This window comes from Sturnira hondurensis, unplaced genomic scaffold (assembly GCF_014824575.4).
Source record: "Sturnira hondurensis isolate 20B ecotype Veracruz unplaced genomic scaffold, ASM1482457v3 Scaffold0006413, whole genome shotgun sequence".
Taxonomy (NCBI): Eukaryota; Metazoa; Chordata; class Mammalia; order Chiroptera; family Phyllostomidae; genus Sturnira; species Sturnira hondurensis.
In genome coordinates this window covers 474600-762957 of record NW_028079044.1, presented here as the reverse complement: position 1 = coordinate 762957, position 288358 = coordinate 474600, and the positions used below count along the sequence as shown (strand labels likewise).

At 39.3% G+C, this 288358-nt stretch overlaps 4 protein-coding genes and 1 pseudogene across 15 annotated transcripts; 1 reads left to right on the top strand and 4 right to left on the bottom strand.

The window, feature by feature from the left end:
• Positions 1–7121: 7121 nt before the first annotated feature.
• Positions 7122–38178, bottom strand: GTF2A1L (general transcription factor IIA subunit 1 like). Its single transcript, XM_037049032.1, has 9 exons — positions 37909–38178; positions 35517–35618; positions 35194–35317; positions 28748–28803; positions 26820–26904; positions 25220–25806; positions 16201–16461; positions 15293–15382; positions 7122–7336 (listed from the first exon to the last, which is right to left on the bottom strand). The coding sequence occupies exons 1-9, from the start codon at positions 38176–38178 to the stop codon at positions 7229–7231; spliced, it is 1683 nt and encodes a 560-aa protein (XP_036904927.1). The 3' UTR covers positions 7122–7228.
• A 19688-nt stretch (positions 38179–57866) lies between these two features.
• On the bottom strand, positions 57867–105704 carry STON1 (stonin 1). 8 transcript variants are annotated; one of them, XM_037047853.1, is made up of 10 exons: positions 105624–105678; positions 101771–101925; positions 101330–101411; positions 100862–100903; positions 98439–98539; positions 80348–80443; positions 69244–71220; positions 64282–64484; positions 60275–61117; positions 57867–60038 (listed from the first exon to the last, which is right to left on the bottom strand). In XM_037047853.1, exons 7-9 carry the CDS (start codon positions 71171–71173, stop codon positions 61043–61045), a joined length of 2208 nt encoding a protein of 735 aa, XP_036903748.1. In that variant the 5' UTR covers positions 71174–71220; positions 80348–80443; positions 98439–98539; positions 100862–100903; positions 101330–101411; positions 101771–101925; positions 105624–105678; the 3' UTR covers positions 57867–60038; positions 60275–61042. The 8 variants fall into 8 exon arrangements, with proteins under 8 accessions (XP_036903748.1, XP_036903745.1, XP_036903752.1 ...); XM_037047850.1 differs by lacking the exons at positions 101330–101411; positions 101771–101925 and having other exon boundaries at positions 105624–105704; XM_037047857.1 differs by lacking the exons at positions 101330–101411; positions 101771–101925 and having other exon boundaries at positions 69248–71220; positions 105624–105704.
• Positions 105705–116066: 10362 nt separating this feature from the next.
• PPP1R21 (protein phosphatase 1 regulatory subunit 21) lies at positions 116067–177964 on the bottom strand. Its single transcript, XM_037047849.1, has 22 exons — positions 177829–177964; positions 168777–168845; positions 165329–165475; positions 162923–163024; positions 161428–161592; positions 161189–161247; positions 159678–159772; positions 156008–156060; positions 155145–155294; positions 152679–152780; positions 152501–152589; positions 150419–150555; positions 144431–144523; positions 137786–137913; positions 134679–134831; positions 132187–132279; positions 129364–129606; positions 126406–126438; positions 125106–125222; positions 122773–122871; positions 118895–119023; positions 116067–116791 (listed from the first exon to the last, which is right to left on the bottom strand). The coding sequence occupies exons 1-22, from the start codon at positions 177883–177885 to the stop codon at positions 116762–116764; spliced, it is 2343 nt and encodes a 780-aa protein (XP_036903744.1). The 5' UTR covers positions 177886–177964; the 3' UTR covers positions 116067–116761.
• A 32056-nt stretch (positions 177965–210020) lies between these two features.
• On the bottom strand, positions 210021–265557 carry FOXN2 (forkhead box N2). Of its 5 annotated transcripts, XM_037047844.1 has the most exons (7): positions 265477–265557; positions 239426–239556; positions 232827–233377; positions 222354–222460; positions 220102–220166; positions 212178–212246; positions 210021–211132 (listed from the first exon to the last, which is right to left on the bottom strand). In XM_037047844.1, the coding sequence occupies exons 3-7, from the start codon at positions 233361–233363 to the stop codon at positions 210609–210611; spliced, it is 1302 nt and encodes a 433-aa protein (XP_036903739.1). In that variant the 5' UTR covers positions 233364–233377; positions 239426–239556; positions 265477–265557; the 3' UTR covers positions 210021–210608. The 5 variants fall into 5 exon arrangements, with proteins under 5 accessions (XP_036903739.1, XP_036903738.1, XP_036903740.1 ...); XM_037047843.1 differs by lacking the exon at positions 239426–239556 and having other exon boundaries at positions 265477–265548; XM_037047845.1 differs by lacking the exons at positions 239426–239556; positions 265477–265557 and adding an exon at positions 265176–265243.
• Positions 265558–286634: 21077 nt separating this feature from the next.
• On the top strand, positions 286635–287141 carry LOC118988888 (60S ribosomal protein L18-like; annotated as a pseudogene).
• Positions 287142–288358: the final 1217 nt, after the last annotated feature.

The window sequence follows — 288358 nt, the reverse complement described above, 5'->3', positions numbered from 1 at the left end:
AGCACTTTATCTGCCCTTCCATTCTAAATCAAAGTTTTGCTGGATAAAGCAATCTTGTCTGTAGGTCTTTGGATTTCATGACTTGGAATACTTCTTTCCAGCCCCTTCTTGCCTGTAAGGTCTCTTTTGAGAAATCCGCTGACAGTCTGATGGGAACTCCTTTGTAGGTGACTGTCCCCTTATCCCTTGATGCTTCTAGGATTCTCTCCTTCATTTTGGTCTTGGCTAATGTAATTATGATGTGCCTTGGTGTGTTCCTTCTTGGGTCCAACTTCTTTGGCACTCTCTGAGCTTCCTGGATTTCCTGGAAGTCTATTTCCTTTGCCAGACTGGGGAAGTTCTCCTTTATTATTTGTTCAAAGAAGTTTTCCCCTCGTGGCTGTTTCTTTCCCCCTTCTGGTACCCCTATAATTCGGATGTTGGAACGTTTAAAGATGTCCTGGAGGTTCCTAAGCCTCTCCTCATTTTTTTGAATTCTCATTTTTTCATTCCTTTCTGGTGGAATGTTTTGTTCTTCCTTCTGGTCCATTCCATTGATTTGAGTCCCAGTTTCCTTTCCATCACTATTGGTTTCCTGTGCATCTCCCTTCATTTCAATTAGTTTAGCCTTCATATGTTCCTCTAATTTGTGACTATAATCTACCAGTTCTGTGAGCATCCTTATAAATAGTGTCTTGAATTGTGCTTCTGAGAGGCTGGCAATTTCTTGGTCGCTTAGAGTTATTGGCTCTGGGACTTTGAGTTCTTCTTGCACCATCTTTTGGGCTGTTGGTGCCTGTTACGATGCAGGATCAGAGCCCTAGGTGTTCACCAGACCAGGGCAACTCAGTCACTGGGTTGTGACGCTGTATGTGGGGGAGGGGTCAATGAGGAGCAATGGCGTCCTGTCTGCCATCTCCTGCCACGGCCCCCACAGGTGCGGCAGCTGCCACCGTCACCGGGCCCACGTGTTTCGTCCCACTGCACGCGAGTGTGCCACCGCCGTCAGCCCTCGCCCCCTGGGGCCTGCGTGGTCCATCTCACTGTGCGCGAATGTGCGACCTCGGTCAGTCTGCCCCGCACCCCAACTGGTTCCGGGGTGCCTGCGCGCCTAGGTCGGGGAATCTGTCCTGCCCGACCCAGCTCTGCTGCTGGCTCTGCCTCTCTTACTGTCCCCGTTGAATGGTTCGTAGTTGTCGAACCTCCGTATAATTCCATTTTCTGGTCTTTGGGTGTGTCCTAGTTCTCCAAACCTTTGTTGTGTTCAAACTTGGTTGTGGGAGAAGGCACAGTGTTTCCACCTATGCCTCCATCTTGGTGGAAGTCTAGTTATTCCTAGATGATTCACTTTTATAACTGAAATATAAAGCAATCATCCCCCCTAAAACCCTTCCCCCTAAGATCAGGAACAAGACAAGGGTGTCTGCTTTCACCAGTTCTATTTGACATAGAAGTTCTACTGACATATTTGACATGGAAGTTCTAGACACAGAGATCAGACAAGAAAAAGAAATAAAAGGGATCCAAACTGGAAAGGAGGAAGTAAAACTGTCATTATTTGCAGATGACATGATAGTGTATATAGAAAACCTGACAAACTCCACCAAAAAACTATTCAACCTAATAAGTAAATTTGGCAAAGCAGCAGGATACAAAGCCAATATTCAGAAATCAAAGGAATTTTTGTACACTAACAATGAAATATCAGAAACAGAATTTACAAAAACAAATTCCATTTACTATAGTAACAAGAAAAATAAAATACCTTGGAATAAACTTAACTAAGGAGGTAAAAGATCTATACTCAGAAAACTATTGAACACTGATGTAAGAAATTAAGGAAGATACAAATAATTGGAAGCATATACCATGTTCATGGATTGGAAGAACTAACATCATTAAAATGTCCATACTACACAAAGAAATCTATAGATTCAATGCAATCCCTATCAAAATATCAATAACATATTTCACAGATCTAGAGCAAATATTTCAGAAACATATGGAACTATAAACAACCCTGAATAGTCTCAGCAATTCTGAGAAAGAAGAACAAAGTAGGAGGGATCACAATAACTGATATCAAACTATACTCCAAGGCCACTATAATCAAAACAGTCTGGTGATACTGGCATTAAGAACAGACACATAGGCCAACAGAACAGAATAAAAGGCCCAGAAATAAACCCATGTCTCTATGGTCAATTAATATTTGACAAAGAGGGCAGGACCATAAAATGGAGTCAAAATAGCTTTTTCAATAAATGATGTTGGGAGATCTGACCAGATACATGCTAAAAAAATGAAACTAGACAACCCACTTATACCATACACCAAAATAAACACAAAATGGACAAAAGACTTAAATATAAGCTGTGAAACCACAAAATTGCTAGAGGAGAACATAGATAGGAAAATTTCAGATACCCTGCATAGCAATATTTTCTTCAACCGACACCTCCCCTAGAGCAAGAGGTAAAAAAGGAAAGAATACACAAATGGTACTACATCAAGTTTAAAAAGCTTCTTTACGGCTAAAGAAAACATCAACAAAATGCAAAGGGAGCCAACCATATGGGAAAGCATATTTGCCAATGACACCTCAGACAAGGGTTTGACCTCCAAAATATATAAAGAACTCACACAACTCCACTCCAGGATGACACACAATCCAATTAAAAAATGGGCAAAGGACCTGAACAGACACTTCTCCAAGGACATATAGAGGACCCAGAGACACATGAAAAAATGCTCAACGTCACTAGCCATTAGAGAGATGCAAATTAAGACCACAATGAGATACCACTTCACACTGATCAAAATGGCCATCATAACCAAATCAACAAACAAGTGCTAATGAGGTAATGGAGAAAAGGAAACCCTAATGCCCTGTTGGTAGGAATGCACACTGGTGCAGCCACTGTGAAAAACAGTATGGAATTTCCTCGGAAAACTAAAAATGGAACTGCCTTTTGATCCAGTGATTCCGCTGCTGGGATTATACCCTAAGAATCCTGAAACACCAATCTAAAAGAACCTATGCACCCTAATGTGTATAGCAGTGTTATTTACAACAGCCAAATGCTGAAAACAGCCTAAGTGCTCATCAGTAAATGAAAGGATCAAAAAACTGTGGTACATTTACACAATGGAATACTACGCAGCAGAAAGAAAGAAGGAACTCCTACCCTTCATGACAGCATGGATGGAACTGGAGAGCATTATGCTAAGTGAAATAAGGCAGGTGTTGAAAAACAAATACCATATGATCTCACCTATAAGTAGAACCCAATCAACAAAACAAACAAATGAGCAAAACAGAACCAGAGACATGGAAATAAAGAACAAACTGACAGTGACTAGTGGGAGTAAGAAAAGGGGATATTAGGGAAAAGAGGAAGAGAGGCATGCCAAAGAACATATATAAAGGACCCAGGGGAATGGGTAATCGAGTGGGGATTGACTGTAGGAGCAGGGGTGGGGACCGGGGACGGGAGAGCAATGGAGGAAATGTGGGACAACTGTAATTGAACAACAATAAAAACAATAATAACAAAACAATCAAAGGGGAGCCTTTCCCTTATGAGATGTTCTCATAGAAAGCATGTGTATTATTAAGCTATATAATCTCTCATAAACAAATCATAAAAATATCAAATGCTCAGAAAATTTATATTTCTACCTTGCTATCAATGTTCGATACTATCACTGGTAGATAGCAAAACAACTAAAAAGGGTTAATCCACCTGGAACAACTCATCTTAACTCACATAGATTTTCAAAAGATATTTTTGTCCTCCATTTATAACACTGTTTTAATTTCCTCAAAAATGTATTAAGTCCACATGTAAATTAAGAATCTTTATGTCACAAAGATTTTAATAAATGTGTTCATAATTGAAAATAATCTTTTCTTTGCAAAGTACAGTATTTTATTAATATTGAGTTTCTTCCTAAGAGTTATTACCATGGGTTTATGATTTATAATTTAGGTTTCTTGTTATAAATCACAAAGTTCCCACCTGGCTTAGAGTACGTTTACATGAAAAACTACATAATATTAACCTACTAGCATGAGTCAAAAGAAAATCCCCCACTAAATTCCCCTGCTCACCACTCCAATTAACTATTGCTATTCAGACTAAGGTTATTAGTTTTCCTATACAACTTAAGTGACTAAAACTGAATGCCTCAGCCAGAACTGGACTCTCATTGACCTATAAAGTCTGAGCTATGCATATGATCATTTACACATATTATATAGTACACTGAATAAAATAGGTAAAGAAGGTATTCCAAGGCAAGGACAGTTGGTCAGTCCCTAAGATGCTAACTATGCAAATTCAGTATGATCTTCTTAGCCTACAGGGATAGGTGGAAAGGTATATAAGAAAACACTGTAGGATGTCAGCATGAGAAAAAGTTTTGAGTTGGGAATAATGATACATGATATTTACACAGATTTCATTTACAGCAAACTGTAACCTCTATAATTATAAGTTTACCTGTAAAAAGGTACCAGATAACATTTGACAAGGAACTGAATTTATAAGAACTCAGAACCTACTTTTGACATTTTGTTGTAATATCCAACAAGAAATGTTCAGCTTGGACATGGTGAAGAGGTTTCTAAAAGGAAAAGTAATATCATAACAAAGCTGTCTTGGACAAACTCCACCAACTCATAGGGCTTAAAGAGTAATTCTATCTTTTGGAATGATATTTGTCTCACTCTGTCTTTAGCATGTACATTAAAAATATCTTTTAACTATGAATCATGACCCATCAGTAGGTAGTGAAATCAATTTATTAAGTCAATACCATCATTTTTAAGTGCAATAAAACAAAATCAAGTACAAAATACAAGATGCTATGTTGTGCTCGAGACAAGCATGATTTTCTGAAATTTTTGTTTCATTTGTTATGTGTATCTATGTACACACAAACATACACTTGTTTTAAAGTATATAACAATTGTGAAAATCACTCATATAGACAACTTCTCAAGAATCAAAGTTTTTCTAGCATTATTTGAAACTAATAAAAACACATGAGGTCCAAAATAATTGAACAACTCTACTCTCTCTGCAATCACCATGAAAACCATCATCATGTATATTAGCATACAAGGGTAATTACTATTGGATTTTGTTTTATTTTGTGGTAATCCAACTTTTAAATTGATTTTTTTTTGCATTTTTAAAAGATGAGAAGCATAAAGGCATGCAGAGACTCAAATGGAACAACTGTGACTTTTGTCTCTAGTGATAAAATGCACCACACCAATAAAGATGACCTATGTAATATTACAAATAGTAGTATTTTTAATATGTCAGTAAAAAAAAAAACACCAAAACAAAGTGTCGTTTTAAAACCCACGCTGGAAAAAAGGAATTTTAGAAACAACCATCACTGCCTTTCTCAAACACTTAAACTTACATATTGAAAGCCAATTCCCAAGTGAATTCACCTTGTCAATAAATTCAGTCCTTAATTTACAGTAACATTTGTCTAAAGCACATACAGAGTAGCTGGATGAGCCTGGGAAGAAGAAAGTAAGACTACCAAATGTAATCCTCAGCCCTGGCAGGGTTACACTCAAGGATAGACACAAAGAAGAGCCCTCTTTTTGCTTTTCATGTAGAAAAGATGGCCATTTCATAGTAGACAACATCCAATGAGAACCCAGAGCACCTGGAAGTTCTCAACAGATAGAGAAGGATCAGGAATAGCAGTGGTGGTAAAGAACAATCATGCTGAGGACGAAGAGGACATAGCTGGGAAATCTGGTTAGGGGACCAGCTTACTTCCTAGTACACACTGAATCCCCATGCAGCTGCCCACTTCAGACCAAAGATAGTACCCCAAACACATATTGTCCAAGATCCAGAGAGACTTATCCAGATTTTTAAATGACCTGCCATAACAGCTGAGTCCCTTGGGCAAAACAAGACAAGAGCTGCAATAAATTAAACTCTCTAATTGCGGTTGCCTTTGAAAAGGAAATGAGGAATTCACCCTGTGACCCCCCAGACCCAGGTACCCAATCCTTAGGGACCTGTCACAGACCATAACCCACTCACCCCCACACTGCTTTAAGTGTGAGAGTGCTGTCCTGGAGAACACCGTTCAGAGCAGAAACTAGGGATCCTAAATTTAGAGAACGTGTACTCTACCCCTTACAAGAAGCCAAAGGATGAAGAAAATATTCCTTTGATGGACCTCAATCTACTAAGTGGAAGAATATTACAGAATAATTTGGGGGATAATTTGCTTTGTTTTTATTGGTGCGGGAAAATGAGAGTTATTTGTGTTTTACATTATTTTTTTTCTATGATTTTAAGACAATTATCCAGATCTTCTTGTTGCAGATAAGATTAGGCGATCTCATCTGGTCAAAGCAGGGGTTCCTGAAGAGAATCTCTCCTCCTGACTGATGTTTTAGAAAGCCTAACCTCAATGAGGGAATTCCCTGTTAGAAAGAAGGAAGAAAGGGAGCACCTTTGAAAGAGAAATAGTTTTAAAGGGGCCTTGCACTGTAAGAAAAACAGGACAAGATTAAGAAGAGAGGGAAACCCCGCTATGGCTAGAACAAGACAGAAGTGTGAAGTTTCAAGAAGCAGAACAGGAACCTAATCCATTCATCCCTCATAATTCCCCAGACAAATAGGATACAAGAATGACCTGGTCACAGGATAAGCTCAGAGAGGCTGATTCTTAAATCAGGAAACCTTGCCACAGCAAAGATGTCCATGTTCATGTACAGTATGTGCTTAGAAGAGTCATCTGCCTCCAAGGGACCATCTGGGCTCGCACAATCAGCAGATCACTAGTCTGGAGTGTAAACTACAAGACCCAGACAGGTCTTCTTGAACATCCTGCTCCTTACTTGGTGAAAGGCGAGAGGAACTCTGGCCCTAATCTAATAACTGATACTGACTTCACTTAAACGAGATCTAAATTTTATTTCAAGATGAAATAATGTGACATTTCTTCATGCTCCATCACCCCTAATGCATCTATGCTTTGTAATGGTACAGATGAGAGGTTTTTTAAAGAGTTTTTAAAATTAGTAAATGAAAAAAATATAAAACTGAATATTTGTATTTGCATCTGAATTACAACTTTATTAAATTCCATGCAGCGAACTAAATATTTAAGCAGCTCTGAGGACTATATTTAAATAAATATAAGTTTCACAATACATCACAGTCCCACTGATGTTTATGATGTATTGAGCTCATGAATTTTACCACTCTGCATCACCAATGGCTTTTGCAAATACATAGTCTCTCCCTCCGAAACACATAACACCATCTTTCAAATAGAATTTCCATTTGTTCTTGCTTCGGTGAATCTGGAGGGAGAAAAATAGTCTAAATTAATTAAATTTAAAGTCAAAGGATTATTCACATTTCTTTGAATATTACATGATTATTCTAACCCTAAATGGGAGTTCTTTAAAACTAGGGCCTCCTCAAGACAGTTCATTCACTCACTCAGCAAATATTTGAGTGAGGTTCCTATGCATCAGATACTGTTTTAGGCACTGGATATATCACTTTTTTAAAAGATGTGTATATATATTTTTTTCATAAACAGAAAAGAATCCTATCTTTGAAAAGTTTACATTTTTCGTTAGGATGGGGGAAACAGAAACCTAATAAATACCTAAAGTATATTAAAAGGTGATAACTGCTATGAAAAATAGAGCAAGAAACAGAAGATCACAAATACCAAGGTAGGGTTATAATCGAAAAAAAAAAGAAGAGTCGGAGTGGGCCTGACTTCTGAGGTAACACTTGAGCAAAGACTTGAAGATGGTGAGAGATAAAGCCAGGAGGATACTGACTGGAGAGCATTCCAGACAAGGAGCACGGAGAACTGCAGAAGCCCTGAGGAGGGGCATGCCTGGACTGTTAAGAACAGCAAAGAGTTCAGGAGGTATGCAAAGGAATAAACAGAGAGGATGTAGTTAACATTTTGAGAAATTTTTAAAAGTCGTATTTCATCCTGAAGAAAAAGGTCACAATAAAACGCTGAGCAAAGTCAGAAGATAGAGCTCATAATCTATTAGATTCTATCGCTGTTATTTGAATTCAGTAAATCAGCCTAGATACAGACAAAATAAAAACTAGGAAAATCTACTACATCAAGAGGTAAGAAACTATAAAATCACTGTTATCTCTGGGTAAACCGCAAATGACTACATATTTTTAAAACCTTAGGAATGTGTGATCTGAAATCAAGGTTAAAAAGTAAACCTAGTTGTTTATTGCAAGTAGTCAAATGAAGAGAGAGAAGTCTATGACTACTATTCAGATGCATTTTGTGAAAGCATTAAGAAAATGTAAAGGATAAACCCCTATTTGTGTTGGGAAAAAAAGTCCTAATAAATGGAAATTTTCTTCTCAGAGACTAAATCCCAAATTTTCACTTGCATGTATGTATGTTAAAAAGTCTCAACACAATAATAACAACTGAATTCTGAACTCAGCAATGGAAATAAAATTCAACCAGAATTAGGAGAACAATAGCAGTAACAACTCATTCAAGTTGCTTTATCAAGTGACTACATTTATCCTAAAATGCAGCACAGGTTCAATATTAAAAATGTATTAATATAACAAGCACATTAGAGACAGACTCACAGACAGAAAGTAGGCTGACAGCTCTAGGGGGTGAGTTAGGAGGTAGAAGGATCAAGCGAAAAGTAAAAAGGACTCATGGACATGGTCAACAGGGTGGTGACTGAAGGGTAGAAAGGAAGGATAGAAGGGATAAATGGTAATGAAAATTATAATAAAAAATAAAGTTTTTATAAGAAAAACTGTAAGACCTAGCTGGTGTGGCTCAGTGGACTAAGTGCCGACCTGTGAACCAAAGGGTCACTGGTTCGATTCCCAGTCAGAGCACATGCCTGGGTTGCAGGCCAGGTTCCCAGTAGAGGGTATGCAAGAGGCAACCACACATTGATGTTTCTCTCCCTCTCTTTCTCCCTCCCCTCCCTTCCCTCTAAAAATAAATAAAATCTTTTAAAAATAAAAAAATGTATTTCTAGAGCTAAGGATATAAATCACATAATCAATCATCTCCAATGATATTGAAAAAGCACTGGAAAAAAAACTCATGCATTTAAAAAATTTTTTAACTCAAAATAAGAATCAAAGACTATGTCCTACACACACACACACACACACACACACACACACTACTTCAGCCTAAAAGCTGTTCTCTTAATGCTTAGAGGGGAGAGCCTAAAGGTATTCCCACTAAAGTCAGGACATAATCAAGGATATCCACTATTTCCCACTTTTCACTCCAGAGAAGCATCTTATTGCCAGTGCAATAAGAGGAAAGTATAAGATACTAGCCAATGCAATTAGACAAGCAAGATGTCAAGATATAAAAATTGAAAAGGATGGAATAAAGTTGCAGGTGCAATGACCACATGTATACTAAACCTAGAATAATCAATTTCCAAAATGACTATATATAAGAATTCAGTGTTGAATTCTTATACACACTAATTTTGAATACAAAATCAATGTACAGAAATTCATAGCCTTTATGTATACATGTAACTATTAAAAAATATTAAAAAAGAGCCCACTTACCACAGCAACAAAAGACATAAAAGAGCTAGGAATAAATTTTTTAAATTATTGATCTACTGGCACCATTTAATACACTCTCTTCTTTGAAATATTTTCCTCACGTCACTTCTAGAATACTCCTGGCTTTCCACCTAACTCTCTGGCCGCTTCTTAGCTTTCTTCACTGATTCCTCTTCATCTCTCTTACCTCCCAATTTTAGAATGTACGAAGACTCTTATTTTGTTTATATTCACTCTCTTGGTGATCACAACTCATCTCATGGCTTTAAACACCATCTATATGCTGATGACTCCCCAAATTTATATCTCCAGTTCATACCTCTCCCCTAAATTCCAGATTCTTATGCAACTGCTTCACCATCTCTTCCTGAATGTCCAACAGACATCTCAAAAAGTTTAAAACTAGGACACTGATAACCTCACCCCCAAATCTCACAGTCTTCCCCATCTCAGTGGGGAATGCCGATGCATTCTTTTAAGTGCTCAGGCCAAATATTTTAGACATTCTGTATGCCTCCTACTTACACCCCATGCCCGGATCCATCAGTAAATGTTAGTTCTGCCTACAAAGCATATTCTTATTTTAGCCACTTCTACCTTCTCCACTACTACTATTACTCTTGTCTAAACCACCATCCTCTCTCACCTGAATTAATGTACACCTTACTAGTTTCCTTGTTTTCACCCTTGTCCCCCTTCAGTCTACTATAAACATGGTAGCCAGGGGAAGTCTTGTTAAAAATATAAACCAGATGTCATTTCTCTGCTCAAAACTATCCAATGACTTCTCATCCAAAAACAAAAGTCCATGAAATACACTACAAAATCCGGCTCTTCACCTCACTTGCTTCTCTGACCTCTTCACTATTCCCTGAACACACAGGTATTTTTCTGCCTACAGATTTATGCATTTACTGTTCCCTCTGTCTGAAATGCTTACACCCAAGGAGCCTCAGGGTTCATTCTCTTACTCCCTTTTGAGCTTTACCCTGTCACATTCTTCAGAACATCCCATCTTAAATTACAACCTATTCCTTCTTGATATCGTTAAAATATCAAATTCTAATCATTTAATGTGATCTCAAGTAAAATACCAACAGATTTTGCTTTGAACATACAGGCTGATTCTAAAGTCAGTACAAAGAAATAAATGATAACATCAAGAAAAATTCTGGAAAAGGACATCATGAAGAAATACAAGCCCTACTAGATATTAAAAACCCCAATACCTTAAATCAATGTACTACAGGACAATGAACAGCCAAGAAAACATAAAATCAAAAAGTAGACCCAAATATATAGAGAAATTTAGTAAATGATAAAGAAAGCATTCGCTGATCAGTGTAGACAAGATAAACTTTTCAATAAATAATATTAGGAAAAATGGGTAGCCACTTAGAAATAAAAAATGAAACCTATGTCACATTATACACCAAGATAACCACCAAATCAATCAAGGCTTACATTTTAAAAACAAACCAAAGCAATACTAGAAGAAAACATGGGTGAATCCCTTTAAAATCTTGAGGCAAGAAAAAACTTTCTATTTATGACTCAAAATTTAGAAACCATAAAAATAAAGATTGACAAATTCAACATCTGCTTGAAAGAAAGTATTAAAAGCAGAGGGGAAAGTATTTCTGCATATAACAAGACTATGTTCCCCCAAAATAACAGTGCTCTTATAAATCAATAAACAAAGATTATGAACAATCAATTCACATAAAAGTAAATACTAACGGCCCTTAAACAAACAAAAAGATAAAAATGTCACCAAGACATCATTTCCGCCTTTCACAGTAACAAAGATCCAAATGGCTCATTATCCTCAACTGGCAAGGCTGTGGGAAAAGAGAAGCACTCTCCAACACTGTCATGGGAGTGGAGACCGGAATACCCTCCAGGGGAGCATTTTGGCAGAATCTAACATATGAACTTGCCCTTTGACCCTGTAATCTCACTTCTGGGGATTTATTTAGTTAATAAATAACTAAATAAACTACTATTTAGTAGATACAACCACACATATGACATGTCTTATGTACATGGTCATTCAATAGCAAATAACTCAAAAATAACACAAATATTCATCAGTAGGGAATCAGTTAAATAAATCTTAATAATTCTACAATAGAATGTTATACAGCTATAAAATAATAGCACAAAGATCTCCAAAATATATTGCTACTCTCTTTAAAGGACAAGGTGCAAAATACAGTGTTGCCTGTGCTACCTTTCAGGCTTATCCTTGAATAAAGAGACTCTTAAGTATATTAAGAAACTAATATAACTGATTACTTATGTGTACACAAGGCAAGGGACAGGGAGCTACTGGTAGGAAGTACAAATGGTAAAAGAGTAGGAACCAGACTTTTCGTAGTACACCTTCTACAGTGCTTTGTTGTTTTTAACGATGTGTATGTGTATTGATTCAAAACATACACAGAGAGAGGGAGAGAGACTATGCTACACAATTAGCAATTATTCACTGTACTAGCATCTAAGGGACAAAGCCAGCTATAAGCAAAAGTTTGATACTGTTAAATGAAGATGCAGCATATTCAAATACTTTCACATTTAACTATAAACAGTGTCCTATTTATAGCACAGAACACTCTCATCTATACTAAAAGGTTTCATTTCACCATTAATCTTCTCTATGATATCCTTATTACTCTGCCCTTAATGTTAATCTTAGACATTCCCTAGACTTCTGAAATAACATGTCCATTGACTTTAAGTAATTCTCACTCAGCATGTTGACCAGTAACCTTCATTTAACCTTTCCTCATCGTACATCTTAATATTTGCAAATTATTTTCCCAATCGTTAACTTATAAATTTTAAAGGTAAGTTACATAGGTTGTAACCAAAGCCAAATACATATATATTTTTTCAAGTATTTATCAAAGTCTAAAGAGCACACAAATCACCAGGGGAGTCTTGTTAAAATGCACGTTCTGAGCCAGTGGTCTAGGGTAAGGCCACTCAAAATGCCTCCTTTGTGACTCCAAGGGGAACTGATGCTACTAGCCTTCAAAACACACTGAGTAGTAAAGTTCTTAAAAGAAAAACCTGAAAAGTCTATTCACTTGAGTCTTTCAATACTACCTGAAACAAGTCAACTAATAATTAGAACTGGGAAGTTGACCTTTTATAAAAATTCACTGCTACAGTGGTCTTTCCCAGTCAAACCTCAGAGATGCATTCTCTTTGCAAGCTATCTTTGGACTTGATCATTCCCTTTAAAAAACTTTTCAATGGCTCCCCAATGCCCTGGTTCCCATTAAAAATTTTACTACTTAAAATATTAACTAATTGAAGAGTACCCCCAGACAATTAGCCTTGTTAACACTACACATCTAAAATTACTCCTCCTGTCTACCCAACAAGGTTGTGGTAAGAAACAAAACAAAAAAGTATCAGAAAATGCTTTGAAAAATACAAAGCACTAGGTAATTAATTACAGGCTATTTTCCATAATGAAGTACAACAAAGAATACTCTATCCATAATGGTCTAGAAATTTCTCTGTGCCACTGTGGAAGGCACATATAATTTCATGCCTTATAATGTTTTCTTCATAAAAGGCAATATATTGTTCATAAAGAAGTAAACGAAGTTTGGTCCCTTTCGTATTACCTACTCCTTCTTGTGTTTATCTTTCCCAGCATTTGAATTGCCATTTCCTAGCTGTATAAAATGTTATAGGGGAGAAAACAAGCTTATTTTTAAAGAAAGGGACTTATTTTTTCAATTCTAAACACCATCCTGTTTCACCTGAGTATACTGATATTGTTAAAAAGAAAAGTCAAAGGGGTAAACATGCATTAGTCATCAGAGAAATGCAAATCAAAACTTCACTGAGGTACCACCTCACATCCACTAGGATGGCTAAAATCAAAGGCAGATGACAAGTGTTACCGAGAATATGGAGCCCTCTAAACCCTCATACACTGTTGGTGGAATGAAAAATGGCACAGCCGTTTTGGAAGACAATCTGATGTTCCCCCAGACTATTATCTCATGACCCAGGAATTCTACTCCTAGAGAGAAATGAAAATATATTTTCACACAAAAACTTGTACACAGATGTTTGTAGCAGCATTCTTCTTAATAGCCAAAAGGTGGAAACAACCGAAATGTCCATCAACAGAAGGATGAATAAACAATATGTGGTACATCCACTCAATCAACTAGTATTCAGCAATAAAGAGGAATGAAGAACTGTTGTATGCTACAACACGGATGAAACTTTAAACACTGTATGAAGAAACCAGTTATGACAGACCACACAGTACATGATTCCTTTCATATGAAAACCCAGAACAGGGAACTCAGAGAGAGAGAAAGATTAGTGGTTCCTAGTAGTGGGGCTGGGAGGAAATGAGCAATAAGAATTAATGGGTATGGAACTTCTTTCTGAGGCGATGAAAATGTTCTAAATTTGACTGTGTTAATAGTTGCACGTATCTACAAATGTACTAAAAACCACTGAATTGTACTCTTTATATAGGTAAATTGTATAGTAGGTAAATTGTGTAGTATGTGAATTATATCACAAAACTTTTAGAAAATAAATATGTAAATACACATAAATAAGGACAAAAACTGGCCATTCTACCACATAATCACAGTTAAGTGTTCTTTAAAAAAGAAAAAAATACACATTTTAGTTGCTAAAGTGCTAACTTTATTTCTAGGCTTGAAACCTGAGAGACACCCTCAACCCTCCCTCGTCAATCATTCTCGGAAATCCAGCTAATCACACTAAGTCCCACTGATTCTTCCACCACAATCTCTGAACCTTCTGTGTTCTACACTGCCATCCTTAGCCTGGACTCTGGTTATTTCATGTCTGTATGACCCCTGTTCTTACTATTTTCCTCTTTCAAATCAGCAAGCACTGCCAATTACAATTTTCTCAATAACATTCTTAGAAGATGAACGTCCACCAAATATGGATTTCTCCTACCAGGATTCTGGATTTTCCAATCTGCTCCCAACTCTGTTTTCTACCAGTCTCATTTCCTAACACATCCTGAAAAAAACACTTCAGTCAAGACATACCTATCTCTTCACTGTCCCTTGAACATTCTACATGCATCCATTGTTCTACCTTTTATTAGGCTATTCCACTGTAAATGCCTACTCCCCATACTTATCTATATCCTATTCAAACCTATTCAAGACCTATTTCAAAGCCCCGTATCACCCAGGAAGGATTTGTGGAGAACTCTAACCACAAATGATTTCTTGCATCTCCAGCCACTTTTAGGACACATTTATATGTGCCACATATCTTAGCATTTGATTTACACATCACTCATCTCAGCATCTGACTTACCTGTCACAATATTTCAGCGTTTAATTTACCTACCATTTATCGCATGAAATTCTATTATTCCATACAGAAAAGTCCTGTTTCAATAAGACTGTCATGTCCTTGAGACAAAGAACACTTTTCTTGTGTCACTGGGACCACAGTGTCACACCCAAAATGCATCCTCAAAATTTATACAGTTAATTAGCTATTTCAAAGATTTAACTAAGATTAAGTTCAAGATTTAAGATTTAAAGATTTAAGATTTATTTAACTGTGAACTAGAACTCACCATCATATTTCCCATCACTTTACACACTTTCCTACTATTAATGCAATTAATAAACCCAAAGTCTAAATGGGGAACACAGTACCTTGTCATACTGACAGACAATCACATTGTCTGTGTCAAACAGGTCTGGCACGTCCTGCTCGCTCACATCGTCTCCAGAATTTAAAGGGTCCTAAAAGCAAAAGATGGTCGCATTAAGGAATTTGATGATGTTTTCCAATTTTTTAAAGGGAGGCATATGTAAACAATGGAAGCTGGAGAGACAGAATAGTACTTAAAAGTCAAATAGCCTGAGTTTGAATCACAACTTGGCCACTTAATAACTACTGATCTTGGGAACAAGTATAAAGAACACATGGACAAAAACAGGTGGGGAGTGGAAACAGGAGGGCTAGGGGGTGGGCTGGGATGGGAGTAAAAGGCAGAAAACTGTACTTTGAACAACAATTAAAATTTAAAAAAATAACTACTGGTCTTGGGAAAGTTATTAAACTCCTCATATCTCAGTTTTCTCACCTGAAAAAAATGAGGACAGTAGTCAGACCTGTAGGGCAGTGGAAATGCCAAATTTAAGGCAGGTAAGACTTAATATGGTAGCTGGACCATATGTAAAGACACCATAAATGATAGTTAATGCTACTTACATGCTTCTTAATTATAATATTGCACAAAGATCTTAGTATATTTATTAGGATTAGAGTAGATGCTATATGCCTCTACCCTAGGTGCCTCCTTTACCTCCACTCCCATACCCTCAGCTTCCCACAATCTCTAGTTAAGACCAACAAATACAGTAGCTGATTCCTAAATAATTAATACTGGTTTAAATTACAGTTTAAGTTTAAAATGTTTAAATGCTAGAGTACAAATAAGAACCATTTTAACACGAAAGACAGAATTAACCTTAACTGTTATTCTTCTTGGTTCCAAAGTAAAGTACAAATGTTATAAATTTAATAAAGAAAGTTTCAGCTCAAAAGTAATTCTCACCTCTTCCACAATGTCTATTTGAGGGTCTTCATTATCACTGCTGTTAACAGTTGAATTTCCATTTGATATATTGTCGGCTTCTCCTTCAAGTACCTTCAGGTCTCCTCCATCAATAATACTTAAAAATTCATTCTCATCTACATCCCTTGTGCTTCCTATTTCATCATTGGAAGACGTATCACCAGTTCCATCTATTTGAATTATTTCATTAATATCATCATCGGTTACTTGAATGCTTATACCTGTCTCAGAATTATAATCCTAAAATGAAAAAAGAAATACAATAAAGTTCTTCAAGTAAAACAATGTATAGAAAACAGTGAATCACACAAAATATAAAATTCCTCAAAAATTCTACATCTCACAAGTAGTCACTTAAAAGTGTTTCTTTCCTCGAAGATCATGTTCCCTAATTTTGAATTTTAAGACAGCCCTAGCATTTCTACAGAACATAGAAATATATTTTTAATTTTTTTTAATTTAATTATTGTTCAAGTACAGTTTTCTGTCTTTTACTCCCATCCCACCCCATCCCCCCAGGAACATAGAAATAACTGTAAAATTATAAATAAAGTAAACCCACTTACAGTCATATATAGATGGCAAACGAGTTAACTGCTTTAAGATAGTATTTGCCAGTATTTATATACCTTAAATGTATAAAGTACCTGTTAGGTTTTAATTATTTCATATTTTTTTAAGTAGTGATTCAGTGAAATGGAAAAGGACAAGTGACACAATGCTCAATGGACAAATAAAAAATATGAAGAATAGTAACCACTGAAATTAAGCAAAATAGGAAAGGATAAATATAAATCAACACTGATGTAACTGGAAAAGAAACAGACAAATCCAAAATTATAGTTGGAAAATTCAACATTCTTCTCTCAGTAATCAACAAAAAAAGACTGAAATTCAGTAAGAATGTAGAAGGCCTGAACAACCAAATTAACCAATTTAACCTAATTGACATTTATAGAATACTCCATCCCAAAATGGCCAAATTATACATTCTTTCAAAACGCATATGGCAGGACTGTCAAACTCATTTTCACTGGGTGGTTGCCTTCAAAGGGCCAAATGTAATTTTAGGACTGTATAAATGTAACTACTCCTTAACTAAGGGCAAAGAGCTTGGCACTGCTGATTTCTCAACAGAAATTTTGCAGGCCAAAAGGGATTGACCCACAATACTTGAGGTATGAAGAGCAAGGACCTACAATCAAGATTGCTCTTACCTAGCAAAGCTATCATTTAGATTGGAAGGACAGTTAAGGAGTTTTCAGATAAGAAAATGCTTAAAGAATTCGTCACCATCAAACCAGTATCATAGAAATGTTACATGGACTTCTCAAAGAATATTAGAGCTAAATATGAATAAAATGGTAAGAACTGCATACCTATCAATCATTACTTTAAATGTAAATGGATTAAATGTTACAATGAAAAGACACAGGATGGCTGAATGGTAAGAAAACAAGATCCATACATAGGCTGCTAAAAAGGGACCCACTTCACATTAAAAGACACACACAGACTGAAAGTAAAAGAATGGAAAAAAATAATTCATGCATATGGAAACAAAAAAAAGCTGTAGTAATACCTATATTAGATGAAATAAACTTTAAAACAAAGGCTACAGCAAAAGACAAAGAAGGACCCAGCAATTCCACTTCTGGGTATTTTATTTAAAGAAACCCAAAACACTAATTCAAAAAGACATATTCACCCCTGGGTTCACTTCGGCATCATTCACAATAGCCAAGATATGTAAGCACCCTAAGTCCATCAATAGATGAATGGCTAACAGAGTCAGTACAAATATACAATGGAATATCATGCTACCATAAAAAAGAAAGTCTTGCCATTTGTGACAATGTGGATGGACCTGGAGAGTATTCTACTAGGTGGAAAGTATTCTACTAGAATACTAGTAGAATATCTACTAGTATTCTACTAGACAGATAAAGAAAAATACCATATGATTTCATATATATATCGAATCTAAAAAAGTGAACAAACAAAACAGAAACAAACAAAAAAGTAAATTGGTGGTCTCCAGATGGGCAGGTGGTTGGGGAGATGGGTACAACAGGGGAAGTGATTAAATGTGCAAATTGCCAGTTTTAAAAAACAGTCACAGTTAAATTAATTTCTAATCACTATGTTGTATACCTGAAACTAATATAATATTGAATATTAACTGTAATTTAAAAAAAATAGACTTCCAGCCAAGATGGAGGCATAGGTAGACACACTATGCCTCCTCACAGAACCAAAAGGACAACAATAAATTTAAAAAAAAAAAACCAAAACTGACAGAAAATTGAACTGTATGGAACCAAGGAGTTAAAGAAGAAACTTTCATCCAGACCAGTAGGAGGGGAGGGAGGGGCAAGACGGGCAGCAGGGCAGAGAGGACTCTTGGCAAGGCAAGGTGGCAACTGGAGGACCCAGTGAGGCTGTGGCTTGTGGACTGGGCAGGCCCACATTAGCATGCAGATAAACCAGGAGGAACAACTGGGGAGCAAGACAGACCACGCAACCCAGAGCTCCAGAGCTCCAGCACAGGAAAATGAAGCCTCAAGCCTCTGAATGAAAACACCTGTGGGGGTTGCTGCAGTGGGAGAAACTCCCACCCTCACGGGACAGTTCATTAGAAAGACCCACAGGGTCCCAGAATGTACACAAGCTCACCCACTGGAAATCAGCACCACAAGGGCCCAATTTGATTGTGGGTAGTGGGGGAAGTGACTAAAAACTGGCAGAGAGCTGAGCAAGTGCCATTGTTCCCTCTCAGCCCCTCCCCCACATACAGCGTCACATACAGCGACATGGGTTGCTCTACCCCTTACTACTAACAGGCGCACCAAGACAAAAAAGAAAAGAGAAATGGCCCAAATGAAAGAACAGAGCAAAACTCCAAAAAAAGTATAATGAAGTAATGAAGAGATAGCCAACCTACCAGATGCAGAGTTCAAAACACTGGTAATCAGGATGCTCACAGAACTGATTGAGCTCAGCCACAAAATGTAGGAACAAATGAAATCTACCCAAAGTGAAATAAAGCAAAATATACAGGGAACCAACAGTGGTGGGAAGGAAATCAGGACTGAAATCAATAGTTTGGATCAGAAGGAAGAAAGAAACATTCAACCACAATAGAATGAAGAAACAAGAATTCATAAAAATGAGGAGAGGCTTAGGAAGCTCCAGGATCCTTTTATACCTTCCAACATCTGAATCATAGGGATGCCAGGAGAAGAGGAAGAGCAACAAATGGAAAACTTATTTGAACAAATAATAAAGGAGAACTTCTCCAATCTGGCAAAGGAAACAGACTTCCAGGAAGTCCAGGAAGCTCAGAGAGTCCCAAAGAAGTTGGACCCCAGGAAGCACACACCAAGGTACATCTTAATTACATCAGCCAAGATTAAAGATAAGGAGAGCATCCTAAAAGCAGCAAGAGAAAAGGAGATAGTTGCCTACAAAGGAGTTCCCATTGGACTATCAGCTGATTTCTCAAAAGAAATCTTGCAGGCAAGAAGGGGCTGGAAAGAAGTATTCAAAGTCACAAAAGGCAAGGACCCATATCCAAGATTACTGTATCCAGCAAACCTATCATTTAGAGTGGCAGGGCAGATCAAGTGATTCCCAAATAAAGTCAAGTTAAAGGAGTTCATCATCACGCAGCCCTTAAATGTTAAAGGGACTTATCTAAGAAAAAGATGAAGAAAAATATGAACAGTAAAAATGACAACAAATTCAATTAACAACTGAACCTAAAAAAAAAAAACAAACTAAGCAAACAATTAGAACAGAAACAGAACCACAGAAATGGAGATCACATGGAGGGTTATCAGCAGGGGAGTGGGAGGGAAAGAGATAGGGAAAAGGTACAGAGAATAAGTAGCATAAATGGTAGGTAGAAAATACACAGGGAGAGGTTAAGAATCATAGGGGAAATATAGAAGCCAAAGAACTTACAGGTATGATCCATGGACATGAACTAAACAGGGGGAATGCAGGTGGAATGGGGTGTGCAGAGGGGCAGGGGGGAATAAAGGGGGAAAATGGGACAACCGTAATAGCTTAATAAAATATTTTAAATGAAAAAATTATGTATGTGTGTATATATATGTGTGTGTGGGTGTGTGTGTGTGTGTGCGTGGTCTGTCTAGAAGGTACCTAGTCACTTACTATGAAAAATAGAGACATTTACTGAAGAAGATGCAGGATACAAGGAATATTGTACACAGGAAAATGATGCCTCAGTCCTCTTCAAAGTAGGCACCTTGGGACCTGACACAGTTCTCCCAAATGCCATCAGCTGCCCCGTCACATTTTTTTGAATCTCATCAATAGTCGGAAATCTCTTCCCTTTCAAAGGTGATTTTAGTTTTGGGAAAAGCCATAAGTCGCGGGGCACCAAATCTGGGCTGAAGTGGCACTGAGTCACCCAGTGATTTGATATTTCACTAAAAAACTCTGCGTGAGACATGATGCAGAAGCAGGCATGTTGTCATGGTGAAGCTGCCAATCACCAGTTGTCCATAGCTGCAGCCTCCTAAATCATGCAAATAGTTTCCACAGAGGAATGTTCAAGCTTAACACAAAATCTGATGCAGATTCGCTGCACTACTCATTCAGTCATTTTGAATGTGGTGGCCACACAGTATATGTGCCCATTCAACAGCATCTACTGCCCCCACTGACTAGCACAGTGAAGTCATCATTGTTCAGGCATGTACATTTCAGTCCACTCTTTTTGGCTGCCAGGTTACATCAATGTTGTGCAAACCGTTCTCATTATATTAACAATAAAAGTCATTATAAAAGTCATTAAATATAATGACTTTTTCCAGACATCCAATTAACTGAATTCTGAATTCAAATAACTACTGACGTGATATTTTACCTCTTAGAGGAATATCAGAATGGATTTAAACGGAAAAATAAAAGCTCTTACTTGAAGTTATATATTCTCTTATCCCCTCGCTCCATCCATTTCACATTCATATATTGATTTAGAGCTACAGAAGTAGTTCTTAATCTTCACTACACATTACAATCACTTCAGAGAGCTCTTAAACACTGATGAGTGGAACCCACTCATGACCAATTAGATCTAAATCCCTTGGGATAGACCTGAACATTATATTTTTAATGCCTCAATGATTCTAACATTTAGCCAGGATTGAGAAGTACTGAACCAAATAAAGAATCATAAATCCTGTTTTTTAAAAGCTCATATTCTAGCATACATAAATGTGTATATATTTTTAAGTACTAGATATACAGATTAATAAAATGTACCTCTCAATGCAAATAGGACATTTTAATGTATATCTGTTAACTGCATTATAACAGACACATGCTTAATTTGCTATAACATAGAAGTATCCAATCTAATAACAAAGGGAGAGGGGTAGATACTGGAGGAAGTAGTAAATGGATAAGTAGGAATGGACCAAAGGAAAGGATGGCAGGAATAAAGTCCAGGCACTAAGCAGACGAATAACAGAAGCAAAAAAGAGAGGCAGGAAACCACCAGGTTAACACAGAGACTCACTTATAGTTAGTTTGGTGTTCCCAGTGAAATAGCAGGCATAAAATAAAGGAAGTGTAAATAAGAAACCCTGGCTGAGAAAGAACACAGAAGTCCTTGCATGCCACATTAAGGAGCTTAAACTTTATACTGGAGGTGATGGGTAGTCAGTGATGTATTAAGCAGGCTGCTTTGTGGGTAAGTCTCTGCTAGCCATGAGGAACAGAGAATAGCTAACGTTCACCGAGCACTTACCACATGCGAGGCAGTGTGCTGCTGAGCACTTCACACTGATTATCCCATGTAATCCTCCCATCACCACGACTCTACGGTAGATACTATTATCTTTCTTTTACAAATAAGAAAACAGTAACTTGTCCAAGTCACATAGTTATTAAGGAATAGAGAAGGGATTCAAAGTAATACTGATCTCTGAAGCTTAACCTCTTGAAGGGACGGACTGGCCTGAGCAGAATGAAAAACAGCAAAGACACTGTTTTCATTCTGCTGTTTTCCTCTCGGCTGTAACGTAGGAAACTATTTTGTTACCCCAAATAAGAAACAATTAGGGCAATGGCAGTAGGCCAGAAGAGGGACCAGATTTCAGAAATATTTAGCTTTAGAAGTTATCAAAATCCCATGACTCAGCCTTAAAAAGGAATTAAATTCTGATATGTGCTACAACAAGGAATAACCTTAAAAATATTATGCTAAGTAAAATAAGCCAGTCACAAAAGGACAAATATTGTATGATTCCACTTATAAGGTACCTAGAATAGCCAAATTCAGAGAGACAGAAGGTAGAACAGAAGATACCGCGGGCTGAATGAATGGGGTAATGGCGAGTTACTGTTTAATGCATGTAACACCTCAGTGTGAAATGAAGAAGTGCTGGAGATTGACCATGGTGATGGCTCTACAACAATAAAATGGTTACAATGATAAATCTTGTGTTCTATATATTTTCTAACATATAAAAAATAGTTGTTAAAAAGCCCATGATACAAGGAGAACAATGAGAAAGAAAAGAGACAAATGGTAATTGTAGTCCTTAGCCTGCAATGGCGGATGGGCAGCAGTATCAGGCCTCACCTCTCATGAGGAACAGTGAATTTTATTGTGACGTTCTGGAACATCTATCTAGAAAGCACATATGAGCATGAAGCTCACAGAAGTAATGGGGTTGACAGTGTAGTCATCAACAAATAGGTGGTAGTTAACACTACAATAATATATGAGATTGCCCAGGGAAAACATGGAGAATATAAATGAGCTGAGAATGGACCTTTGGAAACAGGAGGGGCAGATATAGAGGAGAAGCTGATGAAGAAACTATAAGAATACGGTCAGAAGGCAAATACTTGATATACGGCAGCAGAAATGACAATATCTGGAGTTGGGGCAATGAGAATGGTTTGGGGGGCGGGCAGGCCAGAAATAAGAAGGAGTCAAAGATACACCGCCACACCCACCTCTCTCCCACTTTTTGGAGTTCTAATAAAGACCTGAGTTTCTAATTCTCTGTGGCATTATAAGATTAGAAAAAAAATTCCTACACAGAGGAAAAACTTAGCAGAGTAACATAGACTTTAAAATAGGAGCACATCAGAAATTGTCAGGAATATATTTTATGAAACAGCAAGATTGTCTCAGAAACATTTACACAGAAACTTAAGATTTGTGCTAATCTACACAGGAAAAGTAAACAATTATAGCTAATTGTAACTTGCTTAAAGCAATAAGAATTTCTGAAAAGCTATTTATAAAAAAGAAAAGCTACAGTATTTATACATTTTGAAAATTATATTAGTACAAACATTACCAGATTAAGAGGTATTTTAAAGATACCCTAGAGTAAATTAATTTTAAAAACTGATAAAGTAAATTTTGAATGTTTAGATTATGTTTTAAATATAGATCTATTTTCATTCTAACCAACAAGTTATAGGAAAGTTACTCATGTCACACAAAGCACAACAGCACTCCTATGAAGCTTATTATGGCACCAGAAGCTACTAAAAACTCTCTCTATATCATCTCTGATAATTCTAAAAAAGATGACATTGGTTTTATGCCCAGTTTACAGAAGATAATTTTAGAATTCAGAGAGTAACACTATATTGCTTGCTTGTAAGTAGTGCATCTGGAATTTGAACCTATTATGGCTCCAAAGCTTAAGCTCTCAACCACTGTACCCTAAACAATCCTTGATTAGCCCCCTCAATCTCCTTCCCCGTATCAGAACAAAGTACAAGGTGACATCTAACCAACAGTCGAATGAGTCCTTGAATCCTCACACCAAAAATCTGCAAAGTTCATACAGAGCCCAGGAGAAAAACACCTCCAAAAATTCTGAATGACAAAAACAAATACGTATTTTAAATGTACAGTTATTTTACCCCAAAACCAAATGCTTCATAATTATTTTAGCCTACATTTCTTATATTTTGGGTATTGTTTGGGAAATATCAGAGTACTCAAAAAACATTTTAATCTTAATACTTTACACCAAAACTAAACTAGAAACAGACTTGCTAAAAGATTTTGAACAAGCTTCATCAAATATCTGAAACATTCTAAAACAGGTCAAATAATTCCTTACAGTCTTTTTCTATGTTGTTTATCCTTCACTGTAGCCCACCGGCTTCCCCTTCTACCTACGAAAATGTTAAGGTGGCACTTAACCATCCATTGTTACAAATTTGTACAGAAGTTGTAAAGGACCACTAAACCATTTAGCTTGAGATACAAACCTTTCATTATTTGTCATGTGTCATTAAAAAGTGGATAAATGGAGTTAACTATAAGACATATTCTATATTTGTAAAAAGATAAAATGACATTTTCTGTTTTACCATCCAAAATTCCCCATAAAATCTTTCTGCCGTCACTATGAATTCCCTAGAAATTAATAATTAAAGCCTATTTTCAATATGGAAAGTTAATTATAAACTATTTTTAGTGGTTTAAATTCCAAAAGAAATTATGTGAACTAGTATTGTAGCAAACAAGGAGGAACAAAGTATCTATTTGAAGGTAATTCCTCATGTAGAGAAAATTTTCATATGGGAGTTTAGGAAAATTAGGTAAAGTAAGAAAAAATATTTTGGACCTCTTTTATATATTAAGTATGACAATGAATTTACCTCAAAATATTCATTTAATTACTAGGATGGATTTCTGGGTCTTTTATATTTTATCTGTGACAAAAACAATTCTCATGACGATAAAGGAGAGGTAAAATGGATTACCTTATAACAAATGTATTTTCTTTAAAGAAATATTCTAATTCATTAATTGAAGTTAAAAGTGTAGAAATGCTGAGCATGAATACTTTAAAAATTGATAGTTATAGTAAAAACAATTGAAAAACAGTCTTCTAAAGGGAACAACAAAACATATATACTTTAAGTAGCCTTAGAGCTTAAAAAACAGAATATCTAATTACTGGCTATTCTTTATCCCTAGTACCTTTTCTGAGACAGGTAAGCTGCTGGGCTCCTCTGTATTTCTTGACTGCTTTACAGAATCACATCCAAACATTCTATTTTGAACAAAATGAAGTTGAACATCAGACGTGTGCTGGTGCTGAGCCCCCTGAGGGCCCACGGAGATGGGTCCATGCAGGTTTTGAGTTGCACTCGCTGAAACACTGGGCGAAGTCTCCACATTAGCATCCCTTTGAGAGACCTGTGCAGGAAATACAACACCTGGAAGACTGATATACTGAGAGCTCTCTGGATGATTCAACAAAGCTTCGGACATGATTTTACGCTTATTTCCAGGAGGTACAAGCGTATCACTGGTGGCATTTTCTAAACGTTTCCTATCCACTGTTTCAGAATGAAGAACTGGGGGCTGTTGGAGCACAGTTTCTGGTCCCTGTGACTTTTCACTAGACGCCCGAAGAGCACCTGGGCTCAGCCGTGGAACACTGGTCTGCATTACTAAAGGCTGCCCAAGCTGCTGAAATACTTGCTGAATTGGATGCTGAAGAACACCCGCTCTTCCAGAAGTCTGTGTCACCATAATTGGTACATTGACTTTATAAAGGTGACCTTAAAAATGAGAAATCAAAACTGTAAGAACAATGTAATCCGGATTTCCTTTCAAATAACGTCATGTACAACAGGATCGGGGGACATACATCCATGTGCCATTAGCGGTTATCTCTAGGAGATGCTTTCTCTTAGTCTTCTGATTTTTTGTATTTTCTAAAATAAATTTGTATTAGTCATTCTTGAAAATTAGATGTCTTGCTTTAACTCTAGCCTTTTCTCACTATTGCTTATATGGCACATTTTGAGATACATACACGCCACCAATATTTACTCCATAAATCTCTCATACTGTTTGATAAATTAAAGTGTTACCAACCCAAATTTGGGACTTTAACAAAAATAACCATGGAGGGTACATTCCATATATTTAAGATATAAGATACTTCATAACAACTATAAGACAAGGCTATGCAAAAAGAGTTTACTAATTTTAAAAGGTACCAAATTTTCGCCTTCTTCCCTTCAAGATAAAACCATAAAGACAAAATGTATTTTTTGAGCACTGTGTTATCTGTTTTGCTTAAACTGCAACAACCCAAAGAATAGATACTAATTCTCTTCCCCAGTTAGAACGAGGACTCTCAAAAGCAGCCGTTGATTAATCCCTACACATTTGGGATATTCTTTCTATGATGCCACACAATCTCCAGTAAGAAAGGAGACCAAAGCTGGTCAATCTCATCTTTAGTTTTTCTGGATTAGAGGGACACAGAGATGTTATTTTGTATTCCTCACAATTTAGATAACTGACTTGAATTAGAGTAAGCATATATGTAAAGTATCTTATGCAATGCTGGGAAAGAACTGAAAATGAAATACAGGATAGGGCTAGTACAGGGTCTTTCATGGGAGGCTGTCTCCATAATAATCACCACCATTTATCATTAAAGTAAGGTTTGTTGAGAGTTCTTATAACTTCTGGTACAATGTTTATTAAAAAATCATAGAAATTAACACCCAGAAGTGAGTGCCAATGCTGAGAACAAAACATCTTTAGACTGTATTCTTACCAGATGCAGTCTGTAGTGTCACACCTGCTGGTACATGAATAGGATAACCAGGAAAAGTAAAGTTTGCGCTGGAGTTTGAGGTGCTCTAGATATGAGAAATTTGTATTAGAAAAGGGCTTTACTTGTCTCTTTCTTGCCCTGATGATCATAGAGGGTCAAAAAATCTGATTAAGGACAACAGTCTGACAACACGTAACATTACATTTGAATTCTTTGGATTAAACAGCCTTTTTATGTTCGATTCAAATAATCTCATTATGATCAAAGTAATTCTGTTCCCTGGCTATTAGCAATAAAGCCATTAAGTCTTAACAGTACAAACAATGACTTACAAAAACTTGCCCACTACATATCCTTGCCTGGGCAACTGATCTTCAAGATGCCAAATGTAAGAAACACAGTCATTTATAGGAGTCCTATAGTCTGTAAGTTGATCACTAATGGTATTTTAAAGTAGATAATACAATAGTGTATTTTTTATTTTGAAATAATTAAACCATATAGTTTTAAAATTTTAAGATACTAAATCAAAAGACAAACATTTTTGCCTATCAGACCTGCAAAAATGTAAAAGATCAATTAGTAACACTCAATGTTGGTAAAGATGTGATTAAAATCAATTCTCTCAAACCACTTCTTACATGAGTATATATGATACAATTCTCCTGAAGAACAATTTTGCAATTCATACCAAAATTTCAACATATACCATGCATGACCTTTGTCCCAGAAATTCTACTTCTAGAAATTTATCCTGATTACCTGATTATCACACAAATACACAAAGATATATCTACAGGTATAATCAACACAATGTTATATTTTTAAAAAGCTACAAATAATTTAAATGTCCATCAACAAGACTGGTTAATTAAACTGAGATATATTTACCAAGGCTAATCAATATTTTACTGGAATTGAAAAGAATCCCTCTATATTATTAATTTCTTTAAAGTAAATTACAGAAACAATACGTAGAATGATCCTACTTTTACTCTGACAATTAATATTACTTTCATGAAAGAAATCAAGATGGATATATGTTAATTGAATCAGTTATCTTTGGGGTATAGTACTGCATGGCCCTTTCACTTTTTACTTTATAGATTTGTTTTTACTTTTTAGAAGTATATCATTTCTTCCTAATCAGAAGAAAATTTATTTCTAAGAATTTCAAAAGCAGAGATATTTCTTCATTGGTCTCCTATCAAAAACAGCACCATTCTCCCCCAAAATCCTGGAACGGATATGGTTATTTGTTGAAATGGGAATAAATAGCCCACTAAACCTTTTATCCTAGAAAGGTAGCTCACAGGCTGGACGAAAATGAAAAACAGTTAGTGGATTATATACCATTGGTATATAAGGAAAAAAGGCAAAAGAGGAAAAGTAGTTTTCCTATTCAGTTTTTATATGTATTAAGTTTTAATTTTTTTTTTCTTCCCCCAAATCCTATGGGGAGGTAATCCATACTTTAACCTCTACTACACAAACGTAAAAAATGACCAAAATGTTCTGCTCAAAGAAAAGAAATAACTGTGCTATGGCTCAACTCTGGGGAGAGCAAAATCAGAAAAAATACCATATCAAAATTATCTATTTAGAATCCACTAAGTATATAACATCATACAGTGTATTAAAACTCCATACAATGTAACTTCCAAGATTTTATAGTCTTGTAGGTACAGTCTTGGCAGATGCTAACAACTGCTATGGAAGATAGAAAAAGTTGGTAAGAAAATGTTAGTTTTGTAACTCCTGAGTTTTTGCAAGGTCAATGTTAAAGAAGCTATTCCCGTTTCCAACCTTTTACCACATCTTTCCTATCCAACTGGAGTATCAGGAATTACAGTTATGCCCAGCCTTCTGCTATCATTCACTAAAAGTGGGGCACATCTTTTAAAATATATCTTAAATAAACTACATACCAGTTCTGCTGCGGTAAAACTGGGAAGAGTTCTACCAGCAGGGATAACTAACGATGCTGCATAGAAAACAAAATAATCATACAATTCATTAGAATTTACCAATTGAATAAAATTCCTAAATATAGCTTATTTTAAAAACTGGCTTCCATCACTCACTAACATGTTTGACCATGGTGAATTCTAAACTGCCTGATCCTGAGAGGTAAAAGTATTTAACTAGGTTTTTTTCCCAACAACTTTAAACAATTTACAACCTACTTTAAAATCCAAAAGAAAATATTTCATTGCAAAATGTATATATACTATATATATACATTTATATAGTCCATAATAAATACCTAGATTGTCTTCAGTAAGTCAATATAGCATTAAATCTACATCACAACATTTCACAGGGGAAAAGGTAATATTTGTTCAAGTGCCTATTTCGGAAAGACAATACTATTGAGCAAAAACATATAATCCAACATAAATCTTTCTAAATTTTATAGGTTCAAAGTAAATTTCAATACATTTTATGAAAAATTATGTATAGTACTTTAGCCAAGAAAGGCAAGCACAGCTACATAGTTTCAAAAATAAATGAGTAAGAATATGCCTCCTGATGCCCTGGTCAGTGTGCCTCAGTTGGTTGGAGCCTCAGCCCATAAACCAAAGGGTTGTGGGGTCAATTCCCAGTCGGGGCACACGCCTATGTTGCAGGTTCAGTCCCCAGGTGAGGTGTGAACAGGAGGCAATCGATTGAGGTTTCTCTCTCACATCGAAGCTTCTCTCCCTTCCCTCCCCTCCTCCTAAAATTACCAGGTATGTCCTTGGGTAAGGGTTAAAAAAAAAGACTATGTCTCCTGAAGTCTTTGCATAAACAGGTATGACTGCTTAGAAAAAATATAAGAATTAAGAGAACACCAACTCAACCTGTGTTAAAGCTGCAATCTTACCTTTCCCTTATATCTACCGATTTTCTATGCTAACCATCATTCCATTTATAATATACCTAAAAGGTGTCAAATAATTGTAAACATAATCATTAAAAAATCAGTCTAAAAAACAAAGAGTAATTCCCATAATCTTAATCCTTAAACCTTACCTCGAGGTTCATTTTACTTACAACATGACTGTAAACTATCAATTTGCTGTTTGTTTAATAAAACAAGAATGTTCGGCATGTTCATGCACATAGGTATTAAATGTAACATTTACTGTGGCCTCTTTCACACACTATATTAAGGAGTATTGTCCCAAAGATCTGCTTCTGACACTGGAATGATTCCATCACGCACAGCGAACAGCTAAAAAGAGCAAATATTTTTTAAACCATTCTTCCCCCAATAAAACAACAGAAGGGAGGCTACCTAGATTGATGGTTAATGAAGCACAAAATTATTTTTATCCTTTGTTCATCTATGGCTTTGCTTATTAACAGGCATTCTTTTAGAAAGGCTAAATTAGAATTGCAACGGAAGGAACACAATGGTATTAGTTTTAATCAGCTGAAGTGAGCAAAGCTTAAACTGGCACCGCTATGCCATAGCCTAAGAAGAAACAAAAATGTGTTAACACACTGTCTGAAGCAATTCAATGAATTAGATGAGGAAAAACAGCAACAATTCTCCTCTTTTAAAGACTCTGCGATAAATCCTAAAGGATAAATCTCTATAGTTACAGAAATCAAACAGAGTTTCTTTATGGCCATCAGAATAAAAGCATAAACTAACAGAATTTTATAGTAAAGTTCATGCAATTCCTACTCAAGTTTGATACTAAATTCACAAGTTATATGCACCATTTATATATGTTTGTACATTTTATTCATACGTGTGTGTGTATATATATATATATGTATGTACACACATATATATTCCTAAAACACCTTTTTTTAATTTATTGATTTTAGAGAGAGAAACAGAGGGAGGGAAAGACACACACACACACATCGATTTGTTGTTCCACTTATTTATGCATTCATTGGTTGCTTCTTGTAGGTGCACTGACCAGAGATCAAACCCACAACCTTGGCGTATCAACTGATACGCCAACCAACTGAGCTATCCATCCGGCCAGGGCCCTGAAACTCATTGTTCAAAATATTCAAGACAGTTTCAGTAACCAATTATGTTTTAACTGAATAAATGTTTTTACATAAACAAACTGTCAGAATTCTGGTCTTCATGTATATATCCTAAACTATTAAATTTCACAAAAAATAGGCTTTAGAAAGAATTCAATTCCACAATTGTTCTAAAAAATCAAGTCTTAAAAAAAGTAGGTTATAAATTATATATAATCACCCTAAAAATAGAAGAGTTCTCAAAGTGTAGTATGCAAACCCCTGGGGACCCCTGAGACCCTTTCAAGGTGTTCACAAGGTCAAAATTATTTTTTATACTAGCAAGACAATATAGGCCTTCTTCATTTCTCACTAAATATTTTATTGATATTTGCACTGATGACACAAAGCAATGATGAGTGAAACTGAAGGCACGTTAGCATTAATTAAGGCAGTACAAACTTTAATAGTGGTCCCTGTATTTACTCTCCATTGCCACTCATGAAGGAATGAAGGAAGGAAGGAAGGAAGGAAGGGAGGGAGAGAGGGAGGGAGGGAGGGAGGGAGGGACTGCAACAAAACTGTTTCACTTAAGATGGTCCTTAATGTAACTACAAAGAATTCTTTTTACTAAATTTCACCTCTCAGGTACACTCCCTTTTAATATCCTGTGACGGAATGGGATCCTGTGACGGAAGGGGAGGCACACACGAGGCCTCTCTGCAGCAGACAGAAGTGCAGTACAAGGAAGTGTGAGGGACTGGGGCTACTGTTTAAGTCGGGAGCTGACCTAGCCTCTTTGTTTAAGAAACACTATTTTTACTCTAAAGAGTAACTGACAGAAACTATGGTTATTCAGAATATATGGTTATTGGCAAGATATTTTTTAAATGAATTAATGTGTCCACCACTTCAAGGAAAGCAAACTGATATTTGTTTGACAATGAGAAAATTCAAGTTTTCAACCAAAAATCAGGTATTTGGAAACTATATCCACCACAGTGGGCTTAAGGGCTTTCTAATGCTTTTCTGATATGTGGTGATATTAATCAATATGATTTTTTTGATAATGTATCTATCAACCACATAACTCAGTGACCCATTATTTTCCAAATATCTAACATATGTTACAAAATTACAGATGAGCTAGAGTCATTCGAAGTGAAAGAAACACCAGTGAACTTGAATGTCACAAAAGTCCACCGCTGTGGTTTCAGACCCTACCTTACACTACCTCTCAGAAACTACCACTTGTTGAGTTTTGGTGTAATATTAAATTGTCTGAAAATGCTATTGAAGTACTCCTACTTTTCCAATTATCTATCTGTGTGAGGCCAAATTTTCTTCATATACTTTAGCCAAAACTGCATAACACAACAGATTGAATCTAAAAATAATATGAGAATCCAGCTGTCTTTTACTAAGCCAGACATTAACAAAATTCGCAGAAAGGAATGTAATGCAACTAATCTCACAAAAGAATTTTTGCTCTGGAAAAGAGTTTTAACGATATATTTTAACTCCTTTTAACAAATATTTGTCATTACATTGACATAGTCATTTTTTAAATTAAACCAACATTTTTTTAATTTCTCAGCTTTAATTTCTAATATGGTAAGTAGATACTTAAAATCCACATAAAAGAAAACACTTTGAGGTCCTCAATTTTTAAGTGTAAAAGGGTCCTGAGAACAAGAAAATGTTAGCAACTGAAGATATTATTAACAAGAGTTAACAAGAAATTATTAAATAAATGGATAATGCAGTCTAAAACTATAATAGGGCAAACAAGTTTTAAGGGTGGGACAAAGGCAAAGACTTACTCCATTACACATTGAAGTTGTTTTCAAGAGATAAAAAGGTTGTAGAAGTTAGTTTAGGTTGTTTTAATCAAGCTTTTAAAAGTACACAATGAAGTACATCAATTTTATGGTGCTACTTGTTTTAAGAATCTTATTTTAGGGTACCTAGAAATGAAGAGGAATAGGAATAAGGTCTAAAATGCATTTTTTAAGGATATATATATACTTTCTCTTAAACCACTTCATTATAAGTGATGTAGAAGAGAATGAGAAAACTGTCTTGTTTAAATATAATTGTTTCTATTATTCTCACTTCTAAGACAGAGAATAAAAGTGCTGAGTGAAAGCCAACTAGATATATTAGTTCCAAGAGTATTTTGTGATTTAAATCACTGGGAATATTACCATCTTGCGGCAAAATCAAGTATTGCAATTTTGAATAACAAAGAACCTGAAAAGTGTTAAGTGTACTTTTGATAAAAGACAAATACTTTACCCCTCTCAAACTTACCACCCTTCAAGCCATTCCTAAGTAAAAATCTTTAAATTCTTTAATAAAGAAAAATTCAAAAGAATGTCATTTAAATAGAGAAATAAAAGGGATATCCTAATAAAATAGACAAGTTAAAAATGAAATCAGCTAAAAATCCAACAACTGATGAAAAATGTTTCAATGTATCAACTTAGTAATTAAAACTTCGATGGCTAATTTTTATAGAGCAGAGTTAAATGAGCATAGCATTAAATAAAAGTTGTGTTTGGTAATTCAATACACATTGTTAATTTATTTCATTTTTATATGCTATAATTGCTGCCACACTTAAATTCTCTTATTTTGTAATAAATGAGGTACTAGCTTCCTTACTAGTTTTCTCTTCACCTTGGTTCATGTGATTTTCATGTAAATGTTCCCAACTACACAATAAAAAATCTAGTTATTACCGACAATCTAATCTAAAATCTATTCTCACCTCTTGAAAACATTAATCTGCTGAATTTCAGCTAAACTCAATAAAACCCATCTGTATGTGTGACTACGTGTCTGGGTGTAGATGCATGTGTATATATGTATACACATATGTGTATCTACACATATGTGCATGCATGTATGTAGCGTTTATGTGCCTGCACAGGTGTGCACACAGAGACACACACAAAATGAAGCATTAACGAGAGTATGGAGATTATTTGGACTACCTCACTGTTTTGGATATAAACAATGATGGCTAGAAACACACACATTAGGGTAGCATAAAGATTGTTAAGAAAAGGGCAGAAAAGAAGGAATAAAAGCCAGAAAAATACAACAGAATAGCTTCATCATTCATTAACTAGTCTATTCCATTTTAAATTGATATAAATAATATGGACAAATACAAGGAGGTCCCCCTGAAAATGGAATTTATTTATTAAAAATTGTGTATTTATTTTTACATGTTGAAACTTCAGTCATCTTCAAAGTTCTCTTGATTTGATGCAATGCACCTATCAAGATGTTATTTTCCACTGCTCAAAACAGTTTTGAACTTGTTGATTTTGATGCCTTTAAATGTTTCTGTCTTTTTTTGTTTCACCTCTTCCACTTCAAAAGGTCTCCCTTTGAGGACCTTTTTCATCAGGGAAACAAAAATGTCACTCTGGTGAAGATCGACTGAATAGGTAGGGTGGGGCACAGAGTCATGGCATATTTTGTTTTGGTCAAAAACTGCTGAACACTCAGCACATTATGGGCAGATGCACTCGTAAATCACCCATCATGAAATAGGCTAATGCACTGAGTCTTCAAAAAAATTCACTGAAGCCTCTCACAGCCTCTCACAACAGCGCCAGCTGATACACTGACACAGATGGGTTCCTAGAACACTCATCTTGTGGAAGGTGGAAGCCTGTACTACAAGGTGCCCACCCTCCAGAAAGTAAATCTGGGTTTTTTGATCCCCCAAATATTTATCTTAAAAGTAAAGGTCTAGATTCAGGAAATCCAAGAATAAAGACTGATGACGTGGGGTCAGTTTCTATCCATCACTGCATATATCCAAAACAGTGAGGTGGCCTGAATACTCTCCATATTCTCAGTAACTCTCCATTGTGCTTTCTTTTTAAAATTTTTTTATTGCTGTTTAATTACAGTTGTCCCCATTTTCCCCCATTACTCTCCCCTGCCCTACCCACCCCCACTATTTTGCTTTCGATACAATAACAGATATATAATATATACAGAAACAGAGAGAGAGAGAGAGAAAATGAACAAATATACAAGCACCTTCTGCTTCGTCAGCAAAGTGGCTGGATTACTCCTTGACTAGACCTAACCAAATTCTCTGAATTATCAATGCACAATCCCAGTAGCCCACAAATTATATAACTTGTTCCTGTAAGTAAGGCTTTGTCACCTTTGTGGACTTTAATACTTTAAAAACTAGTCAAATAACCCAATTATGTCACTAGTTACATGGGGTAACCGTGTTCACTTAATAGTAATGATTTTGAGGTCCAAACCCTCTCATCTTAAGAACATTACCCTAATTCAAAACCACCATCAAATGAGAATTTGTTCTGAAGATCCACATGGCACTAATTTACTAACTGTATCCAACCTGTTGATGATTGCAATGTTTGGTGCAAGCCCTGTGGCAACTGAAGGGTGAACAGAGGTGAATGGATGCTATTTCTGAAGAAGTCTTCTGTTGCTTTAGACTGCAAAACCTTTGTTTCCCAAAGCTGCAGACAAAAGAAAAATTTGCTTTTAAAAAATAAAATAAAATATTTTAATATTTATTCCTATTTTTTACTTTTAAAAATTAAACTGTCAGCTGGTAGCACAATGAATGTATTAAACTATAATTAAGGAGACAAAACTATAATTTATCAGTTTTATAAGGTGAAAAACAACAAGACAGGACCACTTGTATCAACAAACCTGCTTCAAGTCTTTTAACACTTGTTCCTCTATACCTTCTTCAGCAAATAGATCCCGCACTCCTTCAATCACATCTTCAATAACAGATCTGTAGAGTTTAGGCTACACAAAATCAATTGTTAAAGTTTTAAATTCTCAAGTTTGAATGTATTCAGCTTTGAAAGACATGCAGTATACACTTTCTAATCCTATAGTTTAAAGAAAACCCACCATACAAATTGTACCTAAGTGCACCCTACTTCTGGTACATATAGTCTTAGTTTTCCATAAATTAATTTACCTTCAAATCTAGAGCCTTGTAGGTAGCTACAAGGCTGAATTACAAGACTACAACAAATTGTGAGATAATATTCTTATCAAGATGTATGGTTACTGTTAGATTACTTGGCTTTTGTGTCAATATTTAATCTCCCCACTCCTTTCAAAAAGGGAAATTAATTTAAGGATAGTGGAAATGAACCTGTTTTTAATTTACCTTTTTCTCAAACAGGCCAAAGGAATGTTTTTTCACTATACTATTTCCACAAATGTAAGTTACAAGCCATAAAATTGGGGAAAGCACTTACAATAGAGTAGCCAAAGCCTGTCCCAATTCCAAAATCCGCATAGCCTGAATAAACATTCTGAACTATTATCAGGTGAAAATACAACTGCACCACAATGGACTAACAGAAACTAAGAAATGAATGAATCTTTTTCACAATCTGCATATTGCAGAGACTAAGCAACATCCTAAAATGCTCCCTAAAAAAAACATGCCATGACAATATTAAGCTGATTTCTACCTAGATTAAACATTGGTCATTATCAATAGAAAAAATAGCCCTGTGAGATACACTCAGCCCTACAAATTTACGTAAACTGTGCTCCACTCTCACCCCAGTGTAAAATGGCAATGCTAAGTGTAGTGACGATACCGACACAGTGGAAGTTCCACTAATAAGGAATGGTCAAACAGGGATTTAGTTGAGTTGCTCTTATTTCAATCGGTTTAATCAAACCAAAATGAAAAGTGTGACATTCTAGGATTGCTTGTTCATACTACTCAGTAAATACTCCCAAAACTCCTGCTCGCAAGGGTAGCCAGGTTTTAAAGTTATCCTTCTAAAGATCCAAAGTAAGCCTATGAATAGGTCAATGAATTACATTTAAATAATGTTATTCACAAGCATATCCATTAATTAAGACTAAGTGCCCCTGGATTAGTTGCTTCTTCTAAAACGGTTTACCCTGATAAAGGCATACTGAACAGATGCTTCAGTGTGACCACATTTAAAGCTGAAGGAGAAAACTCCCAGAGCTAAAAACATCTTTAAGATCTGCCCTCAGAATGTAACAGCATCCGCCAACAATAACCTATTGGAACACAATTTTTCAAAAGCCAAGTAGGCAGTAAACATACTTTCTCTTCTAGGAATACAGTTCGACTTTATATTCTTTCCCTATCTGGTATCTTTATTAAAGCTATGTATAGTCCAGGATATCTATCTTAACCTCTTCTCTATTTAAAATACACACACACACACTTTCTCTCCTTGAGTTCACCACTAGATAAAATAGTATACATGCTAAGCTTATACTAAGGTATAAATATTTTATATATCTTAAAACATATTATCAGAAAAACATATGCACATTAAAATAATGTCTCTAAAAATAGACCCTGCCATGCTGCATATGCGTACACAGAACTCATAAAGTAATAGATGTGGACAAGCACATGGCTTTTCACAAAATGTGAAATCTGTTAAACTGAAAATGAAAGTGAATCCCTAATTTTTTTTTTTAGTTCAGGTTTTTAAGATTGACAGAAGGTCTCACAAGTGCCATTTCACCTGTCAGTTCCCATCGTGAGACTTAGGAACCCCTTAAGCAGAGCCACGTTTGTCTTTTTAAATTCCAGTTGTACCATTAAGTATAACATGCACTGGTTGGAGAAATGAGGGTGGAGGAGAACTTTCAAAATCTGTGGTGGGGTGACATGAAATATCATATTACCTATTACTTTGTGTAAATATAGCTTAGAATCAATACTAACTGTACCTAAGTACAACTAGAGTAAAATTGAACTCAGGAATTTTCTAAAAGCAGGCAACTGGAAGGGTTAAGGTGAGTTCCACACCTAAACACCTCCCAGTCGTCTCATTCTAAGAAGACCTCAGTTGGGGTGAGAACTGAGGCGAGGAGGAGGGATGGGTCTTCTTCCTCTACGGCGGGCTATTGGCCCTCATCACTTCCTACCACACAGAGGACAGCCAGAGCCCCTACAGGGGAAGGTTTCTGAGAGTCTGATCGCCAGGAGAGTAAAGAGTTTGCAGAGTCTGGCTGCCATGAACGTGGATCGGCACCCTCTGCCCAAAGCCCAGGCCAAAACGCCAGGCCACCTCCTTACCACTGAGTTGACACCGGCCATAGCGCCCGCAGCAACGCCTCGCTCCTTGCGCCTGCGCAGCACGCGGCCCGCCGCTGAGGACGCCCCCTGCACGCTTCGAAAGGGCACGCTGCCCACGCAGCTACGTAAGGCACGCCGGGGCAAGGTGGGGGAGGAGAGAACAGGCCCTGATGTGAAGCACGTGTGCTGCAAACGCGGCAGCGTGCGTGTACGAAGAGCTAGCTGAGATGGGAAGGTTAAGTCGGATCTAATCAGGTTTAGACCATACATATGACCCCTGAAGAACCTGTATTTTCTCAATCTATGAAATAAAGACTTAAGAAAACAGGGAAGGGGCAATGCAGTGGTAGATCCCAGTACAGCTGCGCCTTTCAAGCGGGTTGGGCCCAGAAAGAGGGGAGGCTAGTGGTATCTGTTCTCTCCTACCAGTTTTCATTCCTCCCCCTCCGCCCCACTTGCAGCTGAACTCCAATAAAAATATAACAAAAGCCAGACTCTTCTAAATTGGTTTTCAAAGTGTGGCAGCATTAGCATCATCTGGGAACCTGTTTTAAATGCAAATTAATGGGTGCCACCCCATCACCAGACCCACTGAATCAAACTCTGGGGGTGGGGCCCAGCCTTCTATTAACTTTTTTTTAAATCCTCAAGCAAGAACATTTTCTTTTTCATTGCTTTAGAGAGGGAGGGAGAAGGGAAGGGGGAGAGAGAAACATCAATGCAAGAGAGATGGTTGACTCTGGTAATCAAAGTCAGGGATCTCAATAGTTTCCCAGACCAGGATCATAGGAGTCTGGGCAGAGTTCGCATGCGCCTGCACTGGGACCCAGATGGGGAATTGAATCCTGAACCCAGGCATGTGCCCTGACTGGGAATCAAACCTACAATCTTTCCGTTACAGATGATTCTCCAACCTAGCTACATTGGTCAGGGCCCTTCTGTAATTTTAACATGCTTTCCAGGTGATTTGGATGAACACTGAAATGAGATAAAGATTCTCAGCTTTGGCTTGCACATTGAAATCACCTGGAGAACTTACTGAGGTTTGGCACCTAAGTCCACCCAAAAGAATCTGACTCTATCACACAGCCAAGGTGGAGAACCACTGCTAAAATAAAGTTGGCATGATGTGAACTCTGGCTTGTGGGGTCCACCACATTGTAGATGAGACACGAGAAATTCACACAGACTACCAAGTCCTGTGGAGGAAAAGGGATGGCATGGCTTCTGTCTCAAGAGGAGAAAAAGCCTCGGCCCTTGCCTTGACTGGCCTTTATTTCTTTTCTGGGCACATTACATGATGGTCCTCATTTACTATGCACAAGTTCACTTTAGGTGGTTACGTTTTACAAAAAACAAAGGAGACAATGCCACTAATCACATCACAGGAAAAGGATTTTTGCAAAAGCAAAGGGAAAAGCGGTTGAACTGGTTACATTCATCCTTGGAAGGTTTAGTGTGGATTTTAGGAAGTTACAGTAGGTACTTCTGCCTCAATTCAGGGTGAGGGACTTTTAGCAAAAGCAAGTTTCCAAGTGGCCTAAGTATATTGCCTGATTCCCCATGGGAGAACCTATCCATGGGCGTGGGTCCTATGTGGGCCCACACCATGCAGAACAGTCTCCTATATCGGCACCACAATACCACCAAGGGCCCATTCTTCCTCAGGCAGATATCACTGTCTCTTAATCTGCAATGATTCCCTCGCTCCACTGAAGGGTAGAGCATCTAGGGGCATACCTTGCCTAGGGCAGAGGCTAGTCATAATAGCAAAGAATCTGCACGATTAGAAAAGGGAAAAAGTCATCTATTGCCACTACTCTGACTATTCTGTTAAACAGCCTTTCTAACCTAAGCAGATGGCTTATTTAATGATTAAAAATCCTATTAGGTTTAAAATTGGCTGCTTATGTATTTATTTATTTGCGCATGTAAGTTCAGTAGAGCTATTTATGCCCTACCACTTTTTATTTGCTTTGTCTGGGTCAGGTGCCTTATGGTTTGTGAAGTTCAAGCAGCTGATTTATATGAAGCCCCATAGAAGATTTTCCTAAATGAAATACTATCAGGAACTTTTTTTACAAAAAGCCAAGAATTTTATATAGTAATATTTAATGATTGTATCTCTACCTGGTAATTTACAACCAGAAGTATTCAAAGTGACTTATCTTTCACCCAAAATAGAAAAGCTAAAAGTAGGCATTGATTCCTACTGATATGATAAAATCCAATTAAATTATTCAAGCTGGGAAATAAAAAAGCTGAAGGGTCTCTTGTTTTCCATCCTCTCATACCCAAGTTTTAAACCTTTATTCCTAAATGCACAGGATTGGTACTCACCTAACTTTTGTGAAAGCATATTATTTTATATTACTTCATTATATATTTTATCCTTCTAGGGCTATGCTGTAGACCAAGTATATATTTGAAATTAAATTTGGGCCTTGGTACCCATAAAAAGTGTGACTTAGAGTTAAACTGTTACTGATTATACTTAATAGACTCAGGTTACATACAGATTAGCTTCGGCAAAGCAGTGTCAGGACACTAGAAGACTTAGATGTAATTTCTTCCCAAGAATACACGATGTCTTTTAGAAGATGTATACTTTAACCCATGTTCAAGGTGAATCCAAGTTGCAAACCTGCTCTGGACCTGTGGTAGCCAGCTTCCAGGACGGCCCCCGGTGATCCTGATCTCCTGGAACTTACAACCTTGTATGGTGCCCTCCCACGTAAACAATAAAGCCGGAGTTACGGTGTATTGCTTCCATGACTGGATTTTAAATGACATCCTTCATTGAGATTCCTTCAGATGACACACTTTGGGAAAGAAGAAAAAAGCTGTCATGTTGTGAAGACACTAAGGCAGCCTATGGAGAGGTCCATGTGGCAAGGAGCTGAGATTACAGCCCATGGCCAGCAAGAATCGGAAGCCTGTATAGATGATCACATAAATAACCTTGGAGATTGATCCTTCCCCAGTTGGGCTGTCAGAGCATTGCAGTCCTGAATGACAACTTGACTGCCTCCTTTTAAGAGGCCTTGAACTAGAATCACCTTCCAGTGATGTCCCAGATCCGCAATTCTCAGAAATTGTGTAAGGTAAGAAATACATCATTTTAAGCAGGTAAGTTTGGGGATAATTTGTTACAGAGCATGAGATAACTAATTCAGGGCCCATTCTCTGATTGGACTGGGACTAGTGAAAGCATGGTTTTTTTTTCCTCATTGTAATCTCACCATTTTAAAGTTTCTTGAATACCTTCATCAATCACAGAGCATTTGAAAAGTATGTAAAGGAATCTTTATAGACTATCATTTGATAGCATTGACATCAGGCTATCATCATACAAGCAGACAGTGGTAGTCATGTAATGGGCACATTTCTTTTGTCAATATTTCAAACTCAATTAAATGATGGAATTTAAAATGTGAGAGAAAAAGTGTGTTGCATACACAAAATACTTTTGATGCTAAAATTGAAATTTCAAGATATCAAAGCCTCAGTAAAGCAATTTTACAGTGGCTATTTTTTTATGTTGGTAAATAGAGAATTAAAAAGGAGTGCTGAGTTTTGTTCCTTCTTTGAGTACTAGGTTCTTTGAAATTACACGTGTGGCAAAGCATAAAGCCCTTCCCCAATGCCCACCATAGTTCAGAGCATCAGATTTTCATTTCCTCCTGCCTTGTTTAGAGACTACAATGTATATTTAATATATCATTTACAAGCAATACCAGTTTTGTAACATTTAAGCAAATCTTAATGATCAAATTAATTTCTTGGCATTCTGTATGTTCTCATTACTTTTGCCTGAAGGTTTCAGTGATAACATTCCAAAAGTAAAGAAACAATTTCACTTTGCTTATTGTGAGAAAAGGCCATATGCGTGAAATCCTTTCTTTGAATAAGAATGTTTTTTTTAATGTATTTTAGAGGCAACCCATTATCTTTTACATATTAAATTTTTAAATCAAACACAGGGCATTTCAGTAACTGTATAGACTCTATATAATATATTTATCGGTAATGAAAAATACAAGTTAGTGTATGAGCATATGGCTTAAGGCAGCAAATATTCATAATTAGATTCTGAACATTCTGTAGCCAGTGCACTACACCCAGCAGTATTGTGATTCTCTGCCTTTGCTTCATCTTTCACATCTTCTAGGAAATGAAAATCCAGATAATTTCTGCCTCACCTTGTAACTTTGAAATAGTTACAACGTGGGTAGTTCTGCTTTATTTACAGTCTGCACTTTCGCAACATTTTCCATTTTCTAATACAACTGCAAAGTCAACTGCCATTATCTGAACATCAGATATGATTTCACCACAATGAGTCCCTTCCCCCTCCAGCCCCAATAAGATTTCCGTTAAAATGACCTTGTGACACAACACTACGGCTAGCTGGCGACCTTACCACACAGGGGAGCACTGTTAATGGTCGCGTTACTGCCTATTTTAAACTATCTTAGTATTAAAGAGATGTATGCATTGCGTACACATGAAAATTGGTGATTATAATTAAGTCATGGAGAGCAGGAAGGGTGACTTCAAACACAATTTTCTCCATGGCTACTTTTTCAATATTCTTCTCATCAGGGCTTTGATAAGGATTCAGTAATTTCCTAGCTAACAAATTATTCCATTTTCATTTCTTTAATCACAATGTGTATAATCATACATGAGCATGAAATATTAGCAAGGATAATGTCTATTGTCTCTAGTTAATTTTTCAATCTAAATTTCTACTTAGGAAAGATAGAGTTACAGACCTGGAGAGAACCAACCAGCTTTTGTTCTCACAATAATTGTACTTTACTTTTTTCCTAACTGGTCTCGTTCTATAAGAGGTAAATAGAAGCATCTTGCATATTCTACATCTTAGGTTATCTTAGGTGCTTCAAATATCAGGAGAGGCAGAGACAACATGGAGTAGACACTTCTTCCTATCCCTTCTGCTAATTGCAGCTAAAAACTCTGGATAATACACATAGAACAATCATAAGAGGACTCTAAAGGTGAAGAGAAGAACACAGAGCAGTTAGGGGCCTTACAACCCAAAGAATGGTACAGCAATGAGTCCCCTGGTTTTCTTTCTGCCTCATATATACTAGATTGGGTGCTGGTGAAGCTGGCAACCCAGAAACATCAATGATCATAGACCAAAAAGAAAAAAAGAACAAAAGCCTTTTTTTTTTCTGGCCAAAGAACCCAGAAAGGGGCAGCAAGACAGAAAGCTTTGAGACAGTAAGTGTTCACTCCAGTCCAGCACGGCAGAAAGAACTGGCCCCACCCAGCCCTGTCGGCAGAGGCAGAGTAGGGAGTTTAGAGTTCAAGTCTCGCTCAGCTGCTGTGAGGGGCAGCCATCCCCACAATGTCACAGGAGAAGCGATGTCTGGATTTGCATTCCACCCAGCTCTGCTGAGGCATCCTCAGGCACCCCATCCCATGGGTGTGGTGTCAGAGAAGGCCAAGACTTTCTTTCCTGTTGGATGACAGTGAGACATTGTCCTTGCAGTGGCAGCGGAGGCCACGTGAGAAGGAATAACAAGTTACCCGGCTCTGTGTTAGCCAGGGTGATGTCAGTGGAGGCCTAGTGGGGTTGTGGGGGGGGCTGAATTTCCACCCAAACCACGGTAATAAGGGGCTCCTCCCTCCCCTAGGGTGTCAACAGACACTGAGCCAGACACCTGGCCCTTCGCCTCCACCTGGCAATGGCAAGATGGCACTTTCACCATCCCCACTGGCCTGGTGTCAGAGAAGACCCCCTAAAACAGAAGATTTAAATAAGATACAGAGTATAATAATAAACAAAATGTCCAGGATGCAACTGAAAATCATGTGTCGTACCAAGAGCCAGGAAAATCTCTACTCAGAGGAGAAAAAAATTGAGAGACACCAACACAACAGCCACTAAGATATTGAAAGTATCTGACAAGGACTTTAAAGCAGCCTAACCAAACTGCTTTGATGAGCAATTAATCAAACAATTTAACAAGCACTTTAAACTAATGAAATAATAGCCTCAGCAAAGAAATAGAAGATATAAAGAAGAACCAAATGGAAATTATGTACTGCAAAATTCAATAACCAAAATTAATAATTCAATGAATGGGCTTGTTATAGGTTGAACTATGTCCCCCCAAAAAGGTACACTGAAGTCATAATTCCCAGTATCTCCAAATATGGCGTCATTTGGAAATAGGGTCTTGCAGATGTAATGAGTTAAGATGAGGTCATGCTGGAATAGGCCCCGAATCCAATGTGACTGATGTATTTATAAGAAAAGGACAAAGATACCAGAAAGGCAGCCAAGTGACAGCAGAGTCAGTCATTGGAGCGATGCATCTATAAACCAAGGACCACCAACGACTGCCAATGAACCCCCGGAGCCAAAAGTGGTGAGGCAGCAGTTCTCCCCTACTGGTCACCAGCCAAACCTCAAACTCAAGGCAATAAGTCTCTGTTATTTTAAGTTACCTAGTTTATGGTAATATGATATGGTAGCTCTAAAAAACATACAGGGCTCAACAGCAAAATGGAGATGGCAAAGGAAAGAATGGACATAAAGATCAAACAATAGAAATAACTCAATCTGAACAACAGAGAGAAAAATAGACAATTCACATATAAGTGGATTTCTCATCAGGAACCATGGAGGCCAGAAGGAAGTGACCTGAAAGAAAAGAATTGTCAACTCAGAATTCCATGCTCAGTGAAAATATCCTTCAGGAAAAAAAAAGGGGGGTGTGGGGGATCAAAGCATTCTCAGATAAAATAAAATTAAGATTATTTATCACTGGCCTAATTAGTCTAGAATGGCTTTAGGATTTTTGAAATAGAAAAGAAATGATAAAGGAAAGAATCATCAGAGAAAAATAAAGAAGAAGAAAAACTTAAAATGTGGGTAAGTATAATAGACTTTCCTTGAGTTTTCTAGTGTGTCTGACCGTGGAAGCAGAACTGAGGACACTGCCTCGTGCTTCTCCCATTCTGTTATCAGTGGGGGAGGCTAAAGCACGGCAAGGTCTCTTCAACCCACTGGGACTGCTAAAAATGCTGAGTCTGATGAGTTGTGTATGTGTAATGTGATACCTAATGTAAAGCTACATGAAGAAATACACTCAAAAATACTACAGATAAATCAAAATGGAACTCTAAAAAAATATATATATACAAGTAGCCAACAGGAAGGCAGGAAAAAGAAAAGAGATACAAAACAGAGGGAACAAATGGAAAACAAAAAGACAGGCACAGACCAGTCAGTGTGCAGCAACTTTGGAGAACAGTTTTGCAGTTTTTTGAAAATTGAAACATGAATTTACCATATGACCCGGCAATCCCACTCATCCCCAGGAAAAGTGAAAACATATGCCCACACAAATACTCGTACATGGATGTTCAGAGCAGCCCTGTTGATAATAGTGAAAAAGGAGGGAAAACCCAAATGTCCATCAACTGAGAATGGGTAAATAAAATGTGGTATACTGTACAATGCAATGGAATGTTGTTTGACAATAAAACACAATAAAGTTCTGATATACGCATGAACCTGGGTGAACAATGTGGATGAACCTCAAAGACATTACACTAAGCGAAAGGAGCCAGAGACACAGGGCCTCCACTGTGGAATTCTATCTATGTGAAAGGTCTAGAAAAGGCAAATAGAGAGAGAGAGAGCAATTAGATTAGTGGTTGCCTGGAGCTGGGATGAGAACAAGGAGTGACTGAAGATGGACTTGAAGGATCTCTGGGGGTCAATGGAAATGTTCTAAAATTGACTGCGGTGATGGTGGTGCAAATGCATGAAATAATAAAAACCACTGAATTGTATGTGTAAAACAGGTGAGTTTTGTGATATTTAAATTAGTCTTCCACAAAGCTGTTAAAATGTCAAAAGAGCCCCTCTTCTTCAAAGTAGACCTAATTTTTTAAAATTATGGTGCAATACGTAAAACTTGAAATTTGCCATCTTTACTGTTTTTAAGTACAGTTCAGGGCGAGTAAGTACATTCACATTGTTCTGCAATCATCACCACTACCACCTCCATACCTCCTTTCATCTTGCAGAACTGAAATTCTATACCCATTAAATAATAACTCCTGATTTTAATTTGGGGTTACATCTCCTCCTTGTGTGAACAAGGACGTGAAGCACCTTCTTCAACTACAGAATGGGCCCAAAATACTTTTAACAAAAGACAGATGCTCTGCCCTGGCTGGTGTGGCTCAGTGGATTGAGCACGGGCCTGTGAACCAGAGGATGGAGGTTTGATTCCCAGTCAGGGCACATGCCTGGGTTGCAAGCCAGTTCCCAGCAGGGAATGCACGAGAGGAAACCATACATTGATATTCTTCTTCCTCTCTCCTTCCCTTCCCTCTAAAGATAAATAAATAAAATCTAAAAAAAATAAAAAGAAAAAGACAGATGCTCTCTCCCTGGTGTTCAGGTGTACAAGTTCTTTACATGTATTGGAAATTAACCCCTTGTCAGATGTATCATTGGCAAATATCTTCTTCCGTGCAGTGGGTTCCCTTTTCATGTTGCTGATGGTTTATTTTGCCATGCAGGAGCTTTTAGTTTGATGTAGTCCCATATGTTTGTTTTTTCCTTTGTTTCCCTTGACTTAGGGGACACATCAGCAAGAATATTGCTACAAGAGATATTTGAGATTTTACTCTCTAAGTTTTCTTCTAGGATTTTTATGGTTTTGTGACTTACATTTAAGACCGGTTAAAAAATGGGCAAAAGACCTATATAGACACTTTAGGTGTCTATTGGAGACAAAGAAGACATACAGATGGCCAATTAACATGAAAAAATGCTCAACATCACTAATCACCAGAGAGATGCAAATTAATACCTCAATGAGCTATCACCACACACCTGTCAGAATGGCTGCCGTCAATAAATCAACAAACAACAAGTGCTGGAGAGAATGTGGGGAAAAGGGACCCCTCATGCACTGTTGGTGGGGATGCAGACTGAGGTAGCCACTGTGGAAAACAGTATGAAATTTCCTCAAGAACTGAAAATGGAATGGGCTTTTGACCCAGAGATCCCATTCCTGGGAATATATCCTAAGAATCCTAAAACACCAATTTGAAAGACTATATGCACCCCTCTGTTCATAGCAGCATTATTTACAATAGCCAAGTGCTGGAAACAACCCAAGGGCCCATCAGTAGACGAGTGTATAAAAAGGCTGTGGTACACTTACACAATGCAACACCGTGCGGCCATAAGAAAGAAGGAAATCTTACCTTTCGAGGCAGCATGAATGGACCTGGAGATTAGTATGCTCAGTGAAATAAGCCAGTCAGAGAAAGACAACTACCATATCATCTCACTTGTATGTGGAGTCTAATGAACAAAATAAACTGGTGAACAAAACAGAAACAGAGGCATAAAAACATGAAACAGGTGGAAAACTGTTAGAGGGGAGGGGAGAGGGAGGACTGGAAGAGAGAAGCCGAAGGGATTAGCCAAAGAACATATTTGTATGACCCATAGACACAGACAACAATGTGGTGGGAGCCAGATGGAAGGGGAGGTGGGGGCTGGATGGAGGGGAGCGGGGTGAGGGAGAATGGGGACACCTGTAATAATGTCAACAGTAAAAATAAAGTAAAAAAAATAGAGACTATCATTTCACAACCAAAAACAACACTGACTTTATCAGATGTTAGGTATTAAATGAAAAAAACATGATCCCTGGCACATAGTAGGTGTTAAAAGGCTAAAAGTGCTTTTTATTTACTTGAGTAGCCTTCACCCACAAGATTAAATCAAATTTAAAACAAATATTGTAATCTTTTCAACCCCTTGAAGATTTATGTGTGTGTTTAGTAAGGAAAAGTATATTTGTAATTATAAGTGTGATAGATTTTAAATTTCTTAAGGGCTGAGGCTGTGTATTATTCATCCTTATATGCCCCCTGAGTTTTTAGCACAGTACCTCCAATACAGAAAGCATTCATTAAAAGTTATTGATTTGAATTTATTGTTTAACTGCTATAAAATGGAATTTCTAGCCCATTTGTGCAGAAAAAATTAGAGACTGAGATGCAATTACCCTTCGGAGAAGTCGCACATTGATCTAAATTCACCCTGTCGTGTATTCATCCATTCAATGTTTTGTATCTGACATTTATGCCATAAGCTCCGGCTAAGGGATCAGCACCACAGCGCAGGCATCAATACTGCCCGCCCCTATCACCACCTCTGCATTTGGGCCTCTTCCCGAAAAATGGGGAATCACCGTGGGCAGAGTCACCCCACTCAAAATTCCAGGTGCGGAGGAGGAAAAGAAAAATGCACAAGCAATTACCATATAATGGGATTAGTACTAAAAATCACTTAGAAAGAACACCTAGTCTGAATGGGGAGAGTCTGGGAAGGTGTTCTGTGGTGGGAACACCTTCCCTACGCTTTGATCTGCAGAATGAGTGAGGGACAGAGGAAGGGGCCAGGAAGAGTGTTCCGGGAGAGGGTGCTGAACAAGCCGGAGCTTGGGGCACAACAGAGAATTTGTTGGCTTGGAGGAAATGAGAGGAGCTGGGTTTGGTCAAAAGACAAAGAACCAGGCAAGCATGACAAAGCTAAGGATGGCTGATAAATCCGTGCCAGGTGCCTGACTGCACACAGAGCGGGGATTGGAGGATGGCCACGTCAAGCAGACGGGCAGTAAGAAGCCTGTAGGGTAAGGAAGAATCAGCAGCCCTGTACGAAGAGCCTGCAACAGAAGCAGCATTTCCAGGGAGGAACAACAAGATCTAGGTTTCAGATAGGTATCCTTTCCTGGCACTCAAACAAATAAGGCAAACAGGAAGTGGGGGGAAGACCCTAAGGGACTTGAGGAAGTTTGGGCCAGGTGGGGGGAGCAGGGTAGAGGTGGGAGGGGAGAAGGGGTGAAGCATCCATTGATGGAGGAAAAGGCAATAAAAAGGTGACAAGCATCATCCTGTTCACAGTTTTATCCAAGGCCACTTCTGATCACAGTGTGAGTTTAATATAGAATCTGTCCTTTTCCACGTTGAGTACTTAGCAAAGCCTTTGAAAAGTGTTTCAGAATATCTCAAAATTATACACTGGAGAGGCAGGCTCTTGGCATTTAACAATGCCACTGTTCAAAGATGCTCTTTCCTTGTCCTTTTCATGGCACTTGACCTTTTAGTGGAATTCTCTCTGAGCAGTGTGAAAATATCAAAATAAAACCCTACAGAAAAGGACAAGCACTGCAACTGGATGTCACCTCCCACCCACCACTCAGACACTCACAGACTGGCAGTGTCTCTCAAAGATGAGAGGTAGAAAAAGAGATTAAACTCTGTAGTGTCCTCAAGTGGGTTTCCCAAATCAGAACGTTCATTCCCTGTTTCAGGGAATTAACCACCACCCTTCCAAAATCACAAGAGTGTCTTCATGTGGGTCAGTATAGTTGATATTCAATCAAGCGTTAGTATCAGTAAAGAGCACATAAATTGAAAGACATGACCAAAGTATTCAAGAAAATAAAATTAAAGTCAGTCACAAAGGGTCCTTAAAGGGAGCCCACAGACACGCACCCTCGGTGAGAGGGTGAGAAGTCTGAATCCAATTCCATTTCTGGAAGAGAAACTAAGATATAATACCCTGGATATATAGGCCTGCCTGCATCTGTGCCCATAAACTTGTCTTTCCTCCTATTGCAGTGGGTGAACTTTCCATGCCCTTATCTAAATCAGCCCCTCTGCGAGCACCTCCGATCCCATCCCCTCATCTACACAGAGATATAGCCCTAGCATTTTCTCTCTGTCTTCTGCGTCTTCAGTTTTCCTTCCACTACTGGATCACTGCCAGCACGCAGAGATGGCTACCATCCAGTGGTATATAAGGATGGGAGGGGCAGTGGGTCCTGGGAGCCGGTGATGATGGCATACATTGTACAGAACTTAACACAACAACAAAACTGACTAAAGCCAGTCTGCTTTCTGCAACCACCATGTGCTGGCAGTTCTAAGCCCTGTCTGAAGTAAAATGCCCCCCTTTTTAATTAGCATAGTGTTTATTTATTTATTTATTTATTTTTAGAGAGGGGAATGGAGGGTGAAAGAGATGGAGAGAAACATCAATGTGTGGTTGCCTCTCACACACCCTCCACTGGGGACCTGACCTGCAACCCAGGCATGTGCTCTGACTGGGAATCAAACCGGTGACCACTTGGGTTTGTAGTCTGGTACTCAATCCACTGAGCCACACCAGCCAGGCATAGCATAGTGCTCTAAATAATTGCTGAATTACTGTTGAGTTTCAGTAATGCACACGTAAGCTTCAAATATCACATTTTAATGTCTCGTCATTTAATAAACACTGTCTTCTATCCAGAAGTTAATTTGGAAACTCCTAGTTACACAGTTGAATCTAGGACATAGGTGGATTCAGATACATATGTTCATTGGGGAAGTACCTAATGGTCCAGAGTTGTTCAAACTTGCTTCAGCTGCAGTTCTTCTCCACATTCCCTTTGCTACTCCATGTTCCTGGGTTTAAACCATGGATTCAGAATAAGCAATGACTACAAACATAAGAAACAGCACCTGAGTTACTTCAACTGTCATTCTATGTGACATTTGGAGTTGCTATTTGTGTCTTTAAATTTTTAAAAAGTTATTTTCTTGCCTATGTTTTCCTCTAGGAATTTTTTTTTGGGTGCTGTTACTTATATTTAAGTCTTTTATTCACCTTGAATTTACTTTTCTGTATGGTGTAAGTTGGTGATCAAGTTTCTTTTTTTTTCATGTAGCTGTCCAGCTCTTCCAACACCATTTGTTGAAGAGGCTAATTTTACTCCATTTTCTGCTTCTTCCCCTTTTGTCAAATACTAATTGACCATAGAGACTTGGGTTTATTTCAGGGCTCTCTAGTCTGTTCCATTGGTCTATGTGTCTGTTCTTAAACAAGTACTAGGCTGTTTTGATTTCACTGATATGTCCCCTAGAGCAAGAGACATGAAAAAATAAACAAATGGGATCTCATCAAAATAAAAAGCTTCTGCATGGCTAACGAAAACAGCATTAAAATGAAAAGAGAACAAAAAGTATGGAAAAACATATTTGCCAATGATACCTCAGACAAGAGTTTGATCTCCAAAATATATAAAGAATTCATATGACTCCACTCCAGGAAGACAAACAACCCAATTAAAAAATTAGGCAAAGGACTTGAACAGACACTTTTCCAAAGAGGACATCCAGAGGGCCCAGGGACATGTGAAAGGATGTGCAGCATCACCAGCCATCAGAGAGATGCAAATTAAAACCACAATGAGATACCACCTCACATGGGTCAGAATGGTTCTCATTAATAAATCAACAAACAAGTGCTGGTGAGGATGTGGATAAAAGGGAACCCTAGTACACTGTGGGAATGCAGACTGGTGCAGCCACTGTGGAAAACAGTATGGAATTTCCTCAGAAAACTAATAATGGAACTTCCTTTTGACTTGGAAATATCATTGCTGGGATTATATCCTAAGAACCCTGAAGCACCAACCCAAAAGAACCTATGCACCCAATGTTCATAGCAGCACAATTTACAACAGCGAAGTGTTGGAAGCAACCTAAGTGCCCATCAGTAAATGAATGGATCAAAAACTATGGTACAGTTACACAATGGAATACTATGCAGCAGAAAGAAAGAAGGAGCTCCTACCCTTTAGGACTGCATGGATGAAACTGGAGAGCATTATGCTAGGTGAAATAAGGCAGGTAGTAAAAGACAAACACCATATGATCTAACCTATAAGCGGAACTTAATCAACAAAACAAACAAGCATGCAAAATATAACCAAACACATTGAAATTAGGAACAAACTGACAGTAACCAGGGGTGAGATGGGAGAGGGAAATGGTGGAAAAAGGGAGAAGGGTTTTCAGAAACATATATAAAGGACACATGGACAAAACCAAAGTGGGGTAAAGATCAAGGGTGGGAAGTGGGGATGGCTGTCGTGGGGAGTGGTGGGAGGAAAATGGAGACAACTGTACTTGAACAACATCAAAAAACAGAAGATAAATAAAATTTTAAAAAGTGAAATAGAATGTGAAGGGCAAAATGTAATATTTTTGCTTGGTAAGTTTTGTTTGGTTACTTTACAATGAAATATTCATTGTATTTGAGTAATAACATCTTTAAAATCAAATTATATTCTTCTATTTTAATAATTGTTTTAAAACTAAAGAAGAAATCAAGAAAATAATACATTCAAGTTGCTTAAATTGTACCTTTTGAATATATCTTTATTAAAATGCACTTATTAGTTACTGGGCAACTATTTATAGAATGTTAGTACACTAAAGTGTAACAAAGAACTGAAGTACAAACTGTTAGGTAAATAAAAGAGCTATTGAATAAATAATTGTGGTTTTCTTTTTACCCTGCAAAAACTTGGAGGAATTTGCAGGTGTTTACAATACTATGAAACCAGCAACTACTTCATAATTATTCTAAATTTCATAACAAAATCTAAAGTGAGATCTCCTCACCAACATGAAATGACATTGACATTGTAAATTTTTTCCTGGTGGAGCTCTATCAAGGAAAAACTTAAAGGCAAAACAAGAGGTGGTTGAAGCAATGGCTTAATTCATAGTTTATGAAAACTTGGAAGAAATACTAGCTGGCATATCCAAGCACCTATGATAGAAACAACACAAGATTCAGATGACATGGACCAGAAAGATGACATAGTCCCATTTTCTGTAATCATTAACAATGAAGAAGAGAAGGAAATATTCAGCAGGAGTCAACACCAATAAGATTAAAAGGAAAAAAATGAAGGAGAGACACTAGTAAAGACCAAGACTAAGACTTTGGTCTTAAGAAGGGGAGGGATAGTAAAAAAGATCTCATCCTCACTATGGACAGCTGCTGTCCCGATGTTCATATTTACAATAAAGCCCCTCAAAAAAGCCATCTACTATCTTCACACCCACTTGCGTTGTCTGTCAAGGCCATCGATGACTTCCATGTTGCTAATTCCAACAGTCAATTCTTAGTCCTCCTCTCACCCCATCAGCAACAGTTGAGGCAGCTGATTACACTTTAGCTGGCTACTCATCTTCAGTCTCCTTTATCGAATCATTCTCCTTTTCCTGACCTTTACACTTCAGAATCCAAAAACTCAGTCCTCAGACCACTTCTGCTCTTCATATGCACTCAGGTGAGCTCATCCATTCTGTTTTTAGTACTTATCTCTCTAAATGCTCCATCTCCAGCTCAGCCCTCTTTTCAATTATACACCCAACTGTTGTTACCTCCTGTCTCCTCTTGGATGTCTAATAGGCATCTTAAAGTTAATACATCCAAACCTGAATTTCTGACTCTCTCCCCAAAACCTGCTCTTACAACAGTCTTCCTTTCTCCATAAAAGACAGCTCCATTTTTCAGTTGTTCAGGACCAAAATCTGGGAGTCATTTTTGTTTCCCTTCTTTCCCTCATGCTGGGAATCCCATCCAATCCATCAGCATGCCTATTAGCTCTGTATTTCCAGTGGGTTCTGAGTCTCAGCATTTCTCATCTCCCCTCACCATTCCTAGTTACCATCTCTTCCCACTTGAATGATTGCAATTATTTGCTTTCTGCCCTCTCTGCTTCAGCCGTCGAGCCCCTTCTATGGCCATAGGATCATGTTAACCTGTAGTTCAGTTTATGTCACCCCTTCACACAAAACCTTCTAGTGGTTCCTATCTCACTCAGAATGGAATCTAAAGTCCTTACCGTAGCCTACAGAGCCCTGTGTGATCTGCTTCTTTCACCTACCCACAGCCTCTCTAATGCCACCTCCCATCCGTCCTCCTTGGTTACTCTGCTCCTGCCACCCAGTCACCAGTCTACCCACCTGGCTATTCCTCTGATAGGCTAAGAGTGCTCTGATTTAAGCACTTTTGCATTAGCAATTGCCTCTGGGACACACTCTTCTTTGTGTGTCCTTGGTGGCTCTCTTCTCCACTTCTTTCAGGTCTCTGCTAGAATGTCATCTCATTAGAGATGACATTCCCTGACCAGCCTACCTTCTGGTCACTCTTCTGCCACTCTGATGCTTACCCCCACCCCCACACTGCAGTCTGTCTTCTCACTTGACATCTGTCTATTATCTGACTTGCTCCACTAATATATCCTCTACAAGGACAGGAATTTACTGCTTTGTGATTGCTTAACCTCAGTGCCTAGAAAAATACAGGCGCATAGTTGGCCCCCAGTAAACACTAGAATCAGCAAGACAACTAACTGAAACAATGCATTTTAAGGTGATTCAATTTGGCCAAATAAAGCAGCCAATGTCTTAAACAAGCTCTATTCTTCAGAGTCTGGAAGACCTTTCTGGGAGCGCCTCAGATGTTTAGCCACTTTCATAGACTTATTCATGCTATAAGGTTTTGGGAACTATATTGTTCTAACAGCCTTTACAAAAGAGGACAACATCCAGCCAGAAATATTTCTGAGAAGACTGTGCCCATCTTGAAAAGACGATGCCCCTTTACTGATATTCTAAGGACCAAACTGGGTGAGAAGCCTTGTTCCTGAGTCAGGAATATTCTCCTGAGAGCATATTTATGCTTGTTCTCACCTAAAAATCTGAAAGGAGAATCCTAGGCTGAAGTTTTTGAGAGACCACATTGACCCCAATATACGCAACTGGAGCTTAGAGATCAAACAGGATGGATTCATTATAATATTTTATAAATCTTCTCAAGTAAGCAGATTTAAAGCTCATTAGAAACAGTTTGTTTGATATCTTTTAAGAAAGGCACTATTTTTCTGTTCCTAGTACTTAGAAATGTTTAGAGATAAGCATGGTTATTTAAATCTTTGGGATGTGTAAATTTGTAGTCAACAGCATTTTTAGACAAAGCATTAAGAACATTTTAAAATGTTTGTCTAGTGCATTAAGTTTAATTATACTCCACTGGACTCAAAATGCTTTGAGATGCTTTACACACTGCCCCCAAGATCTTGTATTGATCATAATACAAGCACCACCAAATTCAAATGCAGTTTCTAAGTAGCAGCTTGCATGCGAGCGCCCTCTTCTGTTTCCAGAGTATACTGCAAAATACCTTCTTACATAGAATTCACACCAATTCTGGGCAGTACCAAATGGGCTTTTCAGGAAAATGCCCATACACACAATCAAATTCTTTACATAAGTTATTCTCCCATCTGAGGTTTGGAAGGCTGTTCTGGAGAAGATGCAGGGGGGAATATGGAGGAAAAGCTGCAATCCCAGAAGTCTAATTAATGACAATTTGCATTTCTTCCCCAGGAAGTCTCATAGAAATTAACTTTAATCTTTTAAAATATAAATTTTGGGTGTTGAGTATCTGACAGAGTAAACCAGCAATTTCCAACCAGTGTGCTTCAAAAGGCACACCGGTGCACTGCAAGAATTTTTACAACATGCAATACCTGACTAGTCAGGGTCACTTTTCTCTTTTCCCTTTGATTGTCAAATTTTTAAAAAATGACAAAAGCCAACACAATAGCCACCTGGTGTAAATGAATCAAAATTATACCTATTTTTAAAAATCATGCCCTGGCTGGTGTAGCTCAGTGGATTGAGCACAGGCCTGTGAAGCAAAGGGTCGCTGGTTTGATTCCTAGTCAGGGCACATGCCTGGGTTGTAGGCCAGGTCCCCAGTAGGGGACACATGAGAGGCCACCACACATTGATGTTTCTCTCCCTCTCTTTCTCCTTCCCTTCCCCTCTCTCTAAAAATAAATAAATAAAAATAAAATAAAATCAGATTGGCAAAAAATGTATTTTTTGGTGTGCCACAGGTGCCATGAGATGAAATAAGGTAAAAACCAGTGCAGTATAAAGATTTTGTATTATAAAGTCAGACCACTAAAATTTCTACAGTCACTAAACAATGTTATAGCAATAAATTTTTTAAATGGGGCAACTAGTCTTTTCCTTTTCTTTACAAATAGAACATAACTTTAAAGGCATAATAGTATTACCTGCAACATTTATCTGTTATTTTTAGTAACTTAACTATTTGCTTTCTGACCAACAATTCTGCCTTGTTTTAAAAGTTAATTTACAGCCAAATTCATATTTAGATGCCAATTTGAAGTAGGAACTTTTAAATACAATTGTAACAAGAAAAATCTTTTGAATCATATACACTGGGAAAATATGCAGGTAATTGCATTGTGCCCCATGAAATTGCCATCAAGAAATTGCCATCAGAAGGTTCAATGCAATACACCCAGCCCTGTGCTGTAGGACCCTGGCTCTGAGTATAAAACATACCTGGAGTAGCTCCAGGGAGTAGGGAGGGGCGAGGTGAGAGCAAAATCTAGTGGAAACACCATGCGTACACAAAGTGGGTAAAGTTGACCCAGAACAGAAAAGAATTGGTGGATGAGAATTTCAGAAATTTTGTTTCAAATATGATCAGTTTATGACACTTAATCCTTTACTGTTTCTTAGGAATTAGAGCCAAGCCCTGTTGATTCCAATGGTAGCTAAAATGATGCTTAATGATCTGGACTCTATGAAGTTTTATTTCCTGCTGCAGTTTTGAAATTTAACTTTAATAGCTTGATAAACATTGAATTTCAACACTTGGCATTGAGAGGAGCAGAGTTTGCTACCCCAAAACATGCCTTTGGGGGGGATATTGATTATTTTTACCTGGTTATTTTTAAAACATAAAAGACTCAGGATAACCTTTGACCTTCCCCTTGCCTAAAAGAATTTAAATAGAGAACCTGCTCAAAGGAAGGAACTATCATCATAGATAGCTGGAGTGTGACTGAACTAAGTGTGATGGAGAAGGAGGAATCCACCCAGGCCCATTGGATCCCAGGCCTCTGTCCACTGTTAAAGACGGCCCAGCAAACACTTGTTTACAAATGTTTGCTTTTCATCTCCATGTGAATTACCTTCTTCCAGTCTGGAGTTCCAAACCACCACCTCCCCCTCCCCCACTTCCGGAATCGCTGCATGCACATACGTAACAAACTAGGTTGTTTTCTCCTGTTAACCTGCCTCATGTCAATTTGATTAGAACAACTTAGAAGAGCAAGAAAAAAATTATTCTCCCCCTCCCCCCCCAAGAGCTTTCTCATAAAAACAGTGGGTAGAGAGGTGTGTTAGGTTGGTTTATATTAGAACTGATTTATCTTCAAATCTCTCATGGCCTCTGCCCTCAACACACACAACTGTCTGAAATATATTCTGCACAATTATATAAAAATAGTTTTCTAAACTTTAAAAATTGTTGTTAAATGCATATCATATCTATACCACTAGTTGCCAAAGTTTGAAAACTCCTTAGAATTCTCCTGCAAAGTTTGTCCTATTGTCAAAAAAACTTGTGAATGACTGAGTAGTAGGTGTCCCATGAGCTCACTTGTCCAGGTTACCCACACCTTTCATCGTCTTTACCTTACTTTACAAAACTGTAAGTTTTAGAAAACTGATAACACATGTAACACAAGTCCATACAAATGCAAATTAATTGTGGGGCCTTAGGGGAAATTGATTATTGACTATTGCCCTATGGACAGATCCATTTGACGTTTATTTGTACATTCATTTCAGAATTCCTTGTTTCCTACAATGTCTCTCTGCTCTTTGAATTCTCCTTGGAACCAGCTGTAACATCTTAACTGTTTCCTCATTAGTTAATGAGTTAAGTAAAACACTGGGCACATACTCACACTATTCCTTTAGGAGAGTAATGATTATATCCTCTTTTAAAAGTCACAAATCACAGTTTGGCGGTGTTATTCTTCCAGGATGTGTCAAGATGCCACGCTCACTGACTCAGTAGTAAAGCAGCATACACTTGCCTGACAGAGAGTCGATTGTTTAAGGTTATTGAAATTGATTTCACACCTTTGAAGAATAGCCCCAGACCTTGTAAAAGAAGACGTAAGTCCATCGCACAGCCAGAATCATTTGAAATACATCTTTAATTTTTAAAAACCAATATGCAATCTACCAAATACTTTGTTACATGATTATTAAGGCTCAATCTGTTTTATATTTGTGTTGCTAGGACATACAGTAATATTTTAAGTACGATACAATACTTCATCATTATTAAGGAAGGCCTTCTAACTGAATTTATAAGAAAAGGGCACTCTCATACACACAGCTTCAGAATGAAGGGACTAAACCCTAGAACTGTCTAATACATAAATCAGGTTTTCAAAAAACATCCGGCCTTTATTTATGTGCTGCAAAGTATTTCTTCATACTTTTGAAAATGAATAAGCTATTTCTATTCCCATAGAAAAAGTAAATGTCCTTAAATTCTGATCTGTACAACTGATCAATAATTAATCATTAAGCCATGAATTCATTCACACGGTTAATATGATCCTTTGACTGGTAAGATGACCAGACCTGAACAATCAGAGCAGGACAGCTAGTCAGACACCGGTCCAGTCCTTGGAAACAGGCCATGTGTCAGTACTCCGACTGGTCCCCGAATGGTCAGACTCAGAAAGGGTTCCTCGACATTACGTAAACTAAAATCCTGGCAAGGAGTAGTTCCTCCTTCACTCTCTACGGTACTTCCCAACCTTAAAATCAGGGGTTTGTGTTACTGTAGTCGTCGTCTCTAAGATCATCCTTTATTTTCTAGCAAAGGAGAGTCTTCTTAATTTGTAAGTCTAAGTGGACCCTACCTGATTTTTCACTCACAGTACATTTGACCTGCCATTTCTGAGGTCAGAAGAATTGTATTAAAAAGCCTCTCTTCCCTTCAAAGAATGTTAATTTAATGCTAAGTAATGAATATTTAAGGCTCCTAATAGATGTGCAAATTAACAATTATGCCATAGCACCCCACTGTTAATGCTATCAACCTCTGCATTACAGCCGAAACTCAATTTGGGCTTCAGTCAGTGGTTTGTTACTGTGTTTCCAACAGTGAATCTGGAGATGCTCCTGAAGCCTGGATGGCTGGGAAGTAAGTGACCCCAGCAGTGAGGCAACCACAGAGACTGGGCAACCTGTGCAGCAGGAGGGGCAATTAATTGAACCCTTTGCTGAAATTATTTTGAGGTGTAAATATTCATTAAGTTCAAGTGAATCAGACTCTGAGTTCTTTATGGGCAGGATGCCACCAAACAGATTTGAAAGCACGGGCAGTAACCAACCCCGCTGACGTCCCTGGGAGATGGAGCAGCGTCAGTCACCTCCAGCCATCTCCGTGCTAGTGCTGAGCTGACTGAAGTCGCTCCAGAATGTGCTGCACCAGATGATGGAGAAAGAGGAAGGATTTGTTTTAACGTACATACAGATGTGCCCTCCAATACATCAACAGGGAGTCTCAAGCACATGATATTATGAGCAATGCATCAAGTGGAGTTAAAAAGAGCAATAACAATTCATTTTAACAGTCAACTTCTGCATTCCTTGCTGTTACAGCAAAATAATGAAAAGCAATAAAATCTGCTGATTGATACAAACCATCATACATGTTTGCTATAATCTGGTTTTGGAACACAGTACAATGAATGTAACATAATATTAAATAAAACATGAGACATAAACTCTGGGCTGACAAATAAATGTTGTTGGGGAGAACATTATTATATCACTTTGATTCAAAACAAGTCTGGTAAATAGAGAAAAATACCTCCTAATAATATTTTAGAGTCAACATAAATTGAAGATGTATTAATACCAAATGGAGGACTTTGTTTTTCAGGCTAAGAAATACCTAGAATATAGATTTCATACATTTTTAAATTTGACCTTTTGCTGTAAATATTGAAAGGAAATTATAAACAGAATTATAACTGCAAATGCCATCGGCTTTTCATTAGAAATCAAACATTTAGCTGATTGAAGAATAAAAATGTCACTTCTTAAAAATCTAGGGAAAATAATCTAGCACCTTTCCTTTTTCTTTTAAAGAAAAATACTCTAAATTTAGTAGCACTAGCTTAAAATAATGATAATACACGTTAGACTTCTACTCAAGAAAGGCTTGTGTCAATCACAAGTAAAACTTTATCAAAACACATTCTTAAGAGTCTGTACTTTGGGGAAAGATTCATGAATTTTAAAAACTCATCTTTAATGCACATATATATTTTAACTAGTGTCCAATACTGAGATACCATTTTATTTTTTTAATATTTTATTTATTTATCTTTAGAGGGGAAGGGAAGGAGAGAGGGAGAGAAATATCAATGTATGGTTGCCTCTGCCGAGGACACACAATGTATCATGTGTCCCCTGCCAGGAAGTGGCCTGCAACCCAAGCATGTGCCCTGACTGGGAATCGAACCGTGATCCTCTGGTTCGCAGGCCCACGCTCAATCCACTGAGCTGTACCAGCCAGGACCTGAGATACCATTTTAAAAGAAATCTGTCTGAGCCAAAGGCAATAGGTCTTAGTGACTTGTACTGAAATATATATATACCAACAGAAATAGTTTTTTGCACCACTTATCAGAATACTAATACATTTTTTAAAACAAAAACAACCATGAGGGAAAGACAGGCACCAACCCCCGCCGATGACTACTCGCAGTGTGGTGAGAGGGCAGGAAGATAGCAATTCAGAACCACAGACACTGCCACCTCCCCACTGTAGCTTGTGGTTTCAGCATCATTCTCCACCAAGCCACGCTTCGGAGATGAGCAAGGGGGAAAATTCAGTATTTCGGTTTGTTTCCTTTGATTGCCTCACCCTCCACTGCAGGTGCTGACATAGCAAGAAGAAATAGGGACTGGAGGATAATAAATACGACACCTGGGTAATCCAGAGCACAAAACAATCAGCCACTGAGTAATCAAAAACCAGAAACCCTTTAGCCAAGCTGGCTGTTGGGTCACACATTGAATAAGAGTACCTTTGAGTTTCAGTCGGAAGCAGAAACATCACGCAACTTATAGGCACAATTTAGACCAAATGCATGGTGCGCAAACATATCAAAAGCATGAAATATGTTGTTTGGTTTCAGGTCTAAACTTCTCTAAACACAGCCACTGGACCTGTCCTCGGACCTCTATTCAGAAGTCATTGCCACTATGCGTCAGCAAAACGGTGTGTGGTTTCTGTAAATTAACTATACGAAAAGTGGGTCGTCATCATTGACTCTTGCTACTCCTACTGAGTTATGCAGTCACTGGCTTTATCTGGGTCTTCTCCGTCGATTTTAATCCACTTCTTTTCTATTTCAACCTGTTACACAAAAGCAAAACATGGGCAGCATTAACAAGTGCAACACTGCACTAGCATGTGCTCAGTCCCAATTCCACCGTGACGCGAGGACAGTAGCCACAACACCCTCTGCATGCAGACACAGCCCTCCTGCCTTCTCGAGCCAGCTCCGCAGTGATGCACTCCCCTCCACTTTTGGGCAACAGAGCCCCCCACCCCCAAATCCTTCCCTCTAGGGTCAAATCTTAAAAAGAACTAAAACTCTCCCCTCTTCTAAGTCAAATTTAGTTTTTATACAATGTACACAGAATACGTATATTGATAAGACAGAGACATACCCAGCTGGCTAGGTATGTGATCAGTGCCAATTCACAGCTCCAGGCTTTGACCCACCTGAGGGTCACAACCCCGCCCCCTCAAATCATCTCTCTGATAAACTAAAACAAACCAGTAGTTCACAAACCAGTAAACCAGCTGGGCCCCTTGACTTTTCCGTCTCACCTCAGGTGTTACCTCCCCATGGAGGTCCTCCCGGACCACTCCTGACAAGGAGGCCCTCCCGGACCACTCCTGACAAGGAGGCCCCTGTCACTCTCTATCCTACCTTCCTCACTTTATTCTCTCCTTAGAATCTGTCCCTATTTGAAATTATATTACTGACCTGTTTGCTAGTCATTTTTTGTTCCCTCACTAAAAGGTGAGCTGCATGAGGACAGGGACCTATCTCTCATTCCCTCTTGTGTCCCAGCATCGAGAACAGCACCTGGCACTTTGAAATTGCTCAATAAATTCCTGTTAAATATAAGAGGATGTTTGGAAGCTGACTGCCACCAAGTGCAGGTCAGTTAGTAAATGCTATTGAAGCTAGAGACTTCATTACGTAATCTGGAGCTGTCCTCAAAAACGATGTGAAACTGGCACATCCCAGGAATAGGAAACTAGGTATAAATGAAGACTCCGTGCGCACTTGACCCACATTTCAGTCACACCTGGTACTTATATACCCAGTGATACCGGCAGGTTCCCCAAATGCAAACTCTGAGATGGAGGCCAGCGTGCAGAAAGTTTACTGGGGAGTGCTGCTGGGGTTGACACCTGTTGAGGAAGGGGACGGAGAGAAGGAAACAACAGGAAAGGGGAGAAGCTCGGCAGCAATGTGGACACAGCGAGGGCTTCAGCCCCTCCCCAGGGAGAGTCGAAGCTGGCTGGCTAAGAGGGCTCTGCAGAGTTACCCAAGCTGAAGCAAAGAGTCTTTACACCCCTGCACACATCAGTCTCAGGACAAAAACTGCCCCAGGAAGGGGCAGGATCTGGAGGTTTCTTCAGCCAGGACAATTCCCAGCTGCTGGGGGAGCACGTGGTTAGGTCCCCAGGGAGCTGCACAGGACAGCCACCCATCACTAATTTTATCAATAAAAAAAACCCCCACCAGATCCAAACATATACACTTCTAAACAGATCACCCAAAATAAAGAAGAATCCTGACATATTATAGAACCACCAGTTGTTCATGATGTCATATAATCACACTACTTTTTTTAAAAATATTTTATTTATCTTTAGAGGGGAAGGGAAGGAGAGAAGGAGAGAAATATCAATGTACGGTTGCTTCTTGTGAGTCCCCTGCTGGGAACTGGCCTTCAACCCAGGCACGTGCCCTGACTGGGAATCGAATCTCGATCGTGTGGTTCGCAGGCCCGCACTCAATCCACTGAGATACACCAGCCAGGGCTAATCACACTACTTTTTAAAAAATATTTATTTATCTTTAGAGAGAGGGGAAGAGAGGGAGAAAGAGAGGGAGAGAAACATCAATGTGTAGTTGCATCTCACATGGCCCCCACTGGGGACCTGGCTGCAACCCAGGCATGTGCCCTGAGTGGGAATTGAACCAGTGACTCTTTGGTCTACAGCTGGCACTCAATCCCTGAGCTACATACACCAGCCAGGGCTAATCACACTATTTTTGATAGGAATAAATGAGTGGAAAATCAGAGTGGCATTAATCGTAGCTGAGATTTAAGCAACATAGATTTAAAATGATATTAGAAAATATAAAATGTTATTCATGTGCAAGAAAAGATATAAATTCTAAACAGAACACCTACTTGTTCTTTGCTATTTAATTTTTTTACTTTGGAAATATTTTCTTTTTTAAATTATTATTATTAGTATAACTGTTGCAGTTTTCTGTTATTCTCATCCAGTGTTTTGGAGGTTTTATTAGATTTTATTTATTTATTTTTAGAGACGGAAGGGAGCGAAACATCAATGTGTGGTTGTCTCTCGCGTGCCCCCTACTGGGGACCTGGTCCACAACCCAGGCATGTACCTAAGCCTGGGAATCGAACCAGTGACCCTTGTGTCTGCAGGCCAGCACTCAATCCACTGGGCCACACCAGCCAGGGCTGGAAATATTTTCTAATGAAAAAAGTTTGTAAACAAAATCAGTACCATGTCACCATTTCTAGATACTATGAGAAATATATGGCAGAAATTATCTCTACATTTACTTACTAACTTTGAAGATGAGAAGGAAAGCCAGGTTAGAAACAGGTACAAATAGATGTCACTCTTTAATTCATCTGGCCAAAGAATGCGGAAGCAATGATGGTGAACATTTAAAATTGTCGCAGCGGAGTAACAGCATTTCCAAGGGGTGCTTCACAGAATACAGTTCCAGAAGATACTGACACATGTCTAACCTAATCAATAAGTTAGGGTAAACTGGGTTAAGGTTAACGAGTTCCTTTACTGCAGGACTTCCAGAGCCTTCATTTAACATTAATTTTGTGTACGGCATTCCCAAACTTCTTTTTTTCTTGGATACATGTTCCACTGAACACATATTGGGAAATGCTATTCTAACATAATTTTTATTATAAACATGCTTCTGAAATGTGAATTCATGTTTAATGCCCTGTTTTTCACTAAGAGTTGAATTAAGTATGTGGCACTGTGTGCTCAGGCTCCTAATATTCTCTAAAACTGAGGGGATAAACTAGGTTCGCTAGTGACCCTCAAAGTTCCATGGTCAAGCTCTTTTCTAGGTCAAAAAAGATATGAACACACACACACATTCACACACATACATGGTCACGTAAGAGGGCAAAGCGAATATTCAAAGCCAAAACAGGTCACAGCGCTAGAAGCCCCAGCGGAAGCCAAAGGGGTTCCGGGCGTACCTGGATGTTGTAGCAAGCTCGATGATGAACGTGTTTCTGCGGCTGGACATCGCTCTCCATCCCCAGAGACCTGACCTCCGTCCTTGAGGCAGGCGTGTCAAGCACCCCAAACTGAACAGTAGCAAATGGATACCAATCGGAGGGAATTTCTTGGTCTGATCCAAGTTCCAGTTTGTATGACAAACAATGAGGATGATCAGGACCTTGAAGAAAAAACCACATTGTCAGTCGAAGTAGTTCAATGGCCGCTGAACATTTCTCCCTAACGCCAGAGACCACATCCCTCTCTTTAATAAACAATTCCATTAGCACTGGGGCAGCGCGAATTCCATTTGAACAAAATACCATTGAAATTCACAATTCTGTACTAACTAGGGGAAAATCTGGGATTTTTAGTACTAGCTTTAAAATAAATACAATTTTATTACTATGTACGTATATACATTAACCCCTAAAAATGTTTTTAGTTAGAAGTATGCTACGTTTCTTTTTAAAAGATAAGTAACATTTATGTTAAGTATCATTATTTGGCTACAGTGTGTATTTTTGGCTCAGTACCAAAAAATTCTCTTAAGTAGACTGAATAAGCTTTTACAATAATTCTTAATTTATTCATTATCTTACCACTCTTCTACTGACAAGTTAATGCAAAGGTAAACTTTTGCCTAAAATAGTTCATATTATTAAAAATTCTGATTTTTTAAAGGTTTTATTTATTTATTTTTAGAGAGAGGAGAAAGAGAGGGAGAGAAACATCAATGTGTGGTTGCCTCTCCCACGCTCCTTACTGGGGACCTGGTCTGCAACCCAGGCATGTGCCCTGACTGGGAATTGAATGGTGACCCTTTGCTTCACAGTCTGGCACTCAATCCACTGAGCCACACCAGCCAGGGCAAAAATTTTAATTATTTTTTAAAGTTAAACTTAACGAAATTTTTATTACGTTTCAGAAAATATTCTAGCCAAGAATTTCTTTTTCAGTAGAACAAGACTAAAACTATATTTTAGTACATTAATTTCCATTCACCCCTCTTAAAGCTTTCATGATGTACAGTGTAGAAGAGATGGTCATATCAGTTTTCAATGTTTCAATCTAATACTTGTTTTCATTTAACTCAATCTGTCATTTATTGAGCATCTATTCTGTCAGGCCAGGCTCTGTGCCACACCTAGGGATATCAGATAAGTGCAAAAATTGTAAGTGTGATCATGTAACGTGTATGTGTGTGTGTGATAATAGAATAAAAAATATTTTCACTGTAATCACTGCAGTAACTCTAAATGTCCCATGATTCTGTGGCATTTTGCACAACATCTACATATCCAATGAAACTATCTTTCCTTCAATAAATGTATGAGGTGACAGTAATTTCAAAGCCATATTAAATTACTACCACACTGACAGATCTTCAGAAAGAACACTTCCATCAGAATATAGCTTTAGGCACAAAAACAAGAGTTTAAGGGATTTCACTTAATTCTAAAAGATAAATTGCCTTTCATTCCTTACAACCTGTTTCTTGTAGAGAGACTAATAGAATTCTAAGGCTGTAAAAGGCCTTGAAAAGTCATCAATCAATTAAACAACAGAGGCTCATTACCATCTCCACTACTTACAGGTGGGGTAGGACAACAGGGCTTCTGAGGTGCTGTAAGCCACCCAGATCACTGCAGGCAAGAGATAACTTTATTCACACACACACACCCCCAGGGGAGATTGCACAATCCATTACCATTTCTAGTCTTCTGCTTGCAGTGAGGATACATTAAGTTCATGTAACCTAATTCAGAAACTCTTACATCCTTTAAGACATACAGTGCATAAGAACGCAACCACTGAACCCAGGTTGCCAAGAGTCCGGTTGCAGCTGCTCTACTCAATAGCCATGTAATCCCAGGCAAGTTATGTAATCTGAGACCCCGTTTCTCCACCGGAAAATGGGGGTGACGGTGCTGATAATAATAACATAAACCTCACAGGGTTGTGGTGAAGGTTAAACAAAGCAGTCGGCAGACGCAGGGAGCAGTGGTACACGGCTGAAGTGGTATAAGTGGATGTGGGGGAGACGTGATTACTTTGCAAAATTAACCCAATTAGATTATAAATCCAATGTGTTATTTAATTACTATAATTTTGCCAATGAAGAGACTGTGAACTCTACATTTTTAGAGCTGAAAATTATATTGGAGATGATCTGATTTGATATTCACATTTTAAAGGCAAAAACTGTTTGGGAATCTTTCGCTATCAAAATGACCCAAGTTGAAGACCTAATATTCTAAAAAACATTAGATACAAAACCCTTCTACTTGCTTTTCTAAACAACTGCTCCTTTAAATTTTCTAAACAACTGCTCCTTTAAATTTTCTGGCATATTTTCCTTGGCTTTTAAAAACTCTAAATGCTCTACAATGTTTGATAACATACTACCTCTTTAAACCTGGATCCGTGAGGAGAGGTATCATGTCTGTCCCTAGGACAATGTCTGGCATATTTGGAGCTTAGCTAGTATTTGACAAATTTACAAGCAAATGAATAAAAGACACGGGAAAATCAAGTAATTTATCTCAGTACTGACCAGCAGGGGGCACTCTTGAGCTTTGGTAATTGTTAATCTCTCAGGATAACTCTCAAGATGAGGGGGAGGTAGACAGTTGGGGCTGCAAATTACATCTCCTTAGGTCTACTACAGTAGCTATCTGGTCCCTCTTGAACCAATGTATTTCATGTCTGAAACAGAACTGTTGAGAGCTGGTGGGTGTGGAAGGAGAAGGACACAAGTGGAGGAGGAGAAAGCAACCAATGTGTTTGTGACAGAAAGCAAAGAGAAAAAGTAAAGGCAAATTATACTAAAAATTGGTAAAATTGGGAAGGCAGAGATACATTTGTTAATTAACCCTCTACCACTCCCCCTCCCCCTTCTAATTCTGTGTCACCATCTGTACCCCCCTTGGCTAACAACGCTCTCATTCATTCCCCACTTTTCGTCTTCCTTTCTTTCCCCACTCCCCTCGTTCCCAATGTCCCCACTCCTCCAACTTCACCCCCTAACCCCACCAAAGCCTGTCCTAAGGAAAAGCTCCTCCGCTCCTTTGCTGTCCTTCACACCTTAGTCTGAATGAACTATCTGAGCTCCCTGCCCAAGCCCACCTTTGCTGCAAAATGAAAGACCTGCTCACTGTTAAAGGAACACTGTGCCAGTAGGAGACATTTAAGGGGCCAGCAGCCCTTCTCACCTCCCTCGAAATCATGTGCAAGTGAAAAAGAAGTCAATCCTGATCTCAAAAATCCACAGGAAGAAAGGCATAATTTTTGTAAATGAACACCTAGTAGACTACTTCTTAGATTCTTTTCATTTTCCATGTTTAAGTATTTTTTCTGACAGTATAGGTTTTTCAGGAACTAACTTGGTAAGCATAATATTTTAAAGACTTTAAAAAAATTCACTGTTCTCTAAACACCCAACTGATTTAAAAGTCATATAGGAAAATAGAGTCGCAGTCTCAGACCCTGTTTTTCTGGGTGTGGCCTATGGGCCGGCAGCATTGGCACCACCTGAGGATGGGTGGGAAACACAGCTATCAGGCCCCACATGTTGAATAACAGCCTACATTTACCAAGTGATCCATGTGCAACACAAGTTTAAGATGCACTACTTAGGACAAAGATTCCCTCTGCAGCCCAACCTCACTATTTCTATGCTTCTCCAGAGGCAAGTGGCCAGGCACCCTCTCATTCTCTGCATTCACTCCCCCACCCCCACAGCGGTGAAGCCACAAGACAGGACCATGGGATCCCATCCACCTCAGAGCCACACCACGCCCTCCAGACTCTACCTGCCACAGTCCTCCTCTTTGCATGCAGACCTGATCTGAACAAAGCAGCTTTGCTCCCAAAGCATCTGTTCTGTCTATTATCACTGGAATGCTTGTAAAATGTTGTTCTGTGTGGGCCTGATGCTATGAAAGTCTTCAAAAAGAATCCTGAAGACCAAGATCAAGTCCAGCTGCCTTTCTGGGAATACCCACTATTGTAATTGCTCTTACTGAACTCAACTGCTAGTAAATACAGGTATGAGGGCAAAACGGAACTCCAGGAGACACGGGGATAGAGTGCCGGGTGCAATGATCTCTGCCTAGGGGGCCATAATAGGTTCCATAGGTCAGTAGTTCTCAACCCCTGGTCATAGACCCCAGGTCAGTAGTTCCCAGTCCTGGCTGCCTGGGAGAGCCTTTCATGAGCACTCATACCTGGGTCTCCCTCTACCAGTCATAGCTGGGAGGGGCCCTAAACATGGGCATGAGGATTTTAAAGCTCTAATGATTCTATGGACTCTAGACAGGCAGCCAGGGCTGGGAAACAGACAGATTTTAAAAGGAAGAATGATGACAAGGATCCCAGTTCCACCCCAGCTAATGACACCATTGCCCACCTATTCCTCAAAGCCAGTAAGCCCGCCTCCTCCCACCCCCTTCCTTTCCCCCAGACCCACAGGTTATCTGTCACTATCTCAGGGGCACCTCTTCTGAATCTCCTCACCCCCGCCCCTCACCTCCTCAGTGAAAGGCAGTCTTATTACAAACAGCCCGGAGCAAAACTAAAGGAAGAAGAGGTACTGCCTAAGAATATGGATGACAGATCTTTAAAGGTTAATTAGGGAATCTGATGTCAACTACAAATGTTCCCTCGATGCCACCACCTGCAACAAAACCCTAGCCTAGGATGATATTTATGATATTTAAAACAATTTTAAGTTAACTTATCTGGTAGAAACAAGCACAAGAGGATGCAATAAGCCAGCTGTTTAACTAAATGTTCCATTTCCCACCAAGCAATGTATAAAGTATATCCTCAGCTGACTGGAGTTACCATCTGTCTCAGCCTGGTTTCAATCCAAGGAGGAGGGTGAAAACATTGAAGCTATTTCACATAAAAAGCAATGTGGGGTGTTGAATATTTACTTGAATGTTTATCAGGAAGCCGGTCTATCTTCCATACCACGGCCCGGTAGGCACTCTCATACTTTGCTGACCCCACAGTGACCTGGATGACAGGTTCAGACTCAGGTTCATGTAAACTCCCCAGACATGCCCGGCGGTTCATTTTGGCTTTCAGGGACTTCTGCCTCTGGAGGTTCATAGTCCAGAGAGCCTTGATCCACTGCGATGGGACAGGAAAGTGTATCATTATGTTGTCACAGGACCTCAAGGAGCTGGCCTGGGATGATCTCTGAAGCAATGGGGTCATGTTGACAAAGGCCTGAAGCTCCACGTATGCCCCCTGCACAACCACTACAGACTTGAGGGAAAAGGGGAGCTCCTCCCCGTCATACAAAGTCTTGAAACGCATCAGCTCAAACCGGCAGGCATCCAGGGGTACGAACTTAATGATTCTCGACTGCTCAAATTCTTGTGCTTTCACACACTTATGAAAATGGTATTCAAGAATATCAATCCCCTTCTTTTCTGGGTCTGTTTCAAAATAGTGTTCATTTCGCTTTTGCAACTCAAGATCATTCAATGTTAAAAAGCATTCCGTGTTCCCATTCACAAAGCAGAGGCAAGAGATTTGAGTTATCACAGCACTTTCAACCAATTTTCCTTCTTCTTTGGTGATTTTACCCCAAAAGTTGTCCACGATTTCCAGGGAAATTTCTTGTTCCTCGTAATTCTTTTTTGGTTTTGAAACAGCTGGCAGCTTCACCAGCTCCTCCTCCACAGTAGTCAGAAAGTCGAGGAAGTCATGGTACTCTGTGGACCCCAACTTTAGCATCTGTTCTATGTCTGGCTCGTGAACAACTTCTGTCTTAGAATGGTATTTTCTTTTTTCTGTGTAAGACACATGTTCAATCTTCACAGTATGGATTTTTCCTGTTACACTAAAGTTCTCAATTTTGTGTTCAGAAAGTCTGCATTGTGGCTCAAGCTGTAACTCTTTAAATGGTTTTTCTAACCCCTTCTCATAATACATTTGCAAAATTCCTCCAGGTAAGACTTTTAAAAAAATTGGTCCCCACTGACGAGAGGACATCATATTCTTCTTCTCAGGAATTCTCAGCATGAAAGACCACCCAGTTTTGGGCTGACTCCTGAAAAGAGTGTGGGGGATAAAGGAAGAGGTGGTGTCTTCAGCATAGAGACACTGCATAGACAAATTTCCAAACGAATCTTGATTCTCGGCGGATTGCAGATGTTCAAGCTTCTTACAGATGTAGTTGAGTGAACACTGGTTTAGGCTTTTTTGATCAATTGTCATTTCTTTGTCTCTTGACGGGAACCCCTTTCTGCTTCCTGGAGGGTCAAAGGTGAGCTGGGAAGCACTGCCTTCTTCTTTCCAAAATGGACTTGAAAAGGCACAGTCCTCCTGGAAATACTGAAACTGGAGAGCATCACTTTGGAATGCTAGGCTTTCGGTCTGTGGAGAACTGACTTCATCTGGAAGACCCACTTTGGGAGCTGGATGTGGACATGAGTGGTCACTGGGTAAGGAAGCAGGTGGTAAGCAGGTTGGCTGAGTAGACGATGAGGAAGAATCTGCTCCAGGTGCTGTGAGTGGACTGTTTGGAGCTAATTCTGGAATAGGATAGAGCACATGAGTCCCTGCTTTGGGGATGCCAGGAATTCCTGGGAAGTCTTTGGTAGGAGTAGAAAGAGGAGAGTTACTTGGAGGTCCTGGACTGAAGTAAAAGTCTATGATGGGTGAGGGGAGAGGGGTACTACTGGTGGAGGAAGATCCACTGGGAAATTCCTTAGGACCAGAAAGGTTCAGCTTAAGTCCATTTGGCCTACAGATGCCTTGATTTTCCAGAGGTAAATTCTTTGACCTTTGAGAAGTCTGAAATTCAGGGTCATCATCAAATGTGACCCAGTTGCCTGGGTTCGTAGAACACATCTTTGAAATCAGATGGTGATCTTGTCAATGAGTCAGATGTGTTGTCTCTGTTAAAGGAGAAAAAGAAAATAAGGATATAAAATGAGGGAAAAAATTCAAGTGACTAGCAGTCTTTGGTTCTGAGAAATATTTGGATTTAAAAGCACCCAGATTTACAGATTAACTGAGTTTAAAGAAATGCTTTAAATCTATAACACTTCTGATGACTGAATGGATTTAAAGTATAATATCTAACCATATATTGTGACAAGATTTTAGATTTAAGGACACACATAGGCTGAAAGTAAAAGGACAGAAAAAATATTTTATGCAACTAGAAATCAAAAGAGAGCAGGGATAGCCATATTAATATCAGACAAAATAACTCAAAGTCAAAAACTGTCACAAGAGACAAAGAAGGACACTATATAATAATAATAGAGTCAACTCACCAGAGAGATATAACAATTGCAAGTATATATAAACTCAACACCAGAGAACCCAAATATATAAAGCAAACATTAAAAAACTAAATGGAGAAATAGAAATACAATAATAGATTTCAATATACCACTTTCAATAATGGATAGGACATCCAGACAGAATATCAGTAAGGAAAAAGAGGACTTGTACAACACTATAGATCAAATGGATGTGTCACACATACACAGAACATTCCGCATAACAGCAGTAAAACACACGTTCTTCTCAAGCACACACAGAACAGTCTCTAGGGTAGATCACCAGTTAGGCCTCACAATAAGTCTCAACAAATTTAAGATTGAAATCATACCAGTTATCTTTTCCAACATAAGAGGGAAAAAAACCTACAGGTCATAGCAGAAGGAAAACTGGAAAATTCACAAATATGCAGAAACTAAGTAACACAAAATGTGTCAAAGAAGAAATCAAAACAAACTTAGAAAACAAATATTTTGAGACAAACAAAAAATTAAAACACAATATAACAAAACTTACAGGATGAAGCAAAAGTGGCTCTAAGAGGGGAGTTTATGGTGCTAAATGCTTACATTTAAAAAATTTTTCAAAAATGAACTAACTTTTATAGCTCAAAGAGCTAGAGAAAAAACAATGAAGTTGTAAGTAAGCAGGAAGAAAAGAATAAATATCAGAGCAGAAATAAATGATATAGGCAATAGAAAATAAAAAATATCAATAAAACTAAGAGTTGAATTTTTGAAAAAATAAAATCAACAAAATTGACAAACTTTTAGCTGGACTGAGGGGAAAAATACTCAAAATCGGAAATGAAAGGAGACATTACAACTGATGTCACAGAAATTTCAAAAATATCATTATGAGACTACATGAAGAATTATATGCAAACAAGTTGACTAACCCCAAAGAAATGTATAAATTTCTAGAAACATAACATCTCCCAAGATCTGACCAAAAGGAATAGAAAATATGAGCAGACCTATACCTGTAATTAGTAAGGAGACTGATTGGTACTCAAAACCTCCCCCAAAAGAAAAAACCTAGGCTTTACTGGAGATTCCACTTACACATTTAAAGAATTCTTACTCTAACTCATCTCAAACTCTATGAGGTCAGGATTATTCTAATACTAAAGTCAAAGATGCTACAGGAAAACTACTATTTTTAATATAAATGCAAAAAAAACTCAACAAAATACTACCAAACCAAATTTAGCAGCAGATTGAAAAGATCATATACCATTATCCACTTGGATTTATTCCTGGGATGTTCAATACATGAAATATCAGTCAATGTGATATACCACATTAACAGAACAAAGGATAAATATCACATGATGCAGAAGAAAGCATTTGACAAATTTCAACACCTTTTCATGATAAGAAACCACTCAACAAGCTAGAAATAGAAGAAAATTACCTCAACATAATACAAATCACATATGTAAAGCCTACAACTAATATAATATTCAATGTTGAAAAACTGAAAGCTTTTCCTCTAAGACCGAGAACAAGGCAAGGATGTCCACTCTTGCTGCTTCTATTCAACACAGTACTGAAAGTCCTACCCAGAACAATGAGGCAAGAAAAATAAAATAAAAGGCACCCATATCAGAAAAGAAGTTATATTGTGTCTGCTTACAAATGGTATGCTCTTACACATAGAAAACTCTAAAGATTTCACACACATGCACAAAATGTTAGAATAAATAAATTTAGCAAAGTTGTAGCATATAAAATCAATATCCAAGTATCACTTGCATTTCTATACACAAGCAATTAGCAACAACCCAAAAAAGAAATTAAGAAATTTACCCCATTTACAATAGTATAAAAAAAAAATAAAATGCTTAGGAATAAATTTAATTGAAGAGGCAAAGAACTTGTACACTGAAAACTACAAAGTATTATTGCTAAAAGAAATTAAAAACACAAATAAATGGAAATACATCCCACATTCATGTATTGAAAGACTTAATATTGGTAAGATGCCCATACTACCCAAAGCAATCTATAGATTCGATGCAATCTCTATCAGAATCCCAATGCCATTTTTTGTGTGGAAATAGGAAAAACAGTCCTGAAATTAATGTGGAATCTCAAAGGATTTTGAATAGCCAAAACGATCTTGAGAAAGAATACCAAAGCTGGAGGCCTTGTACACTCCGGAAAAAAAAAACCATAGGGGAAAAGCTTCATGACACTGGTATCATCAATGATTTCTTAAATTTGACACCAAAAGTGCAAGCAACAAAAGCAAAAACAGACAAGTAAAACTACAGCAAACTGAAAATCTCCTGTATACCGACAAAAACGACCAACAGAGTGAAAAGGCAACCTACAGAAAGGGAGAAAATATTTGCAAATCATATCTCTGATAAAAGCCTTAATATCCAAAATATATAAGGAATTCCTACAATTCAGTAACAAAAAAACAAACAAACAAATAACCCAACTTAAAAATGGGCAACACACATCCCTCCAAAGAAGACACACAAATGGACAACAGGTACATGAAGTGATACTCAGCATCACTAATCACCAGGGAAATGCAAATCAAAACTCTCCTTACATATTAGGATGGTCATTACTGAAAAACAAGAAAAGAAAGAGAAAGCACAAAACAAACAAACAAACAAACAAACAAACAGAAAACCAAGTTTTGGGCAAAAATGTGGAGTAACAGGAACCCCTATGCACTTTTGGAAAATGAAAAACCATACAGAGGTTCCTCAATTTTTTTCAAATGGCACACTGCCCATATGATCCAGCAACCCTACTTCTGGACATTTACCCAAAAGAATTGAACAGGATCGCACAGATATTTGCACTCCCGTGTTCATTGCAGCATTACTCACATTGGCCAATAGCTGGAAACAACCAAAATGTCCCTCATCTGATGAATGGATAAAAAAAAAGTGACATATATACATACAGTGGAGTATTACTCAGTCTTAAAAAAAGGAGGGAAATTGGGATACATGCAACAACAGGGATGAACCTCAAACAGAGACATGATGTAAAATAAGTGATGTAAACCAGTCACAAAAAAGACAAAAATCGTGTGAGTCCACTTTTATGAGGCATCCAAAGTATAGTCAAGCAGCACATAACGATTTTTCAGTCAATGACAGATGACATATATGACCGTGGTGCTATGACGGAGCTAAAAAATGCCTAATTGCCTGGTGACTCGGTAGCTGTTATAACAGATTACCACGTGTCGATGGTGATGCTGGTGTAAACAAAGCCACTGTGCTGCCAGCCGGATAGCACATACCATTGCGTAGTACCATGCATAATACTTAATCATGACAAGAAACTATGTTACTGGTTTATGTATTTGTTATACTACACTTTTTATCATTATTTTTGTGTACTCTTTCTACTTATTAAGAAAATTTTTATTGTAAAACGTGCCAGCAGCAGGCTCATCCATCTCCTATTTACCACGACTCTCGACTGCATCACTTTCTGTTGTGCCTGACTCCCGTGTTGTTGTGCACAGAAATGTGCTGAACAGCCCTGCAGCCTAGGGGCAGTGGCTCTACCACACGGTCTAGGTGCGCGGGAGGCTGTATCATCTAGGTATTTGTAAGTACACTCTGTGATGTTCACGCTGCAGTGAAAGCGCCTAGCAGCATTTCTCGGAACACATCCCCACTGTTCAGCAGAGCATGACTGTAGTCCAGTTTACAGAGGCAGCGAGAAGAATGGTGGTTACCAAGGGCCAGGGCAGCGGGGCGAGGAAAAAGGGGTGTTGCTGTTCAGTGAATATTAGTCATGCCAATATAAAAATTGTAGAGATCTGTTGTACAACAGAGTGCATCTTTTTAACAACACTCTACCATACACTCAAAAATCTGTTTAAAAATTGTTTTTATTAACTGCAACACTTTTGAATCACTTCAGAAAGTCTTTATTTGAATAATTATTATGTAGTCACTTTGTTAGTGCTCTAGAAAAGACAGGAGGAATAAATAAAACCCAATGAATATGGAACTTTAAATCGCTGACAGCCTCCAAGTAGGTGATATACTTTAAAAACATTTTTAAATTAATGATCTCATTTATCAAAACAACCCTGAGAGGTGTACATCATTACTCCGATGTCATAGCAGAGACTGCTTAGGTTTAGAGTCATTACCTAAAGTCACTCAACTGGTTAAAAGGCAGAACTAAGATTTTTTTAATAACAGCTTTATTGACTACAATTCATATACATTAAATTCACTTAATTTTTTAAAGATTTTATTTATTTATTTTTAGAGAGAGGGGGAGGGAGGGAAAAAGAGAGGGGGCAAGAGATACATCCATCAGTTGCCTCTCACACGCCCCCAGCTGGGGAGCTGGCCTGCAACCCAGGCATGTGCCCTGACTGGGAATTGAACCAGTGACCTTTCAGTTCACAGGCTGGCACTCAATTGACTGAGCCACACAAGCCAGGGCTATAATTCACTTTAAAAAAAAAAAAGATAATTCGGCAGTATTTAACATTAACAGTTGTGCAACCATCACCACTATCTGATTCCAGAACATTTTTTAACACCCTTCCCAAAATAAACCCTGTACCCATTTGTAGCCATGCCCCATTTTCTCCCTATCCCAAGCCCAGGAAACCACTAATCTACTTTATTTTTCTGAATATGCCTGGACATTTCACATAAATAGACTCTCTGCAACATACGACCTTTTGCATCTGGCTTCTTTCACTTAGCATAACATTTTCAAAGTCCCTCCATGTTGTAGCACATATCAAACAGTACTTCATTCCTTTCTGTGGCTGATGAAATTTCGTGGTAAGGATACTCCAGATATTGTTCATCAGTTGACGGGCATTTGGTTTGTTTCTGTTTTTTGGCTATTATAATACTGTTATGACCATTTCTATATAAGTTTTTGTGTGTGTAATTGTTTCTCTTGGGTATATTTACCTAAGTTTGGAAAGAACCTGAATTTGAACATAGGTCACTTCATATAAATCTAATACAACATAAATTATTAAAATTATTCTAATGACATCAGAGGTGATGAGCTGTACAGAACCCATCAGTGACCCGGGGTTGGGTATAACCCAGACACTGGGCACTGCCCTGCCACTCGCTCCGGACATTTAGTGATTAGACTAGAATCGTCTCTGAGTTTCTCTCCAAATGCACAATAACTAACTCTACAGGAATTGACATCCAGTTGAATTTTCTTTCACAAGCAGAAATTGTGTTACCACCGGGATTTTTTACCAAACTTCCAAACTGACAGAAAGTAAAAACCCTGCAAGATCTACCGGTATGAAAACCCCAAACCCGCTGGAATAAAGGCCATGAGAAAGGCTATTTCTCTCCCTCGGCCTGCCTTCTCACCTCCCACTGTGGATAATGAAGGCTCAACCAATGCAATCATTCAAGCTTGGAAAAGAGACAACACAAAGGGAGGGCTGGGGACAGGGCTCGTTCCGTGTTGTCATTTGCTAAATCCGCACATTCCTGAGGGCACAAAAGCACCCAGCGGAGCAGCAGCCCAGGCCAGCGGGCTCTCTGGAGGGCATTTTTCACTGTCACTGCCCTGGGGCTGGAGTGGCCATAAAGCACTTTCCCTTCGGGGCAGGAAGGGCAGTGAGGACGGGACTCTGCCAGCAGCCCCAGAGGCTGGAAATCAGCAGCAGTATGTACTAACCCATCCCACCTCACCCTCTTCAGATGAAATCCAGCCAAAATAATTCTTCATTTAGGATAAAATATCATATAAGTGTTTCCTTCCGTTGGGTTTATTAAAAGGAAAAAAATTAAAAACCAAGAGAAGAAATAATTCAGCTTCAGACTGACTCCTGTTCCGACCTATACCAAACATTTTGCCTCATCTTTTCCATTGGCAGCTTCAAAATTTGGAAAAAGGATATTAGTTTCTTTGGAGTTTTTGCTTATTATGGGGAAAAATGTTTCCATAAACCACATAAAGAAATCAAGCTCATTACTTTTTAAGTGACCCCTGAACTTTGGAAAGCACAACTTGCAAAATATCTCCAATCTTGAGTGCAAAAACCTATGCAAAGCGCTCTCCCCTTTGCAATACCTTTCCATAGGAGGCACTCAGCAAGTGCTATGCAAGTTAAATGCAACCAAACAGAATTCTGTATTGTGCCCAAGAGCCCAAACCTTTGACTCTGTTTAAAAGGCAGGACTTAGATGCTATTCTGAAACAAATGACTGAGACTGCAGCTCCAAGGTTAAGGGCAGATTTGTTTCCTTCTCTGCTCCTCTTTCTCCTTTTCTCTATCCCCCTTGCCCTCCTTCCTTATCAATCCTTTTTACACTAATTTCCATTTCTCTCTTTCCTCTCTGCCCCTTCCCTCTCTATGACCTCATCTTTCTAGTCTAGTCTCCACACAGCAACCAGTCAGTTTTCCCAGAGTGCACAACCAGAATCGATTCTCTCCAGCACTTTCTTTTCTCTTTCTTTCCCTCCTAACCCATCGCTATCCCCCGAAGGGACAGAGGGCCACATCCTGTCCAGAACCTTGGTCTGTCCAAGGTCCATTGGGTCTCCGGGAGGGATGAGAAAGTTCAGAGTCTAGGGGTCTAGAATGTGTCTTCTTTTAGTCATCTGCAAGTTCACCCCATCTACTTCAAGACTTTGGAATCTAAAAGTATTCAAGCAGCAGCATCTATTTAACTGCAGTATTTTTTTTTTCTGTACTGCAAATGGGGTAAGATCTAAATATGTATCTGCACCTCCCAGAGAGCCCTGAGTCCTACCAGACAGAAAAGGAAAATGGCCCTGGCTGGTGTGGTTCAGTGGATTGAGTGCCAGCCAGTGAACCAAAGGGTCGCTGGTTTGATTCCCAGTTAGGACAGGTGCCTGGTTTGCAGGCCAGGTCCCCAGTAGGAGGTACGTGAGAGGCAACCCCACACTGATGTGTATCTCCCTCTCTTTCTCTCTTCCTTATCCTCTCTCTAACAATAAGTAAATAAAATATTTTTTTAAAAAGAAAAGGAAAATGTATTACAGTAGAAATTTCTGGAAATCAGTTTCTGAGGCTTAAAGGTTTCTAGGGGAGTGTTTGCTTTCCCTTAAGACTATTAGACATTCTTTTTGCTTCCCTATTTTCATAGCAGCATCAGAATACACAAACCCAAGATCAAATTGAAAGCAAATGCACATGCCTATGCACACTGGGAATAACAAGGATATAGGCAGACCTTGGTTTTCAACCTCTTATCTCAACACATGTGATGGATGGCATCCCAAAGCCTACCACATTCTCTTGGATGTACCCAGCGTTTAACAACTCCCCAAAATGTTTAGGGGAGCCTTGAAATAATTAATTATCCCCACACGCTAACTGTTAGATCAGCAAAGGAGGGGCCCAGGCCACAGCCAACATGAGAAAGGCTGCACTTACACGTAAATACTGCATTCCATCCCTTTTCTCCACTTAAGAAATCATACTGGGATTCTTTAAAAGTATCATAGAGATTATAATAAACTTATTCTAAATTGTTTTAAAAATGAAATCTTTTACAAATAGCAATACCTTCAGTATTAATAATATTGAAGATTACTTGCAGGAAGCCTTATGAATAAGAAGCACAGGTAGGAAAAAATGATCTCACCAAAAAAAAGAATTTTGGAATAAAAATTTTCAAGTTATCACAGAAAAAGATCATACAGTCCTTGAGAGTCAGAATTTTTCAGGGTGGAATCATGTCTCATTCATTAGGGCATTTTCTACAGAGCCTACAAATGTCTGACATGAGTATGCAGCTCAATAAATTTTTGATTGAATAATTTAACTAGTCTATTCCATTTCCCTTAAAGTAACTCATAATGCCCTCCCCAGTTCAAAGAACCACTGAACTTCAGAGACAGACAGAAATCGGAGGTATTCTGTTCACTTAACCACACCGACAAACATTCGCCAGATGCTATGTGCACGTGGTATGCCAAGTGCCACATGTGCGCGGTCTCATTTAATTCTCACAACCCCATCATTTTGTAGAAGAGAAAAATAAGGCTCAGAGAGATTAAGCTACTTCCCTTAAGTCACCCATTTGGCTAGGCAGACCTGGACTCTGACCAGGTCTGTCTGACCCCAAAACCCAGGTTCAACACCGTCCATCACCCCAAAGACCCCAAAAGATCTGATGATGGGCTGTGTTAGTCCCCCAACTGCCACTTGCAAGTCCTTTCCACCCCTCCACACTTTACTAAGGAGGAACCTCCAGGGTACAGACCACCATTTCCTGGTGCCAGGAACTCTCTAAACTGGAAGGATTCTGTTCTCACCTTAGAAGAACTTATTTCTTCACAAAGCCCATCACATGTGTCTGCTGCTTGGACACCCCAGACTGAGGGAAAGGCAAACTCTGAGACAGTTGTCCCCATGAGTACTCAAGAACAGCAGCTCATTATCAACTTGGGTCAATTCTGACTGGCTTTTGTCACTTAGCCTGCCCTATTCCCTTCTTGTCTGCATCCACTGGCCAGCACTCCCTGAGTGATGAACAGTTTTTCAGACTTGCCACCCAACAAAGGCATTTCGGTGCTACCTGCTTTTCAAACAGCAGTCTTGGTAGACTAATTCCCCAAACCTTGTGTAACTCCCTGCATTGTCCTCCTCCCATGCTGACCCCCAAACCCCTCTATTCTCAAGTGTCTACTTCTGCTGTTCTTTGTGGTTTTCCTTTGCTTTTCTCCAGAAACCATTCAAACAAAGTATAAATATCAAGTTCTACCTTACCCTGCAGATTGTCAAAGTCAGATTAGATGCACTTGGTTGTTGAATCAGCATTCCAGATTATCTGCAACTGAAGGCTGTCCTACTTCATCATGTTACCTGTGGAAAACAACACTCTGTAGCATGACTCCAGGGTCTGGCTTCTCTGCACCTGCCAGGCTGGGGGAGGCCCGATGCTACAGGCGTATTCAGCAGAGAGAGCTCAGGGAAGTATCATCACACTTAGCAGCAGTCTTCTGCTATCAGCCTCACCAGAGTTGTCATTGTCAAGCTGACTCCTACTCAAGCCTCATGAGCACATCTGGACCCTCAGCAACGCCCTCGCCTTTGCAGAAGCTGAATTTGGTCCTTTATGCCTGTAAATTTTTTGCTCTATAACAATGCTGCATAATCTAGAGAAAGAATGTCTTCATGTCAGTATCTGTGTGGTTTCCTTGGCTATCCCCCAAATAAGGAACTCTCTCATTCTCCCCAGGGCTGAACTCCTTAACCGCCACACTGAAACTAGACGGGAACTGTATTTACAAAGTCTCCCTACTGTTTTGTAGGGTTAGAGGTCCCCAAAAGTTACCTTCCTTGTTATTCCGGGATGTATACCTCAGAAACAAAGCCAAAGTCAGGGAAGGCCCAGTGTGCACAATGCATCCATGAAGAATTTCCTTAAAGGTTTGCTATGAAAGTATTTAAAAATATTCCTACAGAAGGCTTCCCTTTAAAAGGGAAACTACAAGTTTGAAACAGAAACAAACATAAGACAACACAAAACCCTAAATGAAGTAAAAATGTTTGCAAAGTACACTCTCATTTTAGCTCACAGGAGGAGTGCCCACTACGTGTACTGGATATATTATTAACACATATGTCCTGCAGTCAATAATATTTAATCACAAACACATGTGGTATTTAGTTCAGCTATGTGACAGGAAATACCATTTATAAAACATTAAACCACAGCAAAACTACCCATGCCTTCAAATATTATTTGTGTTGGTTCTGGTGAGCTCCCCAACCTTACTCCTCCCATGCGATAATTAACTCCCACTTTTCCAGAATGAATTTGGCTCCCAGCTATAATTTTAACCTTGTTTTAATAATCTGCTCATTCCCTAAATTTAGAGAGTACTATGAATAGATACCAAATCAAACTGGCTAGTCCCAGAAGACAGTCTTTAAATGAACAGAAAAAAGATTTAAGGCTAGGTGGGCATTCTGATTTCAGAATCTTAATCTCCTCTTTTATGGAATATCCATAGCAGGTTCATGTCATTGACACAGATGCTATGGAAATTTGCTAAACAGGTCTGTGAGCCTCAGTTTCTTCATCTGTAAAATGGTGATAATATCTGCCTTATATGTATATTGCCTCATAACAGGTACAAAATAGATAGGAGTAATTTTACTTCCTCTTTCTTCCTCGTTTCCCCTCTCTCCCATTCTAGTCTTCCTTTCCCTAGTCAGAAAGAAATTAAGGAGCCCAGATCCTGGAGTCTGTTTTGCATCTGGTCAACTTGTTACAAATCCATTTCTAGAACTCTGTCTCCATTCTGCCTGGCACATGACCATGACTCTACCCTGCCCTCCAGATGGGATCTGTTCCTATCTAGTCCTATCCATGTGCCTGAATCCCTGCTCAGGACTTCTCCTTCAAGAATGCATCTCCCAAAGTGGAGAGAAGTTAAGAGTACAAGAAAAAAGACCCATAGTCAAAAGCATTTGAGAAATTCTGGTTGAACAGAGGTATACACGTCTCTTCAAGGCAATCCTTCCCAAAGCCCATGGCCTGCTAATGTTTTCATGGGCTCCAGGAGTGGGTAACAGGCAGCTTTCCTTATGGAAAAATTCCATATGGAGTGTGTTTCAGAACATTCTGGAACATACTATTCTAAAATAAAGTACCTGGGGCTAGAGAACACATAATTCACCTTTAACTCTGTATGTGTTGGCCTTTACATTCTGTTGCCAGCTTCTCTGCTCTGATCATGAGGATGGGATACTGGGAACCATCCTGTCTGGTTTCAGAAGCAGTAACCACGCCAACAGGGGAAAAGGCTCCATGGCTAGAGCACCTTGGGACCATAAGCCACTAAGGAGACAAAACATATCCTCCCGGCAGGGGCACAGCCTCTGCCCTCTTTACTTCACCCTGCTTGACTCTTGGAGGATGGCTGGACAGTCAATGATGGGTAAAATTCCTTAAGGGGGAACAACCTAAGACAGGCACAGTCTCGAAGGGGCCATCAGGGAAGGACTTGGGGGATTGTGGAGGAGGGACAAAAGACCCTCACCCCTCGGTTTATCACAGCCTGAGTTCTCATTGTATCTGTTCTCCTAAAAAGTCTCCTAATCTCTTGGCTGCCTTGCTTCCCCCACCTGATTCAGGCCTGAAACAATGCTAAAGGCAGGTGCAGCCCTGTGCCAGAACAGCAGTTCCCAGAGAGGGGCAATGAGGCCTAAGAAAGAATGTATAAAGTCCTGTGACCCTGCTTTGCTGAAAATGTCCTCAACTTAAATGTTAAGGGTTGAAGCACAAAGTAGGTGTGTTTCCCCAGGTTTTATATACAATTGGCATCACCCTGTCTACCAGACCCTGACTCAAAAGGACCCCCATGATCCCAGAAATGTTACCTATAAACCATACCTCCTTTTTTTGATATGTATACCTATGTAAGCTAACCTCAATAAAAGCCCATTGAGAAAGGGGGTTGACACTTTTCTCCTCTGAGAGACTGGGCAGCCTTTCCTCCCCAAGCAGATCATGTCTTGGCAGATTTATTCTCATCTGTGGCAGCTGGAAGAGCTCTGATGGACACAGCTCCCTCACAGCTGGGCCAGACCTGCAGGGGATGCAAGTGAGAGTCCTGTGGTGCCTGTCCAGCAGTGAACTGCTCTCTCATTCTCCAGCAAGAGAAAATCAAGGTGCAAGCCCTGTGTGTGCTGAATTGAAGTATCAAATGAAAGGCATTACTTACGCAAGTCAGCACAACACCTATAGATGCCAAAGGTAAGCAGAAAAAAAATGATGGATCAAAAGTGACACTGTTCCAAAACACAGCTCACCTCCTCACACAATCACATCAAAATTACAACTAAAATATGGGCAACCATCATTCAGAACCAAGAGAAATCGAGCTGGATGGAAGTCCTATAGAATTAAAGAAGAAACCACATTGAGACTGGTAGGCGGGGTGGTGATGAGGAATGAGCTGGTCTCATACCCACGTGTGGCAGACAAAAATTGTGAAAGATATCTTAGGGGCGAGGGGTCCTAGCCCCACACCAGGCTACCAGTGCCATGAAGATAAGTCTCCATAACTGCTGGCTATATAACCCAGTAGGGATTGAGGCTGTATGTGGAGAGCGGGACTGAATTAAAATGGAGTCAGTTCTGTCAACTGAGACAGCATCGAGGGAAGCTGTGTTTACGGCAGACGTAGCAGAGCGATGGTTCTAAGGGACAACACAGTACAATGTCGTAGACAACATGTGCTTATCTGAAGGGTAAACAGTACCCTCTCCCAGCAAGCACAGTACATAACCACATGTGCCTTTCGAGGTTGTACAAAACAACATGTGCTAATCAGAGGCTGATGCAACGTTACATCACACAAGAATACAAAAGCAAAGGTCTCCGAACAGACTGCTGAGACAGCTGAAAGAAGCTGAGATGGCTGAGACACACTCCACTGCGCTAATCGGCCCTCCTCTAGCTGACTCTGAAGCCACTGTAGACTGCCTTGCAAGATGCTGACCAACCGCCTCCCAGACTTGGACCTGATCTGGATTCTTGGGACTCAGGTTCGTTAGATTGTTACTGGGATATTATAGATTCGGGTTGAGTCTGCATTAATAAAAGCTAAATGAACAGCATAGTCAACTGTGCTGACTCACTGTTAGTCCTTGATGCTAATGAAGCCTATAGGGCTGGTGGCTGTATAGGTCGCCCAACGCTTCTGGTCTGGGACAAAGGCTGGAGGCTGAATTATAGGAAACTATATCATGAAACATTTGCTCATGACACTGTAGAAGACAGAAATTTCTGGAACCCCAGGCAATTTGTCTTAATAAGTCCAGGGGCAGACTTACTCAAACTCACTCCCTCTGAGCTCCAGCACTGGGGAAGCATATTGAAATGCATCAGACACATGGGAAGGAAATGGACTGCCAGACATCAGGGTGAGAGATTGGGAGTGGGGGTAGGGCCGAGCCTTCTCCTAAGCTGAAGTGTTGGCAGAGGCCATTATTCCTCTTCTGAGCCCTCCCCCAACAAAGCCTCAGAACCAGCAGGCAGGTACCACATCTGAGACTCCATCAACCTAGCTCACACTGTTTATCCTGGTGATTCCCTGAGGCCAACCCCCACCCCCAAGTTTCAAGCCCTGTTTCCAGTGGCTTTTTTATACAAATGACTTGTCTTGGCCCATGCTACAGATTTCCCTAAATTCTCTCAAACAAGCAGCATCTGGCCTCAGTGAGCCCCATACCTCTTGCTAAGTTGCCCCAGGCCCATCACTAGCAGCAGCTGGCCTTGGTTCACAGCTTGGCCTTGCCTGGCCACCTCCAAGCCCAGCACAAGAGGCAGCCTTCTGCAGATCACTCTGTAGCTTATGCCGTGAGACCCTGAAGAGAACATAGGCAGTGGCTGACCTTGGACATGCCAAAGGCAATCAAAGCTCAACTACAAGGGGAGGGTGTACACAGCCCACACAATGGGCACCTCTTCAGTACCCAGCTTGGGTGATAGAGTAGGCTGTGCCACTGGACTCTATAAGAAACATACTACATTAGGCTACTCTACCAAGTCTAGGAGATGCAGCAGCTCTACCTAATACATAGAAACAAACACAGGGAAGCTGCCAGAATGAGGAGACAAGGAAACATGGCCCAGATGAAAGAATAGGACAAAACTCCAGAAAAAGAACTAAATAAAATGGAGGCAACCAAGCTACTAGACATAGAGTTCAAAACACTGATTATAACCTAGTGAGAACCTCAATAGCATAAAAAAGATCCAGTCAGAAACAAAGGATACATCATTGAAATAAAGAACAATTTACAGGGAATCAATGGTAGAGTAGATGAAACCAAAAACCAAATCAGCAAATCTGGAATGTAAGGAAGCAAAAAACAACCAATCTGAAAAGCAAGAAGAAAAAAGAATCAAAAACAAAACAAAGATAGTGTAAGGACCCTACAGGATAACTTCAAGTGACCAACATTTGCATCAGGAAGGTGCCCGAAGTAGAAAACCACTCTGTTTGGTGAGCTGAGTGTGCCAAGCAGAGTATCCACCTGCAACTGGAAAAGTTGGTGTTCATCACTACCAGAACCAGTAAGCCTCTACCAATAAGTAGAGACAAGTATTGAATCCTTAGGCTACTTTATTCAGATGGCTGGCGATCAGAGGGGACAGTGGGTTATGTACCCTCAAAAAACCATGTTAACACCTCATTTCAAGCTGACCTTTTTATAAGGAGAAGAAAAGGTAGGTAAGGGGTTAGGAAAAAAGGTTGAGAGATGAATAAGAGATGCAGTCTGGGTGGAGATGTTCCTAGCACTTCTTTATCTGTTGATCAACAATTCTGTATCTACATTACCCGCTTCCCTCCTGAGAACACAATGGCTCAGATACCATCTCCATTACTTGCAGACCTTCTGGGGCCCAAGGTTCAATTGCTAGTCAACCTCCTGGAGTCACAGGGACATACATTCCAGTTCCTGGAATAACAGCTTTCCATGCATTAATCACTTAAGCCTATCAACTAAGGCTAAAATCTTTAACTCTTGAGTTCCCTTATCACACCCTTACACTTGGGTCTACTTTGTAGAAAACTGGAGGCACAAATGCAGCAATTTTCCTGTGGTAGCGAACCCAGAAAAAGGTACTGGCAGGCCTGAACCAGCCACTGAACCCTGGCTCACGCCCAAACCTCATGTTCTTCCCACTAAATCACAGTGACTACCAGTGTGAGAATCACAACAGGACAGAGTGCAGATAAAGGAATATTTTAAAAGAACATTTGACAGGACTTGGGACACCAAAGGTGACCCAGAAAACATGCGCAAAACGGGAGACTGGCACTTAGAAAAGTAGAGACACAGGAGAGGCAGGAAGAGGAGCAGGTCAGTCACAGGTTGGTCAGGTCTGAGGTACATTCCAGTGAAAATATCTAGCAAGAAACTAAAACACAAAACCATGCCTGGAGAGAAAACCATACGCTACACATGTCGAGCTGGGGGTCTTTTTCAGCGAGATGAGACCTGAATACAGGAGAGAATGGAAGAGGCCTCAGGGCACCCAAAGCTAAGGACCCAATCATTTTACAGGAGGAAGGAAAGAAAAGGAGCAAGTCAAACTGAAAAGGCCAACGGAAAACCAGGGGGTGCAAGCACCCCCAAGGCAGGAAGGAGTGTCCTCATAAGCCCTTGCAGAGCTGAGGAGGGTGGAGAGAGTAGAGACAGACTTCTGGGTTGAGTGATTAGGTCAAGCGACAGGGTTGGGGGCAGCTCCAGCTGAGGGTGGGGATGAGCAAGGCTGCCAGTCCGGAGCAGAGGCCAGGCTCAGCTGTCCACATCTTGGCAACTCCACCCCTACCCACCAGGTCCTGGGTTTCTGCTGTTCTGGGACTGTGTTGTTTCCAGTGGATTGGTGTCTGGCAACCCTAGTAACCGCCAGCCTCTCACCTTCTGGTCTCAGGAGCACAGAAGGGCCCCGGGGCTTCCCACTCTCTGAAAAATCCAGCCCACCCCCTACAGAGGAGGGGAAGGAGGCAGACAAGTGAGCCTTCGTGCAGGCTGAGAGGCTGCAAACAAGGCCTGCTTTCAGAGCTGCCTTCTGGTATTTATATTCCCGTGGGCTCCCCCGTGGGAAGAGCAGGGCGCTCAGAGAAAGAAATGAGAAGGCATTATCTCCTTAGGGGCCCCGGAGGCTGGGCTGGGGTGCAGGGCCCTGTGGTTATTAGACGGCAGTTCCCGGATTTAAATTCTGAAGTCTCAGAGGAAACTATGAAAAAGATGTGGGATAGTTCGCTGAAGCGGCTTGGCATCCATCACACATCTCAAATATGCAAGTCCCCTTCCCCTCTTCTCTGCAGGCCCAGGGCCCTCCTGCAGATGAGCAGCAGAAAGTCCTAGAAATTCAAAGAACTAGAAAGATCTCTCTCTCTTGATTTAAATATTTAGTGGGAGAAAACCAAAACTGGCCACTTTGCTACAAAAATTGGTCAAGTAATTTATCTCAATTACCGTGTAATTGCTTTTAGTGTTTTGAGAAGAGACAGTAGCTAAATGGCCCAGAAAGAGTATTTAACACTTTAAAATGTGATTCCTACCCACGCATTAATGGTGCTACATCGAAACTGGAATGGTCTGTAGGAGAAGTTAAGGACCTGCATCCTGGAGAGGAGCCCCAGGGTCTTCACGTCTGGATGCTGGGCTTTGGGGTATGCCTTTCAAAAGTTCTGGTACAAATTCTTGTATTGTACCACTCACTGCTCATTCACTCAGCACATAGTCACATTGTCTTCGGTGCTCAGTCCTGAACCAAGTACCTTGTAGACCACAGAAACAAGACCTGGTTCACTGGCCGAGTGCTGGGGGAAGAAGGGCTGGGAAGTGAGGCCGTGTGTAAACCCCAGCCCTGCCACCAACTTCCTGAGCAACATGGGGCAGGTTAGTTTAATCCCATGAGCCTCCGTTTCCTCAGATGTGAGACAAGGACAACACTAATTAACTTTCAGGGTTTGTTCCGGGCTGAATTCCATACCCCAAAATTTAGCCCTAGCTCCCAGTGCTTCAGAATGTGACTATATTTAGACGTAGGGCCTCTAAAGAGCTGTGGAAGTTAAAATGAGACCGTTAGGCTGGACCCTAAGCCAATCTGACTACTGTCCTTATAAAAAGGGGTTAAGACACAGAGACACCAGGGAGGTGAACACACAGGGAAAAGGCTGTGTAAGGACACAGTGAGAAGGCACCCAACTGCAAGCCCAGCAGAGAGGCCTCAGAAGAAACTAGACCTGCCAACACCTTGATCTTGGACTTCTAGCCTCCAAAACTGTGAGAAGCACATTTTGTTGTGTGAGTCACCCAGTCTGGTATTCTGTTATGGGGCCCGTGCAAACTGAGACAGGGTTGTCACACACACTAAAGCAGTATCTGTAAAAGACAGATGCAGGGGGACAGCATAAATAGAGGTCATTGTTACTTGAGTCCTGCTCCTAGTGGCTTAAAACCTGGTAGAAAAGACCACAGAAAACAACAAAGGACAGGCAGATGCCCGGTCTCCTGTGCAAACGTGCACTGGGAGGTTTAGAGAGGACCTGGCTCAGGGGGAGGGAGGCGACGTGGGGAGGGGGCATCTGCCTGGGCGAAGACATGGGGCAGCAGATGAGACCATCGTGATCACACCCTCTGCTCATGCTTCTGTGCGTTTCAGTCATGCTCCAGTTAACACCAGCACAAGGGAATTTCTCCTACCTGGCTTCACTCCCCGCTGAGAGAACATAATATCCAGTCACGCACACAGTGGTCATTGCTACATAGGTTTCCTCGCTGGCTGCCCAAACTTGGCCTCAAACCACAAAGACGACCTCAGATCAGGGCTATGTGCATATCCCTAATCAAATGCATTTTGGTTCATCCGTGGCCAGTCCTAAGCTGTTGCTGACCACCAAGCTCACCCAGAAATGTTCACTCCATTGTGAAAACAGAGGCAGGACCCACTGACTTATGGAGAACAAAAACATATTGGCTTTGATTCTAGCCATTCCTAGAAATTCCACAAATGTACATGTGTATAAATGTAAAACAACTGGAGCGATTCCAAAAACATGGAAAGTTTTAAAAAATCATTTATGAAGGTCCTAGTTACAAACCAAGTATAGAATATTAATATTTACTTGGATTCTTAGTCTCAAATGTAGATATCACACACAAAAATATTTGTATCTCTAAATCCACAAGGAGTAAATGCAACGTAGTTGTGAATTTCACTTCATTTCAAAAGCCACTAAAGGCTTTACAAAGAATTTTGCACTTAAAGCAAAGTCTGGTTAGAAATGTATTTGAGTAGATGCAAATGAATGCATTTGCCAACTGACATTCTCAGCAATGGGCAATAACCAGCTTATGTGGAAACCTATAATCTCTAACTCTCATCCTGGGGCAACTGAGCCTGTGGCAGACTGACTTCCTTTATCCCAACTCTGAGAATTAAATAAGTAAATTCTCAACCTCCTCAAGGAGCACCCCAGGTGCCTCTGCATAGCCCCGCCCAACAAGGCCCAGGAGCTAAGCTCCAGACAGATCCAGCCCAGCCTCTAAGATGCTGGCAGGTCTCCATTGGATACCACCCAGGGCTCTGCTCTCTCACAACACCCAACTCTCCACCAGACCTTCATACTACTGCTCACAACACACAGGGCTCTGCTTACTCTCTACGTGAGGTCCCACAACTGTGCTGCCCAGCCTGGAGCCAGGAGGCCAGGCTCCAGCTCTTTGTGACTCCGTATGTTAACAAAAAGTCACTGCTAGCAAGTTTCCAAAGGCCCTTCAAACCCTAACAACATAGGATGATTTCTCCTAAAAAGGGTCTGCAGAGGAGTATGTGCCTGCCTGAAGATTTTCCCACTCAAACTCTTTAGGACCCCTGCACTCAGGCTGGGTTTTCTGAAATGTCACCTTGTCCCTCCCTCCATTGAGACAGGGGCTCCATTTCCCCTCCCCTTGAATCTGGGTAGGTCTGTCACTGCTCTGATGGCTACAGTGTGGCAGAAGTGATTCTGTGACAATTCTGGGCATAGGCCTGAACTGACCTAAAACCTGCCATTTTCTGCTTATCAGAGCCCTGAGTCACCCAAGAAGAAAGCCAGGCTGGACAAAGAAGCCACATGGAAAAGCCACCCAGGGCCACCAACTTGGACATCAGCCAATTGAGCTTTCAGTGATCCCGACTCCAGCCTCCCCTGACTAACATGATGTGCAAGACCCTGAGCAAGAACCACCCAGCTGAGACCAGTCATACCACAGAACCAGCAAAGATAATATGAAGTGGTAGTTTTAAGTCTCTGCATTTTTTGTGCATGTGGTAAAACATACCTAAAGATAAAATTGACCACTATAACCATTTTTAAGCGCACAGGTCAGTGGCATTAAGTACATTCACATTATTGTGCAACCACCAGCCTACTCTGTGTTTCTATGAATCTGACTGACTACCACGGATAAGTGGAGCCATTCAATATTTGAACCTTTGGGACTGGCTTATTTCAGTTAGCATAATGTCAACAAGGTTTATCCACACCAAAGCATGTGCCAGAATTTCCTTCCTTTTCAAGGCTGAAATGTTCCACTGAACATGTACACCATATTCTGTTTCTTCAATCACCCATCAATGAAAACCTCTGCATCTGGAGATGCTGATGTATGTGGAGCAGTGGGCAATGTGGCCCTGAGACAGCAGGGCACGGCCCCCAAAGCAGATGTCGGGACCCAGTGAGTCTGGCAGAAACACAGAGCGCCACGGCACTAACTCCAAGGAGGAGACTGGCCAGCGATCCAGGCTGGAGGTCCCAATAGCACTTGTGACACCATGCTGGGTGCCTTCTGCGGTCTCCATTCTAGACAGGGAGCAACCCCAGGACAGGGACTGGCAGGATCTTATTCATGCCTGGTGCCCTGCCCTGGTACAAGCTCACAGGCCCCCCAAATGCTCAATGAATGAATGAAAAAGGAACCTGACACTGAAGCCAGGTTCTGACTCATCCCAGAGTTTCTTACAGGCTCCTTGTAGGACAAAAATTGTGCCAAGAAAAGCACAGCAGAACAACTGCTTCTGGCTGGAAAGAAAAGGAGGCGGCAGCAGCAGCAGAACAGTCTGATGGGGAAGAACTCATGGCCAAGCCCAAGATTCCAAGGGAGCTCAGAATCTACCTTGAAGCACCCACCCCGACTCAGGCAGCCCAGCACAGGCCTCGGCTGGAGGTGAAGTCCCATTAGGAAGGGTGTGCCAGGCATCAGGCTAAGCCAACAGGATAAGGCCGCCTGGGGACCAGCCTTGCTCAGCTTGTTGGGCCCAATTCCCAGGGCTCAGGGTGACAGAGCCTCACGAGCCCATTATAGGGGCACAGGCAGGGCTTAGAGAGGATCGACCCAGGGTCATAGTACAAGCTGTGGGAGGTAAGAAAGGGAACTTGAGCTGTGAGCTGGGTCATATAGTTGAGCCCTGGGTGCTTTGGGACAGCAACCTTCCTTCACTGCAGGAGGACCCAGGTTGGTTGCCCTATGACCCCATCCCTCTAACCCATAACCACTTTACCAAGGAAACCCAACCCATTCTTCCTGCTGCTCCACTCCACTTGGCCACATAACTTGGGTTAGAGGGATACCAGTCAGGATGCGACAGAGCACAGACACTAATTCCAAATCTACAATGAGGACTTGTTCCTGGTTGACTTAAAAAGTCAATGCCAACCATATGAATGCCTACTGGGATTTTAATGAAAAGGTTCAAGTTGTGTTTCAACTCTCATTTAGGTTTTGCAGGCCCTAAGGAGAAAGGACCTGGATTAAGTAGTAACTCCAAAAGAGTTTTCTTCAGTTGCTCTTCAAAGCACATACCTTGACCATTAGGGACTGCTTACCATATGGGAAGCAGTAATAAACACCAGTAAAAGAACTCAGAAAACATAGATTTGGAACTTGGCTCAGCTTCTCAGTAACTGTGGGACTTTGAGCAAACCAATTATCCTGGGTTTCCTGATCCATAAACAGAGGAAAATACTTTGTATTCCCACTGATTATGTATATTAATAAGAATAAATATATGTGAGATGATACAGAGGTAGAAATATAGAGATATGCACACATATATGAGGTACTCATAAGAAAATCTATAAGTACCTTAGAGATTGATTTATGCTGATATTTGCCAAATGAATGGATGCATAACCTGAGATTTTGACAGGACTCACATTAGAACAAGTGTCCCTCTCTGCACTTCGGAACCCCCAACTAGTGTATCTCCTAGATCTTAGATGCCACCTGTCCCCCAAGGAGGCTGACACCAGCTTGCCCCCATGTCTCAACCGACTCGCCAAGCCTGCACACTTCCATCCCATCTGGCCTTATACTCCAGCTATCGCTGGAGCTGGCTTGACTTCCAGGGTCCGAATGTGCCTCACTGTCCCCTGGCCCAGCTCCCACCTCCAAACACGGCATGAGACTGCTTGTTGGGCCAACTGCCAAGCCCCAAATGTTGGTCTCCATTTTCTTTGACACCAGAGGGAAACAACGATTCCTCCTTCCTGGTTTTCCTGAAGCATGGGCCAAATGGAAGATTTATGGGTCAGGAGCCAGTATGTCTGCTCAGGGCCTCCTCCACACACGACCTTCACCTGCAAAATGAAGCTCACACGGGCTCTTCCACCTCAAATGGCTCTGGGGAACATCATATAAAGTGACGACCTCAAAAGTTTCTTTGAAAAATGGTAAGCACTCCATAAATTCCTTTGCTCTCAGTCACTGCTGTTTACTTCCATGGGATTTCAGACTAATATCTCCAGAGACCTCAGATGGCCCCTGGGTAAATTCTTTCAGGGTCCAATGACCCAGCACACAGAGAAAAGCTTGATGATCCCTGTGACACCGGCGTTCTGAGCAAATGCATGTGATCCCCAGGAGGGGGCTGGGAGGAAAGTCAGGAAACTCTGGCTCTGCCAGTAAATTAAGCGCATCACTTAACCTCTGGGCATTTTTCTTCATAAACACAATGGAGCTGACAGGCCACCCGCATTCCTATTCACCAGGATACCAGGAAGGCAAAGAATCTGAAAAGAAAAACATTGAAAAGAAAAAACAAATAGGAATGTAGTCAGTGAGCATGAAGAGTTGAGAAAGAAGAGATGAACAAGAAAAATGAAAGGGGAAAAGAAACAAATAAGACAGAGAGAGCATTTGGGGTGAAATGTGACACTCTGGAGAAGGCAAGGATGGAAAGCCATGGACGTTCCCAGTACAGAAAATGTCCCCCAAGCCTGAAAGGCACGATCTAGATTAGAAGATTTACCACAAAGGCATCAGAAGTTCAACTGCACTGGAGAAAAGCAGATAAAAGGAAACAGACTCCATCCATCACCTGAGGTGGCAGGCACACACACCAGAGGAGCCCAGACTCACGGCTGTTTGCTCTTACGGCTCAGCTCAGAGCAAAATAAATGAGGAATTAATAGGTCCGCTATCTGTAAAAATTGTGTGATGTCCCTAGAGAGGCCCTGGCCAGGCCACATCTTGGCCCGTGAGGTCCATTTCAGGGTGCTCCACTTCCAGGGAGACATTCAGAGTTCCCAAAGCGTCACTGCGCAGAAACTTTATTTAGCATGACCCATTCTCCTTCTGGTCTGTCCACGCCCTTCCTTAATCATTAAGCCCTTCAGACATCAGATTCTGGTTAGCATCAAACTGTCTTAAGAGCAAAGCCTCAGGTCTGTTGACCCCTGGACTCCAGTTGTGTTTCAGCCCCAGGCCCATGAAAGCAGAACCACAGCCTCAGGAAACAGAAGGACGCCATGGCTGACCTCAAGACCTGCTACAGTGATCAACTCCTTCCTCCCCTGGCCCCAACTCCTTTAACCACCGTGATTCATAATGTTTCCTCTATGTAACCCATCCCCTAGAAGCCACTGGGGAGCCAAATCTCTCAGTACAAGTTTACCTGAGGCTCCAGGCTTGGTGTCGTTTCCTTAACTAACCTCTACTACTTTCTTTGCTGCAAACTCTTGTTTGCTTTTGACTGGACTTCGAGGCACACGGGTGAAAGGACCACTTTAGTCCAGTAACAAAAAAGGCTGGTCACCAAGACAGCAGGGTGTGCTGAAAAAGGGCTCTGAAGTCTGAAAGTGTTTCCCTAAATAAGATTTGGGGAGGACCTAGAGTCAGAAGAAAACTTGAAACACCATCTAGTCCAACCTTCCCAACTGAGGAGCCCTGATACGGCTCTGCTGAGGGATTACCCAGCTGCTGCGTAAACACTTCCAGTGGTGGAGACCACATTACTCTATAAGCATGCTCATTGCATTATCATTTGGACAGGATTAAACTCTCCACCCTCCTACTTACCCCAAATTAACTTCTTCTCCTGGTTTCCATCTACGCTCTGGGGGGATGCAGACTGTCTGAACACCTTTTCACCTACCTGTCCTTCAGACAACTGAAGCTGGTCTTGATGACTTACACCCGGTTCTACCAAGATTCTCCTGGGAGGAGGACCCATTTCAGCACACCCCTGAAAGCACGCTGTCCAGCTCCCTTGCATGCTCCTTTCCTGGGTATCTCTGGCCAACTCTGACCTCAGACTGACATGGGACACTGACTGCTGCTCCTGCCTGGCTCAGGGCATCTTATCCCGTCTTTGCTTTCCAACTAGGTCTTGGCCTTCTGCCACAGTTTAGGAAAACTCTGGTCCATCTGTTGGTCTCAGCTTTGCTGCTCTGCCCCTTGCTGGAGGGCTTGTCATGAACATGCTCCGTGATGAGCTGAAAAATGAGTACCACATGTGTGCCACTTAACAGAAAACAGCTGGTCATCTGACTTGAGGCCATCTAATAAAAATGGAATCTAGACTATTCAACAGGCATCAAATACCTTTTCTAACACCTCATACGACAGATGAGGAAAGGAGGGACAAAGAGGTAGAATGATTCACTCAGGGAAACATAGCCGAGAGGATGAACACAAACTCTATAACCTTTGCTTTTCCAGTCCATATTCTTTCTCTGGTAGTTAAGAGGAAACAGGGTTGGGGGGAGAAAGCAGGGCTACACAGGGGCCCTCTTCTTAAGACATTTTGGAGTAAATTTTCCATAGTTTGAATGTATGTGCAACGTATTCTTTCTTTGACTCAACTAAGACATTCACTAAGCACCTACATGTGCTTTGTAAATAAGTATGCTCAGTAAGATTTAAAGTGAGCCCATAGGAATCTACATCTTGGTGTGTGTGGACTAATTGATTCTTTCAGGCATGCAAACATTCACCCGACAGTGATAACTGAACACCCCTAACGGTCTGCCGCACATTGCTGCAAGTGAAGAGCAGGCATAGTCCATTACCCCAGGCGTTCTCTGTCTAGCAGGGACGATTCTCATATGTCATGTTAATGTGATGAAGCCAAATGTAGGGCATTGTGACACTTCATTAATAAGCCAGATCCTTAATTAAGATGGGTGACAGTGATGGTGGCAGCATCCACAACTGTGGTAGGGGAAATAAAACTGCTGGACCTGGTGGTTTGAAAGGACCTCAGGAAGAGTGGGCTTCTGAGCTGCATCTTGAAGGTCCACATGAATTGATCAGGCAGAACAGAGTGGAGAGAGGTGTGTGCACAAAGACAAAGAGGCAGGAGAGAGCCTGATGCTGCAGTAGAGGGCGCGGCTGGAGCCAGGAGTTAACAAGGGTGATACAGTGGAAGAGGCAAACAGATGGGTGAGGTACAGAAGCCCGTCTGTATTATGTTAAGGAGTTAGATTGTATCCTAAAGGCAACAGGATTCAATGAAGGAATTTAGAGAGAGAATACACAGGATCAGATAGGGATTTTCGAAGGAACGCTCTGACAGCGGGGGATGAACCGGAACGTGGTGAGGCCAGAGGCAAGGTAGAAACCAGGGTTGAACCTGATCAATCCTGCCCACACACACTTGGTTTTAAAGTCTGAAATATGAGAAGAGATTGTTTTTCACACACATTTCTCATGGCATGAAACAATTTCTTCAAAACTTTGCAGAACAACATCACCTTCATCATTTTCCACAGTCACATGATAGCACAAGAGTGATGTCAGCTGCGGCATCACGACCAATGGTGATGTGTACGAACCTCAAACAGGGCAGCCATTCGGTGGGTGGTGGCTGAATGCATGAGCCCCTTATGTCAAAAGGAAATGAGGGTAGATGAGCCCTAAACAAAGTAAGGTCAGGGTCCAGAAGCACGGATAAGTCAAGTCCAAGCAAAGCAACAAGTCAGAAGCAAGACAAACCAAAGTTCCAGGACAGAAGGAGTTAAAGACCCCAGTTCTCCACAGGAATGGAGGATTAAAAGCAGACAGACCAGAAAACCAGCAAAGGAGCCAGTGCCTGTCTCAGTTGGACTAGTCCATACAGTGCCCTTGTAAGGATCAAAGAAAGACACTCCCTCTGGCCAGACTGGGCCATGAGAGGCAGAGTTTATAGCAGGGGTCCCAACCATGACTGGCCAAAGCCTGCCCGCACGGGTGGAAGGGCACGTGTGAGCAGCTAAGGAGGAATGTCTGGTGGGAGAGGGGAAACCTGTGGGTGGGGAGGAGGCAGATCCTGACCATGGAGGGCTGTTCAATGCTGGGTAAATCCCATCACTTGTGCTACAGAGCCGTTCCTACTGGGAGTTTACAATCAAACGACTGACAAAGAGGATGAGGTCAGAGGCTAACATACTCTCCTTCCTTAAGGGGGAAATATGCTCACCTAGGCAAGTCTGAGCCTTCTAAGAGCTGAAGGATTCTGACATTATCCCCTAGTTCCCAGGAAAGCCTGCTCTTCCCCCCCCAAGATAAGCAGTCTGAAAATCAAGAGCACCTGACTGCCAGCTTGCTCCTTAGAATGACCCCAGCGAGGCACCTTCCACTGAATCCAGGACCAGCAGAGGAACAGGCAATTTTCACAAAATTTATGAGGCTCTGCTTCAAGCCACAAACGAGCAACAGGCTTGCAGCTGCATTAGGGGAGGCTCTCGGTTGTAAAGATGTAAAATTAAAACAATTTCTCTACGTTTGTATTAACACTAAGCGGAGGCCAACAAAAGCAAGGTTTGCAGTATCAATTATTACCATCTTCTAGGCCCTCCAAATTGGCCTTGAATATGAATTACCACAAGCTAGGAAAAAAACGTTCAAAGGGATGAACAGAGGCCAATGTGACAGCCCCGTCTCCGAATTTCTGGGCCACGGCTGTTTTAAATTAGATTCTCAGTGCAGATTCCATGCAACTCTTGGCTTAGCTCTCTAATGGAAAAGTTATTCTTGTGCTCCGAGCCACAGATATTTATATGGAGGTACATCCATAATTCCAATTATATTTTGTTTTCATGATGTTCTTTCCCCCAATGTAAACAGTGATAAATTCTGTTACCATTTCTGATAAGACACTTGCAAAAAGCTCTGGGCTAAGTACAGATTCCACAGAATCCTGATAAGTGATTATAAATAGGCAGATTTTTAGGTGTTGGGAAGTCCTCAAGGAATACTTTCAGTTCTCCTACCCAACGAGGCGTCATGCCTCTTCCTGGTCAATCCCCTACCCCATCTACCCCTCAATTGCTCCGGGACTTCATGGTTCCTCCTGGGAACACCTAGTCCCCGAAGTAATTCTGTTATTTACTCCTTATCTTCGCTCTGGGGTCTTTGCATTGAATATATTGTCTTCAAAAATAAGAATTTTTATCTTCTTAAAGGAAGTCGCACCAACAAATAAAGCAAAGAGATATTTCTGATTAAAAGGAGCAGAGTTCTTAAGTAACAGTGTAGTTAGTCCACACAACAGTTTGATGAATAGTCTAGGAGGGCGACTAAGAAGTGGTATAGATAGAAAACCCAAATGGCAGTCCAAAGCTTTGAGGAAATTCACCCAAGAAAAATCTACATTGATTATCAAGAAAACATAAACTATCAGGAGGTACACCCAGGGCCTCTTCCTGGAAGTCTCTCTGAAGCACAATCCTAGTCTGAACGGAAGAGCAGGGCAGGGGAGATGCTGGGAGGAAACTAACATTTATAAGTATTCACATATGCCAAGCATTTGCTCCATATTATTTCTTGTTATCTCACTTAATCTTTGAAACAATTTGGGGGGGATAGGTTTTATTATTACGATTTTATAGAGAAGGAAACTTAGCCTCAGAGATATGAATTAACTTGCCCAAGGCCACTGCTATACTCTGTCTGTGTCCCCTCCCCCCCAAATACATGTTGAAATCCTAACCCCCAAGTGGAAGTGATGAAGTCCTGGGAGTGAGCCCTTGTGTATGGAATCAGTGCCTGTATAAGAAGAGGCCACTGAGTGCTGGCTCACCCTTCTGCCACGTGAGCACACAGAGAGAAGATGGCTGTCTCCAAGAAGTGTCCCCACCAGAACCATGCCAGTACTTCATCTTGGACTACCAATCTCCAGAACTGTGAAAAGTCAACATTTGTTGTTTATAAGCTACCCAGTCCATGGCACTTTCTTACAGTAGCCCCCAACACTAAGATAGCCACACATCCAGTTATCAGCAAAGCTTGGATCCAAACCCAGATGTGCCAGACTCCAAAGTCCACTTCTTTCCCATTATCACATAGGGCTGATGCGAGGGCCCGAGGGGAAGGCCAAGGATGATTCCTGGTTTGGTTTCTTTAAAAGAATAGGGTTTGTTGAGAGGATATGGGACAGACATATGTCTGTGTAGATTTCTTTATATATTATAAACAGGCTTTGCCGATATCAATCAACATTCCCAGAGATGTTGTCAGCCACGAGTAAGGGATCATGTGTTGGACATAAACCTCTCTGCATAGTCAGGAACACATGTAGACACACGTGAGCAGAGAGGAAACACGGTCTCCATGACCAAAGGGAATAGGAACCTCTCCACAGAGGCTTTTCCTTTCAACACAAATGTGAATTAGGGCTGGTTGGTCATGAGAAGGTTTTGATCTACTACAGAGAATCTAAAGGACAGCACGTGGGGACTGGAACAGTTGTTTTGGACATTCGGAACCATTCTGCACTGGGAACAGGAACCCAAATGCACCAGTAATCGTCAATAAAATTGAATGATCAAAAACAGAACACACATACCCTTCATAAGCAGTTCAGATGATTTTACAATAAATTGTACCAAATTTTTAAGGAACAGATAGTCTTTATCTCTTACAAAGTGTTTTCAGAAAAATATTCGTGAAACAGGAAAAACTACCCAACTTCTTTAATGAGGTTAATATAAACTTGACACCAAATAATATAAAAATAATATTTTCAAGAGAAAATTAGAAATCAATTGTTTCACTTATGAACACTTGCAAAACTCCTAAATAAAGTACTAGCAAATCACTGGGTTGGCCATAAAGTCCGTTTAGTTTTTTCCATAGAATAAAAGACATATTTTTTCATTTTCACCAATAACTTTATTGATTTGGATATTTTGAGTATGTCAATTATTCCCTGTGTGGTAGAACGTTGATTGTTCCCAATTAATGTCTCAATTTGATCACTCCCAACTTCAGCTGCTCTACCCGACCGTGGAGCATCATCCAGTAAGAAATCTCCAGCACGAAACTTCGCAAACCACTGTGACACATTCCATCAGTCGCAGCACCTTCTCCATATGCTGCATTTCAGTTGTTTTTCAATCATTCTTGAAATAATAAACCATAATATGCTGAAAATGTTGCATATTTTCTTGCTGCTTCAATACTAAAATAGCTACACAAAAATTCACCATTCTCATTTTTTTTAGTGCACGCTGTCACAGTACAATTAACAAAATTGTTTTGAATGAAGTTAAAGACAAGTGCTATTAGAGCCATCTTATGGAAAAAAACAAATGCAACCAACTTTTTGTCCAACCCAATATATCCCATAAAATAAAAGAATGTATCTGTATATACATATATATGCAAGTATGTCTCAACAAAGGTAAATATATTCATAACATTTACCACATTTTAACAGAAAGAAGGAAAATACATCATCATCTAATTCATATAAAAACATTAAGGCATGCCCTGGCTGGTGTAGCTCAGTGGATTGAGCACGGGCCTGCGAACCACACGATCGCGGTTCGATTCCCAGTCAAGGCACATGCCTGGGTTGCAGGCCAGTTCCCAGCAGGGGATTCACAAGGGGCAACCATACATTGATACTTCTCTCCTTCCCTTCCCCTCTAAAGATAAATAAATAAAATTTAAAAAATTAAAAAAAAAAAACATTAAGGCATTACACAAAATCAACATTCAGTCATGATAAAATTTTTAACTTGCTAAATAATATTAATACAGGAAAAGTCCTTAATTTAATAGAGAATATATACCAAAACTTTAAGTAAACTTCATGCTCAATGGAGAAAATTTAAGAGCACTCGTTAAAGACAGTAAGAAGATAATGACTGTTATTACTGAGCATTGTACTGGAGGATCTATCCAATGAAACAGTAGAAGAAAAAGATATGAGTAACAAAAAATAGGGAAAAAAAGACAAATTATTATTTTGGAATTGTCTACCTAGAAAATTCAAGAATAGCTACATATAGATTCTTAGATCTATCTAATAAGATAAGTCAGCTGGGATGCTGGATATAAGATCAAAATTCAAAAAATCAGGAAATGTCTCTATGGGCCAGTAAATGTGAAAATATAATAAGAAAAAAGACATCATGTACAATAGCAACAAAATCTATAAGAAATAAATACAGCAAAAGTTGTATAAGGTATTTATAGGGGAAATCACCAGTCACTCACCTGAATAAAAGAAGAGCCAATACTGGAAAGGTGTCAGTTCTCCTGTAATATAAATTGAAAGCAATTTTAATAACATTCCCAAAAGGTGTGTGTGTGCACACACGCATGCAACCACACAAACTAACATTTAGATGAACTAGTCAAACCCCCAAAAGGCAAGAAATTCTGAGAAAATAGAAAAGTAATCATAATAGTTAACAATGATCACGTGCTTCCTTAAATGGTAGGCATTATTCTAATATTCTCTACACAGTATCTCTTCACAACTATCCCAGAAGTGGGTACTATGGTCTGTTTTATAGACCAGGAGACTGAGGCATGAGGTACCTGGCCCAGAGTTACCTGATACTCAGGAGTAGCAATAGGGAGAAAATAATCAAGTTCAGAGTTCTACACTCAGTCAAACTCTCATTTGTAAGTGCAAAATAGAGACATTCCAAGAAATATACTTTAAAGTTTACCACATACCTCTTATGAAAAAGCTTCTAAATTTATGTTGGCATGAAGAAAAATGAACCCAGAGGAAGGAGTATGGTGTCAGAGTAGGAGCCTCCAAATGCATTGAATAAAACAAAACAATGTAAAGTAGGTGAGAAAATCAGGGCTCAAGGAAAAGGATAGGTAGGAAATAAAAGGTGTATAACAGTATTATTCGTTATTGAAAAATAGAGTCCCATACCTATGCCAAAGTGGGCTACCGAGTTGACTCCGTGATACCTTGTGGCCAAATGAGAAATGAGGAGTGTCAACTAAAGGAATCACAACACCACACAACAAAACAAATAAGTTGCTCACAAGAACTTCTCTTGACACTGGCCAGAAAGACATTTCTCATGTGGTTAAATGTTTACAAGATCTGGGGCACTAGTCCGAGTATGATAATTTGGGAAAGAGGTCCTAGACTCTTACAATTTTTTTCGACAAGGAGGTGATTCACATGCACCAGCCTCCCAGATGTCTCTTCCTTGTAGAATGGAAAAATAAAGCCTCCCTCTGACGGCGTGTTGTTTGGATGGCCACGTGCCATAGAAAAGCCCGTCCTTCTGGGATATTCAGGTGGATTTCTGGAAGAGGACGGATAAGGTGACCTCTGGGGCCTGGCTGCCTGTGAGGGCTTGCGGTGGGATAGGACTGTGGGCATTTTCTCCCCAGGGCTACCCCCAGAATCACTCACACTATTTCCACCTCCACTAAACCAGTTCATCTTGCCAAAGCATGGGATCACCCAAGTAGCCAGTCTTCTAACAAAGTAGTTTATTATTATACTTTCACAGTAATAAGCATCAAAAAGCAATTAACTTTCCTCTCCCCTTGTTCTGTGGTAAATGCTTGACTTCCCTACCCTGACATTCCACATAACCTTATAGGCAAATGAGAGCTTTCCCTGGGTCTTCCTACCCGTCACACTCCCAGCAATGCCAGGAACTTTGTAAGCCCATATTGGCAGAGCTCTGGAGACATACTTTGCCTAGTCCACTTAAAAATTCTGCCTTCTACCAGGACTGCTCCAGAATCCCATGGGGTTCCTCAAACTACAGGCTGGCTAGGAAGACTCCAAGGAATGCTGGATCCTTTTTGGTACAGTTGGCTCCGAAGGGAAGGTGACTTACCTACCTCTGGCTAAGTCTGGAGCAATTCCCAAGGACTTCCAAGGAGAAGTCGCAAAGAAAGAAAAAAAGAAGTGGCAGTGGGAGATGGGAGAGACGGGAGGCATTTTATAGTTAATTAAAATATCAGTTATTAAAGCAGAAAATGCTCTCCCCCTCCCTTTTTCTATATTTTTTAAAGATTTATTTATTTATTTTTAGAGAGGGGAAGGGAGGGAGAAAGAGAGGGAGAGAAACATCAATGTGTGGTTGCCTCTCATGTACCCTCTACAGGGAACCTGGCCCACAACCCAGGCATGTGCCCTGACAGGGTATAGAACTGGTGATCCTTTGATTCGCAGGCCGGCACTCAATCCACTGAGCCATACCAGCCAGGGCCCTATTTTCTATTTTTGTATAAGTAAAATAATAATACATGTACAGGGAGACTACAGACAGTAGAACTGAGATACACAGACTTTGGAGACTGACCCGAACTCAAATAGCACAGAGTGGCTATGCAACCGTGGGCGAGTTACTCCTCGGATTCTAGTTTCTGAATCTTATATCGTGAGACTAACAATTATGGTACATATCTCAAAGAATTTATAAGTGAAATACCATATTCATGTGTTTTGTACTCAATAAATTTAGCTATTACTATTGTAAAAAAAAGGTGAGAAATACAGGCAAGCACAAAAAAATGAAAAGCATCTATAATTCCACCATTCATTTCAATGCATATAATTCCAATATTGTTGAATATATTTTTAAAGAGTAAAATCACAGTGCTTTCTAGTTCATATCTGCTTTTAACATTTAACACCATACCCTAAGCATGTCCTATACAATTTGGTATGCTTGTACGATATGGTTTTAGAAGGCCACATCCTTTTCCTTTGGGTTATTCTACTTCTCAATGACCCCTGACCTCCTTTCACTCTGCAGGCCCCACACTTCATGTATTTACAGCTCATCTGACCCACCCCGATGACCACTGGCTGCTTTCCAATTGGCTCACTGGGGATGCAGCCTTCATCTCATCATCCAGAACACCTGCTCCTTAGGTAAGAGACATCGCCAGCACTCATCAGACCCCTGGCATCCAGAGCAGCCTACCTGAGGCTGCAAAGCAAACTGAGACTGAGGGCAAACCACGCAGTTTAACAAGACTCCATAAAGTGTCGGTACAAAAGCTGAACAAGGCAGGAGGCGAGTTCTCTCCAAAAAGCATAACGTTGATTTCTGGGGCATTAAATACACTATTAAAAATTCTCAGGAAGAGGAAGAGACTGAAGATTTTTATCTGAGCGCATTGTTTTTCTAAGTAACAGGGCCAAACAAGTTCAAAAACTAAGGGCTTTTTTTTTAATGGACGTCATGACACTTCCTTTATCAATCACACTTTGAGACTATGGTAAAACTTTACTAATGCGTACAAATGGGGAATGGTCAAACTGAATCAGCAGAGAAAAATGAATTATGTCCTTTTCAAGATAAAAGAGTTTATTTCCAATGAAATTCATTTTACAAAAAAAATCTTTATTTCCAAATAGTTCAACATCTTGATTTGTTCTGATGGGTGGGTCAGAACCTGATCTAGTTAGCACATGTTGCAATCGCACTAATTGTTTGTATAGAAATGGGAAAGGCTAACATTCTTCAGAAGTTCATTCTCCATAAAAAAAAGTTCAATACCCCCTAGAATCCTGCTCACACAGCTCACTTTTTGGGAAAGTCTTCCCCCCTAGTTCATGTGGACGCTGCCCCCTGCTGCTCCAGCGGAGGGGCCAGGGGCAGCAATATCAATCCAGATGGACCCTGCCCCCACCCCCACAAAATACCTACAGATTCCAGGCCTGACCTGTCCAGACCCATCTGAGGATTAACAAGCTCCTTCTAAGCACCCAGAGAATGAGGCCTGTCATGGAAACACTGATTCAACCTTAATGAGAACCGACATAAAACCACACAATGAACTAAACATTCCTCCACCCAATCACAGCCCAGTTGAAGGAACAGCCTCAAGAGCAAAAGAAGTAAAGCTGTTTTTTTCTTTGTGGTTCCTGCTCTTTTTAGCCTATTCCACTGCCTTATTTTCACAAGTCCTGTTTATGAGAAAGTGGGAGTGGGGGAGTTGGGAGAGAGGTGGAGAGTAGCCGGAAGGGAGAGCAATGCAGAGGGAAGATGCCAGGGTGAGGACTGCCAACACACACTGCGGTTTCTGTCAGGCCAACGAAAAGTTCTGGCTTCCAGGAGGCCATACTGGTCTGTTTGGGGTAGTCTGAGAACCGGCAGTGTACTGCACGCCCGTCTCCCACTGAAACGGTCTGGTGCGGAACGAAGTCTTCACTTTCCAAAGAAGGCTTTTGCACAGCGAGCATTCTTTTTTAGCTTTCTTCTCTTCTTTATTATTTTTTCTTGTGTTCCTTTTTTTCATAATTAGAAAGGCTAATTACATGAAACACCATTATTATTGGGGGGAAAAAGCAGAGTTGAAGAGGTTTCTAAAAAGATGCTCAACCAATAGAAATAGTAAAACCCTAAAAAGGACTATACAGAATTTAATTTCCCCGTGGACTCAAAAGGTACAGTTCGTGGCTCCACGGGACCGACACCAATTCCCAGTGCCGGTCATTCCTGCAGGAAATGTCTTCTGGCTGTAGCCCCTTGGCCTGGGTCATGGCCTTCTGCCGCTGCAGAGGACACGGGGCTGCAGACAGGGGTTGTGGCGGGAGCCGGGGACAGGAGCCTCCCTTGGAAAGGAGGGACGGGACGGCTGCAGCACAGAAAACAGGAGCCCGGGGGAAGGAGGGGAAAGTCCCGGAGCCCCCGAGAAAGGATGAGGCGCGCAGGCTGGGGGCCCAGGACAGGAAGGCCGGACCACGGTCTGCACGAGCCCCCAGCCCCGCCCTCAGAACCGAGTCCGGATTCTTTGCTCTGCTCTCTGAGTTTTCTTTCTGTTGAGAGCCAGACGCAGGTCGCAGCAGCCCCAGAGCTGAGGTGCAGAGGGAAGCCCCGTAGAGAGCAGTGTTGGGGGGTTGAGGCACGGTACACCGGCCAGCCCCGGGATGCCCGAGTCCTGGGGCGCCCGCGCTCTCCACCCACAAACTTTCCCCACCCTGGAAAGGGGGTTCCCTGTGCCTCCCTGTCTGTCCCTGGGGCTGGTCACTCACCGACAGTGCCGCTGGGGCTCCGACTCCAGCAGACGTCCACAGGGGTAGGAGGGGTAGGAGGAAGAGGGAGAGAGGCGGAGAAGGGGGCGGAGGGGGAGGCGGGGGAGGGNTCTTCCTCTCTCTACACCAGTGTTTGCGGGGAGGGGAGGGGAGGGGGAGGGGAGGGGAGGGGTGGGGTGGGGTGGGGTGGGGTGGGGTGGGGTGGGGTGGGGTGGGGTGGGGTGAGCCGGGGCGGGGTGGGGTGGGGCGGGGTAGGGCAGGGCGGCCACAACTCGAAGAAGCTGCTGTCCACCCCCCACCTGCTCTGTCCTTTGCCAGATTCCCCCTTTTCTCCTCACTCCCTTCCTACCTGGGATCCCCCAAAGTTTTTCAGGTGTCTGATTCTCCATTCTCTTCCTCCCCTTCAGTTTCCAGACCCCAAGGCGGGAGAGGACCCCAGCCAAAGAGAGGGGTAAGGGGTGCAGTAGGCGTAACCTTTACAGGCCTCCGCGAAGCAGGCCGCAGGGACCCTGGCAGGTCTGGAGCCAACCTGTACTCCATCCCTAGGACCTAGTCACCCCTGAGTGGTGACACAGTGGGGTGGAGGGGGGACCTTGTGGCCGTGCTTTCCACTCGGCTTCGAGATTTTGTTTGGATGGTTTTGTTTTGTCTTGTGATGAGAACTAAAGAATTCTTTTTGAAAGTTCTGGGTGTTTCTTTTTCTTTCGGAAGTGGGACAAGCACTGGCTGTAGGGTAAGATGCTGCTAAAGATGAACCCTCACCTTCCTGGGCGAATCAATACTCAGGAGGAGGAGGATGCTGGATGGCTTGGTGAAGGGCCTGGCTGTGTTCCAGGGGCAGGAGGTAAATATTTACCAACACCTGTTGTCTGCAAATACAAAAGTCCTCTGAGGGTGGCTTTTAGTCCCTGCTTCACCTGTTGGCAGGTGATTCCAGCAAAGCGCTTGGCATCTCAGCCTCTTCCGAAAGTGGGGCTCCTCACCTGTAGGGAGTCAGAATGAAGAGAGCTGCCCCTGCCTTTTACCCTGGAAGGAAGGACACCCAGCCACGGGATGGGAAGCCTGAATGGGGCTCGAACAGACTCAGGGGAGAAAGGAGGGCATTCTGGGCCCGGCCTCGGTCGTGCGGTGCTTTGGAGGCCGGCAAAGACTGGAAGCCTTAGGAGAGGTGGAAAATGTTTGGATGGGAATGTGTGATGACATGAAGCAGAACAAAGGAAATCCATGAAAGTTTTTAAGCAAGGGAATATTTTGACCCAAATGGTGTGCTATTCATTTTTGTGTTCCCAGAGCCCGGTATACAGTGGGCACCAGTAAGTCCTTGTGGCCTCAAAATGGTGACTGGGGAGTGTCAGTGTTAGCCTGAAAGATGACTGTCTGGGAAGAGAGGGATTCGGGGGCGCTGGTGAACATCGGAAGTGGATGTGCTCTGTCCTGTTGGTAGAAAGCAAATGAGGGAATTCTGACTGATTACTTCCTGGTGTTTGCATTAACAGTGTGATTCTCTTCTAAATGCTCTTTCAGGTACAGTCTTATTTTTGGCTTTGGAGTCCCTTTGTGAAACAGAAAAGATACTCAGTATCCTCCTATTCACCCTCCACCCAGAGTTAAGAACCTGAGGACTGCAGCATTCCGAAAGGACCCGGGAGTGCCTGAAGTTAAACAGCAGGGACCTACAGTATTGGGCCATGCATAATGTGCTCCCATGTGCAATATGCGGTTTTGAGCCCAAACTTTCAGGAAAAAGTCCTGTTTTAATTTTTAGATTCTATTTTTAATTTATTTTTAGATACTTGGAATCAGTACTACCCATGTATAATGTGCATCCTTATCTTCCCTCAAAAAGTTGGGCAAAAGTGTGCATTATGCATGCCAAAACATGGTATACAGACTACTTCTATTCTCAGATAAAATTAATCATTGTGTTTATCCCGAAGTTCCCCTAAACAAACAGTAAAAGGCACCGGGTCTGCCTCTTCCTCATTTCCTCCAGCTCCCTTCCTGGGGATGGTCATCGGGTGAGGAAGGCGAAAACAAAAGTCAACGGACAAAAGTCAACGGACGGCTAACTTTTCAGAGACTCTTCTATGGAACCAGACAGGTGCTAGAGGGAAGGGGAGTTGGCAAGGCAGACTTCTCGTAAGGAGCCGAGAGAGGTGCACAGCAAGGAGTAAGGCAGGGGAAGGAAGAAAAAGAGGAGCCTTGACCCAGGGCCTTCTGGTTGAAGCTCCTCCTACATCCTCTGTTCAGCCAGTGGGCCTCCTAGGGAGGCCAAGCCATCTCAGAAAATGGCACAGTTAACAACTGGAGAAAGGATAGACTCATATAGGAAACAATACACTTGACAAATAGCAATTTTCATTGCATTTAAATAGAGTACAAGGGTGCTGGCTGGTGTAGCTCAGTGGACTGAGTGTGGGCCTGCAAACCAAAGGATTGTAGTTTGATTCCCAGTCAGGGCACGTGCCTAGGTTGCAGGCCAGTTCCTGGCAGGGGACACACAAGAGGCAACCATACATTGATATTTCTCTCCCTCTCTCCTTCCCTTCCCCTCTAAAGATAAATAAAATCTTTAAAAAATTTTTTAAAATAAATACAGTAAGAGGACACCTTTTAAATCATCTTTGCATGAGCAGGATGGCCTTGATTAGTAAGTAGCCCACCTAGTTAATAAATCTTTTGTAAACTACAACACTATTACAAAGCAAATAGGCCCATAAATTCCTAAAGACCACAGAATTGGTCAAAAACCACTTATCTTGTGCAAGGGAAGCACCCCCTCCCACCCCTTCTGTATGACTCAGCATTGCCCGAAAGGTTGTTATTTTCATGAATGCAGATTTTTTTCTTGTAACTCCATATTTCCAAAGTACCCTTTCTTGGCACTGTTCCTTTGTATCAAAATCTGCTGGTAAACTGCTCCGCCTGGCCTGTCAGCTAAGCCACCACAGCCGTTCACTGTCAGCTGTGACCTTGTTTTACTACAGTCCCTGCTCTTTTCCTTGCTCTACACTAAGGAGACCTTCAGATGATAGCATTCTCCCTTTGGTTAACAGGCCCCTTTCCTGGCAGCCTGTTCCTCCAATTTGGAAATGATTTAGAACTTCCATGCCATTTAACAAGGAGCCCCCAAAGTATCTACAGATATGACCCAGCAGATTCATGTGAAATTCCTCAAAACTGAAAGCAGCTGAAGCTGTTGGGATCAATTAATAGAAATTCAAACCAGTTTGCAAAAATGCCCATACTGGTCTATGGCCATACCGCCCTGAACGCACCCAATCTCGGAAGCTAAGCACAGTTGGGCCTGGTGAGAATTTGGAAGGGAGAATTGGCCACTTTGAAAGGGGATGTGGTTGGGAAAAGTGAGGACTTCAGAGTTGAGACAAGTGTGGCCTTAAAGGCTTGTTCAAGAACATTCCTCTCTAAAAACGTTACAACAATTAAGTCTCTATCTGTATTGTAACATTCATTCAAGAAAGTGAAGGCTTTTGGAAAGCCCTATTTTTAAATAAAAGATTACAGTATATGGATGGCTTTTTACAAAAGTGAAAATGAAACAGGAAAAAAAATCACCATTTTAGGTGCATGAAACATTCTGGCTTAATATCTGAAGCACACACTGGGTGATTTTAAACAACCTTTACCACCAGGAAACCTGAATACTCTTTGGATAGAAATTTCCAGACATAAAAGCCTGTATCTTCACTGAGCACGCCAACGGAAACCAATGATATTTAAGGGGATGATCATGTAATTTAGAATGGCCCACGATTGGTTATCCTTTGTCCTAGAAATGGGACACTCTTAGGTGTGGCTGGAGCTACGCTGACCATTGCTACTGGCTGGTCCCTTGGCCTGCTCCCTAAAATGTATCCAATCAGTATTTACTGAACACCTACTATGTACAGACATTCTGCTAGGCACTGTGGAGGAGTAAGCATAAGACACGATTCCTGCCTCACACATCTGAAGTTGCTTAGGGAGATGGTGTGCATGGAAATGGCCGCATGGGATGTCCTGACAGTTTAACACGATAGAAGTGCCCTCAAATACAGGACAGCTTGAGGGAGGGAGAACAGTCTTTACCATCTGAGCAAGATGTGGCTGATGGTTTGTTCTTTGCTAATTAACTGAACTGTGTTGATTCTATTTTGGGACCTTTGTGGTGTCACCGCTTTGCTATTGCTCTGCTGTTTAGGGAGAAGTGGGGCTGAGTTCGGAGATCATTAAAGCTCCTGAAAAAACAAACTGTCGAGGTTCTATGTGGGGAAGTCGCCTTTTGAGGCCCCTACCCCAGCAAAGCAGAAAACAGCCTCCACCATGTTTTCACCGAGGAGTCAATTCTTGTAATCCTCTCCTTAGGAAAACAGTGATTCTAATGCTCCATAACCACTGCTTTCAAAGATTTGGAAGAGCTATAATGGGTTTTCCTGCTCTAACGCTCTGACTGCCAGTTAATTTCCTAATTTGGAGCTAATTACCAAACTGCTTAAAAATTTAAGGCATGGGCAACAGCTTACTGACAAGCTTTCCATTTATCACCATGGTGTCTGAGAACACGGCCCTGAGCCGAGAACAGAAGTTTCTTCTGTCACAGAACAAACTAGTCCTTGTCAGCTGGCTCTGGCAGATGTTCTCTTAGCCATCATCAACCAAGCTATCTTTACGTGCTAACGTTATCCAGTTTGAAGGCTTTCCAGAGCTGGGAGCAACTTCCAGGGTTAACGGTTCAAAAAACAAAACTCTTAACTTCGCATTTTTCTCTCTGAGGATTTTAATGATAAAGAAGGCTTTAATTCATGTCACTTGGAAAGAGCTTTTTGCTCCAACTTTTCAGTGACTTTCTTGACTAGTTTCTTCCTCATTTTACTTACTTTATCTTACATTTTTGTTTGGAAATAGTGCAGCTGAGTTTTGTTGTTTTAATGGATAATAAATTGGGGAAAGTGGTCATGTTGTTAAAAAAGTATGTTAGTTGAACTTGATAGAGTTATTTTCTTACCAAAAGCAATGAAAAATTGCTTTTGTCAGTCTTATCGGTCTTGAAAAGTGAGCAGTGTTGCTTGTAACAAGATAATGGGGGTGGGGGGAGGGTTCAATAATCCTATCACAGGACACATCCTATTTATCACAGCTTCCCAGCCTGTGCCTGGAGGGTCGCCTAGTGCTGTTATATGGCACAATGGAACAGTGCCCCCTGGAGTTGTGCAGCCGTCTAACCATTACCCCCATCCTATTACAGAACTTCTTTTTTTCCTCATTTGGAATTTCTTATAAATCTCAATTTTGATTAAAAATAAGTATTTTATATATGCATGAAAAAAGCAGGGACAAAAATGTTAATAGTTGAATCTCTACAAAGAGCGATGTGTGCTCTTGATACTCTTCCTCATTCCCAAACTTTTAACAAGCCTGTAGTATATAAAAAAAGAAAAAGTAGGAAATGTCATTTCAGTAAGTTCTGAAAATTCCATCTTCTCCAGGAAACACTGTATGACTACTTGAAAGTCCTTTTTCTTTTTCCTCCCCTTTCACTCCTACGTGGACTTCAAAGAACTGTCTCTACTGTGTGCCTAGACTAAGAATGATCTCTTATTTTCCCTTTCCACGCCACAGAGGATCAGACAGAATAGACAAGTCTTTGAGAGGTGGGCTGCATGGCAAGCGGAGGGACAGCACCGTCACTGGAAGGGCTCGTGGAGTGTGAGAGGGTTATTTTAAGAGTGGGAGACACTTGATGCCCAGGGTGATGAGGAAGGGAGTTCCAGGAGAGCAGCGGCACTGATGGCCTAGAGCAACCGAGGCAGCCCGGAGCAGGTCACAGGGCTCTAGGAGAGACTTCTCCAAGGAGATGAGGTTGGCTGAAGACTCAGTTGACTCTGACCACACTAAGAGAGGATTTAGAAACAAAGTAACAGAAATGTAAGCAAATTTTTCTAAAAGGCAACTATTAACACCAAGGAAAAACAAAGAGTTGTACAGGAAAGGGAAAGAAACCATAGTGCACTATATGACTCAGCTATGGACAGCACTTGAATAATAAAGTATACACCGAGTAATGACCTAATCGAAATGTTGATGTAACTAGTTTAAAGGCAGGTAAAGAGAAAGTGTATATGTATATAGGAGTGGTACAGAGTGAGGCACAGTTGAAACACAGGCAAATCCCCATTTTTCAAGTGTGAAGTCAACTGATAGTGCCCAGCAGAACACAAGGGATATGCCACTTGGAACTAGGGAGCCAGACACCAAAATAGAGAATGCAAGCAGTCTCTCTGGGGAGCATGAAATGGGGGGAGGGAGGTGGAGGTCAGAGAACTAGTTTTGTTGGTTGGTTTGACTGGTTTTATTTTTCTTTGTAATAAATACTTTAGAACACCTTGAAATATAGGCCTTGAATTTTTAAAAAGTATAGCCTTTATGCATTCTCTCTCACTTGCTGCTCTGAGACAGTCCCAGGGCAGGGTGGACAACGTATGACGGTGTATAAGGATGTGTCTCCGTGATCCCTTTGTTGTCTCACCAGCAGGCTAAACACTCTCAAAGGCAGCCGGCATGTGTTTTGCTCATCACAGTCTTCTTAGGACTGAGCACACAGCAGGCACTCAATACATCCTTGCTGAATGAATGATGAAATGGATAAGGCAGAGTCAGAAGTCGGCACTCACCATTTTCACAAAGACATGCATAAATGAAGTATTTACAGGCAAAGTCAGCCAGTATCTGGGAACTGCCTTAAACTACTCCAGGAAAAAAAGAAGTGTGGAAAACAAGATAAAACAAGATTGACAAATGTTCGTAACAAGCGGTAGGGAGATAAGGGTTTATATTCATCTCTCTACGTTTGTGTATGTTAGAAAAGTCCTTTAAAGAGAAGTAACAATAAGGTTTGTGCAGAAAGAGGACTATAAGGAAGGGGCGGCATTATGGCATTAATACATTAAATTCAGAGTTCAGTAATTAGGAAGGTTTATACAACAGTTAATATATAAATAAAAATGAAGCATTGGGGAAGGGAAAAAAAGCATGCTAAAAGCTAACACTGGGCCAGGCCACTACCAGCCCCAAAAGCTAACCAGAAGCTGACTGAAAGAAGAGGTCGAGGGTCCTTAACAAAAACATGGAATGAGAGAGCTGAATGAAGTACTGGAGTTACTGAGAAATTCAATATATTTCATCCTCCAGATATTATATCTACAGTCTGTAGGAACAAAACCGAAAACCCCAGCTGAAAGGCTCATATGTCCTACAGCAGGGGTGTCAAACTCATTTTCACCAGGGGCCATATCAGCCTCGAGGTTGCCTTCAAAGGGCCGAATGTAACTTTAGGACTGTATAAATGAAACTGCTCCTTAACTAGGGGCAAGGAGCTCGGCGCTGCCACCAGGTAGAAACAAGGTGCCGGGCCAGATAAAACAAGGTGGAGGGCTGGATTCGGCCTGTGGGCCCTGTGTTACCTGTGTTCTGCAGTAAGATAACTAACCAGGCTCTGGAATCAGACTAACCTGGTTGAATCCTGGTTCAACATGTACTAGCTGTGTGACCATGGACAACTTGCATAGCCTCTCAAAAGGCCAGTTTCCTGTCTGTAAAATGGGGATATTAACAGCACCACAAGGGCCTGGCTGGTGTAGCTCAGTGGATTGAGCGTGGGCCTGCGAACCACATGATCGTGGTTCGATTCCCACTCAGGGCACATGCCTGGGTTGCAGGCCACTTCCCAGCAGGGGACCCATGAGAAGCGACCATACATTGACATTTCTCCCTCTCTCCTTCCCTTCCCCTCTAAAAATAAATAAGTAAAATCTTTAAAGAAAAGAAAAATACAAAAAAAAAAAAAACCCAGCACCACAAGGAACAGTTATTGGAGGTTTAAATTAAGTATGTCAAGTCCTACCCATGTCTGACATATGGTAAATGGGTAATAAATTGTGGTGGTTATATGCCTTGGGAAGGGATTCTGCCAAGAGAGCAAAGATCTTACCAAGTAAGTTAAAAAGGAGCAATTTTGCCAGGAAACCAATTATACCCTTTACACCCTGCCCTGTCCACCAGAATTAGGAAAACTCCCAAGGGGCACTGACCCTCTCAGAAGGGCCAACCAGTCCACAAGTCTTGCCTGTGAGTCTATGGGGCCGGACACCATGCAGGATAATAGGGGTGGCTGGTCTGGGAGCTCTGGCAGCTCACAGCTGGAGGGAGACACAAATCTCAGCCCCAAAGCAGATAGGGAAACAATCCCAAGATTCACAGTGTTTCTGAGAGAAAAAGAGGCCCATCTATCATGCAGAAGTAGTAAGACTTTTCCTGACCTAGAGGTCTGAGAGTTTTGTGTTTTTTAATATTTTATTTATTTTTAGAGAGGGGAAGGGAAAGAGAAAGAAAAGGAGAGAAACATCAGTGTGTGTGTGGTTGCCTCTCGCGCATCCCCCACTGGGCCCCAGCCCACAACCCAGGCATGTGCCCCAACTAGGAATCGAACCTGTGACCCTTTGGTTCACAGGCCGGTGCTCAATCCATTGAGCCACACCAGCCAGGGCTGAGAGCTTTCATAAAGGTAGAGGAAAAGTACAGGACGCATGGAGAAAAAAAATGAAGAAAAAGGGAGAGAAGTTCGGCTGCACATGTCTTACACACACACAATACTGCCAGACAGTGCCCATCAGGCAATGAGGAATTGTGTGAAGGCTTTCCATCAGGTTCTGCAAAGATTAAGCTTTAGAAAGATGCTCTGGTAAAAGGGATGGGAGGTCTGGAGTATCAGAAAGAACAGTCCAGATATTAGGTAGCCAGGGCTCGATTTAAGGTATCCAGTGAGCAGCAGTTAGAACTGAGGCACTACAAAGGCAGGAGGAGTCAGTAAGACCAGTAAGATGTGCAGAGGAATCAAAGGAGATGACTCCCAGGTATTCAGCTTAAGTTACAACTAGGTAGCTAGTTGCTTCTCCCTCACTCTTTTCTCTCAGTCAGGTTTGTTCAGACCAGAACCCTTGCCTGCATTTTTGACTCCTCTCTCTCACACAACACATCCTGTCCAACTGACATTCATTCAGCATTCACTGAATGCCAGGCTATGTTCTAGGTACAGGGAATACAGCAGTTAAAAAGCCAACCCAAACGCCTGCCTTCATGGAGCTATACCTTCTAAAGGCTGAAACAGGCAGTAAATATGATAAACAGGCAAAACATATTGCCCATTAGATTATGATAAGACTTAAGCAGTAAAATAAGCAGATGATAATAGAAATATAATATAGAGAGAAGGAGCTGTAATTTTACATAAATCTGTCAGTAAATCCTATCAACCATTTCTTTCAAAAGAAATCCAAACAGACTTCACATAACTTCCACTGCCACCAGCATGGTCCAGGCCACCATCTTCTCTGAATAGCCGCCCATTCTTGTGACGGCCTCCTAAAAGGACTCTGCTTCCACCACTGCTCCCCTACAATCTATCACAGCAGCTAACAATTCCATTAAAACCTAAGTCAGATGACATCCCTTCTTTGTCCGAAATGCTCCAGAGGAGGATTAGGAATAGACTAAAAATGCCAAAAGGATTGTCAGGACACTCGGAAGGACTGGCAGGGCTGGAAACCCTAAGTTTACGACGGGGCTAATCAGTGGGGTTATTTGATGTCTTCCTAAGAGTGCCTAGGGGCCTGGGCACAGCTGCAGTGAAAACATCTGGTTCACTTGATAGGGAACTGGAAATGGGCAAGTCACAGAACACGAAAAGGGCAAAGGGGCTGAGGACTCGCAGGGCTAGGAAGAACGGGACTGAGCCGACTCCCCAAAGATCCCCACAGCAGGATCCAAACACTTCATCACTGTGAAGACGGGGCATAACAACCAGCCTCTCTCTGACAGACAGCGGAAGATCTGGGGCAGAGGCCACGGGGTTGGCTTATGTGTGGAGCAGAGAGAGAAGCCCGTGGTGAGCTCTCAGGCGAACCATAATAAAGCATCTTGGAGGGTGATCAGCAGCCACCTAGAGAAGAGGCTCAAGGGAGATGGAACTGCGGGCAGGGAGACTGGGGAGGAAGAAGTGTCGGCAACATCTCAACTAATCTGGGGACTTGGGCATGCTCGGGGAAATGGCCTGTGAAAGTAACTCCGGAGAAAGGAGCAATCACTATATTTAGAGTGGGGGGATGGGGTTCCTGGGAGAGACTCCCCTGAAGTATACAATGAAATGACACAATGTTTATAAAATAAACCAAGGGGAGCCCCAAAGGCCTCAGGGTCCTAGCCTGAAGTATGGTTACAAGTACCTCTCAAGGCAAAACTCAAAGCCTTACTAAAGGAGTAACCATACAATTATTCCAATTTGGGGGATTGAAAAGATTATACCTAAATCAATTGGGATTTGGCAAATCATGTAAAGCGACTCTAATAGGTTTCAGTTTCCTTTATCAAATTTTCATACAGAGACTGAAGTTTTGATATAAATACGAATTTATTGACATCAATTTCCTTAGGCTATTATTCCAACACAGAGAGGGTCCTGAAGAGCTGAAGACAATGATAAACCCACAAGATCTGAAGTTTGCAAGGCCCACTCCCTCCCAGAAAGAGAGAGAGACAGAAGGGGAGAGAGAAAGGGAGGAGGAGAGAGGGAGAGGAGGAGAGGAAGAGGGTGTTAGAGAGAGCGAGAGAAGGGGAAAGTGTTCAAAAAGAATCTGGAAACTGCTTTCAATTACAACAAAAGGTAACGAGTTTGACAATGTAAGCATTTTATCCAGAAACGTATCTATTCCATAGATACCAAATCAATTACCATATAATTGAGTTTGAAAATATACAAAATATTTTTGTTCTTACATACTGAAATTAAAACCTAATTTTAAAAAGTGCACAGTAAAAACAGCGTAAGGAAACCTACAATATCCATGGTATGTGTATAGTTTTCCATTTTACTGTCAACACCAAATTCTGTATTTGCCTTACTGGTTACAAATATATTGTGAATGTTTCAAGGTCATTTACAACACTGACTAGTTTACTAGGTCCAACGACACTGCAGCTTCTGAAGGCGGCCAGCACTGGTCATGGAGTCTTGGCCCTGCAGCTCCCTGCAGCTCCCTGCAGCAGTAGCAGCTCTGGAAAGAAGTCACCAACCAGCTATGTGTAAACTATCGACTCTTGTTCTTTTTAGAATTTCCCTGTGCAAAGAAAAATATCAACAGTAAGAACACAAATTTAAAGAAAAACATCTCACACAGTTCACAGACCAGACTGTCTGGAAGCCATATTCTACTTTGGACTTTAACTTCCAAGAGAAGAAAAGCTGATAACCTTGCAATGCTTTTATTCAGTAATCACAGAGCAGTTTGTTACTTTGAACTCTCCCTGTCTCTAAGTTCATGGGCCCTTATACCCCGGGGGCTGAGGACAGGCAATAATGAAAGAAATTTTAGCCTAAACATGTTTCTTTGCTATTTAAATAAGTACCTTTGAAAGGTCTTGATACTAACTCTGCATATGTGCCAACTAACACCCAACGGCAATGGTTATCGTCAAAAGGGAGCTCTGACTCTGGCTGAAAACAAGCTGGAGGGAAGATGTCTTAACTTATTCCCAATTCCCTCACATATGGACATTTGGACTTTCCAGTTTTGCATAACTTTTTCTGGAGAAATTCACTTTTCAGAAAAACACTCTAACTAGATTCCTATACTTAACTATTAGATAAAAATACATTCTTTTCACGTAAGTGGGAAAAGCTTGCAGAATACAAACATTAAAAGCAAGATAATAGCAAGCCAATGGTTTCAGGATGTTTACTTGGTATCCAATGGAGATAATGTCATCTCAGCCATAAGATAATGCTTTGGCAATCTGAATTGTTAATGGACAGGGAGGGGGAAAAGCAATAGCAATTATAGCATAATCAAAGAAAGGTTAACAATATAGAGTACAAACTGAAGAAGGATCTCTAACTCAGTGCTTTATCAATGACAAGTATTTTAAGGACTAGATTAAAAAGTTCTGCGAGAGCCTGAAAATTCTCCAACTTCTAAAGTAGCTACAGTGAGCTCCGCTGTACTCAACACTGACCCTTTCCACTCAAAACCAAATGCATTCTGCAGCTCTGCAGTCTGAAGTTTTCCTGCTACTTTCTTTCATATGTTAAATGCTAAAATAGGCTTTCTTATGCTGCTTGGACTAATGTATGTTCTTTCTGCATCAGCTAACTAGTGCCCTGCTAGAATACCAAGAGGCCAAAAGGGTTAAAGGAGGCATTCTTTAAGAGAACCAACCCCCACCTCCTACCTCCAAGCTCAAGTTTCCTGAAGCACAAGTAACTGGGGAACCATAATCAAAACCACATTGGCTGGTTACAATCATCACAAGATGTCCCAGAAAAGCATCACAGACACTCTTGAAGGAACCAGAGGCCAATCAATATCATGAAACTACCCAGAGAAACAAAACTATATAACGCAGATTCCAATACATCAACGTGATATACTTTCCAAGGAGATGCCAATTAAACAGAATGCTGCCCTGCACCACCGCTGGCAGACGATAAATAAAGCCACGGTTTGTTTATCTCGATTTCCTTCCCAGTGCCAGCACACAGCGGGAACTCAGTAAGTGCCTGCTGAATCAATAAGGGGCAGCAGTGGATTTCAAACAGCACAGGCTGGAGACAGTAAATCCAAGCTGGTGGTGGTACAGCATTGTCTGAGTTACCAAAATGTGCTGGGCATCTGACATGGTGCATGAAACCAAGTCCCAGGCCTCCTGAAGCCTACTTTTCATGACATGTGGAGATGCATTTCAACATAAAAATAATCCCAGTGTCTACTGACCCCAGCCTGGAGGCTTTATGTGAAATGAAATCAAAGGAACATTTTGGAATTAAAAGGATAAGACATTCTTAGGTTAGATGGATATATCTGAGAATACATTTGCTAAAGAGGGTTACTCTTCAACGGCACCATTTTAGATTCACATGAAAAACAGCAAGCCCCATAATAAACCTCCTAAGAATCCCCCAAACTTACACAACATAGCAGAAATGCCAAAAAACAAAGGACACAGTATTGGGCCTTAGATGTCAGACCTCCTCCCAACTTATAACTCAGCCAAAGAAACTTAATTTTACTTTAGGATAATAGGACAAATTATATACATAAAATGACTTATAAATGCTTTAAAACTCTTAACCTTTTGTTCCTGGCATGCACAGCAATGAAATATCTTATATTAAATACACTGAATATTATATTGTACAGAAATTACACCCCTCCTCTTTTTACCTTACTGGACATCTTTAGTGTGTCAATCTCCTCTCTCTGTTTAGACAGTGTCTCATTCATGCTGCACAGGTGGTCACTCATCATACTTAACTGATCCTCATAACTTCTCTTGGTAGTCGTCAGTTCATCCTAAACGGCAAAGGAAAAGGGCGGGCAGTCAAAACCCCACTAGTCAACTTCTGGCCAAGATGCAGGAATAGGTGGAAACACTGTGCCTCCTCGCACAACCAAGTTTAAAGACAACAAATATTTAGTAACAAAAACACTACCAAAACAGACAGAAAATTGAACTGTACGGAAGTCTGACAACAACTAACCATTCATCCAGACCGGTAAGAGGGGCAGAGTCAGCAACTGGTGGAGCGAGATCGTGCAGGAAAAAGCGGCTGGACCGACCCAGGCACGCAGGCAGCGGTTGGCAGATATCAGGTGTGGAGTGGCAACAGACAGACCCAGAGAGGCCCACAAGGCAGCTGGCTGATCGTGGTCACACATTCACACGCAGATAAACCAGGCAAAGGAGCGAGCAGTGAGACACACCACGTAAAACAGGGCCCCAGCGACAGGAATTAAAGCATAAAAGCACCAATTGGAAAAACTTTCGGGGGTCGAGGTGCTGGGAGAGGCTATCAGGCTCACAGAGATTTCGTTGGAGAGACCCACAGGGTCTTGGAGGGTTCACAAGCCCACCCACCCAGGAACCAGTACCAGAAGGGCCCAATTTGTTTGTGGAAGCGGCAGAGTGGACCGAGATGCAGGAGAGAGCAGAGGAAGTACCACTGCCCCTCTCTGACCCTGCCCCCACATACAGCCTCACACCCACCAACCTGGGTTGCCCCGCCCTGGTGAACACCTCATGTCCCGCCCCTCATACATAATGAGCACAAACAGACCAAAACATTGTGGCTCAAGTAGAAGAACAGCTCAAAGCCCCAGAGCCAATACTTCTAAGCGACCAAGAGATAGCAAACCTATCAGATGCACAGTTCAAAATATTGGTGATCAGGATGCTCACAGAACTGGTTGATTTTAGTCACAAATTAGAGGAACAAAGGAAGGCCACACTAAGTGAAATGAAGCAAAATGCACAGGGAACCAATAGTGATGGAAAGGGAACTAGGACTAAAATCAATCGAGTGGACCAGAAGGAAGAAAATAATGACCAAACAGAAAAGAATGAAGAAATAAGAATTCAAAAAAATGAGCAGAGGCTTAGGAACCTCCAGGACATCTTTAAACGTTCCAACATCCGAATTATAGGAGTACCAGAAGAAAAAGAGCAACAAGTGGAAAATTTCTTTGAACAAATAATAAAGGAGAACTTCCCCAGTCTGGCAAAGGAAATAGACTTCCAGGAAATCCAGGAAGCTCAGAGAGTCCCAAAGAAGTTGGACCCAAGAAGGAACACACCAAGGCACATCATAATTACATTGCCCAAGATTAAAATGAAGGAGAGAATCCTAGAAGCAGCAAAAGATAAGGGGACAGTCACCTACAAAGGCTCCTATCAGACTGTCAACTGATTTCTCAAAAGAGACCTTACAGGCAAGAAGGGGCTAGAAAGAAGTATTCCAAGTCATGAAAGGCAAGGACCTATGACCAAGACTGCTCTATCCAGCAAAGCTTTCATTTAGAATGGAAAAGCAGATAAAGTGCTTCTCGGATAAGGTCAAGTTCAAAGAGTTCATCATCACCAAGCCCTTATTATATGAAATGTTAAAAGGACTTATCTAAGAAAAAGAAGATAAAAAATATGAACAGTGAAAGGACGGCAAACTCACAGTTATTAACAACCACACTTAAAAAAAAAGCAAACCAAGAGGACAACTAGATTGGGAGTGGAACCATAGAAATGAAGATCACATGGAGGGTTAGCAACAGGGGAGTGGGACGGGGAGAAGGGGGGAGAAGGCGCAGAGAATAAGTAGCATAGACGGTAGGTAGAAAATAGGTAGGGGGAAGGCAAGAATAGTATGGGAAATATAGAATCTAAAGAACTTGTGACACATGGACATAAACTAAAGAGGGGGAATGGTGAGGGAGGGGGTGTGCAGGGTGGAGGGGAATGAAGGGGGGGAATGGGACAACTTTAATGGCATAATCAATAAAATATATTTTTAAAAAAACTCAGTCATACCACTCTAAAGCTTTTTAAATTTATTTTTTAAGTAATTGGAAAAGCAACTTTTCTAAATGACCTATATGATCAATTAATATGAAGGTTAAGTCAAAGGCTTAACAAAGAGAACAAAGTTAAAAAACACAAGGAAAAGTTTTTATGAGCCTTCAAAAAGTTCTCAATGTCTTTAGAAAAATATAAGCATTTCCTTCTATGCCAGGTATAAAATTATCACAAAAAAACAAGAGCTACTTGATCTTTCAAAATCCCCTCAGGTATTCTCAAGCCTTTGCTGAGGTGGGGAAGTCCGCCTCAGGTACCATGTCACACCTAGATGGCCCGCAGACCTTCCAGGCAGGACTGTCCTTGGAAGAAACACCTTCCCTCCTTTCCCATCCCTAAACTCTCCACAGCCCCTTCCATTAATCCTGTGCTCCCAGCTAATCTCACACACTAATCTGTAACCAGGAGGAAGTGGGTGTTGCTGTGCTCATGTGTTTTTCTTTGCCCAAGTCATGTTTATATTTAATGAGGGCTTTCTGGAAACAAGGCTTTAAAACTAAGCAGTGAGTAAGGAGAAATATTTTGCTTTTAGTTTAGTTCAGTTTTATGAAACACTAAAGAGAAGGAACAGAATTAAAGTAATGGGACAGGGAGTAACAGGGAGGAGGAAAAGAACGAACTGTGGGTAAATAGGTACTGTTTTAAAAATGCTTTCTCACTGACATCGTTGTGGACCACACCACCATATTTGGAACGAAAACATTTTACAGAAGCTCAGTGCTACTGTAAATGAAGTAATTACTGGTATTTTAACCCATAATTGGCAACTGTGACATAAGCCGATAAATACTGCTGACTCAGCAAAGGTGACACTTTGTGATTAAAATATTCATCATATTTTTTGAAATAGTGTTGAAAATTTTGAGAAATACAAAGAAGGTACATGGAGGGTATAAAGAAATATAACTATTTGCTTTAACTGCTGCATACATTTCATAATTCATTTAAAGTGGATAATGACAGCTAGCATTCTGCTAAAAAGTATTGTTTATATAATGAATTATCTTTTCGCTTTTAAAAATAAAAGTAATTTTACTTATAAAAAGAAATGCTGACTACAAAACTATTTAAAATCAAAGTCAAGTCAGAGAAACAAACAATATAACCACTTTTGTCTTACATAAGTGAGATGTTACATTAAAATGAGTTGGAGCCCTGGCTGGTGTGGCTCAGTGGATTGAGCTCTGCCTGAAAATCGAAGGGTCTCCAGTTCGATTCCCAGTCAGGGCACATGCCTGGGTTGCAGGCTGTGTCCCCAGGTGGGGGCGTGAGAGAGGCAACCAACTGATGTTTCTCTCTCACATTCATGTTTCTCTCTTCCTCTCTCTCCCTGTCTTCCTTTGTCTCTAAAAATAAATAGATAAAATCTTATAAATAAATAAAACAAGTCAGAACTAAAGTGGTTAGAAAGATGTGTGTCTAGAGGTCAAATACTACTACTCTATTTTATTTTCTCTAGACAAAATAGACTTTATTTTTTATTTTTAGAAGTATATCTCATCTCACTATGTGAGATGTGAGAAGTATCTGTTTTACTTCTAAAACACAGATATTGTGTTTTTACCCATAGAAGGTGTGGAGCAACCCTGCATTAAGCAAGTCTGTCACCCATGCCTCTCCTTTAGAAAGCAAATGCTGACTTTGCTGCCCAAGAACTCTGAATGCAAAAAAATTTTTAAATGGCTTTTGAACTCACCTGAAGTCTGCTGATGTTCTGACTTGCTACTTTCATTTCTTCTGCCAGTGTCTCTTTGGACTTTTCAGCCAAGGCTAGTCTTTTAGAGAGTGCTCGGCACTGTTAAATCAGAAAGCATTCCATTACCACAGGGGGCATTTCCCAAAAGCAAATTCACATCAGGGAAGATTATCAGAAAACAGTCCCCCAAACCAAAGCCCTACCTCCGTTCACAATACCTGCAGAATACCTACAGACTAGAGTACACATCAGGAAAATGAGGTCCCACTCGGATTACTTTAATAAGCAAACAAAATGTCTACTAACCCAAGCTCATCAATTTTTCCCCCTAGCTCTGGTCCAATGACCAGTGGTTACAAAAAACATAAAAACTTTTTACATTTACCCAGGATTCATTTATACTCTCACTGGTCAAAAAGGAGGCAGTTATTTCAAACATTGTCAATGGCATCTGACTAGGCAATATGGATCCTAAGATACTGTTCTTGTGTTTTAAGTCCTTTACGAAAGACCACATTACAGGAACAACAAAAGCTTTACAGTCTACTCTATCTACATGGAATCAAAAACTGAGGGCAGGATTGTAAATACCCCAGCTGCTTTCTTTGGGGGTTTTACCAAACCTAGACTGCCCAGAGACAGAAGAAAAAAAGAAAAACAAGTCTCTCTCACATTCTTGTTTAAAGAGGGCATGCCATTGAAAGAATCACCAAACTTTCTGATGTGGCCCAGAGACTGACAAGGAGAATCTGCTGAGACACATTCGAATGCTCTGTCAACATCAGATGCTCAGACTAATCATTCCAGTGAAGTCACACAGGGGGGTTACCACTTCCTGTTTACAAATGAGGGGAAACTAGGACAATTTGATAATTCTTGTATCACATTTGTGCTGCAGACATTTACTCAGATAAGCAAATGAAACAGCCTCCAACATCCCCACTCATTTCAGAAAGGCTCAGACAGCCAAATCAACCCCTCTCTATTAACCAAACATCTGTGTGCTCAGCACCACACCTGAAGAAGACGGAGAGAGTTTTACAAGGCTCGGGTCCTCATGAAGATAACAATCAAGTCTGGACACCAACTCAGGAGGCAGCTAGGGATCCAAATAAGGACATGATTTTGTACCACACCACATAGCTCAGATGCTAAGTACTCCAGCGGGCTTGTTGTAAGTCATCAAATCTGCTGTCCTCCCTATTTTCTAGGGCCCTTCAAGCTGTCCCTACTGATCCATTCATCAAACCAGTACGTAATGGTTGCTTATGATCAATACCCAGCTTAAGCACATCATTTCCTTTGGCAGGAAAAAAAACAAAGCCCTTCTCCAGTTCAGCAACTGGCCTCCTATTCCCCACCTCTGCAGTTACTGGACAAAATCACAAAGGAAGGTCTCAATAAAGGATATTGTCTTTTTAAAAAATCTTTAACAATTAACAGCATTATAATTCTGTCTGATATCTGCAGCTGATCTTTTAATGTAAAATTTCAAAGCAGACACCTACATGGATTCTTAGATGTTCTACCTTATTTGTTCCTTACTCTTTGATACCGTACTTTCTTCATTTTCTTCCCTTCTAATCAATGGGATATAATTTTATTGATTACTTTGCAGTGTTTTTCCAGTTCTCAAGAAAATGAATTATTTAGTGAGGAAAGAAGAAAATGTTAACAAAAAGTAAGATTTTTAAATATTTTAATGGTTGAAAAGGTTGTTTTTTTAAAGATTGTATTTATTTATTTTCAGAGAGAGGGGAAGGGAGGAAGAGAGGGAGAGAAACATTAATGTGCAAGAGAAACATTGATCAGCTGCCTCTCACACATGCCCAACCAGGGCCCCGGCCTGTAACCCACGCATGTGCCCTGACAGGGAATCCAACCCACACCCCTTCAGTTCACAGGCCAGCGCTCAATCCACTGGACCAAACCAGCCAGGACAAAAAGGATATATTTTTATCACTTACATAACTCATTTCAACAAAATGTCATTTAGAAACTGGAAAGTATTTTTTTAAAAAGGAAAAAGGCATATTTTGTTTTCTAATTTCCCTACATGAAAATTCCTTGGCCTATGAATGTTACCTGAGTATAGCTCTCTAGAAGTAATGTCCCAAAACATACATGACCATAAGAAAAGATACCTGTCAGTCTCAACTATTTTTCACCAACTTAGAAATGACAGATCAGTGCTATATTTATTGAAATGAAATTTGGGGTTGGTATAGGGACACCGACTTCTCTCTTCTAGAGGACGGGGGGAGACCGGGACAGTGACCCAGTTCTTGAAGGGGTTGGGAAAAACCACCACATCTGACTGACTGTCCACTCACCTCAGCATAAAAATGCACCGACTTACTGTCAGCCAGCTGCAGCTGAGACGTCAGTTCCACTATCCTTGCCATGTAGTGATTTTTAATTAAGTCTTCACGAGATTCCACATCTGGAAGCTGAATAGAACACACATAACTAAATAAATGAATGCCAGTGAGATGAAGCAGTTCTAGAAAAATAAAAAGGAACTCATGTTAGGGAAAAAGACACAATGTTTTGTACACGTTCATATGAAATTTGTTGGGGAGTCACTGTTTTCCTACCCCTCAAAGAAACTTCAGACAGGGCAGGGAAATGACTACTCTGAATTTCTTGATTTTCAGCATCTGCCTCTCTCAGAATGAGACTGTGGCTTCGAGAACAGAGCAGAATTGAGGTACTGGGAAGCCCTGGGGCCATGTCCCTCCATCAATTTTTATTAGCCATAAACCTGACTTTCAAAATTTCCGTCTGACTCCTGTGTCCTTCTCTAACTGGAAAAGGGGAAGAAAAAGGGACCATGTACTGGAACCCCTAAAATCTGAACATTCTTTTTCCTCCAACATTACCTTAAGATAGCTTTAATGGTCTTAAAGATACTAATCAATTAAACTATTGCTATAATAAATAGCAATACTACCCTTGTCCCAGACTAGTAGTTACTCCTAGTTACTCTAGCAATGACACACTATTGAATTTAGTTAAAAAATGTATGTAGAAGTTCAAAATTACTGAAAGTATAAGGCCAATAAGGAAATCAAAGAATTTATCAACCATGTTGAACTATATTTACCAGCTCACTGTACTGAGTGGTAAGTTACATGACTTCAATGTTCTTTTAATTGTTATTTATAAAGTTACATCTCATAATATTTCAAAACAAATTTGCAACCCTATGTGACAAGCCAAATCTGACCTGGGTGCACTCATTCGAGGGCTGGAAACAACTACCAAGCACCCTGTTCATAGCCCCCCGAAAAGCCCCTTTCTTAGCCCGCCCAGTGGGCGGGCTGACGGCTCTCAGCCTCACCCAGCGTGCCAGGGAGCTGATGGCTGGCTCAAGCCACACCTTGTCAAACTGCCAACTCAAGTCATTCAACGAGGCATTTACAAAACAGGCTATAATTTGTTGGGACAGTTAAAATAGAACCAGAGGAAAAAGCAACGTGGACCCACTGATGGAGGAAGAAAACATTGGCTCCATATTTGCTAGAATGGTCAGAAAACACAATTAGACAAAGCTGGCGTTTGTAAGGCTTTGTCAACAAACACACAGCCAGATATTTACTAACAAATGATATGATGCCAAGCACACATTACCTCACTGTCAGATGTCCTGGTTAAAACCCCAATCTGGAACATAAGGGAAAACAATTCTTTAGAATAAACTGTTTACATTTCAAACACAATAGTTTAAAAGCACATAATATTTTCTCTTCTTGGTTCACACGTTTAGAGAGCACTGGGGCTGGAATGCTAGATCGCCCTGGGATTGTGCTAAAACACAACTGCAGTAAACTGCGAGGAAGCAGTACCTGCGGAGAGGCACCCGCATTCGCTATTTCTCCCATGAGGCAGTAACAAGTAACGATCATCACTATTTCCTCTGTCAAAATGCTGTTAGTCATTTTCATCACTGAAACCAACAAACTGTGAAGAGAGAAGAATAGCTTCTGACTCCCCTTGTCATTTCTGTGCCTATTTCCAAAGTGACAGCCAAGATAATGACCATCATAACAGAACATTCAAAACATGGAAAAAAAAAAAACCACTGGCTGAAAATTCAAAAGGAGACAAATACATTTTTGATGCAATGTTATTATGACATCAATAAATATTCATTTCAGATTTAAATCAATGAACATGTAATTTTAGACACATTAAAGTGATGCCAGGTTTAAAGCTCGGTTCTGTGGATCGAGGTGTGGAAAACAGAAAGTCATGGTTACTCAGGTCATGGTTCATGTGCTTGGGTACAATAACTTACAAAGTCTATTGGAACCTCAGGTGCAATGTATTCTGTTCATCAGGTGACACCCAATAAAGTTTTCACAGGTTCTAAATAATATTCTCACGAGCAACACTCTGAACAGTGAGCAGATCAACTGAACGTGTACTAAAGAATATTGTGCCCACCTAGCTATAAACGGTCTTTTATAAGACTTCTTTTTCTACTCACTGAAGCAAGAGTAGCAATTAGTCTTTCCCTTTCAGTTAAAAACTGTTTACAGGGACCAATTGTTTAATTTTATATATTCAAATATGACTACTTTGGTACCCATTCTGCCTCCCCACTCTCACCCCCTCACTCCCGAGTTAGGACTTGAGAGTCTGGGACGGCACAAAGCTCCTCCATACAGATGTCTATCCAAGCTCTTATTCCACTGAGAGCAACTCAGGAAACGGAGTATATTCAATCACATAAAAAATGAAAGGTGGCCAACCCTACCTTGGGTCTCTAATCCTGACTATCAAAGACCATGCCCAAAACCGGGGCTCATGGAAAATGTGGTAAGTGAGGCAATCTCAACTATACCTTACATGAGAGGGAATAAAAAGAAAGACTGAAAAGCAGACACAACAAGGAAGACAGAAAACACCACCTCTTTTATCTCTGTTGTCTCCGGGTCATTTTTGGCAGGAATCTGCGAGGGGCAGACGGCAAGAGAGTTCTGCAGTGAGCGCCTTCTCCTTCAAGCACTCTTCTCACGCCTTGGGCCCTGCTCATCCGTGCAGCGCACTCACGTTACCTCCCTGTGATGTGCTCCCCGAGCCTCCACAGACCTCTCTGTGATCCCACAGCCTCTGTGCAGGGCTCGCTCTGGGATTCTTCTGTGAGCATGGCACCCATTCAGGTCCAAACACTGAGAAGTTTCATTATGTCTTTTGCCTTTCTATAAAATTTTTCTGTTCCTCTCCCTCATATTTTATAATAAAAATTTCAAATATACATAAAGTTGGGGGCAAAGTATTAAAAAACATCTGTACAGCCACCACCTATACTTAATGAACATTTTATATTTACTTTATCTCCATGTATATATTTATTCTGAACAATCTGAAAGTAAACTACAGACATTATGATACCTGACCCTAAGAACAGTGGTGCCTCAGAACTTGTTAATTCATTCTGAACTCATTGCAAGTACCAAGCAAGCGCTTCCTCTTGAGGGGCAGCATCATGACTCATACAAGTTCTAGCAGGTGTCTCGAGTCCTAAGCAGGTACTAAGTGTCAAAGCATTTTTTTCTTGCCAAAATGCAACAAATACAGGGTTTGACGAGTTCTGAGGCCAACAAGTACTGAGGTATGACTGAACTTCGGCATTTAGCTCCTCCAAATTTATTTATTCTCCTAATTATTCATAATAACATGATCAGACCTAGGAAAATTTAACAATAATTCAAGTTTCTGATATTATTAAGGAACAGTGAGGTCAGTATACGTTTTGAAAATAAGTCGGGTTGTATATTTCACTATTAGGTATACTCTGAATCGGATGCAAGGTAAATGTGAGAAGGACCACACCTTTTTCTTCAACAGCATCAGTAAGCTATGGGATAAAGTCACACACCTTAGGACAAGGACTTCAAGAACAACTATGGCTCTCCTTAAGAAATGCTTATAAAAATGCCCTTAATGAGACCTTTCTGATTGTAAAGGGTTTTTCCCCCCTTCCTGATTTCTCTTTTACTAAATTTTCTAATGTCAAAACATTAGGCAGAATAGTATAATTAGAAAACTTCTCTCAAAGTAACTTTGATTTCTATACCTCCAAAAGAGACATTTCTTCATTTTCTAAATCACTGCAGTTAAATATAAAGTTGCAAGACAACCTGCCAGTCTACTGCCTTATGAAATAAAATTAACATGATGGATCCTTGTGTTTAACGTATGCCATAAAGCTTTATAATGTCTAGAAATATACCACGTAATTGGTTAAAATTGTATTTGTGGCATTTCTATAAAGACCTAGGCATTTAGCCTTTGAGCAGAAATATAATTCCATTTTATAAATGTTTCTATGGAAAAACAGAGTCATCTTAAGTTTGACTTGCTGTATCTTTTCCAGGAACACAGCCCTCACCATGGGAAAGTCTCAGGTAAAATCAGAGGGAATTCAATGCAAATGCTTTTGGAAGGAGGCATCCGCTTACCAACTTGCTTTCTCTAAAGCACACAGATTATTCCTATTATAAACTGACATGTTTATATAGTTAACCTAACTAACATTAGGTTAGATCCTTGCCATTAACATTAAAAACAGATGGCACTCACCAGACTGGTGCTATGAACTGGCTCCAGCTCGGACTTAGCTGAGGCTTCTTCCTGGCCTGAAGCATTCACTGCAGAGGCATTCTCCTGGGCTGGCCCCACCGCCTGCCCACTGCTTGTACTCTTCAGCTTATCTGCAATTCGCTGGTTTTCTTTCTCCAGCTTGATTTTGGCTAATTGTGCTTCTAACATCCAATGTTCTTTCTCCTGCTCCAGTTTAGAAATCTTCTCCAAACTCTGCTGAACCTTGAAAGCAACAGAGAGTTTTGCACCTTAGAGGATGATGGAGATAAAATTTAGTGGCTAAAATAATACTTTACAGAATGTAAAGCAAAACTACCTCATAGAGGCAAAACCAAAAAAGTTTGACCATGGAATAGGGAACAATTTATTCAACGGGATGCAAAAAAGACATCCAAAAATTAAGAAATTGAGCTATAGTAAAATAAAATCTCTATTCATCAAAAGGTATCATTAAGAGAATAAAAAGGAAGGCCAAAAAATGGAAGAACAAACATGTATCTAATAGCGGACTAATATCCAGAACACATTAAAGCAGTCTTCAAATCAAGAAAAAGATAAACAAATCAATAGAGAAATAGATAAAAGAAAAAAAGACTTGAATAGACACTTAAACAAAATTATAAACATAAAAAAAGGTGCCCAATGTCACCTTTTATCAAGGAAAAGCAATTCAAAATCACCCAAATGACTATATATTTTTTAAAACGGTGAAGGGATTAAGAAGTACAAATGGACAGTTACAGAATAAGCACAGAGATGTAAATTACAGCATAAGAAATATAGTCAATAATATTGTAGTAACTATGTATAGGGCCAGGTGGGTACTTGAGATATCAGGGGACCACTTCATAAAGTATATGATTATCTAACCACTCTGATATACATTTGAAACTAATACAGAATAATAGTAAATATAAACTGTAATTGAAAAAAAAAAGAGAAAATACAAAGGTGGGCATGTTTGTGGAGTAACAGTAATAATCACAGTATAGTGCTGAGAGGAGTGGAATTGGGGACAAATACTGAAAAACTGTTTGGGAGGATCTTTTAAAACTGAATATATAATACCCTATGACCTAATAATTTCCCTTCTAGGTATATAACCAATAGAAATGCATGCATGTTTACCAAAAGACATGTATGATGGCCAAACACTTAAAACAGCCCAAATACTCATAAGCAGTAAGAATAATTAATATATATTCACACAATAAAATACTCAAAAGCAATGAAAATGAACAGATTACAACTATATATAGCACAGGTGAAGATTACAAATGCAATGCTGAGTGAAAGAAGCCAGAAGTGGAAGAGTATTCACTACATAATCTCATTTTATAAAAAGTTCAGTATCAGGCAACAAGCCTAATGTATGGTGTCAGAACACAGGATAATGATTTTCTTTGGGGGAGACAACAAAAGCAACTGAAAAGAAGCAAGAGGAAGGCTACTGGGGTCCTAGTAACTGGCTACATTAATTCATTGGGATATCGTATATTAATGATTTATATACTGTTCTTTAAGTACATTACACTTCCACTAAAAGTTTAAAAAGTGAATTCTCAGGACAAATAAAAGCCTAAGAAATACATAAAATAAAATCTTATAGTGAATTCCAAATGCTTTACCAGCTACCACAGTTGAGCAGTCACCGAGCACTAGGCACTATTCCCGGCACTTTCCTCCCACTGCCCCACGGAGGCCCCCTAACAGTCCTGCAGTTGGCATTTCTCAAAGAGAACTAAAGCTCCCAGCAGCTAAACCACCTGCTGAGCTAACAAACGGCAGAGCCAGGATTTGGGACCCCCATCTGTCTAGCTCACAAGTCTGAGTCTTTTCACTGTATCACACTGCCTCCCATTGGCTCAATTAATCCTTCCCAGACCTTGAAAGGAAGATATTATCCTCACTTTAGAGAGGCAGGAAGTGAGACCCAGAGTATTTATCAGGCTAGCCTGCAGCTGACCAATGGCAGGGTGGGAAAAGTAATAGCCCTGAAGCCAGACAGTTCCGCCACTTACTAGCTACTTTGGGGAAAAGCTGCTTCAGTTCTTTGAGCCTTACTTTCTTCACATAAAATAAGAATATCCAGAATCATTTTTTTAGATATTCCACATTTTATTGTTTGTCTCAGGAATTCCATTTTTCAGAAATTATTCTGTGGATGAAATTTTTAGTTCCAACATCAGAGCATACTAATAATGAAAAGATAAGTGATGGTGTGTGTGTCCAGTGAAAATAAGGTCAGCATAGACAAAATATTGTCTCAGATTAATGCATTTCTGTTGTCTTTAAAATAAACATTCCCAACACTGAAAGCAAGCCAGTGGTAAAGCGAACACATCTCTGACAAAAGCTAAACTGGTATCCATTTGTACCAACTTATATAAACATAGTACCTCCTACCTCCTGCCTCAAATTGAAACAACCAACTGAATATTAAAATTTTTTTATTCCTGCTCATAAAATAATTGAGTTTCTAACCCCTTTCCCCCTAGCCTTATTACTCCAGATATTGAAATGTAGTGCCCAAAGAAAGAATTAATCATCAAGGCCAAAATGTGTTGATATTACTTCACTGGTAATTATAACACCAATTGAATCAAGAGGACTTTAAATTTAGAGTATAAAGAAATGCTTTTCAAAATGAATTATCTTATGGTGCTTTTCAGCATGTGTTAAACAATTAACTTTACATATTTATTTCTATAGCCTTTAAATCACCCTATGAATGTTAAAAACCTTTTCCAAGGCGTTCAACATTTATGCTCTTTAACAAGTGTGATTGTCCAGGTGCCATACCTGTTGTGCAAGGCCTTCTCGGCTTTCAGTAGAGCTGAGAAGGACGCGGCGGTTTGCCAGAGCTTCTTCGTAAGGCACAGACTCTGGGAGGGGCTATGGGAAAAGCATCATAAAAATGAAAGAAAACGATCATATCATCTTCCTGATTCACCATATACAAATTAGAATGCTAAATGGAGCTTGATAATAAATTCAGGGGTATTCCAAAACAGACTATTTCGTTTAATATATTTGAAAAGAAAGTTCTTTTCATAAAAAAAAAGAAAAATAATGAAGATGAACTTGTCATCCAAGTTACAGGATACCCTAATTAAAACCATATTGACCTGCACCAAAACAAGAGATAAAGGAACAGGACAGAAACTCTAGAAACAGACAAAAGCACATACAAAAATATATTATGTGACAAATGATGCCTTTTTCAGTCAATGGAGAAAGGTAGACTTTCTCCAGGATAAATGGTACAAGAACAACCAGCTAATAACTTAGGAAGAGAACTATTTATATTCCCATTTTTATGCCTTTTATTAGAATAAGTAATTTCAAGATGGATTAAAAATCTCAAGCCAAAAATTCAGACCAAAAAAATATGTGACCATGCCTACAATTTTAGGGAGTCCCTCAACTTTCTACGATCTCCCTGAGAATCACCACCATTAAGGAAAACACTGGTGTGATATAAAAATTCAAACTTCTGTTTTTGAAAATCATTACAGCAAATTGAGGGGAAATACAATATAAGTAAGAGATTTAAATCCTTAATATAAGGAGTGCTTTCAACTCTATTTAAAAACATTTATTTAAAAACAGATAAATGCTTTAAACAGGCAATTTGACAGAACAGATATTCACAATCACTTTAAGAAAGGATATTCCACTTCAGTAATAAACAAAGAAATGCAAATTAAAATAATATAAGAAGCCTCTTGTCTGAGGCTGACAAATATTAAATTTATGGGTTAAATTTACACTTCTACTGATAGTAAACTATAAATAGGCAACCCTCCTAAAGTGTTTCAAAATATGAAAATATGTCAAAATATGAAATACTCATAAGACTTTGAGCCAGCAATTCCTTTTTAGGGAATTTATCTTAAAGATATCTTAAAACAATTAGACAAATACAGGGAGATAGGTAGCCTTATATACTGCTAGAAGTGTAACAGTATAGCCACTTGTAAGGGCAATTTGGCATGTGCAAACCACATGGCCCAGAACATTCCACTTCTTGTTATTCCGTACACGTGCCCGAGGAGGCATCTGTAAAACCATCCACTGCAGTACTCCAACAGTAAAGAACTGGAATCAACCTAAATGACCACCAATAAGGGAATACCTAAGTGAGCCACGGATCACCCACATTATAGAATTCTATGCCTTATTTAAAAGGAATATACTGGCCACCATGTATAAAGATACAAACACATCTCTAAAACATTTTAAATCTAAAAAGGAGGTTGCATAATAAAACATGCACTTAAGTTCAAAAAGAGAAAATTCTATGTATTGTGTATTGTCTATAGGTTTATACAGATGCATATAAATGCTCCAAGAGAGTCAGGATGGTTATACACCAAACTGATAACTATATAGTTACCTCTGGAGCAGAACTAGAATTAGAGATTGTAATTTACCTGTAATGTCCTCATGTAATACAAGAATGTATTTATGCATTATGTATAAGTAAAATTTAAAAAGAAACAGAGAGAGAAAGGTAAAAACAAATGCACAGAGTTGCATGTGAAAAAGTACCCTCTATAGTATTGCACATAACAGTGGGAAATACGAAACCACCTAAAAATCCACTAGAAGTAGGCTACTTAATTAAATTATTACACATTTATAGAATGAAATACTATAAAGACGTTAAAAAAGAATAATTTATATTTCCAGATGCACATCTTTTGATATATAAAGATATCCACACTGTTTTATGAGGAAAAAAGATTCTAAAACACTGTATTTTTCCAAACACAATGCTTTTATACAGCATGTGTGTTTGTGTGCATACATGCACTGAAGTTTTTTTGTATGTGGAGATACTCTAACAAAGTTAAGAGTAGCTCACTTTGGGTGGTAAGATCTGGGGTGACCATAACTGTCTCCATCTTCTGGTTTCTTTTTGCAATGATTGTGTATTCTTACTATATTCACATAAAAATTATAAATGAGTTCCAATTATTTTTCTGTTTCTACATGTAAAGATTTTCTGAAGTTTGACACTTACTGGCTGCCTGGCTGCCTCACCCTAAACAGTTTACCAGGTGCCAGGGACTGGAGTCCAACATGAGCTATGCATCTACCATCACATGTCAGGCGAGGTTTGGGTCTCTACTACCTCCTCCTCCCCAAAGAACCCCAACACCCACTAGAAGTGGGTGCCTCGAAATTGTGTACAACCTAAATAAGAATAATTGTGGAAAAACTCTTGCCATTTTCTGAATTATTCCTGGTTTGTCCTCTGACTTAAAAGTTAACAGAAGCTCACAAACCTTTCTCAAAGCTTTCATATAGGCAGCAGCTTTTTTCTTGTACTGTAACATGCATTCGGCTGAAAGAGGGCTAATGAATCCACTGGCTGCCTTAGGCCCATAGCTCAGTGAGGCAATGAAGTAGTCCACATTGTTGTTGAAGAAAGATGCAATCTAAATGAAGTGTGACAAGAAGACAGATTTTGTTTTCCCATAATACATCTACTATATGTATGTAATAGCTTTTAAAGAAAAGTTAAAGATGCTAGAATGGAAATAAAATTTCAGCACCTGCCCAAGAGCCCACATTTAATTGAGAATGCCTGGGCAATGATTTATAATAAAAAAACAATACCAGTACAAATATTGAGGCTACACTTCTGATAGGTCTTAATTTAGACAATTTTTATTCTTCCTGAAAACCAAAACTGTTTGTTTATTCAGAATATTCCTAGATGATGTTCACGACCTATTGACCTCATTAATTCTGCCATTACTCTCAAAATACACATATTTGGGCTATATAGTCCATTTGAGCTTTAACTTTAAATGTTTCAAATTCCAACATAAGACGTGCCACAGGCGTCTTGAATATGCAATTTCTACTTAAATTTAATTCCGTAAAGTTCACTCTGTGTGTCACAAATATATTGGGTTGGCCAAAAGTCCATTACATTGTTTCTGTACAATGGCTCTAGTAGTGTTTAGTTGTCTTCAACTTCATTCAGAACAATTTTGTTAGTATGTATTGTGACAGCTGTCATTTTAAAAAATTATCAAAACTGGTGAATTTTTGTGCAGCCATATCAATATTGAAGATGGAAAAATATGCAACATTTTTGGCATATTATGCTTTATTACTTCAAGAAAGGTCAAAACCCAACTGAAAAGCAAAAAAAGATTTGTGCAGTGTATGGAGAAGGTGCAGTGACTAATGGAACGTGTCAAAAGTGGTTTGCAAAGTTTCTTGGTACTATTGGCATTGTAGGCAACTAAGTGTTTGCCGTGGGGCTGGACTATGCATTGGATGATGGTTAGCAGCACCCTCGGCCTCTACCCACCAGAAGCCAATAGCGAGAGAGAGCCAACACACTCAAAATATCCCAATCAATAAAGTTATGCATGAAAATGGAAAATGTGTATTTTATTTTATGGAAACAAGGTAATGAACTTTTTGGCCAACCCAGTAATAGAAAAGACTGAATTAATTAAGTAGACCCTTGTCACTTTCTAATTTAACCTTTATTAAATCTACATGAGCTGCCACAAAGATCCTTAACTGTAACTTTGCAGAGCCATGATTTATAAACTACAGTGATATATAAAATGGTAGTATAAATAAAAATATCTAAGAAAGTACTTAGCCAGGAAAAGTAACACCTTGGAGACCTTAAAAAGTATTCTATTTTGAAAAGTAAAAAATGTGACATGGAACACAGTATTCTACATTGGCAAAAACTGCTCAAAAAGTAGCCAACTAATTGCTAGTGGTTTGAAAATTTTATTTTTCATTAATACTTTGCTTTGTCAAACAAAATTGTTAGGGGGTATTCAAAAAAGTGAGGACCTACAACTCTTGAGCTACATGTCCCTCATAAATGACATGGACAATCACATACCCAGTGTTTGCATTTTAGTATACAGTGAGGTTTATTTTCTTTCCTCTTTCTAATATGTCTCTACCCTTCCCAAATGTTCTTTCATGTGCATATTACACTTCCCAACTGAGTTTCTTAAAATTACAAACAACAAAACTTATTTGAATCAAAACAGATTAGCTAAGTATTAAGCTACCACAGACTACCATTAGTTCAGACACTTATTTTATCTAAAAACCATTTGTAAAAAATTCAGACTAAAGATCAAACACCTTTCCTTGAAATAACATTTCAAGGTTCCAGGCAAAGCTAATCAGAAATAAACTATGAATATACAGGTATTTAATATTCCACAGTTCTCATTAAAAGTGGCAAATGCAGACACTCTGGTAAAATGCAAACATTCTCTTTTTCTGCAATGTCTTAATGGAATCAAAGTTAGAATTATCCTCAGAAAGCTTCCAGCACGTCTGTAGACAAAAGCATTAAAGTGGGAGCAGTGGGTGTGGCCTTCTGGCTAAAGAATCCTGTAGACACAGGTCTCCTGACAGAACCCGACAAAAACACCATTTTATCATGTCCCCAAACTACAGCAAACTGACACAAAGGCCAGCCTCGTCTGAGCCTGGGGAAGATGACACTGAATATTTGACATAATCTATGATCGTTTCTGATTAACTTAAACTACTGGAAAAAACTTTCTATTATAGTCAACCTGTCAAAGAATAATGGTATATAAACATGATAGAAATTAGCATTTCCTTGAGAAACTGCATTGAGTCTGTTGAAATAAACAGGCTAACATAGTCCTGAATATAGTCCTTTCAGCTTTATACATATAGGTAATTCTCATAGAAATCTTAATCTGTAAAGGTGTTGATGACAGCCAAATGAACATACATTCTTAGAATGTGACTTCTGCTGAAACTAGATATCCAAGATAAAATGAGTTTCAAAGAAACTGCACTTTTGTCATTTTATAATAATAATTAAGTACTTAATGATCCAAATGATCATTATCCAATATTAAAAGTTCAATGAAAAGACGTATGTTGAAGGCACTTTAGAAGTACTTGTTAAAATACAAAACCACAAAGGTAGTATTACCACAAATATTACCAAGGTACAAACAAAAAAACTTGGAGGGAATAAAACAAAATATTAACAGGAGATTTTTTCTTTTTATGTATCCTAATTTCTAAATAACAGACCTTTGATATACACAAGGGTGTTTATATTGAGTCCACCTAGAATCTTCAAATCATCAGATAACTCATGAAAACATAAGAGTTGAGTGATCCCCTTACTCATCACAAATACTTAGCAACAACTAAGTTGTTCTTTTTTTTAAAACCATATTGTTTTAAATATTGGGCAGGGAGAAGGAAAAAGGAGACAACTTTACTTTACAAAAAGCCTGATATTCCAATATCCTTTTACAAATCAATTTCCTGTATCATTCAAGGATGGGGAAAAAGGAGCATATTTCAAAATGGAATTTAATGTCAACATAAACCAGAGAAAAATTACCTTTCCTGCTCCATTTGTTAATGCTACTACTGATGACAGGATACAGTCATTCGTCGTTATGAGCTTCTGTGTTGCTATTGGAAGTTCATGTTCTATTGTAGCTTTCTGACTATAATGTTTGGAAATATCTGTAAAAGCAATTGAATGAAAATTCATTACTATCCATACACAGTGGCATATAAATAACCAGCCCATTAACTTCTCATATCTATTCTTACAAATTCACTCAAAAAATAGTCCTAAATATCAGGATTGTGCTGAATATCAGTTAGGTCACGATCCACATGGAAAGAATAGAGGAATGAGGGTCACTTAACACCATCCTGATGCCTCTATTGCAGCCACCAGCCTGCAGTTCCTCATTTAAATGTTAGCCTTTAATCTAGAGCCAGGTAAGTAACCCTGACCAGTATTTACCAGTTAAAAACCCTAATTTGATAATCCAGTAGGCACAAATGAAAATTTATCTTGTACTTATATAAGCAAACCATGAGGTTGGAACAGAGCAGCCAACAGAAGCAAAATGTCCCACAATCCTCACGGGCTCTTAGCTAGTCAGCTAGTAACAATGAGAGATGTCTACACAGCCAAACAAGGATTGGGTGCTCCAGTGTCTGCTTTCACATGCTACTGCCTCCAGTCCAAGAATATTACAACCAGGGTCTGGGGTTAGAAAAGCACAGAACAGAGGCTGAGATACAAACATGTTAAGACAAGATACAGTAGGTGAAACAGCTAAGCTTGGGGTTTTCTGAGTCTTGGAGAAATAAAATAATTTTACTGGTCTTGGAAGTAAGGGAAAAATGGGGGAATAATTAAGTCTCTGATTTACAAGAAAGAATAATTATATTTTAAATAACAAAATGTTTACCACACAGCTTCCTTTGAATTTTTTAGAATACTTTTGTTATACAGCATCATCATTACCAATAATGCTCAAAATAAATAACATAACATGAAAACTGACTTTCATAGCAGATATGTATACAGAGAATTTCATTTATTAAGAATCAAGAAATTTAGTTAATTTTAGACAATGAATAATTAAGAGGAAATAAGACTTTTAGCCCTGGCTGGTGTGGCTCAGTGGATTTAGTGCAGACCTGCAAACCAAAGCATCCCAGTTTGATTTCCAGTCAGGGCACATGCCTGGGTTGCAGGCCAGTTCCCAGCAGGGGATGCATGACAGGCAACCATACATTGATATTTCTCTCACTTTCTCTCCCTTTCTCCTTCCCTTCTAAAAGATAAATAAATAAAATCTTAAAAAAAAACTATTTAGAAAAAATGGTATTTGAGATTCAACCTGATATGAGCATATTTTAATACAAAATTGCTGTAAATTTTATGAATAACATTATTGCTAAAAATATTTTATGTGCACATATACTTATATAGATTTTTAATTAAGTACAGTTTTTTATCTTTAAATTATATTTTATTGGCTATGCTATTACGGTTGTCCCTATTTTTCCCTTTGCCCCCTCCACCCAGCACTCCCCATTCCCTCTGGCAATCCCTGCTTAGTTTATGTCCATGGGTCACACATACAAGTTCTTTGCCTGCTCCCTTTCCTATACCGTACTTTACATCCTCATGACTGTTCTGCAACTACCAATTTGTACTTCTTTAATCTCTTCGCCTTTTCATCCATGCCCCAGACATCCTTCCCCTAGTAACCATCAAAACACTAACTGTATCCATGCTTCTGTTTCTGTTTTGTTTGTTTTTTAGATTCAATTATTGATAAAAATGTATTTAGTGCCATTTTACTGTTCATAGTTTTGATCTTTTTTAAAATAAGTCCCTTTAACATTTCATATAATAATGGTTTGGTGATGATGACCTTCTTTAGTTTTTTTCTTGTTTGGGAAACTCTTTATCTCTTCTTCTATTCTAAATATTAGCTTTGCTGGGTAGAGTAATCTTGGTTGTAGGTCCTTGCTTTTCATCACTTTGAATACGTCTTGCCAATTCCTTCTAGTCTCCTAAGCTTGTTTTGAGAAATCAGCTGACAGTCTTATGGGAACTCCCTAGTAAATAACTACTTTTCTCTTGCTGCTTTTAAGATTCTCTCTTTATCTTTAACCTTTGACATTTTAATTAGGATGTATCTTAGAGTGGCCCTCTTCATATCCATCTTGTTTGGGACTCTCTGTGCTTCCTAGATTTGTATGTCTATTTCCTTCACCAAAAAAAGAAAATTTTCTTTCATTATTTTTTCAAATAGGTTTCCAATTTCTTGCTCTTTTTCTTCTCCTTCCAATACCCCTATGATGTGAATGTTGGACCTCTTGAAGTTATCCCACAGGCTATTTACACTATCCTCATTTTTTTGCAGCGGGGGGCAGGGGGGTGCGGTTCTTTTTCTTCTTGTTGTTCTGATTGGTGGTTTTTTGCTTATGTTCCAAATCATTTACTTGATTCTAGTTTAGCCCACTCTGCTGTTAATTCCCTATATAGTGTTCTTTATTCCATTAGTGTATCCTTTTTTTCTGTCTGGATCTTTTTTATGCTGTTGAGGTCCTCACTATGTTCCTTGAGCATCCTTATAACCATCCTTTAGAACTCTGCATTTGACAGATTGCTTGTCACAACTTTGTTCAGTTCTTTTTCTGGAGTTTTGTTCTGACCTTTCATTTGGGCCATATTTCTTTTTCTCCTCATTTTGGCAGCCTCTCTGTGTTTGTTTCTATGTATTAGGTAGAGCTGCTATGACTCTTAGTAGCTTGGCCTAATGTTGTATGTGTCCTGTAGGGTCCAGTGGCACAGCCTCCCCTGTCATCCAAGCTGGGTACTCAAGGTGCGCCCACAATGTGGGCTGAGTACACCCTCCTCTTGTAGCTGAGACTTCATTGCTTTTGGCAGGTCAGTGGAAGAGGTTTACCCAGGCCAGTCGACTGCAGGGACTGGCTATGACTACTGGCCACCAACCTCTGCCCTCCGTGGAGGATCAGCTGTGTCGGGCCCACTCCACTTCAGCAGGGCTCTGATGCCCACTGAGTCCACAGTGCACTACCTGTGGAGGCTGCTGGGTAGTGGTGTTCTGATGTGGTCTGTAGCTGTCCACTGGGTGTGCAGGCTCTGGGGTTTCCCAGGAGGTGCAGGCCAAGGTCAGTCACTGCTTGTACTCTCTCTGGGGCCACTTGACATGAACTATAGTGATCTGCAGATAGCTGCTACTCGTGCTAGGTTTAGAGGTGCCCAATTGTGGTAAGACTGTGATCCAAAGCTAGTTGCTCCTAGTGCCAGGCCTGGGACCACTTAGCAAGAGGTATGGGGGCCCACTGAAGCCAGCTGCTGCTTGTTTTAGAGGATTTAGGAAGATATGAAGCATGAGCCACGACAACCCAATCATATGGAAAAGCCATTGTTAACAGCTTGGGTGGGCCTGTTAGTTGGGCAGAGCCTCAGAGAATCACCATGGTGGGGCAAACAATCTAAGCCAGGTTGACAGAGTCTCAGATATGGTGCCCACTGCTCTGCTGCTATGGAGGGGAGGGCTCAAAAAAGGAACCATGGCCTCTGCCAGCAGTTCTGTCTGGGAGAAAGCTGTCCCCCAGCTCTCGCTCTGACACCAGACACTTCAGTTCCACCCCGTATGCCACTGGTGCCTTTTATGCTGCTTCCCCAGTGCTGGAGCTCAGAGTGAACTTGAATAAGTCTGTGAGTGGGCCCCTTAAGAGGAACTGCTTGGAAATCCAGCAGTTTTTTTCCACCAATTCAATCCCTGGTGATTTTTACAGCCAGAAGTTATGGGGACTTAACTTCCTGCCACTGGAACCACGGGCTGCAGGACCTAGTATGTGGATGGGACCCCTTACTTCCAAGATATCCCTCCCAATTTTGATCTACCACATATGGGTGTGGGACCATCCCATTCGGCACCTCCACGTCCTCACCTATACTACCAGTCTGGATGGATGCGCTTTCTTCTTCAATTCTGTAGCCATGGGAGTGCTATTCAGCTTCATTTCTGATGGTTCTGAGCGATGGTTGTTGTACACTTTAGTTGTAATTTTGATGTGATTGCACGAGGAGGTGTGGCATGTTTGCCTAGGCTGCCATCCTAGAGAATCTCCCTCATTTAATACAGTTCAAGATTCATAGAAAAGTTACAGCCCATTTTCCCTATTGTTACCATTTTATGTCACTATGGTATAGTTGTCACAATAAAGGAACCAACTAATTGGAAAATTATTGTGTTCAACATATTTTTAAAAATAAATTATTGTTTTCTATATATTCACAAGATATCCAAGTGAATAAAACTTCTACTGGAATGCCAAACAGCTTCTGGATACTGAACTTGCTAACCTTTAACATAGACATTTTCTTTCTATGCACCACAGTAAGTTCCATTTAATATTTTATAGGAAATATACAGTGCTGTAATACACCTTGGCTGGTAGGCAGTCCTGGTTGATAGGTAGGTGACTGAGATACTTATTAAAGACATACAATACTAAGAACACCTATGTGGCTTCTACTGGATCAGTGCTCCTATAGTATGACAATAATTCTCCCAATCCAATTGTTTACTCCTTATTAAGTTTAAATATTTCAAATATTTAGGGTGTCCCTTGACATTATATTTTAACTCCAAAAGAACAAAGAAAACATGTGACCTAGGCCACAGATTTATTTTTCTTTTGTTTCCTATGAGACTACCTGCTTAGACCTGAGACTGAAGGTCAACAATTCTCACTAGAATGGCCCTTGTTAAAAGGTTAATTCACTATTTGAAATCCATATAGGATATACCTTTTAATAAATCTCTATTTCTCTTTTTATACCAAGATCAGCCAGCTAACCTGCCTGCCTTCTTTCCTTCCAACTTGAACCAAGCAATTACTTAGGGCAAAGCAGGGAGAGAAGAGGACTGAAAAACAAGGGTTCTCTTAAACAGAGCTTCTCTTAATGCCAGTTAATGCTCACCGTGAGTTTTCATGAGAGATGTATAACAGTCTTCCAAGCGAGGTAAAGAGATTTGAACTGTAAACCTAACAACAGGGCCCCATAATCCTGCCAATGGGTCTTCGTGTTTCCCAATATTCTCTCTTTATATTATGTTCATTTCCAAGGACAGAAATAAATGGAGGCACAAAGGGGTCTTAGGGAGCCTCTGATCCTCCCATAATCTCTATCAGCTTATGCCAAATAATAACAGTAACATTCTTGGATTTGGACCACCTGGCATCTTCTCAGTTTTATGTACTATATGAACAAAAGCATATTTAGAAAACCTTGTAAATGAGATTAAGTAAAATAGAAATATAAATAAAATCAAGATTTTTAATGTAAATAACGCTTTAAGACCCCTCTCCTTGGGTAGCTACCTTCCACTGTTACAGTCCCTCATTTACAGGAATGCTGGAGGAAGTTACCAGCAGGAATAAATCACAATATCAGCTTAGGAAAATTTAGAAAACAAGACCAAAAAAAACTCTAGCAGAGCCACTTGCAGTTTTGGCGGCCTAATTCCGGGTTAAGTACAATTCCTGACTATGAGACTACAGCTAAATCTGAGCCCCCCAAATCAAAGCTGCACAAGAAAAAGGGGCCAGTCCCTCAGGTTTTCTACAAACCGGACTAGGTTCTGCACGGTTGGGTTGGCTACCGTCACCTGCCACCAAGACTGTCTATTCAAGACTGTTTCTTGCAACCAGGGCTAGCTCCAGAATCAGGGTGACTTTTAAAGTTCTTTATAATTGAAGACAAGCCACAGGAAGGACCATTCTCCAAACTGAATGGTGATATGGACAACACAGCTGAGACGAGAAACAATTCCCAGTGTCACAGCTTATATGCCAATCCATAAAAGGGTTACAAATACATCTTATGCATACTAACACAATTCTAAGCTTTTAAAAATCATTTTCTGTAAAACTAGCAACAGGTCACTAAATGTTAACTAAACACCACAATGAATAATCTAGGCACCTGGGCTATTTCCAATAGTCCTTAATAATTGCTCCCTTCCTCTCCTCCTTTTCCTATCCCCAACAGTCTTCAAAATGAACAGAAAGAAGAAAAAAACCTACAAGTCACACAGAGTGATCAAAAATGTTTAGGACTCTGAATAGGAAGCACAAGAAAGGATTTTCAGCAGACTACATACTTGGAAGCGCATGAGCAAATGAAAAGGGACCAAAGCTTAAAAATGGAAATTCATTTCTTGAGGTTCTGCTGAACAAAATAAGACTTGATACGGGGACTCTACACATAAAAATGCACAGGCTGGTGGAAAGTCAGTGCATTCTTTCAGGGAACTTTAAACCTTGGTTTCCTCAAAATTCCTTCATGCTTAGGCTCTCTAAGAAGTGCAATGTATTTTGCTAAATGCCTCTGAATAGCATGTCTGGTTTGATAAAATTCATATACCTGCCTTAAGTCAGTGTAATGCATTTTTGGCTAAGTACTGTGCACAAGGATTTCTCTTCAGCACTTTGTCTACCTTCAGAAATGAAGCAGATGGGAAAAGCAGAAGGCAGTGAGCTATGCACGTCAATGGAAGCCAAATGCTACTAAGCCTCTATCTGGGGTCTATTGGCCTTGGCAGTATTTGTTTAAATCTCATTCAGGCAGATCTGAGAAAGTAGGATGAAGGTTTTAAGCTTATTTATGTTCTTTTCCAAGCCTCACCTTTCATGACATCATGAAATCCATGCAGAGCAGCACCAACATTTGTTAAGACAGAACTGTAGTTTGTCCGAAGGAGTCCATCTGGCTCCGTACCTAGGAAACCAAAATCACAAACCTAAGCTTTCTCCCAGAAGACTTTATCTGAACAATTGACAGCCCACCATCTCCCTCTACTTCTGGGAAGAGAAAGAATGAACACCACTTGTGATATGTTGAAAATACTGGCCCTTAAAATCACTGCAGACATATTTAGATATAAGGCAATAAATATAGACACATCTAACTGATCTCCATCTCCCATGTCCATAAATATTTTCAATGATTAAGAATCAAAATAAAATTGCTAAGCAGGACTATATCTTTCATGATTGTTTTGGAAATGAAAGTCTGTGAATTTTCACCTTGTTACTATATAACACATTTTTTCATTTTCTTTCCCTGCACACTATTTTTGATAAGCATTACTAAAAACACTATTATTTAAACACCAGAGTTCCACTTCTGGATGACAAAATGAGTAGCTAGCTGTACAGACCTGCACTCCAGTACAACTGATGAAAATTGTTAAAAAAGCAACCATTCAAAACTCAGGAAATGATCCTAGACACATACAGCAAATGAGGAAACATTTATTCAAGAAAACCTATAATTCGTAAGAACAGTGAGTCTACGGTATGTGAACCAAGACCCACTGCCTCCCTCCCTCCCTCCCTGCCCCCGCCAGCTCATGAAGTAGAAATCCCACTCCAGACTGGCACAGCCGAGAACACAGGACTCCCTCTCCCTAACACCAAGCTGGAGGACTGCAGCTCTCCTCATGGCCCCAGGTACCTACTGCTGAGCAAAACTGAGGGATGGGGGTTCCCTTTTTTCACAGCCTGGACTCATGAATTGGAGGTTCTACCTGGGCGTGGTGCTGCTGAGAATATGGGACCCTGATCACTGGTGCCCAGCTCAGCAACAGGAGTTCCATGCCAAAATAGGCAAGTCAAGGAGACCTGTGCCCTCTACCAAGTGCTCAGCTACTAAGTGCCGGGGTGTCACTCTGAGAGAAGGACATCCCTGTCCCTTCCCCCAGCGCCAAAACCATGGCTCAGAGATTTTAGCCCAAGTCAGAAGCAGGCCTTAAAATAGAAAACTCTAAATCTCTTCTGAAAGGAAGTGACTTAATTTGCAAGAGTATGGAGGGGTTCAACCCTAAGGATAAATGCTCAAAAAATGATGAGGCTGGTAGCAAAAGCAATTAAGAAGAAATTGGTAATCCATTAAACATATAAGCTAAACTGTAGGCTAGTTGGTTTACCAGAGAGAATGAGAGAAAGAGACAGCTAAGAAGAGCCCTCCTGGGTTCAGAACAAATTTCAAATACTATCTCAAAAATTATACCTGCTAGGTACATACTAGGTCTACAGCTAACTATTCCTACAAAAGAGCCCAAATTTAATTTGATCAGTCTCTGGAGCAATTTATGCCCCACAGGGCATTGTTGAAAACAAGCGAGCCATCAGCCAGCAACAGTGGAGCTTAAACCTGGGTGTGACTGAAGGAGACAATGAAAGAGGTCCAGTCAAAACCACTGTCCTCCCGGGGTGACTCTGCACGTTGGGTGCAAAAATTATACTCTGAAAACTACAAAGTAATGTTTAAAAAATTAAAGAAGAACTACTTAAATGGAAAAAACATAGCATGTTCATGGATCAGAAAACCACACTGTTACGATGGCAACCCCATATTAGTTTCCTAGGGCCACTGTAACCACATACCACAAATGGAGTGGGTTCCAACAGCAGAAATTTACTCTCTCAGGGTTAACAGTACCACACTCCCTCCAAAGGCTCTAGAGAGGAACCCATCCTTGTCTCTTCCAGCTTCTGTTGGCCCCAAATGTTCCTTGACTTGTGGTAGGATAACTCCAATCCTTGCCTTTTTCCTCAGGACTTTCTCCCCTGTGTCTCCAGCTCTCTCCAAAGCTCTCCTTAAAAGGACAAAAGCCACTGGACTAGGAGGACTCTCCCTAAACCACTGAGACCTCACCTTATCTTGAGTACATCTACAGAGATCCTACTTCCAAATATGGTCACTCACACAAGTACTGGGGGTTAGAACTCCAGATATCTTTTGGAGAGACACAGTACAACCCCAAAAACTCCCCAAAGTAACCTACAGATTCAACGCAATCACCATCAGAATCCCAGTTAACTTCTTCGTAGAAACTGACACGCTGATTTTAAAATTCACACGGAACTGTAAGGGACCCACAAAAGCCAAGACAATCTTTAAAACAAAGAGCAAGGTAGGACTCCCCTCACTTCCCAATCTCAAAACTTACTACAAAGCAGCCGTCATCAAGGCAGTATGGTGCTGGCGTATGATAGATACAGAGATCAATGGATTCGACCAGAAATAAATTGGTACATCTATGGTCAAAGGAGTCTCAACAAGGGTGTGAGGGGCATTCAATAGGAAAAGAGCAGTGTTTGAATGAATGGTGCCGACACAAGCAGATGGCCACACGCAAAAGGTCAATTGTACCCCTACCTCTCACCACACACAAAAAACTTAACTCTACATGGATCAAAGACATAAATGTAAAAGCTAAAACTATAAAACTCTACAGAAAACTGGGGTTAAATCTTCATGACCTCAGGTTTGACAACAGATTCTTAGATATGATACCCAAACCACAAGCAACAAAAAGTAAATAAACTAGGGCCTCACCAAAGTTAAAAACGTTCGTGCTTCAAAGGACTCCTTCAAGAAAATGAAAAAATAACTCACAAAATGGCAGAGTATATTGTAAATAATATATCCAATATGGGATTTGTATCTAGAATATATGAAGAATGCTTACAACTCAGTAACAATAAAAAGACAGCCTAATTGAAAAATGGAGAAAAGAGCTGAATAGACATGTCTCCAAAGAATATACACAAGTGGTCAATAAGGACATGAAAAGATGCTTGACATTATCAGAAATAAGAGCAATCCAAATCAAAGCTACAATAAGATACCATTTCAAATAGTCAGATAACACTAGAAGGCTAAAATAAAAAAGTCAAATGGTAAAAATTGGTAAGGATGTGGAGAAATTATACATTGCTTGTGGGAATGTAAATGATGCAGCCACCTCGGAAAATAGTCTGGCAGTTCCTCCTACAGTTAAACAGTTACCATTACGACCCAGTAATTCCACTCCCAGGTGTATACCCCAGAGAAGTGGAAAAATACGTCCCCTCAAAAGCTGTTCATAAATGTCTACAGCATCGTTATCAATAAGAGCAAAAAAGGTGAAAACAGTGCAAATATCCATCAACTGATGGGTAAATAAAAGTGGTATATCCACATGATGAAATACTATCCTTCAATAAAAAGAAACGAGATATTGATACATGCTACAACTCTGATGAATCTTGAAAACATTACATGACATAAAAGAAAGCAGTCACAGAAAACCACATATGACTTCACTTATAGAAAACGTCTGGAATAGGCAAATCTAAAGAGAAACAGTAGTTACTGCCTAGTGCTGGGGAGGGGCAAAAGGGGAATGAGAGGGTGATGGCTAAAGTGCACGGGTTTCTTCCTGAGGCAATGAAAATACTGATTGTAGTGATGGGGTACAAATCTGTGAATATACTATACAACTGAACTGTACACTTTAAAGGGATAATTTGGGACTTCCGCCAAGATGGAGGCATAGGTGGAAACACTGTGTCTTCTCCCACAACCAAGTTTGACTACAACAAAGGTTTGGAGAAACAAAGACCCAACCAAAGGACAGAAAATTGAATTATAAGGAAGTGCAACTACATCTAACCGTTCAACGGGGACGGTAAGAGGGGCGGAGCCAGCAGCGAGCAGGGACAGGCAGGACAGGTCCCCCAACCTAGGCATGCGGGCAGCCCAGAACCAGTTGGGGTGCAGGGCAGACTGACCGAGGTCGCACATTCGCGCACAGTGAGACGGACCACACAGGCCCAAGGGGGCAAGGGCTGATGGCGGTGGCACACTCGCGTGCAGTGGGACGAAACGCGTGGGCCCAGTGACGGCAGCAGCTGCGGCACCGGTGAGGGCCATGGCGGCAGGCGGCAGACGGGACGCCATAGTCCCTCTTTGACCCTGCCCCCACATACAGTGTCACAACCCAGCGACTTAGTTGCCCTGCGCTAGTGAACACCTTAGGGCTCCGATCCTGCTACTGAACAGGCACGAACAGCCCAAAAGATGGTGCAAGATCTCAAACTCCCAGAGCCAATAACTCTAAGCGACCAACAGATTGCCAGCCTCTCAGAAGCCCAATTTAAAACACTATTTATCAGGATGCTCACAGAATTGGTAGAGTACAGTCACAAATTAGAGGAACTTAGTCACAAATTAGAGGAACATATGAAGGCTAAACTAATTGAAATGAAGGGAGATGTCCAGGAAACCAATAGCGATGGAAAGGAAAATGGGACTCAAATCAAGGGAGTGGACCAGAAGGAAGAACGAAACATCCAACCAGAAAATAGTAAAGAAACAAGAATTCAAAAAAATGAGGAGAGGCTTAGGAACCTCCAGGACATCTTTAAACATTCCAACATCCGGATTATAGGGGTACCAGAAGGGGGAAAGAAACAGCCACGAGTGGAAAATGTATTTGAACAAATAATAAAGGAGAACTTCCCCAGTCTGGCAAAGGAAATAGACTTCCAGGAAATCCAGGAAGCTCAGAGAGTGCCAAAGAAGTTGGACCCAAGAAGGAACACACCAAGGCACATCATAATTACATTAGCCAAGACTAAAATGAAGGAGAGAATCCTAGAAGCAGCAAGGGATAAGGGGACAGTCACCTACAAAGGAGTACCCATCAGACTGTCAGCGGATTTCTCAAAAGAGACCTTACAGGCAAGAAGGGGCTGGAAAGAAGTATTCCAAGTCATGAAATCCAAAGACCTACAGCCAAGATTGCTTTATCCAGCAAAACTTTCATTTAGAATGGAAGGACAGATAAAGTGCTTCTCAGATAAGGTCAAGTTCAAGGAGTTCATCATCACCAAGCCCTTATTATATGAAATGCTAAAGGGACTTATATAAGAAAAAGAAGATGAAAAATATGAACAGTGAAAGGACAGCAAACACACAGTTATTAACAACCACACCTAAAACAAAAGCAAACCAAGAGGACAGCTAGATCAGGAGTGGAACCATAGAAATGAAGAACACATGGAGGGTTAGCAACAGGGGAGTGGGAGGAGGAGAAGGGGGGAGAAGGCACAGAAAATAGCATAGATGGTAGGTAGAAAATAGATAGGGGGGAGGGCGAGAATAGTGGGGGAAATATAGAATCTAAAGAACTTGAGACACGTGGTTATAAACTAAGGGGGAGGGAAGGGTGGGGAAGGGAGTGTGCGGGTGGAGGGGAATGAAGAGGGGAATAGAACAACTGTAATGGTATAATCAATAAACTATATTAAAAAAAGGGATAATTTGTATGGTGTGTTAATTATATCACACTAAAGATATTACAAAAAAATCCCAGTACCAGGAAAATCACAGCATTTTTTAAAAAAACATCATTTAAAATGAGGTTCATTCAATCTCTTGAAAATACTTTTATGAACTATGACCAAAGGGAAATGAATGGCATTTTTACTCCCCTATGCTACTTGATGGAAAGTTACTACAATTCTTTTTCTTTGTTTTTGCCCATCTCCATAAAAAAAAGGAAATGAAAGTGAATTAATATTTAATGCCTAATATTGTACATTCTTAATTTAACTTAATAATCAAATTGGCCTCCATTTTACAAATGGGAGAACAGGTATAGAAAAGTAAGGTTATTTGCCCAAGTTCATGAATGTGTAAGGGGCTGGAAGATTTGAATTTGAGTTTTTTGGACTCCAGATCTTCAGCTGGTCTCACTCAACCAAGCTAAACCATCTCCCTCCTCTGGCTTCTTGTTCTCTAAGTTTTTCAAGATGAACCGTGAAAAACAAACACACTCACTTGGCAAGGCGAGAAGGCTGACGTAAGTCTGCAGCTTCTCAAACACAGCTGTCATCTTTTTCATGTCCTGAGACAACTCCAGATTCCTGGCTCTTAATGCAGATGTACAAAGAGGAGACTCACATTCTTCTTCTAAACTAGGAATGGGCAGACATTTAAAAAGTGAACGTCCTGAACAATTTTCAATTAGCTGTAAAAAACCATCTAAATCCACAAACAACTTTATTCACAGACAAACTTTACAAAAAAAAAATTGATCTCACTTATAAGGTTTAGTTTTTTATGCCATGATATACACAGCTGCTAGTTGCAGTGTCCCTGGAGCAACAGAGGCCTAAATGGAGAAAAGATAAAGGCACGTGTCCATTACCTTTTCATCCTGAGCAGTGCAAAAATGCACCCCTTAAAAACGTTTTCAGGAGGAAAACATCTCATGGACTGAAGTCCTACAGAGAAGTAATTAAATAGAAACTAACAGAAAGGATCAAGTACTCTTCTTAGTATATTAAGTTGCAAAAGCCATACAGATTGGAAAAAACAATCTATAGACTCAAATCTAAAAGTAAATGGTTAACATTCATAAAATACATTATATCATTTTCAGTTTTATATGGTTACTGTGGAAAACCCAATTATTGGGTTTTAAAAATCCATGTGGACTCAACATTATAAAGAAAATATTGCAGGTGATCAAGTACAATGCTTTTAAACACAACTAGAGAAGTGATTAACACAGGGGCGATAGCCATATCCTCTTCTTGGACCTTGCCACTTGTCTCCTTCTGCGTTACTTATGGCAGACGGCTTCATTCAGTGCAAGTCCATTCACTACTGAAGCACATGTCATCTTGTCAATTAAAGTGGTATTTAAACCAATGACAAAAAAATTGCCTACAAACACAAATACCTGATGAGGAAGGGTGAAGAGCATATGAGACAGAACATTCTAAGAGCAGAAATGTTAGATCAAGAAAGGCCTTATCCAGTCTTTCTAAAAATGTCATAGTGAAAAATAAGAGAAAATAAAAATACAATTGTTTCAAGTAGTAAATATCACTCTGCAATGGTTCTTAAACAGATTCTTCTTAAAAATAAGCCAAATCAATAAGGTATATTTACTTTAGTGTTAGTTTAAGTCATAATTCCCTGATTTTCTAAAATTCTTTGATACGCATAAATCATAGAATTTACTGAAATATCTTAATAGCTTACAGTTAAAAAATAAGATGGCAATAAAATTTTATATTTTTGAAAAGCTAAAACCTACTACCTTAGTTTTATAAGAACTTACAACTATAATTACTTGTATATTTTCAAAACCTGTAATTAATTTACATATTTTGTAAACCTTAGTTGGCAATATACTATAATACATGTATGTTCTTATTTTTCTTATGTTCCGTTATTCTTTGGTATTTTTTAAAGGTTAAATCTTAGTATGAAAAGATTTAGAAGAACTAGAAGTCTTGGTAGTCTTAAACCATAAGTATCAAAACTTTTAAGCAGTATTATCAACTTTCCAGTTACATAAATTATTCTCACTTGCCTTTCCAAAAATATTTAAGATGGAATATTTAAGGTTACAAAATGACATATCTTATAAGGGCTAGAGCAATAAAGTTTTTAGTTTGTAATTTAAATAAATTACTACTAATAAGAATATACCATTTCAAAGAAACCTAAAAATTATAGATCCAAATGTAGACATTATTATAAATGCCACCTAGATATACATATTTATTGCAAAAAATAGTAAATACCCAAAACTGAAATATTTCTTGCAATAAATGTGTCATTTACAAGCTCTGAAAATAATGATTCATACGGCATTATGTGGTTATAGTAGTAATCACAGCATAGAATTAGTAAAGAATATCCTAGCTGAAGAACGACAATTCTATTTTCTTAAATACAAGTTTATGCTGCTCAAGCCACGGTTTCCCTTCCTCACAGCAGTCCAACTGGTTGTGGTACAGAAAAGTCAGGCAGATCACAAGAGGCCATGTCACTGTTTTATTAACGCAGCCCAGGTCAGGTGACCCCCCCAGGATTCCCCAAGCTCCCTGGCCAAGGTGTAAATACCTTTTTAACTGATAAGGAAGAATCTTCCTAAGAAAACATATGTAAGAGGTTAAATGCTCTGAGAAAGTTTTCAATTTCACAGTTGTCTCCTGGAAAAGAAAAACAATTTCAAGGTTAACAGTGTTATTTGACAAGGAGGAGCTCCCGCTCCCAGAAGAGAAGTAAAACAGAAAATTACCAGGACAGTCACAGTATCTTCAGTGATACTGTCAAACAAGTGAAGCATTCCTTCCTCAAGAGGGCGGACATAGGACGCATTTTCATGAAGGTATTGTGAGAACTAAATAGAAGGGAAAGAATTTAGATAGATCACTGGAAAAAACAAATGCCAACATATTGGTAAATGGACTCACTGAGTTATGAACCTAAATCCTTTTGGAGAATTTTTTGGGGGGGGAATTTGGCTTTATACAGTGATGCTCCCCTCTAAGAGTCCCAGCTACTATCCCAACTCCCCATCCCAATACAAGCAGGATGGAGAAGAGGGGTGACAGAGTTAATAGCCAGGCAGGAGGTACTGCATTACAACCCAACACCAGCAGACCCTTCCTAAACACCTGCTTCTCACCGTAGGGATCCCTGCTTTAAAGAAAAGAAGAAAATCAAAACTGTGCGACATATTTTTGTGTTTCATGCTTTGTTTTTAAACAAATCTTGCTGAGGACAGCATCTTATTTTTACTGTATACAGTGTTCAGGGTTACAAATTCCAAGAATGTAATTATCATCAAAAAAAGAGGATATAAAAACTTTCTGTCACTGATACTTTAATATTTACAAAGAATTAATTCAGTAGGAAGAATAGATTCAGAAACAATCCTACAGGCATTTAAACAATTTGTAAGTGAAATGTTAATTCTTACTCATAAAATACTTCAATTATCTAAGTATTATGTAATGGCTCAAAGTTTGATGTCTCAGTAAAGAAATGTTAAGACCTCATTCTGCAGAAATGTGATTCACTTAGCCCTTCAACCCACTACCCAAACACAAGGCCTTGGACAATCCACCTAAATCTCTTTGGCCTTTGATCTTGAAAGCTGTCGAGGATGAACTCTAAGCTTGCAGGTGTAAACGTCTACTTTAAGGTTCTATAAACAAGTCTAAACACTCTGGTCATCTTCCAACAAGTGGCATCTGAATCTCCTTCAATACCACAGACTTACTAGAAAATCGCATAGGCCCTTCATAGCCCAAGGCATCAAAGGTAGAATATTGAGAAATATATAAATTTTTCAAAGTGCTGAAGTATTTCAGACAAGTTAAGATAAAATTGCAAGGACAAAGCCAAAGGGGATAGGTTCAAGGGTGGGAGGTGGGGTGGGTGGGGCTGGGGGGCATGGTGGAGGGGAGATGGCGATAACTATACTTGAACAACAATAAAAAAAACATAAAAATTTTCCATATGATAAAATTCCAATAATGGACAAAGAACTAGTAAGTATTGAGTAGAAAATATTTTTGATATTATAGAAAGTATAAAAGAAAATATAATTATATTAAAATGCTGCAGTACTGTTTTCCAGGTCTTCTGACAGCTTTTCCCAAGAGTGATAGTAAGAGCATTTCAAAGACCCAAAAATTTTTATGAACTTCAATAGATTTGTGGAGTCACACCAAAAGTGATGAAACCAAGTACCTACCAAAGCTTCTTATGTGTAAGATATAATAATAAGGATGATGACAGCTAACCTTTATTAAATGCTGTTCTTAGTACTTTACATGTATTATCTCACTTAATTTTTATATACACATGCATGCCCGTAAGGTAGGTACTCACAGCCACCATTTGAAAGATGAGGAAAGTGAAACACAGAAGGGTTAAATAAATTGCCCAAGGGGTCACAGAAAGCAGCAGAGCTAGAGTGGAACCCGGAAAGTCTGACTGCAGAGGCCAAGCCTTTGCTGTACTAACATAAATGGCACTTAGAGGATCCATGGACATAACACAATTCAAACCATGTGATGCACAAAAGCAAGCCGGGATGAAGAACTAGGGAAGTAGGAAAAATGGCATGACCCATTTCAGGCTGGCACTTAGAGCACATTTATGGCAAGATCCCTCAACTTCCTCCCCGTGGGGACCGCCTCCCAGAGGGTCCTGATGGTCTCTGCCTCCTGCTAGTCCTGGCTTTGTGCCACACCCTCACCTCCTGCCTCAGGGTTGGTCTGACTGACCAACACAAGATGGCAAACGTGATGGTATGTGAAGACACCCATATTCCTTATGCTCTCCTGCTCCATGATTTGCTCACGTCCTTCCCTTTTCCAGAGGGAAGAACATGTAACCCACTTTTCTCCTCCTATTCAACTCATGCTCATTTTTCAAAGCACATTCAAATCACCAGACTCTTCCCCAGACACCACCCCTGACAGCAGTTTCTTCCCTTTAATGACTTCTTATTGCTTACGGGCCATAACCACTCACTCACACACTAAGGTCTTTTGACAACTCCCCTAGGATTTAACTTCTTAAGAATCTCCATGTTGGCCATATTTTATCTTCAGGGTAAAGACTATGACTTACAGTTTTTTCTCATGCCTTCCACAGTACTTGGCTGACGCACAGCAGTGGTATGAAAACGAATACTATGTTCCCCTACTTGTTTAGGGCAGACAAAAGTTACATCTTGAGTTACATTTACCCTCTGATTCAATGGAGATATAGTGTCAATGGCAGAATCAACAGGAAAAATCTGAATCCTCTGTTCTGTATAGGTGTGGAAGTTCAGGAGAGCCGTCACAAGATCTTGAACAAAAGCCAGGGCCTGCCCAGCTATGTCCCGCATCTTCAGCTTTAAAATGAAAAGTACACAGTTAAAGTCAACTATCAAAGTCTCATTCTCAAACTACTTTATTAAGCCTGCTTTGGGAAATAACATTTGAATTCTAGTATAATTATTCACTAATTTAAATTTATTCATTCCTACTTGGATTTTAATATCCCCATCCAAGTAAATTATAGTAGAAAGCCACCAGTTTTGGCAAACACACCTCCCCCACTTAACCTAGACCATTTAGATGCAAGGTCCATGAACCTAGAAGAAAGGTATGGCTCATGAAATGAGCGCATTCCACAGTTCAGCTCTAATGTTATCGGACAGGAGAGATGGCAAAAGCCTACATCTGGTGTAAGTCCAATAAACAGCAAATTGCAGAACTTTTGTAAAAACACAGAACAGCCCTGGCCAGGCAGTTCAGGTGGTTAGAGCACCGTCCCAGTGCACCAAGTTTCCGCGTTCGACCCACGGTCAGGGCACGTGCAAGAGTCAACCAGCGACTGCATGAGTAAGCGGAACAACAACTTGATGTTTCCCCCACCCCACCCCCGCTCCCTTCCTCTCTCTCTCTCAAATCAATAAATGAAAAACAAACTTTAATGTGTGAGTAAGTAAAGCATAAGCTCAGTGGTTTAGTGCACTAAACAGAGGCCCAAATCAGCAATCCTTGTTTCTGAAAACTATGACTTGCATGTTGCTGAAAAGAAAAACATGTATTTCATCTTTACCTGATGTCTCCTATTGTGGAGTGGAACATTCAGAGCATTATACTGACTATATCCTACAAAAAAAAGTACATTAAATCTCTCATTTTACATTTATAGAAAAGCAGTTTAACTACAAAATAATAAATGATTTGCAGCAAAATTAGCTTTACATAAGAATTTAAAATGATCAAAGTTACAGTGCAGAAGAAAATAGAATTTATAGTTAGCTGTTTCTCAGATAAAGTAATACTTCTAATATTATTTTTACCTTTAGGATAAAAAATATATAAAATATTTAAAAACACCCTGTTCCTGTTTCTAAGAAAACCTTTCAAAAACTGCTTTGGGACCTATCAGGATTACTTGGAAAGGCTCATGGTGTTCATGTTATCCTCAGTCACTCTAGAATTCCCTGCACCTGGCTGCCACACTAATCTTCCCAAACACCACAGTTTTCACGACACCGTAATATTTTAAAATCTATCAGTGTCTGCTACGACTGATCCCAATAAGTCAATCCTAAGTTTTCTGGGCCAGTTTTCCTACCTTTCTCACAGTGCTCCTCTCTACACTACAGTCTGTCCTCGACCTCTGACAGCTTCCCAACACCTGGCCTCCCACCTCTTGGACCCCCGCATTTTAATGACCGTCATCTCCCTCAACCTCTGCACAACATTTCGGCCACTCAAACCTTCCTTCCTCTGCCTGTTTCCTCAGTCAGAATGACCCAGTGCCAAAATCCAATTCAGAAAGTCGTTATACCATTCCCACCCAATTCTCTCTATGTCCCCATTTCTGTTAAATCAGCTTGGTCTCCCATCCACAACTGCAGTCTCTACTTTCCTGTCACATCCTTTCAGAGCGTTGCTTGTTTCCCTTCCCAGCCTGGTCCGTCATTTTCAACAATGTTCTTGCTAACTCAGAACCAGATCAGGGACTACGGTAATATAGTCTGACTAACTTAAGGAGGGCTTCAATGCTACTGAACAATCCACGCTTTCATGGCTGGGTCCCTGAAATCATACTTCCCAGGATTTCTACTCCAAACCTTTTCCATTCTAAGCCCCTAACTCCATTCCTCCTCTTTTCCTCCGCCTCGTGCATGGCGTGGCCTCCTGCTATGATGCCAAGAAGACCAGAGCCAAAGCACAAGGGGTCCTTACAGTCCTCATCTGCTACCTCAGTCTATGGCTTCACAAATTGATTCCTCAGTGAACCTTCCTCCTGGCCCCCAGAATAAGTCCTTCTGGGTCTAGTCCATCAATCACCTCCTCCTTCTTACATCTTCAAAATTACCTCATTACAAAAAAAACACACAACACTTGTTGCACCTTGTTTGACTCTTTATCCACTGTGACTTCTTCCCCTTATGTCATTCTGTATTCTCTGCCCTTGCCCATCCCCTGCACACAGGTCATTCCTTTCACTCTGCTAGAGCAATAAACTCTTGTCCTTTCCTTTCTCCTTCATTCCCAGTGCCCCCAAACAGCCTGTCTCTGCCTGTTTCCTCAGCATCCACTCTCCTCTAACTCTTGTGGGAGCACTGTCCTCAAAGCCACTAAACCCGCTGCCTTCACTGTCACTACCCTCCCTGACCTCTCCACAGCAATGTGCAGAGCTTGCCAGCACCACCAGGTGGAGCACTTCCTCCTCTGCTTTTATCCCACCTATTCCCCACCTCCTCTTCACCTCAGCCCCTCCCCCCTCATCGCTGTAAAGGAAAACTCTCCAAGGACACTGCACAGGTCTCTACACTTCATACCCCTCATTCCCACCATTCCCAATAGGGGTGGCAGGCTCATCCATCCCAAGAAGGTCAACATCATTTGCTCTCCAGAGGTCTAGGCTTTTATTTATAAATACATACACCAATAGGTAATAGATACATAACAATCTATCTGTCTGAATATTAAACAAAGGTAACGTTATCATCTTCCCCATAAACCTGTTCCTCATCTGCTTTTTGATTTCTATCAACTGCACCACACCTTTCCACCACGCTGCCTCCTCCCTCTCTCTGGCCTCCTTGCCCCTCCCTGACAACTCAGGCCCAAGCCTCCACAACTGCACACTAGGACTATCATCACAATAGCCTGGGCCCCTCTCCCCATTCCAAGGTGGTCCACACTCTTGCCAGATCTCACCATAACACTCCCTGCATCAAGAACGTCTCCAACAATCCCAATGCCTTGCCAATTAAGTCGCAACTCCTCTCTGCCCACAACTCTGGGTCCAGTCCCACCCACCCTTTCAGCACTTATCTGTCATTGCTCTCATTACTTCACTAACTATTGCTCAATAGGCCATGACAGCACCTTTTGTCCTTCGCACCACACTCCACGCACTTCCCTGGCTCATTCTCCCTCATCTCTGCACAATAAAACCTACCTGCATAGCCAGTCCCAGCTCAAAGCACGCTTCTTCCAAAAGGCTTCTCCAAACAACCCCACCAGCAGTAATCTGTCCTTCCCTCTGACTCCCCAGGAGGTTCTCTATGGAATAGTTTAACTTATGTTTTGAACATTTCTATAATACATATTATCTCTCCCCCATTGAACTATAAATTTCTGATGGTAGAAATTTTTATATTCTAAATCTTTGTATCCCCTATGCTCCCTACCCTTCGGGGACATTGAGCAAATGATCTCTAAATACTTCAGAGCAAAAGAAATAACCCACAGTGACATAATGATCTAAAGCAGGGTGACAACTAGTACTGGCAAAGAATGATAAACACAAGAGATTCAGAAGGAAATTATTAGAACCTGATGACTAACTGATACAAAAATAAAAGGAAAAACGAAATACCAAGGTTTCAAGTCTTAAGTATCAAAGTACGCTCTTGCTATTTACATTAATGTAGAAACTGGAAACAGGTGTTGTTTCCAGAGGAATTTAGGTTTTTGATGCAATAATGACATTATGCTGATTATAGTGTTAGATCAAACTGTTTTTCTTTGGTGTCTTTTCCTTCCTCTTTTTTTCCATCTTCCCTTAGAAATATTTAGAGGAAGTTTAATCATGTGATTATAAAAAGGGAAATGTGTAATTTTTTAATGTAAGTTTCAAAACCCAAACAATTAAACATTTTCTTTGTGTTCAAGGTTCTGAATCAATTCTTATCTAAAGGTTACAAAATCAGCACCTATTATACATGTAAGCTGAGTTTGTTTTGAAGTCCTTTTTGTTGCTCTTGGCTGCATAAACTACCAGACCATTCCCAAAAGGAACAGGAAGCAGGACCTAACCCGAATCAGTTCTCTAACAACCGCTGGGGATTGTCCAAGGACTAGGAGATACCAGGCTGAGAAATCTACCTCCTACAACAACTTTTCTTGTACAAACTTTTGGGTACTTTATGTGTAGGCTGGTTTTTACCTTGGGATATACTAACTACAAATTTAAAATGTGTATTTGAGCTTTTTCCAAAAAGGCTAGCTTTGGAGTAGTTATATGACAATTTAAAATCTCCCTATGAAGAAGAAAAAAATAAACAAAAATTTAAAATTAAAAAAAAAATTTCCTATGAAATATAAGGACCAAACCTGATCAAAAGCAGAAGAAGCACCCTTCTGCTGGACCAATGAAGTTTTGTGCCGATAGATAAGAAATAAGAAATAATTTTCATTAGTTGGCTACCACAGAGAAGTTCAAAGCTACAAATAACAAAAAGTGTGTACGTAATACCTACTTGTATCATTAAAAGGTACTTTTTCATTGATGACTGATAAGGATTCCTCTAATCTACCTGACAAATCTTCATGAAGACTCTTTAACTGTAATTGACTGAAAGAAAAAAATACAAAAGCGCATCATCACCAATCAGAAAGTAGATCCTCATTTGCTTGTTGCTTCAATGGCTGGTATCAGGCTCTGAGAGAATTGTGCCTGACATCTAGGACACTCTTGGTGGTACAGAATTATTAAAAGATAAAGATAAGAAAAATACCAAGCCTTGATTGATTCTACAGCCCCTGGGACTTCTGTTCAATAAGGTTGAAGTTTGGAAGAACTTATCATAGTCTCAGTATCTTCTATAACTTTAAGTTGATTTCCCTAAGTGCAAAGTAATCTCAGAGTCATTTCAACATCACACATTTTCTCTTTATGACACATAAATGTTTGTTCAAGTATGAGGGTTAAATTCTTTTTTTTTTAAAGATTTATTTATTTATTTTTAGAGAGCAAGGAAGGGAGGGAGAAAGAGAAGGAGAGAAACTTCAATGTGTGGTTGCCTCTCACTTGCCCCCTGCTGGGCACCTGGCCCGCAACCCAGACATGTGCCCTGACTGGGAATCAAACCAGTGACCCTTTGGTTTGCAGGCCCGTGCTCAATCCACTGAGCTACACCAGCCAGGGCAGGATTAAATTATTTTTCGGGTATTCTATCTTTTTTTCCTTTGGCTCAAAATCTGATTAACTTTCTGATATTGATTCAATTATGAGGCATACATCTAAAACCAAGCATGTAATTCTACCAAAGTAACTATTAAAGAAACTTACTTGACTGATTCTATTGAAACCTAAACTATTAAGTCATTTATCAAATAAGTGTTGGAGAATGCTTTTATTACCCATCAATATATAATATTTTAAGATTTAGGTATTTCCAAATTAGATCATATAATGTCTACTTTATTCGAAATGGACCACTAGCCCTGACTGGTGTGGATCAGTGGTCTGAGTGCTCGCCTATGGACCAGACGGTCGCTGGTTCAGTTTACAGCTGGGGCACATGACTGGGCTGCAGGCCAGGTTCCCGGTTGGGGGCATGCGAGAGGCAACTGATCCCTTCTCTCGCACATCATTTCTCTCCCTCTCTTTCTCCCTCCCCCCTCTCTAAAAATAAATAAATACATACATGTTTTAAATGGACTATTAAAAAGTTGCCATAGTGATTACTAGTCAGTCTTCCTGCCTGGGACTACCAAAAGGCTCTCTCTTTACTGTAGTCTGAAACAGAAAAGTGTCCGGAGCCCCTTAGTCAAGGAGCCCCAGAATGCTATCTGCCATGACCCGAACCATCTGCAGCTGAGGACTACTGCACAGTGACTCTACCACAAATGCAGGCGGCCCCAGAGATAACAGAACTGAAAAGGACCTACTCCCATTTCACTTCAATCGTGACAGGAGCTGCTAAACCAAAACTCAGGTCTTCTGATTCTTACTTCGGGGCCCTTTGGAATTCACGTTTCCACATACCATTCTTCTGTTCGAAGCCGACATTCCTTGGCCTCCTTTTCTAGAGCCTGGGATATTACCTGAAGTTTAGAAGACAAAGAGGAGCAGATGGCTCAGACAGGAGATGAGAGCACACTTAGGAGACACTGCAGGCAGCAGTCTCACCTTAAATGACTAGCTTTATGTTCTATAATGTACACAAACAACGTACAATAGCCTTGACTATTTCTTAAGTGCTCTCATTTTAAGTTTGGGCTTACTTCCAGTTTGGCCTTGTCATTCTGCAGTTTCTCAATGGTTTCCATGTACTTCCGTGTCAGACCATCAACCACAGCTTGGTGCTGGGCTGCCTCTGTCTCCAGAGTGGCCAGCCGACTCCTCAGCTCTGCTTCCACATGTTTGTGCTGCTCGTCGGCTTCAAAAAACTGAAAAGAACAGATCATTTTCTCTTCTCATAATATCCTAATATGTGCAACAGCAATGACTGTTCCTTGAGCAACTTCCGTATGGCTCCACGTGCTCACTGTGCCAAACCCGCACGGGCACGATCTCGCTGAACCCTCACGGTACGTGGGAGGTAGTGCTACCGTCAGCCCTCCTTTACAGATGGGCAAACCGGAGCTCAGAGGGCGCTGCGACCTGCCAGGTATCTCCCAGTGGACATGTGGTGGGGACCAGACTGGAGCACAGGAGATCTACTACAAAGGCTACGCCTCCTTCCTCTCAGTCTCTCGAATTTCTATTTCAATTTCTGGCACACAGATAATTCAAACTGCCCAGTGCACAACTTTTCTATTGGGTAACCTCCATAATTAAATAATCACGATACAAGTAGATGTTATTCCCAAAACAGGTAAAGCTCTTTTCCTTAATGAGAATCCAGTACTAATTAATAATTATGAATACTTAACACAAAATGCACTAAAGTCAAAAGTTCACTTTTTTAACACTGTCAAAGACTGAGAATTAATGGACATTTACTTTCTACTGTTTAACTCTGTCACCATTTCTCACACACAATAAAAATCAGAAAGCAGCCCTGGCTGGTGTGGCTCAGTGGATTGAGTGCCAAAAAGTCACTGGTTCAATTCCCACTCAGGGCACATGACCGGATTGCCAGCCAGGTCCCAAGCAGAGGACATGCAAGCAGCAACCACACATGGATGTTTCTCTCCCTCTCTGTCTCTTTCCCTTCCCCTCTGTCTAAAAATAAATAAAGAAAATATTTTTTAAATCAGAAAGTATAGTTGGATATACTACACTATGACTGTTACAATATGCTGACTGGAGGTAAACAATGATTATTCAACACTCCATAAATACTTGGGGGCCTGCCATGAGTGCAACCCAGTTCTGGGCCTGGGCCTACAAAACCAACATGATCTGTACCCTAAAAGTCATTACAGATTACCTGATAAACAGTAATAAATTAAAAGGCAAACACTACTTATTCATAAGCCCCCATCTAAATGATCTAATGAATCATTTCCTAAATAAAATAGTGCTCAGTATTTCTGTATTGTTATAAAGTTACTCCACTGTCCTCTAAACAATGTATACTTCACATGTTCATATTAAGACAAGAATAAGAAAGATTTAAGAAATGAATGACAGTGACATAATACCTAGCAACCACGGGAAATAGTAAAACACCCACACATACACAGAACACTCTATGCTGCATTGATTTTTCGACATTCCAGACCATATGACCCATGTTTATATTCATATGAAAGAACAGAAAGATCTTCTCACTTGTATGTGCAACCGTTCGTTCTCTTCTATCTTCTTCTGCAGATCTTCATCAAACACACTCTTCTGCTCCTGACTCAACTGAGAAGAAGAGTCTCCACTTTTCTGATGGAAAGAATAAGTTATGTCCACATAACTTTCATCCTTTAGAGAAACATCCTAAGGTACACAGATTCTCTATCACCTCAGTAGCTTGTCTCTTCTACGTGTTCATCATTCTCACACAATCCTGCAAAAGGTACACAGTCCATCATTTAACCTTCCTACGTGACAAGTTGGAACTGCAAGTATTGCAATGGGCAGGAAAGCTTAAAAAAAGAGAGAGAAAAAAAACAGATAAGGCTTGCTATTCTTTGCAGATGAATTCAGGAGTAGTTTAATTGGAAGATAGAGAAGACCCCAAAAGCTAATCATATAAAAATAAATATGCTAATAAATATCATTTCAAATTTGATTTGGGGGTTTAAGAAATGACAGTTTTAGCAATTCTATGAGTCTGAATTGTTAAACTCCTCTAAGTAAATTACTTAGCGTTCACAAAGATAAGATACAAAAGTTCACATAAATTTCTAATTAAAAAAATAAAGCTGTTATAAACAGAAGAAAAAGAGCTCAAAGATTATGAAAAATACCTTTCTTTTGCTTGTTTTTTTAAAACAGTATCAACTTTTCTACATAGAAGAATAGTGCCATTTAGAAGAGCTAGTAACGAACATTTGTTTTCATGGGATATAAGAACTGAGGCTATTCAAGTGACGACCTAACAATAAAACTGTGTTCAGACATCAGTCACCACCCTTCTCTGCCTTTCTTGTGCCCTCACTCCTCACTTCAAATGAAGTCACTTACTGATAAACCAATGATTAGAAAACTGTGAAAGAGAGTAGCTATATTAAAAAATATATTAAATATCCATGCTGTTTGGGACACAAGAAGTACACAGGGAACTGCTAAGTTATATACTCTGTGTCCTCAGTGCTTCCAAGTTTGGAGAGCTTCAATTAACAAGATTTCAGGAGTGTTACACCCGAACCTCTGCTAAAACAGCTGTGTGAGGGTCTCACTAACCTGTGGAGCACGTTTCAAGTACAGATGGCTACTCCTTCCCCAAGGGTCTTCCGAATTTCCAGAGCATGTATATTCTGACAGTTTCCCAAGTGATTCAAATGCATACCTGTTTTGCCAACTCTGTTCCCATTTGAAAATCACCACTCTCAAGAATTCTTCCATGTAGGGGAAACGCATATGGAAAAGTACTAACACATAATTATGTGGACTGTCCATCGTACGGCAAACAGAGTCCCGGGCACTTTTACGTAACCCCATGATCACAGAAAGAGTACCATTCCTATTTAGCTGATGGATAAACTGAAGTTGCAAGGCTTAAAAATTTGCCGGAAGTCATAGAACTATAAATGGTAGACAAGGAATCCAATCCTGCGCTTCCCTCCAAAGTCTGCACTCTCCCCTCGACACTGTTCTGCTACAGTTACTGTGGGTCTCTCTCTTCCCTCCCTACGAGTCTACTATGACTGCCTCATGTCTGCACATTGGGGCGGGGGGAGGGCTGTTCTATACACACATACAGGCTTAAAAGATTCAGTCACTAGCTCTTACCCTTAAAAAAATGCTACTTCTCAAAGTACCAGATCATGCATAGCAGAGCAGTAAGAATCTTGCCTCACTACATTAACCATAAGAGGAAAAGTTTATTTTTACATCTTGGGACAAGAATACCAAGCTGGCCTAAGAATAAATCCTAAGAAAAAACACCTAGCTCTGTTTGATCTGGCTCAGTGGGCTGGGGCACTGTCCCACAATCCCAAAGGTTGCTGGTTGATTCCTGGTCAGGGCACATGCCTGGGTTGCGAGCCAGGTTCTTGGTTGGGGGCGTGTGAGAAGCAACCAATAGATGTTTCTCTCACACTTTGAATGTTTCTCTCCTTCTCTTTTTCCCTCCCTTCTCCTCTCCCTACAAATACATAAATAAAACCTTGAAAAAAATTAAGGAAAGGAAAAATATCTACAGCAAACTGACTAGCCTAAGGTATGTAGCTGCTACTTTCACATGAACAGCTACACTTCTACAATATTTCTCTTTTTATTTGCCCTACCTTCAGTTAATGGCAACTTGGTATAACTGAAAGATAGCAACAATTTTGACCAATATGAGACATTCCTTTCACTTTTCTCAGCCACTAAATCAAGTATGTGCATGTCTGCTCTTAATAAATTCTTTTAAATTCACATTTATATGAAAATGCCTCTAATACCTAGAATACATGAATAGTAAATATCTGTTTTCTTGACCCAATACCCAGGTGTAGTAATGAAACATCAGAGAATCTGGAGGTAGGGCCTTCGGTTACAGGAAGGACGGCCCACAGATGTCTGTACTGTTTGACCTACCTTGTTCTTCTTGCCTCGGGGTTCACTTACAGCCAGTTCATCTTGGAGCAGTTCTACCCTCTTGGCAAGCTGCAGGTTTCGAAATGTCAAGCTGTCCATTTCCTGCTGGAGTTTTCTCAGTGACTGATCCTTCATTTTCAGTTGTTCCTATATCAAAGTGAAAACAAACTATTCTTTATAATTTAGCCTGAAGGTTTAAAAATGAAATTGTTCTTGTTTCACCAAAATATAATCAAAACCTCTTGTTTAGGAAATTCAAATTGCATGTTTACTATTTCTGGTCCCTATGTTTTTAGCTGTTTTGTGGCAAAAGTGTTTTTTGATCAAACCAAGTAAATTTAAAAATAAAGAGTACATATACTAAAGAAACAAGATAATCATCAACTTCAAGTAAAATACCCACAACAACCTGTTGTTATATAATGTTGTTATACACATGTCTGGCAGTGAGGGGACACAAGGCATGAGGCTACAATTTTATGAACCTGAATTTTTATTTAATTAATTTATTTATTTAAATATTTTATTTATTTATTTTAGAGAGACGAAACATCAATGTGTGGTTGCCTCTAGCACACCCCATACTGGAAATATGGACTGTAACCCAGGCATGTGCCCTGACTGGGAATCAAACCAAGGATGCTTTGGTTCAAAGGCGTGTGCTCAATCCACTGAGCTACACTAGCCAGGGCCTTGAACCTGAATTTTTAAAGGGAATCCCAGACTCAATTGATGATGCCCTTCAGTAAGCAAGAACAGCCAGAAATATATTCGTACTCATTTTTTCCTATAAATCCTCTCTGAATTTAAGTCAGTCAAGTGAAATCTTTTCAATATGCTTAATTTTAAACTACTGTACTCTAATTTGTCAGAGATAAAAATCATTGTTATCCTAACATAAGAATATTTTCAACTACTGTTCTATATTGATTCCCTTTAAAGTGAAAATAGAAACAAAATCTAAAATCCAAACAACCTAACTTCTGCTGGCCGTTCTGTATTGTTTATACCATGGGATAAGAAAATAGAAAATTAGAGAAATACTTAGTTTCACTCTGTTGTTAAAAAATATTACTCTAACTACATTTCACTTACGATGTTCTGACAACTCTGTATTCACTGTTAATCAAACACAGATGGTCATATGCTACTGTATATTTACAGAACTGTACTTGTACTACTTTCACTTTAAAACCACTTGTAAGCTAAGAAGAGGTCTAGTTTTAATGAATAGCTGATTTAAATGTATTGAAACAGCAAACTAAAAACCACAGGCTGATGTCTGCAATCTACTGACATTTGTATGGTGAGAGCAGAGCTAGAGTGATAGAATAATGTTTCCAGTAAGAAGAAAAACATTGTTCTTTCTATTGTTTTGTTTAATAGCCCTCAATTTTTACTTGAAGTTCAATGGTAAACTTAGTTCTACTCCATGTCCAAATTATCACACTTCAAATTAAAAAAAATTCAAATGGTGGGGGAGGGAGGGTGTGGGTGGAGGGGATTGAAGGGGGGGAATAGAACAACTGTAATGGTATAATCAATAAAATATATTTTAAAAAAATTCAAATCAATGAATGCTTACTGTATCCACAACTCATTGAAGAGGCAAACCCAATATAATCAAAAGCCTACTATAACAGAAGACACCCCAGCAGTCCTGTTGAGTAACTGTCATTCTTAACTGTAATTATAATGACGACTGCAATAAACAGTAAAACAAAAGTAATTTCTTTACATCCTTATAATTAGTTAATCACTAGATGACTAAGGCTCCAACTCTATTAACTAATCATTAATTTTGGATGACATCTTTCCCAACCTCTCTGTAAATCCCGGTTTGTGCAATGGGGATAATAATAATATTATCTGTCCTCATACAGTTACTATGAAGACTGAGATCGTGGATATGATGTATTTAGCAAAATGCCCGACACACTGTGACTGCTCAATAAACAGAACCTGCTGTCAACATCAGCACTGTCACCACCATCGCCACTATCACAGAGCTAATCAAACACGACCAGCAACAGGAGGGTGTCAAACCAAGAGTGGGCTACAAAGACAAGGTAGGAAATACATTCCCCAGTAACAGGTTTTAAACATCATTAGGTGAGATAATGATCATTTCTTCGATGACTTAGGAGTAACAACTCCTGACTATAAAGCTTATTTTTCATCATCTTGGCTTGGGCACAGAGAGCTTTGGAAGTATGGGTAAGGTATCCTGACCCATCCCAGCTCTGGGTCTGCAGAATAACACCTGAGGAGAGCACACTCTCAAAAGACATATTTCTCTAGTGTAGGGTCCAACACTGGCTAAATAAAAGGACACACTTCTGGGTGTCAGTTAACTGAATAAAACTATGGCACTGGTTAGAAGCTACTCCAGAAAGAGCAAAGGGCAAAGGGAATCCTAATCCCTTTGGTCTAAAAAAGGAGTAAGGAAGAGAGCCAAAGAATGAGGTAGGCAGTATGCAAGGGTGGGCATAATTACAACAGGTTCTTAGGTGTAATACTATAAATACTGGGTTGGCCAAAAAGTTCATTTGTTTTTTTCCATAATGGTTGAGCTCCTTGTTGTCTTTAACTTCATTCAAAACAGTATAGATTATATTGTGACAGCTGTCATATCAGTGTTCATTAAAAAAAAAACTTAACAAAATTGGTGAATTTTTGTGTAGCCATTTTAATTACTGAAGATGGAAGAAAACATGCAACATTTTCCATATTATGCTTTATTTCAAGAAAGGTAAAAGTGCAACTGAGACACACACAAAAAAGATGTGTGCAGTGTATGGAGAAGGTGCTGTGACTGATCAAACGCGTCAAAAGTAGTTTCCGAAGTTTCATGCTGGAGATTTCTTGCTGGACAAGGCTCGAAGGTCAGGTAGACCAGCTGAAGTTGATAGTGATCAAATCAAGACATTAATTGAGAACAATCAACATTACACTACTCAGATAGCCAACATACTCAAATTACCCAAATCAATAAAGTCATTGGTGAAAATGAAGAATGTGTCTTTTTATTGTATAGAAAAAATTAAACAAACTTTTTAGCCAACCGAATAATACAATAATTTGGACTAAATGATTCACAATTTCAAATCCATTTATTAGGACACAACCCTCTGGCTGAACACTGGGGATATAAATACAAATATGACCTTGTACTCCTCAGAGTATTGTCTAGTGATCCAGATGAATTTAGCTAAATAAACTCATTAAAGTCAAATAATACATTTTTAAAAAAATTTAGCCAAGAAAATCAAAGCATGTAACATTCATACTGAAGGAAGAAAGTGAAACACAAAAAAAATGTATTACTCATCACTATCCCTAGTGAATTAACATCAGAGATTTTAACCCAGAAAATGAGCCAAATTCCCTGCTTTAAGCACCACCGAGTACTCACTTAACCTCACAATACAAATACCCTGTTGCATACCTTCAAAGCAGCAGAATTTGCTTGTTCATCCACAACACCTTTTTTCAGAACCTGATTCTGAGCCCGAAGCTGAAAACAGAGTAAGTGATAATTAAGTTTTACTTTAATTTAAAGCATCACTTATAGCAAGAAAATCACTTACGGGATTACTTTACAGGAATCATAACACTGAGTAACTATCTTCTCACATATATATGAGAACAAAAATAGTAGCCCAGAAGAGGATAGAAGGTATCACCATTCTGCCACTTCACAGATGAATACACAGTGCCTTAGCTGCCCAAGGACATGAAACCCATCACCTGTGGCAAATTGAGACTAAATTCCATCTCTCTCAACTCCTAGCACATGGTTCGTTCTATGAAACCAAGTCATCTCCCTAAATAAAAACTACTATTTTCCTTGAGACTCTGGCACACCATTCACCTGTAAAATATGTACAGTTGGATGAATTCCAGAGTAATGATTCTATAGAAAATCAAAGTGTAAGGCAGCCACATACCCAGCAGGACACCGCGCCTAATATCAGTTGTGAAAGTGTCATCAAGAATGGCAAGCCTGTTATCGGGCATCAGCTGAGACAGTGTACCAAAAGCAACTAAAAAGCAGGCTCAATTTAGAAATAATAATAATAGCAGGTAACATCCTAATGCTCATTACATACCAGAACTGTCCTAAGTGTTTTACTTCATTAAACCTCACAATCTTATGAAGTAGATACTATATTACCTCTATTTTACAGGCGATGCTGAGATTCAAGCCCCAGCAGTTTTATTTTTTAAGATCTTATTTATTTTTAGAGAGACAGGGAGGGAGAGACAGAGAAAGAAACATCAATGTGAGAGAGATACATCGATCAGCTGCCTCTCATACCTGCCTGGGACCAAACTGCAACCCAGGCACATGCCCTGACCAGGAATGGAACCGGCAACCCTTTGCCTTGCAGAATGACGCCCAACCAAGCGAGTCCCTGGTCAGGGCCTGCTTTGCCATTTTACTAGATGATATAAACTTGGGGAACTCAATTAACCTTTCTGGGCCTCAGTTATATGGTCTATAATATGGATAAATACATCTACCCTATCTTCCTTCTTCTGAGGTTGTTGTGAGAACCAGATCAAAAATACGTAAAAACACTTTCTAAACCATACGGTGTTCCACAAAGGAGACAGAGCTCTTATTTGAGAATAGAATACAAAAGAGAATAGATATACTTATCATAGTTTGCCTGGCGTCAGACAATGCCCTAAATGATGTGGGAGAGAGAAAGAAGTAAAAGAAGTGGCCCCTGTCTTCAAAGAGCTTACAATTTAAAAGGGAAGATGAAAGATAATTAGCCATCCTAGCATTTATGTTTTTTTTTAAGTACTTTAGACATTAAATTCTCTAGAACAGGAATTGGCAAACTAAGAGCCATAGACAAAATTGGCCTGCAACCTGTGTAACAGTTTGACTGGAACACAGCCAGCTCCTTAGTTACGTATTGTCTGCGTTTGCTTTGGAGCTACAATGACAGAGACAAGCAGTTAAAAACCATATGGCCCTGAGCCTAAAATATTTACTATTAGGTTCTTTACAAAAAAGTTGGGGTATCTCTGCTCTACAAGTTCAGAAAAAAGAAATAACACTTTAATGTTGACTTCTGACATGTAATATTTTACTTTTTAAGCAATATCAGCATAGTCTTGGATAATGCGTTACCTACGCAGCAAAATTCAATAAATACACTCAAACCCATCTAACCAAGAGGCAGCAACGCTTCTTGGGTACCTAGGTCTCATTTCATACCACTGTCCTAACTTTGATCTATGATGTCTTCTTGGAGTGGTTTTTAGAAGCTCCTAGTGACTGTTCCAAAAACTAGAGATGAAGCTTGAAATCTGTGGAACTGTAAATTTTCTGTAGGACCAAAACTACAGCAATAAAAAAAAAAACCTCAACTTTCATTTCTAAGGCACATTTAAAAGCTACCTGTAGCAAACTAAACAAAAAGGAAGAGCTAAAATGGAAGGTAAAAAACCTTTCCAATTACTGTTGTTTGGAATTTAATCTGATTCTATTGAAAAATCATTTGGATTTTCCTTTTGAAAATACTTTGCTAAATGAGTAACAATTCAAACATAGTTTCAGTGAAACTGTGTAATAGAAAATGCAGCTTTCAGAAATAGTTATCTAAAAATACCCTTATTATTTAGTAGGTAGAAAAGGGTGACATGGGAGACTCCATTGCCACGTGAATTACACTTTGTAACACTGGGCATTTTCCTGCCTTTCGACAGCACACTGGTCCGTCACTGAACCAGCAGCCCAGCAAATGCTGACAATGCTGTCATCGGCCTGGCCTTTTCCAGTCCATTTCTCCTCACCAGCACTCACCGCCGTAGGGAGGCAAATGCATATTATTCCTGTTTTAGAAGTAGATATAAGATGACCAAATGGTCGCTAATGCCTCTGAGATAAGCTCGGAGACTCCAATGCACGTGGATGTATCTGAAGTCCCTGTTATGACAGGAAAATGCTCCAGAAGACAATACTGTGTGGTTCCAGCATAAATCTGACACGTTCCCGTATGTAACATCCCTCATAACTAAGGGAAGCATCAATTGCAAAACAAACTGTTAGAGAAGTAATTGATGCTTGGTTTTCCCATTGGTTATTACTGCCTCAAAAACAGTTTTTAAAAGATTATCCTTGACCAAAAGCTCCTATACTGATACCGTTCTTTGAGCAGCTGTGCACCAAGCTCTTCCGTTCCATTCAGTAGAGGGACAGTACCTCTGAATCCCAATTTGCAAGTCTTCTTAGTCCTTTTACACCTCATTTTTCATGGTCTTATAATTTTCGGATTAGCTTTACCTTTACTCTGAAAGCACAGCCCTTCCTCTTTTTGGCCAATCACATCCCAGCTGGTGTTTGATGAGCTTTTCCTCCCTCTGGTCCTACCTCTTTCCTAAGCTTTTCCTAACCACTCCCTGCAGTCTTCCTATGGTCCACAATGGGAAAGAGGTTCCCACAATGGGAACCCTAGTTCCCTTGGCACCTGCTAGTATAGTAACAAGACACCTCTTACTAAACCGTTCAGTTTTAATTTTACTTTTAAAGTAGTAAATTTGACATTTATTAAGTTATGTGTGATCTATGATTAATTTATGATTTCTCTACTCATCTCCCATCTGTCAACTAAACTGTCTTTCATGGTAGAGACTACAGCATAATTCCCTGTATCTTTTGCCAACAATGAAAGATCAATGCTATGGATATAGAAGGCACTCAATAAATGTTTAGAAAATCAACTTAAATACTGTGTGGAAAAGGTGTTTAAATGTAATGCATTATATACTTGTAAAAGACTGTCCTTAGTGTAACAGTCCCTAAGACCCTTCTCCAAATGATTTGAACCTCCTGGTCCTATAAAACACCACGCATCCTCAAAAGCCCTGACCAATGAGCAATGCCCTGACTTATTCTATGATTCTGGAACAGCCCGGCCTCAATCGGGCTCATCACAAAGCTGTTTCTCCAAGTTCAGAGTGTAGAGGTGAGCCAACTATGATCACTCACATGCCACTTTGACAATCTGTGGTGGGATAATTGGCCCAAAATTAGGGATTTACTACCTTAAATCACAAACTGTTAGACGAGTTTGTGGGGAAAGAGAGAGGAATCGTCTATAAGCATTTTCTCATCTAATCCCCAGCAATCTTCTGGGTTAGAACTACTCTCAATAGCTACTTTCACACAATGAACATTTTGAGATCTGTACATGTTTTACTACTCTGTGAAACCCATCTTTAAACATACAGCTTTTTTCATTACAAATCAATGTGTGCAACAGGCATCCTGGAGCCCATTCTTAAGCTTCACCAAAACCCCGACTTGCAGCTTCAGGATACAGGAGGCATCTGCAGACCCCAGCTACAGTATCTCTGGCCTCAAAGATCCCTAAAATTCCCTCCAAATCTAACATTTTAAGTATTCCAAAGTGCTGGGAATACCACTTAGTCTTTCTACCTACTCACTTCTTCCTCCCCCTGGAAGTAAATAAAGAATCAGTTGGCTGGGTGGTCTGTGTACTACTAGCTGAGGTTATTTGGTCACTGAGGCAGGGAAAAAACCTTCTCCTCTCAGACCTGCCCTCAAGTGAACCCTTTCTCCGGCTCCTGCTACCACGTAGGGTTCCTTACAAATCCCCCAACCCCATCCCCTGCAGTCTAGCTGCCCCATCAGTCACTGAATGCATAAGTGAAGTGAATTAAAGAGGAAGAGGAAGACAACCCTTGTCTTTCTAAGTGTGGTTCATGGACAGCTGCAAGAGCATCCCAAGGAGCAGAATCTGAGGCCCCACCCCAGGCCTACCAAACCAGAATCTGCAGTTTAACAAGGTCTGCAGATGAGTCACATGGACATTTACATCAGTGATGCACTGGTCTAAGGGCTAAGCTAGCATTGTCCAACACGTTCCTCCTTAAATTATTTGAAATGAAATAAAATCTAAAATTGAGTGCTCCAATGGCACTAGCTGCTACATTTCAAGTGCTCGACAGCCTCATATGGCTAGTGGTTACCCTGCTGGACAGCAGACACCAAACACCTTCACCCTCATGTAACATCTTAGCTTTAGCAATCAACCCTGCACATCAGCGTAAAAATTTAAAAATAATAATATAATAATCCTGTTTCTCTTACAGGAGGGGGCAATTAATCAGCTTTCCAGACCCCACTACCTAGAAAGCAAACACAGACAGTCACCACTGACATTTCCCCACTATCAGTAGCTCTATAATAAGAGCATAAATCTGACACATCCCATATGTAATATCACTCATATCTAAGAGAAGCATCAATTGCAAAACAAACTGTTAGAGAAGTAACTGATGCTTGGTTTTCCCATTGGTTATTACTGCCTCAAAAAGAGTTTTTAAAAGATTATCCTTCAGCAAAAGCTCCTATACTGATATCACTCCTTGAGCAGCAGTTCTCAAATTCCGATGTGCACCCGAATCACTGGAGAGGTCTGTCACAACACGGACTGCTGGGTTTTACCGCCAATTTTAGTTTCAGTAAGTCTAGGATGGACCCAAGAATTTGTTTCCTGACCATGATGCTGACCCAGGGGCAGCACTTTGAGAACCAATGATCCAGTTAGAACTTGAAACTTTACACATACAACACGGTGCCAGGCAAGAATGCAGGAGCCCCTGCTGAAAGCAGGCTGAAACCAAATGAGCCAGGGCTGAGTGCACTTGGCCATCCTTCTCCATAATGAGATATATCAGAGCCTCAGAAGCAGAGCAGCCCGTGGAAGACAAGTAAGAAATGCTCTTTGAGTCTTCATCGACAGTATAGTAACTGAGGCCTTGACCAGCTTTCCCTCACACCTCAAAGAGGCAGCTTCCTTCTATTAACTTCATGAACCTCTGAAAATCGGCTTCTACACACCTTTCTCCTCTCCAAACCCTATTAAACCTGAAATTTTAAAAGCCTCCAGTGATGACCCCTTAATTGCCCCCAACCACCAGGGTCTTGCACTCCACTTTCACTTCATGTTTTGGCAGTTTACCTGCCTCAGCAATTTTCACCTGCTTCAGCCTCCAGGGTTCATCTTTTACCTAAGTAAACTCTCAGTGTCTTTAATGCGAGCTCCTCAGACTTTTTGCCTTCTCAAGAGGAAAGACGATTACGACCACAGTTCTTAAGCAAACAGTGGGCTCCTTCCTGGAACACGGGCTGAGATTTGATTTATGTAAGAATGAGAAGAGCCCTGGACAATGTGGCTCAGTTGGTTGGAGTGCCATCCCGTACACCCCAAGGTTGACAGTTCAATTCCCAGCTGGTGCTTGCAGGTTCAATCCCTGGGCAGGGCGCGTATGGGAGGCAAACAATCAATGTTTCTCTCTCATATCAAGGTTTCTTTGTCTCTCTCTCTCTCTGTCCCCCCAACCCTCTCCTCTCTAAAATCAATAAACATTTTTTAAAATTTTTTAAAAGAATGAAAAGATTCTATAAATGTTCTTGGGTTAGGAATCATGTTTGTTCCTCTTTTAATATGTAGGTCTCCTATACACAGATTATAAACGGAAATCTTTTTTTCTTTATATCCTAACTGGATTTCAACAACAGCACACAATTTCTCCATCAAGTAAAGTAATAAGAAGGTATACTACCCCTTCCATAGAATCAGTGCTGAAGGTAGCATAGACCTTATCTAGAAATTCCTTGACATTAGAATTGGCAAGAAATAAAAAGCACGTGAGACCCTAGCCAAGCAGCTCAGTTGGCTGGAGTGTCGTCCCAACATGCCAAGTTTGTATGTTCGATCCCCAGTCAAAACACATACTAGAATCAACCAATGAATGTATAAATAAAGTGAAACAGTAAGTCCATGTTTCTTCTTCTCTTTCTGCACCCCCTATAAAATCAATAAACTTTTTTAAAAAGCACATGAAATCTTTTGACCAATCTTTGTTCTCTTGTGTTGAGTTTTCCATCACATTGAAATTAAAAGGATGACAAATGGTCTGGCCCAATAAGAAAGAATAACCTCTGCCCAGCAGATCTGTTACAGTCTCCTTGGCCTCTCCCCCTTCTCTTGTCACACCCTTCCCGCAAATGTTCGCCAAAGCATCTCCCTAAAGTGTTCTACCCTGATTCACTCCTGAAGTTCAACTATCATTTTCATGGTAATTATTCCAAAAGTTCTCGCTTTTGTCCTAACTTTTAGCCAGTCCATTTCACTAGAAGTTTTCAGCAATTACCCAACATCAATCACCTCAAGCTATTACACTTTGTGAATAACTTTAACACAACTTTGAACCTCAAAATTCTATGATTGCATCTAAACGTTAATTCACCCCTTCACTTCAAAATGGCTGGCCTTTCAGCCCACCCTCTAATGTCTGTGGCAGTCATGTTCCCTCATCTCAAAACTTCAAGGTCAACTTTGACTTTTTCCTTCACTTACCATGTCCCACAGAATGAATGAGACAAAAGGATGACCGTCTCATGCATTCCACATATCTGTCATAAGTGTAGTGCTATGCAAAAAGCAGACACTCTGACAAGAAGTAATCTAAAAAGTATTTTTTAACCGTAATTCCTAAATCTAGGGCCCCTCTCCATCTCACAGTCACTATCTTTGTTTAACCCTATGTTATTCTCCCCCAGACTATTCCAACAACCTACAGTCTCTTCCTTTCACCACTCTTTCCCTACTTAAATCTATCCTCCAAATGGTTACATTTCCTTCATAAAAGTAATGTTACACCCCTCTCTAAAAACCTTTGATGTTTCTCTATCACTCAAAAACTAAAGTTCAAATTTCCTATTTGACATCCACAACCCCTCATGATCAGGACCAAATTACCCCTCCAACCATATTTCACTCTGTCTGCCATGCATCTTAACGTGCTTTCGTGTCAGCTAACATAGTCTGTCCCCTTTGCCTGGAATGCTACCATCCTTCCCTCCCTCTTCCCTCCTCCCCAGTCTGAGTAACTCCATCTCTTCTGTGCTCCCACTGAACTAACACTTCTCATAGTGTATTATAATTATGAACAATGTTTGAACATTCTATTAAACAGATCTCCTTTCGCTGGAACTCTGCCTCACTCAACCAACTCTGGCAAACTGTTTACAGGGGGTACATAACAAGCATCTGTTGAATGAAAGAGCTTAAACATCCCCCCAAAACCCCAAATATTTCAAAGTTTGTATTACTTTCTTTAGGTTATTCAATTTTTCATCAATACAGTCACTGCTCAAAACATTTTGGGGACTTCCCTTTGCCTTTGGAATTGCCTTCTGAGCTTCTTTACTTTCTGGAGAAGAAAATCAGTCCCCTTACTTTATATTCATGAAATGTTTTCATGCGAAAATAGTAGAGCCAAGTTTGTACACTCCTGCCATTCTCCACCCACCCTGCTGCATCACACGGATTTGTTCCAACTTCTGGCCCTTTCAAAGAACAAAATATTCCTTCAAAGGATGAAAGCTGTCACCACTGACATTATGTCACTGGTTCTTAGGACAATTTCAAATGGAAATGCAAGAAACTGTGCCAATGGCAGCACCGCTGGAGTTAAGTGTAGTATCTCAGAAGGCTCCCATTTGATAGGGAAAAGACTAATGGGCATATTTAGACGTGGGTTTTATTTTTTCATTTCACCGTACTGAACATTTGTTAAACGAAATCATAAAAAATGTCTCAGTTTCTCCAAGTTGTAAAAAGGGGGCTAAGTTTTTCCACTGCCCCCATGAATGCCACTGTCACTGAAAACTAAGGTTAATGACTGCTAAATCGTACTTTTGATAGTTATGATTCCGGTTTTATAACTTCATTAGGATATTTCTTAAGACAGAAACACCATCCCCAGAAGCAGCCCTTTGTCAAGGGAAGGGTTCCATCATTTACAAGGCTGATGCCAGAAATACGACAAACAGGCCTAACTTAACATGTACTGAACACCTGCCGGGTGCCCTGCCCCACTCCAGGTGACCAAGGGAAAAGCGAGAGAATGGCGCAAGCGTAGGATTCCAGCTTTCAAAATTTCCTATTTCCAGACCTCGTGCTTAACACTGAACACATCAAAACCACTGTGCCTGGTGAAGCAGTTTACACCCATGACTCTATTTACCCTTCCGAATTGAATGGGGGCAGATCAATCTCTTTATATTAATACCATCCCTGTGGGCAGGAAGGAATCTTGATCTTCTCCATCACTGGGCTGGGAAAATTGAGGAAACAGCACCCACCCGGCCAGCAACAGAGGCAGAGGCCAGGATTTCTGACATCTCAGTTCCACGCCCGCTAGTTCAGTGAGAAGGCAGAATCAAACTCCTGCTACTTCCCACAGAAACGCAAACGAACCCAGACACCGCCCGGCTCAACCTCCCGGGAGCTGCAGGTGGAGGATTGGTAACTGTGGGAAGGGGAGGCGGAGGAGAGAGGTGGAGTGTCCTCGCGTGCTCCCTCCGCGGTACCCCACCGCGACAAGTCAAGGCAACCCGAGGCCTCAGGGCCAGGGACCCCCTAATCCCCGCCCATGATGGGTACCTTCGAGTACTCCTGAGCCAGCTTCTGGTACTTCCCCTGCAACTCTGCCGAGGCCATGGCCTCTCCCGCCCCGTCCAGGCCGGGGGCCCAGGCTGTCCAGCCCCGCCCCCCGCCCCCAACCCCAGACACACTCTTCGGTACGGTTCAGCCGGCGCCTGTCGGCTTCAACACCGCTGCCGCCGCGCCTCCTCCTCCACTTCCGGGTTCGCCCAGGGGAGGAGCGAATGCCGGAGGCGGGGCGACGTCTTAACGTCACCACCCCACCCTCCTGCGGCCTAGCACGTGCGCGCGCAGCCTCGCTGGCTTGCCAGGGTTCAGTCTCTGGGAGTAGAGAACGCCATCTTGACGCATGGTCCAAGATGGCATCTTAGGATGGAGAGGGAGAGTCAAGAAGGGAAGAAAATGATGAGTACACAGAACGGGTGGGAAACCAAGGAAAGGGGCGGTGGTTGCGAAGAGCCGAGGACCGGAAGAAACAGGAACAGGAATTCTAAGCGCAACAGGAATTCTGGCCGGTCCGCTCTTCCCCCCCCCTCTGGTTCCCATGGCAACCCTCTGGCATTTGACGGTTCCATCTTTCAGAACGTACGTTCAGAGAAAGACCTCCGTATTCCGCTCTCTCTTTATCCGGATGTGGTAGCAGCACTGGTCATGCCCTGAATTGTAAACTCTCAGACCTTCCCTGAATTTATAACACTGTTCCACACCAGACAAACCTTTATTGTTTTATATTTTGACATTGAGATTTCTTTGTGTTCTTTCTCTACCCAGTCAATCCGCTGCCCTTATACGCAAAACACATCAGAGCCTTTTTCAGTGGATTGGTTAAAAAGCCGTTAGAAATTTTCAGGAATGATAACCTGCTATGCATGCAAATAGGGTGGATGTTAACGACAAATAAGTGGAGAATTGAAACAAAAAGCATTTTGCCTGAGCTATTTTTATACCACTTTTGTTTCATTTAACAGCCTGCCTCCACTCATTTATTAAATACGTTTTTAAGACCTATTATATGTTAGATGTTCTCAGGATTGTGCTTACTGCTAGACAGAAATGTTCATTGGTAGAGGAATGAAATAAATTCAGAGTATATGTTTGCCATAAATTACAACACGGCAGTTAAACTAATGACCTACAATAGATCTGTATATAGCAACATGATAAAGCACTATGTTTAATATCAAATTGCAGTATAATGTAGCATGAAAAGATACATTTAAAAAGCACAAAGCAATATTTGTTAATGAAAATAAACATGCACCAAAATAGAAAAACAAGAACTATCACATTCTAGGTAGTGGCTTCCTCTGGTAAGAAAAGGAGAAAGGAATGAAACACAAGAACAAAGGAGCATAAACTGCTAATTTTATTTAATTTTAAAAGTAAATAGAATGTTGAAGTTTATTATCTGGGTAATAGGTACAGGGATGCTAGTTACATCGGCAATTTAGAATGCTCGCAATTTACCATGATTTAAAAAACTATTTGTGCACTCCCAGTTTCTTGTTTGGCTATGAATATGCCAGGGATTTCATTGTGAAAGGCTGAACGCGTGTGTAGTTTTCAGCCACCGTAACATATAAAAAGATTACAAAATTCACATATTTATATTTTCAATTTAATAGCCATGTGCTATTGTTCAGCAAATTTTAAGAACAATTTTATTACTACTATTACTATTATTATTATTAGTTTTCCATTGCACCACCCAGCAATGAAATTAAGTACTATATGTGCCTTTCTGTGGTTTGTAATGGCATGGAATGTCCAATCATTTAAAAATAAAATGCCATCTCAGAAAGGACATTCCAAAGAAAGAATGTGCAACTTTGGCTATAGTGCCTGTATAGATACATTTTACTGAATTGAGAAATTTATTTTCCATTGCTTAATCTAGTGATTCTGTCAGATACATTGTTTCAAATCTTAACTGATACATCTGAATACATTAAAGTTAAGATTCTTTTCCTCAAAGACACCATTGAGTGAAAAGGCAAGCCACAGAGTGGGGGATGTTTGCAACATATATATCCAATGGAGGTCTCATCCAAGTACATAAAGAGCTCTTACAGATCAGTAAGGAGAAAGGCGGGCAACCAACTAGAAAAGTGGACAAGAAACTTCAACAGGCATTTCACAAAAGAAGATACACAGTCATTAAATGTACAAAAGGGTGTTCAGTTCCATTAGTAATGAGAGGAAGTGAGGTTAAAACCACAATGAGATACCACGCACACCACACTAACGGTAAAAATTAAAAAGACTGACAAGAGTTAGGAAAATGGAACAAGAGAAAGTCTTGCAAAATGTTGGTAGGAATATAAACTGGAACAATCATTTAGAAAAAGTATTTGGTGGGGAGTGGGATGGGCAGAGGTGGGCAAAGGGATAAAAATTGGGACAACTGTAATAAAATGACAATTTTTAAAAATCTTGAAAAGAATTTGGTATTATTGACTCACCTGAAAACATATATATTCATCATACTAAACAGCAAATTTTAAAAAATGGAAATACCACTATAGTTAACTGTATATGTTAACAGTTAACTGTTAAATAGGTAACAGTTATTAACTAGGTAAATCTGAAAAAATAATTCAGAGCAAAAGAAGCCATATCCCAAAACAACTATATTGTATAACTTCATTTATATAACATTCAAAAAAGGGCATGATTCAACTACAGAATTCAGGGATGCATGCTTGGGTAATAAAACTAGAAAGAAAAGTAAGCAAGTGAGAACCATTAAAGTCAGGAGCTTGATTACTTTTTGGAGGGAAGAAGATAACTATTGTGCTTCAGACACATTGGTAATGTTCTAATTCTGTGTAAAGTTACACAGGTGTTAACTTTGTGATAGCTCCTCATGAGATACCTTTTTGTTTTGTGTACTTCTTTGTATGGGTGTTACATTTCACAATAACAAATTTTTTTTAAACCTTGCCTCATATGCTTCCAGCAATAGTTCCAAACCTATAAATGGTGTAAATCAAGGTGCTTTGGGGTTATTGTAAATATGCAAGTTCTGTGATGATCATTAAAGCAATAAAAAACATACTGTCTTAAGTTTTTCTTTTTCAGTTGCAGGTGTCAGAAATTGACACTAGATTTCACCCAAAGGTGGACATTTACTAAAAGGATGTATGGATAGATCACGGACCAATAGGAAGACAAGAGGAGCTGCAGGACCTCAAGAACAACTTAGACCAGGGACCATAACGTTTCTGCAACTTTCATCCTCTCTGTCTATGCTGCTTCCTGCTGCTGGGTTATCTCTGCTTCTACTGGGTGGCAAGCATAGCAGCCCTTGGATCCTGGGCCTCATCTCACAACTTTGCCTCCAGAAATGAACTAGGTTGCTTAGTTTCAGTTTGCCAAACACAAGGAAGATCTCTGCTGGCCCACCTTGGGCAAGGTACATCCCCGGGTCAGTCAGCTCTGGCAGGAGGTCCCAGTCACGTCAGGCAGGCAGGTCAGCTGGGGAAATCCCTAGGCGATGAATAAACCAAGAGAGACTACGCTTTCCTCAAATGAAGACTTCTGTGGCAGGGTACGCAAGGGACCGTCACTAGAGAGGCTGTGAGGCCCAGAAACCTGCTTGATGCAGATCTCAGACCCCTTGCCCTGACCTCAAAGGCACAGTACAGTGCCACAGTCCCCATACTCCCGGAAGTGATCTTGGGGGGCTGGAGGGAGAATACAGCACTCAGAACAAAGGAGCATTTTGTGACAGGAGAGGCTATTATACACTAAACGAAAACTGTTTTGACTGAAAAGACCAGGAAATCGTTAACTGATGAAGTAGACTTTCCCTCTTCCAAGGGAGAGGACATTGAGGAAGATCAGGCCTGTCATAGAAAAAGAAAATCCTTTATTTTCCCTTAGGAGAAAGGTTGTTCAGTGATTCAGTGTTTGTGGTGATTGTATAGAACACAATGACTGCACGTAATGGGACTGGACTATATATAGCTAGAGAAAAGTGTGGAACGCCCCTTGGTCACACAAACAGCCATCAGTTGTGCCGCTGGGTTACTTAGATGATATTGTCAGTCTCTGAGGGAGCATTATTTCTTGGTACAGTAGAGACGTGTGTTCCATCTTTGTATACATCAGACGATCAAGAACTTCCTTCAAGCTTCAAAGCTGTATTTTCTGAAATCACAGCCTACTTCATAGTAATCTGTGGATATGTAGTAGATACCACAGTGACGTCAAAAGACCAGCTAGCCCCATCAGCATCTGCCCTCGTGGTCATTGAGATAACTAAGTTAAAGTTTTCTCTGGCCTGGTTTCACAATCCTCAAGGCTGGTCACCACTCTTGATTACTGAGATTAGGACATTAGGACAACGATGTTTATTTAAGAAAAAGATTAAAGAAGGCAATTTCTGTCCCTTGTATTATGACGTATTGTCCTTGTTGTTATTTACATTTTTAATCCAGTGGGAAACGCCTATCACTCTACTATGAAATTAAAATAAGACAGGGGATGGGGCACAGGGAGAAAACACTTTCCCCCACATGATTTTCTTTCAAGCAGCCAGCTCCAAAGTTCAGGTTTTGTAATGAGTAGTCCGTGAGGAAAAATCTGTAGATTTGCAACTTGGAGGAACTCTACTAAAAATAGAAATTCTAGACTTTGAGGTTTTGCAACTCCTTCCTGTGGCCATGCCCTCACGCTTTGCCTGTCTCCATCCCAGCAAGAAAGAATAATTATAACAGAGCCCTGACGCACCTTGTCCAGAGTCACGTGGCAGAGGGTGGCAGGAACAAAACTAGAACCCAGGTCCTTTGCCTCTACTGCAGACTATTTTCTCTGTTAGTGGCACTTGTGGGAAACCTTGGCCATTCAGCTTGAATGACCAGAAGGTGAACGAACCCTAGATTAGGAGGGAGGATGCCAAAGGGTGGATTATACTGATTGGTATTTGCTTGGACTTGGTTCTTCGTGAAATAGATAACATTAGAGCTGTTTAGGAGATAGGGGCAGAAGTGACATGTTAATGTTGGTCATCTTGATGACCTATGAGAGGTTAATCTTGACAGCCTGTTACACTTTGGTACTAAAGAGTTGTGTTTTCCTAAGCACAGAGCCTTCTCCTCTCTCCATTCCCCTCCTGTGAACCCTGATCCCGCCCTTCCTGATGAAGAGCTGGCCTGCTGTGAAACAGAGGATGTGTACTGAGGAACAACGGGTGATAAAGTGGATGTGGGAAGACAGGACGTACTGGCCTTTTTATGTTAATAGTTCCTATTGTATTGTATTTTTTCATTACCATTTATCCCCCTTATATCCTCTTCTACCTCCACCCCCTCCCCATCAGCACGCTGTTGACACTGTTGTTTGGTCCATGAGTTCTTTTCTTTTTTGCTCCATCCCTCCACCCTCCACCCCCCAGAATGGACTGACTTTTAAGTCTAGCCTTTTGGCAGGGGGTGGGGAGAGGTAGAGGTGGAAAGTAAAGATTTAACTTTCACATTTCTGGAAGTCCACTGTGAATTCTACAGTGTGGGCATCCTCAGTGTGTGACGGGGGCACAGGGCGGAGGGAACTGCCTAACATAAAATTTACCATTTTTACTTGGCTGGTGTGGCTCAGTGGATTGAGTGCTGGCTGGCAAACCAAAGGGTTACCGGTTCAATTCCCCAGCAGGGCACATGCCTGGGTTGAGGGCGAGGTCCTCAGTGGTGGGAGGGGGCACAAGAAAGGCAACCACACACTGATGTTTCTCTCTTTCTTTCTCCTTTTCCCTCTCTCTAAAAATAAGTAAACAAAACCTTTTTTAAAATTTACTTTTTTTTCCAGTGTCATTAAGTAGATGCATATTGTTGTGCAATAATCGCCGCCATCCATCTGTAGAACTTTCTCGCGTTTTCAAACTGAAACTCTCTATTATTAAATACTTACTCTTTATTCCTCTCTCTTCCCAGCCCCTGGCAACTATCATTCTGTTTTCTATTTCCATCCATTTGACACTCTAGTATCTCATATAAGCAGAATCAGACAATCTTTACCCTCTTGTGCTTGGTTCATTTCATTTAGCATAAAATCTTCAAGTTTCCTCTATGTCATAGCATGTATCAGAATTTCATTACATTTTAAAGCTGAATAATACACCACATTTTATTTATTCATTCATGTATAAATAGACATTTTTTAAAGCAATAGTGAGTCCTAATGGGTGCAAAGTAGTATCACATTGTGGTTCCGATTTGTGTTTCCCTAATGACTTGTGATGTTGAACTTCCTCTCATGTGCTTATTGGCATCCTTAGTTTCTAAAAGTGCTTTACCACTACCCATTGTGGTTGTTGTCATTGTTGTTTTGCTTTCTCTATGGCAAATTTCACCATCTTATTCCTTGCCAATATCACACAGAAGGGCAGAGTAAGGACACAGGCCTCTGACTCTGTAAGAGGACAGGCTTTTATCGCCTTTTCCCACAGCTCTGCAAATAGTACCCACCTTCAGGCCTCACCTGAGGCAACAGGTCTACCAAAGAATGGAGTCCTAACCGTCTTCCATGACTCCAGGCAGCTCTCCTTCTTGGCAAAAATGGCTAGTTTCATAGGTTAAAAACAGCTTCTCAGTTCGCTAGGAAAACACCTGGCCCATTTACCTTCCCCACACTCTGCTTCACTGGTTGTGATTTTCAGTCAGCTTCCCCAGCACACCTGTCTCTGAGCACACCCCCTTTCTTGCTCACTTTAAATGGCTTCCCTGTTCCGCACCATCTGACAAATGCTTTTTTACATTAATTCCTTCTTTTCTCTCTATTAGCCCTTTTCCGATGTCATTTAGCATTTAAAAAATCTGAACCATTATTGATAGTTATTTTCTTTAAATTGTGAAGAATTTTTAAAAACATATTTAGACCGTATTTAGACATGTGCCCTTAACTCAGCTGCAAAATCTTTAGGGTGAGAACTGTGTCTCATTTAGCCCTTCCAGGCAAAAATCACTTGAAACCAGTAGATGAAGGGATGATGGGGAAGCTTACACTGCAGGGGATGAGGCTGCCACTTCATCTGGGTCTACAGATCGGTCTCAGCATCTTAATTAAAGGGGCAACCATGCAACATGAGCTTTCCAGTGAGGTGTAGGATAAACTACACAGCACCATGTCTGAAGCATTCTTGTCAAAGCATTGAAGATGAATCTCACCCAGGTTTTAGATCCAACTAGTTTATAGGAAACCCAGGGTTAGAGGCACAAGTTAAGAGCCACCACAAGGAAGCTGATGGACAGATGCAGAATGCAGAACCATTGGGCAACTGGAAAAGCGGAAGAGCAGGGAGAGCTTGTAAGAGGCATGGGGTTTTCTTACAAAGTTAAACACACACACCCACTGTGAGCAGTTATTCTACTCCAGGATATGCACCCAGGAGAAAGGAAGACACATGTTTATATACAATTTTACTTTAAAAATAATCATGGCAGCTTTTTTTCATAATACTCCAAATTGGAAACCATTCAGAAGTCCAACAACAGAACTGTACATAAGCAAATTTTGATACACGCAAACAGTGGGACACCATTCAATAAAAGGAACATACAACATTGGGGATGGACCTCAAAAACACTGTGCTGAGCACAAGAAGCTTATTCAAGAAAAGGAGCGTACTATATGTTTCCATTTCACATGAAATTCCAGGACAGACAAAATTTATTCCTGGTGAAAGAAATCAGAGCAGCGGTTGGGGGTGGGGAGAGAGCTGACTGTGAAGGCACAGGAGGAAAGTTTCTGATATGATGGGAATGTTTTCTATCTTGATGGGATGTAGGTTACCTGGTGTGTGCTTTGATCAAAACTCACTGAACTGTGTGCTTAATACCTGTACACTTCACTATACAGGATGGGGCCCAAGTAGGCTTGCAGTTGTTCATATAGAAAGTAGTACAATGATGAATCAGTCATAATACAGTAATAAACTCTGTGTTTTGCATACTCACAACTGCAAGCCTACTTTTGGCCCACACTGTGTACATGGATAAGTTCATTAAGAGGGAAAGAGGAGAAGGAGAGAGATGGAGATAGATGCCTCCAAGGGATTATGTATTTTTAGATGTGATAATGGTATGTGGTTATAAAAATGCTCAGTTTTTAGAAGTACATTCTTAACTCCAGTACAGTGTTTAGGGCGAAGTGACATAATGTCTGGGCTATAAAATTTAAGGGACAAAGCAACTAAACATTAATGGTATATGTAAAGCAGGAGTGACAAAATCTTGGTAACACCAGGACCTGGGTAGTAAGTATGTGGGAGTTTATTCATTTTGCCTGTTTTTGTGTATATTTGGACATTTTTGTAATAAAATAATTGAACGGTCCTATATGAACACAGAGATAATATAATATCCAGAATGTAAAAGCAAACAGTATATGGAAACTCTCAAAGTTACATTCTCTTTCCTCCTCAGACCAAAAATCAATTCTCCCTGTTTTTTCTCTGCTTTGGCAGATTTTTCACTGTTGATTAAATTCACACATTCCAAGACCATGATTACGAATGGATTATACTAATCAATTTAGTTTCACATTTCAACCAACAAATATTTACTGAGAAAGAACCATTAATATGTCCCGCTGAGAACGTTCCAAAAACACCACCTATTCTCAATTATCCTCCTACCCAGAGGAATCGCTCGCTCAGCGGGCTGGTTCTTTCTACCTTGCATAGTTTCCTGTTACCAGCAGGGGGCGCGCCCTCACCGAATTTGCTTTCAGGAAAGATTTTAAAAATCAGACCCAGAGCTTTAGTAGCGGGTTACCTCTTGGTGCTCCCATGACCAGCATTTGTGATTGTTTAGGCACGTCTCTGGTGACCTCATCCCACTACACTTGAGTCTTTTTGAGGAAACAATTAGCCTGTTTGAACAGATCAGGTAAGGCAAATTAGTAACTGGAAAATTACTAAGTCGTTCTACCAGGCCTGTTGGGACATCCTGTATCTCCTAGAGGCTTAGGGTTTGGGCGTGGACCCTTCTTCCTTACTTGATGGCTGAGAAAGGAGCGAGTCACTCCCCCCTTCGGAGTGCAGCTCGTCACGCCACTCCCTCGCTGCGTAGGCAGAGCGGGGGTGGAGCAGCCCTCCCTGGACCTGGGCGTCTCTGGCACCGAAGTGGGGCCCTCCAGTGCCCAGCCCTGGGGCCCAAAGACACACACTTTGGAAGCCTCCGTGGTGAAGGCTCCAGAGAGGTGGGGACTGCTCCAAACTGCCATGTGCTCAGCGAACCCCAGGGGCTGATTCTCCCCGGCTTTCTGGCTGCATCTGGCCATGTTCCTGTCCCATGAGCAAAGCGTTGGAAGACACGGCTTCGGGGAGAGGATGACAAAAGGAGGAATCTCTCTTATTCCCTCTTTGATCCTGCTACTCACTGCTCAAGGAAACCCTTCAGTGAGAGTAAGGAACTTTTAAAATTTTTTTAATTTAATTTTAGAGAGCAGGGAAACTCTGATGTCTCCCTGTGGCTTTCAGGGTAAGAAACAGATCCTTGTTCTGGCCTACCAGGTCTGCACAGGATCCTCCTACCTCCTCTGTCCCATCGTGACCACGCTCCCCGAGTTCCGTGCAGTCCAGTCAGTACGGCCTCTCATTTCCCGGGCTGCGCCGTGCCTGCCGACATGTTGCTTCCTTGGCCTGACACTCCCCCCGGCCAGTGTCTCCTCCACTCTTCCAGCTGACTGCCTCTGGGAAGAATTCTTCCTGGACCTGAGATTTCCCTATAAAGCTTTGCCACAAACCGTAATCCCATACTTGTGATCCCCCCCACTGGACTCTAAGCAACCTAGAGTCTTTCCATAACAGTTTTTGAAAAATTAAAAACACTTCAGACACATCTCTACCCCAGTGGTGAACCAGTAAGTGAAGGTATGAAAGGTGCCTGCCCACCCCTCACCCCACAGACCCCAAGGAGACCTGGCAACAGTCTAAGTGCCCATCATCAGATGAACGAAGATGTGATAACACAGACACACACGTATGCACACACAATGAGATACCATTCAACCATAAAAAGGGAAATCCTGCCATTCGTGACAACATGGATGGACGTTCAAGGCATTATGTTAAGTTAAATAAGTTAGAGGAAGACAAATACTATATGATCTCACTTCCATGTAAATCTAAAAAAAATCAAACTCATAGAAAAAAGAGATTAAATATGTAATTACCAGCCCTGGCTGGTGTAGCTCAGTGGATTGAGCACAGGCTTTCGAACCAAAGAATTGCGGTTCAACTCCCAGTCAGGGCACATGCCTGGGTTGCAGGCCAGTTCCCAGCAGGGGAGGCACGAGAGGCAACCATACATTGATATTTCTCTCCCTCTTTCCTTTCCTTCCCCTCTAAATATAAATAAATAAATAAAATCTTTTTTAAAAAATTGTAATTACCAGAGGTAAGGAAGGGGTGGGGGTAGGGGAATTGGATGAAGGTTATCAAAAAATACAAGCTTTCATTTATAAAATAAGTATTAGGGGTGTAACATAGAACATGATGACTATGATTACATTGTCATATAGTAAATTTGAAATTTGTTAAGAGAGTATATCTTAAAAGTTCTTATCACAAGGAAGAAAAAATGGTATCTCTATGAAATGATAGATGTTAACTTTTGTGGTAACAATTTTATATTATATGTAAATCAGGTCCTTGTGCTAGATACTCTCCAAAGCTGTGGTGGTCTGGTAAATCGGGTCTCAAAAAAGAAGCCCTTGTGTTTTATCATTTGCCAATTTCTGTGGTATAGATACTCCTGCCTAGTCCAAGCTCCCTCTGTGGCTGGGGCGTAATGCCCACATCTTCTAACTTAAGTAACACTTCCGCTAAGGTGCCTGTGATGCAGTGACAAAGAACCGGGTCAGTGCTTGGTGACTGGCGTGACACCAACCATGCCAAGCCCAAGTTTGTCTCTCACCGAAGCTGCGTGGGACCTTCCCAAGATGCTACATTTTATAAACCCCCTGGTCGCAGACCCTGGTCTATCCATCCTGGAGGAAGATGACTCTTGCTGTCCTTCAAATCGTTTCCTACCCCACAAATGTCTGCTCTTCTTCTTCAAGTCCAGGATGTGCATGTACATCTTCCACATAGTCCCATAGACTGTTCTAGATAGAGCGTGAAGTCCAGACCCCACCTATACCATAGCATCCCGTTTTACTTATTCAAGTGACGTCTTCAGTTGTATTTCATACGTGTAAGGTTTGTTTCCCCAGTGAGCCTGGAAGCGTGAGTTCAGGGGACCAGAACTGGACTCTCAGAGGCTCGAAGGGGTATTTGCTGCTCTCAGGTAATGATGCAAACCCCCCAAGCTAAAAAGAGATGGCCATCTTTCATGCTAAGACTCTAAAGAGAGTATTCATCCATTTCCTTTAGAATTCGACTCTCTATAAGAGAGCTGGAACAAAACAGTGTGTGTGTGTGTGTGTGTGTGTGTGCGCGCGCGCGCGCGCCTGTTTGTAGGTGTGTATCTGTTTTTGAGAAGATAAACATATAGGAACATCATTTACTAGATGCCTCTGAGCACCAAGAACTTGATATTCTCATTGAATCCTCACTACAGCCCAGTGAGGAAAATATTACAATAGAATCTGATTAATAAGTCTGCTACAAGCTAGTCGTGGGAATGACATGAGTCTTTCTGATTCGTTTTCTCTTAGGATATGTTCGATGATTTTTACAGCTAAGCCAAATTTTTCCACTTTGCCACTTTTATGAGATAACACTGGGCTATAATTTAGACTAAGCACTACATGATAACCAAGCTTAATAAGAAAAATACAGATGCAGTGCTGCATTGAAACATTTTAATGAATGATAATATTAGCTATGAACAGCTCTAAGTCAAAAGAGTTTATGAAATGAAAGTGTTCACTTCAGTAACTGTACATTATGAAAAATAAATCTTGAGCAAAAAGCAAAAAAAAAAATAATACTGCCTGTGTTAAATGGGTATGGGTGTGCTTTGGTAATGTGTACTAAACTTTCCTTTAAGCATACGAGTTACTGAATGTCTCAGTTGCTACAGTGATACTCAGGGAAGCAAAGAGACTTGCCCAGGTCGTACAAGCTTGGTCTCTTGACTCCCTTTGTCTACCTGTTGCAGGACAGAGAAAGTCATGCAAGAAACACAGCATCTCTACCCTCTGTGTGGGCATGAGCTGGGGCCTGGGCTCCTTGCAATTCAGGTTGGAAATCCCCAGGAAACAGTCATCATAAGCCAATCCTAAGCCAGGAGCAAATGAGGATGAATCTTTCCAAAGGAGCCGTTGTTCTGGAGCTCACTGACCCCCACTTCCTTTTTGGACCTGAGCACATTTCACAGCTGATTCCAAAATCTATCTGGAAAAGGGCCCCTGGCAGTCACAGGATGGTCATCAGGCAAACACTTCACTTCCCACATCCTCAGAAATGATGACACCTTCACTGGTGTTTGGTTTCTGTTGTCCTGGCAACAGCCATCTCCAAGCAGTCCCTCTTCCTCGCATCTCTTAAAGACAGGCAAAGGGCTGGAGAAAAGGGTTGACCAAGATATTTCCTAACCCAAAGTGGAAGTCACTTGAGATTTATCTGGGGAGAAGGTGAAGATGTAAAACACCCTGAGGGGATTGTTCACATTTGTTTGTCTTACACCCACCTCACCCACACAGGGATTCAAGGAAGCAGGCATAGCTCCAAGCAGGGTTCTACCCACAGAGTAGGCATTCAAGCAATGTCTCTGGATTGGGTGCAATAGAGTGACATGATTATAAGAGCCTTGTAACATTCCTCCCCTCAATTGTTTTACAGATGAGGAAACAGACATGAAAAGGTTAAATTCCTGGCCCAAAGTCACAAAGCAGCTTAACCCCTGAGCCCAGCTCCGGAGCCCCAGACCATCATCTGCTCCAGCTATCTTTCCAGGAGGGTCCCAGGCGCCTGCGGGTATGCACAGGGCTCTCCGTCCCCACACTTTGCTGGGCCGGACTCCACAAGGGACACTGCCTCTTTGTGTCGCCCTCCTTGGCACAGGATGAAATCAGGTGGTCCCCATTCTTCCTGTTCTACTCTGCCAAATCTATCTGAACACATTTCCTGTGCACAGAGCCAGCTCACCAATTATCTGCTCCAATTAAAGAGTGTGAGATGTGGTTAATTCAGTCACTCCAGTGGGGTGACCAAGGCGGAACGGTGGGCTGGCCACACTGCAAGTCCCCGTGGTAGCCTGGGCTGTGCTGTTTCCCCTGGCACTCTTCCCCGACCCCCAGATGGCCACGCGGTTTCTTCACCTCCTTTCTCCTTCCTGAGTCCCTGGAGTCCCAGAACTCTGCCTCCCACTCTATCAACAGACCATTCTGTCCTAATTCTGTGTCCTCTGATAAAATAATGTACAGAGTTGTCAGTGGTTGAGGATGGACTAATACTCAAATCTCTCAGAGATAATTAGCTGTCAAATGACATTGCATGAGGCATCTTCTGCATCAATGCCCAAAGCCAGGCTTGCCACAAATAAGTGGAAAAACCATGCCTGTTTTGCTTTCACAGGCAGATCCCAGACACTCAGCTCTCTATTGCCAGGCCTTTCTGCCTCTCAGCGCCACAGCAAAGAGGCAGACAAAGGCTGAGGGCAAGTCTAATCAGTTAGGACAATGGGCACTGTCAAGACAAATGCTCACCCTCCCCCCCATTCTAGAGCAAATATTATGATACTGTGGTGAAATATATGGATAATAAGCCTACACGTATGCGCCTTCTCAAAAAGAACATCAGCATAATGCCTTGACTGTAAAGAGTCAAAGTAGAAATAAAAGGAAAGTAATTTAGTGTAAAGTATTTTATAGATGTATTAATAAAGTATAATAAAGTATTGTGACATATGTATTTCAGTATGAAAATGCTTGGGTCCAACTATCTTAGAAAATAAAATGAAGGAGCCAAATGCTGTAATTATCACACATTTACTCTGAATGGGACAACTATGAACACAGATCCATACAGGTGTGTTATAGCATACAATTGGTGCTACCGTTCGTTGGTGATGTAATTTTGTGAATGCTGAACAAATCTTAAGTTCTAAAACACAAAGTACAAGATTTCTTTGTTTTACATGGCAGTCGTAATCCTGGAAAACTGTTTATATGTTAGGTTCAAGACACAGGTAATTATAAACATTTTATTCTTGTTGTTTTATTGAATAAATCTGCATGAACATCTGGAACAGGACATCTGAGGCTCTCGTCTACTAAATACAAGTAGTGTTCCCATTACTGTGGCAACAAAAAATACAACCTCCTACTCCCCCAAAAGAATTTCCAAAACATCCCCAGATGGCAATACTGTGCCCTTAACTCCACAGAAAGGCATTCCATTAACAATTACCTCTGGCCTCTACTTTAGTAGAGTCCTCAAATGACAAGATAGCTTAGACAAGATAGGGGTTTGTTTTTCCCTCAAGTAAAACAAATCTAGAAGCATACAGTCTTGAGCTGGTTTATCCAAGGCTCCTATCTTTTCTGCTGTGACATCCCTAGTAGGGATTTCCATCCTTAAGTTTATGGTCACAATATGGCTGCCGGAGCACCTTTAGTCAGGTGCTTTGCTATCTCTAATGAGAGTGGGTTCCCTATCGAAGAAGCAGAGTGAATGGACATTGGGCAGGCAGCCAGCTATCTCCACCATATAGTTTTACCTACTGACAATGTCCAGCGAACCTGCTGAAGTCCAAATGCAGATTCAACGCATGGGTCCTAAGAGAAGTACATGGTCCTTTGGGTTGCTTGGCTCAGGGCCTCTAGTTTATATGGGCTTCTGTTTTTTGTCTGCTATTCCATGCAAAGGAGCAGAGTGAAGCCTCAGCACAATGATCTGTTCCGACTAGATCCTGGTACTGAACCAATCTGGGTCAGCAGACCCATCTGAGAACAGACACAAAATCCTAAATCTACCCGAGCGTCTAGTGTGAGAGATCAAGACGACAGTGGTTTAGCTTCTCACGTTTGACATTAGTCATTCAAACGTATGTATGTGTGTATGTTTTCCGGAGTTTGTGCCAAACCCTCTAGAATTTCCCTAGGGGAATTCTGTTCAGTTTCACAAGTACGTATTGCATCTATTGCATGTGCCAGGGATGCAACATGAAGCCAACCAAGGCTCTTCCCTGGAGAGTCTGCGTGTGGGTGGGGGGGAGGGAAGGAGAGGCCATGGGGGAGCTGCAGAGACAGGGCCCTGCAGTCTAACATGGTCAGTGCGGTGGAAAGGGACATGCAGGCGTTGTGTGCCCACGGCAGCCAACGAAGTGCTATACTTTGTAGGTGCTCAGTAAATAGTTGCATTTTGCCTTGTAACTCTTCTCTGTGATGCTTGGAGAGGAATCTGTTCTATTCCAAGCAGAGGCTAGGCTGAGGAGTTACTGCTGCTTCTGTTGTTGAATGCTCTTTTTCCTTCTGTTTCAGTCAACTATGCCCTAAAACCATTTCTGAAATATGTTTTTATTTTCAACCTTGCAGAAATACTTCTTGGGTTGAAACCATGCCAAAACTCTTGGAACTGGGAAATATCCAGAGATATGCAAAGATGATAAAAATAATCCCTGTACTTGGAAATTCCTAATTCTTCCCTAGCCTCAAACATCCCTCCAGAAGGAAATTTGACAGCAGTTTTTAAAGTTTTAATGAAACATTCATGGCCTTTGACCTAGCGATTCCTCTTCTAAGAACTTATACCAAGAAAATAATTAAGGATATACACAAAGGTCAAAAATAAGGATCTTTGTTAGGGCCTGGTTTACAATGATGAAAGATTGGAAAGCACCTAGATGTGGTTGTTTTCACTGTATTCTGGCTAATAACAGGAGATCAATGAATAAATATAGTACATTCCATACAGCAACATGTTTCATCCACTTGAAAATGCTTCACTTAACAATTATATATTGATTACCTACCAGACACTGTTATGAATAGAGAGATACATTAGCAAATAAAACTATATGAATCTCACAACTGGTTATATGCAATAATTGTATTGATTGACATGAAAATATATTTAGGATATATTGTTAAATGAAAAATTCAGTTTATAAAATTAATAATGATAATAATAGCTAACAATTACATATAGTATTCATTATATGCTAAATATCATGCTAGAAGCTTCACATACATTAAGTCATTTTGTTTATATAAGAACCTGGGTACAATCCAATGCTTGTTTAAAAAATAGTTGGTATTCATTCTGGCTGGTGTAGCTCACTGGATTGAGCACGTGCCTGTGAAGCAAAGGGTTGCTGGTTTGATTCCCAGTCAGGGCACATGCCTGGATTGCAGGCCAGGTCCCAGTAGGGGACACATGAGAGGCAACCACACATTGATGTTTCTCTTCCACTCTTTCTCCTTCCCATCCCCTCTCTAAAAATAAATAAAAATATTTTTAAAAAATAGTATTCATGACTATTTCGTTGAATGAGACACAAGTGCAACAACAAAGCAAGTGTTTTCTTTCTTCCACATCTGCTTCAAACCCTCTCTCTGGATTTGTCCTTTTCCTGTCCCTGGATGAAATCTCAGGCAGGTCTCAAAGATTTTCTGGTCCCTATCAATTGGCTGGACAGTCTTACTTTGAAGCTCAGAATGACCAATCTATTCTGAACTTCTTTCCGTTCAAAGGGAATCTCCTCCTCCAGGCCAACTTGCTTCCAACTTAGAATCCTAGAAGGGTTAATGGTTGCTGTCTCCCTCTTCTAGGCCCTCCTCTTCCTTCCAAGGCTGGTACCCTGGAATGGGACTGGGGGAAGACTGTCCTGGGGGTGTGGCAGATGCAACTTCTCAGCTTCTTTGCCCAGCGGTTATCTTTGCAAGTTGTCCCCAAGGTTTTTTGTTGAGGATGCCATTTTTCCTCCAGCTGGAAGCCCTCAGCCCACACTAATCCTCTCCTGGGCCCTTTTCTCTCCCACTCAGGAGTCTTCCGGTGTGGTTCATTTTAAAAACAACCCAGACCAACTCCCTTCTCATGTCCACATGGCCACTGGTGAAGCTCACGCACCTTTGCCTGCCGTTGCATAAGTGCAGCCCCTGTTTCTCCTCACTGGCAGTCAGGCTGGGGTCCTGCCACCATCTGTCATGTGTAGGCTTCTCTTAGCTGAAGAGATACCAGTCTCCAAACTCCAGGGGGCATGTGCTTTCTGAGTGGGTCTCTAGAAGGCCCTGTCACTTGGCTTGGGATGAAGAGATGTACCCCTCCTCATTCCCTGGGAGCTGGGCAGGACCCAGCCCACCAATAGGCTCTCTAAGAAACTTCTCACTACTCTTGAGCTCTCACTTTTATAGGCTGGAGGGGTGATTGCTTCATGCTGGCAGAACCTGTTTCATAATCTCTCAATCTACCCTCCACAGGTTGCATAGGAAATATAGCACCTCAGTTTGGATGTTTAGGATGTAGGATCCGTGGGCACCTGTATTGTTATCAGCCTTTAGGGCATCAGCCCAAAGGAAGCGGAAAGAATGCCATTTTAACATCCTGTTACATGTTACATACACATGTGCACGTATTTGAAAGTTTCACCTCAAAATTTTACTAGTTATCTTCAGGCCATGGAGTTATTTTCCTATTTTTGGTTTATCTGTACTTTACTTCTACCTGCATTGCACATATAGTAAAAGAAAAAATAACTCTTAAAAGGAAATATTTTTCCACGTGCCAAAAGAAAAAAAAGAATCTAGACCCAGACCTTATACCCTTTACAAAAATTAACTCAAAACGGATTGCAGACCTAAATGGAAGATGGAAAACTGTAAAACTCTTAGAAGATTACACAGGAGAAAATCTAGATGGCCTTGGGTATGGTGATGACTTTTTAGATACAACACCAAAGGCACGATCCGTGGAAGAAATAATTTATAAGCTGGGCTGCATCAAAGTGAAAACCTTCTGCTCTGTGAGAGACAATATCAGGGGAATTAAAAGATAAGCACAGTCCTAAAGAAAACATTTGCAAAAGACAATCTGATAAAGGGTTGTTATCCAAAATACACAAAAACCTCTTAAGACTCAGTAATAAGAATAAAAGCAATCCAATTTTTTTAAAAAAGGGTCCAAAGACATTAACAGGCACTCCAGCCAGGAAGATACACAACAAGTAATCATATGAAAAGGTGTTCCACATCATATATCATCAGAAATGGAAATTAAAACAAGATACCACTACATACCTATTAAAATGGCCTAAACCTGGAACGGTGACAACACCAAATGCTAGAGAGGATGTAGAGCAATAGGAGTCCTCATATATTTGAAGTGAGAAGGCAAAATGGTACAACCACTTTGCAAGACAGTTTGGTGGTGTCTTACAAAACTAAACATACTCTTCCCATACGATTCAGCAATTGAGCTCCTTGGTATTCACACAAATGAGCTGGAAGTTTATGTCCATACAGATACCTGCATATGGATGTTTATAGCAGCTTTATTCATAATTGCCAAAATTTGGTAGTAGCGGAGATGTAGGTGAATGAATAAGTAAATTGCAGAATTTCCAGACAATGGGCTGTTGTTCAGCACTGAAAAGAAAGGAGCCATGAAAAGACAGGGAGAAACCTTAACTACATATACTGAGAGAAAGAAGCGAATCTGAATAAAGCTACCGACCTTATGATTCCAACTATACTGCATTCTGGGAAAAGCCGAACTATAGAGAGAGTCGAAAGCTCAGTGGTCACCAGGCATTGGTGTGGGGAAAAGGGATTAATAGGTGAAGAACAGAGAGTCTGGAAGGGAATAAAATATTTTGTGTGATACTACAATGATGGATAGATGTCATTATTAATTTGTCCAAACCCACAGAATTTACAAAACCACGAGTGAACGAACCCTAAGGTCAGCTACGGACTTTGGGTGATGATGGTGTGTTGGTGTTTCAGCGTGGGTTCATCCGTTTGTAACAAATGCACCACTGTAGTGAGGGGTGTTGGTATTGGGGTGGCCTATGCATGTGCAAGGACAGGGGGTATGTAAGAAATCTCTGTCCCTTCCTCTCAATTTTCTGCAAACCTAAAACTTTTTTTTAAAATGAAGTCTTTTTAAGAAGGAAAATATTCTTTAAGAAAAAATGTGTACACACACATCTATTTTCTGTCTCTTCTCCTTGAGTCAGTTTCAGTTATTTGTCTTTCTAGAAATACGCCCTTTTCATTGAAGTTATCTAATTTGTCAGCATACTGTTGTTGCAGTATTTCTTTAAAATTCTTTTAATTCGGTAAGGTTGGTAGAAACAGCCCTATTTCATTCCTGTTTCAGTCATTTGTGTCTTCTTTTCTTTTTCTTGGTCAGTCAAGGAAAAGTTTGTCTATTTTCTTGATCTTGTCAAAGAACCCACTTTTGATTTCATTACGTTTCTCTATTGATAGTCATTTTATTTATTTCCACTTTTATCTTCATTATTTCCTTTCTTCTGTTCCCTTTGGGTTTAGTTTGCTCTTCCTTTTCTAGTTTTTGTTAAGGTGGAAGTTTAGATGATTAATCTGAGACTATTCTGCTTTTCTAATATAGGCATTTAGCTATAAATTTCCCTCTTAGCACTGCTCTAGCTGCATCCCCTAAGTTTTGGTACACTGCATTTCTGTTTTATGCATTGATTTTCCTACTTTCCTTATAAGTGTCATTTCTAAGAAAGGTCAGTTGACAATAGCTAAATTAATGAAACGGGGGGATAGTGTACATTCAGTCCACCTGGTAATGCACTTTAGATGGTATCCCACCTTGCCATGACACCGTGGCTGTCTAGACTTCCTTTGGGAATGGTTTAAACAATGGATGCTGTTTTACGAATCCATTTGCTTACAATTGCTCTCAGGGCTTCAACCCTCCCCCTTCTGTTCACTGGTTCACATGGATGTGGCGAGCTGCCTCTTCAGTACTAAATTCTAGGCAAATCTGCATGTAACAAAAGCTTGACAGATTTAAATGCATTTTTGTGTCTATTCTTGTATTTTGCCCTTTTATTCTCTCAGCAAATATTTATTGAGCTAAGTACTGCACCAATCCCTGAGACGCACAACCCTCAAGACTGGTTTTCTTTTTCTGCTTACTTTTAACATTGGGGACCAGATTAAGATACTTAAATGAATGAACTTTAAATGCATAGCACATTTATCTACATTTCAACATGTAGAAATTTGGAAAACTGTTCCACCCCTCCTCCAAAGGACTCTGACAAGTTACAGACATCAGAAATTAGACAGCATGCCAAAATTACTTTTCCTGTACTTGGTTTTGGCTATACAAGAGTGAAAAGTTTTATTTAGACATTTTTCATAAGTAATCTCAATATTCTACAGATGTACAAGGACATCAGATTCAGATTCATCGTGTACACCTATCCAATTTACAGTAGTTACACGCGAACAAGGGGTGTGTGGACCAGGAAACAGACCAAATGTCCCAGTGACAGCACCATCGCCAGATGCTGAGGGACTGTGCAAGTGGGGTGCCTCGCTAGAGTTTTGGGCTTAGAAAGGAAATGGCCTCTGTTGAGTTCTGAATGTTGCTTTGGCGTTAGCCCCTGGAAGGGGCCAGGGGTGTGTGGCCTCCAGTGCCACAAAAAAGAGTCATGCGGAGACAAGTTCACCAACTGGACTTGTCTAAAATATACACACACTATTTATTTTAGAAGCTCACATCGTGATTGAACCTGTTGGACTCTGTGACCTTGCAGTATTTTTACCCTTACTCTTCCATCTTTTTTGCAATAGAAGTTCTAAAACACTTTTTGTTTTTCTAGAAACAAACCTAAACAATTTGAATGAGATGATTCTATAAATCGGTTTGGAAATTATACCACCAGTCTCACCTGGGTCTGTCAAGCCCCGTGCTAAATTCTCTAGCATGGTCAAGTGAAAAAGAGAAGGGATAATATTGTAGAACTTTCTGGATAGTTGGAAAAATAAGCTGTATTTGCAGGGTCCCCCCCACCCCAGAGCTCACACAGCAAGTTTGTGCAAATTAGGAAAAAGCACCGCCTCCAGCAGATCACAAAATGGCATCTCATCAGGGCAGCAAATTCGATGGATAAGGATACCTTTCTAAAGACTGCCAGTAGGAGTGTGTGTCTCAGCCCACGGAGGACTGGCTGACTCCAGCTCCCCTCACCACCAACCCTTCCCCAGCAGCACGCCTGTCCAAGGCACAACCTACACACCTGCTCGACAGACTGGCTTTCAGGGAGCAACTGAGTAACAGTTCTAAACACACAGAGGAGAGCATCGTGTCACTTGTTCTGTGACTCATGTGAAAGAAAAGTTTTAAAATGTTCTCAATTTGCCCATATTTTCTTTTTAAAAATGTTTTCCATTAAACTTTACACTCAATATCATTTTGTATTAGTTTCAGTTGCATAGTAACTTTACCAATCTTTTCAAACCAAGTAATGTCCTTAACCCTAAACAGAATGATAGCCCTAAACATATTGTCTCTAGAAACATAGCCTTAGGGGGGGAAAAGCTACGTTGTTCCCATTAGTTCTTTTGTCCAGAGATTACTGCCACAGTCGTGAGGAGAAGCCCTGACGGCGTGAGGGTTAAATGTTTGAAAATTCTCTTCCACTGAAGGCTGGATGCTGTTGCCTAGTGACGGCGGCATTGCTTGCTGCTGTCACTCACCTTGTCTCCAGAGAGTTATCCCCCCACTCTCATAAGAAAGGTTATGATTGGACAAAGGTGACATCATAGCACATGGAAGAAGGGCATCTCTTTGTCAAGACAACACCAATAAGATGACTCAAGAGTTGGTAGCAATGTGTTTGGGTTCCTTTGCTTTGTTTCTTTAACATAAAGCTAACAAATAGATGAAACATTTCTCGCAAAGCCAATTTTGCAAGTGTCAGTAATGGATTTTTGCCCACAAAAAAATATTCCTTGACAGAGTATGGATTATCTTCACATCCATATAATCAACGCTAGCCCAGCCCAGAGCCTGTTGCCCGTCAAGCGCTTGGTCAGCACTCCTGAAGCGGAATAGATTACCAGCAGTAAATGACTACCCACAGCTCATTATCACACCCTTGGTTGCAGAGTGGAATTTCACACAAGGCAGGTTCTTCTCATGCTTATCCGAGCAGGACCTAAAGTGGCTCCGAAGCATCAGTTTCAAGGACAGTCCTGTAATAAGACTTCAGGGCACTGAAGGCTTCCAAAGAATTTTTAAAAAATTCAATGGAAGTTGAAGCCACGTCTACTTTAAAAATCAAGCAGTTGGAGAAATCTCACTCATTTTAGATAATAAATGAGCCTAAACTTTTTGGTTACTTTTTGAAATTCGCATCACATACGTTGACACTGCTTTGAAAACCAACCCTGATAGTCTTACTTTTCACACTGACTGGAGCATCCGGTGTACCCTTCCATACGGTAGCCGGTGAGAACTGGCTATGCGTTTGGAGTGTTGGTTGCAGATTCATTATGCCAGGCTGCTATATTAAATCATCTGTTAAGTGTGTTCTTTTCTTGGTAAATATTCATTATACAGCATAGTCACAGCTGGTATAATTGGATAATTGCTTCCAATTAATGCTCTATTTTGAAAGCTGCTACTCCATATAAAGCTTATAGTTGAGCTGTAACAAAGGCAACGCCTCCTGGGAAACAGAAGAGGAGTGAGAATTCCTTTCTGCAATTCTACTGGAAAGCAATTAAAGAAAGAGTACTAATACATTATACATGGCCCCACTTTTTCCTCCACTGATGGAAGAACCTATGGTGCGTCAGCTGAGATGTGTGAGCGCACCACTGCCCCTCCCAAGAGCTGATGGCAAGTTTTTGGATATTGTAATTTTTCACTTGAATAACCGACATTATTCTTTAGGTAAGTTAAAGCTGACCCTACATTTCCTGGGGGGGAAATTCCTCTGTAAGAAAGGAAAGATAGTATTTACACATAACGAAGTTTCAAGGAATCACTCATTCTCAGAATTATCATCAAACACACCCAGGAAAAACTGATTTCATAGAGAATTTCCTTTAAGAACTCGGACTGGTGTGCAGGTGAAAGCAGAAAGCAGGTGGGAGTTCTTTAAATAAAGTCTTGATAGAGGTGAAGGAAAAGCCCTCCTGCTGACCTGGTTCTTGCTCATTTGACTGGGAAGATACCAAAGAGCTGGATTCTAACAGTGTGTGCTTGGTAGCAGTCAATTATGTTGTTCTAGAATTGGTAGTGTTGTCATTTGACCAAGATTCAGTTTTACATTTACTCTGACTTTGCCTAGTATGAGGTTCAGTACAGTAAACAATAATATGATGAGGTTGCAAGCAAATATGTCTGACCCTAGAGGCAGCCATTCTCTTTATTATCCTGGATATCAACCCTGTCCTCTGCTCTGGAGGAAGACGCCATCTCTGTCTCCTCTGGCTGTTTACTGTACGGACACCTTGAAAACATATACGGTCTGGAAGAAAAGACTGGCAGTGCCTCTGTTTGCAAGACATGGAAACTATGGGCACCCTACTTCAGCCCCAGTAGGATAACTATTATAAACAAAAAGGAAAAAAATTGTTGGGGAGGATATGGAGAAATGAACATTTATGTATTGCCAATGGGAACGTAAAAGGGGAAAGCAGTAGGGGCAGCTCCTCAAAACAAATTAAACATAGAATTACCATATCATGCAACAATTCTACTTTAAGGTATATAACCAAAATAATTGAAAGCAGGGATTTAAACTTGTACTCCAGTGATCATGGAGGTATCCATACAGAGTAATTCAGTGCCTTAAAAATTCCCTGTGCTCTATCTACCAATTCATCCCTCCCTCCCTCCCCTGAAATTCCTGGTCACCACTGATCTTTGGGCTGTCTCCATAATTTTGCTTTTCCCAGAATGTCATATAGTTGGAATCACAGTACGTAGCTAGTTCATGGGCTTCTTTCACTTAGCAATATGCATTTAAGTTTCTTCCATGTTTGTGTGGCTAGAGAGTTTCTCTCTCTCCCCTCCTTCCTTCCTTCTTTCTAAATGTGGTGAAATACATTAACAAGAAATTTGCCCAGTTAACCATTTTTAAGCACACAGTGTGGTTGTGTTAAGTACATCCACATTGCTGTGCAACCAATCTCCTGAACTCTTTCATCTTGCAAAACTCGAGCTTCATGTTCATTAAAGAACTCCCCATCTCCCTCTCCTCCCAGCCTCTGGCGGTCTCCCTTCCACCTTTGGTATCTATCAGTTAGACTACTCTTGGTGCCTCATATAAATGGAGTCATTCAGTATTTTTCTTCTCGTGGCTGGCTCATTTCACTTAACATAATATCCTCAAGGTTCATCTGTGTTGTAGTATATCAAAATTTCTTTCCTTTTTAAGACTGAATTATATTTCTTTGTTATGTATAATACCACATTTTGTTCATCCATTTATCTGTCAATGGACATAAATTATTTCCTTTTATGTTATTGTGAATAAGGCTGCAATGAACATAAATTTACAAATATCTTTATCATACTGCTTTCAATTCTTTTGGGTATATACCCTGAAGTATAGTTGCTGGATCCTATAGTAATTTTAGTTTTAATTTCTTTAGGATACTTTGCATAGCAGCTGCACAGTTTTACATGTCTACCATCAGTGTACAAGTGTTCCCATTTTTTCACATCCTTATGTGAGGTGGTAGGTATCCCATTGTGGTTTTCATTTACATTTACCAAATAATTGGTGATGTTCGGCATCTTTTCATATACTTGTTGTCCATGTGTATATCTCCCATGGAGAAATGTCAGTAGATGTGTCTTTTTATGGCTGAATAATATTCCACTGTATGGATGTAATGGCTTTTTATCCATTCACATACTGAAAGACGTGTTGGTTGCTTCCGAGTTTTGGCAGTTATGCATAAAGCTTCCATAACAACTGTGCACAAGTTTTTGTGTGGGATTAAGTTTTCAGTTTATTTGGGTAAAATGCCAGGGAGCAAAATTGGTGGATCACACAGTAAGAGAATGTTTAGTTTTGTAAGAAACTGCCAACCTGTCTTCTAAAAAGGCTGCACCATTTTCCATTCCCACCAGCAATGAATGAGAATTCCTATTGCTACACATTCTTCCTTGCATTTCATGTTGTCAGTGTTTTGAATTTTGGCTTTTTAACAGATATCTAATGGTATATCATTCTTCTTTAAATTGGCATTTCCCTAATAATACATAATGTTGGGCATCTATGCATAATCCTTATTTGCTATGTTTATTTTTGGTGTCTGTTCAGATATTTTTGCCCATTTAAAAATTTGTGTTGTTTTCTTAGTTACATTTGAAGGGGTTTTTTTTTTGTATATTTTTGATACTAGGATTTTTTTTGCATGTGTTTTGCAAATATTTGCTCCCCGACTGTGGCTTGTTTTCTCATCCCTCAACAGTAACTTTCACAGAGAAGTTTTTTTTTAATTTTAGTAAACTGTAACTTGCTATTTCTTTCTCTTTTGTGGGTTGTGCTTTTGGGGTTGCATCTTGTTGGAAGACTTTTAATTACTAATAGTTATTAATTCAACTAAAACAAGTACAAGATTATTCAGATTTCTGCTTCTTGATTTAGGTTTACTAATTTATGTCTTTTGCTGTTCATTTTTCTAAGCTATTCATTTCATCTAAGTTTTCGTTGAACTTATTGGCATAATATTCTTTTTAATATTTTTTTTATTTTTTTTAAGATTTTATTTATTTATTTATCTTTAGAGGGGAAAGGAGAGAGGGAGAGAAACATCAATGTATGGTTGCCTTTGGTGTGTCCCCTGCTGGGAGTTGGCCTGCAGGGAACTGGCCTGCAACCCAGGCATGTGCCCTGACTGGGAACCGAACCTCAATCCTCTGGTTCGCAGGCCTGTGCTCAATCCACTGAGCTACACCAGCCAGGGCTTGGCATAATATTCTTAATAATATTCATTTACTACCCTTTTAATATCCATAGTATCTGTCCTTAGGTCTTATCTCATGTTTGATTTGGCTAATTACTGTCTTCTTTTTTCCCCACTAATTAATCTGTCTAAAGGTATATCACTTTCTTTAATCTTGTCAAAAAATGTTGCTTTGTATAGTGTTTTGTCCAGTTTTCTAGTTTACAGAGGAGCTTAAGTCTGGTTCTGTCACTTTATTATGGTTACGAGCCAAAGTGTCAGGATAATCTCTTAAACTGTGTATACCTTCAGTGTCTCACCTAGGTGGCTAAAAGCCCAAATCTATGATCCACATAGTGTTGCAAAATCTTGCTCCAGGTCTTTGCTTTGTAGCCCCACTAACTTTTTAGTTCATTGAAAAATCTCATGTTCTCCCCTATCATAGGGAACTCAGTGCATGCCGCTACTCCCCACCCAAAACAATTGGTTGTACTTTTGTAGTAGGTAATTAGAGAGGTATGAGCAGAGTAGGAATGATAGGCCAGGTACAGAGGGTCGTGAGAGAGGAGAACCCCAGGGGCCTGACAATGGACACAACTACAAGCCCTTGCTTCATCACCCACTTAAGCGTTAACCCCTGGAGATGACATCTGATGCCTTAGCTGTGTCTCAGCTGCAGGCTCAGAGAAACAGCAAAATCAGGCAAGCGATGCCTAGGTTGATGGCAGGACCAGTTGCACTAATGATCCCCAGCCCTGGCACCAACCAATCAGTGGAAACCATGACCCTGAAGGGGCACACCTGGAAAGGTGATATTCAGTTGAGATCCTCCCCCGCCCCGAGACCTCCAGATAAAAGCCCTTAAGACAGGGACCCTCACATGCTCTTTCTCAAACATACCCACACCTTTCCTCCCTTTTGTCTCCCCAGGTGTATATCTCCATCTCTCCCCTAAGCTCCAAGGGCCCTTCTTTGCCTTTGTAACTCATTTCCTGAGTCCATTTCTTCTATGGTTCACTTCTTCTGCCTGTAATTTTCTAAATAAACTTTCTCTTCTAGTTTGTCTTGGCTCTGAATTCTTTCTTAGCCAGAACTGAAGTTCTAAGGTTGCTATTTCTAGACTGAGGTCTAACACCTGGTGCTGTTTTGCTGCCAACCCTTTCATTCCCAAGTTAACCTGTTTTAAGATCTCAGCTTACATCATTCCTCAGGGTAGCCTTCCCCTAAAGCCCTAGATTCAATGTTACTGTTTTCATAACTTCGTATCTTTTCTTTCATGGCAATCACCGTAATTCATAATTGTATTTACATCTTTAAGAGGAATTGTCTATTTTTGCTTCTTGGTGCATATCACGTGTCTAAAACTTAAAGCCCAATGCTTGAGTGAAAAGATGCTCAGTTAAACAGAATGTGGAACTTGTTCTCAATTCCTATCCTGACATACAAGATTATGAGTGTAGCTACACTGCAAACCTCTTTGTTTGGAGTCTCTTTAGAATTCTCATCCAGTAGACAGTAATTTTGCTTTATTAAATCTCATCCAAGTTAATGTTTTCTACAATCTCGCTTTTCTGTCAACTCCTAGTTTCCTATTTTATTAAATTTTCCCAACAAGCATGATTTATAAGTATATACTTAAGCCAAAATCTCAAGACTGAGGAAAAGTTTTGTGTAAGAATCACTTTCAATTCAGAAGGGATGGTTATTTACTTACTACATTATGAGATAAACAAATAGGCTTTATAACTTGCCTTGAAGTTCAATGACAAAGCTATCTTTTTAACAATGTATTTGTAAACAACTTTTGGAACACAAACTATCCTTAAATACAAGAGTTATATTCTCTATGTAGCACAAGGCTATTTAAATTTTCAGTCAACAGCTTCTAAACATTCCTATACTTAAACATTCATGGAGCATAATAATACTGTTATTTTTAAGATTAGAAATTGTTTTCATTCTTAGATTTTCAGCTTTTACAAAAAAAAGATTTAACACTTTTACATGTAAGATTTTGCATTTTTTGCTAGTTTTAGTTTTAAAAATTATTGAAGTAGAATATCCTGAAATTATTGAGAAAAAAACATTTTAGCCCATATTTTAATAAATTATTTTTCTAAAAATGGTATATCTTTCCCCCTCAGAATTAGTATGCCCTAGAAAATGGTGATTGCAATAGAGAGAATAAAACTCTCGTGTGAAACAAATCCATGACTCCCCAAATGGGTACAATTAAAAAATATTTTTATTGACTTAAATGGAGTGACATTGGTTAATGAGATTATATGGGAGACTCAAGTGCACAATCCTATAATACATCATCTATATATTGTATTATGTGTTCACCACCCACCAAGTGGCAATGATTTTTAAATGACTTTGTATTTCAAAGGGATGCCTTGGAAGGAGGTCTAAGAGAGAGTGATGGTAGTTTAAAATGAAGATGCCGGTCTCACTTGACTCATTGTAAATAGTCAACCCTATGCAGAACTTCAAAGGGAAACGACGGGGGGGGGGGGATCAAAATCAAGATGTTGGTTGTAGATTACTCCATTTTACAATGGATGCCTCAATATTTAAACATATTGTGTTACTGGTATTTAATAATAATCTCAATAATTTCATACTCTATTTCATTCTTCCTAGTTGTGTTTCAAAAATCTCACATATATGTATGTGAAATAGAAAAGTTCAACTTTAGGAAGAAAATCACTTAACTGACACTACTTTAGCTTTCAATGATTAAGACGACATGTAAAAACCAGAGAGAACAATACTTAAAAAAGCAAACTATAAAAATATCTTGAAAGTGAAACTTTATTTTTTATCTGTATATAATTCTAACTTTGTAACACTAAAACGGAAAGTATGTGTGTGTGTAGGACTGAGTCACTTACGTCTACACTACCCACCCCAAAAGAACAGAGAAAACACAAAAATGTTGTAAAACAAGGTTTATTCTGCAATATCTTATCAGAATGAACTGCATCTCTTTGGTAAAAATAAACTTTATAAACATCTTAATAATCAGAGATTACATACAAAAACTAAACTTTTGTTAAGTTGTTTTTAATATCAGCAAAGACTGGCAACTGAGAAGTGATTCACTCGAACTGCTCACCTACTGGTAGTTAAAAAGCTCAAACTCAGGGCAATTTTTATGCTGTGTTAGAAAAGAGGATAAGGAAACAGTATAATTCAAATTTATTGACTCAAATAGCATTCTTACACTTTCATTAAAAATAAATAATAGTTACAATGAATTGGCAGTTATACATTTTTATACACTATATGATGTCAACATAATACTTTAAAATTAAGCACTTAGTTTTAATAACAATGTACAACACTTTAAAAACAAGTGTTGACAATGGCACTGGCAGTTAGATGCAAAAAAAAATGTGCTTTAAGAAAAAATGGCAGGTATAACATTAAAATACTCTTTTTTTCAATAAATATTTTGACTACATCATTAACAAACTGAAGTAAATTTTGTTTAATCAAAGCTTACACATTTCAAACAAAAAGTATAAAATATATGTAAACCAGAAAGCCTTGAAGTTTCTTATTTAAATGCTATGGTCTTCACAAAAGAAGTTGTTAAGTTACTGTAATATTTAAGACAGTCATCTCTACAGCTTGTGAAGTACTCATGTATGTTGCCTAAATTGCTGGGAAAGGCTTCCTGGTCTACCAAGACACACACATTCCCTCTTTAACATTTTCTCTAGCTTTGAATTCCTGCTAACATATGTGTAACTGGCCATCTAGTAGGAACCCTCTACCTAATGTCTCAGAAAGTAGCAAAGAAAAAATATATATATATATTCTCACTTTACTATGTACACAGAAATCTAAGTTAAGAAAAGTCATGCTGGCTATAAGGAGAACAGGAAAGGCTTGAAGGTGGAAAGAAAGGAGGTGATCCACCAATAATTAGCTTTTCCATGAATACAAGTAATGTTTTCTTTATCTGAATTTGAACATAAAATATTAATTTAGTAATATATTGCACAAATAAATTTCAAAAATATATAGTAGTCAAAAACACTGATTCTATTTGGGATGTGAAAGATAAAGATTGTGTTGAGGCAAAACTCTTCCTAGGGATCTTCTATTTATAAACTGAAATTGGCTGTGACAAATTATACTGATGGTGAGGCAAATTATAAGTTAGCTTAAATCACAGTTTTAAAATCTGTTGGAAAATATGTAAGTTCTCCAGGATTGTTGTTTTATTACAGTAAAATTTGTTGATGACATATTATTGGAAATACAATTTCCAGTCCATAGGACTTCAAATGACTTTCCTTAACTGAGTGGTTATTAGCTATATTTTTATCTCAATATACCTGAGAAATGAGATCATAATGTCTATGGAAGTAATAATGGGGAACCATAATTAAAAAGGCTCTTCCCCCTGAAAAATAACTGTGTTGGTAAGTCAGCAAATGGAAAGTTAGACACAAAATTCTGTACCAGAATTAAGTGTAAAATATTGTGTAACTTCCTCCTGTCAGCTTTTAGTGCAAAAGTGTTTATTGCCCTTGCTAGTGATAAACTTCAACTTTTAAATTTGTGAGAAGAGTACATGAAGAGGAAAAGAAAATCCAGTTCAAAGAGTTATTAAGACAAAATAAATTTGAAGATTCCTATTAAAACTTGGAACAACTCTCCCCTCATTCTTGTTTTGGATCATTTTCCTTCACTTACAAAGAATAAATATCTAATAGAAAGGAACTAGAGAGAACATTTTTGGTGCAGAATTTCAGTCGAACAAAATAAACTGGACTCAGATCATTGAAACACTGTTCCTAAGGTCTATTCACAAGGCCATGGTAAATACTTTTTAAATATTACTAAAATGATTTTATAATCTGTGTACTATTTTATACTGTGGTAAAGCAATTTTTGGTGTTATAGTCACTATCTAAAAGATGCCAACTTTCTGTTGTAGACGTGACCTAAGTGAAGAAAAGACCGAACACCTCATCCTGCATGTTTATGGGCTATTTTTCAATAGAAGATTTAAAAATTACCAACTTCCAACAGCACTGATTCTATTAATGTAGCTAACCAAGTTCAATTACAATTAACATAGAAACAGAACAGATTATATTACTGTTGTTCTCCCTGACTTAAAAGTCTTGCCAATTAAAAAAGACATTTTCATTATGCTTCTCATTTGACAGTTTTGCTCTAATAAAACTTAGAAGTTAAAATATTTGTCTCAAAAAATCCAAGAAAATGCTTTGTAGTCATAAAAATAGCTGAAAGTAACAAATCAGAATCATAAACCTGTGTGTGTGTCTGTGTATATGTATTTATGTACAGGATCTGGCACAAATAACACCCCCTTTTATTACAAAATCATAAGCATGTAATTCTGTAACATAACAACGTTACACTCAAGCACACCATATGACATTTTAGGTGAAATGTTCAAGTTAAAACTATAAGTTATTACACCCCACCAACCACACTCCAGCAGGCGCTACTTCTGCCGGACCTTGTATAAATGAAATCATCAGCAAATGAAAACAAGGTCATTGCCTATGAAATAGGATGTTGGAAAGTTGCTTCTGCCATTATAAAAAATATATAATGATTAAGTTTAGTTTTTATTAGCATCCCTTATACTTTCTAAATAATATGAAAATGATATGAAAAAATGTTTCATACAAACAGATTTTTTTCAAGTACTTAAAATGCCTCAGTCAATGCACATTTGGAAATGTAATATAAGACATTTAGCATGGATTAATGGCACATAATAGATATTACACTGCCTCCTCAAAAGGGTGTATTTTTTAAGATTTAATTTTATATACATTTTGAGATTCATGCAGGTGCTTTGCCTCTATAGTCTTGTTAAATCCATTGTAATTTAATTGGGTATATACAAATTTAATTTATAAAAAGCTTGGACAGAAGGTTTTTTCCTGAATGATGACATTCCTTCCTTTATTTATGATATAAGTAATATTATTCAAAATATTTGTATTAGATTACACTCCATTCCTACTGTAAGTTTCTCAGAATGTAGTATATTTAACTGGAAAATGCAAAGATTAACTGGTAAATGAAAAGATTCTCTTATTGCAAAAGTGTGTTAAAATGGGTGTTAACTTCATAACAATTCTATAGCTCTATCCTCTCATTGGATAATTTTCATTGAACAAATGACAGCTAGTGGCTAACATTTAAACATTGGTTGCAAAGCACTATGAGAAAGAATAGAAGGCTCCAGTAAATGCTATGGAGTATCTGGCAAAGAAAACATTTCAAAGATAATATTGTAATAGGAATTGGAGTGCTCTTAGATGACATTACACCACAAAACTGCCTTTTAAAAATCTTACAAATCTTTGCTGTACTCTCTGCCTGTGTAACCAAAAAGAATTTTCTAGACCTCTAAGGTCTTTTCCAATTTACATTCAACTTTGTTATGCTTCAACAACAACAAAAAAATTAAGACAGAAAAAGTTCAAATCTTATCCTACTGGATTGACTATGTCAGAGAGGAGTATATGACAAAGACATCAGCAAAATTTTTAACTGGATCAGCAGTTAATTACACATTGAGGAAAAGGAGTCGCCAATTAATACATTTTGACATATCAATAGAATAAAAGATTTCTCCTACAAGTTTAAGACAGAAGCTGTGGGTTTCCTTATTTAAAAATTTCAAATTTTAAAGACACATCACAAAAATTATGCTTTTAGGACTTCACATCATATTTATGGTTGGGCATGATCCTAACAGCAATTATTTAATAAAAGTTAAAACACAAACAAAAATGTTTTAAAATAAACAAGTAATTGGCATCCCTTCCCCACTCTAAAACAAAAATAAGTCCATATGGCTTTGATTCCCTTGTAAAGAACTAAGTAGAAGAGTATTGCCACACTTCAGAATAATTCCACACTAACAGGTATTTCTATTTTTTCCGCTGCTTTTGACTCTGTGCCTTTGCAGTACTTATTAGGGAACCCAGACATGTACGAATCCCAGCAAGGTGGAGCAGAGATCCAGCTGCCTCTTTGAGCTCCTCATCAATTTCCTGACGTGACTGTTTTCGAATCTTTTTGCCTGGCTGTCCCTTTGCAGAGGCCTCTGCACAAGCCTGTGATGCATAGCCACTGTCTCCAAGAGGATCATCTTCGTAATCAACGTCTGTATCTTCTTCACTGTGAAATCCTTCACTGCCATCACTTCCCACATGACTACTCTTTGGGATGAATTCATATACCTCATCCACAGAAGACAGGGAAGACACGCTAGACCTGGATGCACAACGCTGTGTTGCAATGCTATTTGCACTGTAATTGTGATCTTCTTTTGGATCAATGCTGGTGGCTAAAGAATTACTTTCTTGTAATCGCACAGCATTGGGATGATTAAATGCATTACCATAACTCCTTTTCTTTTGCATTGTTGTTTTAAGAGAAAGAGGCTTCTCACCTGTGGAAAATAAAACTTCCAATAGATCAAATGCATTTGATTGCAAAAACAGGCCATTTAAAACAACTATGTAATTTCTGAATAGCAAGTGCTATAGATTAGTAATGTTTTATAGGTTCTTCTTTTTTTTTTTTTACACAAACCATATCATCCTGTAGGTATTAATCTGAAACATTTTTAAACCACTTGATGATATATGTCTTGACTTTCCCAAGGAAAATATGATGATTTGAACTGCTCGCACAGAATGCCCAAATATGTATGTTATCACTGCATTGAATTATCACTACAATGGTTTGCTAACCGTTTCCTTGTTGATATTTGTAGGTTCCCAATTTTTCACTACTACAAATAACACTATAATGGAAATCCTTTTAGATGCCTTTTCTCACACATATGAAAATACTTTTCCAGGGGAAAAAAACCCAAGAAGTGGAATTATTAAGTAAAAGGGATATACACATTTAAACTTACAGTTGGTATTTCCAAATTGCCCTCCAACACAGTTGGACCAATTTATATCCTACAGTTTATGACAACACCTAGTTCCCATACGTAACACTTAATATTATAAATCATTTAAATTTTTAATAATCTCATGAACAAAAAAGTATCTCAATATTGTTTCATACTGCATTTCCTTGATTTCTAGAGAAGTTTCATATGTTTTTCAAATACATGTTGCCCATATAAATTTCTTCCTGAGATCCAACTATTCATATATCTTGCTAGTTTTTTGAACTGGTTTCTTATTTCTTACTTGTAGAATCCTTTTAAATTTTCAAGCTTAATTTCTAAATATGCTATTATTTCTTAATTTCTTAATTTCAATATAACATGATATATCTTAGCAATAACCTCTCAATCTCTCAAATGCTCACTAAGTTAACGGAAATACAGTAAAAGAGAAACTAAGTTATTCAGATAAAAACACAATTTAGCTGGAAAGAATATTTTTGCTATAACATTTAAGTATCTTGCACTCTGAATTATATTTGAAAAGACACTAAAAATGTACTTTATGAAGAAAAGCATGATTACTTACATTCTAAAATTCCTTGCTCTATGGAAGTATTTAAAAGCATCATTGCTGTGGCAGCATCAATATCAGATTCTGAAAAAGGAAAAGAGTGACAATGTTAATGTTTTTAATCATAAGTGCTTGCATGCACCCCAAGGTAACCAGTGTTAAGATTTTAGTGCATATTCTCCTACTTAAAAAAAAAGAATGGTGATGGAAGGAGAGTTGACTTCAGGCAGTAAACACACAATAAAAGATACATATGATGTATTACAGAGTTGCAAACCTGAAACCTATAATTTTATTAAGCCATATCACCCCTATAAATTCAATAAAAATTAAAAAAATTTAAATGATGCACATATTTTGCAGCCTGCTTTTGTTCACTTAAAATTATGAACAGTTTTGTGAACAGTATCATATAAAGGAGGATTGAGAGGTATGAGAGATAATAAAAGTTCTCTTCTTTAATTATTTACAATGAAAATGAAAACCTGAACTGCATCTGAGTAAGATTTGCCTTTAGATAAACTAAGTTACCTAAAAATGTATTATTACTTTTTAACATTTTTACCTCTCTAATATTTAAAAAATACCCTTACCTATGAATATGTGCAGTTATAAAGTACTGCATTATTACTCGTACATGCTAGTTACAAGAAATAAAAATATACATAATTGATCGGTCTAGATCATGTGAATCTACAAAAGCTAAATGAATAATTATTGCTGGCACAAAATATTAGTACTAACATTTTTAGTCATAATTATATATAGGTCTATAAGTACTATAGATATATAATACTCAAGAGGTCAAACATAATTATGAATATCCCATAAGAAAAATGGGCTTTAAAAGATGGTAAAATCAACATGTTCTACTCCAGATGAGGTCATTTTGCACTCATGTCTATTTTTATACTGGAAGTTCCTCTCCACCTTAGTGATCTATTAGTCTGAATAACTGTAGTTGAGTAAAAGTGAAATGGAAGCCCTGGCCAGGTAGCTCTGTTGGTTAGAGCATTGTCCAGATACGCCAAGGTTGCACATCAGATCCCAGGTCAGGACACATACAAGAATCAACCAATGAATGCATGAGAGTAAGTGGTACAACAAGCCAATGTTTCTCTTTCTCCCCCGCCAAAATCAATCAATAAAAAAAAATTTTAAGTGAAATGGTATAACCTAAAACGTGAAGGAAAAGTTAGAAAATAATTAAAAATTTTAGATTATAAAGGATGCACTTAAAATAAGACTCAGATATGAAAACTCCCATTCCTATCTCAAAGCTGGAAAAAATTTTTATTATCCCAAAGCTTTTAATTTTACTTGTAATATCTAATTATAAAGTTATTTTAAATAATAAAGTCATTAAAATATTGATTTGTTTTCCCCCCAATGTGACTATAAATTCTAAACGGGCAGGAAATGTTTGTTATTGACTTTAATAAACAAGCTTAAGTAAATCATAATAAACAAGCTTAAGCAATCATTATGTGCTATGAGGGAGCACATAATACGAGAGCTCTCTTCCCTCGACCTCATGAAATGGAGTCTCTATGTGAATGTCTTTCCAATTAGAGGTCAGCTTCTTCAGGGTGGGAACCGCATCTTATCTGCTGTCTTCCATAATATCTGGAACAACAGAAGGTCCTTCATAAATGCATAAAGAATAAGTGTATTATATCTTGGCCTCCCTTACATAAGCTGAGTATCACCAAGTTACTAACACTGAGTACTTTCAATGGACTTGGCATGTGTTAAGTATTATTAACTCATCTAATCCTCAAAACTTTATGATATGGGTACTATTAGTGTTTCCATCTTAAAGATTAGAAAACAGATGCAGGAGTCTCTAGGAATGACAGATGTAGCACCTGAACCTCAGTAGACCACTTCTAGAACCCAGGCCTTCAATGTGTATTCCATCATCATTCTTTTTTTTTTTTAGATTTTATTTATTTATCTTTAGAGGGGAAGGGAAGGAGAGAGGGAAAGAAACATCAGTGTATGGTTGCCTCTCGTGCATCCCCTGTTGGAAACTGGCCTGCAACCCAGGCATGTGCCCTGACTGGGAATCGAACATCGATCCTTTGGTTCGCAGGCCCGTGCTCAATCCACTGAGCTACACCAGCCAAGGCCATCATTCTCTAATAGTTAGTAAGGACCCATAATTGGAGTAGGAAATTCTGCAAAAAATTACAGAATGTACTAGAAATCATTTATTCTGTTATTCATTCAATAAATTGAGTGTTCTGTTATGAGCCTGACATCATTCAAGGCTGCGGGAATACAGCAGAAAACAAAACAGGAAAAACCCTAATCTCAAAACACAAAGAAATAATTAAAACACAGTATGCCAGAGAGTGATAAGCACCAGGAAGAAGAATTACTAAGAGGGAAGGGTGATACTGAGAAAAGTGGCTGCGACTTTTAATATGGAGGTTGGGGAAGAGAAGAAGGTAATAGTTGAGCAAAGACCTCAGCAAGGTCAGAGAATGAAGCCATGTGAACATCTGAAGGAAAGGCACTTCAGAAAGAATAGCAAGTAAAAAAAAATTAATCAATGATTCACACACATCATAGCCAAGAGGCTTGCAAACAAAGACCTTTCTTATTCGTATCTTTTAAAATGAGACCTGACTACAACTCGATAGAGTTCAGTATTCTAACACATCTTTGAAGACGAAAAAGTACAGCCAGGAGCCCATATTGTATCTCTGTGTGAACTGGAAAAGAGGCAACTCTCCCTCCAGGTGGATGCTTTCCTGTATCAAGGCGCACAGCTTGAGGACTGGAGTGTGGGTGGGAGTTCAGACCTCACTCATTCCTTAGCCAGTTCCCCTTGTACAGGGCACAACTTCCATGGCATTATGCAAAAGCACTAACAGATATTTTGCTGCTCTATGAAATAACTGTTTCTTTTCATAAAAAAGGTTTTCCTATTTCCAGTTATATATATGAAGGAGGTGGTGGTGAGGGAGCAAATCCAATACTACTGACATTCACTATAATGAGGAAATAATTAGAGACAATTTATAATCTTATAAATGAAACAAATAAAATCTTACTCAAACTCAGTATATCTCTAATTTGACTTCCTATAGTAAACTTCCATTACAATTCAAGGAGTTATATTTCTGAACACTATACCTAAAACTAAAGACAACGGGTAAACAGGCTTATCCTGGCAATATAAGTAAGCTGCACAAACACCATTTCTTTTCTTAGTTGTCAAATATTTAAAGTGATAACAAAATTAGGTACTATTTCTGTAACAACAGAATGATAGATGTGTTCCTTAAAACATTTATTTCTTGTAGAAGTTATTATAGCCTCATTAATTTGACCCTCCCATAGAATTAACTTTATGAAACCAAGACTTTGCAAAAGGATTTTATCTACATCTGATTTGCTTGATTTAGAACATTTGCAAGCATGCTTCCCACAATGCCTTGTCAATTAACTCTAACGCTGATAAGTTTAACTTCAATGTTAAAATACGCATTAGAGAAATGACTCATAACACTTGGTAATCAAAAATACCTGAGTATCGCCCTGGTTGGTGTGGCCCAGTGGACTGAGTGCCGGCCTGTGAACTGAAGGGTTGCTGGTTCAATTCCCAGCCTAGGGCACATGCCTGGGTTGTGGGCTGGGTCCCAACAGCAGGTACCAGAGAGGCAACCACACATTAATGTTTCTCTCCCTTTCTCCCTCCCTTCCTCTCTGTCTAAAAATAAATAAATAAAATCTTTTAAAAAATACCTGATTTTCAATGATTTGTCTAAAATACAATCTTGAGCTTCTCTGAACAACAAAAACTCTGTGCAGGCTTCACAATAATTTTTATTTATAGTAACCAATCTGTCTTAGTATTAAAAGTAAACTGAAGACTTACTTGTTTATTGTCACAATAAAAACACCTTGTAATGTTATTTTTTCATTAATAAGTACTTAATACTATTTTAAAGGTGACTGTTTTTAAAACACATGCTATTAGCTATATTATCTAACATATCCAGTTCATAAAGAACATAAATTTTGTTTTTATAAAGTCATTTGTATGTATTTTCTCTGACGCTACTTAGAAGTTGCTGTTATCTCATTCTCAGTCCATTTGTTTAGGGCATGATATAAGAACCACAGATGCAGAATTTAAATAGGTATAAGCTCAGCAATAACTAAGAGGATTTACTGCCTCTATCAAAATTAACATACAGATTTACAGAGCATCCAAATGGAGAAGCTGTCTCCTGTGATTCTGTAGGAGAGCAATTTCAATAAATCACCAATACTTTAAGCTGCCTGAACCATGGGGTTTACTTTCATGTCAATGAAGATACAAATTATGCTCATTTGCAACCTTAAATTTGAATTCAGATTTGCACTTACCCTCTAATATTATCACTATCTAAATTTTATATTTGCTTGTAGTATATTACAGTGCTTATGTATAAACACTGAAATCTACTAACTAGTATGTCAGTTCCATTTTCTACCTGCTTTGCTGTTCACTGATGTGTCCTTTTTTAAAAAATGTATTGGTTGAATCTTTTATGTGCCCTGACCAGAGACTGAACCTGCAACCTTTGTATCAGGTTAATGCTCTACCAACTGAGCTACTCAGCCATGGCCTTCACTGACATATCCTTGGTAGCCTAAAATAGTGCCGAGCACACAAGTGTGCTCCATAAATATTTTAGACAGACGAATTTACCACAAATGCACAGCAAACCAAAGATTGACCAAAAAAAGGTTTTGTTTTACTATCTCAGTATGAGATTCCTGTGTCTCTTGCTACTTGTTACACAGTATTGTAACATACATATGACTACATAACTGCTGTGCCTGTTTTGGCTGACACTGGTTTCTGAGGTTCCTAAGCCTAACTTCTGTTACTCTCATATGTGCCTAAAGGTCACTCTAATAAAATGGTAAGAAAGATGTTTCCATGAAGTGATAAATGAATCTAATATTAGTCTTCAACATCGAGCCCAACGATGACACCTAAGTAATCTTTACAAAACTGATGATGTCACTGCATTCTTTACAGGCTCTAAAGCAGCTCCCCCAATGTCTCACATCAGGTAGGAGTGCAGGCTCCCAAACCAGAGTTCCTTCTATTCTATGTACTAATTGTGTCACCTTGAGAAAATTGCTTTATTTCTTGCAACTTTAGTTTCCTTATTTGGAAAATAGTACCAGGACCTCAAAGAGTTGTGAGGATTAAATGAGATAATGCATGCAAAGCACCATAGTAAGCAACTCCATGCTAAGTGATGTTATAATCATTGGAAGAAGTTGAAACTCATGTTAACTAAGTTCTCCTGGATTTGGTTAATGCCTGCGTAAACTTCTTCATTGGTCTTGTTCATACTAAATGATAACATCTACAGCCACCAGACCAAGGCCACCAGTCTTCTTCTATACTCCTAGGCTTCAGCCATACTCATCAACCTGCAGCTCCACAGGTTAACCAAAGCTCTACCCAAGGTTAAGAATGCTCCCAACTTTTGAGTCCAGCTCAACCACCACTCCTTCTCCTAAGATGCCTTTCCTAACTTATCTCTAAGCATAATTTGGCATTCACTTCCTTTTCCCCCAGAGTACTCTACATAATTCTAGCCAACCTTCTTCAAACACACTCAATATTTTCTGAGACCAGAACCTGGGTCTTTCATCTGTGCATATGCAAAACCAGCCACTACACTAAAATGCCTGGCACTATGTAGCAACTCAACAATTACTGGTAGAATAAATAATTGTTTAATCATTTAGTGTTCTCTTTTTCAAACTTTCCCCTAGAAATCGTATCAAGAGAGGAGAAAAAGCAAATCTCCTCAAAAGTCTATGAAATGCCCTAAAATAACCTGATTTAAATATACTTTTTTTTCACTTTTGTAAATTTTATGTTTTTCTCTTAAAACCCATGAGAACTTTATATTCTATTCCAGGACAGATCTGCATTTGTTTTATGCCAGAATACTTTCTCCACCAAGTTAATTACTATATGGGAAGAGACTTAAGACTTAATTGTATAGAAATGAAGGGAAGTGAGGTGCTAGTAGCACTGGGGAGATCATGCATAATATACAGAAATCATTAAAGAGATGTACCTTCACTCTTGTTATAAAAACGGTGATTGAAAACTAGCAGGAGTAACTTGTGAAAGTATCTGCTCTCCAAAAAGAATAAGCAGAACTTAGATGAAATGAAACAAGAGTAAGACAAGATTCTAAATAAACTCTGTAATTCAAAAATAAAATGTTCTTGCCCTGGCTGGTATAGCCAGGGATTCAGCGGATCGAGCACAGGCTGTGAACCAAAGGGTCACCAGTTTGATTCCCAGTCAGGGCACGTGCCTGGGTTGTGGGCCAGGTCCCCAGTGGGGGCCACGTGAGAGGCAACCACAAATTGATGTTTCTCTTTCTCTTTCTCCCTCCCTTCCCCTCTGTCTAAAAATAAATAAATAAAATCTTAAAAAAACAAAAACAAAGATAAAATGCTCTTAAAGTGTATATATAAATTCAGCTTAAAAGACTATGGGTCATATATTAATGAGGTAATAAAAAAAGTAAAGGAAGTTTCAACAATACATAAATGTAAAGAAAAACCACATTTATCCATGAAGTAACAGAAAAATGGATACTTACCTTACATTAACCCAGAACATATCTGAAGTGGACCCCATATCCACTTTTCTTTGCAAAGTTCTCTTAAGATTTTTCATTTTCTCTCCCTCCCTTATTTTTACAGACCATTATTACATTGCTTCCTATGCTCAGCTTATTGTAATTCCAAAGAGCCAATATATTTCTGATACATGGAAAGACTTTTGGTCTGAGGATTTCTATTTTTAAAAACATAGTCTGCCCTGGCCGGATAGCTTGGTTGGTTAGAGCGTTGTCCTGCTATGCCAAGGTTGCAGGTTTGAGCCCTGGTGAGGGCCCATGTAAGAATCAACAAATGAATGCATAAATAAAGTAAGTGGAACAGCAAATCAGTATTTCTTTCTCCCTTCCTCTCTTAAATCAACTTAAAATAATTTATAAAAATCATTAGAATTTCTCTAGGCTCCAAAGGCAACAATGCTAGAAAACTTTATGTTAATATATCACTAGTCTATAATATCAGTTATGAGTACAGAGAGGAAATAACCCACTAATTCAAAATTTTTATATACACTCAAAAAAAGTTTACAAAATTCTAAAAGTTAACTTATTGCCCTCTTAAAGTTCTTTACACTTAAATAACCTATAAAAGAATTTTCTGAACTATATTTAATCCAGAAGTTGGCAAACTGCTTCTCTAAAGGGTCATTAAGTAAATATTTTAGGCTTTGTGGGCAAAACCAAGGATACGCTACAGAGGTCTCTGGTGCAACTACTTAACTCTCCTGTTGCAGCAAATTTTTACAAGCCTCCAAATATTATTTTTATTTTTTTCAACTATTTACAAGTGTAAAACCACGCCCCATTTATAGGTCATACAAAAACAGGTGACAGACCAGATATGGTCCATGAGCCGTCAATTGCCGAACTTCTGCTCTAGCCACAGAAGTACTTGCAAAGATATGTGATGTTCTACTGATGATATTACTGAGAAACATTTTCCTATTTTGAAGGGAAAATACACAAAAAAGGAAACAAAAAAATGGGATGTACAACAGTGTATATAGTATAGTATTTGGAGAAAAGATAGGTTTGTTGGCATGTCTGTGCATGCATGCAAAAATTACCTACTCACATATAAAACACAAAAAGAACCAAAACAATTCTATCAAAATGTTTACAGTAGAATAAAGGGAAGTTTCAATTTCTCATTTATAAATATGCTTCTTTTCCAACATTTCAATAAACATATAATTGTTTTATAATTAGAGAAAAAATTTAAATCCTAATTTTTAGCCTGAGTTTTTAATGATTTAAAACAGTGATCTTACACATACCTTTGAGGGTTTGCACCTGGTTCTGCTTGAGTACAGAGCTTAAGTAGTGAGGTGATAAAGAGCCACTGAAAAAAATAGAGAAGACAAATGTACTTATAAAAACCTTAATCTCACTTTTTACAGAACTTTTACAAGCACAACTAACATGTACCCCCCTAAAAGCCCCCACAAACTGTTTTTACCTTTTTTCCCTTTGTTAATACTACTCAGTTTTGGAAGAGTCTGCCAAAGCAGAAAGAACATAAGATCCAAGATTAAATCACAGCTATTTGGATGTTCTTAGGCTAAATAATTAATCTCTTAGCTTCTTCGTCTGTAAAATAGGAATAACTAAGCCTCCCACATAAGGTTGCTCTGCTAATTAAATAAGGATAATGCATTTAAAATGTTTGGAACAATACATTATAGTTACTACTTGGTGTTGCAATGCCGAAGTTTGACATAATATCATTGTAGGTGTTACCACAGAAATAAAAGTGTTTACCAAAACAAATGTTTAAGGAGCACTGTATGGTAATGATGCAAAAACAGTTAAGTCCCCAATTTTATTAGTAAATATCATTATCACACTAAGCTTTCTACATTCATGAAAAGAGATCAGCAATTTCTTTTTAATTCCAAAAATTAAAACATTCCAGGGACAAACTACTTGTTTTTTTTTTTGAGCTTGTGATAGCATTAAAAAATCTGTTTTTCCAACTAAATTAAAAATCTGTTTTCTATTCACAATTCTATATACATTGTATATCTTATTCTCTTCCTCAAAAATACCAATTATGATATGAAAGGGGCTGCACAAAGGCATGTCAAATGAAACTCATTCTGCCAAACAATGAAAAAGATAAAATGTTTCTAAAAATATTAAGACAATGTCTTAAGGTCAAAGATTAGCTTTATGCTGTCATTGTTTAATCTACTTAATTTTAAGTCATAAAATCATCTTTATCTAGCTTTAAACATATGATAAAGTTAACAAATATAAAAAAGAAAATGCAACATACGAAAGGCACAATAAAGTGTGGTTTTGATGATATAAGAAAATAGCGCCAATTTTCCCATTTAATCTTTAATTTTAAAAAATAGAATAGCTAAATAGAATACATAAGTGACCATCATAGAACTTACTATTAGTTTCTAAATTATTATTGTTTTTTAACTGGAACATAAGCATCAACATTAACTAATAAAGATATCTATTCCTAAACAATGAAGATATAAGTGACCATTTCTTTTCCATATTTCATAAGAATAAGCCACTCAGTTTTTGTTACAATGATCCTTTTATCTACAATATGTTAAACAAGATACAGTGAATTAGACATACTGATTTTTTACTGTATTTCAGCTACCTCTAAAAGTTATCTAATACTACTTTAAGAAACTAACCAATATATGAAATGGTGGTAATTGTTGCAGCTGGGACTTCTTTATAACCTTCTATTTTTGTGTATATTTAAAAATTTCCACTTATTATTTTATTAAAAAGGTTTAAATATTTTTCAAAAATCAAATTAACTGTTATAGACAACACTTAAAAGTACCTTGACAAAATGTGACATTTTAAACTCAAATGAATATACTGTATTTTTCAGACTGTAAAACGTACTCCACCCCTTCCCCTCCAAATTTGGGACAAATAATGGTTGTTTAATGCTGCCACTGAGTTGTTTTCATTTATACTGGTGAAATATTATGTTATTTATGTTATTAAATATTTTAACACATTTTTTGCTTCAAAAAATTTTCCCCCTATTTTCCTCCTCTAAAACCTAGGTGTGTCTTATGGTCTGAAAAATACAGTACATAATAGAACTCAAAAAGATTCTGAAGGCTTCTTTATAAAAAAAACAACATCAGATATAAGGAGGTTGTACATTTTCAGATGTGACTTAAAATGGGAAAGCTGTAAGACCAATAGGAGTCACTGGGTTCGAAAACAAAAGGCAAGGAAACACGTTACAATTACATTTATTAGCAAAAACAAACAAAAATGTTTCTTTAGAGCTTAGTTATAACATATTCAGTACTAACTACATTTCCCAGAATTTATATTCTTACCCATCCAATATCCTGTGTTTCCTAATCACATAAGTTAGACTCGAAGTAAACCTGCTGTAGACTAATGTCTTATCCATAAATAATTGTTTATACAATAAAAATCCTCCAAACTCCTACAACTTTGTTGAGTTTCTCCATCTCACACAAGGGAATCTCATAAATCAGCACTGACACTTATATGGAAGACCCTATACCTTTGTGCAGATGTCAATGCTGAGGGAAAAGGTTGCTTCTTCAGAGCTTGCATAAGGTTGGGTTTATACTCTGGATCAACACACCATAAGGAACCTTTCCCATTAACCTAGAATGAAATACATAAGAATTAATAACCTGGAACTTTAAAACACACAATTAGTGTCTGAATGTTTTTATAAATATGAGGGAAAAAACCTCCTATAGTACCTTTTCAGTACAATGCAAAGGTTGAAGTAAGCTTGCTAGGAATACACTGTGTGATTAAAATACCCAAAGGCAGACTGCCTGAGTTCTTATCTCCTGCTCTGCCATTTACCTGCTATGTGGCTGGCTAACTTCTATTTCTTTGGGCCATTACTCCCACACTTGTAATGCTGGATAATAATAGTACCTACACCACAAGGAATTGTTACATGGGTTATATTATGCATAAAGATTCCTGTGCAGTGCATGGCCCAAAGGGCCACAAGGCCCCACAACTCTAGGACTTGCCATTCACATCATAATCGGTGAGAAGGACACAACCCCAAGTTATGCCATGTACAGCACGGAGAAGTGTACAACGTGGTCCTCCACACGTTATGATGTCACAAATGCCATTATTATTGTTATAGAGAAATTAAAAAGAAGAAAATGCTTTCTATGCAGCATCATTTCCCCCAAACTGTTAGGGAATATGGTATTAAGTGAGGCATCAAAAATAATTTTTATTTTTTAAAGGCATTAACAGCAAATAATTTAATAAACGGAATGGTAAGAGTCTCAAAGAGTAGTAAGTCAGTGATAAGTCAGTGACTGAGGTATGGGAAAGACTCTTGTAAAAAATTTAAAAAGAGGGAGAAGCATCATTCCTTTCCTCAAGAAGGTTAAGTCTCAACATTTGAGTGACTTCTGGATAACATGGCAATGAGCACCAAAGCCCAGATGCCATTAAAATAATAAAATCTAAAATCACGTAATTTGTATGATTACTGGAAACTAGAGAAAATATAAATAAAAACGCCTACTAAACTACAAATGGGAGGTGCCTAAAAGAAAGGTCTGCCTGATCCACTGTTCCCATAACACGAAGGAACAGTTTATCAGGAAGGTAAATGAACAAGATACCTAAAGAACCTCACTAATATTATCCATCGTGCAGTGGCAAGGTCAGGCTATGAGATAATTCCCATGAGTAGGTTTAAAAATGCTGCACATTTTGCCACACTACACATACTATCAGCTTAAGGAATCTACATAGTTCTGCTATAATTAAACCTGCTTTACATGGTGTCCAAAGTTATACGACACAGAACCTCTTTCTCCCAGGCAACATTTACAGAGTTGGTGTTCTGTGGAATACCTATGAGAAAAACTGATGTGATCAGTCAATTCTTATAGAATATGCTTTCCAAATATTAATGGAAAAACATCAAAATCAGGTAACTACAGGCACCTTGTGTCTCTCCAAGAAGTCCAAGGCTCCAATAAAATTTTAAAGGCACTGGAGTATCAGAAACTACTGCATATATGCCATGCAGACTGTCTGCCCCTAATCCTGTGTTTTCATTTTCTTGTCATACCCCTCAGTTCCTCCAAGCCTTAGAGGCTATACCAGGAGAGAAGAGGTTTTTCTAGGCATAAAAAATGAACAAACAGACTTAAAAATTCAACAATTGAGGAAGGGCCTTTTCTAAGGACATGAAATCAAATCTCTTACGGAGCACGGGAGTGCATATATGTATTTAGCAGTGGTGCTGTGCTGCCCGTGGCTCCCAGCGAATATTCCCTAAGGTCCTATATACACATGTGATGGTGGATGCCGGTCTGTGTCACACACGTGACCTTTGTTCCATACAAACAGCTCCATACTAACTCCCTTGTTGCTGTGAACTTGACACTCTGGGAACAGGAGTAAGGAAGTACCAATAAACATTTTCTGTTACCAAACAATTACAAACGTTGGTTAGGCCATGAATAAAAATTAATTCTCTTTTAAAGATCACAATTTTTTTTTTTGCCCTTGCTGGTGTGGCTCAGTGGACTGAGCACCAACCTGTGAACCAAAGGATCACAGGTTGGATTCCCGATCAGGCGACATGCTTAGGTTGTGGGCCAGGTTCCCAGCTGGGGGCGTGTGAGAGGAAACCAGTTGATACATCTCTCACACATCTATGTTTCTCTCCCTTTCTTTCTCCCTCCATTCCCATCTCTCTAAAACTATATAAAAAAATCTTTTTTAAAAGATCACAATTTTAGACCCTGATACAGAAAGGAAAAAACAGTTAACAATCCTACAACAAAGTTCTCTGACCACTTGGAAATTTGTAAACACTCTTGGATTAAAAAACTATCCAAACTACAATTACATATTACCTAGTAATTAAAGGGGATGAGAAACACTGTTGTATCAAAACTAAGCAGATGTAGCCATAGCTCTACTTAAAGGCAAATTTATATCCCCAAACACTCTCCTTAAACAAGAAATATCTGACACAAGCTTTTGTTACATCTATTGGGGGGGGAATAAAACTATATAATATTTTATAATGTAAATATATTTTATAAAATCATATAAAAAGAAAATAGATAAATATATAGATTAGAAATGAGGAAAAGAATAGAACTGATAAATTAAGGAGAGTATTTAAAAAATATTTTTATCCTTACCCAAGGACATTTTTTTTCATTGCTTTTTAGGGAGAGGGAGAGAAACATCAATGAAAGAGAAGCATCAATTGGTTGCCTCCTGTATGCACCCCAAAGGGGGATTCTATGTGCCCAGACCAGGGACTGAACCCACAACCTAGGTATGTGCCCTGACTGTAATTGAGCCCACAACACTTTGGTTATGGGACGACATTCCAACCAACTGAGCCACATTGGCCAAAGCAAGAGAGTATTTAAAAACCATCAATATGTTATTCACACTAGTTCAGCTAGTCAAGTGAAGTGACTAAAGGACTTGAGGAACTGTCGTATCCCCCATTAATTCTAACTTCAAGACAAATCTTTCCTATTTCTTTAGTTGAACATCCCAATCTGCATATCCTGAAGAGAAACCCAACTATAAGCATATTCTACAAATGTACCACATCCATATACAGCTTACACACAGAACTCCACAGCCACACAAGGAGGGAGTCCAAAGGCAATCTCATCCCACTACACCAGAGCTAAACACTATGTGTATAGTAGTGGTTACGAATGGAAGCATTGGAGCCAGACTGCTTACTTTAGAAAATGGCTCTACCTCCTAACAGCTGTGTAACCTTCAGAAAAAAAAAAATCTATGTTCTCTGTGTATTAATGTGCTCAAAATGTATCTCTATATAAATTGTACCCACTTCAAGAATTACTGTTGTAAGTTAATTCATGTAAATTGCTTAGTACACTGGCAAATACACAAGCACTCAATAAAAGTTGGCTACTAGATATTTTTTTCTCTACAAATGTCAAAAATCAATTACTGGTATAAGTATAAGCTGTCCCCTCTCCTACCATGGGATGTACAAAATTTCCTCAGAACCTCAGAACTAACACATGAAATTAGTGAAATTCAAACTATTTAATTGTTTTTATAATACACCTTTTCTATTTCAAAACCCATTTCTTTAATTTGAATTTTACTCTAAAAGCACACTAGCAATTACTTAGACAACAATAAAGTTTATGTTTTCTGTTCCCCTGCCCTTTGTTATTTGTATAAAATACTGTATTATATAAACTATTATGACTGTTGTTGATGTGATGAATTCCAGAAGGCTTTCATTTCCCAAAATCTTCCTGAAGGTAATATTGGTCTATTACTGAGGCTCTTTTACCTTACAATATCATGTGTTAATTATTAAGGCAGAATGGCCTCCTGCAGATTTAAAAACTGAGGTCCTAAATACTGCTTATTGATTGGCTATGTGATATTGAACACATATCTCTAAGAATCAGTCCTCATGCATAATTTATCTATAAAATAAGAAAGGCAGGCCATTTGAGCTGTGATGAGATTCAAAGAAAGTAATTTATATGTGACAGAGATACAAAATAAGTGAATATTAAGGGATTATTCTGAAATTAGGATATGCATATTAGATTAGGATATGCATATTAGAGATTATATTATAAACTACATATTCCTATTTCTTCAAAGAGATGAGAGAATTTTTAAAAAGTAACAGTAAGAACAAAATCAATTAATTCTGCATAAGAGACAAAAGTTAGGTAGTAAAGAAGAAGGAATAAACTAAAGTTAGAAGGGAAAAAAGCTCGTCTGAGGATAAGTATGGTAATTGAGTATAAAGTAGTATTTAACATCCTCTCACAATTTAAATATATAGGGAAAGAAAAACATGGGTGGCATATCACACTATGATATAGGAAGTAATATATCACATATCAGGTAAAACTTTTTTCTAGCCTTCTGTGGCAAGATACCATATAACTGTGCCAAACAAGTATTTGAAATTCTTTTCCCAAAGGAAGTTTTACAAGTGTATTTTTAGATTAAATGATGAAATTTCTTAAATTATATATTTAGTCACTTGGCCCAAATGATAATTGTTTTGATAGGGAAACAAAATTATAAAATGTTAGCACCCACAACATCCTTTGCTCCCAAACCATTCCTGTTTCACAAAGAAAAGATATGCATATAATTTTTCTTATATTGACTAAGACATTCATTATAATAATTCTAGCCTTGTGCTACCTTGGTATTGCTGAGATTATACTCTTAGAAACTGTTTATTTCAAGTCTACTTTTCAAATTCTATCATAAGAGAATTGCAAATTGTTTTGGTAGTGGTAGAATTGCTGTCTCCTTGAAATAGCAAGTTAGAAAATCTGGTACTGAAAACCTGCAGCTCAGGACAGTTAAGTATCTCGAATAAGGTCTCCAAGTAACAGTCTGGTTTATGTTACCATAGCAGCACTTCCTTTCACTAGGTTTGTTCACGACTATCAGTAACGAGAGATAAAACTATGCATTTGCTAATCTATGTTTTCCAGTCGACAGCAAAAAGGAACTTATTTTTAACTAACTCTCAGGTTAAAACTTTGCCTCTTCATTAATGTGCTTAGATGATAGAACACAAATAAAAAAGAACTTTGGAAGAATTGTTTTAAACCAAATTTGCATAAAACAAAGTGATTTTTTTTGTGTGGTAAAAACAGGAAATGTGCATTCTCTCATTTTGGAACTCTAAGGCTTCTGGATTTATTTGGTAGAACACCAATGAAGGTTTTGAAGAAATGAGCTGAATTTTAAAAATATTTACCTTAATGGAAGTTGTAAATAATAGACTGGGAGAAGAGGCAATGTTCACTATTCTTGAAATGCTTTTATGTACTTGCCCTATACATTTTAGTAGAGTTCCCCTCTTGACCACCTTTTCAGTGGTTTTTAGAATCATTGACTTTAAAAGAATTAACTAATTAAAAACCACATTCATGACTCTTGTGTATAGCATGAACTTTTATAGCAATTAGCATGACTTTTCCCACCTGAATTTCAGCTACTGAAACAAGTCATCATCATGCAAATATACAGAGTAAAACTGTACTAAACCAGGTAAAATGTCAAATTTTGTATTTCCCAGCTAACTTTTTTCCCAAAGGAAGTTAAGTTTTACAAACGTATTTTTAGATTAAATGATGAAACTTCTAAAATCTCACTTTGGCTTTATAAAAAGTTAGAAAAATAGATATAAGACTTGGATGTTAATGTTTAAAATATAAAACCAAAACCAAAAACCACCATGTCTAACTTCTGTAATTTTAAAATCTTGAAGCAGAAAAATATTAAGCCAAGATTTTTAGATCTGTCTTTTGAGAGTAGTAACTATGGTATCAATGACAGGAAAATCTAAACAGCAGGTATACAAACTGACTGGACACCATCACCACTTTGTGGTTTGAACTGAATTTTGCCATCTTGCCTTCTTTTGAGATTATCATCCCTACATAACTAGTCATCAGAAAAGTACTATCAAGGCTGCCAACATAATGGAAGTATACCCTACTTGCCTTCTGCAGATTAGAAGAGAAATACTGTGATCTTGAGGCATCGGTTCAAGAAGTATTTCACAAACTAAAATATCCATAAAGTTTCCCAATCCTACTTCAATTTATCACTTTCTGTGTCCAAATTTCAGACATTTAAGCAAAGTGGTCTACTGATTTTTGTGAAGACCACCACCTGTGAGTTCCTTCCCTCACACCCTGACTTGTGATAATAGCTTGATACTTTTTGTCCCAATATATGCCGACTTCTATATTTATTCTCATATTCCTTACTGTCTCTGAACATGATTTCCTTCTCTTTATCATACTCTCCCTGTACTCTGGACTTAACACTCTCCCATTTGCTAGCTCTCACTTCCTTAATTTCTTTCTTTCTCTGAGCGTTCAAAAACACTCCAGTTAATGATATAAGTAATGCACACATTTCAAAATTATGGATAAAAACAACTTCCTTTTGATTATACCACACTGAACATATTATTCTACAACTTTTATTTCAAATAATACCACAGCAAATATCCTTACATATATTACCTTCTACTCAAGTATGAATGTTACTATAGGGGAGAAATCAGAATCTGATCCATTAGAACTAAGGATATGCAGGATATGCACATTTCTAATTATAATAATTTCTGCCAAGTTGCCTTCAAGTTTGGTCATATTTACTGACCTTAATTTACCCTCTTTTGTAATCAATGGTGTGAAACTACTGCTTTTATTTCCCCATGTCCTCATAAAATTTGATGCTATCAAACATTTAAAATTTTTATAATCTAATAGGTAAAAAGTGGCCTTTTGTTTTTTAATTTGTATGTCCCTGATTATTTGTGAGGATGAACACCCTTGCATATGTTTATGAGCCATCTGTATTTCTTCTTCTGTGAACTGCCTGTTCATATTCTTCCCATTTTTCTATTAACTTTTCTTTTCCTTATTGAATTATGAGTTAGCATCCCTGGCACTCCCAGACAGAAAGTGAGTCTGCATCCACTAGCCAGCATTTTTCCATGGGCCTCCATCCTGTGCTCTAGCAGGTCAGGAGATCTAAAAGTCATCCTTGTGTCTCTTTAGACACCCTTCATCTAAAAGAGATGAAGATAGATACACAGAATCTACCAAGGCAGAACTCATCCACACTACAGGCCCTGAATGAGCATAAGGTGAGATCAGGTGTCACCGTGGGACAGGCACACAGCCTTCCTACATTCTGGACAAAGTTCCAATATGAAGCAAAAGCTATCTGCTACTGAGAGACAAAATACCCTACCCACCTCAGTCCCACATAAATGATGGCTGCTGGGAGAGAAGTACCAAACTGAGCTATCCAGATACTACACTGACACAGGCAGTGTGCCATGTGTCATTAGGAGAAGGGCAGAAAATCAGCTCATGCCGAGATTCTCCAATGACACAAAGCACAAATCTGCTACACTGAGAAAGGAAATGGTCATTCACCTATACCTACGACATTCCACTGATATTAGCCAGTTTACCTGCAATGGGAATAAACAGGAAATAGGTCTGAGCTCTGGAACAGTGCTCTCCCGTTGGACTTTCTACAATGACAGAAATATCCTGTATCTGTGCTGTCCAATATGCCAGCCACTAGCCCCATGTAGATAATTGCCTGTTGATGAATGCAGCTCTAGACTCCATGACTAGTAGATGGGACAGACTGTCTGCTCCTGAACAAGGCATGAAAAGACCCTTATCTGGAGGCATAGGCATATAGGGCCTGCTTAAGACTAAAACTGGAACAAAAGAAAGAAACCCACACTACACACAAAACCCTTGCACCAAGTAATAAGCAATGACAATCTATTGCTATGGGAAGGGCAAGAACATGAAAGGAAATGTGCAAACTCCTCCCCTGCCTCCAAATTTGGCACAAGCTGAAAGATGAAGGTAAAGTAGAAACACTGAAAAAAATCATCTGATACACCAGTTCTTATTTTTTTAAGATATTATTTATTTATTTTTTAGAGAGGGGGAAGAGAGAGAGAAAAAGAAAGGAAGAGATACAATAATGTGTGAAAGATACATTAATTAGTTGCCTCTTGCACAACTCCCACTGGGGACCTGTCCCACAACCCAGGCATGTATCCTGACTGGGAATCGAACTGGTGACCTTTTGGTTTGCAGGCCAGCCTGTGGTATGCTGAAGGTAAATATGATGACCACAAAACCCAATCCTAGTTCAATTATTAACTAGATTGACCAATACCTGTTTGCACAATCAACATGACAGAAGTAGAGGCATGCTTATTTCTGGGTGGAAATATTATTTATTTCAATCTCAACAATTTTTTACACTGACATTCAATCCAATATTATGAAATACACACAAAAACAAGATAAAATAGTCAAACTAGACCCAGAGATGGACCAAATACTGAAATGATCAGACAGATACCACAACTAAGATTAATATGTTTATGGACTTAGTGGGAAATTTTAGCAGAGGTGGAGAGTATTTTTTAAAAGGCAAATGCAAATGCTAGAAATAAATACGAAGAATCCTTTATCAGGCTCATCATCAGAATGAAGAAACAGTGAACCTATGTAAAGATGAATAGAAATGACCCAAACTAAAACAAAGGGAGAAAGGATAGGAAAAGGGCAAGAGCAACTAAGAGGTAAGAGAACAGCAAATGGTCTAACATATTTTTACTTGGAGTCCCAAAAGTAGAAAGTTAGCCAAAAGAAATATTTGAAGAGATAATGAGCTAAATTTTTTGAAATTTAATGAAAGACAACAGACCACAGATGTGAGAACCTCTGAAAAACCAATTCAGGATAAAAATTAAAAATAACACAATCAAACGCATCATAGTCAAACCACTGAAAAGTAGTGATAAAGAAAAAAATCTTGAACACAGTTTAAAAAGAAACATAACAGAGGAACAAAGATAAGAATGGCAAGAGACTTCTCATTAGAAATTATGCAAGCCAAAGACAAGAGAACAGCATCTTTAAAATAGCTCCCCCTTATCTGTGGGTTTGCTTTCCACAGCTTCAGTTACTTACAGTCAACCACAGTCTGAAAAATTAAATTTCCCTAACCACTGACATTGTCTGCTGGTGCCATCCAAACACCAATATTGTCATGGTTTGATGATCCAGGATTACCTAAAGCAGATGATCCTTTTCTGATCCATGGTCAGATGGTCAATAGCAGCCTAACACTAAGTCACAATGCTTACATCATTCATCTCACTTCACCTCATCCCATAAGCATCTCATCATCTCACATCATCATAAGAATAAGAGTGATTACAGGACAATGAGATGTTTTGAGAAAGAAAAAGAAAGGCCATACTCAAATTTTATTATTGTTACAATTGCCCTGGCCAGTGTGGCTCAGTGGATTGAGTGCTGACCTACGAACCAAAAGGTTGCTGGTTCAATTCCCAGTCAGGGCACATGCCTGGGATGTGGGCCAGGTCCCCAGTTGGGGACATGTGAGAGGTAACCACACATTGATGTTTCTCATCCTCTCTTTCTCCTTCCCTTCCCCTCTCTCTAAAGATGAATAAATAAATAAAACAATAAAACAATATATTGTTATAGTTGTTCTAATTTATTATCGGTTATTATTAATCTATAACTGTGCCTAATTTACAAATTAAGCTTTATCAAAAATATGTATGTATAGGAAAAAACATAGTATATTCATATACATATACACAGGGTTCTGTACTATCTGCATCTACTGGAGGTCTTGTAACAGACCCCAGCAGATAAGGGGAGAAAATACTGCATTTACAAATTGCCAACCTAGAATTTTATACCCCCCTTCCACAACCTAGAATTTTATACCCCCCTGCTAGTGGAAGTGAATTATAAGAAATGTTAAATAAACTTCTCCAGGAAAAAGAAATTGATCCAGATAGGACATCAAGATTAGTCAACTTTTTCTGTAAAAGTCCAGATAATAAATTAAATGGTATAACATTATTTGAAGGTAGACTGTGATAAAGAGATTCATTGAAAATTTTATAGTAACAAGTAAAAAAAGTAAAGTAATAGCTAATAAGCCAAAGCAGTGATAAAAACCAAATCATAAAAAGATACTCAATCCAAAAGAAGGAGGGAAAAGTGGAAAAAAGAAAAAAAACTGAGCAAATAAAAAAAATAGCATAGTAATAGATTTAAATCCAACCATATCAATTGCATTGATGTAAATGGTCTACATTTCAATTATAAGGCAAAGGTTGTCAGACTGAATAAGTAAGAATATCTGATACACTGATAGAAACACTATAGAAACTAATAAAAAATCGGAATGTTAACAAAAACTAATTTATGTACCTATAGTAGAGTGAAAACAAATGATGGATATAATTAATATCAAGCTGAAGTAATCTGACTTGACTATTTTTGTCTTCCTTTGATTTCCCCATATTTTAGGGTCTCCATGTTAACTTTCCCCACTTCCCCAAATATAGTAATGTTCATAAAATAACACTGACCTTGCCATGGCTTCTTTCCACTTTCTGAAAACATTTATTCAGGGACAAATTATGTCGAACAGAATTCTTCCAGCCTGTTGGTGCAGTAGCAAAATATGGAAAGCGGTCCAGAATCCAACTATAAATTTCTTTGACAGGCAAACATTTATTTGGAGAGTGTTCAATAGCCATATAAATGAGAAGACTAAAAGAGTATGGGGGCTTCGAAGTTGCTGATTTTTTTTCCGGGTTCTGGTAGCAAGATGGTCCTAATGATGGCACATCATCTCCCTCTATGTCATACAAGGGACTAACGATTGGAAGACCCTCACTTCCAAAACTGAAGTTTGTTAGAAGATTAGTACTTTCATGAAGCCAGTTCAAGTTTGTGAGTTCATCATCTGCTGAGTCACTGTCTACTATAGTGGCCTTTGGCCTGGCAGCATCAACAGCTTCAGGCAAGCTTCCCATTTTGTAAATCTGACTTAATCCTGCAACCTTTTCAACTCCTGGCGTTTCAGCTCTCTTTTCTGGAGTCATTCCAATTACTGGACCCATTTACTCTTCTGGTTCTGCAACAAAGGAAACAATTATCAATCAATGTAATGCTTAAGATTCTTAGGCTCATGGAAAAACAAAATGCATATTTAAATATCTCCAAATTGGAGATATTTTGCAACTACCCCATATAATATTTAAGCACTGTATTTGTATAATGAAGACACTAAAGGTTACAATAGGAGTAAGAGAACTTATCACATTATTTGAAATGGCTGTAAATAAAATGCAGCATTATAGTACCATATGTCTGGGTGATATAAACAAAATTAAATAATGTATTTTGAGTATTTATCAAAGTCCCTAGCCCAGAGCTACTACTTAATAAGGAATGGTTATTATTAAAAAAGAAGAGACTATTTCTTTGAATTTTAAGACTTTATAATCTATGCATTCTAAGGATCTATGTTTTTACTATAACAGTCATATATATTGCTCAATACAAAAAACAAATTTAAAATATTGCTTAAATAATAATCCTAAATAAACCCTTTCCTCAAATCTAAAATATTTACTATAAAGAGAAACCATGTTTAATATTTTTATTACATCATACTAAGATAACATTTCTTATTCACTATATTTACTATCAGTAAAATTATATTTGCTGTAAGTTATTTCTTTTGTAAATTCCCATATTTTACATTTGCATTGTGTATAATCTCAACACATACTGATACTGAAAGGCTGACCTTCCCTTAACAAAGTCTGAAGTGTCATGTATTGCTGGCACTCAATCCCCTGAGCCACACCAGCCAGGGCTGAAGTGGTACTGTATTTTCAAAGAGAAAAAAACTATTTCTATACCATCTGTTTTTATTTATATTTTCTCAAATGACTTTCTTTTGCTTTTTAAACACACTTCAATTCAAAACACTTAACATGGGAAAACAACTGACTAATGTTGGAAGTGATAGAACTAATGTACTATTTCATTCATTTAATGATTCATAAATGTGCCTCATCTCTGAATTCAGTGAAAAACCTATGTTTTCCATTATTCTAGTTAATCTACTTATAATTCCATAACTGAAATATGAAAAGTACCATATTTTGCCATGTATATAATGTGCACATTTTGCCCAAATTTTTGAGGGAAAAATAAGGGTGCACATTATACATGAGTAGTACCTGAAATCCCTTGTATCTGCTCTTGTGTTTTGTAATTGTTACATAAAATTTCTTGAACTATAATATGTTCAAAAATAAATGCTAAAGTTCCTTTATAATGCAAAAACCAAGAATCTAAATATAAATTAATAAAAAATTGAACTAAAACAGAAGATTTTTTTCCCTGAAAGTTTGGGCCAAAAACATGGGTATACATTATACACGGGAGTGCATTTACACGGCAAAATACAGTACCTCCAAAGTTTTACTTTACTTAGAATACAGCTGGCAGGTTAGCCCAAAATTTATATCATCCCAGGGCACTCAATTATCAATAGCACTAATTATTAACCTAATTATTATAGATGAAGAAAATGATTCACAGATGTTAAACATCCTGTTTGAGGTTGCCTGGCTAGTAACTGAAAATGCTAGAATTTAAAACCAGGCAGAGTGACTTAGAACCAAAATTCTAACCATTACATTATCCTGGTAACAGTACAAATACATCACCTATGAGTATGAATTACCCAGTCCTATCCATTTAAAATTTTATCATTGTTCTCTCCATCTGGCTCTTATCTTTCTCACATACACCTATATCTTTAGCTTCTTACACTAAGACACTGTAAACATAAAAAGATCAAACTATAACAAATTTGTTGTCTATTTCAATCAATAAACTACACATAAATATATGCACGTGTTCGTATGTGCACACATATTTCAGAGATGACAACCTGTTCTATGTAACTGACCAAATGTTCATTTACCACTAAAGTCTCTCTACCCATACAAAACTTAAAAAATGTAATGGTTGAAAATTAATTGGTTGGAGAAAGTCTTGTTTCCTAAAAACAAACAAACAAACAAACAAAAAAACAACTTAGCATTTAGTGTCCAAAGAAAGAAATAACTAATTTCTAATGGTCCACTTTTGTCTTTTCACCTATCTCTTCATTTCTTTCCTTTTTAAAGAGATTTTATTTATTTATTTACTTACTTACTTACTTATTTGTCTTGAGAGGGAAGGCGAGAAGGAGAGAAATATCAATGTATGGTTGCCTCTCATGAGTCCTCTGCTGGGAACTGGCCTGCAATCCAGGCACGTGCCCTGACTGGGAATCGAACTGCAATCATGTGGTTCGCAGGCCCACACTCAATCCACTGAACTACACCAGCCAGGGCCTTATTTATTTATTTTTTAGAGAGAGGGGAAAGAATAAGAAAGAGAGGGAAACATCAATGTGTGGTTACCTTTCACATGCCCCCAACTGGAGACCTGGCCCGCATCCCAGGCACGTGGGACCAGGCCCTGGCCAGGAATCAAACCAGCAAATTTCATCTCACAGGCTACTGCTCAATGCACTGAGCCACACCAGCCAAGGCTTTACTTTCAATTACATATAGAAATTAGGGAGTACCACATAGCCCTAACTAACATTTACTGAGATTTTACTATATTACAGACACTATGCTATGTGCTTTGAAATGCATTGTCTCAACTTACTCCTCCATACTACTTAGCTCTATGAATGATTCTTTCTTTTTAACTGTGAATTCCATAAAGAGCACAAATCTTTTACTTCTGTATTCCTAATGAATCTTAACAAAATGTTGGGCATAATTAACCATTCCACTCAATTATTTCAAACTGAAATTAACTAATAATCAACATGCACTCTGTACCAGGTGCTATTCTACCCACCTTTACTAGTTATTTCTTTTAGAAACACATCCTTACTGCTAGTAAACACTGTCACTGGTAACAACCAGAAAACTGAAATTCACTGTTTATAAATAAGGAAATGGAAATGAACTAAGCCATTTGTCTAAGGTTCTAAAGCTAAAAAAAGGAGAGCCAAACTTATAAACCAAGCCCAGTTCAATAGTCAAGTCCTTCGTCCACTTGAGTACACTCAATATCTTAAGGAATTTATATTTTAGCAATACTACTTAAAACAAATAGATATTGTTGACAGACATGAGAAAATAAGGTGACAGAAACTAATTTAGATAGTTACAACTATTCAGAGGATAGTTACTCCTCTGAATTACAAGTTTAGAATAAAATCTTATTAAGGTAAAAACCAATATTATATCATCAAATTAGTCCAAGATTAGATATAATAAATTATATATAATAAATAACTAGATATAATAAAATAAATTAATTATTTAATAATTAATAAATTATTAAATATTACTACAAATAATATAAATTAATAATTTAATAAAATAAATTGTTTAATTATATCTAATTAAATTATTGGATATAATAAAAACTAATATTATATCATCAAATTAGTCCAAGCAAAGTTTTAAAAAATCAGTACTCACACTGAAAGGCTAACATGCTCTGAGTTAAGGTTTGAACTTTCATTTCCAAGGAGAGAAGAAGAGTGTTTCTAAACTATCATTTTAGAATACTTTAGAATACCATTCACTTAGTACACTAAGCATTAGAACACTAAATCCACCAAAAGAAATAGACAAATGGTCTTTTTCACAACTATAAAAATAGAGAATACATATACTAGAAAATATTCAACTTCACTAATTATTAAAGAAATGCAAAAAATATTATATTAAATATGATAATGTAGCATAGTACCTAGTGTTGCACCAAGCACAAATACTAGTAATAAAAGTAACAGTATCTATTTTTGCACAAATAAGCAATAGTTTAAAAATATGTACAATAACAATTTGGGGCAAGGACCTCAGAACATTTTCGATAGCTACCTGGCAATATGCACCCAGAATCATTAAAAATGTCATTATTTCTTGGCCAATAATTCCACTTATGAATCACTTCACTGAAATAATCCTCTGTAGGGAAAGGATTCTCTTCTCTTTCTCCTTCTCTTTTTATTTATTTATTTAATTTTAAAAAATCTCACCTGAGGATATGCTCATTGATCTTAGAGGTGGGGTGAGGGGTGGGGGAGAGAGAGACAGAGAAACATCCATGTGAGAGAAACATCAGTGAGTTGCCTACTGAACACGCCCCAACTGAGGATCCAACCCACAACCTTTTTGGTGTATGGGACAATGCTCCAACCAACTGAACCACCCAGCCAGGGCTCCTTCTCTTTTACACAGCACAAGTACACAGATATCCATCCAAGATTAATGAAAGGTAATAGACAACTATAAACAACTTATATATCTTATTACAGAAGAAAAGGTAAGTGAAGTACATCTATTCAATGTAATATTTAGTACCCATTAAAAATGACTGTCATAAAGACTGTGAGATAAACAAAAACGCTTTATTAAAAACTGGTAAATAGAAAATAAAAGGTGAACAGTGGTTTATACTAGTTGACTTGGTAATTTTTTCTTTGTTCTATTTTCTAGTATTTCTTTAATGTGTTTATAATTTTTATAGTTTAAAATTAAAAGCAACTCAAGCAGGAAAAGGCTATGCTAGATTATTTTTAGTTGTAGTAAAAGGGGGGGACAAAAAACCCATGGAATTTATCTATAAAAAATTGTGTATTTATTCTTACATGTTTAAACTTCAGTAACCCTCAAAGTACTCTCCATTTGATGCAATATACCTATTGGGACTTTTTCCCACTGCTCAAGACAGTTTTTGAACTACTTGAGTTTGATGCTTTATGGCACTTCTGCCGTTTTTTTATTTCACCTCTTCCACACTGGCAAAGTTTCCTTCTGAGAACTTTCTTCATTGGGGGAAAAACAACAAAAAACAATTGCTTGGGGCAAGACTGGGTGAATAGGGAGGGTGGGGCATAGAGGTCAGGACAATTTTAAGTTATAACTACTTACCAATCTTGTTATCATTCCTTCTTGAATTTCAGATTTTCTGTGACCATTTCCCTTCTATTTAAAAAGTGGTCTGCTGGTAAACTTCCAGATTTTATATCTCTGAGCATGTGTTTATTTAACCCTTGTTCTTAAGAGATATTTTTGCTGGCTATAGAACTCTAGCTTGAACTACCATGAGTCATAGTTGTTAGATTTATTTTCATTATCATTATTTCATGGTCTTCTATTACCATTATTATTGAAAACTTAGTCCTTTGAAGGTATTCTGTGTTTTCTCTAAAAATTTCCCTTTTACTAACCTTTTTATTTTCCATTTATTGTCTCCTTGTGTTGCATTTCAGATCCCTTCAGATTCATCTTTTATTATATTAATTTTTCTTCAGTGGAGTCTATTTGCTTTTATCCATCCATTAAATTTTAATTACTGTGTATTTTCATTTCTAGAGCTTCTGATTTTTTTACATAGTTTCTGCTCTTTTCCTCATTTTTAAGCTTTCAGTGAACACATTATTTTATATTTTACATCTGATAACTCCAAGATGTAAACTACTCTCTGGCCTGATTCTTCTGATTCTTTTATACTGTACCCTGGTTTCCCTAGATGTTTACACATTTTTATTACAAGCTAATCACTTTTATTAGAACTTTACCAATTGGAATCATTTGATGATTTTGATTTGTGTTGCTTCTGTCAGGCTTCTGAGAGTAGTAACAATCCATGATCCTTTTAAATTCTTAGCTTGAGGGTTACTATGAATTCAGGCTGCAAACCAATAAGAGCGCTGGTTTGTGGTAATATATTTTCAGCAGAGATTTTATTTTTCCCATTAGCAGAAATAATCTAGAAAGATAATCTTCTAGATCACTCTAGAAGTGATCAGATCTATCACTGATCTATACATTGTAGGTGTAAGAGTGATCTAGAAATTCTTTCTAGAATCAGATCTAGAATTTCTAGATCACTCTTACACCTACAATGTATAGCCTTGTAGAACTCCAAATTACTGGGAAAAGCCTATTTCTTGCTTGACGTTCTACTTTGGCTGGGTCTGGGCTTTGGTTCCTGATCCCCAAGCCCTACATAGCAAGGAAACAGAGTTCACTTAATTTGGTAAATACCCTCAGGCCATAGCCAGTTTCAGCATTCAGCTTACCTCACTAGGTTTTCAGTTAGTGGTTGGGCTAAACATTCTTTGCTTTTTGTGCCAGACCACTGATGTATTTTTATCCAGTATTTTAGGTTGTTTTCAGCAGAAAGGCTTGTCCAGGCATTTAGTTCACCATGCTGCTAAAAACAGATATTTACATTACTTTCTGATGGCAACATCTCTAACATGCATTATTCTCTATGTTAGAGCATGTGTTCTTACGTTTCTCCAGCCTCAGCACACTTGAGGAATTTGACTTACAGTACTTCTGTCTGTAAGGAGTTGCTCATTATGACAGTGACTTCCAACTGGAATTAGGTAGAGAACATTTCCTTGGAGGTTAAACACAGTTATCAAAAACTTGGTGCAGACTTTTAAAAAGACGGTGCTTTCATCCCTTTAAAAAACCATGCTCTATAAATGCAGTGAAGATATTTTAATTCCTTAACTATAATTTAGGTCCATCATTATAAACAAAGACTTGATAAAGAGTAATACTTATAGGAGCTACTAAAGTATACAGGTACTATTGGCCAGTTTATCAGTGTTTCCCAAACCAGAATGCCCCAAAGACATGTTTCCAGGGGTCACAAGTTCTGTAATTTTCATTTTTTGCTTTCATTTCAATAACAGTATAAAAATGCATTTGACCATTTCCTTTTTTAAATTTTTATTTACTGATTTTAGAGAGAGGGGAGTCAGGGAGTGAGGGGGGAGGGGAAGAGCATGGAAGGGAGGGAGGGAGGGAGGGAGGGAGGGAGGGAAAAGGAATCATTGATTTCTTATTTCACTTATTTATGCATTCACTGGTAGATTCTTACATGGGCCCTGACAGGGGATTGAACCTGCAGTCTTGGAATACTGAAATGATGCTCTAACTAACTGAGCTACCCAGCCAGAGCCTATTTTACCATTTTCAAAGAGAAAAATGAAAAGACTTAAAACTACCTGAGGACCCAGGCAGTGTGGCTCTGTTAGTTGGAGCATCGTCCCATAAATTAAAAGGTCAGGACGCATGCCTGGGTTGCCAGTTTGGTCCTGGTCAGGGCACCTGTGAAAGGCAACTCTCACATTGATTTTTCTCTCGCTCCTTCCCCCTTTAAACATGTCCTCAGGTAAGTATATAAAAATAATTTAAAAAAAAAACTACTTGAGGAACTGAAGTCAGTGATTCTCAAAATGGGATCTATAATTTTTTCTACATAAGGGATCCTAGTTGAGAAAAATTGCTCCACACTAAAAGGACTCACATTCCTATGCTTTACTTACTGGATTAATCTTCTTAGTTCTATACCCTAGTCCTCATTTGTACTGTAGTCACTGTACCTGATTATACACATATATGACCCTTTATCTAAAACCTCTGAGATACATTTCAGAATTCAGAGTATTTGGATTTTAGAAAGGGACTACAATGCAAAAGAGGGTTATATGATGTGACAGTGAAGTCTGAGGCCACATCCCATAATAAACATGTTCATATTTCTGCAGCAAAACATATGTTCACAATAAAAGGTAACTAAATAAAGAACATCAATAGTCTTACATCAGTTCAGATCATGTTTCACCAATAAATAAAACTTTTGGTATTCAGAGCATTTTTGATTTCTAAATTGTGGGGAAGGAATTATACACCCATTATTTGCTATAAATTTATCTGGAAACCAGATCACAGTAAGGAAGATTGGATAAGGGTAACAAGTTCATCTTAAGGTACATAAATTTAATGTATAAACTTTCTAATTTTTCTCCTAGCTACTTAGGAACCCCTTTTTATCTATTTATGGTTTAATAATGAAAGATACAGAATAAGTGAACTCCTGGTAAGCAGGAAATATATTATGAATTCTAAAATGTCAGAAGTACCTAAATATATATAGGAATTTAAAATAAATTCCAAAGCCAACATATTAGCCAAATTAGATTATGATTACAATGTCTCTTCAGCTAGCAATGTACATAATAGATAGAGAAGTATACTATTCAGAATAACCTCTCCCGGTCCTTTTCTAATAAATTTCAAGAAGTCACCTCTTCTACTAAACTCATGGCTCTGTTGTCATAGTTGTTAGATTCTATAGAAAATAGTGTACAACTAAAATGGAAGCCTTTTTTTCTTCAGAAAGAATATACTGTATTTTGCCATGTATAATGTGCTCCCATGTATAATGCACTCCCATGTTTTTGGCCCTAACTTTCAGGGAAAAAAATCCTTCATTTTAATTCAATTTTTTATTTATTTACATTTAGATACTTGTATTTTGTATTATAAAGAAATTTTAGCATTTATTTTTGAACATATTATGGTATAAGAAATTTTATGTAGCAAATAATTACAAAACACAAGAACGGATACAAGGGATTTCGGGTACTACCCATGTATAATGCACACCATTATTTTTCCCTCCAATATTTGGAAAAATAGTGCACATTATACATGGGAAAATATGGTATTTAATACTAGGAGATATTAAACAGAAATTTGAGGGGGCAGTATATTTGAAGTTGTAAAGAATTTCATATTATTGCCCTGGCTAGAATGGCTCAGTGGATTGAGTGCTGTCCTATGGACTGAAAGGTTGTTGGTTCAATTCCCTGAACAGGGCAAATGCCTGTGTTGTGGGTCAGGTCCCCAGCTGGGGGCAGACAAGAGGCAACCAAATTATGTTTTTCTCTTTCTCCCTCCTTTCCCCTGTCTCTAAAAATAAATAAATAAAATCTTTTTTAAAAAAGGATTTCATTTTATAAAAAAACATAAAATCTAAATCATTACTCTTGATATCATAATCACATCTGGATGTTGTGAAGCAGATGGTTAAGAGCATAAGCTGTGAAGAGATATTGTCTCAAATCCCCTCAATAGGGTGGATTTACCACTCAATAGGATTCTACCACTCGGTAGGATTCTAATAGTAACAGCTCTACCACTCAATAGGATTCTAATAGTACTTTGAATTTAGAATTCTAATAGTACCTACTTTCATAAGATTGTTAGTATAAATATAAAGCACTTAGAAAGGAGGTAAAGTATACAATAAATACTAGCTGTTGGGAACTGCCCTGCCTTCTTTCAGAAGCTGTAACCACCCCCCCCCCCCCCCCCCCCCCACCCCCCCCCAGGNTAACCCCCCCCCCCCCCCCACCGCCCCACATGGCTAAGGCTGAGTCAGAGACCTTTGGGACCCTAAGCCACTAAGGAGACAAAGCTTATCTCCCTGTTAGGGGCGCTGCCTCTGCCCCTTTACTTCACCCTGCTTGGTCCTGAGTGGATGACCAGTTAGCCAATGACAGGTAAGATTCCTCAAGGGAGGGACAACCTAATACAGGCATGGTCACAAAGGGGCACTCAGGGAAGGACTTGGGGGGCTACAGAAAAAGGAGTGATGGACCCTCACCCCTCAGCTTTGACATAGCCTGAGTCCTCATTCTGTGTATAAGAAGTCTCCTAATCTCTTGGATGCCTTACTTCCCCTGCCTGACTTAAGCCTGAAACAATGACAGAGAACAGTGCAGCTCTGTGTTGGAAAGGGCAGGTTCCCCAAGGTAATCAGGCCTAAGAAAAAATGCATAAAATCCTGTGAAACTTGCTTTGCTGATACCCTCCATTTCAATGATAAGAGCCCAAGCATGAAATGAGTTTGTTTCCCCAAAGTTTTCTGGCCCTTTAGCTATCTCGCCCTGAATCGAAATAAGCCCTTTTAGTTCTTTGAATGTTATCTATTGTTTGATCCTTACTGCCTGACAATGATTGGTGAGCTTTACCTGTATTCCTGTGAAAACTGAACCCAATGCAAGCCCATTGAGGAAAAGGCTCCTGGACCTTCTCCTTTGGGAAATCAACCACCTTTCCTCCCCAAACAGATCATGTCTTGGTAGACTTACTCTCATCTGTGGTGGAGGAGGCCCTGTAGGCAGAGCCCCCCCCAACAACTAGCTAATAGTGATTATTAATGTTATTAATTAAAAAAATTATTATTAACTTTCTTTTTAAAGTAATAGATTTATAAATGTTATATCTTTCAAATAAAAATTATGGTATACAAAATCAGTAACAATATTTTGTTTTGAAGTTTGAAAATTAGAAAAAAATTCTAGTGTTCAGAATGGATCCCCTTCACGGCCAATGACACCCACTGACAAAACAGCCAACTGAAATTAGACCTTCTCAGAAGAGTGCTGCAATATCAGTTTCACCATCTTCTTTATGATACAATTTTCACTTCCTTGTTCTGTTTGTACCTATGAACTTTGTTAGGTTATGTCAATATCTTACCCAATCATGCAACATGACAGATTCCTTCAAATCTTTCTAATTTAAATAATATAAAAGCACTTAAATCATATAAACTTTCAGAACATTTTTTAGTATTTTATTGCCTAGTGCACCCCCACCCCTCTAAATTCTTTTATTAACAGCTCTGGCTGATAACATTCATACACACACACATAAAAAATAATGAAAATAACTATATTACCTCTGAAATAAGAAAAGTTTAGTTTTCACTGGTAATGACATTGTCAAAAAGAAAAAATAATGCTCTATATAATGCTAATTATATGAATTGCAAATATAATGCTTTAATCAAAACAGGACAGAAATATAAATAAAAGCATATATAGTTATATTCATTTGTATTCAACTAATTCAGAATCTACTATCTTATTACAAAATTCTTATCAAGTTAAAATATTCAAAATAATAATTTCCCCTACTTCCAAGATATTACTTATACTGTGAATTTCAGCATATATAATATTTTTAAAATATGAGTTCATGAATATAAAATTTAATGACAAGAACTCAGGCTCTCAGTCCAGCAATTCTCATGAATATAAAAGTTTTTTAGTGTATACTTTACTAAGTAACACAGTGCCACAGCAAAAAAGATAATTTCAATTAACTCAATTCTATTAATGATGTTTAATAATTTTTAAAAGTGCTTTTCAAATCATATTATCAAATCTCTTCATGTTACATTTTCCTTACATTACCTTACACATATAATTGTCAGAGCCCTAAATCTGTTATTTGCAAGGAAATTTTTAACTGTTAAAAATTTATATTTAACCCATTACGCTAAGAGTTCTTATTAGAATATAAAAAATAACACTGAAAATGGACTCAGATCAAAATAAAATATGATAGTCAATTTTTGATATCCAAAGCAAATTTATCCCACTGTACTTTTTTTCTTACACCACTAAATATTTCTTTCCTCATTACCTGGAAAGAGCAATAAGGAAAATCAATTTTGCTGTTTCTAAAAAGCTTTTATTACACTGGTATGAAAAAGAACCATGTCACCTGTTATGTTACACTAAAACTGGGAAGAAGATGAAACCAATACTTGAGCAATGGTACTGAGAGGACCTGAAGACTTGCAGTCAGTACCATGCTTAAGCAAGGGATGATTAACCATGAACTATATATGGCAGCGTCTGATTTAACAGATGAAGTTGTTTCTCATCCTTTTCACCCTACTGGTCCAGCTTCCTACTTAAACTCAGTTTCATTATACTTAGTTTAAAAATGTGAATTCCTGAGGCATGTGACAAATGATCATGATTTTGGGGGGGTTATATTTAATTAAATGCATTTCCAACTGCTAATTCTGTCATTTTACATGATCTTAAGACATTTGGAAATTTTATTCTTATTGACTTGCCATTTTACTTCCCACCAAGAACTTAATGTCATCGGTAAATCAATCTTATAAATGTCAAAAGAGCAGCCAGAGAGTAGACCTCCCACCTCAGATTTGGGCTTTCCCATCCAATTACTTTATATTAACTCATATTTAAAACCATTTGATTTGGGCTAAGACATCTTAGCAAAGAGAAATAGGCATTCACTTAATTCAGATCACTAAACAATGTTTTTCATAGAAAAAAACTGTGACAGAGCTATGGCATACCGCAGAAATATAAAATGTTTGTGCACTAATATTAAAACTACCTGGCCATTAGCTGATTTCTTTCCTGTAATTTAAGCACTGTCCCTGATTAAGATATATACTATACATAAAAGAAATTTCCATTCAATTTCCCTCTCCTTTCCCCACCTCCAATCTCCTTAGGAATGAACTATTTTTATTCGTTAATCACAACAAGGTACCATTTCTCAAGACTGGAAGCCACTGCATTATATTTCCTAGATTTATTCAACAGTATAAAAAGACTATTATAATAAGCTCAACATAAAATATTTTAGTTTACAGCTACTAATAATTTTCTAAATCTTGTCAGTTATTCATTTTTAAAACTTTTTATTTTCATTAATTTGTCACATTGGGTGAAAAATACGAAAGGATTAAGCAAAAACAAACAAAAAACCTCACAGACACAGGCAACAGTACAGTGATTACCAAAGGGAAAGGGGTAGAGGAAGGTAAATGGTGGTAGAAGACGACTTGACTTAGGGTTGTACACACACAATATAATATCCAGGTGATGTATTATAGAATTGTATACCTGAAACCTATATAATTTTATTAACCAATGTCACCCCAATTCAATAGAAAAGAAAAAATTGTTACATTGTTAGCAAAAACAAGATGTAACATTTATTGAGCACATACTATTTGCAAGGCATTATTTAATAAATCTAAGAAATGTAAAAACTTTAAAGATATCCTATTAAGTTAAAATATCCGTTAACTTTGGTAACCTTCAGTAAGAAAAAAAAGACATAAAAAAGGAACCCACAACTTTTTCTATTGAATTAACAATGCATTCTTTGTTTTTATTAAGATTCTTGATTATAAGTACTACCCCTCCCACACAATCCAATACTGAGATTAGAGGGTAAAATCCCAAATGTACTTTGAAAAGACGTATGTGTGATTATAATGCTACATGATGTCATGTATCCAGGACAACAGAAGCATTATGGTCTCAGGAATAAAACTGCCTCTCCGTCATAGATTTAGGTGACACAGCATGTGATCCATTGTCTCTAAACAAAAAAAATATGTGTGCAGCTGCATTTTCTAGTCCAGAAAGGGGGGTGGGGAGCAGAATACAAAAGGGTCAAAGATGTCTCATAGGAAAACTGTTTTTCAAATAGGATTTTAAAAAAAGAAAGTAAAATGAGTGGGGTGGGGGGAAGCCTTTCTCCAAATCATGCTAAAAGCAGAAAATACTAAAATCTGGGGTGGGGGGGGATCTGTTGTGGTAACTTTCCACTGAAGCCGCTTTTCTCCCAACTTGCCCAGAAACACTGTGTAAACCATGGTTCAAATGCCGCTTCTATCTAGAAAATTTTGTACTATTTGTACACAGTAGAGAGTTACCCTATACACTGTTGCAGCATTTGCCAAAAGAAAAACAAACAAAAAAAACCCCTCAATTGTTCATCAGTTTCTAGGGGAAGTTAAAATGAAGCAATAGCTTCGTAAGTTTAAAAATGAACACATTGGCTTCTAAACAGTAACAAACCTGATGTTTTCTGCATAAAATCCAAACACTTCCCTTTACAATGAATCTCTAGCACAAAGCCCCGCCTTTCACACAGTAAGGTAAAAAGCAGTACCACTGAAAGGGAAAAAGCAGTACTCAAATCTAAATTGAGTGAAAATTATTTTCTCTAATAAAGAAAATAGCTATGTCTAATAAATATTTAAAAAGTAGATGACACGATAATTTGTAAACTATCAGTATCTAAAATATCACACTTAATTACATGTTATTAAACATAATGATAGAAAAGAAGCACTATGAAGAAGCACTAGTAGCTCTGAGAATAATCTAGTTTTAGAAACCAATCTCAAACTTTGAATAGTAATCAGTGTGAGGTCCAAGCAAAAATATGCTAGAGGCTGAAAAACAGAACTGATCACACAGAAATAAAAAATCAAAAATAATCACTAATGGAATTAGAAGTAGTATCACCTGTGCAAAAACCATATAGTGACCAGTTCTAGCTAACCAGCACTCTTGTTCTGAAGGTCTTGTACTGCACTTGAAAAGTAACGTGGAGAGGAACAAAGTTACAGAAACCTGAAAGTCAAGAGATCTACTGTCCCAAAGTACAAAGGTAAATTTGGTTGGCATTTGAATACAGACAGCTGGTATTCTTTGTTGTCAAGATTTTAAGATGATTTTCAGTATCTTGAACATAAGCCATAATTAGTCAGCTATGGAGTAAATCTTTCACAGCCAATTAAATTGTTCCACTGAAAATAAGCATTTTTAAAAAGCACACTCATGATCAGAAATACATTTGATCAGAAAAGAAGACAGAAATACATTTAATAAAGGCATAAACTGGTATCTTACCGATAAGCACCTGGTGTCAAATTTGAGAAGCAAGAGTAAAACTGGGTATAATAAAATTATACTGGTTGATTTAATGTACTGATTTTATATGTAGTTCCCCAAACAACACAAAAGTATGATTAATTTAACACAGAATTAAGTCCATTTTACTTTATTTTTATTATAATTTTTAATCCTCACATGAGGACATTTTTTTCATTGCTTTTTTAGAGAGAGAGGAAGGGGGAGAGCAAAACATCAATTGGTTGCCTCCCATATGTGCCAGACATGGGGCTGAACCCACAACCTAGGCATGTGCCCTGAACGGGAATTAAACTCACAACCCTTCAGTTACAGTACAACGCACCAACCAACTGAACCACACTGGTCAGGGCAAAATTAAGTCCATTTTAAATAGGACTAAGCTAACCCTATAAGTACACTTATACTAAAGTAAATACTAAAATAAAATATTTTATACTAAAAATTATTAAAGACATTTCCACTATAAATAGACCCCCAGAGCATTTTAGAAAATAATACTGCACCCTAATAAACTCTCAAGTTTCTAAATACACTTACATGGCATAAACCTAAAGTCTACTTAAGCCATATTAACTGCAGCTATGTACAGCTAAGTAGTCTAGTTTTCACAACTAGTAGACAGAATCAGCAGAAGAGTGGATGTTAGTTCCACTTGACAATATAAAGAATATTGAAAGGGATAGTGGCTGTTTTTCTCTTGGTAGCAGATCAATGTTTGTCGTGGGTTTTTGTTGTTGTTTTGATCTGGTAAGTTTGAGATGCTTATGAGATACTCAAGTAAAGTGGGCATTTGGGATAGATGTGGTCAAAAGTTAGGGAGACTTGTCTGGTCTGGAGATAGATTTGGGGGTACTTATATCTTAAATCTGCCCATGCCTCTCTCCGTTTTCATGGTCACAGCTATAGTCCAGGTTAACATCATCCCTCATCTAAATCACCACAACAGTAGTCTACATAAATGGTACCCACTATGGTTGTGTTCTGCATACACACACAATGGCTCTGACAATACCTTCCTAAACTGGTCTCCCTCAATCTATGTCTGATCCTCTTAATTTGTTCTCTAAAATGTAACTAGAGTAACCTTATAAAGTGCAACTCTGACAATGTCCTTTTCTTGCTCAATACATCAAGGGGACCCTTAGGTCAAAATCCAAAGTTCTTGACATAGTATATGAGAGACCCTGCACAACTTAGTGCTTGTGTAACCTCCCTGACAACTCTTTTGCCACTCTCCCCCTTGTTCTCCCCACTTTAGATTCTGAACAGGCCATGCTTTCTCCTCTCCCAGGACCTTTACAAATGCTACTTCTTTTGCCTTAACACTTCATTGTACCTAGCCCTGGCTAACTATCATCCACATCTCAGCTTTACAATCTTAAGAGAAACTGCCTCCTACATTCCATATCAGACAGTACCCCAAACTACATTCTTCTATAATATCCTATACTTTTTAAATAAATAAATAAATATATATATATATATAATTTATTTATTTTTAGAGAGAGAGGACAAGAAGGAGAAAGAGTGGGGGAGAAACATCAATGTGTGGTTGCCTGTTATGTGTCCCCCAACTGGGGGCCTGGACTACAACCCAGGCATGTGCCCTGACTAGGAATCAAACCAGCAACCCTTTGGTTTGCAGGCCCACGCTCAATCCACTGAACTATACCAGCCAGGGTGATATCCTATACTTTTTGATAACACTTATCACACCTAGAATGGTTTAGTACACATCTTTTCCTGATTTACTAAAATATCTGTAAGGCAGATTTGGTTATGTGTTTTGTTTACTGCTCAAATACTTGTCTGACATTTCAGTTCTAGCTCTGCTACTACATAACTTTTACATCTATTAAATTAGATGATTGGATTTTCATTCCACAGTAATCTACATACTACTGAAAACGGAAATTCAACTACTACTAGTTTTCCTGCAGATATATACATGGTAAGACCTACATGTACATTTCCTACATGCCTGAATGTGTCTAAGTTATGTACATAATTAATATAAAGGTGAGAACTAATACTTTTGCATACGTATTATTTTAAGTGTCTTACTAGTATTAACTCCTTTAGTTTTTATAACAACCCTACCAGGTAGTTGCTACTATTAGTGTCCATTTTCTATCTGGAAACAGATATAGAGAAATTAAATGATACGCCTAATACCACAAACCTTGAAGTGGCACAACTGGCACACAAGCACAGGGAGAAGAGCACAAAAGCACACATTCTTCACTACCACACTAGCTGCCATTCTGCCTAGATTGCTTCATATGTATCAATACAAAAGAAAGAATAAACAAAAGTACATACTATCATCAATAAATCTGACTCAATATCTACATCCTCAAGCTAATGCTCTTCTGCTTGAAGTTAGTCCAAACTAGACTAATCCTGTTCAAATACTTCCTGTGCATTTCTCTATTTATATGCTTGCTCCTGCTATTCTACCATTGGATTGTCTTCCTTGCCTGCAACTATTTAGCCAAAGCCCTAATATTTAAGGCCTAACTCAATGACAACTCCTCTATGTAATTCTCACCCAAACATCTTTCACAGATTTTTTCTCTCTCCTACTATGTTCCACAAGCATTTATCTATCTTCTTTTTCACTGTAGTTTTATGTCTCAATAGCTCAAAAGAAACAATAGACATAAACTGCCTTATAAACACTAAAGTTTTATACTTTATAAGATACTTAATCCAGACTAAATCTTTATAAAAACAGAGAAGAATAAAAAAATGGATACAATACTCCTAAACAGATTGCTTCAAGCAAGTAGAACCTGGCTCCAACTTGCTGCCAGCTAGCTTAAAAATGCGAGGGGAAAATTACACCATGCTATTAAGTTTTCTTCAACCAAACAAAGGAGATATTTTTATCAAACTATACAAAAAAAAACTCAAGTAAAATATGGTATTTATTTTTAAAATATATACTGAGCATTTAACATTCAAGTGCAAAATACTGTATTTTCCATTATGCTTTGCAATCTTTTCACTTCCTAAATTTCAGTTCTCCACTTAAAAAGTATTACTGATATACCATTAATAAACTTCTATCATGATTGTAAAATCCACCCCACCCAATCCCACTGCTTGGGAAAAGTTACATCCTACTCACTGTGTTCCCACAGTACTCATGAATCTATGTCTAGAATAAGATGTCTTACACTGCTATTATTTCCTCTCATTCACCCAATTACTAACATGTAGTAAGCATCTGATATTTGCCAAATGAGTATCTTCACCTTGTAGAAATTATTTAAATTTTTGTTCTTCTAAACATAAAGAGAATTTCCTATTGAGCTTTCTAATTATTTTCTATCTCTAAACTTTCTTTATATAAGGAAAACCAACTAATTCTCAAAACTCTAACCAATCAATATGAAGCTGTTAAACCCAATTCTAACTTCATAATTTAAAAATAGTCCTACACATGTACATAATGCAGGTTAGCTTTTTAATACTGGAAACAGCTAAGGCGATAAATGTCAAAGCAACTAACACTTGTGTACTCACAATGAAAAGACAATTCCATGACCCTTTATTGTATTATCCTCTACTCCTTTCTGGGGACAAATATCTATTTTTCAAAGACATAAGTTTCCAGTTCAAAGTATGAATTTCCGACTCCCAGTCACAATGGCAGCATAGGTAAATACAGCTTGCCTCCTCACACAACCACATCAAAGTTACAACTAAATTATAGAACCATCAGAAATTGAGTTGAATGGAAGTCCAACAACTATGAAATTAAAGAAACCAGATCTATCCAGACTGGTAGTGTGGGGGAGCTTTGCCCAAAGGGCCCCTACAGCCACCATGGATGAGAATATGTCTACCAAGACATGATCTACTTGGGGAGGAAAGGTGGCCAATCTCTCAAAGGAGAAGGACCAGGAGACTTTTCCTCAATGGGCTTTTATTGGGTTCAATTTACACAGAAATACAGGTAAAGCTCATCAATCACTGTCAGGAAGTAAGAATCAAACAACAGACAACATACAAAGAACTACAAGAGCTTATCCTGAGTCAGGGTCTGATACCTAAAGGGCTATAAAACTTTAGGAAACAAACTCATTTCATGCTTGGACCTTTATCAGAAAATTGAGAGCATTTTTAGCAAAGCAGGTTTCACAGGATTTTATGCATTCTTTCTAATGCCTTTTCGCCCCTGGGGAACCAGCCCTTTCCAGCACAGGGCTGTACCCACCTCCAGCATTGTTTCAGGCTTAAGTCAGGCAGGGGAAGTAAGGCAGCCAAGAGATTAGGAGACTCCTGCAAACAGAATGAGGACTCAGGCTGAAGACTCAAGGTATGCCAAAGCTGAGGGGCGAGGGTCCATCACTCCCTTTTTCTATAGCCCCCCAAGTCCTTCCTTGAGGGCCCCTCTGTGACCATGCCTATCTTAGCTTGTCCCTCCCTTGAGGAATCTTACTTGTCATTGGCTAACTGGTCATGTACTGGGGCCAGGCAAGGTAAAGTAAAGCAGGCCAAGGCAGTGCCCCTGCCAGGGAGATAAGCTTTGTCTCCTCAGTGGCTTAAGGTCCCAAGGTCTCTCACTCAGCCTTAGCCATGGCGGGGGCGGGGGGGTGGCATGGAGGGTTACAGCTTCTGAAACCAGGCAGGGAGGTTCCCAACATTAGGTAGGAGGGGCAGAGATGGAGAGACATGCTGGTACCACACCAAAGTGTGGTGGATAAAAATTCAGGAGAGATATCTCAGGAGTGAGGAGTCCTAGCCCCACATCAGGCTCCCCAGCCCACGGTTCCAGTGCCAGGAAGATAAGTACCCATAACTACTGGCTGCAAAAACCAGCAAGGTGTGAGTCACTGGAAGAAACTTTTGGAGTCTCAAGTAGTTACTCTTAAAAACCCACACACAGATTTATTTAGAGTCACTTTCTCTGAGCTCCATCACCAGAGTAGCAGGTTGAAAGGCACCACTGGCATACATGGAGGAACTAAAGTGTCTGGTATCAGGGCAAGAGAGGGGTACAGTTTTCTCTCACACACGGGGATAGGCAGAGGATATTTTCCCTTTCTGAACCCTCTCCCACAGAGCCGGCAGGCAGGTGCGATATCTGAGACTCCAATAACCTGGCTAACAGTATTTGTCCCCCAAGAGATCCCCAGAGACTCCATCCCACCCAGACTGTTAACTATGACTTTTTCATATGAATGGCTGGTCCTGGCTCATGCTTCACAATTTCCTAAATTCTATCAAACAAGCAACAGCTGGCCTCTGTGATCCCCCATTCCCCATACCTCTTGCTAAGCAGGCCCAGGTCCACTACTAGCAGCAGCTAGCTTAGATTCACATCTTGGCTTCACCTGGGAATCTCTAAACCCACCATAAGTAGCAGCCATCTCAGACTGCTTTATAGCTCATGCAGGGTGGCTCTGGGCAAAACACAGGTGGGGGCCACCCTGGTCTGCACCACCTGGGAAATCCCAGAGCCTGCATACCAAATGGACAACTACAGACCATATTAGATCACCACCATCCTGCCCCTGCCCAGCTGGTCCTCCATAGAGGGCAGAGGTTGGTGGTCAGTGGTCATAGACAGTCCTTGCAGCTGACTGGCCCCGGTAAATCCCTCCCACTGACCTGCCAAAAGCAATCAAGGCTCAACTACAAGAGAAGCGTGTATTCAACACACACAGTGGGCGCACCTCATGTACCCAGGTTGGGTAATAGGGAAGGCTGTGCCACTGGACCCTATAAGACACATAATTCATTAGGCCATGCTTCCAAGACATGGAATCAAAGCAGCTCCACCTAATACACAGAAACAAACACCAGGAGGCTACCAAAACATGGAGACAAAGAAACAGGGCCCAAATGAAAGAACATATCAAAACTCCAGAAAAAGAACTAAACAAAGTATCACAACCAGGATGACCTCTGGTCCCCATTCTGAGGACAAGGTGACTTTATTTTCCTGTTGTTAAGACATAGGAAGACTCAACTAAAAGGAAAAAGAACTAAACAAAATGGAGATAAATCTATCAGATGCAGAGTTCAAAGCACTAGTTATAAGGATGCTCAAGAAATGTGGTGAGAACTCAACAGCATAAAAAAGATCCAGTCAGAAACCAAAGACACACTAATTTAAAAAAAAGAACAATTCATAGAGAAACAACAGTGGAGTGGATGAAGCCAAGACTCAAATCAATGATTTGGAACATAAGGAAGCAAAAAAATCAATCACAGAAACAAGAAGAAAAAAGAATCCAAAAGAATGAGGATAGTGTAAACAGCCTCTGGGACAAGTTCAAGAGGTCCAACATTCACATCATAGGGGTGCCGGAAAAAGAAAATGAGCAAGATATTGGAAATCTATTTCAAAAAATAATGAAAGAAAACTTCTCCTTAATTTGGAGAAGGAAGTAGACATGCAAGTCCAGGAAGCAGAGAGTCCCAAACAAGATGGACACTAAGAGGACCACACCAAGACACATCATAATTAAAATTCCAAAGGAGAGAGGGGAGGGAATTTCAGCGGAAAAGGGAAAGGGTTCACAGGAAGAAGTGTAAAGGACACATGGACAGAAACTAAGGCAGGTGGAAATGAGAGGGAGGTAGGGAGCACTGGCGGGGTGGGCTGGGATGGGAATAAAAGACAGAAAAGTGTACTTGAACAACAATTAAAATAAATAAGTTAAAAATAAAATAAAAAAGAATCTTAAAAGCAGCAAGAGAAAAGCAGTTAGTTACCTACAGGGGCATCCCCATAAAACTGATTTCTCAATCAGTCAGCTGATTTCTCAAAAAAAAAAACAAAAACTTTGCAGACTGAAGAGACTGGCAAGAAATATTCAAAGTCATGAAAAGCAGGGACCTACAGCCAAGACTGCTCTACCCAGTAAAGATATCATTTAGAATCAAAAGGCAAGATAGTGCTTCCCAGACAAGAAAAAACTAAAGGAGTTCGTTATCAACAAACCATTAATGTTAAAGGGACCTAGTCAAGAAAAAGATCAAAACTATGAACAATAAAATGGCAAAAATACATATCTATCAACAATTGAATCTAACAAAACAAAGCAAACAAGAACAGAAATAGAATCATGGATACAGAGAGCATTTTGACAGTTGCCAGATGGGAGGGAGGTATGGGGCAATGGATGAAGTGGTGAGGGGATGAATAAGTACAAATAGGTAATTACAGAACAGCCATGGAATGTAAAGTACAGTTTAGGAAATGGAGTAGCCAAAGAACTTATACACATGACCCATGGACATGACCAATGGTGTGGGCATGGCCTGAGGGAGTATGGAGGTTCTGGGTGGAGAGGGCAAAAGGGGAAAAAATTGGGACAGCTGTAAAAGCATAATCAACAAAAAATAATAATAAAAAAATGTGTGAAGTTTCATAGTCTGACAAACTTGGGTTCAAATACCAAGCACTGCATTTAAATAATGTCTCATTATCTGTTTCTTAATCTATAAAAATAAAACACTTTCTTAGGGTTGTTATGGAAATTAAATTATATACTCATATGACTAGTATAATGCCATGCCAGGACATAGTACGCACTCAATAAAAAGTAGTAATTATCACTATGATTATTAATAAATACTGTTCAATCAGCATAGAAAAGGTAGCATTTAAACTAAACTTTTAAGGATAGAAGAGTTGAACAAAGGCATAGGGCAGGTAAAATGAAAACTAAAATCTTAATTTATGATACATTTCTTCCTTTTTTCTGTGATTCCTCTTTTAAGATAAAGAAACAAACTATAAGGATATAAGTTTATCAATTTCCTCAATTCTTACCTCCAATGTTATGAATATAGTTTAAAATTTTATATTAACTGTGTCAAAATTGAAATTTAAATATCAAATTTTGCTCAGTGTCTGTGCAATATAGTGTGAAATGTGTAAATGTATTAATACATTTTAGAAAGAATCAATAAGAGTTCAAGGTAAGATTGTTTTGTAGTTAACCCAGTTTTCTAGAAAAAATTTAACTGAAACCCTCATTCACCAAGTCATTAGTCAGGTTTTATTCTCCAATAAAATTGGTATTGTATTAATAATATCCCAATAACATTCCCATTGTTAGAATGGGATCACTCTTTTCTATTAAGTGTAGTGACTTTCTTCTAAAAAAGGTTAGTTTCAAAATTTTGATTAATGTTCATTTCCCACAACCTCATTTCCTTTTCCATAAAGAAATAAACAAAACCTCTCAAAGAAAATGGATCAGGATCTCTGTTCTTTTCCCAATACACCTTTCAAACCACTTCTCAGGGGGAAAAAAGCTTTTAAGTAGCAAAAGTACTAAATACCTATGAAAACAGTGTCAAGAACCAATAATTTTCCTATACAACCTGCAAACTTTATTAGATATGAAGATAATTAATGATAATTAAACTGTCCTTTGTTTCACAGGCCCACACTCAATCCACTGAGCTACATCAGCCAGGGCTTAAACTGTCCAAATAATTTAACAATAATACATCAGCTTAGGGAAAATCAGAGTAATTTTCCATTCTCTGTTTCAGTAGCAAAAAGGTGGTTATTTTTATGGTACATAATATTTAACCCTTATGATAACAGCATATCTTCTGAGTGACTACTTAGTTACAGAGCTTTATTTAGACTTTTAGGCCTCACAGTAATACTATGTTTATAACTGTCAGTGAAATTAAAGCATGTATTGGTAAGGGGATAAATTCTATTTTATGTTTATATCAAGGAAGGCTCCAGAAGAGTAGAAATGAATGAAGTCTCTTGCTCACCACTATAGTCTTGGCACTTAAATACAATGGATGCTCAATAAATAGCTGTCCAAGTTTAAATTTTTATTTATGGAAAAGAAAATTAGGTTGAGGGAAACACAAAATATATGAATCAAAATTGGGTTAAAGCCTAGGGCATGGGCAGTGCTTAGTGACTTGCTTCCAGAGCAGAATATGGAATGGGTGGGAGTGGGGGGGCGAAACCTGGCAAACAAAGACCTCAAACAGGTGATCAAGGTTAAAAAAACGTTATCATATTGTTAGTATGTATGTACCCTTTATATAATGTGGTAAGAATGTCACTTTACCTCTGTTGTCTTTTTTTTAAAAAGGCATGCTTATTGATTTTAGAGAGAGGGGAAGAGAGGTAGAGAGGGAAAGAAACATGATGTGAGAAACATCAACTGGTTGCCTCTTCTACATGCCCCAACCAGAAACTGAACCAGCAACCCATGTATGTGCCCTAACTGGGAACCAAACCCACCACCTTTTGGTCTAAGGGCAATGTTCCAATCAACTGAGCCACACCCGCGGGGGCTCACCTCTGTTGTCTGGCTCCCTAAAACCCATGACCCTAGTCTAATCATGAAAAAAACAAACAAATCTCAAATGAGGGGTGTTCTATTACATTTTAACTAGTACTCCTCAAAACTATCATAGTTATCAAAAATAAGAAAAATATGAGAAACTGGAATTCTGAACCAGAAAACAGACACTAGAGGAAAACTAGTGAAATCTGAATGAAGTGTGTGGTTTAGTTAATAGTAATGTAGCAATTTTGTTCCCTTAGTTTGCAACTAATGTACCATGGTATAATGTAAAAAGTTAACAGGAAAAGGACTTCCGGCCAAGATGGAGTTGTAGGTGGAAACACTATGCCTCCTCACACAACCAAGTTTAAAGACAACAAAGTTTTAGTAACTAAAACGCAATCAGAACACAGAAAATTGAACTATACAGAAGTCCAACAACAACGAACCATTCAGCCAGACCAGTAAGAGGGAGGGAGCCAGTGACTGGCAGAGCGGGGTTGAGCAGGAAAACTTGGCCAGACCGAACCAGGCACATGGGCGGCAGTTAGCAGATCCCAGGCATGGGGTTGGGAGGGGCAGACCCAGTGAGGGCACAAGGCAGCAGACTGACGGCGGTCACACATTCGCAGGCAGATAAACCAGGCGAAGGAGCAAGCAGTGAGACAGACTTCGCAGGCCCCAGTGGTGGGAAGCAGCAGAGGGGACCGCCATTACCCCTCTTTGACCCCACCCCCACATACAACGTCACAACCCAGCGACCTGGGTCACCCCACCCCGGTGAACACCTAAGGCTCTACCCCTCACTACATAACAGACAGGAAAAGACCAAAATATTATGGCTCAAGAAGAACTCAAAGTCCCAGAGCCAGTAACTCTAAGAGACCAAGAAATAGCCAACCTATCAGATACACAGATCAAAACACTGTTGATCAGGATGCTCACAGAGCTGGTTGATTTTAGTCACAAATTAGAAGAACAAATGAAGGCTAAACTAATTGAAATGAAGGGAAATGCACAGGAAACCAATTGTGATGGAAAGGAAACTGGGATTCAAATCAAGGGAGTGGACCAGAAGGAAGAAAAAAATGACCAAACAGAAAAGTATAAAGAAACAAGAATTCAAAAAATGAGGGGGCTTAGGAACCTTCAGGACATCTTTAAATGATCCAACATCTGAATTATAGGGTACCAGAAGGGGAAGAGGAACAACGACAAGTGGAAAACTTATTTGAACAAACAATAAAGGAGAACTTCTCCAGTCTGGCAAAGTTAATAGACTTCCAGGAAATCCAGGAAGCTCAGAGAGTCCCAAAAAAATTGGACCCAAGGAGGAACACACCAAGGCACATCATAATTACATTAGCCAAGACTAAAATGAAGGAGAGAATCCTAGAAGCAGCAGGAGATAAGGGGACAGTCACCTACAAAGGAGTGCCCATCAGACTGTCAGCTGATTTCTCGAAAGAGACCTTACAGGCAAGAAGGGGCTGGAAAGAAGTATTCCAAGTCAGGAAATCCAAAGACCTACAGCCAAGATTGTTCTATCCAGCAAAGCTTTCATTTAGAATAGAAGGGCAGATAAAGTGCTTCTCAGATAAGATCAAATTCAAGGAGTTCATCATCACCAAGCCCTTATTATATGAAATGTTAAAGGGACTTATCTAAGAAAAAGAAGATAAAAATATGAACAGTTGACATCCGCCAAGATGGAGGCATAGGTGGAAACACTGTGCCTTCTCCCACAACCAAGTTTGAACACAACAAAGGTTTGGAGAACTAGGACACACCCAAAGAGCAGAAAACTGAATTATACGGAAGTCCGACAACTACGAATCATTCAACGGGGATGGTAAGAGAGGCAGAGCCAGCAGCGGACCAGGGTCGGGCAGGACAGATCCTCCGACCCAGGCGCTAGGCGCGCAGGCAGCCGGAAGCCAGTCAGGGTGCGGGGCAGACTGACCAAGGTCGCACATTCGTGCACAGTGAGACGGACCACGCAGGCCCCAGGGGACGAACCCAGTGGTGGAGGGCTGACAGCGGTGGCACACTCGCGTGCAGTGGAGCGAGGCACGTGGGCCTGGTGACAGTGGTGGCTGCGGTGCCAGTGGGAGTTGTGGCAGCAGGCAGCAGAGGGAAGCCATTGTCCCTCTTTGACCCCGCCCCCACATACAACGTCACAACCCAGCGACTTAGTTGCCCTGCTCTGGTGAAAACCTAGGGCTCCGATCCTGCTACTTAACAGGCACGAACAGCCCAAAAGATGGCGCAAGAGGAACTCAAAGTCCCAGAGCCAATAATTCTTAGCGACCAACAGATTGCCAGCCTCTCAGAAGCCCAATTTAAGACACTATTTATCAGGATGCTCACAAAATTGGTAGATTACAGTCACAAATTAGAGGAACATATGAAGGCTAAACTAATTGAAATGAAGGGAGATGTCCAGGAAACCAATAGCGATGGAAAAGAAACTGGGACTCAAATCAATGGAATGGACCAGAAGGAAGAACAAAACATCCCACCAGAAAGGAATGAAGAAATGAGAATTCAAAACGATGAGGAGAGGCTTAGGAACCTCCAGGACATCTTTAAACGTTCCAACATCCGGATTATAGGGGTACCAGAAGGGGGAAAGAAACAGCCACGAGTGGAAAACTTATTTGAACAAATAATAAAGGAGAACTTCCCCAGTCTGGCAAAGGAAATAGACTTCCAGGAAATCCAGGAAGCTCAGAGAGTCCCAAAGAAGTTGGACCCAAGAAGGAACACACCAAGGCACATCATAATTACATTAGCCAAGACTAAAATGAAGGAGAGAATCCTAGAAGCAGCAAGGGATAAGGGGACAGTCACCTACAAAGGAGTACCCATCAGACTGTCAGCGGATTTCTCAAAAGAGACCTTACAGGCAAGAAGGGGCTGGAAAGAAGTATTCCAAGTCATGAAATCCAAAGACCTACAGCCAAGATTGCTTTATCCAGCAAAACTTTCATTTAGAATGGAAGGACAGATAAAGTGCTTCTCAGATAAGGTCAAGTTCAAGGAGTTCATCATCACCAAGCCCTTATTATATGAAATGCTAAAGGGACTTATATAAGAAAAAGAAGATGAAAAATATGAACAGTGAAAGGACAGCAAACTCACAGTTATTAACAACCACACCTAAAACAAAAGCAAACCAAGAGGACAGCTAGATCAGGAGTGGAACCATAGAAATGAAGAACACATGGAGGGTTAGAAACAGGGGAGTGGGAGGAGGAGAAGGGGGGAGAAGGCACAGAAAATAGCATAGATGGTAGGTAGAAAATAGATAGGGGGGAAGGTGAGAATAGTGAGGGAAATATAGAATCTAAAGAAATTGAGACACGTGGTTATAAACTAAGGGGGGAGAATAGTGGGGGAGGGAATGTGCGGGTGGAGGGGAATGAAGGGGGGGAATAAAACAACTGTAATGGTATAATCAATAAAATATATTTAAAAAAATAAAAAATAAATAAAAAATAAAAAATATGAACAGTGAAAGGACGGCAAATGCACAGTTACTAGCAACCCCACCTAAAACAAAAGCAAACTAAGAGGACAAACTTAGATCAGGAGCAGAACCATAGAAATGAAATTGCATGGAGGGTTAGCAACAGGGGAGTGGGAGGAGGAGAAGGGGGGAGAAGGTACAGAGAATAAGTAGCACAGACGGTAGGTAGAAAATAGATAGGGGGAGGGCAAGAAGAGTATGGGAAATATAGAATCTAAAGAACTTGAGACACGTGGACATAAACTAAAGGGGGGGAATGATAGGGGAGGGGGTGTGCAGGGTGGAAGGCAATGAAGGGAAGGAAATAGGATAACTGTAATGACATAATCAATAAAACTTATTTTAAAAAAGTTAACAGGAAAAATAGGATGAAGTACATACTGTGTACTTTTGGTAAATGTAAACTATTCTAAAAGGAAAAAATTATTTAAATTTAAAAAAAGATAGGGTAGGAGAAGTAAGGAATACTTGAATCAAAATCCCTTGGAAGCAAATGATAACAAACACTCTTTTTGTCCCTTCATATTTGGTAGTAAGACAGAGATAGCATTCTCATACAGTGGAAATAAAGTTATTAATAAACAGTATTGGAGCCCTGGCTGGTATAGCTCAGTGGATTGAGCGCGGGCCTGCGAACCACACGATAACGGTTCGATTCCCAGTCAGGGCACATGCCTGGGTTGCAGGCCAGTTCCCAGCAGGGGACTCATGAGAGGCAACCATACATTGATATTTCTCTCCTTCTCTCCTTCCCTTCCCCTCTAAGGATAAATAAATAAAATCTTTAAAAAATAAAAAATAAAAATAAACAGTATTGGCCCTGGCTGGTGTAGCTCAGTGGATTGAGCACGGGCCTGCAAACCAGAGGATCGTGGTTTGATTCCCAGTCAGGGCACATGCCTGGGTTGCAGGCCAGTCCCCGGTGGGGGACCCATGAGAGGCAGCCATACATTGATGTTCTCTCCCTCTCTCCTTCCCTTCCCCTCTAAAGATAAATAAATAAAATCTTTTTAAAATAAAAAAACAGTATCATAGGTATTATATAAGTTTACAGTATTAATTATGAAGTCACATGGACAAAGCAAATACCCCTTGAATTCTACTTTTCTAAAATATCATTCTTAGTCTTCAAGATTTCAATTAACTAACTCTATGACAAAAATGCATAACATTAGCTGTCAGCTCTACACTGATTGAATTATATCCTACACCTTTAACTTCTAGTCATTAAAATTCAAACTCACCTTGATAGCTCTCACTCACTCTACACTCAACTAAACTCACCATCTTCTTTGTGATGTTCCCCTTCTATATCTTTTCAGTTATTAAATTTTCTCTTCAGTACATTGCTCTCTTTCCCATTCCTTTTCATTCCCACCATTAATAATCAGTCCTGCAGATGGCTATGAAATGAACCTTCCTCAAATAAGGATATTATCATTCCCAGGCTCAAATGCCATCTTTCTGGGGACTAAATCATATTTAAATTCAGAAGTGTTGTCTTCAAGGCCATCCATAATTGGTTATTTTTTTGTGCCCTTCACTTATAAAGAAAGTCCTTTCTATCATTTTTGTACCTTATATCATAAGCCCTGCCTTTCCTTTATTCAGAAAATAATCAAATATTCACTAAGAAGATAACATCTTCTTGGGAAGATAAAATCTAAAAAGATAACTAAAACAAAGGATGTGGGAATTTGTCTATTCAAGACTGTATCATCAGTTCCTAGTGCCTGTCACATGATAGGTACAGAAAAAACATTTATTAAATGAAAACAAGATGGTACAGAGTGTTACAGCCCAAACATAGTATATACTACTAGAGAAGAGATTTCCGGTTGGCAAGATAAAGGCAGGTATAAAATTGTACTATTCTAAGGCTCTCAGGACAATCAAAATTTCAGCCAAGCTTCAACCTTGAGTAGATCTTCAGTAGTTAAGAGGATGTGTGCAAGTGCATTTCAACAGAAAAATGTCGTATCAGCAAAGATAAAAAAAGAAGCAAAATTGGTATACCATGCTGAAGTAATGAATAAAAAGTTCCTATAGGTTACTGGAAGGTAAGATGGAAGAAGACAGGAACCAAAGGTTGAAAAGTCTTGGGAAGAAATTTGGTACTCATGCTTCATACAAAGGGTTTTGGTCATTAGCGTAATATAATCTTCAGGGGGATTAATCTAATGGGAGTAAAATAAAGGTTAGACTTTAGAAAGCAAGAGCCTTACTTCTTTAAGAAGCCTCTCCTATCTTTTCAAACCGTCTAGTATTCCTCTCAACTTATAGAACCTGCTTCCATCATACAATTTAACTGCTAACCATATCTTCTCACATAAGCTCTTATTTTCATGTGTGTTAATCTAGTTTCTTAAACGTAAGAATAGGGATCAAATCTTAGTCCTCTTTTCTTCCCTAAGAAATCAGCAAAGTATTGGGCCTTCAAAATTTTGTTTTTGGAGGACCTTTTTGCATTTACGCAAAACCCAGTTACTAAAATGACAACAGTTTAAAAGCAACACACACGTGACTAAGCCATAAACTGTTTGGATGGCAGTTTTTTTTAAGTTTCACTTGATAGTCAGATCTTATAACTAATAATGTATACAACAATTATCTTCCAGTGTATGTTTTCAGTGCTTTCTGCTTTATATAGTATCTCATACCCTCACTTCCTTTTCTTTCTCACCTAAGCATGGGCACACATGCTCATTTCTCAGTCTCAGTATATTTTTTGCACTGAAGACTCTGATATTTTTATCCGTTAACCTCACTGATTAAGAACCATTGATATGGTGTAATTAAAATTCTACAAAGTTTTACATAATTTCTCTAAACATCCTGAACGTTTGCTGTGATTTATCACTCTTCAAGTAAAAGCAATTCAAAGAAAAACATATGTTACGGAAAATTCAAATCCACCAAAGTATTCACAAAATGGAACATAATGTATCAGTAATCAAGGATTGTATTTAAATTTAAAAATTTTTGAACACTACAAAAGTTTAGATTTTTAAATTTTTAATCTTTTGACATTTAATTTTTATGTATTCTAAAATTTATACTTCATTCCTTTAACATAAAATCCATTTGTTAGCTTTCATATCTTTTAATACCTTTCCACCAAAAAAGCTTCAGAAAGTGTACATACACAAATCAAATGAGTATTTATTTCATCCCTAAACAAGTATTTTCAATGGTAATATATTTATATCTTTTCAAGTCACAACTTTTAGGTAAAAAATAAAAGACAGATTTTTATAAAACTATCAGAAAGAAATACTCCAGAGTGTGATTATTTCTGATTATATCAGAACCTCTCATTAGTGGCTTTGAAATTCAAATGATTTTCCCCCAACCCTAGTTGGAAAACTCTATAATGTACCATTCTATGCCCAACCAATCTTTAATGGTACCTAATACTGCTGAGATTTTAAAAAAGAATTATCAAAATGGCAAAGGAGGGCAAAAATGTCAATATATACCTTACAAGGATTTCAAGGGAAGAAATAAGTCTTAGGATGAGGACAAGTACAGTTCAACTTTTTCCATGTCCCCACGCAGAAAACATCAAAATAATGTGGGTGCAAAGCTACCGCACGGTTACAAAGCCCCTGGCTACTAGTGAAGCCTGAGCCCTGGTGGCGCTAGGGCAATCTCTTACACTCAGACGGCCACGTGGCTGTCACAATTAGAAGACAGGAGAAACAGCGTAAACTAACCTGAAACAAGTGCCCTCCTCCCCCGCGTCGGCGTTTGGGTAGCAGAAAGCATGTGACATTTCTTTGCATAACTTTTTCCTGTAAGGAGAAAACTAAGTACACAGGCTGCTTTAAAGAGACTTTAAATTGAAATCGGGTCAAAAAAGATCCCGAGAGTGTGCCCCCAGTGAGCCAGATACCTCAAAACCGCGAGCTGCAGTGAGACGAGGAATTCGGCTAGAAGGTAGAAGGGGTGGAGTTGAGGAAGATGGAGCACTGAGCACATGGGTCGCTCTCCTCGGACTCCCACCGCCTTCCCAGGTTCCAGACTCACGGCTGCTGCCCAGGGGCGAACCGAGGAGGCCGAAATGCCTCGCGCACGCCCTCAAACCTCCCATCCAGGAGAGGACTAAGGAGCCCAGGAACCTCGGCCCCGAGACAGCAGGCGAAGAGGAAGTGTCCTTCTTGCAGCGCTGAAACACAAACTCCCAGCCCACAGCGACAGCCACCATCAGGGGCCTCCAGGGCACCGGCTGGAGGAGACGCTAGCGGCTGGAGGAGATGCCAGAGGGCGTCGGGGTCGGCCACCCCCGACATCCGGGACCCGGACCCGAACCTGCCCATCCCAATGCCGGGCCACGCAGCTGCCCCAAGTTCACTCTTGACGGCGCCCAGCGTCTTCACGGACACTACTTGGCCAGGCCCAGCCAGAGTCCGCCTGGGGCCGGACCAGGACTCCACGCCCGCACGTCTCACTCCACTACAAGCCAGAGGAGGGGGCGTTACAAAGACTCCCCGGGGGCTTGGGGCAGACACTTCCTCAAACAGCAGCGAGCCCGAAGCATCCTCCGGGCCACCTCCGAGCCTTTCCGGAGAGACGGCACCACTCGCCGCAGTTTCCTCAGCGCAACACCCGCTCCTTGAGTGGTCAATACCTTTCAGGGAAAGAACTCCGAACTCCTCACGGGGCTGCACTCTCCTCAGTTCGACACCCCGCTGGAGCCCACACACAATCTAAGCTGCTGCGCGCTGCGGTGACCGCTCCCCCCCCAGCCGGCATCAAAACCTTAGGACAAAAATGTCCGGGCACGTCACGGGACAGCCGCCTCCGGGCCCCACGCCCGGCCCAGCCACACGCGCTGCCTCTGTGTCCGGGCGCTGCGCGGCGATCTGGTGCGCGGAGCAAGGACAGCGGCGGCGCCAGCCAGGCAGGGCAGCGTTCCGCCCCAGACTCACCGTCAGCTCGGCCGCCGCAGCGGGGAGGCAAGGGGCGGGTAGGGGGAAACACAATATGGCAGAGCACCGCAGCTCCTGCCGGCAGCTTCCAGCAACCGCCTCCGGGAAGACACGGCGACGAGAAGGCAGCGGCAGCTGCGGTGGCGGCCTCGGCAGCACCACATCCCCCTCCCGCCGGCTTCCTCTGGCTCCCTCCGCCCCCCGCTGCCATGGCAACGTGGCGCCTAGGAGATTGGCCCCGCCCTTCCCTCCCGTTCCACCGCCCTCATCCTTTCTGGAGGGGTGCTTGGTCTGCCCCTTCCCGTCCCCTCCCACCTCCTACAGAAGGGCTGGCTGGGGACCTGGAGGCCCCCTACAACGACGGGTAGAGGAGGAAGGGGTGTCCGGAAGGGCGGGGTTCGCACGGAAGGTAGGGTGGAGACGTGGGTTTCGAGCTGAGGAGGGGCTGGAGAAGGCGGGAAAATGGAAAGGCCTCGTCTGTCCCGAGAAGGACCTATAGGAGTGTGGCGGGGCGTGGCGCGGTCGCTGACTGGCGGAGGAGGCGTGGGGGCGGGGCGGGGCGAGGGTGGCCGTCCCACCCTGTCGGACGGCGGTGCCAGTGCTAGAGCTGCAACGACAGACCCCAAACAACTCTCAAGTTCTGTGGGTTTCCCCAAGAGCTTTCCGCCATTGGCCAGGCTTCTTGAAAGCGCTATAGAAACGATAAAGCATTAATATAAATTTAATCGTCACTCTCGCTGACTGAAATTTTGTGTGGAAACTGAGCTCAGTGTATTTGTGGTGAAAAAAAAAAAAGACGTTGGAATCATAACCAAAATTTAATGAGCATAGCGTTTACAGAGTGCTCACCAAGAGCTTGGGACTGGGCTAAGTCCTTTACATGCACTGTCATAACGGTAGCGCTGACATGGCGTTGCCAGATAAAGTATAGGAGTATTATCCCCTTACATCTGAATTTCAGGGAAAGGTAGAATAGTTTTTTAATATGAGAGTGTTCCATTTGGGATATTCTGTCTGATTTGTTTTGTTTGTTAGATCTGCCAACCCTATCCTAATTCTTACAAATTCCCACTTTACAGATATGGAAACTGAGGCTTAAAAAATAACCTCTGAGGTATAAAGTAAGTGGCTGTTTTACTATTATTATGATGCCAATAATTAAATCGCTGAATATCGATATCCACGTCTTCAAAAATTATAGTAGTGAGCCCTGGCTGGTGTAGCTCAGTGGATTGAGCACAGGCCTGTGAAACAAAGGGTCGCCAGTTCGATTCCCAGTCAGGGCACATGCCTGGGTTACAGGCCAGGTCCCCAGTAGGGGACGTGTGAGAGGCAAGCACACATTGATGTTTCTCTCCCACTCTTTCTCCTTCCCTTCCCCTCTCTCTAAAAATAAATAATAAAATATTTTTAAAAAATTATAGTATTGAATGGATTAAAAGAAAAAGTATATGAAACAAATGTATTGAATGGATTAAAAGAAAAAGTATATGAAACAGACCGGGGCTGTGACTGATGCACAGGAAGTACTAATAGAGGTTTATTTCCTTCCCAAACACTGAGTGTTAACTAGATATTCACAGTGTGTCAAACTCAGTATAAGTAAGCCGATATGGAACAAGCTGCCTACTTGACATTAGACCAGTAAAGCTGTGGGGGTGACAGAGATACAGAAGAATTGTAGGCATCAGGATATATAAAAGCAAAAGTGGATGTTTGAGCCCCTCATTCTACAAATGAAAACACGGTTTGTCCAGAGTTGTCTGTTAGTTCCATCTGTTTTTCATTACACTGCCCTGAAGGGCCTTATAGCTACATTCAGAGTAAGAGACCACAAGACAAATATGCGATGCGCTTCAATGGAAAGGGGAGTTACTTCATTCTCTCCCTTCAGGACAATCACCGTTGTCCCCTCATGTGGACAAACTGAATAAAGAACCTGTAGTAGAAAGGAAGCTGAGGAAGAAGGAAGGGATGATTGAGAGAAGGTAGCTTCTGAAGAACCACAGCCTCCTCAGACCTCAGTCTTGTTTTTATGTCTGGGGCCATTGTAATGGTGGTCATTAGCATAATACAGGTCTTCATCTTCTCACATACACACACAGGAGTTTTCAAAAGTAGGTTTCTAGTTACATTATGATGTTCTTCTGAGTTAATAAAGCTACTGTAATAATCATAATCTGCACATCTTTTTCCATACAAACAGTTGTAAACCTACTTTGCCCGCCCATTGAACTTTAATTTCTCTTTTTTCTTCTAATCTATTTTAAACTGAGGTAGGCAAACAGTCCCCATAAACTCTAGAGGAATGCTAGAATTTGAGAGCTGGAAGTTATATATACTTTAGAGGTATGTCATCCAGGAGCCAAATCTATCATGGATGAGAAAACAAATCCAGAAAAATTATGTAAGTTGTCCAAAGCCACATAACGAAGCTAGGCATCTTCATCCACTAAATTCTTTGTACTGATTCTTTCTGCTCACTGACTTACCCTAGAGAGGCTGAGCCCATTTAAATAATCTCTGTGGGTGAGGTTCGTTAGGTCTCTTAGGAAATCTGTCACACTTAGTTTAGAGTCCAGGGACACTTGTGTACTTAGAGGCTTATTTAGAGGACTTCGAACACACACCAAGGAAGAGCTCTGATTAAAAATGATGATGATTCAGCATAAATGGCTTTCCCCGGAAGTGTACAATAGTAAATAGGCTAGGAAACCAGAACTTCACTCTTCAGGAAAAAGAGGATCCTGGCATTTAAGGTCTCTTGCAAACCTATTGTTAGTTCTCTAAAACTTTTAAAAGAACATATTTAGTAGTAAACTTTACTGGAAGACAAATGCATTATAAAATACATTGTTTAGCCCTGGCTAGTGTGGCACAGTGGATTGAGTGCCAAACTGTGAACCAAAGGGGTCACTGGTTCAATTCCCAGTCATGGCACATGCCTGGGTTGCAGGCCAGTTCCAAAGTGGGTGGTGCACAAGAGACAACCACACATTGATGTTTCTTTCCCTTTCTTTCCCCCTTCCCTAGTCCACTCTAAAAATAAATAAGTAAAATCTTTTTTTAAAAAAAAGAAAATACGTTGTTTAAAATGCTCTCATGTTTAGGCCGAAAGTTGATAGGAACTCAAATACACATGTTTAAACTTTTAAGCATATTTATCATTGTATTACATGTATGTAATAAAAGACTTTTTGATTACAAATTAATGATTCTAAAAATAACCAGTGTACCAATAAGGAATCTAGACTTTTAGTCCCTTGAAGTCAATGACCATGTCTTTTTCATCTTTCTGATCTAAATTGTTAGAACAGCTTTTGGAATAGGGGGTGATGTTCAATTCTTGTATTCTTATCAGAAAAGTATTCTTGTGCCCTGGCTGGTGTAGCTCAGTGGATTGAGTGCGGGCCTGCGAACCACACGATCGCGGTTCGATTCCCAGTCTGGGCACATGCCTGGGTTGCAGGCCAGTTCCCGGTTCCCAGCAGGGGACACCCGAGAGGCACCCATACATTGATATTTCTCTCTCTCTCTCTCTCCTCCCTTCCCCTCTAAGATAAATAAATAAAAATAAATAAATAAATAAATTTATAAAAAAAAAAGAAAAAGAAAAGTATTCTTGTTAATGAAAGAAGTAGCTTTCCTCAAATTACATGGTACAAGGACTACCATACGACATTCCTAACTACTGATCTGCCACCTGGGCAAAAAAAAAAAGTAGAATTGTGAATGAAAGTCTATGTTTTTTCCCTTTAATGATTTTTTTTCATTGTACACCGTAAAAGCAATTACCTATATTTAATAATATCTACATTTCCGTAAGCCCTGGTATTAGCAGTAATATGGATCAATCCTCCTACTGAGGACACTAAAAATATAAAAGAATACCATCTCAAGGCATCAGAGAGCTTACAAAATAGAAATTACCAGGCCATGACCTGAGGAACAGTGGAAACCCAGGAATGTTCATTTTCCTTTCCGTAGAAAGTTGCTGAGAGGATGAATGAACAGCGATGGGGGCTGGTAATTAGAGTTCAGGGTGTGTTAAGGGATGGGGGCAGGAGAACTCTACTGAAGCCCCATTGCTTTGGATTGGAAATCCAAATGGCTATATCCTAGAAGTGAAGGGGCTACATCTATTTTAAATTAGCTCAATTCCAAGATTGGAGTTAGATAATTCCTTTGAGTTTGCGCCCCCAAGCACTTGGCAGAAGCAAACTAATGTTCTACTACATGTGGAGGAAAGTAATATCATCATTTATATAAGTAATGTTACAAATACAATGTCTAGTATATAGTAAGAAATAATTGGTCAGCCAAGGAAACAAAAAAAAACATAGCAGAAATACCAGCGAACAAAAACAGACCCCAGAGGGATTTGGACAGTGAAATTATCGAACAGTTTTCCCCTTCTAATTTTAGAATTTCTGATCCTTGGAAAGAGAATCAAACAAAATCTCAAGTTCATTAAAAGCTTGGTTCATTACATTACACTGAAGAAATAAATATTATATTGGTCTTATATAGTCTTCAAGTATATATTTAAAGAGGTCTTTTTTGTATTAGTTTTCCTGTCACTTCAGTTCCTTTATTATGTATATTTGGTGTTTTTTTCCTATTAAAGTCCAAAGATATGGAGATATTTTGCACTTTAGCTTTGATGAAAAGTACATGATATGTTCAAAGCTTCCCCAATATTTTTTTATGTTGGTAGCTATGTAAGTTAAGAATAACATGGCACAGAACCAACAATGGGGAAAAAATGTTTGCTTTTGTTTTCAAAATTTCTACCAAATTCTACCAAACAAGTAGAAATTTAAATGAGTTTAGTATTTAGGGTTGCCATATATCAGTTTTTAAATTTGGTGCTCTGCTAATTACACCCTAGAAAAGCAAGTTAACAGAGGTTGAGACCTGCCCTTATATGCAGTAAAAGATAACTCTGTATAAGGATTATCAGCCAGTAGGGTAAAAGTCATCTACTCTTCTTAATTTAGTTTATGCTGAGGAACAGTGTTTGGTATTTGGACCCAGAAGGCTTTATGATGACAGGTCAGAAATAAGATGGACTTGTGTGTTACTTTTCATCCCTGTTCCGTATTCAGGTATGTTTCCAACTTTATATTATCACAGTAGTCACAAAGACATGTTTGCATTAAGAAATTAACCCTAAAGTATTGTTATCTGTCATTTTTGACAGATTGGAGTCAGCCTGATGTTTTAAATCTTCAGCCCAATATGAAAACCTAAGGGCTTATTCAACTTTTTACCATTTTACCGAAAATACTAAAATTTGCTTTCACAAGTTTTTTTTTTTTGGGGGGGGGGACAGTGGTAATCTATGCAATGAAATTTAGAAACCACTGAAAATCAAGGGACATTTTGTATTCAATTTCCTTTTCTGGTGCTATGTTACATTGTATAGACTATTAATGCGTGTCCATACACTATAACCATGGTTTTGTGATATAACTGTTCAGGTTTTATTGGTGATGTTAGATTAGTAGTTGTATTAAATAACTAAGTTCCCTTGTGATTATTAATTGAAAAATGACAAATGCATACTATCTATATCTAAATATAACACATGATTAAAAATTTAGGCAAACAAGTAGAAATTTAAATAATCAGATGGAATTTTAGGACCAGTAAATGTCCTAATTGAAAATAAGAAACTGATGCTACTATAGCATATTAGACACAGATAAAGATAGATTTAGTGAACTAGAAGATAAGTAAGAAGAAAAAAAGAAGCACAAAGAAGAAAAAGGATTAAAAATACAAAAAATAGGACAAGCACATGGAAGATACCATGATAAAGTTGAATATATGTATAAATGAAATTCCAGAAGGAAAGGAAAGATAGTATTGGGCAGAAATAATATTTGAACTAATGAATCTCCTTCAGGATAATTTTTTTTAAAACACATACAATTGACACGTAGACACATCATGAAAAAACTGCTACAACTCCAAGACGAAAAGCAAACACTTAAGAGTAGCAAGAAAAAATAGAATTGATCTTTAAGGAAATAGTAATTAGATTTGCAATTAACTTTTTAAAAGAATTATCTTTTAAAGCCAGAAACTGATGGAATTATAACTTTAGAGGACTGAAAGCAAATATTTTAAGAATGAAGATAAAATTAAGATATTTTTAAACAAACAAATTAAAGTATTTGTCACCAACAGATTCACAGGGCCATTCCTTAGGCAGAAGGAAAATATCCCAGTTTTAAGGTCAGAGATACATAAGGAAATAAAGATCCACCAACATGATGAATATGTGGATGAATAAATTAATGTTGATATTGTCTATATAAGGCAATAATAGTAATAACTTCTGTTTATAAAAACACAGAACAGTAGTATAAAACTCAGGAGAGGGTAAATGAAATCAAGTGTTCTAAAATCTGTGCATTGTCTTAGAGAATGTAAAATGTTACAATAGTAGACTCTGGTAACTCAAGAATCCATCTTCTAATCTCTAGAAGAATCACTATGAAAATAAAAAAAGACTACATGTATTAGTCAAGGTTCACCAGAGAAACAGAACCAACAGAATGTGTGTGTGTGTGTGTACATTCATAAAGAGAGAGACTTATTTTAAGGAATTTGCTTAAGTGACTGTGGAGGCTTAATATGTCCAAAATCTGCAGGGTGGGCTAGCAGCCTGGAGACCCAAGGAAGAGCTGCAGTTTGAGTTCAAAGGCAGTTTTCTAACTGAATTTCTCCTTGCTCAGGGGAGGTCAGTCTTTATTCTTTCAAAGCCTTCAGCTGATTGGATGAGGCCCACTCATATTGTGGAGGGTAGTCTGCTTTACTCAAAGTCCATCAAGTTAAATGTTGATCTTATTGAAAAATATATTTACAGAACCATCTGGAAAAATGTTTGAACAAATATCTGGGCATTTTGTGTGACACAGCCAAGCTGACACAAAATTAATCATAAAGTGCAGCTTCTAATCTAAAAGGGGAGAAAGGGAATGGGCTAATAAAAAGAAATCAATCTAAATGCAAAGTAGGAGAAATATGAGGGCATATAACAGGCGAGACAAATAAAAAGTAATTAGTGAGATGGTAGATTTAAACCCAAATATATTACTAGTTACATGAAATGAAAACAGATCTTAATGAAAAAAATTGTTTTGGTTACCTATTGCTATGTAACAAAGTACCTCCAAATTTGGTAATTTTAAACTACCACCATTTTATTATATTTCATGATTTTGTGGGTCAGGAATATGCATAGGAAATGAAAAGAATGGCTGATCCCATCTCTGGGCAATGACTGCTAGGGCTGAAATGTCCTAGATAGCTTCTTTACTCTCATGTCTGGCACCTCAGCTGGGATGGCTCCAATGATTGGGGTTAACAGGACCAGCTTGATTAAGATCACAAATATGGGTCCTTCATTCTCACTGTTGATTGGGTTCTTTGGTTTTTATTCAAGTGGTTTCATGACTTTCTCCTCTCCATATAGTCTCTCCAGGGAGAGTGTTTCCAGAAGGACTTGGAACTAGCATATTGTTACCTCTGCCACATTTATCAGATAAAGCAAAATACATGTCCTTCCCAGAGTCAAGGAGAGGGAACAATGCGAAGGTATAAATATTAAGAGATATGACAAACCTGGGGTTACCAATCCATTTAACCAGCTAGCATAGATTGTGACCCACTGCACACACAGACAAGATCAGCTACATGCTGTTTACAAGGGATATATCTGGCACGTAAAAATGCAAAGAGGTTGAGCCTCAGCTGGTGTAGCTCAGTTGGTTGAGCATCACCTCAAGAACCAAGTCCTCAGTTTGATTTCTGTTCAGGGCATATGCCTGGGTTGCCTGCACTGCAGATTCAATCCCTTGGGACACACACGAAAGGCAACCAATCGATGTTTCTCACATCGATGTTCCTCACTCTCTCTTTCTCCCTCCTTTCTCCTCTATCCAAAATTTTAAAAAATATATTTTTAATGCAAAAATGTTGAAAGAAAAAGAATGGAAAATAACTAAACTATATAATATTATCAAAAGAAAGCGGGAATAGCTATATTAATATCAATTGACTGTAAGACAAAAAGCACTACTGGATATAAAGACTCTTCATAATGATAAAGATTTCATTTGCCAGGAAGATAAAAATTCCAAGTTTTATTCCCCTAATAACCTAACCTCATAGTTCATAAAGCAAAAATTACAACACTATAAGGAGGCATGCAGAATTGACAGTTTTAGAAGAAGATGCTAATATATCCATTTACTAAAAAAATAGGCAGACAGAAAATTCAATAAGAATATAGGTTTGAACAACACTGCTAGCAAAGCTAAGTGTGAAGGCAGATGAGTACATTTCTACAGTCCTTTACATATGAGCAAATTTATCAGTTTATATTATTTCTGTTTTGGCTCATGACATCTGAGGATCCTGAGTCTTAAGGCTGGAGAGAACCTATCCCTATGTCAAAGAGAGTATTTACCATATACACTTTTACCTTATTCATTAACTAACATATTAAGTTTCAACTATGCGGCAGCCCTGTACTCAGCACAGAGATGAAAACTATAGTTAAAACTACAGACAAACAAATCAGAAAATATATAATGTGGTATTATAAGTGAAGTGATAGAGCTTTACATTAGGAACAGTGGGAATAGAGTCCTAACTCAGCCACAGGAGGTGATGCCTGAGCAAAGTCTGAAGAAAGAAAAGAATGTGAAGAAGTGGCAATGTCAGGGTGGAGAGTGGACCCACACCTAGCAAAGCCTAGTTGTAAGAGAGCATGATTGTTTGTCAGAGAACAGCCAGTTGCTTGGAATGCCTGGAGTATAAAAGGTTGCTGGAGTTAAGAGTTATCTGGTTGCAGGAAACAGAAAGTCATGCCAGTTGGCTAAAATGAATGAGGAACATGTATAAAAATAGGCAGGGATTATGTGAGACACAACTGGGAAGCACAGACAACATTACAAGAAGTCTCGTTCCCCCTTTCTCTTTCTCATCTGATCTGTAGTTCCAGCTTTTTTTTATACGTCTGCTTTATTCCCTCCGCAGACTGGCTTCTCTGCTCAATCGGCTTGCATGAGGGCTACTACTGCTGTGCCAAATAGTGGTCCTAGTTTTTCACCTCAGGCCACCACCCAGTTTGCCCAACTTTATGGCTTAGCAACTAACAGTTATTACTTAGTCTCAAGATTCCAGTTCCATATTTCTAGGAGTTGTAATCCGACTGCTAAAGTTTCAACATGCAGGTAGATCAGGGGTCAGCAACAAGACCTGGGGCTGGGAGTAGGTATAGGCAATCTGGCCTGCCTTCCACTTTTGTAAGTAAAGCTTTAACAGAGCACAGCTACACACATTTATTTATATATTGTGTATGGCTACTTTGGCATTAAAATGACAGAGTTGAGTAGTTGTGACAGAGCACCAATGGACTGCAAAGCTGAAGATATTTACTCTCTAGACCTTTACGGAAATAGTTAGTTGATCTGCAGCTTGATGTGGAAATGTAGGGCCCTATAGAGGATTAGTGAAGGTCAACTCTGGTAACTGAAGCTCTAAGAGTTTTTTTGTGGGGAAAAAAGATAATGTGGGAAAATGGCAACTGAGGAAGTATTTTGAGAAAGGATCAGCCTGAAGGCTTGAACATAGGGAAAACAGTAATCAGTCTCAAGTACACACTATATTTTGTACACAAAGGTTGGAAGAGTGCAAGACAGTTATGTCTTAATCTGGAGAAGTTCATTAAGATGCTAAATTTAGGAGAGTGTGCCACCCTAACTACCTTTAAATAACTCACTCGTGGCAAATTTCCCAGACCCTGAACAGTTAGCTCTTGCTAGATGAACTGGCTGAGGTACAATGTTCACTTTACAAGATTTTTAAATGCATGTCCAGAAGGTTAAATGTTGTTTACTTTTCAGAGAGAGAGTGAAAACAGGACCTGAGAGAATGAGACAGACAGATGGAAAGATAGAGGCAGATAGACTGAGACTTTTGGGTAGGGGGAGTCTAAATCTAGAATTTACCATTTGGTAATCTTAAGATCATTGTGGGGAAAACCTTTCCTAAGCAGTCTTTGGTTGAGTAGAAAAATGATTTGAGTTTTAAAAATCTTAGAGATCATTTTAGTCCTTGCTACTCAAAGTGTTCTCTGAGCACACTCAGCAGCATAGCATTACTAAGGAGTTTATTAGAAATGCAGAATCCCAGGCCCCACCCAGACCCACTGAATAAGAATCTGCATTTTTAAAGATCCCACAGGTGATTCATACACTCATTAAAGCACGAGAAATTCAAGCACTGAATTAGAATAGTAGTTTTTAGGCCCTTCAAAGTAGAGCAGTTGTGGGGATTTTTATTTGAATGAAATCTTACCTGGAGTCCAACTCTATTAAACAGATCAAACATGCTCTGGTTGATGATGGGCAGACGCTGAAAGGCAGAGAAGGCTGGAAAAAAACTAGGCATTTGCATCCAGTGTTCCTCAAGGAACACAATACTTTGAAAACTACTGATCTAATGGAATGAGCATAAGTGTTGATAATACCAGAGTCTTGAGGGCCAGGCTTTGTCAAACTCCCAGGCCCTCTTCTGCTTCCACCTTATTGAGAACTTCTACTATGATGAATCCCTATTAGAGATGGGATGTGTCCTGCCTTTAAAGAGTTGGAATTTTTAAAGACCTCGAAGTCACTGTTCTAGATCCCTTCTCTCAGTTTACAGATGGGAAAACTTGGGCTCAGGGTGTGACCAATGAAGATCCCTTAAAACACAGGCACATTTAAAACTACACGGATTGCTAACAAAAGAAGCTGCTATAGATTGAATGTTAGTGTTTTCCCAAAATTCAGAGGTTGAAACTTAATGACCAATGTGATGCTATGAGAATGTGGGACCTTTGGGGAGTGATTAGGCCATGAGAGTGGATCTCTAAGGAGTGGGATTAGTGCTTTTATAAAAAAGACCCCACAGAGTTCCCCTTTCCCTTTTACCACGTGAGGTTATAGAAAGAAGATGGCAGTCTATGAACTAAGAATTCTCATCAGACACCAAATATCAGGACTCATTCAAAGGTTATATATACTGTTCAGGTAAGAGCTAAAAACAATGTCAGCCAATGATGATGTCTGAACAAGGCTGAACTACCTAATTGGCTTTATTTTTTCATCAGCAAAGATTGCATTTCACCTTTTCTTGAAAAAATCTGATCTCTAAGAGAAAACAATGTTAACCTTAGTGCAGTTTATTTGACAAATTAAATGACTTTTCCTTTTTATTTACTGGGCCTTTCTTAGGTGTCTCTGTTGCCACTTAAGGGAGAAAGGAGTTGAACCCCACCCTTTGCTGATCTGTGTTGGGCTTCTTCTCTCCAACTAGGCCCATATCTTCTTCCTTTCCCAAACCAATTAAGAAACTAATTTGCCATGTGCTCAATAACAAATGCGTGATGGAATGAAATGCATTATTTTCTGTCTACCATATGATCTTAAACATAAATTGTGTAGTAAAGGGAGGGATGCAAGAAAGAAAAAAAGAACAAGAGCCCTCATGATAGAAGCAACAGTCTCTTTATAACCTAATCTTAGGATTGACATCCCACCACATTCTGTTCGTTAGGAGTAAGTCACTAGGTCCATAGGGAAGGAATAGTTTTTTTTTAAAGATTTTATTTATTTATCTTTAGAGGGGAAGGGATGGAGAGAGGGAGAGAAATATCAATGTGTGGTTGCCTCTCATGCGTCCCCTGCCAGGGACTGGCCTGAAACCCAGGCATGTGCCCTGACTGGGAATCCAACTGTGATCGTCTAGTTCGCAGGCCTGTTCTCAATTCACTGAGCTACACCAGCCAGGGCGTTTTTTTTTTTTTTTAATTAAGTCAATTTACTTCTTCAACATACTGTGACCTGATTTAAAATATTACTGAAAGGTGGTAAACTGCACAATTTTATTTAAGATAAGAAAGTGTTTTAATCAAGGAAACAGTTTTTAAACAGCCCATAGTTGTGTTTGAAACTGTAAGAATTAGACAAGCCACATGAGCTTGGTGCCATAAAAATAGTCCTTTGAGACATGTATGTGAATGTTCATAGCAATAGAATTTATAAGAGTCAAAACAATGCAAGTGTCCATCAACTGGTAAATGGATAAACAAAATGTAGTATATTAGTTATCCATTGCTGTGGCCAAATCACCCCAAAATGTAGTGACTATAACCAACAAACATTAATTTTCTCACTGTTGCCGTGGGTGAGAAATCTGGACTGTGCTCATTTACATAATTCTGGCTTAGTTTCTCCTAAAGTTGCAGTCAAGGTGCTGGCCAAGACTATAGTCACATCTGAAGACTGGACTGCAAGGGAGGGGTTGTTTGCCTTCATAGTCACTCATGTGGTATTAACAGACCTCAGGTTCTCACTGGCTGTTGTTCAGAAACATTGGTTCCTTGCCATGGTGGGTCTCTATCAGGCTGCTCATAACATGGCGGCTCAGAGAGGGGGATTCAAGAGAGAAAGAATGGGAGTCCCCAAGATAGAAGCCATAGTCTTTTTATAACACAGTCTTAGGAGTGACATCCCACCACATTCTGTTCGTGAGGAGCAAGCTACTAGGTCAAGACCACACTCAGTAGGAAGGAATTATACAAGGGCATGAATACCTGTGCAGGGATCATTGGGGACCATCTTAGAAGCTGCCAACCAATGGAGTATATCCATATTGTGGTACTATTCATCAATAAAAAGTAGCAAGATACAGACATGTACTACAAATGTATGAACCTCAGAAACATGAGGCTAAGTAAAAGAATTCAGCCAGAAAAGACTACATACTATGTGATTTTATTATTTGACATTTTGAAAAGGCAAAACTATAGACCAGAAAGCAGATCAGTTGTTACTTCGGGCTGGGGATGGGAGTGAGGGAAAGGGGAATTGGGGGGATCGATGGACATGTCCTAAAATGAGGTTGTAGTAATGATTGTACAACTCCATATATTTACTAAAAATTGTTAATCTAACTAAATTGAACAGTAACACAAAAGATGGCATGGGAAACAGAACAACTGGCCTATGTCTTTCAAAAAATGCCAATATCATGAAAGGCAGAGGAATTATGTCAGATTAAAAGAAACTATAGTGACACAGCAATCGACTGCCATGCATGATCCTGGATAGGATCCTGAATATAGTTGGGAGGGTCTTAGAGGAATGCCATAATGGCATTATTGGGAATATTACAGAAATTACTTATGGACTATAGATAGATAATAGTATGGTATCCATGTTAAATTTTCCATATAACTGTCTTGCGGGAAATGCCTTTATTCTTAATAAATACATATTTAGGGAGGACTTCCGCCAAGATGGAGGCATAGGTGGAAACACTGTGCCTTCTCTCACAACCAAGTTTGAATACAACAAAGGTTTGGAGAACAAAGACACAGCCAAAAAACAGAAAATTGAATTATACGGAAGTCCGACAACGACTAACCTTTCAACGGGGACGGTAAGAGGGTCGGAGCCAGCAGCGGAGCAGGGTCGGGCAGGAAAGATCCTCAGACCAAGTCATGCAAGTGGCCCAGACCCAGTCAGGGTGTGGGGCAGACTGACCTCGGTCGCACATTCTCGCACAGTGAGATGGACCACGCAGGCCCCAGGGGGCGAGGGCTGACGGCGGTGGCACACTCGCGTGCAGTGGGACAAAACACGTGGGCCCGGTGACCGTGGCAGCTGCCGCATCTGTGGGGGCCACGGCAGGAGACGGCAGACGGGACGCCATTGCTCCTCTTTGACCCCGCCCCCACATACAACGTCACAACCCAGCGACTTAGTTGCCCTGCTCTGGTGAACACCTAGAGCTCCGATCCTGCTACGGAACAGGCACGAACAGCCCAAAAGATGGCGCAAGGAGAACTCAGAGTCCCAGAGCCGATAACTCTCAGTGACCAAGAAATTGCCAGCCTCTCAGAAGCACAGTTCAAGACACTGTTTATCAGGATGCTCACAGAACTGGTTTATTATAGTCATAAATTAGAGGAACATATGAAGGCTAAACTACTTGAAATGAAGGGAGATGTCCAGGAAACCAATAGCGATGGAAAGGAAACTGGGACTCAAATCAATGGAATGGACCAGAAGGAAGAACGAAACATCTGACCAGAAAGGAATGAAGAAATGAGAATTCAAAAAAATGAGAGGCTTAGGAACCTCCAGGACATCTTTAAACGTTCCAACATCCGAATTATAGGGGTACCAGAAGGGGGAAAGAAACAGCCACGAGTGGAAAACGTATTTGAACAAATAATAAAGCAGAACTTCCCCAGTCTGGCAAAAGAAATAGACTTCCAGGAAATCCAGGAAGCTCAGAGAGTCCCAAAGAAGTTGGACCCAAGAAGGAACACACCAAGGCACATCATAATTACATTAGCCAAGACTAAAATGAAGGAGAGAATCCTAGAAGCAGCAAGGGATAAGGGGACAGTCACCTACAAAGGAGTACCCATCAGACTGTCAGCGGATTTCTCAAAAGAGACCTTACAGGCAAGAAGGGGCTGGAAAGAAGTATTCCAAGTCATGAAATCCAAAGACCTACAGCCAAGATTGCTTTATCCAGCAAAACTTTCATTTAGAATGGAAGGACAGATAAAGTGCTTCTCAGATAAGGTCAAGTTCAAGGAGTTCATCATCACCAAGCCCTTATTATATGAAATGCTAAAGGGACTTATATAAGAAAAAGAAGATGAAAAATATGAACAGTGAAAGGACAGCAAACACACAGTTATTAACAACCACACCTAAAACAAAAGCAAACCAAGAGGACAGCTAGATCAGGAGTGGAACCATAGAAATAAAGAACGCATGGAGGGTTAGCAACAGGGGAGTGGGAGGAGGAGAAGGCGGGAGAAGGTACAGAAAATAGCATAAACGGTAGGTAGAAAATAGATAAGGGGGAGGGCAAGAATAGTGGGGGAACTATAGAATCTAAAGAACTTGAGACACGTGGTTATAAACTAAGGGGGGGAGAATGGTGGGGGAGGGAGTGTGCGGGTGGAAGGGAATGAAGGGGGGAATAGAACAACTGTAATGGTATAATCAATAAAATATATTTTTAAAAAATAAATATATATATATATATTTAGGGATAAGTTTGAACATTTTCTGCAACTACCTCTCAACTAGGTCAGAAAAAAATTATATGTGTTTCAAGACTATGTAAAAGTGACACAGCAAATGTAGTAAATTGTAAATAATTGGTGAATTTGGGTGAAGGGTGTATGTGAATTCTTTGTCCTCTCCTCACAATTCTTTTGTAAATTTAAAATTATTTCAAAATAAAAAGTTTTAAGGAATAAATCTTTAAACAAAATTCTCTCTCTGTCCCTTAGCTTCAGCCAGGATCAAACACCATCAATACAAATAGAAAACTCCACTGGAGAAATAAAGGAAACAAATTATTTTTTACTTAGTACTGTCAGGTACTGTTTTTCTTTGTTTATTTAATTCTTATACGACTCTTAAAGCACTGGTTCTTGACCTCATCTGCGCATCACAATCACCCAGCATGCTTTAAATCTCCCTATACCCTGGTAACAACCACACTGATGAATTTAGAAGCTCTGGTGGGCGTGGAACCTAATCATCAGTATTTTTAAAGCTCTCTAGGTAATTCCATTGTGCAGCCAAGGTTGAGACCACTGCCTTGCACCTAAAGCTTTATTATTGCCCTTTTACAATGGTCAAGGTTGAGGTCCAAGGAGATTCAGCAAATTTCTCTTGGTTACATAGCTTGTGGAAGTGGCAGAGAGAATAGAAGTGGACACGATCACACCAAAAAGGAGTGAGGGTTACTGTCGGACCCCATTTGGGGGCTTTCTTCACCACATGTCTCTTTTCAGGTCTTCAACTGGCTTTTCCAAATCTGACCTACAGGCAAGTAGCTGAGCTAGATATTGCAAAATAAAATCAGACCTGCTTTGGATTTTAAAACACAAAATTAAAAGAGCATATGAAGAAAACCAGTGAATAATAAAAATTCTATAGAAGTGCTTAGGTGCTTTTTGAAAGGGTAAAATCAGCTGATGGGAGTAATCTAATAAAGAGTGATTTCTTTTTTAAGTATTTAAGAGACATTAACATCAATAAACATTTCTTTTTTTAGAACATATCTTCCTTCACCTTCTTTTCCCAACTATTTTCCTCTTTGCTCCTCCTTAAATTTTCCTCAGCTAGACAAAACAGACCTAAGTTTTTTAAATTGTAAAATAATAAATTTTGAAAAGGCTTCACTCCAAATTTAGAGTAATTAAATCTTCCTTTAAGCCCTGTTTCTCAATAACTTATAAGTCATTACGAAGAACTATGTCCTTTGTTTGGTCTATCTGTTAATTTTGCATATTGCTGAACAGATAATATTAATATATAATCAAATCTTAATTTTTCTCCCAAACATTTAGTAACAAACCTTTTCAAGTACTATTTAAACTGAAGAGGAAATCTGACCCACAGTTTATCACTTGGGTCATTAACATACTAATATGGCTACAGTTTGCATTTGACTAAGGGGGTTTTCTTTCACCCCTGCAATCTTGTTTGAGAAATATCACGGTTTTTAGTGGATTTTTAAAACAATTGTCTGTCTACACAAGGGAAAATAGGTGATGTTGATACAAGAAGCTTGGAAGTGAATTAATTGCTCTGAAACAATCCATGTTGGTTTTAGCCCCTTAGATATTGTTATTTGCACAGCTCTCACAAATGCCCAATTCACACTGCATTTAACAAAATCAACCCTAAAACATTTCTCACACTTCCTAATGAATGATTCCTTTTTCTCTTAATCTCAAATTACCTATATCCTGCAGTAATTTAGGATGGCTCTACCTGGATAAGGGAAAGTGTGGCTGGGGCTTTCCAATAGTTTTTCCAGGTTACTAATTCAGAATGAATTAGCTCTTTTCTAGCCAGTAATGGTGCAAAGCGTTTACCTTGATGTGGATACACATAGAAAGGAAATTAACTGGACCATGTTGATGGCAGTCTTCCTGATAATTGAGATGTTTTATTATTAAAAATGTAATTAAATATTTTAAGTAATAACAAGGCCTGTAGCAAAAAGCACACGCTGTATAGAGAGATGGGGTATCTGGAATAATGAGGCCATTGCTTTCTGTATGAGCTATAGACTGAATAATTGTGCCCCCCACTCCTACCAATTCATATGCTGAAACCTAATCCCCAATGGGATGGTATTTTGGAGGTGGGAACTCTGGGAGGTGATTAAGTGATGAGGGTGGAGCCCTCATGGATGAGATTATAAAGATCCAAGTGAGCTGCCTTCACCCCCAGCCACAGTGTGAGGACACAGCAAAGAGATGGTTGTTTATAAAATAAGAGCTGGGTCCTCACCAGACACCAAATCTGCCAGTGCCATGATCTTGGAATTTCCAGCCTCCAGACTGTGAGAAATAAATTTCTGTTGTTTATGCTACCCAATTTATGATGTTATTATACCAGCCCAAATAGACTAAGACAATATGTACCAGGTGCACCAGTATAAGGGAATAGGTATTTCACTCAATAATAACATAAATATAATATATACAATAGGACCTTGAATAATATCTTTCCATTCCACATCATTTTGTCATAATGTTGATGAGGGAAAATCATCAATTCCCAGATGTGCAAACTCTCTGTGTGGAGTTTGCACAGTCTCCCCATGTTTGTGTGGTTTTTCTCCCAGAACTCTGGTTTCCTCTCACGTCCCAAAGATGCACACATTAGGAAATTGATATGTCCAAATCATCTCAGTATGAGTGAGCCTGGGGTGGGAGGGTGTGAATGCACCCTGCAATGGAAGAGTGTCCTATGTAGGGCTGCTTCCGGCCTTGTACCAAGAACTGAATAAATGAGTTGGAAAATAATTATCTCACTTGTTTTTATTAAGCTTTCTTACATATATACATAACTCACATTTATTTCAATGTTTAGTATTTGGGATGTTTCGGGTTTTTATTTAGAAGATTGGTGATTTTTTTTACCAGAAATATGTTATAGGAACTTAGTCCTTATTTATGTCAATAATCCTATGGTAAATTGTTTTAAAGATTTTGCTTATTTATTCTTAGAGAGAGGGAGAGGGAAGGACACAGAGAGGGAGAGAAACAATGATGTGTGAGAGAAACATTGATTGGTTGCTTCTGGAATGCACCCTGACTGGAGACAGGGCCAGCAACCCAGACATGTACCCTGAGTAGGAATTGAACCGGTGACCTTTGACTTTGTGGGTTGCTGGCCCTTTGACTCTGAACCAACTGAGCCACACCAGTCAGGACATTGACAACTTACTGTGTGTGTGTGTGTGTGAATGTGTGTGTGTGTGTATGTATGTGTGCACGTGCGTGTGCAGTGGGGGTTCAGAAGGAATCATACCAAGATGTGCCTCTGTGGTATATAGACTACTTTGAGCTAAAGACAAATTTAGCTCAGGGCTCAAGAGAAACTTCTCCTCCTCCTTTAAATGCCTAGAACTTGAACTAGGAGCTTTGCCAATAATAGATCACTAGAGATCTATTTTGACCTATCTATAGGGCAAGGAAAACCTCTGTTTACTAAATGTCTCTTCTTATCATTCTGCAGTGAGCTTTTTCAGCTCCCAAGACAATTTACTTCATCTCTAGCTCAGAATGTCATATATACTCACGTTTCCTCTCTGTCTTTAAATTTCTCATGCATGTGGGGTCTCTGACTTTCTCACATTGGTGGGGTTCCCATACGTACATATATTAAATTTAATTATTCTTTCTTGCTAATCTGCCTCACATCTGTTTGATTATTAGACCAGCCAAAATAACCTTGATGGGCGAAGACATTTTTTCCCTCCCCCAATATGATATATATTTGATAAAGCAATAGAGGGATATGATCAGATTACTAGAGAGAAATAAGAATGGGCCATAGGAGAAGGTTGCCTGAGGCCATGGTAAATAGTCTAGTGTGGGAGTGGCTGAGAAGCTGACCACCTCAGAATGCATGGAATTATGGGCCAGAAGAGTTAAAATAAAAGGAAGGCAGAGACTGGCTTTCTGGCCCTCTTCCTTGAGGATGCATGGATGATTGTGTTGCAGCTGCCTGTGTTTCCCAAAAGATGGCATTTTGGATGGGAGAGGAAACTCGGGCACACAGCCTGGATGGGGCAGACCTGGCAAGAGGATGTCAGGGTTATTATTCCTTAAGTATTCTAGAGGGGACAAACTCTGATGCAGAAGCCTGCCATTTTTTCCAAAATTGTATACCTTTCATATCTTATGTTGCTTTAGTTTGTAAACAAATCCTATAGAAATAAGAATTAAAAACTAAAAAGGGGAATGATGGGGAAACTCAGAAGTTAAAGATTTTTAGCCATAATTGATAGGCTTAAGTGACTAATGCATGTGGAAAGCTGTTGTTCCAAAATTGTGTAGCTTTTGAATAAAGATTCCTTTTCTTTATTACCAAACATTTGCCTCTGGAATTTTGCCTAGAGGGTGGTGGCAAGCAATTCCCACTGCTTGTAAGTGGGTGGTGGCAAGCAAGGTTCCCCCGTGCTATTTGGTAACAAAAGAGGAACATTTCTTTCTTTTTAGGAATCATCAAATACTTAATAGTTTCCTCAGCTCAACTGGTAAAATGGTCTTTTCTCTGTCCTGGGACAAAGTGCCCAAAACTCTCTTGCAGTGGAGAAGGGATCTGCAATACCTGTCAATTAGTAGTCTAAAATAATTACTTGATAGAAGTAAAATTTCCGGAATGCTAACAAGAGGATTTTTTGTGTGTGTGCAGGTTATGATGGAGGTCTTTTTGGTCACAGAGGTGACTTGCTTTTGCATCTCTTTTAAGAAAAAGTACCTGAGAGTGATTCAGAGGGAGGAAGGAGAATAAAAGCGGAATGACACTAATAGTTAACAAGCGCCTACTCTATGCAAGACACTGTGGTAAATACACTTAACCAATGTTATCCTGGGTTAATTCTCTTAGCATAAAATAGCCTAAAGTAACAGTAAACTAATAAAGTGGAATTCAAACCCAGTTTCATGGGCTCTAAAGCCTACTTTCTGTTTACAACACCACATTGCTGTCAAAATGTAAGAGGTTTCAATAAAACCTGATTAGAATATTGACATTCTGTTGAGGAAAACAGAATAAGGTTTGGGAGTAAATATGTTAAAAAGAGTTTGGTGTATTGCTCAGGATGTGGGAGGAGAAGACAAGAAGATAAGTAGAAATAAAGAACAGGAGAATCCAGACTTCTCACAGACTCAGGACTAAGAATAGAATGTGCTTTGGTAACTGAGCAGACCAGCAACTTACAGTATAGATTTCTTCTAAGTTGAACAAAGATGAACTGTGAGCCTGTATATGCAGACCTATATGTAGCCATGGTTTGCAAAAAATAGTTTCATCACTTATGGTTGCTTCAAGATTAGCTTGTTTATGAAATGTCATTAAAAATTTACTAAGAAGAGGAATATAAGAGGAAAGTGGAACTGTATGTAAGGGCATTTCTCTGGAGTATATACAGGGGAATGCAATTATTGGAGCAACGGGTATGTGGATCTGCATGTTAACTGGATGTTACCAAAGCAAGGGAGGTTAGTTTCTACAAAATCACTCCAGGAATATGACCTGATCTCTCTATGGAAGGAAAAGGAAACTGCCTTCACTCTGTCAACAATTCACCAATCTCATGAAGAACTCATTATGAATGTGGCCCTGGATTCTGAAAGATGTGAATAAATCCTCAGGATGGTTTCTGCCTCTGAGGAGCACATCACATGATGTGAAACCAGGGCATGGACCCCTGAAACACTAAATAAAACCTGGTGGTGAGGGGCTTCCTTGGGAAGTCAGGGACAGGAGAGTTGTGAAGAACCTTGTGATAAAAAAGGCCTTCTGAGGGACTTGAGCAGCTAGAAGGACAGGAAAGTAAGAGGAATTAGGTTGGGGCAAATAAGAGAGGCAAAGAGAGACAGGTGAGAATATCCCAGCTTGCGTCTTTTGATCCCTGATACATACATGTGGCATACTCACCATATACATCTGATACATACACGAATATATATATTTACATTTAAAGAGTACATTACACTTTCTGGACCAGGTGGAGTAGGAGGCCCCATCATGGGAGTCAACATCCACCACAACAAAGACTGAAAGGTTCTGCGTAAGGAGATCAAGGACTAGGACACTTACCTAAGGCTGTTGGTCAAGCTGTACAGCTTTCTGGCCAGATGAACCAACTCCATCTTCAACCAGTGGTGCCGAGTTGCACCAATTAGCCACCTCTGTCTTTTGCCCAGTGATCTGGAAGATGAAGCTTCCTGGCCAGAGGGCAAAACCACTGTGGTTGTAGGGACTATAGCCCATGATGTGCATGTCCAGGAGGTGCCCACACCAAAGGCATGTGCACTTAGTGTGAGAAGCTGCACCAGGAGCCTTATCCTTAAGGTTGGAGGCAAGATCCTCACCTTCAGCCTGCTGGCCCTGGACACCCTTAAGGGCTGTGGCACCATTCTGCTCTCTGGTTGTAGCAAGGGCCAAGAGGTATACAGGTATTTTGGCAAGGCCCTAGGAACCCTTCCCAGCTACACCAAACCTTACATATACTCCATGGGCCAGAAGTTCTAGCACACAAGAGGCTCATAGGCCAACTGGGGCTACAAAATCTAACCTCTTGTTATTAAAAAGATTTTGGATGCTAAAAAAAAAAGAGTATATTACACATATTACTGGTAGGAGTGTAAGTTAACACAACCACTTTGAAGGGCCATTTGATAATATCTGAGTAATTTACACCCTTTATTTCAATGATTTTATTCCTAGGAGAAATTCGTCCTCGTGTGCTTAAGGGAACATATACAGAATGGTTACTGCATGTTTTTAACAACAGGATATTAGAACCAGCTTGCTTGTCAACCCATAGGAAAATGGATAAATTGTGGCATGTTCATCCATGGGACTATCAATGACACTACAGTTAAAATCAATGCAGTGGAACTATATACATCAATATGAGTAAATTTTAAAAACAATGATGAGGTATAAAATTGCAGAGGAATGTATTCAAAATGATATTCATAGAAAGTTTTTAAAGCATGCAAAGCACTCCTTTATATCACCCATGTAAAGTGAAAATATACCACGTTACAGTCATCCCTCGGTATCTGTTGGGAGGGTGGTTAGTTCTGAGACACTCTGAGAATACCCAAATCCATGGACGCCCAAGTCCCTAATATGAAATGATGTAAAACGATGCATGCAGTTGACCCTCGGCATCTGTGGATTCGCAATGGCAGATCGAAAATACTGTTTTTAATCTGTGGTTGGTTGAATATGTGAATGCAAAATCTGGGCATACAGAGGGGCAACTGTATGTTTATTGAAAAAATGAGGGGGACTTCCAGCCAAGACAGAGGCATAGGTAGACACACTGTGCCTCCTTGCACAACCAAAAGAAGAACAAAAACAAATTTAAAAACAAAAAACAACCAAAACTGACAGAAAATTGAACTGTATGAAAGTTTGACAACCAAGACATTAAAGAAGAAACATTCACCCAGACTGGTAGGAGGGGCAGAGATGGACTCATGGCAAGGTGGTGGCTGGAGGGCCAGGACAGGCAAGGCGGTGGCTGGCTGATTGGGCAGTCCCACATTCACATGTGGATAAACTGGGAGGAACAACTGGGGAGTAAGACAGATTGCACAACCCAGCATTCCAGTAGGGGAAAATAAAGCCTCAAACCTCTGACTGAAAATACCTGTGGAGGCAGCTGCAATGGGAGAAACTCCCAGCCTCACAGGACAGTTTACTGGAGAGACCTACAGGATCCTAGAACGTATACA

What these genes read in the sequence shown, in the direction of transcription:
- PPP1R21 (XM_037047849.1), bottom strand. Translation starts at nt 177,885, where the DNA reads ATGGCCTCGGCAGAGTTGCAGGGGAAGTACCAGAAGCTGGCTCAGGAG. An exon ending in TCCACAATAGGAGACATCAG is followed by an intron (nt 155,295 to 156,007) that starts GTAAAGATGAAA and finishes TTCATTTTAAAG; the next exon opens with CTGAAGATGCGGGACATAGC. An exon ending in CACTAAAGATGTCCAGTAAG is followed by an intron (nt 116,792 to 118,894) that starts GTAAAAAGAGGA and finishes TTCTTTGCACAG; the next exon opens with GGAAATTCTAAAAAGAACAA.
- GTF2A1L (XM_037049032.1), bottom strand. Translation starts at nt 38,178, where the DNA reads ATGTATGGTCTAAACCTGATTAGATCCGACTTAACCTTCCCATCTCAG. An exon ending in AACATTGCAATCATCAACAG is followed by an intron (nt 28,804 to 35,193) that starts GTTGGATACAGT and finishes TTTTCTATGCAG; the next exon opens with CATCGTTAGTTATCCCTGCT. An exon ending in AAATAGACATTGTGGAAGAG is followed by an intron (nt 15,383 to 16,200) that starts GTGAGAATTACT and finishes TTTTGCTTTTAG; the next exon opens with GACCCTTTAAATTCTGGAGA.
- FOXN2 (XM_037047844.1), bottom strand. Translation starts at nt 233,363, where the DNA reads ATGGGTCCAGTAATTGGAATGACTCCAGAAAAGAGAGCTGAAACGCCA. An exon ending in GCATTGACATCTGCACAAAG is followed by an intron (nt 220,167 to 222,353) that starts GTATAGGGTCTT and finishes TATTTTTTTCAG; the next exon opens with TGGCTCTTTATCACCTCACT. An exon ending in CCAGGTGCAAACCCTCAAAG is followed by an intron (nt 212,247 to 220,101) that starts GTATGTGTAAGA and finishes TTCCTTTTTCAG; the next exon opens with AATCTGATATTGATGCTGCC.
- STON1 (XM_037047850.1), bottom strand. Translation starts at nt 71,173, where the DNA reads ATGTGTTCTACGAACCCAGGCAACTGGGTCACATTTGATGATGACCCT. An exon ending in GCTTCCTGATAAACATTCAA is followed by an intron (nt 64,485 to 69,243) that starts GTAAATATTCAA and finishes TTTTTCTTCAAG; the next exon opens with GTCCTGATCATCCTCATTGT. An exon ending in GAGCTTGCTACAACATCCAG is followed by an intron (nt 61,118 to 64,281) that starts GTACGCCCGGAA and finishes TTTGTGTAACAG; the next exon opens with GTTGAAATAGAAAAGAAGTG.